The sequence below is a fragment of the Crassostrea angulata genome, chromosome 7 (assembly GCF_025612915.1).
Source record: "Crassostrea angulata isolate pt1a10 chromosome 7, ASM2561291v2, whole genome shotgun sequence".
In the NCBI taxonomy this organism is placed as follows: Eukaryota; Metazoa; Mollusca; class Bivalvia; order Ostreida; family Ostreidae; genus Magallana; species Magallana angulata.
The window spans coordinates 6,225,375-6,446,644 of record NC_069117.1 but is presented as its reverse complement, the minus strand read 5'-3'; the positions used below and the strand labels follow the sequence as shown (position 1 = coordinate 6,446,644).

General features: G+C 32.8%; 7 protein-coding genes, 1 long non-coding RNA gene and 2 pseudogenes across 15 annotated transcripts; 9 read left to right on the top strand and 1 right to left on the bottom strand.

Moving 5' to 3' along the window:
• Positions 1–16,270: 16,270 nt before the first annotated feature.
• On the top strand, positions 16,271–29,846 carry LOC128156489 (CD63 antigen-like; annotated as a pseudogene).
• Positions 29,847–31,567: 1,721 nt separating this feature from the next.
• LOC128191695 (uncharacterized) lies at positions 31,568–36,141 on the top strand. The gene is made up of 2 exons (XR_008244453.1): positions 31,568–31,958; positions 35,847–36,141. It is a non-coding gene; the product is annotated as an uncharacterized LOC128191695 (long non-coding RNA).
• An 11,115-nt stretch (positions 36,142–47,256) lies between these two features.
• On the top strand, positions 47,257–86,411 carry LOC128157050 (tetraspanin-9-like). Of its 3 annotated transcripts, none has more exons than XM_052819405.1 (8): positions 47,257–47,365; positions 62,219–62,298; positions 63,553–63,651; positions 83,738–83,800; positions 83,962–84,075; positions 84,234–84,434; positions 84,575–84,658; positions 85,923–86,411. In XM_052819405.1, exons 2-8 carry the CDS (start codon positions 62,236–62,238, stop codon positions 85,974–85,976), a joined length of 678 nt encoding a protein of 225 aa, XP_052675365.1. In that variant the 5' UTR covers positions 47,257–47,365; positions 62,219–62,235; the 3' UTR covers positions 85,977–86,411. The 3 variants fall into 3 exon arrangements, with proteins under 3 accessions (XP_052675365.1, XP_052675363.1, XP_052675364.1); XM_052819403.1 differs by having other exon boundaries at positions 47,259–47,365; positions 63,553–63,786; positions 85,923–86,408; XM_052819404.1 differs by lacking the exon at positions 47,257–47,365 and adding an exon at positions 58,953–58,997 and having other exon boundaries at positions 63,553–63,786; positions 85,923–86,409.
• A 6,131-nt stretch (positions 86,412–92,542) lies between these two features.
• Positions 92,543–97,261, top strand: LOC128155700 (tetraspanin-9-like). Of its 3 annotated transcripts, none has more exons than XM_052817538.1 (8): positions 92,543–92,672; positions 93,196–93,278; positions 93,542–93,775; positions 95,886–95,960; positions 96,133–96,246; positions 96,354–96,554; positions 96,684–96,767; positions 97,083–97,261. In XM_052817538.1, the coding sequence occupies exons 2-8, from the start codon at positions 93,213–93,215 to the stop codon at positions 97,164–97,166; spliced, it is 858 nt and encodes a 285-aa protein (XP_052673498.1). In that variant the 5' UTR covers positions 92,543–92,672; positions 93,196–93,212; the 3' UTR covers positions 97,167–97,261. The 3 variants fall into 3 exon arrangements, with proteins under 3 accessions (XP_052673498.1, XP_052673500.1, XP_052673501.1); XM_052817540.1 differs by having other exon boundaries at positions 92,584–92,657; XM_052817541.1 differs by having other exon boundaries at positions 92,625–92,672; positions 93,182–93,278.
• A 22,845-nt stretch (positions 97,262–120,106) lies between these two features.
• On the top strand, positions 120,107–122,937 carry LOC128193061 (CD63 antigen-like; annotated as a pseudogene).
• A 12,181-nt stretch (positions 122,938–135,118) lies between these two features.
• Positions 135,119–144,690, top strand: LOC128193060 (tetraspanin-9-like). 2 transcript variants are annotated; one of them, XM_052866265.1, is made up of 9 exons: positions 135,119–135,342; positions 136,189–136,236; positions 139,949–140,054; positions 140,592–140,837; positions 142,895–142,969; positions 143,145–143,252; positions 143,355–143,555; positions 143,746–143,829; positions 144,415–144,690. In XM_052866265.1, the coding sequence occupies exons 3-9, from the start codon at positions 139,965–139,967 to the stop codon at positions 144,478–144,480; spliced, it is 870 nt and encodes a 289-aa protein (XP_052722225.1). In that variant the 5' UTR covers positions 135,119–135,342; positions 136,189–136,236; positions 139,949–139,964; the 3' UTR covers positions 144,481–144,690. The 2 variants fall into 2 exon arrangements, with proteins under 2 accessions (XP_052722225.1, XP_052722224.1); XM_052866264.1 differs by lacking the exon at positions 136,189–136,236.
• Positions 144,691–156,289: 11,599 nt separating this feature from the next.
• Positions 156,290–167,838, top strand: LOC128193059 (tetraspanin-1-like). 2 transcript variants are annotated; one of them, XM_052866263.1, is made up of 8 exons: positions 156,290–156,354; positions 156,578–156,657; positions 156,926–157,144; positions 160,196–160,274; positions 160,437–160,546; positions 160,645–160,845; positions 165,264–165,347; positions 165,982–167,838. In XM_052866263.1, the coding sequence occupies exons 2-8, from the start codon at positions 156,595–156,597 to the stop codon at positions 166,093–166,095; spliced, it is 870 nt and encodes a 289-aa protein (XP_052722223.1). In that variant the 5' UTR covers positions 156,290–156,354; positions 156,578–156,594; the 3' UTR covers positions 166,096–167,838. The 2 variants fall into 2 exon arrangements, with proteins under 2 accessions (XP_052722223.1, XP_052722222.1); XM_052866262.1 differs by having other exon boundaries at positions 156,316–156,383.
• A 2,111-nt stretch (positions 167,839–169,949) lies between these two features.
• Positions 169,950–197,675, top strand: LOC128192891 (collagen alpha-1(I) chain-like). The gene is made up of 59 exons (XM_052865921.1): positions 169,950–170,362; positions 174,483–174,626; positions 176,623–176,851; positions 178,680–178,848; positions 179,144–179,611; positions 180,070–180,117; positions 180,204–180,266; positions 180,447–180,521; positions 180,788–180,853; positions 180,941–180,997; positions 181,165–181,218; positions 181,410–181,463; positions 181,561–181,614; positions 181,933–181,986; positions 182,157–182,210; positions 182,398–182,442; positions 182,529–182,582; positions 182,681–182,725; positions 182,820–182,873; positions 182,966–183,064; positions 183,325–183,369; positions 183,513–183,566; positions 183,680–183,724; positions 183,927–184,034; positions 184,889–184,942; positions 185,911–185,964; positions 186,087–186,140; positions 186,227–186,271; positions 186,438–186,590; positions 186,725–186,778; positions 186,924–186,977; positions 187,315–187,368; positions 187,480–187,533; positions 187,650–187,739; positions 187,843–187,896; positions 188,019–188,072; positions 189,663–189,716; positions 189,814–189,867; positions 190,019–190,072; positions 192,210–192,263; positions 192,416–192,469; positions 192,674–192,727; positions 192,840–192,947; positions 193,068–193,229; positions 193,357–193,464; positions 193,564–193,617; positions 193,708–193,761; positions 193,845–193,898; positions 193,988–194,095; positions 194,250–194,303; positions 194,389–194,442; positions 194,529–194,690; positions 194,813–194,866; positions 194,978–195,013; positions 195,180–195,215; positions 195,310–195,649; positions 195,862–195,971; positions 196,091–196,360; positions 197,143–197,675. The coding sequence occupies exons 1-59, from the start codon at positions 170,200–170,202 to the stop codon at positions 197,287–197,289; spliced, it is 5,310 nt and encodes a 1,769-aa protein (XP_052721881.1). The 5' UTR covers positions 169,950–170,199; the 3' UTR covers positions 197,290–197,675.
• A 1,095-nt stretch (positions 197,676–198,770) lies between these two features.
• On the bottom strand, positions 198,771–200,440 carry LOC128192892 (uncharacterized). Of its 2 annotated transcripts, none has more exons than XM_052865922.1 (5): positions 200,299–200,440; positions 199,725–199,921; positions 199,339–199,617; positions 199,033–199,180; positions 198,771–198,880 (listed from the first exon to the last, which is right to left on the bottom strand). In XM_052865922.1, exons 2-4 carry the CDS (start codon positions 199,912–199,914, stop codon positions 199,080–199,082), a joined length of 570 nt encoding a protein of 189 aa, XP_052721882.1. In that variant the 5' UTR covers positions 199,915–199,921; positions 200,299–200,440; the 3' UTR covers positions 198,771–198,880; positions 199,033–199,079. The 2 variants fall into 2 exon arrangements, with proteins under 2 accessions (XP_052721882.1, XP_052721883.1); XM_052865923.1 differs by having other exon boundaries at positions 199,061–199,180.
• Positions 200,441–202,500: 2,060 nt separating this feature from the next.
• On the top strand, positions 202,501–203,992 carry LOC128192009 (uncharacterized). The gene is made up of 4 exons (XM_052864397.1): positions 202,501–202,659; positions 203,038–203,464; positions 203,577–203,667; positions 203,898–203,992. Exons 2-3 carry the CDS (start codon positions 203,038–203,040, stop codon positions 203,636–203,638), a joined length of 489 nt encoding a protein of 162 aa, XP_052720357.1. The 5' UTR covers positions 202,501–202,659; the 3' UTR covers positions 203,639–203,667; positions 203,898–203,992.
• Positions 203,993–221,270: the final 17,278 nt, after the last annotated feature.

The following is a 221,270-nucleotide window of genomic DNA, read 5'->3' as shown; positions in this document are numbered from 1 at the left end:
TCTAAATGTATTATAATGCATCAAATACAATGTAGGTCATGACCTTATGGGACTGTTCTGACCCCACGAAACAGGAAAATACAAAATATCTTCTAATGTCATTATGGTGCATCAAATGGTGTAAAGTACATTAATGACCTCCAGGTGTTGTCTTTAACACCCCCCCCCCCCGCCTTTATGAAATAGGAAATGATATGATACACTGTATATTTTGTTAACTTCTGAGATCTGAGATCCTCATCCCTAAACCATATAATTTATTTTTGCTCTTTGTGTCATTGCGCGTAAAATTGTATATAGATTATGTCCTTTGGAAACACACTGACATTTTAGAACTAGAAATAATAATGTATTTTATCTTATTCATATGTTATACAGTAGTGTTTGATCCATGTGGGTAATTCCTAGCCTAATGATGTCACTGCTTTGTTTAGGAGACTTTACAAATGCCCCAAATAGGCGAATACATGCACATGGAAGTGATGCATATACATTTTGTTTATAAATCTTAAAAATTGAATTAAGCAATTTTCAAAATGTTAATGTGAATCACAAGAGAAAAAGCAACCAAGAAGTGATTTAAAATTTGCTACTGTTCACATGTAAGAATGTATTAAGAAGACTGAATCTTTATAACCAGGTTAGATTGGGGGGGGGGTGAATGTGGAGTATAAACATTTATAATTTGAATTATTTATTGTTATTAATTTTAACTTGTCAATGAATACTACTTATTGATCCCAAGGTAGAAATATGACCTCTGATCATATCTCAATAGATCATTTGTCAATTATGCAAGGTATAATATAATTTTTTTAAGAATAACATTTTTTACCAGTTTATAAAAGTTTTTAGACACCCAAATTATATTTTGATTTTAATAGATCATTCGACAAGGGGGGGGGGGGGGGAGAACAGTTTATATTTGAGTTTGTTTGGGAGTGGGGGTTCCAAGTCATATATTTGACAATTTTGTAATGTAATTTAAAATAAGACTAAGCCATATTACAGTCATGAACATGAATAGTATAGAACAAAACACAAACTAATACATGTACATGTATATATACATAGGAAGTATTACAAAACAGATGATTGATCTATATCTGGGTTCTTAAATTGAATCATATATCATGTACATATTATATAATTGTTTCTTTGTTCAAGGCATTTAAGATGGTATATGTAGGTCATGATACCAAGTGCTCTTCCTGAAATTATTAAATATCATAAAAACCATTGAGATCCCCACCTTAATCCAAAGATATTATTCCTCCTTAGGTCATGCAGGCGCATCAGATCATTATGGCATGTAAGTCATGACCCTAAGGGGTCATCCTGACCCCCTTAGAATCAGAAATTGTCAATTATCTTTAAATTATTGATGTTTGATGATCCTATCTCTATATTTAATCTTTATTATTAAGTCTCCCGAATGAAATTTGGAGACTTATTGTTTTTGTACGGTTCTTAATACATGTATCATTATTCTTCATCTTCTTTTTCTTCTTTCCTGCTCTGAACTTGTTTCTCAGAGATGGCTGAACAGAATTGTACAAAACTCTAGGATATGATAGGCCTGCATATCTAGTTGTGCACTCGGTTTTGATTTTTCTCCTTTTGGGTTAGACAACCACTTTTTTTTCGGGGGGGGGGGGGGAGGGGGTGTCAAAAGGGTGTGGGGTCTAACATTGAACCTTGTAGGAAGAATCGTAGACTCTATTGTAAATGGTAACTTGAAAACGGACAAAGATAATAATATAGGGTTTTCATAATCATATATTGGCTGTTACTGGCAATATATAGGGTTTATTAGATCTGACCCCTGGGGTCATCCCCACCCCCAAGGAATTTGAAATTACCATATTTCTCAGAAACTGTTATAATCATGACCCCTAAACCATATATACTCATATTTCGATGTCAAGGGGCATCAAATGTTAACATGTCAAATGGAACAGCAAGTCCCTTAATATCTTCAAAACAGTTGAGATCCCCACCCTTAAACCATATATATTCTTGTTCCTTGTGTCAAAGGGCATCAAACGATATGTAGGTCATGGGCCCCGGGGGTGGTCATGACCCCCCTTGAACAGGAAGTGCACGAATATCTCGAAAACGGTTGAGATCCCCACCCCTTAACATATATATTCTTGATCCTTAAAGGGCATCAATAGGTATGTACCGGTAGGTAATGGGCCTCAGGGTAAAATTTAATTTTTCAAAACCGTAATGCACATCTATGGAACAGTTCCTATCATATCCCAAGATATGATGTGTCTATTCATTAAATCATAAAAGGAGTTCTAGGATCTATGTTTTTTTTGAAGTGATAAACGTCAATTTTCTGCTACTTTTTGACTCCCTGAATGAAATTTAAATTTTTAAAACCTTACTGCACATCTATAGAACAGTCCCTATCATATCCCAAGATATGATTGTCTATCCATTAAATCATAATAGGAGCTCTTGGATCAATGTTTTTTTTTTTAGTGATAAACGTCAATTTTCTGCTACTATTTGACTCCCTGGATGAAATTTAAATTTTTAAAACCTTATTGCACATCTATAGGACAGCCCCAATTATATCCCAAGAGATGACGTAGCTACTCCAAAAGTTGTAAGAGGAGTTCTGGGAACCATACTTTTTTTGCAAAAAAACATCATTTTTTGTTGCCCATTGATCCCCTTAATAAAAAAAAAATTCTGGAACCTAATCACGCCTCAATATGACACCCCCAATCATATTCCAGAAGATCATTTGGCTACTGCCAAAACAAAATGACGTTTTTGAAACCAGTTTTTTTTTGGTAAAAAAAATGTCATTTTTCAGCCATTAAATGACCCAAAGGACAAAATTGAAAATTCCGAAACCTTATTGCGCATCTATAGGATACCCTGATACATATTCCAAAAGATGATTTGACTACTGTTGAAAATGTAGGAGGAGTTCGAGGAAGATGGTTTTTTGTGAAAAAACGTCATTTTTTACCAATTATTTGACCCCCAGGACTAACAGAGAATTTTTGAAACCTTTTTACAAAACAACATGATACCCCAAATCAAACTCCAAGAGTTCAGTTTGCTGGTTTATAAGATGTAAGAGCAGTTTGAGAAAGTAAAACGAGACAGACGGACGGACGGACGGACGGACAGACGGACGACCGGACGGAACAGGGTAACAACAATATACCCGAACTTTCTTTAGAAAGTGCGGGAATAAAAATACTCAAAACACATGAAGACGTTTGTATCTGTGCTGATGGTGCATGAATAAGCAAAGTGTATTCTGTAAACAGATGACTATAAGGTGACCTTTATAGGTACTATGAAATGAACATGTAAGCTGTATATGCAAACTGCGCAATTATTAATATGTCAATCACTATGTTGGAAAGTCCTTGGGAAATTATATTTTGGAAATTAATTGCGCAGCAGCATGATCTCACACGTCCAGGTGTGGGACAGTAATGCTATATTTGTCATATTTACAGACTCTATGGAGTTCTGATATTGCAAGCTTGTCACAAAGTACATGTTTTCTGTTAACCTTTTAACCTATACTCATGTTTTGTACTGATGCGGGAGATTGTAAGCCCGTATACCCCGACGCTGTGATGGACAGTTTGACAGTTTTGATACTGTATTTAGAATTAAAATATTGTTTAAGAATTTGATCACTAAAGCTACACTCATGACCAGCGCAGGTGGTCATGAGTAACCGAAACTGTCTGTCCCAGCCGAAAGGGTATATATATGCATGTCAAATTGTTAGTAAATCAGAAACTGAATTAGATGAGAACGGAATTAGACCAGCTTTGATACCACTATACGATCCAATAAACTTGTGAAGCTTTTTACCGGACTTTTGACGTTGTCAATAAAAAGTACAGACGGTAAGACTTTCTGCGGAAGAAGTCTTACAATTCATAGAAAATTGTATGTTGCAGATTTCCAATGCAAACAAAAGGGGGCATATACATGTACACTGAATGTAAATATACGTTATTGAATAAATATGTTACTGTATAAAAGTTTAAGGAAATTGTTTACTCGGGGTTGGAATTCTCAAAGTCGGATTGTAATAAAGTTAAATGTAATTAGTAGTTCTAAACAATAAAAGTATTTTAAAAATGGATTATATTTGACCTTTACATTTGATACTTAACAATACTATGGAATTAGGCTTAAACAAATTTGGGTTTTTAGCAAAACAGAGGAAATTTAGACTTCATTTTAAAGATTTTTTACTGAAATATTTTTGGTAGGACTATAATATTATTAAGTAAAATGTATTTTGTTAGTCAACATACCTATGTGCTCTCATATATTTTGATCGCTTTATAAAGTGGAGGAAAGAAGGGGGCAGAACAAAAATATAGGTAATTATAAGTATTGTGGTTTCATTAATATTCAAGGGCATCAATTTTCGTGGATAAAGTGAAAACCACAGTTTCAATGATACGTAAATTCGTGGCCAATGACCCTATCAATACAATGTTAATAAAAATTACTCTTCAATGAACATTTAATTTCGTGGATCAACTAAACAACGAAATTACGAAAATTTGTATTCAACGAATATTGATGAAACCACAGTAAACAGTGTACCCCTACCAAATGTTTAGTTTTAAATCTTGCGTAGAATTTTCTTATTCTGGGTAAAAACAGTATTCCATAAATGTCAAAGATTACGTGTATGCAAAAATAAGTGTAAAATTCGAATACTTTACGATATTTATTTTTTGTTATTCTACCAAATGGCCATATGCCACAATATCTTTTGAACGCCCATTGTTTCTCAGGTGAGCAATGTGGTCCCATGGGCCTCTTTTTTTTTTCTTAATTAAGAAAATCTATGTCATAGTGTAAAATTTTTAAGATTTTTTTCTTAAATTAAAAAAAAAAAAACACTCAATGGCCAATAACTTAAAAAGATTGAAACACTTTTTTGAAAGTGGAAAAATAACACTACAATAAAAGGTCTTTAAAACACTAAAGCAATATAAACCCTTTAAATCCTAGGTTAAAAGGGTGTATATTAACTAGACAGGTTTTGGCCTCTATGGTCATGGGTTGTATATTCTAATTGACTCCTTAGTTTTGCTCTAATCCCGATTACCCGACTAAAAAGTTTGAACAAGCATATATATGATTTTTAAAATATAATTATTTATTTCTATGTGTTTGTCCTCTATAAAAGAATTAAATCTACTTCACCTAGATATTTTCATAATTTAATATCGTAAAAGAGCTTTTGTAGGGTTTTGTAGGTATTTCTAAACATTCGTAAACTGTACTTTTAATAGTGTAAGACATAAACCCATAGAAATATTGAAGAAAGGCAGATAATTACAGCGACTTGTCTTTTTTTTACTATAACCTTATACAATGTCATTACAGACTGCCGCTGTTATCATTGCCATTGTGATTTGCCTTTGTTTTGGTGACAATGAAACGGAAGGATATAGAGGTATTTCTTGTGCATCAAATTAACGGTACTGTATTTTATATTTTATGTATATACAGATTCCATATTAGACTTTCCGCAGTGCTAAAACCTAAAACCAGATGATTCATCAATTTTAGACATACAGTCAAACTTCGTTATCTCGAACTAGATGGGGACGGACAAAAACTTTGTGATATCAGAGTATTCGAGATATCCAGGGTAAAATATTCAAAGCTTAAGTGTTTGGGACTTAAAAATCACTTCGACATATCCATTGTATTCGAGATATTAGTGTTCGAGATACCGAAGTTCAACTGTACATAAACAAGGGGTTAAAATGCCAAGCCCGATAAAACCAAACGTTCTCAATTTGATTTTATTACGATAAAAAAATTGACGAGAGCTTGCAATATTTCATATTTTTAACTATACGTAGAACCAATGTTTAGTTTAATCTTATTATGTCATACTTTTTCCTTTTTTTATTATGGTTGTCACATGAATACCACTATAATTTTGTGAAGAGTTGACCTGAAAAAAATAAAAGATAACTATAAAATTATCATTTTAATTAGACAGATAATGATTAGAAATATGACTTATTTTTGAAGAATTAAATCTCTTTATAGATAAAGAGCCATTACAGCTCATTTTCCGCGAATTTCATGAAATAACAAGTTTCACATAACTTAAATGAATTTTCTTGCAAAGTTCGAATTGTGGACTGTGTAAAAATTACACTTGGGGATATCTAAAAATTCTCAATTTATCCCTAAAACAAATAATTTGAAACAGACCTTACAGTATACGTAGATATTGCAAGACCACAAATTTCGAAAATTTGTCTTTAACAAGATTAAGAGAGATGGACAGAAAAATATAAATGCTAAGTATATATTTTCTAAGAAATAAAGATAATAAATCTACTTCTGTCATCAATACATCATTGTTTTATATTTTAACATTTAGATCTGCCAAGGATATCAATTTCATGTCTTTGTAAGATGCCTCATTAAAAAAAAAGGTTTAACGTCATACCAAATGTATAAATTTCATAGCATTTTGAGTAAAGACGCTTTATTTGTCATGTGCATGATCCTGTGCATTATTCTAACTACTTGTTCAATGTTATTGAATTACTTCCAATTCCACTGACAACTGCTGTCATTCAAAACCAAGTTATGTAAATGAAATTTTCAGAGTTCGAGTCGATATGATAAAAATTCTGAATTTGGGAAGATGTTTGAAACGCATTCGCAAGCTTATTATTGCAGTTTTAAAAAATTCAAATGTTTAGTACATGCACAGCTTCTATTCTTTTATATTCTTAAAAAAATGATCAAGATGAGAAAAATGATTGTGTATATATGCATTTGTACATGTAAGTTTAGCGTAAAATAAGCAGGTCTTTGGTAAAATGACTCTAGGACAGTTATTCTCAAGGACGATTCTACTTAGAATGAAATAATATATTATGAACATTTTTATGCTTAACTTTTATAGCAAAGTAGATACTCGGCTTTTATATTCTACTGTGGCCTAATTTTAGTGATTTAAAAAAAAATATTATAAATTGTATTATATACATGTACCTTTAAAAAAGATTTTTTTAACAATTTGTTTCATCGTTACAGATAAATGTTGTGGAATATTCTTTGAAGATATAACCATGCAAATTCAAGGAGATTTACCCTTGCAGCGTCAAAGAGATGTAACCGTCGAAAAGGGTGGTGTCAGGCTTGGGATTACAAATGTTGATGGCTAAACCAAAACATTTGAATGATGAGAAGACTGATGCTGAGGATGTTTGGGAAATTTATTTCATCTTTTAGATTTCCTCAGCTTTACAAAATATCATTTATAGTCATTGTAACCGAAGTTTATTCCTATGCACAGATCATTATCATTGATACAATGGTATATACCATTGTAGTGTGTTTATAGAGAACGGTTTCCAAAACAAATAGCTATTTCACTTATTTTTTTAAATTTGCTTTATATCCGGTATACTTTGCTTTTCCTATTTTTTTAATTTCTTTTATATGTCTTTTATATGTCTTCATAGTGTGTAAAAAATTAATAAAACAGAATAAAAAAACATTATTTAAATTTTTTAAACTAGGAAAAAAATATTTATATAACAAAAGAAAAGTATAATTTAGGGATATAAAAGTCGTTTCATAATGTAAGCGAACTCTCTGTTAAAGGAAACATGTATACCTTCCACTGGGCTGAAATGATACAATCCCTCGCGATACATGTTACAATACTTTTGCCAACATTCAATATTTTCAATACGATACATTTTGAAGAAGAAACAAATCAAACAATCAAAAAAATGATATAATTCGGGTAAATTACACTTCAATATGATTTTAACAAATTAAATGTAAATAGATAATTCAGTAAGCAGTATTTTGTGTCATTAAACAATGATAAATAAAATGAATGCAATAAAAAGATCACAACTAACTTACTGACTATGGAACAGTGTAAATGTGATGTGAAATTTTCAAATGAATGAAATATCAAAAAGGATATTTACAAATATGCAGTTATTTAAAACAAAGCTGTACTAACTGTTAGAAAAAAAATCAAGATTTCTGAATCTTTAGTTTGTGTATTATAATATTTCTAATTTGTACCTTGTTGCTACATGTATATCATTTAATATTGTTTTTAACAAGCTGTACTAGACTGTTATCACTATCCTTTGGAGCCATTTCTTGTTTTAGCATATCCATGCGTAGCTGGATAAAGGATTTGGTGGGATGTTGACTGTCACACATGAGTACACATATTTTTACTTAAGTTCGTAGACGTAGTTGTAAACTTAGACGCTGCGTGCGTTAACGTCTAATAAGGTATTAACAAAATGACGATGACGTACGATTACGCCATAATCATGTAATAATCTATATTTATCACTTCGTTAAACATTCGAAAAAAGAATACATTTCATTGTATCGAATGTAATTGGTTAGGATTTTTCAAATATTCATTCCAAAAATAAATGTTGTTATGTTGAAATGTTAACAAATATGATTAAATTAAAAATATTCAATCATTTAAAATCTTTATATCAAAAAAACAAAAATTACTACCGGTATATTTGGTTCGAATTTATGAAAAAAACGAGAGGAAAAAAAGCAGTCACGACGTAATTCTTTTCGACAAGTCAAAAATTATAAGAAATCGATGTATTTTTTAAAAATCATATGTTATTTGTCAAAATAAAACTTCAATTGCAAGAATGTTTGTAAAACATGAATATATATTCCCCAAGAAAAAATCCAAGTTTTCTTGGAAATTAATTATAATTTTTATGGGAGGAAATGAATATTAATATTTTCCTCACCATAATGCATATCACAGCATGATTTCTAAACAAAATCTTGTAATAACGCCATTGTCACATGACATTACTAGTACTGAGCAAGATAACTTTATGTTTTTGGTCGTTGCCTGATAGATTTATATATAGACTTATATATATACTGAATAATTCCAAATGAACTTCTACGTTTAAATGTTTTACCTTGCTATCGTTGCGGCGAACGCATCAAGAAGCAAGATTTACACATATGCCTACATTGCATCATTGTCAACTACGTGATAATTTTATATTGTTAACTAACATCAAAGATTTTTTTTTTTAAATTTCAACACTCTATTTGTTAAGGCACGCCATCTCTCGGGAACTATCTTTGTACCAATCGGATGTCAAATTGTCAACTTCCTGTTTAATGACGACTTTGCTTTTTTTTCATATACACATCAGTGCTGGGGTATCACAAGTGAGCATTGGCTTCCAGATATATAATGGTTTCTCTGATTAATAATTTTTTTATTGGTTTAGTTTTGCATTGTAAATACTTACGTTGCCTTCCCTGTTTGTAGATGTGTATTTTCCCATTTTCCAAATTAATGGTTTGACATTATGCAATACATAGATTTTGAACTGTTTCTTTTTTCTTTTTCTTTTTTGTCTATTCAGTTCAAATTAACAAGGCCGTTAATTTGATAGCTATTTTGTTTTTAAAAACTCATACCTACTTATAATTAAACCTTCTGTACATGCATGCAAAATTGACTGAAATTTGGATCGATACGACTGTGGGTAAAATATGGCTCTTGCTTGTTTGTGTGTGTGTGTGGGGGAGGGGGGGTTGTGTGTGTGTGTGTGTGTGTGTGTGTGTGTGTGTGTGTGTGTGTGTGTGTGTGTATAATGCATAATTTACATTATTTGCTTGCATGGTAATATTACAAATTGTAGCATTCTCGTTCTTCATCAGAAGATTTTAAACAAATTTTCCCTATATATTTCAATGTTAAACTTTGAACCCCTTCCTTGGGCCTCAGTACAGTATTGGTCCAGCGGTCCCGATTTTAACAGTTTAAAATCTACACCATTTGGCAATGCATAGACATCTCACAAATTATAGCATTGTAGTTCTTGAGAAGAAGATTTTTAAAATGTATCCTTCTATATTTTCATGTTAAACTTTGAACCACTCTTGGGGCCTCAGTATTGGTCCGGGGGTAACGATTTTAACAATTTATAATTTACATTTTTTGAGGACGCATGCATAGTAATCTTACAAACTGTAGCACTGTAACTCTTGAAAAAAACATGTTTCCTATACATATTTATGTTAAACTGTTAACCCCACTTGGGGCCTCAGTATTGGTCCGGAGATCACAATTGCTTTTTATTAATTTAGAATCTACATCATTCGAGGATGCTAGCAAAGTTATCTCACAAACTGTAGCATTGTAGTTCTTGAGATGAAGATTTTAAATATTTTCATTATACATTTTTGTGTTAATCTTTGAACACCTCTTGGGGCCTTAGTATTGGTCAAGAGATAATTTTAACAATTTGGAATCTCTATTATTTCGAAATGCAAAAATATTGAACCACTCTTGCACATTTATATATGTGTATATATATTGTGCACCTATTGATCTTAAATTGAATTTGTACTTAATCAAACATCACCTCTGACATATGAAAAAAATACTCAAACACATATATGGCGGAACTGTCATGGCTTTTTATTCATATCAACATTCACAGTTAACATGCCACTTGCATGTTCATACTCTATGCGCCGATCTTACCACTTGTAAGCTTTTGGCAGCATAGCATTCACAAATTATTCATTCAACAAACCATATCAGAGCTGGGGGACCCGGAGACAACAGTATTCATCAGCAAATGGTTATATGTTAAAATTGCGCGAACACTCTCATCAATGTAACTGTCCTCATCACCACAACCATGGATTTCTTTTCAAATTTTTCAAACGCCATGACGATATCTGTAATTGAAAAAAATACACAGCAGCAAAAAGTGTCTTAATAGCTATGCAAAACGTACACAACAAGGTATATAGATGTTCAAACCAACCATAATATCTAGGAGAGGGGTTGGAGAGAATTTTCGGGTTCACTCGGCCGAGGATTGAAATGAAAAGGCCAAGAGCGCATGCTCAGGAATAAATAAAGTATCAGTTATGATGTATAGAAAAAAAAATTCCGGAAAAATTGCATATTTTGTTAGATTTAAATTACCTAATTTATTCTCAATAACTGTATTTATCTGTAAGGCATAAATTTGATTATTTCGAAATGCATAAATATTGAACCACTCTTGCACAATTATATATGTGTATATATATTGTGCATTTATTGATCTTAAATTTAATTAGTACTTTATCCAACATCACCTCTGACATATGAAAAAAATACTCAAACACTAAATGGCGGAACTGTCATGGCTTTTTATTCATATCAACATTCACAGTTAACATGCCACGTGCATGTTCATACTCTATGCGCCGATCGTACCACTTGTAAGCTTTCGGCAGCATAGCATTCACAAATTATTCATTCAACAAACCATATCAGAGCTGGGGGACCTGGAGACAACAGTATCCCTCAGCAAGTGGTTATGTCAAAATTGCGCCAATTTGATTTCATACAGAAAGAAATCCAACCGCCATTACAGCGGTTTAATTTTGACCATTTTAAGCTTACATAGCATCATGCATTCACATATATCTACCTAGCAATGTGTATATACATGTACATATTAAAATCATTTTTCAACACATTCATAATAAAAGCCACAACAGTTCCAGACTAACTCTTGATCATATCTTTGGATAACATAAACTTTTACCCTCAATAAATTGTCTTAGAGCTGACTGCATTGTTGACAAAAATTCATGATTGCCCGAAGGCGACAAATATGAACCCCGTCATTCAGAAAGAGATTACTTTGATTGTGTTTAATGTCAACATATTTAATTGAAGCACCACCTATCTTCAAAATAAGAGTGGCCACAGAACTATTAATCCTAAGCCTAGATGTCTCTGCTACCATGTTTGAAATAGCATGTCGCCAATATAATCTAGGTAATTTATGTGACCAAACAATGCATGTTGAAGGCATATCCGTACTCAAATTGACCATAACTTTTTTTTATAAACTTTTGTTGTCTAGCTTATGGGTTATCATCTTTACCAATGTCATTTCCACCTGCATGGATGACCAGAAATCTTAGATGTGGATATTTTGATCGCAAGTAACAAATAATATCAGTAACACTGTCAAAACTTATACCCGATACTCCTTTCCACAACACTGATACACCAGGTAATGAAAGGTCTGTATTTGTGGCCAGTGTGGGGTCTGTTGCACGTGCTTGGTCTTTGGCCAGTGCGGGGCCACGTGCTTGTTCCGTGGCCGGCATGGATCGTGTTAATCGTGCAGGTCTCGCGTAAGGGGACTTTGTTTTGAGATCGGCGAGACGATCCCACTCTCAACATTCCAGTGCTCATTCTCTTGCAAATAAACAAGAAAACTGTCAAAACTTAACATACCAATATCTCGATTTGTTAATCTATAACTGAAAAATTAATCTGCGTGCACGTCCACAATTTTTTTTTTGAAAAATTAGCCAATAAAATGAAAATACATTGAAGAAACGTAATTGATGTGTCCTTTTTTCAATTTCGACGCTTAAATTAAATCGGATTGGTATTTTACCTCAATGATGGAATTTGATTTTTTCCGCTGCTTAGTTTACGTATTCACTCGGCCGAGGATTGAAATGAAAAAGGCCAAGAGCGCATGCTCAGGAATAAATAAAGTATCAGTCATGATGTATAGAAAAAAGATTTCCGGAAAAATTGCATATTTTGTTAGATTTAAATTACCTAATTTATTCTCAATAACTGTATTTATCTGTAAGGGGTAAATTTGATTATATCGTTACAGATAATCAATGTGACCCTTGCAGTTGCGATCGGTTGTCATAAAGATTAAATGGGAGGAGATGGATCACAAGGTATGTCTTGTCTATCTAAATATGCTTCATGGTGTCCAATTTTACATGTATTAACTTAATAGATACACGAGCTATAATTCACCAGCCAGATATATACTATTTGGTGGCAAATAAAAATAATTGTTCATTATTTACCTTGGAAATCGATTGAAATGTTTAATATTCATATCTATAACGATTGATTAAAAAATCTATCATATGACTTTCACATTACAAAATAAAAAGGAACAACTAATATAACTATGGCTTTCAACAACAGGTTATAATTGAAGAATTATGAAACGGTGATTAATGTAAAATGACATTTCTTAAGGTATATACGTAAAACGTATAGGATAACATTTAAATGACTTTACAAATTCAAATTAGTTTTTAATATCTTAAAAAAGTGAAAATGGGATATTGTGAGAAAGATTATTAGACTTATTTAAGCAAAGTATGTCGTTGGTTTTTATTTTGATATAAATTCAATAACTTTAAAAAAAAATTAGTATTTGTGTCATTTGCCATATCTTAAGTGCTTTTTATATATATTTGCTTTATGTGTCACATGTATGTTGTTATAGAGAATAACAAAACTGTGGTCTATTATTTCTATTGATCTTATTAGAGATATATCCTAAAACAATGTGCCGTCCCGTCATGAAGTCCAACTGTATTTTTTGTTTTGATCACCACATCTAGAACCACAACTAAGAGACTGATGCTGTGGACTTCTTGGAAATTTATCAAATATTCTATATTTCTTTTATTGTACAAAAAAGGATAACATGTATGTGCATTGATTAGTATAGGAAATTTGAAAACAAAATTGCAAATTTAGTAAAATTTTTTTTTTAACAAAATGGAAGTTAAAAATAACTGTTCGTTAAGAGGGCTCGATGGTCGTGGCCATTTTCTTTTATACTATATTAATCTTCTTCAGAAAAAGAACTCTATATGAAGATATAGGAAAGCATCCAAATTTTAAAGCTAAAATATTCGAATTCTTTCTATACTTAATGACAGTTTATCGCTAAACGTATAATATCTAAATTTTAAGAAAGATCTGATGGATAATCTATTGACCATCCAGCCTCCTTAACCGTAGAGTTACTCATATGCACTGTATCATAACCAATGTTGACGTTAGCCATTTTGTACATAAGCATGTTCATTTCACAATCAGTTCGATTTCTTTTAAAAAATTTTAACTAAGAAAACATTAAAAAAGTATATTCACATAGGGTATGACTACTAAGTTTGAGAAGTGTTTACTGATTACTATTTCCAAAACAAAAATAACTGTCTTGCTTTTTATAGTTTCTATTCCAGCCAATCCCTCTTAACGTAGCTCGCGGGTTTGCTGACGTCACAATAGGAATCGACGTAAAGAGTTGACCGTCATAGTAAACTCATAATTTTATTTTAAAATGACAAATGAGATATTTAGATGTATAAAAGAAAATATTTTAAAAAGCTTATATGCGGTTTATGACTGTTTATACAAAGATTTATAATATCAAGTGCTGAAAATTTAAAGATGTCACATACATTGTCACATTTTGTTTTATAAAGATAAAGAATGAGTGTGCGTTAGAACTCTTCCATTTAAAGTCATGTTTTAAAATAGAATGTATGCAATAACTTCGCTTTTTTTTTTTTACAATTATAACTTCCGTAATTTGTACTACCGATTAAATTCTTAAATTTCTTTTGGCTTGAGACAACTGTTTTATTCGATTACTTACTTATAATGTCAGTAGTTGCCTGGCATTTTATTTTTGCATTGATTGACTCAGAGTTTCATAAAAACAAAAATAGCAATTTTCTGTATCTTTACAGCCTTACATTAATTGCATTTGATAACATTCACAATAATGTCTAATAAGCATTTACATGTTCTAAAATGTGTTAAACAGCTAGTCTTGTCAATAAATGCATTTCAATTTTGGTGTTCTAAGAAGTAAGGAAATGATGACGTCAGGCTAACGTCGTAATGAAAGTATAAGGTTTTGAGAAATCTTTTAAATCTTTAAAGTTTTTTTGCCAAAAATTGGCCGAGAACACATACTGATATTTTTTTGTGAATTGATTCATAATTATCTCCTCTGTTTTTGTGTTGAGTATGATTAATTTCGTCTGAATCGTTTAAAAGTTTGGAGCATAGTTTTGTAATGCGTTTCTCGGTTAAAATGTGCATTGTACTATATATTTCATTGAAATTGCGTTGCTTGATCTTATTAATGACACTGTATTTGAAACACGATAACATTATTACCGCGCAGACGAATCTCAAATAAAATTTAGAAATAAAACTATAAAACCTAAGGATCACGTGGACAATTTTTCAAGGTAGGTTTTCTCACAAGCAGGTAAACCCGTGATACCAGCCCACAAAGTTTAAAGGGGAAGGGAAATCAAAAACATACTTTATTTTTAATTAATAAAGTGGTTTAATTTACCACATGTGGTCATGCTTTTTGAAAACAAACTACATAATTAAGCTTTTATGCACGTTAGAAAGGTAGTATTTATTGGAGGCTGATATGATGTAGGAGTCTTTAATTTTGTATTTCAAAAACAGATTTTTTCAAGGCAAACTATCTGTTCCGGTTTAGTTTACATATACCATGTATACAGTCCTATGAATAAAACGCTGGTTTATGCCTCTCTGTTTCTCAATTATCCGACTGCACAAAATTGGTAATGTTTTTAGGTTCACACGTCAATCTAAAGAATAAATATATGTAACTATGCATAAATATATGTACATGAATAAGTGATAGCTGTTGATCTACTATTGAAGATGGCCTCGAGGAAATTTTTACTCTAAGTCAAGTTTTTTGCTTACTGAATATGTATCTTATAATTGTAATCGGAATGTTTGAAATACATTCTCTATAGTCGGAATTACCATGTCGAAATAACGAGATTTTCTACGATACTTTGTTGACAATTTCCTCAACTACGCAGAGATTCTTCAGACACCAAACTTTACTTTTAGGTTTCAACGAAAATTGTAAAGTAGAAGGTGTAAAGAACGGTCTCAAATCGATATTGTTTTAAACTTCCAGTGCGTAACATTTAGAGCGAACTTCATGATTTGCTACTACTGATGCTATGTTGAGAAAACAAACCAGAAAATATATATATATATATATATATATATATATATATATATATATATATATATATATATATATATATGCGCGGATCCAGAAAATTTTTCCAGGGGGGGTCCGAAGGATAATTGTGTTTGCCAGGGGGGGTCCGAGGCATATTTTCGCGATAATTTTACTATGTAAATTTAATAAATTTTCATTTTCCAGGGGGGGTCGGGACCCCCCCGACCCCCCCTCTAGATCCGCGCATGATATATATATATATATATATATATATATATATATATATATATATATATATATATATATATATATATATTACACACACATAACTCATTCGTGATACGGTTACGAAATTAAAATATCGTTACTTATAGGCGTATCTTAACCTTAAGGTGTAAGATGTTTAACTGCATTCATGATATCTCGAGTATCTCTATTTTTCCTTTGATTCATTATTTGTTCATACGATGCTTGAGATCTTTGACTCGAGGATTTAAACAACTTAACAAAGACATCTTAATCAAATGCAAAGCTGATTTAGATTATATAGGAAGCTTGCGACGAAAGGTAATATACAAATAGTTTTATATCTTTGAATGAAAAGTGGTTTTTTTGTATATTGTATATGATATTCCTTTCATAACTAATATGACTAATATTCTCAAAATTATATGCGTAAAATTGTTTCAATGGGAATATTACATTATATATTGTTTTTGTTAGCAATACATTTTAAACTAATTTAAAATAAATCAAAATTGTCTAATATCATTTCATTACACATTGAATACCTTAAATTTAATAAATCATTCACAATTTTTAATTAAATAACTATGTATATTTGGTGAAAATATGTATTTAAAAACCTTATTTGAACATGTTGTAGCGAAAGAGGTGGATTTTTTTTTTGCAATAAAATGTCTCCAAAAAAGGAATTCGAATCAATTTCATATTACAAAGGACTGAAACATTGTTTAGAACATAAAAAACCCCGAATACAATGACACTGGGTACAAAAGTTGCTAAGACGTTGATTTTTTGTCGCCTAAAAATAGTTACTAGATTTAAAGTTCGTGTTACTGAATAACGCTGCATTTGTTAATTTGTCACGCAAAAGAATTGATTACTTGATAAAAAAAAAATTGACACCAATTTAAAGTAAACTGGTGTTAAACAACTACATATCCCGAGAAGTAAAGTTGGTATATTGTGATATTAGGTGATGTATATTTGTTTGTTAAAGTGTGTTTTTTTTTGCAGGTTTTCTTCATTGTGTTAATTTTGTCATTTGAAATAATATGATACATGTAGTTAAGATACAGATACCAGTGTTAAAATAAATTGTAACATTGGTTGTAATAACAGTTGTAAATATTGTTTCATCATTTAAAAAAATGAAATTTATCTAAATGATTAAATGCCATTTTTTCATAATGAAAATAACCAAATTGTTTTAAGTATTTGTATGTTTACAACAATTTCAAATTAAAATTTGTCATAGGGTCTTTTACATTGAATTCAGCTGATTTGCTTAATTTGGTTAATTTTTTAAACAGATCAATCTCTTATCTACAATATAAATTGAACTCAAAATAGTATTCGTATCATTCAATTATAAAATTATTTTTAACTGTTTATAGCGATGACTTACATGTTCATTTTATATCGAAAAAAAGTCTGTAAAAGATTTTATTAAAAAAAAAGATTTGATTGTTTGAAAGGGTCATCGACACAGTGTTACAATAACTCAGTATTTAAGAAACCGCTAGGGCACAACATGGCGATTTAAATCCATTATGAAACTGTTTATAACAACGAATTTGTGTGTTCTCTTTACATAGGTTCGATCTACTGACTTGCAGGTCCCGAGTTAGAAATCTTTTCGGACTTTTGCTTTATATTTTTTAAAAGTTGATATTCAAATATTCAAATTTTTGGAATATGTGTTTCATCCGTTCTTGACATTTAATTTCACACACTGGTAGAACATGTATGTGACTTTTTATTTAATTCAACCAAAAGTAGATAAACATGAGTATTTTTCTTATCATTTTTAATAGGGAAATAAAGAGCGCAGCAGCTTTGAAATAGCAAAATTTTCTGTCAGTTTTAAGTCTTGGAGGGATAAACTTTTCATGAACATATTTTGTTTGTTTAAGCCTGTGTCCATGTTTCCTAAAAATATAAATCGTTTTATGCAACAATTACAGGGCAGTTGAATCAAAATGAAAAGTATAAAGAAAACTTTACGTGTACATACAGGAAACATAAACGTACATTCAACATGTTATGTTCATTTAAGGGAGCTATATTAGTCCCTTATCTAAATGATATAATTCTATGAACGTATACTAGAATTTCAAACCTTTTTTTAGTATATCAGGTGGTTGTCACAACTGAACTGAACTGTTCTTTCAATAACTACCCACACTTGCTTCATCAACAACGTCAATAACACATAAAAATAAACATATAATTATCTACATTTGTAGAAAAAATAATCCTGATTTCCCACGGGCCTCTATATGTCCTCCACCTAACATTACCACGCTCCACTTCATTACATTCGGTTCCACCGATACAAGTTTATTTTAAAGTAAAAATAAAAAGTGGTCACCTAGAATTAAAACACAGTTTTCTAATAAATCATTACAAACATCATGCCATTTAATGCACACCCACTAATAGCTACTGCTTTAAAACAAGTAGGCTAATGACATTACAGTTCGAATAATAATACTTGTTTGTTTTCTGATTTTTTGAATTCTGTTATTGAACAAGTTCTCGACAAATTACTAAATAAATTACGATACAATCATATCATTCATCAAACCAATCAAAATACCGTTAAGTTAAGCTTTCTGAGTTGTGACAATAAAACACACAAAATGCAGGCAGTCAGGTCTTGCAGCACAACGCCAGCGCTAAAGAAAACCACACAGGCACATGTTCTTGAGATCATTTAGCAGGGGAGACATAGGAGACAGATAAAATCCAAATTCACACAGCAAGGGTACATACTTACTGCTCAGCGTCCAAACATTTTCTAAAGAAATCCAGCCAACAACCCGTATCTACACATGTAGCCACCTAAACTATAGTCTGTCCCAAAATAGTCATGCAGCACATTTGGACGATTTTTAATAAAAAATATAAATATCTGTGGGGAAAGTGCGATTGAAATCGATGAAAGGGAAAATTTCGAAGATATTTTCTTTAACTTTATCATTTTTCACTCGACTAAAATCACAGGAACGAAAGCAGATTTCTTACGGAGATTTATAATAGTAAGTTTTATACTTATTCAATTTGGAAGTCACTCGGAATACCTCGCAATATTTTTCCACGTTTTCATCCGGGCTTGCTGCAATACGAAAATTCCCATAGACATCGCATTTTCAGCCGTGTATTGAAACCTTATAAGCTACACAGGAAAAATGTCCACATGTGTGCAACATGTGTTCAACATATATTTTACATATATATTTTACATGTGTAAAACACATAAAAAGAGCACACATATATAAAGTGTTTAATTTCACACATGTTTAACATGTGTTTAATATGTGTTTAACATGTGTGAAATTATACAGAGCATATTTTATATGTGTAAAACACATATTCTATATGTGTAATATATGTGTTGCATTTTATATATGAAATTTATATATCATTTTTTGTTAGCAATTTTCAATAATAAAGGTACATCTTTACTTAAGCTTTCATTTAAAATATATTATGTACAGTGTGCTTCATATGCAAACTATTCCTTGATATCAAAGTATAGATCATCAGTATACTATTGCATATGCATACCAGGTATATAAAAAGATAATAACAAAAACTTCATTAATTGGTTCTCAGGAGTTTATTCTTCATTGTCATTTTACAATTCATTTCTCTCTTCCTTGTTCCTGTAAATAAAAAGAAAAAATACACATACATAATTATGTATTGATTCTATTTCATATTTAACACCATTAGTTATTATTATCCATGTCTCTGTTTTACAGTATACATGTACACTTGTTACACTATCCAATGATATTATAATATATAGATTCAATACTAAAATTCATACAGAAATATATAAGATAAGTATTAATTTTGTAAAAGAGTGAAATCACAACAAATCTTTTAACTTAGCTCTTGGTAACCCTTGATTCTTCTTTTTCCCGCAGAAGCTCCCAGATGTTTGGTCTATTGTCTCTTTAGTGATGCATAGAACTCTGGTGACAGCAAAAAATCTTAAGTTAGTATATAATCATGGTATATTTCATAGATTGAAGATATAAATTAAATTGTCATTAGAGAATCAAATTTTCATTTTAATTTAAATACATGTATTTCTCTATCAGAACTTACATGTAGTTATTACTATATACAATCATGTATATAATATGATTTTAATTCTCACCTTTAAACTCTGGCCAGAACTTCTAACATTCGGTAAACTTTTTCATTGTTAAGAATGCCCTCTGAAAGAAATAAAGAAAAAATTAGCAAAATTCTTTGATAAAGTATCATTCAATAAATAGTTACATGTATATATATTTATGCACATGTACATGATGCACTTTATTTGTACATAATTATGTCCACTGTATACACATTTTAGAGAAGTCATTGTTGTTCATCCTAGGATTACCATTATTACAACTATAAAGAACTGAAATATCCAGATTTTCAGAATTATAATGCTGTTTTGCAAGTACATGTACATGTTATACAATAATTGTTACAAGTGCTGTTGATTGTTAAAAACTAACAGCAATTTTAAGAAGTCTGGAATAAGAAATAATAAAACAAACAATTTTCATGCAGCCATCAGTGGATACCAAGCAGCTTAAACAAAATTCTGATACTACACATATTTTTGCAACAGAACTGGCAAACTAATCTAAAAAAAATTAGTCATCTCTATGTCGATCTAACTTCAACTTCCTTCTTTTCAATGCATTGACCTTAGCAATTCATGTAATACCAACTTAATACAATCATCAGAGGTTTTTAAATCAGCATAAAATAAATATTTAATTTTGAGGAGGAAAACAGACATATTATGATAATATTTGTTTCAAATAAACCTGAAATATTTGTAAAAGTTAGATTTTCAACACTTAAAATTTACGGTACAATATACAGAAATTCTTAATATTAACAATACAGTCAGAACTCTACATATTTAGATTTAATTACCATGATTTTTTACTTTTATACGAGCTGCAGTGCAGAACTATCTATGAACTCAAGAAGAATGTCTGGATCTTGAAAAATTCATTACCCTATGTCTTCGGACTTCCTGACAGACCAAATATTTTTAGCCTTTGTACTATAGCCATTTTCTACAAAAAAAAAGAAATTCCACACAATAGTTGTATATATACAATAAGTTGCATATATCATAGAACATTGCAGGTATATTATTGCATGTTTAATAATAAAAAAAAACCCACTTAAAACATGACATTAAGAATTAATATGAACATTTCATTGGTTTTCTTTTACAAAATTTAAATCATGAATACTTTCAAAAGAAAGTCAAGCAACAGTTTTGAAGATAAAAAGCTGAATTTTACTTATAATACCTACAACTGCATAAACAGTTTAGAGAGACATATCCCTGCTATTCACTGGGTTAGTTTATGTGACCTGTCTGAAAATAAAGTGTGTTAATTAGCATACAATAAGAACTCACTTAATATATATTAAGTAACCGACTGAATATTTTAGCAACTTGTTGCATAATAAGTATTAAGTAACATTTTAAACAATCAATTTAATTTTCAGTTTTGATATAACAACGACAAGAACAACAAAATTATATAAAACTTTCGACTTGCTGCTTTAAGTTTTATGGAATACAGACTCGTTACTTTGCAACGAGCTTTACTCTAGTTTATTCTACTTTCACTTTTCAAGATTGATATGTGTCTGATCTAAATAAATATAAATTTGATAAACATATATTTAATGTTCGCTTAATTTTCAAGCGCTGTTCTGTCTATAAATGTGCTTTTTGCCAGCTACAACTGCTTAATTGAAGCTTTGTTACCGACAGACCTACCGTTTACCTATAGCAGATGTAGTATATACCTGTATGTGTATATATACATTTAATCACCGTATTTGCCTTTACATTTCATCTAAAAACATTCATCAAGTTCACCTAAGTTGATTGGATCAGCATCGATCGTTTCCAATACATGTTTCTTGTTTTAAACCCGAATTTTCCTGGGAAACACAAGCTCTGAGCTACTTTTCGCGTTATAAGATGACTATAGGTTGCTACCAGCAATATTTATATAATATTACAATACAAATAAATGAATAAAAATGATTGACAAACCTTACCTTTAGCCTAGTCTCAAATCGAATATCTGCAGCTGCAAATGATTCAACATCTTCTGCTTCCGTGACGTAAAAAATGACGTATGATTGCAAACGACAAAATTAAAGCCAATCGAGATTTAAATCCGGACATTTTCTGTAAGTTAGTCGGCAAAAGTTTGATAAATAAATTTTATTTTACCAGTTTTTACTAATAAATGCATAAATAATGGTGAAAGTCATGAAAATGAATAATAAATTAAACATTTTTTTTTTCGTGTATAGGCTATATGTTCTCTGGAACATGTATTGAACATATATTATTTTATATATGTGTTGAACATATGTAAAATGTATATGTTACACACGTGTGTAATATACGTGTTCAACATATAAATTTTAAAACATGTGTTGTACACATGCATTATCTGTGCAAAACATGTGTAAAATTATACACATATTTTACACATGTGGACATTTTTCCTGTGTAACGGGGCAATTACAATTGAAAAATTTGAAAATTGTTTATACATATGAATGAACATCATGTGAACTCTGAGGTATTTATAACTATTGAGTAATTAATCAAAATGTGAATCGAGGATATCTTGGGTCAGAGTATCATCAAACAAGTTTTACTGGTTAAAGTAACTAAATAAAGTGACATCCGGTAACACCCCTAAAGAACATCTACACAAACCTACCAAAAAAGTCTGATAACAACCTACTAAGCAAGTCTAATAACAACCTAACAAACAAGTCTAATAACAACCTACCAGACAAGTCTAATAACAACCTACCAGACAAGTCTAATAACAACCTACCAGACAAGTCTTATAACAACCTACCAGACAAGTCATATAACAACCTTCCAGACAAGTCTAATAACAACCTACCAGACAAGTCTAATAACAACCTACCAGACAAGTCTAATAACAACCTACCAGACAAGTCTAATAACAACCTACCAGACAAGTCTAATAACAACCTACCAAACATGTCCGAAAACAACCTACCAGGCAAGTCTAAAACAACATAAAAAACAAGTCTGATAACAATCTACCAAACAAGTCTGATAACAACATACCTCACAAGTCTAATAACAACATACCAAACAAGTCTAATAACAACCTAACAAGTAAGTCTGATAACAACCTACCAAACAACCCTAACCCTACCAAACAAGTCTAAAAACAACCTACCAGACAAGTCATATAACAACCTTCCAGACAAGTCTGATAACAAACAAGTCTAATAAGAACATACCAGACAAGTCCAATTACAACCTACAAAACAAGTCTAATAAGAACATACCAGACAAGTCTAATAACAACCTACCAGACAAGTCTAATACGACCTACCAAACAAGTCTAATAACAACCTACCAAACAAGACTTACAACAACATACCTGACAAAGTTTAATAAAAACCTACCAAACAAGTCCAATAAAAACCTACCAAACAAGTCTAATTACAACCTACCAAACAAGTCAATAACAACCTACCAGACAAGTCTAATAACAACCTACCAAACATGTCCGAAAACAACCTACCAGGCAAGTCTAAAACAACATAAAAAACAAGTCTGATAACAATCTACCAAACAAGTCTGATAACAACATACCTCACAAGTCTAATAACAACGTACCAAACAAGTCTAATAACAACCTAACAAGTAAGTCTGATAACAACCTACCAAACAACCCTAACCCTACCAAACAAGTCTAAAAACAACCTACCAGACAAGTCATATAACAACCTTCCAGACAAGTCTGATAACAACCCATCAAACAAGTCTAATAAAAACCTTCCAAACAAGTCCAATAACAACCTACAAAACAAGTCTAATACAGTCAGTTCAAGCATATCTTTTACAACATACGCAATATCATAGCATAGCATTGAAATCTCATAGCATAACATTGAAATCTCATAGCATAGCATTGGAATCTCATACCATAGCATACAATCTCATAGAATCGCATTCGTCATATCATACCATAGCATACCATAGCATAGCATACAACATTATTTTAACTCGGTTTTAAATGATTTTATTTGAAAAAATAAATGTTTACATGATAGATTTGTGGTAAACTTTGGCTTTTTATTATTTTAATTCGAAATGTGTGGAACTCTTCTGTGTATGGAGACGTTTTTGTTCAAATCTCATAGCATACCATAGCATAGCATAGCATACCATATCATTAAGCCCTTCATTTCAATTTCTCATAGCATAGCATACATATCTCATAGCATAGCATACAAATCTCATAGCATATCATTAAAATCGCATACCATAGCATAGCATTAAATTGTAAAAGATATGCATGAAATGACTGTAATAACCCACCAAACAAGTCTCAAAACAACCTAACAAATAAGTCTAATAACAACTTACCAGACAAGTCTAATTACAACCTACCAGACAAATCTAATAACAACCTACAAAACAAGTCTAATAACAACCTACCAGACAAGTCTAATAACAACCTAACAAATAAGTCTAATAACAACATACCACACAAGTATGATAACAGCTTACCAAATAGGTAAAAAAAAAAACTACCAAACAAGTCTAATAACAACCTACCAAACAAGACTTACAACAACATACCTGACAAAGTTTAATAAAAACCTACCAAACAAGTCCAATAAAAACCTACCAAACAAGTCTAATTACAACCTACCAAACAAGTTTAATAACAACCTACCAGACAAGTCTAATAACAACCTTCCAAACATGTCCGAAAACAACCTACCAGACAAGTCTAATAACAACCTACCAGACAAGTCTTATAACAACTTACCAAAAAAGTCTAATAACAGCCTACCAAACAAGACTTACAACAACATACCAGACAAGTCTAATTAAAACCTACCAAACAAGTCTGAAAAACCCTACCAAACAAGTCTAATAACAACCTACCAAACAAGTCTAATAACAACCTACCTGACTAGTCCAATAAAAACATACCAAACAAGTCTGATAACAACCTACCTAACAAGTCTAATAACAACCTACCAGACAAGTCTAATAACAACCAACAAAACAAGTCTAATAACAACCTACCAGACAAGTCTAATTACAACCTACCAGACAAATCTTATAACAACCTACCAAACAGTCTAATAACAACCTACCAAACAAGTTTAATCATAACCTACCAAACAAGTCTGATAGGTATAGAAATTTAAGAAAAGCAACTTGAACGTAAATGTAACAACGCAGATACCTATGAAGCGTAAATAAACGAACGATCACTCCGGCAAATGAAAGGGGCATTGTCACGATTTCGGTCAAAAAATATTTTTCCGTTTTTAATATTTACAATGTTTTAGTAAGGCATTTGTAACAGGCAACCAAAGTTTTAATGCCAGTCGTCGTATTATAAGCGAGATACAGACCTCAAAATTCTTCGTCATGTGAACAAAGCTTTGTTTACAATTTTAATATTGAAGTGAAAATTCCAGTTATAGACCCAAAAACGAATGAGATAAACGCTAGGAACTATTTATTTATATCTATGCTTAAAACGAATTATAACAGATATAAATTAGCTTTAAAAAGAACTTCTACAAGTATATTAAACCAAAGTAAACATAAACGGGACACGAACATTGTTTACATGACAAAGAATTGCGAGATCTGTATCTTGATAATAACTCCTCAACTGCCACTTAAAATTTGGTTGATCATTAGAAATGGTTTTATAAAGCATTATAAACACTAAAAATTGAAAAATGAAATTAGACCCAAATCGTGACTATGCCCCTTTAAATAAACGGCAAATCGTATGGTTGCATGTAATATAATACGAATATATAGCAACAAAATATAATAAAAATCATCGGGACAATGTCTATTGTGACAGTGGGGTTGATGTGCGAATTTTTTCACAAGGTAGTGATGACCCTTTAAGTAAAATTTACTCTTAAATTAATTGAATTGTTACAGTTTGTTAATAGAATTTTGTAAATTCTAAACATTTTTCAAACATTAAACAAACAGGTACTCAGAAACTTGTTTGAAGTAAATGTGTAAACAGTAACTGATATTTAAAAATGTATTTAGTATATCTTATATATATGTCAAGTTGAGTAGTCATACAATAAATTATTAAATAATTTTAGAGAGTGTTAAACATCGACCATGTCGCTCAATTGTGGTGGAAAACTCGGGATGGCCTTTTTAATTGGCATCAACGTTATTTTCTTTGTAAGTACTCAAAACTTAAGTACTCAAAAATATTTTTTTGCATAAAAAATACTAGTATTTTTTGTTTTGTTTTCATAGGGTTATAAACAAACAATCTTTTAAATGAACTTAATGTGCTTAATTTTTTTCTAAACAGCAAAAATATATTATTCATAGGAAACACAGAACAAAACAAAAGGCATATCCAATTAATTAAACATTTTAAATACTTTTTTCATTTTCATGCAATCGTTAACAGTTAATGGGACTAGGGCTTGCCATAGCTGGGGGGTTTGGCTTTGTCAAACCTGTCAAACATTAACACAGACCACATCAAGCCTCTTCTTGATTCAATCAAAGTCGGCTCCTTCCAAGCAGGCAGCATGGTCAACAGTCTGTCCATTCTGATAATTGTAATCGGAGTCTTCATACTGGTGGTGTCGGGACTGGGTCTCTTTGGAGCATGTTGTCAGAATAAATGCATGCTGGTTACGGTGAGTATTACTTGTTCGTTAATTACAATAAAATGATGGAATCAACCGAAAGGTTATAAATAAAGGTTCTCTAATGATAGTTTTTTTCTTTAGTGCGTTTTTTTTTATTTTTTTTTCTTTTACTTTACAACACTTTTTGCATTTTGGAACACTTATAAAATATTTATAAGACCGAAAAATATCTTCCTATGTATATTCAATTGGTTTATCTGTATGATTTAAATAAATTATAATTATCATTATTACCACCATTTATGTCAGACTGAGTATTACGTGCTCTTTCAGTATGCAATCTTAATTCTAATACTGCTTGTTATGAAGATTGCGGTTATAGCTATGTGGTTTACAATGAAAAACAAGGTAAGTAAAAAGTATTTTATAGAATTTAGATCGAATATATTACAATTTGACTGAAACTTTTAAATGAATGATAAAGGATCTATTGCGAATAACAAAAGAAATAACCGAAGGGGCGATATTGGTTTTTGTCTTGACAAAAGGCATATCGATTTTTGTTAGATTTCTTGATTTTAGGCCATACACAGTTAACTCTTAAATTCTAGTTCTCTTAATGTATAGTGATTGAAAAAAGAGTTTCACAGTTATTGTCTGAGCAGTATACATTATGAACGCTTTTTTACTTTACTATCTTATATTTACATTTTCCACTACTTATCGTTTTTGTATTATACGTGTTGTATGTTATATGCACGTTGTCTTAGTATTTCCAACAGACATAACTGGAAAGCGATAGTTGCAGATGAAGAGGGATTGTAACGTGAGGTTTGAACACGTTCATCATTCACCGTACGTTCAACTAAACTTCTTCCATTATTTACAGCTATATCCGTTGTTTCAGGGTACATACCTGATACCGGGATGTCAAGGTTGACGGCAAAACCCTAGCTAACCCCATTTTTCTATCCTTTTTACCTATCTCCTGCACTTTTGACATAAAAAGTCGGCGTTGCATACGGTCTTTCCGAAGAATGTACTACATCTATATTGCAATGCTTCTCCCACAATGGTACCAAATCCCAGAGTTGTTTTTGAATGGCAAACGCAGCTTTTTTTTTCCTACATGGTACTTGTCTCCAGTAACACTGAGTAAATGAGTTTTGTCCTTTTAACACAGAGCATGTTTACACTGAGGAATAGTTCTGGTTGATTGCTTTTACATGCAGTTAAGTATATATAGTAGCTCTTATATTAAATTAATCTTTTTTTTTAAATTTATCATTTATAAGGTGGAGAAAGAAATAAAAGACAAATTGCTAGTAGCTTTAAAAGACAATTTCAAAGACGATACCATTACCAACGCTAATACAATTTCAAATGCTTGGAACTACATGTTCATGACAGTAAGTACAAGCATTTAAACTTAATAGTATGAATTACAAGGTCATATAGGTTAATGACCAAAATATTGTTCTGTTTGTCTCTTTTCCTTGTTGTGTTAATTTCAAATACAATAAAGTACAAACATCAATCTCTATCAATCACTTGTTAGTACATGTTAATAACAATAAGCGGAATTTATTTTTTGTATAAGTAACTCTAAATAATATTTTAACGTCCTATAATACAAGAATAAAATGGTATTTTCTACCTGAAAGCTTGACTGTTGTGGAGTTAATCCTGTGTTATCAGCGACAAATGATTTCGATCAAACATCATGGTGTTTGACTTCGGGAACTTGTAAGACGGGTACTTCAGAGATTCCAAAGACCTGCTGCGTCAATGTTGACGAAAGCTCATATACGTCTGCTCCAGCCGGCTGTCATACAAACGTTAACAGTGGAACTTACAACACCAAGGTTGTACTTTACGGTTTTAAGTGGATTTGTTTTGCTTCCGTGGTAAACTGAACAAAAAAACCATCTGAATATTTTTTGTAGAATTGTAGTTCATAAGATAAACAATTTGGACGTGCCTGATTTTTTAAAAATCTGTTACATAATATGTACTTACAGGGATGTTACGACGTATTAAAGAATAAGTTGTTGTCTCAGTCTCCTGCTATAATTGGTGTGGTGATCACTATTATTCTACTCGAGGTAAAGTGACTCATATAATTGTTAGACTTCTTTTACTTTGTTGTGTAAATAAGTTTTAAATTAGTAAAATAGTCGCTATTGTCTCTATTAAAAGATCAATTATAGAACCAAATATTACACAATCATCAATCATCTATAACATCTCTCGTTAAAACGGTGATAGATTCATGGTAAGCGATCCTTTGGAAGTTAAGGAAATTATCTTTTTATTTAAAACTTACTGATGAGCTTTCAAATAACACTATTGCAAACTTGCAAAGAAGTCGTTTGCGTTATATTAAATGCCAAATTCTTAGTCGTGTAATAAGCATATTTTTCCTGATTTTATTCCATGGGATGTTTCAGAGGTTTCAAACAGAAAATTGAAGACGTGTATAAAACCTGTTTGAAAATTTAAGTGCTAATCTTAACGATAGATTATAATTATAATACATGTGTAATACATATTTAAGTATATTAAATTCAACATATTTTTATTTTATTTATTGGTTTCGGGTTTATCTCATAATGTCTTTATTTCATATAATGGGATATTTGTTTAAAAAGGAAATGGCACTAGTATTTAATTAATAAAAATGTTTGCATCATGTCAACGCTAAGAGCTTGATTTGAGTATATATTTATTCTGATAATGCATTTCTTAGTAGCGCATTGCGGAATAATAGTCACATTCATTGTACAATGTCTATGTCGTTACAGATACTGGCTGTGATCTTTGCATTTTTGATATGTTGCCAAATCGGAGATGATACAGCACGAATTTCCGATGTCGCTAAGATGTATTAGAGATACATTTACTTGTTTCTACACACACAGGACTGTAGAAAAATATGAACAACCGAGATATTGCTGTGAAAACGTTTTTAAATAAAAAATTTGTAACAAATATAACTTATTGTTATATAAGTTAGTGGTAACGCACACTGTTAATTATTGTCTTTAACATAAAAAATGTGTCGAGTCCGAAAAATATACTGGCCTTAACGAAAATGACGTCAATAAGGTCAAAATTGCGATTCAAAATGGCGCACACACTTACTTTATAATATTTCCTAAAGTCTCTTTGATTGAAAAAAGGCACACAATCATAATTGGTCCGCATAATATTAAATTTTATTTAAAAAAAATTATGTTCTTTACGACAATAGATTTAATAAGGTCAAATTGGCGATTTAAAACTTTTGGCAGCTAAATTTTATTATTTTTCCTAACGTGTCGCAAATTGGGAAAATTTAAGTATCATGTTTACCAATATACATCTAACAAGTTAATGCAGAACACTCTGACACAATTCATAAAATCAGAGAGCCCGATAAATACGCCCAAACTAAGGATATCTACCATACGTTAAATGTAAAGCAAGTGCACTACGGGCAGGTAAATATGGGTATGTCCATTTTGCCCCACCCAACAAAGATGGGATAAATATTGAGTGATGGTTGATTACTACCAATATAAATGACTTACAATCTTTTTTTTTTTTTTTTTTTTTTTAATGAATTTATTAATTTCATACAAGAACAGTTAAATCATAATGACAAAGCATGAAAGTTTTCAAAAAATGTTAAATGGCCTAAATTGAAAAAACTTGTCTCAGAGAGAGAGAGAGAGAGAGAGAGAGAGAGAGAGAGAGAGAGAGAGAGAGAGAGAGAGAGAGAGAAAGAGAGAGAATTATGTAAATAAATGTTGCCATATTTCCCATCTGTTATTAAATTCATTCATTTTATTTTCCACACCTGCAGTGTATTTTATTGCCTTAATATATGATTCGATCTCATGTAGTACTCCAAGGACTGATAAGTTACTTTTAAAGCATCTGCTTCTGTATATGTATTGCTTAACAAGCATAAATATAACATTGCTCTGTCTAATTAGGGTCTTCCGTTTCCGGAACGGAAGACCCTTTTGTTTTTCTTCGGTTTCTTTTTATTATTATTATACTTTTTCTTTTTTTTCTGACTCCTTTTTTGCTTCATAACTCAAAAAGTTTTCAACCGATTACAATGAAACTTCCAGAGATTTTAGCAAGTTATCGTCCCTCAAAGATGTTAAAGTTTTAAAGACAACGTCACTTCCGTTTTGACGTTACGTCATTTTTAAAATTTTAAAAAAGTCATTTTGTCCGGGACTTTTCTCAAAAACGCTTTAAGATAGATGCTTGCAATTTTCAATTGTTATGATTTGGTCGATTTACCTCTGTAATGAGGCTATATAATAAAAATCCGTCACTTCCGGTCGAAACCGGAAGCAAATCAAATTTTTCAAAAAAATGAATTTTTTGCTCAAACAAAAAACGTATACGTATTTTGTAGAGCTTTTTAGGCTGAATCTAATGCTGAAAACCGTTTAAAATTCGGAGGGTGCATTACAGAGATATCGGGGTTTAAAAATTGATTTTTCCGGAAATTTTGATGCCGCGTTCTTGTTTTCAAAAATAGTGCAAAATTCACACTGAAAGTAATTTCTACTGTAACAATTCGTACTGATCATAAAACTTTATAAAAATCATAAAATTATATGCACATTGTATAGTTTGCAAAGCTAAATACAAAACTTAAATTCGTTTTAAAATCGGATACTGCATAGCAGAGATATCGGGGTTTAAATATTGATTTTTCCGGAAATGTTGATTCCTCGTTATTGGTTTAAAAAATAGTGCAAAATTCACACTTAAAGTAACTCCTGCTGAAAAGATTTCGTACAGGTCATTAAACCGAACTCCTTTTTTATATAGTTAATCAGAGTGTTTATTGAAACAATTTCGTTAATTCCGTCGATAATTACGTTGTTAGTTTTTATTAGTCTTATTAGTTTTAATCGAAATAATTATCGTACGATTCACCATGTCAACTCGCCATGTTTTGACTGCGAACAGCATCTGATAGCGGTGTGTCAGAAGAATGGCCTGCAAGACGGCGATAGTGGAAATTTCAGCTCAACTAACGTATGACAGATTATAAAGGTATGTTTCAATACAGGATATGTCGTATTGACTTTTTCTTTTCAAAGTGTTTGTGCACTTTTCAATCTAATCCGACATTCCTCTGACTCTAACCTCCGCTTTTGACGTGCGTAACAATATAAAAGCGGGCATTTGAGTCAGAGAAATCTCGGGATATTATCTGTCCAATGTATTTTCACGTGTATGTTTTGCACACTACTCTTTTGAATTTCTATTTATAATTATGTATATGTATGTCTTATTTTGTATTGAACAACACACCACACACTGTAAAACAGTGCAATTAAAAGGGGTTGGGGTCCAAAGGCACACAAGAGTAGAATGTTGTAATTAGAGTGCATGTTTGCATGATGATAACTTTACCCTAAATATTTGAATATAGCAGATCTTTACCATATCACATCCACTTAATCAATGCATTAAAGAACTCGGACAGGCTTGTGCTTAATTAAATAAATATATTTGACATGGTAAATATTCAGTCTAATTAAAATTAGAACTTTTGTCTGGCTCGCCGTTATATATGATTATCGCCTGCGAAAGAGCATGTAAAACAGAGTGCAAGATGAAAAGAACTTTAAGTTCAGATTTTAGGTTAATGTTCCCTGATATCTATAAAACATTCTTCTCAAGATTTGATTATTTCACAAAACCATTGTAAATTCTTTGAGATTAGTTTATCTTTTATATATATTGAATTTTATTGATTCATTTTAGGTAAACTTTACATGCAGAACACATCTACATTGTAAACAATTTTTACAGTAAGACAAATGTATGTAATAATTTTTACTACATGTGCCTCAGATCTCTCTCTCTCCCTCTCTCTCTCTCTCTCATGCTTTTAATCTTGGCAAAGCATCACAGAGCAACATCATTTTGTGCATATCTCTATAGTAAAAGAAATCAACAATGCTTTAAATTTCAAAATGAGCATGTATTATCGTGCAATCCCTCATTTTTTCATTGTGCAACTAAAATCCAAAGCTTTGTAAAATTGTTTATGGAATTTTATACATACTAAACATAATATTGTTTTTAAAACCTGTCATTAATAAGGAAAGAGAAAAAAATCCTCGCTAAATTTATTTGCAAAAAAAAACTTAATAGAATTCATTTAATAAAAAATGGTATAGCAGAAAATTATATGTTGAGGCTGTTCGGATGAAATACTGTAGGTGGTTTTAATTCCACCGTGTTAAAATTTCATGATTTTTACTAAAGTATCAATTGCTATGGTTTTAATTTCACGCTGCTTAAAAATTCAATTGATCAGAATAGAAGCATTTAAATTTCATAATATTTGGTTAAAGTGTTCAAACTTAAATGCTTCTTAGAAAAATCAAAAAATAGGGGGAGGGTATACATGTAAGGGTATTTCTAAGTGATGTGATGCTTTTGTCATGATAATATCATGTATATGTATGTAGTTTTGAATAAGGTTTCTTATTTAGGGAGGTTGAACAACAGTTGACCTCTAAAAGATTAGGTAACGATGCTTTATTTATGGAGAGCCTTATGAATCTGTGTTAAATAGAGGAAAGTGGAAATGCTGGGTTCACTTAAATGGCCATATTTTTCTTAATCCTTAATGGAATTGGCAAAATGAGGTATACTTTTTCTCAGAATAGCATAAGCTTTGTAAGTTTAAGACAAGATGACTTTTCAGAGAATGTTAGTGTAAGTTTCAAGACTACATGGTATTTCAGATTTCTCATTTAACTGTAATTTTGAGTGGATTTTGTACCAAAAGTTGTCTATTTTGGGAAAATGGATGATTTTGTTGGTTATATACCGGTATGTCATTACATGATTTATTAGCTATAATATACAAGGGAAGTACCGGTAAATCAATGTGTAGAATGACCACCACTAGAGTAAATTGGCTTAGAAAGTATAGGTATTTCCTATCATGATGACAATTAATAGGCTTAAGTTAATTACCGAGATAAGAATTAATACTGTAAAAGAGTTTTGATCAATTGAATTATTTAAATCATAAATTTGCAGCAATTTTGCTGTCTGATTTCATGAAATAACATTAAGCAACCTGACTTATATAACTTAATTTTTTTAAAACAGCATATTTTTCTTTCAAATAAAATTCACATGTAGACAAATGCAGTTATCAACTTGAATAAAAAAACTCAAGTTTCTGCTCCTTCCTATCCAAAAGTGATATTTTAGATATAATTACAGAATTCAAAAAGCCACCCCCTCTTTCCAATTGTCTCCATTGCCATTACATGTTGGATATGTAAATGTACATTTGACCTTGAAATAACATCTGCTATAATAATTACTCTCGAAATGATCAAGAAACAAAATATTTTTACCCTTTTATTGTATATATGCATCAAAAATGTAGGAAAACATGTAAAATTTGAACATTTATCATGGAATTCTCATCCTTCCCCAGGTACCCGGTTGTGTTTGAGTTTCATTTTAATTAAGAGCAGACATCACACTTGTAGGTCTCACTATTTTATGAAAGTTAAAAGGAGACTAGAAACCAGAATAAATAAGATATTCACTAAATATGACTATAAGCTTGCTGTTTCATGAAAACAAGAAATCACATGTATGGCGGCATGTCTTTTTGTGAAAAAAAATGTTACATTTCATCCATTTATCAAGAAAAGATCAATTTTCAATATCAGTGATGGTTGTTTTCAAATATGTGTGAGAAATGACTCAAGAGAATTGCCACAAGTTTCATAATATTAGGTTAAGGTGTTCAAACTAATGCTTCTTAGGAAAATCAAAAAATAGGGGGAGGGTATACATGTAAGGGTATTTCTAAGTGATGTGATGCTTTTGTCATGATAATATCATGTATATGTATGTAGTTTTGAATAAGGTTTCTTATTTAGGGAGGTTGAACAACAGTTGACCTCTAAAGATGCTTTATTTATGGAGAGCCCTATGAATCTGTGTTAAATAGAGGAAAGTGGAAATGCTGGGTTCACTTAAATGGCCATATTTTCCTTAATCCTTAATGGAATTGGCAAAATGAGGTATACTTTTTCTCAGAATAGCACAAGCTTTGTAAGTTTAAGACAAGATGACTTTTCAGAGAATGTTAGTGTAAGTTAAAGGTAGCAAGGGACAGTTTCGGATAAAGTTCCCGTCAATATTTTTGTAAAATTGAGAGTTGCTGTACTTGAAGGCTTATGAGTGTTGCTAAAATTCATGAAATGATTTTTAATGATTTAGAATTAGTTAGAGGGATGTCTATTGTTGAAATTGATATGCAATATGTAGGCCCCATATGTTAGGTACATGAGATTCAGAAGTAAAATGCGAAACCTGCGGCTATGAATGTTGTGTTGACTTTAGACATTGAAAATGAAAGTTACAGACGGTAGGGTAAATAACACGAAAAGTAGGTGGATGGGACATTATAAACTATACACCGGTAAGTTTCTGACATGTGATAGTGCAACATGCACATCGTACAGAAGGTCAACCCTTTGCAGGGAATTGGCTGGGGGAGGTCTTAAAAGCTGAAAAATTAGCAAAATATGATAGGGTCAAAATCTCATAAAAACCAGTATGTAGAAAATTTTACAGGTTTTGACTATTAATTTTCTTCAGAAATTGGTCATTGGCATTATAAAGAGTGAATTAAAGGTATTTGTGCTGAATGGGAACTGAGGAAATTCTAGTTATAGGGTTCCGAAGACACACGTCCCCACGCTACAATGAAATGTATCAAAAAAACTGTCCTGTGCCATCTAATGTCACGTATCGGGATATGTCATACTAATTACACTGCATGGTCAGTGTATTTTTTTTCAGAAATACTATGCATATGTTAATGTAAACACAGCTATTATTAGTACTGGTACATGTATTAACACAGCTTATTTATTTTTTTAATTTCAGATATTGGTGGCCACATGGTTTTTACCTGTTGATTCTTTTCAGCTCTTGAGGTTAACCTGTCACCTCTACCCACATGCATATTCCTTAATGTGTTCTACAGACTATTTACCAGTAATTCAAATTAAATCGGATAATTCATGAACAGTTACTGTAATGGAACTTTAAGAAAGCATCATGCCTTGTTGTGGTTTGTGTTTGATAAGAAATTATAACAAACAAAATTATGGCTGTTTAAAGTAATTTACAATTGTTAGCTGTGAAAATTTGTTTTTCAATAAAAGTATGCAATTATGTTTCCTTTATTTTGTTTTTAGCTCACCTGAGCCAAGGCTCAAGTGAGCTTTTCTGATCACAATTTGTCGTTGTCGTTGTTGTAAACTTTTCATATTTTCATCTTCTTCTCAAGAGCCACTGGGCAGATTTCAACCACATTTGGCACTAAGCACCACTAGGTGAAGGGGATTCAAGTTTGTTCAAATGAAGGGCCACGCCCTCTTTAAAGGAGAGATAATTGAGAATTATTGAAAATTTGTTGGTATTTTTCAAAAATCTTCTTCTCAAAAACTATTCGGCCTGAAAAGATTAAACTTGTGTGGAGGCATCCTCATGTGGTGTAAATTCAAGTTTGTTCAAATCATGGTCCCCGGGGGAAGGGAGGGGCCACAAGAGGGGGATCAAGTTTTACATAGGAATATATAGAGAAAATCTTTGAAAATCTTCTTCTCAAAAACTATTAGACCAGAAAAGCTCAAATTAAAGTGGAAGCATCCTCAGGTAGTGTAGATTCAAGTTTGTTCAAATCATAGTCCCAGGTGGTATGGTGGGGCCACAATGGGGGAATGGATTTTTACATAGAAATATATAGAGAAAATCTTTAAAAATCTTTTTCTCAGAAACTGATCAGCCAGAAAAGCTGAAACTTATGTGGAAGCATCCTCAGGTAGTGTAGATACAAAGTTGTGAAAATCATGACCCCAGGGATAGGTTTGGGCCACAATGGGTGGGGGGTTTAACATAGGAATATGTAGAGTAAATATTTTCAAATCTTCTTCTAAGAAACTAATCAGACAGATGATTCTTTATAATTGTTAATACTTTGGCCCCAGGACAGTTCTTTGGCCTCACAAGAAGGTTCAGAGTTTGATGTAGGTTTATATCCCATATATAAACTTTTGTTAAGGATCTTTTTGAGAACTGCAATACTCAACATGCGATATGACTATAAAATCAATATAAAATCATCCTTTTAGAAAAGGAACTAATGATTATAAACATAAGAATATTTAGGGGGGGGGGGGAATGGATTTTATTTATACAGGATCTACATGTATTATTGTACATTGTCCAGATAGTTTGCATTGTGACTCCATTAAGCTGATTTTATCATACTTATTGTTCCTCAGGTGAGCGATGTGACCCATTTGCCTCTTGTTTTAGTTTTTCATTGTTTTTCAATATTAAAAATTAAACATATGTAACCTACGGTATATTTCATGATGAGTACAAAACTAAAATCCGTTTTTAAATCGGACGATGCATAACAGATATCGGGGTTTAAAAATTGATTTTTCGGAAATTTTGATTCTGCGTTTTTGTTTCAAAAATAGCGTAAAGTTCAAACACGTACCAAAAATAATTCGATTTTTGTTAAGTACTTTGACACCTTCGGAATTATTTGTTTGTTAAGTCGTTCTTAGAATCGTAAAGGTTTTTGTTAATTCGTACATAGTATCATTCGTATTTTTTTTTATCTTTTACTTTAAGTTGCTCTTGTTATTGATTTAAACACTCTGCTTCTTGCAGGAACATCAAGCTTTACTCTTGACATTAACGGAAGACCCACTCGTTGCTTTGCAACGAGCTTTGCTCTAGTATTTTCTTTAGTTTTGTATTCTCCAAACATGAAAGTATCTTGATTCAGTTCAATATCTATATTCTTTATTTGACAAAAGTTTATGAAGTTATTAAGAAGCTGCTGTACAGTTGGGCAATTCCACATTTGGTGGCAAATTGTTTCCTCTTCACTATGACATAGATTACATAATTTTGAATCAACTTTCCCAATTTTAAACATAATACTATTTGTTGTTAAAATATTATGATTGATGCGATATTGTAGCCATTGTAACTTAGCACTATTGGTAGTAAAAAATGGGATAGAATATATCTTTTTCCTTTGTAAGTCAGTAATTTCAAAGATTTTCCCCCACTTTTCCTGTGCACCTGGCGTGACTTCTGATCTATTTAATACATCATACATAGCTTTTGATCCTTTTCTTGTTGTGACAAAAATCTGGATATTTATCGGAATAAAAGGTTTGTCTAAACATACATCTCTGAATATATTACACTTTCTCATATCAGATATTATAGCCTGCTTGATTCCTAAAAAAGTTACGTAGTTTGTTTTTATATTAAACTTCAATTTTAGTGTATCTAAAGATATAAAATTCCCCCGTTCATTCAGTAGGTCGTTGACATATATGATATTATTTTTATACCAAGATCTGTAAAAAACTGTTTCTTTCCCTATTTTAAATCTTTTATTATGCCACAAAGGCTGGCTAATATATTCTTTCCAATTACTAATTTGGTTTTTATCTTGAATGTCCTTGAACGCTATAAAAACATCTTTCCAAAAATCATTTTTAATATTCTCTTTTAGGCCAACTAAGTATTCAGTTCCTGTGCTTAATAAAAGTTCGATATCTACTATGTTTTGTAACAAGGTTTTCCACTTTTAGTTGTTATTAAAAAGAATTCTTCTTATCCATGTAGATTTTAATCCTTTGATATAATTTTCTAAGTCAAGCATTTTCAGCCCTCCATGAGAATATTTTTGTGTAACAATCTTTCTTTTTACTTTATCAACATCAGAGTTCCATAGAAATCTAAAAATAATGCTATTTAGTTCTTTCATTAGTATAGGTTGCGGGTTTGGTAAAGTTATAAATAAGTGGTTAAGTTGAGATATGATTAGAGATTTTATAAGAGTTATTCTTCCAATTGGTGTTAAGTTACGCTTTTTCCATTGTTCTATTATACCTTTTATTTTTACCAGTTTTTTGTCATAATTCAATTTTTTTATTCTTGTTAAGTCCACATCATAGTGAATGCCCAAAAGTTTAAAGTTTGTTGTCCATTCGAAATAAATTTCTGTACAGATTTTGTCTTCTGAATATTTTTTACTTCCTGTCCATACAATCTGGGTTTTTGCATTATTCATTTTAAGCCCTGACATGATATAAAACTTCTCCAACTCTTCCATTGTTGCATTTAATGACTTTTCTGATCCATCCAGAATTATAACTGTATCATCAGCATACTGTGATATTATATATTCATTATCGTTTATTTTTATACCTTTAATATCTTTGTTATGTTTTATATTTATTGACAATATTTCAGCACATAGCAAAAAAATGTATGGAGAAATAGGGTCTCCTTGTCTGCAGCCTCTTTCTAAATTAAAAAAATTAGATAAGATGCCTGCTTTAGTTACACATGACACAGACTTATTTTGAAAAGTTTTAACCCAATTTGAAATTGACGGGCCAAAATTGAAGTAGGATAGGACTTTATGAATGAATTTCCAAGACACTGAGTCAAAGGCTTTTTCAAAATCAATCATAGCTAGGACTCCAGGAATATTACATATTTCAGTGTAGTTCATTAAATCATATATTAATCTCATATTTTCGCCAATATATCTGCCTGAAATGAAACCCGATTGGTCTGAACTTATTATTTTGTTTAAAGTGTTTTTAATCCTTCTAGCTATACATTCTGATCCAATTTTATAAACTGTATTAAGTAGAGTTATAGGTCTCCAATTTGCAATGTTAAATTTACTTTAACCCTCTTTTGGTACACATGTTATTATCCCCTGTTTCTGTGTTGATGATAATTCTCCAATTTCATAACCCCAGTTTAAAGATCTTATAATGAAATATCCTAACTTGTTCCAAAACATTTTAAAAAATTCAGCTGTAAAGCCATCACTTCCAGGGCTTTTGTTATTTGACATGTTTTTTAATATTGTTAATGCTTCATCATATGTAATTTTTCCCTCTAATTTTTCACGTTCTGAGTCATTTAATTTCATAACATCTGTGAAAGTTATTCTATTCAAATCAAATTCCGCTGTATCTACATTTGTTTTTGCATTATATAAATTTTTATAGAAAGTTGCTACTTCTTTTAAAATGTCTTCCTGTTTATTAATTTCTACATGTACATTGTTGTCCTGTTTTATAAGCTTAGGTATAATTTTATTTACATAATGTCTGTTTTCCAAATTTAAAAAGTAACTGGTAGGTTTTTCGCCTTCGCTTAGCCATTTCGCTCGTGATCTAACTAAATTTCCCATTTGCTTATGTTTTCTTATGTTTTCTAGTTCTTGTTTCTTTTCATATATTATATCCATATTCATTTCATAGTCTTCCTCTACTGAGCCTATTTCTTCTATAAGTTTCTGTTCAGCAATTGATCTACTTTTTAAAGCGCTAAGCATGGCTGCAGCGCTTTTTTGTCGCAAGATTTCTAAACGTACTTCCACTTTCGTTTTCGCGTTTCCTATATACCGCCACCTACTGGCGGATGCTGGAGAAGTTGTATCATGGAGAAGTCGTACTCTGGAAATATCATAACTATGCAGTAGATAGAACTTAATTATCTTCAAGTTATCATGCATGCAGATGCATTTGTTCTACCAGTATTTAAAAATTAACCAAAAAAATGATCTCGATTTCCAGAAATTGCTAAAATTTTAAAATCAAGCATTTTTAAACATGCTTTAAGGCAGATTGTTATATTGTAAATTGGAAATTTTGACTTTATGTAATGGATAAATCATTCTATGCTTCAAAATAAAGATACACTTACATTTATTGCGAAATGTTTATCATGCTTATTATGATTTTTTAAAAAGTCATCAGCGTTTTGTTTTCACTGTAACACGACAGCATGCATTAATCATTAAAAAAATTATTCATTCTATAACTGAGACATATCCAAATTCTACATCATTTCAGAATTCTCAGTAAGTGCATTTTTCTCAATAACTAACAATATGATTCTTTACATGTATTTTCATATCAATCGATATATTTTCCCGACATAGCGCTTTTCAGTACTTTCAGTACTTTGATTTTTAAATAGCTTGCAAATGAAATAGTTTTACCCCTGATTTCGATTAGCAGCGTTTCCAAAAATAACTGGTCATTTATAAAAAACTGTATTTCAGGGTCTGGTAAATCTAAAATATTTTCCCTATTATATATAGGCAATGCATATTGTTTTTTAATTTCATCAATATGATTATTGATTGATTGTACATATTCAGGTATATTTAAAAGAGAGTTATTAAATTTCCATAGGCCTTTACCATGTTTGAATTCATTCAGTTTCAACAATATCATAATTGGTGAATGATCTGACCTATAGATAGTTAATATGTCACATTTTTTAACTTGTGTTATCAATGAAGTTGATATCAGGAAAAAGTCTAGCCTTGCTTGTTTTAATGGATTAGATTTTCTCCAAGTATATCTTTCTATGTTTGGGTGAAATTCTCTATAAATATCTGCTAAATCAAAATAACTAATTAGCTCTAATAGTTTTCCTCTTGCTTTCGGGTTATTTACATGCAAATAATTAAAATAATCTTTGGATGTATCTATAACCATATTATAATCACCTACAATAATTATTTCTTCATTATTTATTCTTGTTATTATGTCTGATAGTGTTTGATAAAAAGTGGGAGAATCTTCATTAGGTCCATATATGCATGCTTAAGTTAATCTCTTATTCTCAATTTTGATATCTAAAGCTAATAAATTCCCATTATCATCATTCACACACTCATATATATTATATTCAAAATTACTGCGGAAAAGTATTGCAATTCCTCTTGAATTAGATGCATAAGAGTTAAATACAACTTCAAAACCCCATTCGTTTCTGATATTGTTTTCAATTTCCTCTGTGAAATGAGTATCTATCGAACAAAGAATGTTACAGTTTTGTTTTCTGTAATACTCGAAAACGTCTTTTCTTTTTTTATCGTCATTCAGTCCTTGACAGTTTACAGAAAGTATCTTAAGGTATCACACCGGTAATCGGCCAATCAAAATGAACTTAGTCAATTGTAGTTCCATATATACTTCAGAATTATTTTTTTCCTTGACTGAATTTTTACATTTTCCTTTACTCAGTTTTAAAATTTTTTGTACCACTGAGTAGGATATTTCATGTATTTTGTTAGGTGATGATCTTTTTTCACAGGGACTACTTCTTTCATGGCACATGCAGCAGCTTCCTGGGGAGTGTGCAGTCTGTTTACATACAAATGGAAAACGCGTGGTTTTGAGGGTAGACCTGTTTGGAGCTAGATATTTTGAGAAAATGCAGTATCGCTTGCCCTTTTTATGGTGTTAGCTGATGAGATAGGTAACAAATAACATTTCCTCCGAATATTTTGTCATGAAAAATACAAACTGATTTTTAAGAATTTTTTCCCCTCTATAGTGTTATATAGTGAAAACAATTACCGGTGTGATACCTTGAAGGGCTGTGTGTCAAATTGAAAAAATGCATGCAGGTGCCAGTTTTTTAGTATTTTATGTCAAATCTTGTTAACATAAATCAGTTTCTGTAGTCTGAAGGTAGAAAAATGCCTTTAAAATTTTGTAATGAAAAAAATATGAAAAAGGATGATTTTTGGTGTGGAAAACATGTAATTTTTAATATATAATAATAAAAACCTTTAAAAATGGGTGATATGAAGTCACTGGAGCTTAGAATATTGGTTTATGTGTTCTAGATGCTGTAAAAGTGTGCAGATCAGTTGTCGCAGTCATATATGATGCCCTCAGACTTTGTCGTAAGAGCACGCAGCGACTAGTTTTTCATCGAATGACCAATTTTGAGTTTACGTGCAAGTCTCAGAATTAAGCGACAAGTGCGAAACATTGGGAAGAAGAACATGAACAGTCTATCGAAGGATTATTTTGACAAAAACTTTAATTTCTTTGATTTCTGCTCACCTTATGTGAGATTTTATTTCATTTCCTACATAGTCATGATTCAAGGAATTAAGGGATTTGGGCAAATATGTGCTATGTTTATGTTTATTTTACACTGAATTATCCATTTGTAATAGTTTAAGGCAAAAACATGCTTTAACACCATTTACAAGATCACACAGATGCATATTTTGTGTAGAAAAGAGGTTTCATGCATTTAGTTGAGGAGGTCATTATGAGTCAAGTATATATAATATCATCATGATTGAATCTAGGAGCTTTTCATGGTTTTCATCCTTAAAAACTGATGAATTTCAGCTTACCAGAAAGTGATTTTATGCATTATAGCCAAAAAATCAGTTTCTTCCCACATTTTAAGGGGATTTCCTAATTATTTACAAAATACAAATACTGATATTTATGTTTGAATGACCTAAGATATTGAAACATTAGTCATTGTTAAAATGTTTAGAAGGAGATATTACTATTTTTTATATGGTAACCTCAGCATACCTGTCCTATTCTAAGTAATGAAAATCAAAATTTGAATGAAATCATATCATGTAACATGTATGGGTACAATATAGATGCCCCACCCATATCCACAACTATGGGGGTTGGTATGATTCTTGTTTCAGTATTGTGATATGGCATGCACTTATGTGATTTCTCTTGTAAATATGCATCAGAAATGCATTGCTTTATTGAATTACTTCATGTATATGCTTATTGCTCTTGCTGTAAATTATCTAACATGTGTCAATCATCATTGATCAGTAATTCTCTTCAAATTCTATAGGGATGGCCTGATGAGGGGTATAATTAAGTGTGTCCAATTGAAATTTCATGGCTACTTTTGCTCTACAGACAGAATGTTACATAAATCACAGAATGAAGTTGCATCCCAGTTGTTTCTTTTACATTTCTTATCATCAAAGCAAGATTTATGGTTGTCAGAGCAGATCTGAGCTCCATTACATGCTGATATCATTTGGGCTGTCCTGTGTTACCATGCTGCTTTTAGATAAAAGTGAGTATGGCAGTGTGTAGACAAGTAAACAGGCTTTACCTGATATATAAATTTACCAGATACAGATTTCATTTTTGACCTGATAATTCACAATATAGTTATGAAATGTGTGAACAATAGGGGTAAATTTCTTCTTTGTTATGCAATAATTGCATAATGAAGTGACTCTAATGGAATATTTTTATTTTGATGTAAAGAAAAATGTATATGCTCTGATTTGGTACCAAGATAATTTTGTACCTTGTTGTTTTAAGGATAAAAATTGGCTTCAGGTCATGCATGGTGTGAGGCTCCAAATGTGTTTCATCTGTGCTATTTTCTTCAGTCTGAGTAAGGGAGATAAATCCTCAATAGCTAAAGAAATATTGGGAGCTTGGGGACAGGGTTTTAGGGATTTGGTGACAGTTGATTGGGAATTCTCAGGTGCAAATTTGAAAGGGATCTGACATCTTTAGAGTCTCTTCAAGGTATCACACCGGTAATCGGCCAATCAAAATGAACTTAGTCAATTGTAGTTCCATATATACTTCAGAATTATTTTTTTCCTTGACTGAATTTTTACATTTTCCTTTACTCAGTTTTAAAATTTTTTGTACCACTGAGTAGGATATTTCATGTATTTTGTTAGGTGATGATCTTTTTTCACAGGGACTACTTCTTTCATGGCACATGCAGCAGCTTCCTGGGGAGTGTGCAGTCTGTTTACATACAAATGGAAAACGCGTGGTTTTGAGGGTAGACCTGTTTGGAGCTAGATATTTTGAGAAAATGCAGTATCGCTTGCCCTTTTTATGGTGTTAGCTGATGAGATAGGTAACAAATAACATTTCCTCCGAATATTTTGTCATGAAAAATACAAACTGATTTTTAAGAATTTTTTCCCCTCTATAGTGTTATATAGTGAAAACAATTACCGGTGTGATACCTTAATGTCCGACATGAGCCGATAGACAGATTATTTTTAACTTACAATTAACATCGCAAACGTGGAAAATAATGAAGTAATTCAAACAAATAAAATTTTGGGTAAACAGTAATGTCAAAGAGAGTGAAAGAAGAGAAAGTATGAAGAAGATAGAATACCTTTGTGTAGACATGCTCACTATAACTATGACACAAGGTAAACGTCAACTTTTGCAATTTCAGTGTCCATAAACACAAACCGGATGTTTTATATGTGCAGTTAAAAAAAGAATGAAATAGTAGAACATAATAAATCCGGAAAAAAAATTAGGTGGAGTAACTGTACATTTGAAAGTTGGTATAATGTTCACACGTGTAAATAAATACATTGCACCTAACATTGTGCGAGAAAATTATGGAGTTTTTTTTTTAGATCCGATATAAATATTCGCAAGGATTCGCAATAGGTTTCGCAAGGAAACCTATTTTATAGGTTGTCCAGTAAGTAAGCAACATCGCACACTTTCATCTTTCGATCTACTAATTTCCCTGTAATTGACACTGGTTTGGAATTAACAACACCTTTTACGCTGTTTCTGTGGATTCTCACGAATTGGACATCGACTCCTAATGTGTCTTTAATTGTTTCGGGGATGATCTGCATTAAATTTTCGCCTTGTTTGTACGGAAAGTTGTGAATAAGAATGTTGTCTCTCATGGACCTTGCCCTCAAATCTGTTACCTCAGACTGCACATTTTCCATTTTTCTATCGAATTTGATCAGCATAGCCCTCATGAGATCGAGCTCCCTCCGCAATTGTGCGTTTTCTGCGCGGACAATATGAATTTCGTTGTAATTACTCTCTGCTTGTTCTCCAATATAATTGAAAGTTTTTGATATCCCCATATCTGGATCTTCTAAAGTTTTTTTAATGGCCTTAATTTCACTGTATATCGGCTCATATCTCGAAAGTTTTTTACTTAAATCTTTTACTGACTTTTGTAAGGATTGAAAATCCTTTAAAGGTACCGTTACCTGTTTGTTTTCGTCAGCTGGCTTCGGTGAGTTCTCCTCCACGGGCTTTTTGTTGAACATTTTTACAGGCCTTTGTTGTTTACCTGTTGACATTTTCACTTAAATCCTTTGGTTTTTTTTGCACTGAAAATTTTGCAGAATGCTCTACAAATGTATATTAACAGACGGGTATAAATACTATTTCACTAATCCCACCGTAATTCACACTTTTCACCGAAATTGCCGGAGCCGAAATTTTTACCTGGCCATTGTTAGCACGTCACGTGACCTTCCGACTTACAATCTTATTCCTGATTGAAAAGCATGCTACTGTGGATGCAAATGTGCCACCAATTTGCTGTGTATGGACCTTTGCAAGCTTAAAATCACAAACTCATCACTTAGAGAAAAAAATAACACGTGAATTAAAAAATGACAAAACAGAGAAATGCCGCACTTTTTTCAATGACAACGAGGCAGCAAGTTTCTCCTTTAAAAAAAGGTTTCAAGTTTAGTTTGTTATTTGCATTATTGGGATCGATAATATGATGGTCACACATATCTGTTAAGAAACTTTAGGAGAAAAAAAATCACAGAGCTTTGGCTATTTTGAATCAACAATTCAGCAAAATAATTACCATGTTTGTGCAAATTTATTTAAACAATTTATTTTCTAGGTTCGTCATGTTTTTCTGATTTTTAATAAACATGATCACTTTTGTGAAGGCCAGCACACTTTAATATATAATACTTATGTACCTTTAAAAGTTTTCTTCCAATTAATTAGACCAGACTATATACAGCGTAATAAATGTCAATACGAGACAGGGAAAAATCAGAAAAAATGCACAGAATCAAAAATTACCAAAACTAAAATCACCAATGACTTTATCTAATCAACATCAACAGAACTTTAACATCAACAATAATTAATCTCCCTCGTAAAACAGTATCAGGAATTGTAATAACCAAAAAGATTGGTCAGTGTTTAACGTTTAGAGTTTTTCCAATTAACTTTCTGAAGTTAAGTACTTTAAAATTATCGGTCTAGTTGTTAGAAGTAAATTACTACACTGTGGCAGAAGGGTAACCAAATTTAAACACTCCTATCAGTGGAAAGAGAATGAGTAAACGTATTTTAGTATTAGGAGTTGACGACCGGCCACTACAAGTAACCGAGGCTAGCCGTGTGTTTCCAACGATTGTAAATTTGCTTTCAAGCGATTTCAATTTTGAAATTTAATTATTTTGAAAATTATTCTGTCTCTCGAAATTTACGATCTTACCTTTACAATGTGCATGAATTGACAATAAAGGAATTTAATAGCACTTTGTTTATTCACAGTTTTTAAGACTTTTACTGATACCGAAACGTTATCTATTATGCAATCCTGCACTACCTTGGCACAAACATACGTTGTTATCAGTAATAAAGTTTCGAAAAATATCTATCGATAAAATTTGCATTCTGGTCGATTTTTGTTTCAATCAAACAAGGAGGTTCGAGATATGAGGGATTGACAAGTTAACAGAGTTTTACAAGGTAAGAACAACATTGTGGCTTAAATCATCGCGAATTCTCAAAATACTCTTACTAAAACATGATTATTACATTTTATGTAGAAATGATATCAATGTCCGAAAGTAATATTTCATCATATTTAATCTTGAAGATGATTTAAACATTATATATATAAATGATTGTTTGTGTACGCGTTTATCTTGCATGATACTGTGCCACCTTCTTTTGGTTGGGCGTTTTGTTTATTTACGTTGCTATGAATACATAGCGGACATTGTGTTGCCAAACAGCTGTTATCAGGAATTTTTTTAACAAACCTCCAGGTGATTTAGACTGTAGATATTTTATTAATGCGTTATAAATCTTAAAACTTAAGCAGGGTGAAGTCTGCGTTGATATCAGGTTAATTCTGAGAATTGATAGCTTAGCACAAAGTCAAATTTAAACATAATGAAGATTTTTTTGAAGGATGCAACAATCTAAATCTAGTCAGTAATGTACAAAATCTTAGAAGACACATTCGAGATTCAAGTTAGGTTTTTTTTTTGCACAGAAAATATAATTAGATTATCTTAAAAGAATGTGGTTCGCGACTAAGTGATTTTACTTGCCCTTCTGTATCCCCCTTGCGTTTATCCCAGGGTATATTTCACCCTCATCCAGATTTGTTTATGTGTAATTTGGGGCGTGGGTCCAGGGGATAATTTTCTTTTTCAAGAGGAGGAAAGATCTTGGCCTAGTTTCAGTAATTTTATTATTAAACTTAATAAAATGAAATGTTTGCCCCCCCCCCCCCCCGTCTCCCATCTCTAGATTTGCGCATGTGGGACATTATCAAAATCATGTTTTCATCTAATTAAAACTCATCAGTTTGGTTTATCAATGAATGTACATAAAAGATTTACTAGTAGTTGTGGTTTGTTTGTACACAATATTTTTATGAACTAATAACGGAGACATCATTAGATCATATGTACGAGGGTTGATCGAAGAGTAATGTCAAAGATGCGATAAAATTGTGAAAAATCCGTGCAAAGTGACAACAACTTTGAGATATCTACCTTACTCAATTCAGATCTGAAATTTTTTATGCATTATGATAAATAGTTAGATAATATATTTTGTAGAGCGTGAAGCAAGGATAGTCGCTGCACGCTAGCGACGTTATTTCTAGATCTTTGGCGTTCTGGTAGAATTTCGCAAATTAGTATTCTACAAAACTTGGCCACGATGCTTCTATTTTACATATTTTTCATAAAGTAACTTCTTACTTTTTTGTAATGGATGGGGTAGTATATTGGATATTATTTAATGTGAGATCAGTTTGTCGAGCTTTCTTTAGAAGTCATGATTGTAGCTTAATGATATAGCCCGTATAACGGGCATTTTTTACGTGCTGCTAATTTTTACTAAGTTTTACGAGTTTTATAAATTCGTAAAAATTAAACACGTAAATTTTCACAGAAGTAAGAAAAACACCGCAAGTAAATTTTCTACATCGAACATATGGGTATATTTGAGCGTTTTTGGTTACATGGTGATAACATTCAGATCTTTCTATTCAGTCCTGATTTTTTGAATCATAATAACTAAGGACTCGTTAACAGAAAATCGATTTTCTGATTTGTATGCGTGTTAACTCTAACAAAGTCACGGTGACCCCCCCCCCCCCCCCCCCCCATCTTTTACAATGGCTGATTTTAATTTTTACGGACATGTCCAATTCGTAAAAAAATTACGCTTAAAAATTCAAATCTCCCTATTTTTAGACAAATTCGTAAAAAATCACAGCAGTAAAAATTACCCGTTATACGGTAGCTCATGACGTAAGAAACCAGATTTAACTTTCTTTCAGAGCGTATATCTTCTGTATATTTAATATTTATTAACTTGACATATGCTTTAATTAGATATTGGAACCACGTTAAGGGTACCCTGTTCATTCGCTCTCAATTTTAGGTTGATATGTCAATTCCAGTACATTTTCTATTAATTTCTATTTATCGAAGCAAAAAACGCCTCGTATCACTATTCGCATGGCCAGTCTTTTTATTTTATTGATCTAGAGATAAGGGGCATTGCCTAGATATCCGAAATGGACGGTAACGTTTCCTAATTTTTTTAAACAGAAAAAGTCCTTGATAAATATGTTGTTTGTGTCTTTTTCAAATTTTGAAGCATGTAATTTATACATAAATACAAACCTTAAGAAAGTGTAGTTTTTGAGAAGAAGATTTTAAAACATTTTCCATATATAATTTTATGTTAAATTTTGAACCTTTTTGGGGCCCCCGTATTGGTTACGATTTTAATTACGATTGAATCTTTACATATATATATATATATATATATATATATATATATATATATATATATATATATATATATATATATATATATATATATATATATATATATATAAGCAATCGTGTAAATATTGATATTCTTTGTGCAGTGGTTCCTGAGAAGAAGATTTTTTTAAGACACCTACCTTAGTTTCACTGTTTCATAATTATCTTCCCTTTTAAAATGGGGTTGGTCCTTTATTTTAAATTTGAAATCTGGCCCAGTGGTTCTAGAAAAGAAGTCGAAAATGTGAAAAGTTAAAAAGCCAGACAGACGGACGGACGGACAGACAGACAGACAGACAACAGAGAACAGGCGATCAGAAAAGCTCACTTGAACTTTCGGTTCAGGTGAGCTAAAGAAGTCAAAAGTAGACAGACAGACAAACAGCCGCGGAACAAAAATAATGAGAAAAGCTTACTTGAATCTACACTACCTGAATATGCTCTCATGCAAGTAACAGTTTTTATGTCAAATCAGGTTCTGAGAAACAAGATTTTAAACGATTTTCCTCTCTATAATTCTTTGTGAATAGTCAGACCTCCATCCTCCTATTATGGTCTCACCCTGACCCCAGGGACCATGATTTAAATAAATTTAAATCTATCCTATCTGAAAATGCTTCCACACAAGTTTCAGCTATTCTCGCTGATCGGTCTTTAAAAAAAAGGGAGTTTTAAAGATTTTCTGTCTATATTCCTATGTAAAAATGCGATCCCCCCCCCCCCCCAATTGTGATCCCCTCATACTCATGACGGGGAAAATTATTTAAACAAACTTAAATTTACCCTATCTGAAAATGCTTCCACACAGGTTTCAGCTTTTTTGGCCGATCGGATTCTGAAAGGAAGATTTTTCTCTAAATATTCCTATGTAAAACTACTTAATTTATTTTATTTTAGACTATTTTTTCCTATCAAAAGAAAACGTACCTCGCCAATTTGCCGAACTTGAACCTCGTTCACTCAATGACGCTTTGTGTCAAGTTTCGTTGTGGTTCTTGGGGAAAAATAAATAATAAAAAAATAGACGGACACCGGACCAAAAATGAGGAGAAAAGCTTTGAGTGAGCTCTCAGGTCGCTCGTGATCTAAAATGTTTGAAGGAAAACAAGGTCTTATTTTTAAAATTCTATTTGAAAAGAAAACATATTATTGGAATTAAAATGATAAAGTTAAGATTTTATTAATCAGTCTATACAGTTTGGAATATTATCTGTTGGTTCTATCTCACTTATTCTTTAAGATAATTTTAATGCCAAACAATGTAATAAAATGAATCCAAATCTCAAAATTTTCATTATGTAAATCGTATATATTTCATAGCAGCACAATAAGGTCAATGTTAAGGAGTTTGGGAATATAAATGTTTTAGTATTAATATAATTCACTTTTTAGCTCACCTGAGCTGAAAGCTCAAGTGAGCTATTCTGATCACATTTTGTCTGTCGTCCGTCCGTCTGTCTGTCTGTCCGTCTGTCCGTCTGTCTGTAAACTTTTCACATTTTCAACATCTTCTCAAGAACCACTGGGCCAAGTTCAACCAAACTTGGCACAAAGCATCCTTAGCCTAAGGGGATTCCAAGTTGTGAAAATTAGGGATCACGCCCTTTTACAAAGGGAGATAATTAGGAATTTATGAAAATTTTCGAGAAATTTTCAAAAATCTTCTTCTCATGAACCATAAGACCAGGAAAGCTGACACTTGTGAGGGAGCATCCTCAGGTAGTGTAGATACAAAATTGTGAAAATCATGACCCCCGAGGGTAAAGTGGGGCCACAATAGGGGGTCGAAGTTTAACATATGAATATAAAGAGTATATCTTTAAAAATCTTTAAAGAAACTATTCGGCCAGGAAAGCTGACACTTGTGTTGAAGCATCCTCAGGTAGTGTAGATTCAAAATAGTGAAAATCATGGCCCCCGGGGGTAGGGTGGGGCCACAATGGGGGGGGGGGTCGAAGTTAAACATATGGAAATATAGAGTAAATCTTTAAAAATCTTCTCCTCAGAAACTAATCAACCAGGAAAGCTGAAACTTGTGTGAAAGGATCCTCAGGTAGTGTAGATGCAAAATTATGAAAATCATTGTCCCCAGGGGTAGGGTGGGGCCACAATGGGGGGGGGGTCGAAGTTTTACATAGGAATATACATATATAGTAAATCTTTAAAAATCTTCTTATCAGAAACTAATCAGCCAGGAAAGCTGACACTTGTATGAAAGCATCATGAGGTAGTGTAGATACACAGTTGTGAAAATCATGACCCCCGGGTGTAGGGTGGGGCCACAATAGGGGATTGAAGTTTTACATAGGAATATATAGAGTAAATCTTTAAAAATCTTCTTTTCAGAGACTAATCAGCCAGGAAAGCTGACACTTGTTTTGCAGCATCCTCAGGTAGTGTAGATTCAAAGTTGTGAAAATCATGGCCCCGCGGGTAGGGTTGGGCCACAATGGGGGATCGAAGTTTTACATAGGAATATATAGAGTTAATCTTTAAAAATCTTCTCCTCAGCAACTAATTAACCAGAAAAGCTGACACTTGTGTGGAAGCATCCTCAGGTAGTGTAGATTCAAACTTGTGAAAATCATGGCCCCCGGGGGTAGGGTGGGGCCACAATGGGGGGGGGTCGAAGTTAAACATATGGAAATATAGAATAAATCTTTAAAAATCTTCTCCTCAGAAACTAATCAACCAAGAAAGCTGAAACTTGTGTGAAAGCATCCTCACGTAGTGTAGATGCAAAATTGTGAAAATCATTGTCTCCAGGGGTAGGGTGAGGCCACAATGGGGGGGGGGGTCGAAGTTTTACATAGGAATATATATATATAGTAAATCTTTGAAAATCTTCTTATCAGAAACTAATCAGCCAGGAAAGCTGACACTTGTTTTGCAGCATCCTCAGGTAGTGTAGATTCAAAGTTGTGAAAATCAGGGCCCCCGCGGGTAGGGTTGGGCCACAATGGGGGATCGAAGTTTTACATAGGAATATACAGAGTAAATCTTTAAAAATCTTCTCCTCAGCAACTAATTAACCAGAAAAGCTGACACTTGTGTGGAAGCATCCTCAGGTAGTGTAGATTCAAAATTGTGAAAATCATGCCCCCGGGGGTAGGGTGGGGCCACAATGGGGGGGGGGGGGTCAAAGTTAAACATATGGAAATATAGAATAAATCTTTAAAAATCTTCTCCTCAGAAACTAATCAACCAGGAAAGCTGAAAATTGTGTGAAAGCATCCTCAGGTAGTGTAAATGCAAAATTGTGAAAATCATTGTCTCCAGGGGTAGGGTGGGGCCACAATGGGGGGGGGGGTCGAAGTTTTACATAGGAATATATATATATAGTAAATCTTTAAAAATCTTCTTATCAGAAACTAATCAGCCAGGAAAGCTGAAACTTGTATGAAAGCATCATGAGGTAGTGTAGATACACAGTTGTGAAAATCATGACCCCCGGGTGTAGGGTGGGGCCACAATAGGGGATTGAAGTTTTACATAGGAATATATAGAGTAAATCTTTAAAAATCTTCTTTTCAGAAACTAATCAGCCAGGAAAGCTGACACTTGTTTTGCAGCATCCTCAGGTAGTGTAGATTCAAAGTTGTGAAAATCAGGGCCCCCGCGGGTAGGGTTGGGCCACAATGGGGGATCGAAGTTTTACATAGGAATATACAGAGTAAATCTTTAAAAATCTTCTCCTCAGCAACTAATTAACCAGAAAAGCTGACACTTGTGTGGAAGCATCCTCAGGTAGTGTAGATTCAAAATTGTGAAAATCATGCCCCCCGGGGGTAGGGTGGGGCCACAATGGGGGGGGGGGTCGAAGTTAAACATATGGAAATATAGAATAAATCTTTAAAAATCTTCTCCTCAGAAACTAATCAACCAGGAAAGCTGAAACTTGTGTGAAAGCATCCTCAGGTAGTGTAAATGCAAAATTGTGAAAATCATTGTCTCCAGGGGTAGGGTGGGGCCACAATGGGGGGGGGTCGAAGTTTTACATAGGAATATATATATATATAGTAAATCTTTAAAAATCTTCTTTTCAGAAACTAATCAGCCAGGAAAGCTGACACTTGTTTTGCAGCATCATGAGGTAGTGTAGATTCAAAGTTGTGAAAATCATGACCCCCGGGTGTAGGGTGGGGCCACAATAGGGGATTGAAGTTTTACATAGGAATATATAGAGTAAATCTTTAAAAATCTTCTCCTCAGCAACTAATTAACCAGAAAAGCTGACACTTGTGTGGAAGCATCCTCAGGTAGTGTAGATTCAAACTTGTGAAAATCATGGCCCCCGGGGGTAGGGTGGGGCCACAATGGGGGGGGGTCGAAGTTAAACATATGGAAATATAGAATAAATCTTTAAAAATCTTCTCCTCAGAAACTAATCAACCAGGAAAGCTGAAACTTGTGTGAAAGCATCCTCAGGTAGTGTAAATGCAAAATTGTGAAAATCATTGTCTCCAGGGGTAGGGTGGGGCCGCAATGGGGGGGGGTCGAAGTTTTACATAGGAATATATATATATAGTAAATCTTTAAAAATCTTCTTATCAGAAACTAATCAGCCAGGAAAGCTGAAACTTGTATGAAAGCATCATGAGGTAGTGTAGATACACAGTTGTGAAAATCATGACCCCCGGGTGTAGGGTGGGGCCACAATAGGGGATTGAAGTTTTACATAGGAATATATAGAGTAAATCTTTAAAAATCTTCTTTTCAGAAACTAATCAGCCAGGAAAGCTGACACTTGTTTTGCAGCATCCTCAGGTAGTGTAGATTCAAAGTTGTCAAAATCAGGGCCCCCGAGGGTAGGGTTGGGCCACAATGGGGGATCGAAGTTTTACATAGGAATATACAGAGTAAATCTTTAAAAATCTTCTCCTCAGCAACTAATTAACCAGAAAAGCTGACACTTGTGTGGAAGCATCCTCAGGTAGTGTAGATTCAAAATTGTGAAAATCATGCCCCCCGGGGGTAGGGTGGGGCCACAATGGGGGGGGGTCGAAGTTAAACATATGGAAATATAGAATAAATCTTTAAAAATCTACTCCTCAGAAACTAATCAACCAGGAAAGCTGAAACTTGTGTGAAAGCATCCTCAGGTAGTGTAAATGCAAAATTGTGAAAATCATTGTCTCCAGGGGTAGGGTGGGGCCACAATGGGGGGGGGTCGAAGTTTTACATAGGAATATATATATATATAGTAAATCTTTAAAAATCTTCTTTTCAGAAACTAATCAGCCAGGAAAGCTGACACTTGTTTTGCAGCATCATGAGGTAGTGTAGATTCAAAGTTGTGAAAATCAAGGCCTCCGCGGGTAGGGTTGGGCCACAATGGGGTGTCGAAGTTTTACATAGGAATAAATAGAGTAAATCTTTAAAAATCTTCTCCTCAGCAACTAATTAACCAGAAAAACTGACACTTGTGTGGAAGCATCCTCAGGTAGTGTAGATGCAAAATTGTGAAAATCATGGCCCCCGGGGGTAGGGTGGGGCCACAATGGGGGGGTCGAAGTTAAACATATGGAAATATAGAATAAGTCTTTAAAAATCTTCTCCTCAGAAACTAATCAACCAGGAAAGCTGAAACTTGTGTGAAAGCATCCTCAGGTAGTGTAGATGCAAAATTGTGAAAATCATTGTCTCCAGGGGTAGGGTGGGGCCACAATGGGGGGGGGGTCGAAGTTTTACATAGGAATATATATATATATATATATAGTAAATCTTTAAAAATCTTCTTATCAGAAACTAATCAGCCAGGAAAGCTGAAACTTGTATGAAAGCATCCTCAGGTAGTGTAGATTCAAAGTTGTGAAAATCATGGCCCCCGCGGGTAGGGTTGGGCCACAATGGGGGATCGAAGTTTTACATAGGAATATATAGAGTAAATCTTTAAAAATTTTCTTCTCAGAAACTAATCAGCCGGCAAAGCTGGAACTTGTGTGGAAGCATCCTCAGGTAGTGTAGTTTCAAAGTTGTGAAGATTATAACTGCCAGGTGTAGGGTTGGGCCACAATGGGGGATCGAAGTTTTACATAGGATTATATAGAGTAAATCTTTAAAAATCTTCTCCTCAGCAACTAATTAACCAGAAAAGCTGACACTTGTGTGGAAGCATCCTCAGGTAGTGTAGATTTGAAGTTGTGAAAATCATGACCCCTCAGGGTAGGGTGGGGCCACAATGGGGGGTCGAAGTTTTGCAAAGGATTATATAGAGTAAATCTTTAAAATTATTCTTCTCAGAAACTAATCGGCCAGGAAAGCTGACACTTGTGGGAAAGTATCCTCAAGTAGTGTAGATTCAAAGTTGAGAAAATCATGGCCCCCGGGGGTAGGGTGGGGCCACAATGGGGTGTCGAAGTTTAACATAGGAAGATATAGAGTAAATCTTTAAAAATCTTCTTTTCAGAAACTAATCAGCCAGGAAAGCTGACACTTGTTTTACAGCATCCTCAGGTAGTGTAGATTCAAAGTTGTGAAAATCATGGCCCCCGCGGGTAGGGTTGGGCCACAATGGGGTGTCGAAGTTTAACATAGGAATAAATAGAGTAAATCTTTAAAAATTTTCTTCTCAGAAACTAATCAGCCGGCAAAGCTGGAACTTGTGTGGAAGCATCCTCAGGTAGTGTAGATTCAAAGTTGTGAAGATTATAACTGCCAGGTGTAGGGTTGGGCCACAATGGGGGATCGAAGTTTTACATAGGAAGATATAGAGTAAATCTTTAAAAATCTTCTTCTCAGGAACTAATCAGCCGGCAAAGCTTGACCTTGTGTGGAAGCATCCTCAGGTAGTGTAGATTCAAAGTTGTGAAAATCATGACCCCCTGGGGTAGGATTGGCCACAATGGTAGGTCGAAATTTTACATAGGAATATACAAAGTAAATCTTTAAAAATCTTCTTCTCATGAACCATATTATCAAGAAAGCTGAAACCTGTTTGGAAGCATCCTCAGTTAGTGTAAATTCGAAGTTGTGAAAATCATGACCCCCGGGGGTAGGGTGGGGCCACAATGGGGGTCGAAGTTTTACATAGGAATATATAGAAAAAATCTTTAAAAGTCTTCTTCTCAAAAACTAATCAGCCAGGAAAGCTGACACTTGCGTGGAAGCATCCTCAGGTAGTGTAGATACGAGGTTTTGAAAATCATGACCCCAGGGGGTAGGGTTGGGCCACAATGAGTGGGTCGAAGTTTTACATATGAATATATAGAGTAAATCTTTAAAAATCTTCTTCTCAGAAACTAATCAGCCGGCAAAGCTGAAACTTGTGTGAAAGCATTATCAAGTAGTGTTGATTCAAAGTTGTGAAAATCATAACCCCCAGGGGTAGGGTGGGGCAACAATGGGGGATCAAAGATTTACATTGAAATATATAGAGTAAATCATTAAAAATCTTCTCCTCAGAAACTAATCAGCCAGGAAAGCTGACACTTGTGTGAAAGCATCCTCAGGTAGTGTAGATTTAAAGTTGTGAAAATCATGACCCCGGGGGTAGGAAGAGGCCACAATGGGTGATCGAAGTTTTACATAGGAATATATAGAGTTAATCTTTAAAAATCTTCTCCTCAGAAACTAATTGGACAGGAATGCTGACACTTGCGTGGAAGCATTGTCAGGTAGTGTAGATTCAAAGTTGTGAAAATCATGACCCCTCGGGGTAGGGTTGGGCCACAATGGGGGGTCGAAGTTTTATATAGCAATATATAGAGTAAATCTTTAAAAATCTTCTTCTCAGAAACTAATTGGACAGGAATGCTGACACTTGTGTGGAAGCATTATCAAGTAGTGTTGATTCAAAGTTGTGAAAATCATAACCCCCAGGGGTAGGGTGGGGCAACAATGGGGGATCAAAGATTTACATTGAAATATATAGAGTAAATCATTAAAAATCTTCTCCTCAGAAACTAATCAGCCAGGAAAGCTGACACTTGTGTGAAAGCATCCTCAGGTAGTGTAGATTCAAAGTTGTGAAAATCATGACCCCGGGGGTAGGAAGAGGCCACAATGGGTGATCGAAGTTTTACATAGGAATATATAGAGTTAATCTTTAAAAATCTTCTCCTCAGCAACTAATTAACCAGAAAAGCTGACACTTGTGTGGAAGCATCCTCAGGTAGTGTAGATTCAAACTTGTGAAAATCATGGCCCCCGGGGGTAGGGTGGGGCCACAATGGGGGGGTCGAAGTTAAACATATGGAAATATAGAATAAATCTTTAAAAATCTTCTCCTCAGAAACTAATCAACCAGGAAAGCTGAAACTTGTGTGAAAGCATCCTCAGGTAGTGTAGATGCAAAATTGTGAAAATCATTGTCCCCAGGGGTAGGGTGAGGCCACAATGGGGGGGGGGGTCGAAGTTTTACATAGGAATATATATATATATAGTAAATCTTTAAAAATCTTCTTATCAGAAACTAATCAGCCAGGAAAGCTGAAACTTGTATGAAAGCATCATGAGGTAGTGTAGATACACAGTTGTGAAAATCATGACCCCCGGGTGTAGGGTGGGGCCACAATAGGGGATTGAAGTTTTACATAGGAATATATAGAGTAAATCTTTAAAAATCTTCTTTTCAGAAACTAATCAGCCAGGAAAGCTGACACTTGTTTTGCAGCATCCTCAGGTAGTGTAGATTCAAAGTTGTGAAAATCATGGCCCCCGCGGGTAGGGTTGGGCCACAATGGGGGATCGAAGTTTTACATAGGAATATATAGAGTAAATCTTTAAAAATCTTTTCCTCAGCAACTAATTAACCAGAAAAGCTGACACTTGTGTGGAAGCATCCTCAGGTAGTGTAGATTCAAAATTGTGAAAATCATGCCCCCCGGGGGTAGGGTGGGGCCACAATGGGGGGGGGGGTCGAAGTTAAACATATGGAAATATAGAATAAATCTTTAAAAATCTTCTCCTCAGAAACTAATCAACCAGGAAAGCTGAAACTTGTGTGAAAGCATCCTCAGGTAGTGTAGATGCAAAATTGTAAAAATCATTGTCTCCAGGGGTAGGGTGGGGCCACAATGGGGGGGGGGGGTCGAAGTTTTACATAGGAATATATATATATAGTAAATCTTTAAAAATCTTCTTATCAGAAACTAATCAGCCAGGAAAGCTGAATATTGTATGAAAGCATCATGAGGTAGTGTAGATACACAGTTGTGAAAATCATGACCCCCGGGTGTAGGGTGGGGCCACAATAGGGGATTGAAGTTTTACATAGGAATATATAGAGTAAATCTTTAAAAATCTTCTTTTCAGAAACTAATCAGCCAGGAAAGCTGACACTTGTTTTGCAGCATCCTCAGGTAGTGTAGGTTCAAATTTGTGAAAATCAAGGCCTCCGCGGGTAGGGTTGGGCCACAATGGGGTGTCGAAGTTTTACATAGGAATAAATAGAGTAAATCTTTAAAAATCTTCTCCTCAGCAACTAATTAACCAGAAAAACTGACACTTGTGTGGAAGCATCCTCAGGTAGTGTAGATGCAAAATTGTGAAAATCATGGCCCCCGGGGGTAGGGTGGGGCCACAATGGGGGGGGTCGAAGTTAAACATATGGAAATATAGAATAAGTCTTTAAAAATCTTCTCCTCAGAAACTAATCAACCAGGAAAGCTGAAACTTGTGTGAAAGCATCCTCAGGTAGTGTAGATGCAAAATTGTGAAAATCATTGTCTCCAGGGGTAGGGTGGGGCCACAATGGGGGGGGGGGTCGAAGTTTTACATAGGAATATATATATATATAGTAAATCTTTAAAAATCTTCTTATCAGAAACTAATCAGCCAGGAAAGCTGAAACTTGTATGAAAGCATCCTCAGGTAGTGTAGATTCAAAGTTGTGAAAATCATGGCCCCCGCGGGTAGGGTTGGGCCACAATGGGGGATCGAAGTTTTACATAGGATTATATAGAGTAAATCTTTAAAAATCTTCTCCTCAGCAACTAATTAACCAGAAAAGCTGACACTTGTGTGGAAGCATCCTCAGGTAGTGTAGATTTGAAGTTGTGAAAATCATGACCCCTCAGGGTAGGGTGGGGCCACAATGGGGGGTCGAAGTTTTGCAAAGGATTATATAGAGTAAATCTTTAAAATTATTCTTCTCAGAAACTAATCGGCCAGGAAAGCTGACACTTGTGGGAAAGTATCCTCAAGTAGTGTAGATTCAAAGTTGAGAAAATCATGGCCCCCGGGGGTAGGGTGGGGCCACAATGGGGTGTCGAAGTTTAACATAGGAAGATATAGAGTAAATCTTTAAAAATCTTCTTTTCAGAAACTAATCAGCCAGGAAAGCTGACACTTGTTTTGCAGTATCCTCAGGTAGTGTAGATTCAAAGTTGTGAAAATCATGGCCCCCGCGGGTAGGGTTGGGCCACAATGGGGTGTCGAAGTTTAACATAGGAATAAATAGAGTAAATCTTTAAAAATTTTCTTCTCAGAAACTAATCAGCCGGCAAAGCTGGAACTTGTGTGGAAGCATCCTCAGGTAGTGTAGATTCAAAGTTGTGAAGATTATAACTGCCAGGTGTAGGGTTGGGCCACAATGGGGGATCGAAGTTTTACATAGGAAGATATAGAGTAAATCTTTAAAAATCTTCTTCTCAGGAACTAATCAGCCGGCAAAGCTTGACCTTGTGTGGAAGCATCCTCAGGTAGTGTAGATTCAAAGTTGTGAAAATCATGACCCCCTGGGGTAGGATGGGCCACAATGGTAGGTCGAAATTTTACATAGGAATATACAAAGTAAATCTTTAAAAATCTTCTTCTCATGAACCATATTATCAAGAAAGCTGAAACCTGTTTGGAAGCATCCTCAGTTAGTGTAAATTCGAAGTTGTGAAAATCATGACCCCCGGGGGTAGGGTGGGGCCACAATGGGGGTCGAAGTTTTACATAGGAATATATAGAAAAAATCTTTAAAAGTCTTCTTCTCAGAAACTAATCAGCCAGGAAAGCTGACACTTGCGTGGAAGCATCCTCAGGTAGTGTAGATACGAGGTTTTGAAAATCATGACCCCAGGGGGTAGGGTTGGGCCACAATGAGTGGGTCGAAGTTTTACATATGAATATATAGAGTAAATCTTTAAAAATCTTCTTCTCAGAAACTAATCAGCCGGCAAAGCTGAAACTTGTGTGAAAGTATTATCAAGTAGTGTTGATTCAAAGTTGTGAAAATCATAACCCCCAGGGGTAGGGTGGGGCAACAATGGGGGATCAAAGATTTACATTGAAATATATAGAGTAAATCATTAAAAATCTTCTCCTCAGAAACTAATCAGCCAGGAAAGCTGACACTTGTGTGAAAGCATCCTCAGGTAGTGTAGATTTAAAGTTGTGAAAATCATGACCCCGGGGGTAGGAAGAGGCCACAATGGGTGATCGAAGTTTTACATAGGAATATATAGAGTTAATCTTTAAAAATCTTCTCCTCAGAAACTAATTGGACAGGAATGCTGACAGTTGCGTGGAAGCATTGTCAGGTAGTGTAGATTCAAAGTTGTGAAAATCATGACCCCTCGGGGTAGGGTTGGGCCACAATGGGGGGTCGAAGTTTTATATAGCAATATATAGAGTAAATCTTTAAAAATCTTCTTCTCAGAAACTAATTGGACAGGAATGCTGACACTTGTGTGGAAGCATCCTCAAGTAGTGTAAATTCAAAGTTGTGAAAATCATGGCCCCTGGGGGTAGGGTGGGACCACAATGGGGGATCGAAGTTTTACATAGGAATATATAGAGTAAATCTTTAAAAATCTTCTTCTCAGAAACTAATCAACCTGCATAGCTGAAACTTGTGTGGAAGCATCCTCAGGTAGTGTAAATTCAAAGTTCTGAAAATAATAACCCCTGGGGGTAGGGTGGGGCCACAATGGGGGTCGAAGTTTTACATAGGAATATATAGAGTAAATTATTGAAAATCTTCTTCTCAGAAACTAATCAGCCAGGACAGCTGAAACTTGTGTGAAAGCTTCCTCAGGTAGTGTAGATACAAAGTATGAATTATGTATTATTGTACATTGTCCAGATAGTTTGTATTATGACTCCATTAAGCTGATTTTATCATACCTATTGTTTCTCAGGTGAGCGATGTGGCCCATGGGCCTCTTGTTTGTTTTACTGATTTAAAAAATTCATAGAGTCTGGAACACCGACAGAGGAATTCTAATATAAGCATTTTTAAAAACATGTTTTGTATCTACTTATCAATACTGTTATTCTTTAATGTATTTCCTATTTCACTTAAGCTATTTGTTTACTTTTTTACAAATAAGGAGAATCTGAATGAAATTTTGAGGGATGCTTAATAATTTTTCATTCTAAGATGACTTTTTCAAGAAGTAGGTCATTTCACTTGTTAAAATCAACACAATAATCAAGGTTCTGTTCATACAATAGATGAATTTTCTTTATCATCAGTAGATTTATTTTCATTCTGGGTGGACATCATCCTTTGAAAACGGTTATTATCATTTTCATGTTGATTTTGTGTCATAATTGTTTTTTGTAAAAATAAACTATGTGATTATTTTAGATTTTGATAGACTAACCATGGCTCACGGTCGTCCCAGCAAACATGAAATTGCCCTAATTATAATCAATATGATGCTCTTAGTAAGTACAGTGCATTTACAATGCTATAATGTTAAGGACGACGGACCCAATTCACTGTTACAGTGGTGATTTTTATGAAAATTTTATATGCGTTAGAGTTACAAAAGATATTAAAATCAATCAAAAAATAAAATAAAAATTGGATTTGGGTTCGTCGTCCTTAAAATCAATGAAAAAATTGGTATACCTTGTACAGAGGGTTCCACTTAATCTGATCGCGGTTAATGTGATAATTCGGTTAATCTGATATAAAATCAAAACACCGATCCATTTGCTATATAAGCCTTTGTAATTTCTACTGATAATCTGATTGAAAAAAATCTGACACCCCTTTTGTGTACACAGTAACTCTTTACAGGGCATTAGTTTCACTTCAACACACACGGGTGGCTCACTTCTTCGTAAGATGAAAGCTACCGACATCGATAGTTGTTCCGGATGACTGCACACAGGACTGACCTTACCTGTGTACACATTTTACTGTTTTTTCATTTACTAATTGCCTGTGTTAATTTCATGCTAGGCTTGCACCATTAAGCATTATTTAAACATGTAATTTCTGAATCAAAAGTGCTTGGGAACATGTGACATCGAGGAAATTCTGATTACTCTCAATTTTACATCGGGGTAGAAAACTTAATGAATAAAATTCAAATAATTTGTTATCATGCATAATTAATTATTTAAGAGCATTCTACTATACCAGAAAAAGAATTAAAATAAATTGTCCAGGTGAAAAGAGGGAATGTTTAGACAGTTAGCCCTTATCACTTCCTGTTAAAATGGCCGCCACTCTGAAACCATCGTAATGAACAGTGAAGAAGGGAAACATTTTCTTTTGAGCATTTAAAAACAAAATAACAACTTAAATGCTATTTCATTGCTAATGCAAGGTAAATTATTTCATTATAAACTATTGAGAAACAGATTATATCTGTTTGTTGATAAATTATGTATTGAAACAAGTTGTATTTTATTCTGAACCAAAATTAAATACCACAAACACGCTAAATTGGTTTATCTAATAATCGGTTAATCTGATAATTTTTGCCTGACAAACAGACTATCAGATTAAGCGGAACCCTCTGTATTAAAAAACGAGCAAATCTTTTTTTTATTGAACATTACTCAACTCTAATTTTTCATATTCATAATTTTCATATTTTTTCAGAAAAAACAAGGATTTGTATTATTTCATATCCAAACAACCACAAGTATTGACACTGAGTGATACTTACAATTTATCTTTGATAGGTAATAGGACTGGCTTTAATTATTGTCGGTGGCTTAGTTGTCAGAGACGTGTCAAGCATCAACAAAGACCACGTTAGGCTTGTCCTGGATTCCATTACAGTAGGTATCTCTAAATTAGGCGGCCTGGTCAGCACCCTGTCTATCCTAATGATCCTCATTGGAGTGCTTATCCTGGCGGTGACGGGGCTTGGACTTTTTGGAATCTTTTGTCGAAATAAGTACATGTTGATCACGGTTAGTACCATAATATTATCAAAAAGAAAATGTCATCAAAACATATATATTTATATATTTATTTTTATATATTAACACATGTTTGACATGTGGTCATAAATAAATATAAAGGTAACTTGTTCCAAGAATGTTTAGTACTTTTATTTAGCATATTGCTAAATATATATCAATATACACGTATATTAGTGCATTGTCAAAGTTTTTTCCACATAAAATCCAAAGTTGTTCAAAAAGTTGAATTTCTGTCCATGAATTTCTAAGTAAAGGACTACGTTTGACATGATCAGATATTTGTTCCCTGTTTTAATCAGTTTTTAAATAGTATCATATCAAATTCAAAATCTGCATAAAACATTATTAAGGGGATGTCCAATATAATGATATTGTTATAAGTCATCATTGTCCACAAGCTGTTTTCCTTTGACGTCACCAAATTGGCTAATTCCCGCAATTTTGCATGGAATTAAAATATTTTCGCCTTTTTTCCTCATATTTTGCTTCTAGAAATACAGAGCATATGTCTGCTCAGGCGCACTTTTAACTTATGTTTTTGTGATATAATTATACACATCGTAATGAAAGTGGTACTTGAGCATACTTTGCTCCAAGATGTTAATTTATCCTAAAAGAAGACAATCTTCATGACGTTTTTTCTAATAAGATGACGTCAATGGGATAATAACTATTTATATACTATATGATTTCAATATAATTTAAACTATCTTCAACCTTATTTTTTAAGGTTTTTATAGAACTTTAACTTTGGGGACGAGAAATGCATAATACCGCATATAATCGTTTGTATTCTAAGCCAAAATTCACCAGATAGGTTTTGACTATATGAAATAAACTATACGCAAATCTTTAATTCATTAATATGATGCATGTTTCTATTTAATCTTCTTTTAAATTGGCTAAGTTGAGACGAAATATTCCTTAAGGCGTCCAATTCCTCACGTTTTGATTTCAGTGTGCAGGTGATCATAATTTTTAAAAATGAATTTGTTTAACCATCACATATTTTTTTGCGGAAGGTTTGTAGACAAAAATGAAAGACACACGCAATTTTATGTATTTTCAATATACTTTTCCTTTCATTATACTTTATTCATTAGTCACATTTTTAACATTTGGTAGGTCATTCTACAGGTTCTGTGTGATATGTACAAAATTAAATCTTGAGAGAGTGATAGACGTTTAGCATAAAATCATGCAAATATAGATAGAATGTCTGAATATCTTAAAGCGAAATTTTTCGAGAATTTTACCCTTGAATCCCTATATTTAAAATATGACATCAATGACCTCCATTTTTATACCCGCACTTTCTAAAGAAAGTACGGGTATATTGTTGTTACCCTGTTCCGTCCGTCTGTCAGTCTGTCTGTCCGTCCGTCCGTCCGTCTGTCACGTTTTACTTTCTCAAACTGCTCTTACATCTTATAAACCAGCAAACTGAACTCTTGGAGTTTGATTTGGGGTATCATGTTGTTTTGTAAAAAGGTTTCAAAAATTCTCTGTTAGTCCTGGGGGTCTAATAATTGGTAAAAAATGACGTTTTATCACAAAAAAAACTTCTTCCTCGAACTCCTCCTACATTTTCAACAGTAGACAAATCATCTCTTTAAATATGTAAATATGTTTTAGGGTATCCTATAGATGCGCAATAAGGTTTCGGAATTTTCAATTTTGTCCTGGGGGTCATTTTATGGCTGAAAAATGACGGGTTTTTTTTGTTTTTTTTTTTTTTTTTTTTTTTTTTTTTTACAAAAAAACTGGTTTCTAAAACGTCATTTTGTTTTGCAGTAGCCAAATGATCTTCTAGAATATGATTGGGGGTGTCATATTGAAGTGTGGTCAGGTTCCAGAAATTATTTTTTTATTAAGGGGATCAGTGGGTACCAAAAAATGACGTTTTTTTTTAAAAAGTATTGTTCCCTGAACTACTCTTACAACGTTTGGAGTAGCTATGTCATCTCTTGGGATACAATTGGGGCTGTCCTATAGATGTGCAATAAGGTTTTAAAAATTTAAATTTCATCCAGGGAGTCAAATAGTAGCAGAAAATTGACGTTAATCACTAAAAAACCCATAGATCCCAGAACTCCTCTTATGATTTAATTGATAGACACATCATATCTTGGGATATGACAGGGACTGTTCTATAGATGTGAAGTAAGGTTTTAAAAATTTAAATTTCATCCAGGAAGTTAAAAAGTAGTAGAATATTGACGTTTATCACTCCAAAAACACATAGATCCTAGAACTCCTCTTATGATTTAATGGATAGACACATCATATCTTGGGATATGATAGGAACTGTTCCATAGATGTGCATTATGGTTTTGAAAAATAAAATTTAACCCTCAGGCCCATTACCTACATGCCTTTTGATGCCCTTTAAGGATCAAGAATATATATGGCTAAGGGGTGGGGATCTCAACCGATTTTGAGATATTCGTACACTTCCTGTTCGAGGGGAGTCACGACCACTCCCGGGGCCTATGAACTCCATACCGTTTGATGCCCCTTGACATAAGGAACAAGAATATATATGGGTTAAGGGTGGGGATCTCAACTGTTTTGAAGATATTAAGGGACTTGCTGTTCGGGTCTCTGGTCTTTTGACTGTTCAAGCATTAAATAATTGTTTTATTACCTAATTCCTTTTTTAGTTTTCCGGGTTAACAATTGGCATATTGCAGATGGTTTCCGTGCAATTATGCAATATACTAAGATTTTTTTTATCTTTTACATGCACCAAACTTGTTGCATGCATTACAACATTTCAATTTAATATTAGTTTACACAAAGAAGGAGGAGTCTTCAACCCATTAGATTTTAAATAGTCTTTTACCTTATATGAGGCTTTAAAACTGTTGAATATTTGATACTCCATTTTGATAACATTGAATTTGGTTTCACTAAGTACTAAAAAGCGTCTATGTAAAGGAATATACATTCCATGAGAAAGGATGTAACATTATAACATACATGTACACGTTGCCGGTCCAATAGATCACAGTCTATTGACCGGCGGTCCAATAGATCGCAGTCTATTGACCGGCGGTCCAATAGATCGCAGTCTATTGACCGGCGGTCTAATAGATCGCAGTCTATTGACCGGCAGTTCAAAATAGACGCAAATATTTAATTTGTAATAAAACAACAAAATCTTCCTGATTAGGTTATAAAATACTTTATTATTTTTAGTTCTAGAATGTCAGAGTGTCTCCAAGGGGGCATAATCTATATACAATTTTACGTGCAATGACACAAAGAGCAAGAATAAATTATATGGTTTAGGGAGGAGGATCTCAGGTCTCAGAAGTTAACAAAATCATACAGTGTCACATCATTTCCTATTTTATAAAGGCGGGGGGGGGGGGGGGGTTAAAGACAACACCTTGGGGTCATTAATGTACTTTACACCATTTGATGCATCATAATGACATTAGAAGACATTTTGTATTTTCCTGTTTCGTGCATGGGTCAGAACAGTCCCATAAGACCATGACCTACATTGTATTTGATGCATTATAATACATTAAGAATGAAATACTCATTCCTTCCTATTATAAGTCATATAAAAATGATAAGTGTCTACACTTACTTACATGTAATACACAAATTTAATAAGAAATTGTTTATACAGGGTCAATATGGGGTCAACTCAAAACTGCAAGTCTGACAAATGAAAAAAATAACTTTTGCAATTAAAATTACAGAAACTTTACAAATGCGATAAGATAGGAAACGCTGATAAGCTTATTTAAATATTAAAAGATGATGATACAGTATGCTGTCAAAGGGAGATCACATTTAGAAAGTGAAAGTAGAACTTATGTATGCTGGCATATCATTATATTGTACGTGCTCCTGTTACTACATGTATTATGCTTACCTATATTGGTCAACATTCCAATTAAAACACAATAATGAATTCCTTTAGCTGATCTTAACTAATCCTTTTCTGCATATGGAAAACACATACATGTATGTGTACTCATGAACCCATCTAATCGAAGAGCTGGGTAAAACTAGTACCCGCTAATGATATATACCTGCAGACCTGTGTTGTGTACGTAACTTCAGACAAAGATCAGTTATTTGTAACATGCATGTATTATTATGACCTATTCTTCAAATCCACTTGCACTATTTTATTAGGTAAATAACAGCTTTAAGGTGGTGCAGGACACCTGCATATTGTGATGTTTACTTCCTATTGAGATAAACAATAAAGTATATTAAATATTAATTTTATTAAATATTATTTACCCCCCCCCCCCCATCCCCCCCCCCCCCATAATGTTTCCTAACATTGAAGCGCAATGGGTTAGAGCGTGTACATGTCTGAAAGAGCATTGGGGTCCAAGGTGTATTTTTGGTAATTTTACTATTGATATAAATGAATTTTCAATGGGGGGGGGAGGGGGGTCTGGACCCATCACTCCCACCCCTTCTCTAAATATGTGCACACGATGATGTACATTAGGCACACAGAAGCAGATCCAAAACCGGCAACCGGCACTGAGAGGGGGCATAATTTAATTTTTAATTTTGTTTATAATAATTATATAGACCATTATACTTTCTATGACATGAAATGTTAAGATTATTGATTAATTGAAAATTCACTGCAAACAATTCAACCTCAACTTGCACATAAAGTGCTGCTCATGTGTATTATCATATGGGAAAGGATCTCATCCTTTAGTTATGCAATTTATTATTTTTAAATGTATTACAGGAACTTGCATGTGGCCTTCATTTTTAATTAAACTGGTACAAAACAGTGTTATTTAGGGGCAAACACTTGGTGCGGGTATTAATGTCTAATGGCAGCATCTAGTTTATTATGTCAAAATAATACTGAATACAGCCTACTCCGGATATATTGAAATTCAGGGGACCATGCAAATTATTTCAATATATCCGTATTTCAATATAAGCGAAATTGACTGACGTGATGCCGCCATTTTAGAAAGTTCAATCCCGATGTAAGCATAGAAAACCAAACCCGAACAAATTATTTGGTCATCATTTATCTATTACAAAAAACGGATTACATGGAACATTAGTCCTTGAACGTTTGATTAAAAGTTTTGTAAGTTTCATTTTGTTACTAGTTTAAACCTCATCATAATCTCGGATCGCATTCTTTTACGTTTTACAAAAAACGTTAGAGAAAAATCACCAGACTCAAACCCTTCAAATAATTATATTGCTGAACGTTGCTTGTATATCATCGTAAGTGTACACGCGATAATCCTTTCACCAATAGCCATAACTAGTTTGTATTTAGCGTCCGGAGATAAGATATTTCTTTTCCGTGGGGTTTCCACATTATGTATAGCCTCAATACATCCGTATTCGTAAAAAACAAAAAATTAAGCAGTGAATAAATTTTACTTTTTAATAGAAGTATAAATACACACATGAAGAGAACTTATCAATTCACACCTTTGTATGTCAACCGGTCAGTCTGGCATAATTACTGTCACCAACCGTGACGACAGCCGCCAGGGAGTACTTCAATATAACCGTTATAAAAACAACTAATTATCACCTTTGCAGACCGATCAGTGGCTTCAATATAAGCGATATTTCAAAATAACCAATTTCATTATATCCGTAAAATCAATTCAAAGAATATGAGAGGCAACAACTGGGGATTTATTTCTATTTCAAAATAAGCGGAATTTCAAATTAAGCGAGTTCAATATAAGTGGAGTAAGCTGTATATACCTAGGCAAACTGGATAAATCTTAAAAAGTTCTGAATATTCTAAAGTTTTCTTTTTATTCAAATTGAAACTATCTTAGAAATTGTCTATTTTAAGTGCAAAAGGGTCACTAAAAGTTTATGCAGCTTCGTACAGAATTTTTTTTTCTCGAAAAAACTGTATTCATTATGACCATTTTGCTAAATTCAAAACAATATTTTATGAAAAAAATTTGCTTATTGCTAAATTTGCTGATGAATACTGACTCCCCCCCCCCTCCATTATCTTTGTATTTTTAAAGTATGTTTTGTCTACAGATTTGAATGATATACTTTTTAAGAAATTCTTGATACAACAACACTGAACAGTGTGATACAATAACATTTTCCTTTCCTAAATGAAAACTTCTTTCCGTTTTTACAAATTTATTAAGCATGAAGATAGTTGCAAATCAGCAATACAACACATGATTAGACTGAAATCATTAGTAAGAATAACCTATTACATTGTTAAAAATAATTCACTTATAATCAATTTAAATACACACATTTACCTATACTCACATGTATACTTAATATAAGAGAAGGACCCCATACATACTATTATTTGTCGACATAAATTATTTTCGTCCACGATTGCGTCTACTTGCATGGTTATGCTCAGTTGCATATTCTAGCGATTTAAATCACATTAAAATCATTTATAACGAATCTTGCTGCACAGTTAATAACATCACAATCCATCGCATGTCTTTCCCTTTCGTTTTCAGTTCAGCCGCTTCAGAATTCAACTCTCTCTTTGTGTTAAATCCATTAGAATCAGTTTAATAGCTCCGCATCAGCTGAAGGCGCACCTTTTTTTTAAGGTCTTCCGTTTCCAACGGAAGACCTTATTGTTTTTGCTTTGTTTCTTTTTCCCTATTATTAGGGTCTTCCGTTTCCAACGGAAGACCCTCTTGTTATTCTTCGGTTTCTTTTTCATTAGGGTCTTCCGTTTTCAACGGAAGACCCTCTTGTTATTCTTCGGTTTCTTTTTAGGGTCTTCCGTTTCCAACGGAAGACCCTCTTGTTATTCTTCGGTTTCTTTTTATTATTATTTTTTTTCTTTTTCTTTTTTTTCTGACTCCTTTTCGGCTTCATAACTCAAAAAGTTTTCAACTTATTTAAAGGAAACTTTCAGGGATTATGTTCAATTATAATGCCTCAAAGATTTTAAAGTTTCCATATCAACGTCACTTCCGTTTTGACGTTACGTCATTTTTAAACTTTAAAAAAAGTCATTTTGTCCGCGACATTTCTCAAAAACGCTTTAAGATAGAGTCTTGAAATTTTCTGTGGTTATGAATTTGGCTATTTACATGTGCAATAAGGCTGGAAATAAAAATCTGTCTCTTCCGGTCGAAACCGGAAGTGAAACAAATTTTTCCAGAAAATGAATTTTCTGATCAAATCAAAAATGAATATGTGTTTTATAAAGCTTATCAAGCTGAATCTAACACTGAAATCCGTTTTAAAATCGGACAATGCATAAAAGAGATATCGGGGTTTAAAAATTGATTTTTCCGGAAATTTTGTTTCCGCGTCCTTGGTTTAAAAAATAGCGTAATGTTCAAAGTAAAGTTAACTCGTACCAAAAATAATTGTTAAGTCGAACTTGAACATATTCGGATTTTTTTTGTTAAGTCGTTCTTGAAATCAGAAAGGTTTTTGTTAAGTCGTACTTAAAATCATTCGGATTTTGTTAAGTCGTACCAGGATTAATTCGATTTTTTCATCTTTTTACTTTAGTTACTCTTGTTATTGGTTCAAGAGCTTTGCTTCTTACAGGAACTTCCAGCTTTACTTCCGACATTAACAGAAGACCCACTCGTTGCTTTGCAACGAGCTTTGCTCTAGTTATTATTATTATTATTCTTTTTCTTTTCTTCTGACTCCTTTTTTGCCTCATAACTCAAAAGAATTTTAACCGATTTTGATGAAATTTTCAGAGATTTTTGCAAGTTGGCGTCCCTCAAAAATGTAAAAGTTTTAAAGAGAACGTCACCTCCGTTTTGACGTGACGTCATTTTTAAAAATTTCAAAAAGTCATTTTGTCCCGGACTTTTCTCAAAACCGCTTTAAGATAGAGGCTTGAAATTTTAAATGGTTATGATTTGATCGATTTACCTTTGTAATAAGGCTGGAAATGAAAATCTATCACTTCCGGTCGAAACCGGAAGTAAAACAAATTTTTCGAAAAAATGAATTTTCTGATCAAATCAAAAATGAATATGTGTTTTATAGAGCTTATCAAGCTGAATCTAACACTGAAATCCGTTTTAAAATCGGACGATGCATTAAAGAGATATCGGGGTTTAAAAATTGATTTTTCCGGAAATTTTGTTTCCGTGTCCTTGGTTTAAAAAATAGCGTAATGTTTAAAGTAAAATTAACTCGTACCAAAAATAATTGTTAAGTCGTACTGTAACACATTCGGATTTTTTTTGTTAAGTCGTTCTTGAAATCGGAAAGGTGTTTGTTAAGTCGTACTCAGAATCATTCGTATTTTGTTAAGTCGTACCAGGAATAATTTGATTTTTTCATTTTTTTCTTTTAGTTACTCTTGTTATTGGTTTAAGAGCTCTGCTTCGTACAGGAACTTCCAGCTTTACTTCCGACATTAACGGAAGACCCACTCGTTGCTTTGCAACGAGCTTTGCTCTAGTTATTATTATTATTCTTTTTCTTTTCTTCTGACTCCTTTTTTGCCTCATAACTCAAAAGGTTTTTAACTGATTTTGATGAAATTTTCAGAGATTTTTGCAAGTTGGCGTCCCTCAATAATGTTAAAGTTTTAAAGAGAACGTCACTTCCGTTTTGACGTGACGTCATTTTTAAAAATTTCAAAAAGTCATTTTGTCCCGGACTTTTGTCAAAAACGCTTGAAGATAGAGGCTTGAAATTTTAAATGGTTATGATTTGGTCGATTTCCATCTGTAATAAGGCTGGAAATGAAAATATGTCACTTCCGGTCGAAACTGGAAGTAAAACAAATTTTTCGAAAAAATGAATTTTCTGATCCAATCAAAAATTTATATGTGTTTTATAGAGCTTTTTAGGCTGAATCTAACACTGAAAACTGTTTTAAAATCGGACGATGCATTACAGAGATATCGGGGTTTAAAAATTGATTTTTCCGGAAATTTTGATTCCGCGACCTTGGTTTAAAAAATAGCGTAATGTTTAAAGTAAAATTAACTCGTACCAATAATAATTGCTAAGTCGTACTTGAACACATTCGGATTTTTTTGTTAAGTCGTTCTTAAAATCGGAAAGGTTTTTGTTAAGTCGTACAAAAATCATTCGTATTTTGTTAAGTCGTACCAGGAATATTCGATTTTGTTCAACTTTTTATTTTAGTTACTCTTGTTATTGGTTTAAGAGCTCTGCTTCTAACAGGAACTTCCAGCTTTACTTCCGACATTAACGGAAGACCCACTCGTTGCTTTGCAGTTAGGGTCTTCCGTTTTCAACGGAAGACCCTCTTGTTATTCTTCGGTTTCTTTTTATTAGGGTCTTCCGTTTTCAACGGAAGACCCTCTTGTTATTCTTCGGTTTCTTTTTAGGGTCTTCCGTTTCCAACGGAAGACCCTCTTGTTATTCTACGGTTTCTTTTTCTTTATTAGGGTCTTCCGTCTTCAGCGGAAGATCCTTCTATTATTCTATTGTTTCTTTTTCAATTTTCGTATTATTATTATTATTCTTTTTTTCCTTACACATTTTGTGCAGGCGATTTCTCGAAAATGTCTGATTTGATTTCCTTCAAATTTTCACTGATGATGCCTCGCCATCTGAAGTTTGTACCCCCGTGATATTTTTTCAAAATTCACTTCCGGTCGGAAGTTATCGTCAATTTTTTAAAGTCAATTTTGTCTGTCAGGTTTCTCAAAAACGAGTAAAGATATAGGGCTGAAATTTTCAGAGATGATAGAACTACCGTTTTTCTGGTGCACCTCGGTCAAGAGAATGTCTGCTGTCACTTCCGGTCGTCACCGGAAGGAAATTTCAAAAATTGAATTTTTCGACTTTTTTATTTTTTTATATTTTTTTTGAAATTTTTACACCTTATAGTGACCCTCCTACTGATTCAGAATATGTAATTTGTTTTAAAATCGATCAAGGCATTCTCGAGAAATTAAGCGTCAAAGTCCTGAAGCGAAAGTCCGAGTAGCTCAGTCGATATAGTCGTGGACATGGCCCAAGCGACCCGGGTTCAAGCCTCGAGTGCCGCAAATTTTTTTTTACTATTTTTCGCTTAGATCTACGTTTTTATCTTTGAATTGATAATTTTTATCTTATCTATTCCAAAATTGGTCGGAAGACCCACTCGTTGCTCGCAACGAGATCGAATCTAGTTATTCTTTTTTTTTCTTTTTCTGACTTTTTTGGAGCGCTATTTCTCAAAAACTATCCCACCGATACGCACAAAATTTTCAGGATGGATAAAGCATGATCGGCGCTACATTTAATAAAATTTTAAAATGATGACGTCACTTCCGGTTTCAGATATTGACGATTTTGTAAAATTTTCAGGGTCATTTTGTCCACGCATCTCCTCCGAAACTAATCAAGATAGAAGCTTGAAATTTTCAGGGATTGTAGATGAATGTATGTAGATGTACCCCCATGCTTCCAATGATGAAAATTGCTAAAGGCCTCCAAGCTCGCCCGAACCTGAAAATTGGCACCAAATTTTTTCACGAAATTTTTGCACATTTTCTGTGATATCTTTTGATGTATAAATATTTTGTTATAAGATGTAATGCAAAAGTTGTTTCAAATTACACGGGCTTTTGTTTGGTATCAAGAAATAGGGACTGGCCCCTCAAATTAGGGGCCAAGAGGGCTGTAAAGTCTTCTTACAATAACTCTTTACTGAATAATAATTTGTTATTAATTATAGAAGCAAAAATGTTTATTGTTGGGCTGTTTATCTATACAGTACCATACCTAAGTCATATGTTACGTAATAAGGGGTTCCAAGGGGCCAGAATTTCAAAATTTCGATCATTAATATCTGAAAAAGGAGAAATATTTTGAAAAGCATTGTAGAACAAAAGTTGCTTAAAATAATGTTCTGTACAATATGCTACCTTAAATTTTTTTGTTCATGACCCCATTTATGAGATAAAGGGCCGGCCCCTAAAACACATTTGTAAAGATATCCTAAGAAGGGTTAACATTTCGTGAACACTTGTTGAACAAAATATGTTTATATTTGCAAGACCTTTCATTTGATATCAAGAAAAAGGGGCTGGCCCCTCCAATTAGGGGTCAAGAGGGGTCTTAAATCTTCTTACAAGAACTGTTTACTGAACAATAATTTGTTATTAATTATAGAAGCAAAAATGTTCATTGTACAATTGTTTATCTATACAGTATCATACCATAGTCATATATTACGTAATGAGGGGTTTCAAGGGGCCAGAAGTTCAAAACTTTGATAATTTTAAAATATCTGAAAAAGCAGAAATATTTTTTAAAAGCAATGTAGAACAAAATAATGTTCTGAACAATATGATACCATAAATGTTGTTATTAGTGGCCCCGGTAAAGAGTTAAAGGGTCGGCCCCTAAAATACAGTTGTTTAGATATCTCGATAACGGTTAACCATTCGTTAACATTTGTAGAACAAAATATGTTTAGCGAGACCTTTTATTTGATATTAAAAAAAAGGGCTGACCCCTCAAATTTGGAACCAGAAGGGCTATTAAGTCTTTTTATAATTAACTCTTTTCTGACCAACAATTTGATAAAAATCATAAAGCAGCAAAGGAGCTTTTATTAAGCTTAATTTAAAACTGAAATCCGTTTTAAAATCGGACGATGCATAACAGAGATATCGGGGTTTAAAAATTGATTTTTCCGGAAATTTTGATTCCGCGACCTTGGTTTAAAAAATAGCGTAATGTTTAAAGTAAAATTAACTCGTACCAATAATAATTGCTAAGTCGTACTTGAACACATTCGGATTTTTTTGTTAAGTCGTTCTTAAAATCGGAAAGGTTTTTGTTAAGTCGTACAAAAATCATTCGTATTTTGTTAAGTCGTACCAGGAATATTCGATTTTGTTCAACTTTTTATTTAAGTTACTCTTGTTATTGGTTAGAGAGCTCTGCTTCTAACAGGAACTTCCAGCTTTACTTCCGACATTAACGGAAGACCCACTCGTTGCTTTGCAACGAGCTTTGCTCTAGTTAGGGTCTTCCGTTTTCAACGGAAGACCCTCTTGTTATTCTTCGGTTTCTTTTTATTAGGGTCTTCCGTTTCCAACGGAAGACCCTCTTGTTATTCTACGGTTTCTTTTTCTTTATTAAGGTCTTCCGTTTCCAACGGAAGACCTTATTGTTTTCGTTCGGTTTCTTTTTCCCTATTATTATTATTATTATTTTTCTTTTTTTTTCTTACAAATTTTGTGCACGCGATTTCTCAGAAACGACTCAACCGATTTTCATGAAACTTCTAAATATAATAGATAGTGATCGGAACCTTATAGGTTTTTAATTATATTGATGACGTCACTTCCGTTTTCGAGATATTGACGTTTTAGCGATTTTTAGAGGGGTGGCTTGTTCCTCTAACTTCTCCTAAACTATAAAAGATATTGAGTTCAAAATTTCAGGGATAGTAGACAAAAGAGTGTAGATTTGCAATTTTATTTTCATTTTGATCTGGCTTGAAAGGCGCCGAAGCTCGCCTGGACCTGAAAATTGGTATTAAAAAAACGTCGTAATTTTTTGTGGTTTTCTTTAATTATATCTTTTCTGAAAAATATTTTGTTAAAACATGTAACGTAAAAATAGTTTCTATTTACCAGACCTTTCTTTTAAAATCAAGAAAAAGGGGCTGGCCCCTCAAATAAGGGGACCAAAGGGCTCTAAACTCTTTAATCTGTAGCCCTTTACTGAACGATATTTTGTGAAATGTTATAGAAGCAAATATGTTTATCCCACAGTTATGTATCCAAGCAATGTAATGATTTTTCCATGTGTTACGTAATTAAGGGTTTTTAGGGGCCCAAAGTCCAAAATTTTGATTACCCATATCTCAGAAAGGAAAAATATTTTGAAATGCAGTACAGAAGAAAAGTTGTTCAAAATGATGTTCTCAACGATATGCAACCTTCACAATTTCGTTAAACGGCCCCTATAAGGAGATAAGGGATCGGCCCCTTAAATCTTCTTTCTCATATATCTCCAGAACGGTAACAAATTTCTAAACAGTTGTTGAACAAAATGTGTTTAGAATTAAGTGACCTTTTATTTGATACCAAGAAAAAGGGGCTGGCCCCTTAAATTAGGGAACCAAAGGGCTCTAAAGTCTTTAATCTGTAGCCCTTTACTGAGAGATATTTTGTGAAAAGTTATAGAAGCAAATATGTTTATCTTACAGTTATGTATCCAAGTAATGTAATGATTTTATCATGTGTTATGTAATTAAGGGTTTTTAGGGGCCAAAAGTCCAAAATTTCGATCACCCATATCTCAGAAAGGAAAAATATTTTGTAATGCAGTACAGAAGAAAGGTTGTTAAAAAAGATGTTTTTAACAAAATGCAACCTTGAAAATTTCGTTAAACGGCCCCTATAAGGGGATAAGGGATCGGCCCCTAAAATCTTCATTCTCATATATCTCCAGAACGGTAACGAATTTCTAAACAATTGTTGAACAAAATTTGCTTAGAATTAAATGGCCTTTCATTTAATATCAAGAAAAAGGGGCTGGCCCCTCAAATAAGGGGATCAAAGGGCTCTAAAGTCTTTAATCTGTAGCCCTTTACTGAGAGATATTTTGTGAAAGGTTATAGAAGCAAATATGTTTATCTTACAGTTATGTATCCAAGTAATGTAATGATTTTATCATGTGTTATGTAATTAGGGGTTTTTAGGGGCCAAAAGTCCAAACTTTTAATCACCCATATCTCAGAAAGGAAAAATATTTTGTAATGCAGTACAGAAGAAAAGTTGTTCAAAAAGATGTTTTTAACAAAATGCAACCTTGAAAATTTCGTTAAATGGCCCCTATAAGGGGATAAGGGATCGGCCCCTAAAACCTTCTTTCTCATATATCTCTAGAACGGTAACGAATTTCTAAACACTTGTTGAACAAAATGTGTTCAGAATTAAATGGCCTTTCATTTGATATCAAGAAAAAGGGGCTGGCCTCTCAAATAAGGGAACCAAAGGGCTCTAAAGTCTTTAATCTGTAGCCCTTTACTGAGAGATATTTTGTGAAATGTTATAAAAGCAAATGTGTTTATCTCACAGTTATGTATCTAAGCAATGTAATGGTTTTATCATGTGTTTCGTAATTAAGGGTTTTTAGGGGCCAAAAGTCCAAAAAATTTAACTACCCATATCTCAGAAAGGAAAAATATTTTGAAATGCATTACGGATGATAAGTTGTACAAAATGATGTTTTTAACACTATGCAACCTTCAAAATTTCGTCAAACGGCCCCTATAAGGAGATAAGGGATCGGCCCCTAAAACCTTCTTTCTCATATATCTCCAGAACAGTAGCACATTTTTAAACACTTGTTTACAAAATGTGTTCAGAATTAAATGACCTTTCATTTGATATCAAGAAAAAGGGGCTGGCCCCTTAAATTAGGGGATCAAAGGGCTCTAAAATCTTTTATCTATAGCCCTTTAATGGGAGTCATTTTGTGAATGGTTATTAAAGCTAGATTAGGTATAATACGTTTATATATCCTAACAATATAATGATTTTCTCTTGTGTTACCCAATAAGGGTTTTTAGGGACCAGAGGTGAACATGATTAATCTTTTTCATCTTAATTGGTAGAAATGCAAGTATTTAAAGCAGCAATGTAAGAGAACTTATAAAAAGCGATACAATAAAGCATTAGTACTTCACTCCTTTTTCCATATCATGTTTTTTTTGAAAAAAATCAAAGTCGATGATGTCATATTTCCTTCTAAAAATCAGACGGAAGACCTCCTCGTTGCTCGCAACGAGATCGTGTCTAGTTATTCTTTTTTTTCTTTTTCTGACTTTTTTGGAGCGCTATTTCTCAAAAACTATCCCACCGATACGCACAAAATTTTCAGGATGGATAAAGCATGATCGGCGCTACATTTAATAAAATTTTAAAATGATGACGTCACTTCCGGTTTCAGATATTGACGATTTTGTAAAATTTTTAGGGTCATTTTGTCCACGCATCTCCTCCGAAACTAATCAAGATAGAAGCTTGAAATTTTCAGGGATTGTAGATGAATGTATGTAGATGTACCCCCATGCTTCCAATGATGAAAATTGCTAAAGGCCTCCAAGCTCGCCCGAACCTGAAAATTGGCACCAAATTTTTTCACGAAAATTTTGCACATTTTCTGTGATATCTTTTGATGTATAAATATTTTGTTATAAGATGTAATGCAAAAGTTGTTTCAAATTACACGGGCTTTTGTTTGGTATCAAGAAATAGGGACTGGCCCCTCAAATTAGGGGCCAAGAGGGCTGTAAAGTCTTCTTACAATAACTCTTTACTGAATAATAATTTGTTATTAATTATAGAAGCAAAAATGTTTATTGTTGGGCTGTTTATCTATACAGTACCATACCTAAGTCATATGTTACGTAATAAGGGGTTCCAAGGGGCCAGAATTTCAAAATTTCGATCATTAATATCTGAAAAAGGAGAAATATTTTGAAAAGCATTGTAGAACAAAAGTTGCTTAAAATAATGTTCTGTACAATATGCTACCTTAAATTTTTTTGTTCATGACCCCATTTATGAGATAAAGGGCCGGCCCCTAAAACACATTTGTAAAGATATCCTAAGAAGGGTTAACATTTCGTGAACACTTGTTGAACAAAATATGTTTATATTTGCAAGACCTTTCATTTGATATCAAGAAAAAGGGGCTGGCCCCTCCAATTAGGGGTCAAGAGGGGTCTTAAATCTTCTTACAAGAACTGTTTACTGAACAATAATTTGTTATTAATTATAGAAGCAAAAATGTTCATTGTACAATTGTTTATCTATACAGTATCATACCATAGTCATATATTACGTAATGAGGGGTTTCAAGGGGCCAGAAGTTCAAAACTTTGATAATTTTAAAATATCTGAAAAAGCAGAAATATTTTTTAAAAGCAATGTAGAACAAAATAATGTTCTGAACAATATGATACCATAAATGTTGTTATTAGTGGCCCCGGTAAAGAGTTAAAGGGTCGGCCCCTAAAATACAGTTGTTTAGATATCTCGATAACGGTTAACCATTCGTTAACATTTGTAGAACAAAATATGTTTAGCGAGACCTTTTATTTGATATTAAAAAAAAGGGCTGACCCCTCAAATTTGGAACCAGAAGGGCTATTAAGTCTTTTTATAATTAACTCTTTTCTGACCAACAATTTGATAAAAATCATAAAGCAGCAAAGGAGCTTTTATTAAGCTTAATTTAAAACTGAAATCCGTTTTAAAATCGGACGATGCATTACAAAAATATTGGGATTTAAAAATTGAGTTTTCCGGAAATTTTGTTTCCACGTTCTTGGTTAAGAAAATAGTGTTATTTTAAAAGTTAAATTAACTCATACCTAAAATAATTCGGAAATTGTTAATTCGTACTTGAAGACATTCGGGACTTTTTTTATTAAGTCGTTCCAGAAATTGTAAAGGTTTTTGTTAATTCGTTCTTGAAATCATTCAGACATTGTTAAGTCGTACTAAGAATTATTCGATTTTTTTTTTAATGTTTTTTTATTTTCTTTGTAGTTGGTTTTAGAACTCTGCTTCTTACAGGAGCTCCTATCTTTACTCTCGACACCACCGGAAGACCCACTCGTTGCTTTGCAACGAGCTTTGCTCTAGTTATTATTATACTTTTTATTTTTTTTTCTGACTCCTTCTCGGCTTTATAACTCAAAAAGTTTACAACTGATTTTGACGAAACTTTCAGAGATTATGTGCATTTATTATACCTCAAAGTTTGTGAAGTTTCTTTTAAAACGTCACTTCCGTTTTTACGTTACGTCATTTTTAAAATTTTTTAAAAGTCATTTTGTCCGCAGCGTTTCTCAAAAACGCTTTAAGATAGAGGATTGAAATTTTCAATGCTTATAATTTAATCGATTTACCTCTGTAATAAGGCTGGAAATGAAAATCTGTCACTTCCGGTCGAAACCGGAAATGAAACAAATTTTTCAAAAAAATGAATTTTCTGATCAAATCAAAAATGAATATGTGTTTTATAGAGCTTATCAAGCTGAATCTAACACTGAAAGCCATTTTAAAATCGGACGATGCATTACAGAGATATCGGGGTTTAAAAATTGATTTTTCCGGAAATTTTTATTCCGCGTCCTTGGTTTAAAAAATAGCGAAATGTTAAAAGTAGAATAAACTCGTACCAAAAATAATTGTTAAGTCGTACTTGAACAATTCGGATTTTTTTTGTTAAGTCGTTCTTGAAATCGGAAAGGTGTTTGCTAAGTCGTACTTAAAATCATTCGGATTTTGTTAAGTCGTACCAGGAATAATTCGATTTTTTCATCTTTTTATTTTAGTTACTCTTGTTAATGGTTTAAGAGCTTTGCTTCTTACAGAAACTTCCAGCTTTACTTCCGACATTAACGGAAGACCAACTCGTTGCTTTGCAACGAGCTTTGCTCTAGTTATTTTTCTTTTTTTTCTTACAAATTTTGTCCGCGCGAGTTCTCGGAAATGGCTCAGCCGATTTTCGTGAAACTTTCAGATCTGATAGATATTGATCTGAACCTTATTGGAAATTTTCTATATTGATGACGTCATTTCCGTTTCCGATATTTTACCGTAATAGCGATTTTTGGAGGCTTAGTTTGTCCATGGAACTACTCCTAAACTATAAAAGATATTGAATTCAAATTTTCAGGGATTGTAGACAAAAGATTGCAGATGTGTATGATGTCGATCAAATTTGTCTGTTTAAAAAGGCGTCGAAGCTCGCCTGGACCTGAAAATTGAGTTTAAAAAAAGTCGTAATTTTTCTAGGTTTTCTGTGTTTATCTCTTTTCTGAAAAATATTTCGTTAAAAGATGTAATGTAAAAAAGCTTTATATTTACAAGACCTTTTATTTGATATCAAGAAAAAGGGGCTGGCCCCTCAAATTAGGGTACGAAAGTGCTCTAAAGTCTTTAATATGTAGCCCTTTACTGAGAAATATTTTGTTAAATGTTATAGAAGCAAATATGTTTATCTCACAGTTATGTATCCAAGCAGTGTAAATATTTTGTTATATGTTACGTAATTAAGGGGTTTTAGGGGCCAAAAGTCCAAAATTTTGATCATCCATATCTCAGAAAGGAAAAATATTTTGTAATGCAGTACAGAAGAAAAGTTGTTCAAAATGATGTTCTTAACAATATGCAACCGTCAAAATTTCGTTAAACGGCCCTTAAAAGGAGATAAGGGACCGGCCCCTAAAACCTACTTTCTCATATATCTCTAGAACGGTAACGAATTTTTAAACACTTGTAGAACAAAATGTGTTCAGAATTAAATGACCTTTTATTTGATATCAAGAAAAAGGGGCTGGCCCCTCAAATTAGGGGACGAAAGTGCTCTACAGTCTTTAATATGTAGCCCTTTACTGAGAGATATTTTGTGAAATGTTATAGAAGCAAATATGTTTATCTCACAGTTATGTATCCAAGCAGTGTAAATATTTTGTTATATGTTACGTAATTAAGGGGTTTTAGGGGCCAAAAGTCCAAAATTTTGATCATCCATATCTCAGAAAGGAAATATATTTTGTAATGCAGTACCATATCAAGAAAAAGGGGCTGGCCCCTAAAATTAGGGGACCAAAGGGCTCTAAAGTCTTTAATTTGTAGCCCTTTACTGAGAGATGTTTTGTGAAAGGTTATTAAAGCTAGATTAGGTATAATACGTTTATATATCCTAACAATATAATGATTTTCTCTTGCGTTACCCAATTAGGGTTTTTAGGAACCAGAAGTAAACAAGTTTGGTCTTTTCTATCTTAATTGAAAGAAATGCAAGTATTTAAAAAAGCAAGAGAACTTATAAAAAGCGATACAATAAAGCATTAGTACTTCACTCCTTTCTCCATTACATGTTTTGTTGTCGAAAATCAAAGTCGATGATGTCTTATTTCATTCTAAAAATCGAACGGAAGACCTCCTCGTTGCTCGCAACGAGATCGTGTCTAGTTTATTATTGTAATTGCTGTTGTCTTTTTGTAATTATACGCGCCGCTTCATTAACATTATTTACAAGTTTGATCAATAACACTTTGCATTTTATGATCATGATTTGAAAATGTTTAATTAAATGATGAAAAAATGAATATGATAATTATTCTATTGATCGACGTATCAAAATTTAACCTTTGATACGTCGATCAGTAAAATAATTATCATATTCATTTCTTAAGACTTGCTCCTTTACTGGATATCACCTCCCGTTTTGTTGAATTTCGGTCAGATCCTTTTGATTGTTCCCGGTTGTCAATGTAAAAAACCGGCCACAAAGAACGGAGAAAATTATTTGAAATTAATTTCTTATAGAGTTTGCCGAATAATGACGAGAATGAAATCAACAATCAAATAAAAGTGAAAACATTCCGTCGTAAAAACAATGTAAAACCAATCTAAAAGTTCTGGCAAATTTCCGTCTGGTCAATTTGTCCATCTTAAGTGTTTTTTGTTTAAAACTCTTACTAAAATCTAAAATCAATCGCAACAGTAGCTGTTTACATGAAACATGTGCTGCAAAATTTATTGTTTTGTCACGGGTAACTGATTCAAATAGGTTTTATCTTATTTTATTCGTGCTATTGTTGATACACAGCATTTACAAAATTTTGAAATTTTCCTATTATTTTTTTCATAAGGTTGAACACTTGTAAACATAAACAAGGTTTGCTAGGTATGTAAGGCAGAATCAAATACGCAAATGAGCTTTAATATAATCTTCAACGTAATTCATTGTTTATGATACATGGAAAAATTATGTACATCAGTACTTAATTGACCCATGAGTATTTTTAAATCACAATTTCTAAGACATGTTTTAACAGGTTATTTAGCTTATTTGATTCAAACACAACACTTTTAGATCTCATTAACGATTTAAAGATTAATAATGAGCGCAAATTAATTCACACTCATTTTATGTTCAACTAATTTACTGATTTGTTTCTTTTTTTCAGTACGCAATTATAGTGTTGTTACTACTTATTCCTCAGATTACAGTCGTATCTCTATGGAACAAGGTATTAGGATCTTTTTTTAAGTTTGGATAAAAACAGAAATTTTGTTTTAAAAATGATTTAATTTGAAAATTACAGAAACAAACTTTTGAATTTATATCGTTCTTTCGATATAATTTTAATTTTTCAAAACGCAATATATAGTATACAGTTATCATTTATAGATAGAAACAGAATTACAAGACAAAATGATTGAAGCTTTGGAAAAGAGTTATAAGGACGATACAATACTCGACAGCAATCCTTTATCGAAGAGCTGGAATTTCATTTTTATGACGGTAAGGAAAAATTGTATTATCAGATGCTCATGATAAATCACCATGTCTTGGCGCCTGGTAGGCAGAATTTATGTTATTTAAATAATTAATTAAATCATTCGGTTGGAGTTTACACACACCACCTGTATGTTATTTGTGTTGATATATATTTTTCAAAGCAAAACTGTTGTGGAGTTACTGGAGTCCAATCAACGACAAATGATTTTGACAAAACATCTTGGTGCACCACTTCAGGATCCTGTCAGGCAACAAGTTCACAAATTCCAAAAGGATGTTGCATAAATATCACTGAAAGTACATACAACGCAGCTCCAAGTGATTGTCATGCAAGTGTAAACCCTGGAACATATCATTCAAAGGTTGTAAGAGAGAAAGATGAGAAAAAAGAGGAAAAACAAAAATGGCTGGTTTAAATTGATTTTTTTGTATCTAAAGAAATCATATATAATTTTAATGTGTTTTTGATTATTAAATGCGTCATGTCCTTTTTTATATTCAGGGATGTTATGGTGTAATTAAAGGGGGGATGCTGTCATTAACTCCAAGCATTACTGGTGTTATAGTCACAGCTACACTTCTTCAGGTAAGACCCTTCATTTCTCTTCATCGCATTGCTTGCAGGTTTACAAGTACATGTACCTGTTTTTTATTGTTTACAAGTTTTTAGAGCTTGATTTAATTGACACAATCTTATTTTTTTTTTGTACATAAAATATTTCAGTTTTAAAACAATTAGTAGGATACAAATAACCAAAAAGAAATGAGAAGAATGCATGAATATATTTGTTTAGGTTTTTCAATACATATATCATATAGTGTAATTATTAATAACTAATACGTTACTTTTGTGTCATCGTTTTGATAAGACAATTTACCAAAAAAGTATTAACACTGTTTCTTTTCCGTTTCAACATCACCACTTTAAGATCTAAATATAAAATAATTCTTGATTTGACTTCGATTGATATAATGCAAAGTAGCACGTAATCGATTTTTTCCTTCACAAAATATCTTAATATACTAACATAATGTACTTGGAATTGAAGTTACTGTACAGTACTTTTGATTCTACATTTTGCTTACAATTCGTAGAACAACATGGTATTCAAAGTTTATGATATAATGTCTTATTTCATACACACACACATTGACTTACACGTTTAAACGTTTAAAACTACTAATATATAATTATATCGTTGACTGTGCTACTGCGCTTTTGACGTAGGAATCCCTATCCCGATCTTAATATGGTTGGTCCAATTGATTGTTAAACAGGTTTTATTTCCAGTTTAAACTGAATGTGTAATTGCTAAACGAATTAAAATTTCACTAAAGCGAGCGTATCACCTTGAGACTATTTGTTTCTAACAACTCTTTCATATTCATTCAATGAAATAAAACACATGAAATTCTAGAATAACAAGTTAGTAAAATTAAACTGTTGAAAAATGAATTTGCAATCTGCAGTACAATTGTTCACTTTCTTATCTTTTGCTGCTTCTCAAATTTAGAATATCTTGTTTAAGTTCGTTCGTTAAAAATAAAATCAGTTTTTGACATCCAGTCATTGTAAACTGAAAATAGAGCTCTACAGTGGTAAAAAAAAACCGGCTGCTTATTTTCTTTTTTCGCCACCAAATCGTTCAGTAAAAATCTGTTATGCTTAAAGGTTTTATACCTTAACGCTTTCTGACAATGCTTTGTTTTGAATTTGTTTACTAAATAAAACTAATGATATTATGAGTTAACCAACCAAGATTTTTACTTTTATTTTAAACGTACTATAAGAATCATTACTGTTTAGTTTTCTATAGCATATCTAATAGTTTTGTCATATTTCACTACAGATTGTTGCTGGGACCTTTGCATTGTGGTATTCTTATCAATCTAAGAATGTATAAGAACCTTAGAGTCGTAACAAAGAATGCAGTCGATGTGTGTACTTACAGACAGAACAAGAATAAAAAGACTGAGTACTTAAGAGTAAAGCGGACTCAATGATGTCATTGCGTATTATTTATAATAAAATTCAATTCCTTTCGCTTGAAGGGTGTATACAGATATGTATATCTTCTTTTTAAAAGAGACTAATGGTTATTAATATAAGAAAATGTATCATTTATTTTAATAAATACTGTTTTTATCAAACCCCTTTAATTTTTTTCAAATTTTATTTAAGATGCTTTGAATTGTTTAAAATCCAGATAACACCATACGGCATATATGTTGTGCCTTTATGTTTTGATGTCTACTAACAAAATATTCAGACTGAAATAGCGCCAAAATACCTTTTTTTTAATCTTGCTTCAGCTTATACAAATGTCAGATAGCAGGCACATATTCTGTTAAAAATTGGAAGTTATCTACCTTGTTTTGCAAGTAAAAAAGATTCATAATGTAGGTTTTTTGATGTGTTACATTATGTGTTACATTATTACACCAGGAAAAAGACATGAAATCTCTAAAAATACACTGTAAGCTCTTATATCACAGAGGAAAATTACGACGTCATGAAACCCCTTATTTCATATGCAGACCATGCATCTGAACGTCTACAATGGGGAGGTACGATCGAAAGTGCGAGCTGAATAAGCAATGTTAGTTGTGTGAATAATTGTCAATTTGTTTGTGTTAAATATAGGAAAGATACTTGTCTCATGTATGAATCTGTATTTACGTATGTTACAGAATGGTTTAATACGGTGCTAGATGACTGAGATGACTGAAAACAGCGTATTAAGCACTAAATGTAATTAAGTTTAAAAATCCCTAAAATAGATCAGCACAATATCAAATGATTTTGTCTTGATCAAGATGATTTATAACATCCAGGTAAACGCGGGAAAACTTTAACTTTGTTCATGTAGATGGTCTTATTATTGCCTGAAATAATTAAAATACGTTTCTTGGTGAGACACCGTTCGGGAAAATAATCTGTAAATTGCATAGGTTTCACTACACCTTTATTTTCGTTAAAGAGGTGATTGTTATCCAACAACTTAAAATTACCTTAAAACTAAACCATCCTTTTATACAATGAAAAACAATATAAATGAACAATAGATTACAGATATTTTTTCGAGTAATCCTTTTTTATCAATGAACAAAAATGAGAATTCAAGTAATTTTTAGCATCAATTATTATTCTAAGCAAGAATTTGTTTAAGATTGTAAACTTGAGAAACCAAATTAATATCGCATGTCATCCCTTCAGTGTTTCTCTCGAATGACAGAATGGTTAAAATCCAGGTACACTCCCTGTTCAATCAAGGATATTTAAATTGTAAAATATACCCATTGACTGACTGTTTGGATGATGAAGTTTATTTTTCTCAATAATCGGAGAAATGATTAATTACTATACGAATCTGTTTATAACCACAAATATTCCAACCGACAAGATTTTCACTTATCTAGACAATATAGAGAATAGAGGTACCAATGTTGACCGAGAAAGACAAATTGATATTAGATGAATTCCCTACTTTCGAAGAATGCAAAAACGCCGTACTTGATATGAAAGAAGATAAGTCTCCTGGCTTAGATGGTATACCCTTTTAATTCTACCAATGTTATTGGAACATTATGAGAACAATTTTCTACGCCGTACTTAAAGAAGTTTTTAAACAAAAAGAAATGTCTGAATCTCAAAGGCTCTCTGTGATATCACTAATATACAAGAAAAACGAAAAACAATTGTTAATAAATTATAGACGAATTAGCTTAACAAATAGGATTATAAAATTATAGCTTATGTTTTAGCTAAAAGATTACAAAAAATATCAGCGAATACAATTAATAAAAATCAAACAGCTTATGTTAAAGGCAGATACATAGGTGAAAATGCTCGACCAATATTAGATATTTTTGTAAATTACGATTCGGAGAACAAAAACGGCATATTATTATTTATTGACTTTGAAAATGTTTTTGACTCTGTAGAATGGAACGTTCTTTTTGAAACACTGAAAAAAAAATTAATTTTGGCGATTAATTTCTTAAATGGGTAGAGATATTATATAAAAACCCTAAATTTAAAATGAAAAATAATGGATGGTTATCTAAAACATGTAGTATGACAAGGGGGATCAGACAGGGATGTCCAATAACTGTTTTATTTTACTTATTTGTAGCCGAAATTTTGTCCATAAAAATTAAAAAAGAACCAAATATATCGGGGATCAGCATAAATGATAAACAAATCATTAATATACGACATGCGGATGACTTAAAATTTGCTCTTAAAAACAAGAATTCTTTAGATTTGAGTTTGAAATTATAAACCAGTTTTGCAATCATGCCAGATCAAAAATCAACATAAACAAGACCGAATATATTCTTTTAGGCTTAAAGATATGTATGATGAAATCAATGGCGTTAAAGCAACAAATAAAGCTGTCAGGTGTTTAGGCATTTATAGAGGACATGATAAAGAAGAATGTTACAATAAAAATTGGATGAAAATATATCACGACATGGAAAATTTATTTGAATCATGGAAACGTAGAAAACTAACAGTGTTTGGTAAATCATGTATAATCAAAACATAACCAACTTCAAAACTAGTTTATATTGCATCTATATTGTGTATACCAGATAAAGAATATATCTGTAAGGTCCAAAGACTCTTTTAATTTCATGTGGGACAAATCTGAAAGAATAAAACGAAATTCTTTGATAGGCAATATAACAAATGGAGGTTTATCAATTATAGATATTGAAAGTAAGTTCAAGGCTCTAAAAGCAGCGTGGATACCGCGATTGTTATCTTCTAAGGGCACTCTTTTTGAAATTCTTGAGAGTTTTATGAAAAAATCTAATTGAAATCTTCATTACGTCTTACAGTTTTCTGAAACTAATTCAAAGCACTGGATAGAATAGGCAAACTTCCACTTTTCTACAAATTCCAAGTTCATTTAACGAATGTAAACAAAGGTGTAACTTTGATAACATATCACCTAATGATATTTTAAAACAACCCAATATCCAAAAAAAGGAGAAAAATTATTTTTTAAAAACTTGGTTAACAGTAATATACTTTACTTAAAGGACTTAATAGATGATAACGGGAATATAAAAACACTACAAGTGCTTTCCACTATTATTCAGAGAAAGTCTAACTGGCTTTGTGAATATAAAACTTTACTATCAGTTATAAAACCATTGTGTAAAAAATATGATATTACAAATGTTAAATATTTGAACATTAAAAATGAAATGAAATTTCATTTTGCAACAGGGGTGTCATGCCTAAATAATAAAAAATGCATATTATATATTATATATGATATATAATTATATACTATATATTATATACTATATATTACGTCAAATCTAGATTCATGTTTTCCTAACTTATTCCTGTATTGTTTATGAATTATTGTTATCTGTACAAAAACTAAATAATAAATTTAAAAAAAGTTTATTTTCTTATTGTCCCTTGAGACAGCAATTATTTCCTGGGGCAAAATTTTCCAGTACATGCAATATATGTACAAAAGATGTCAAATTTTCAAAACTGCACAATTCTAATAAAAATATAAAAATAAAATAATAAAAATGCATATAAGCCTTGTTTTGGAACACGTATACATGTATAATAATAAAGACAACTAAAAAACACACTGCTTAAATGCTAAATTTATTCATTGACAGTGACTATAAAACCAATACATTTGACAAAACATGGCTCTTTGTTTTAAATGTTTAACTACCGGTATTTGGTATAGCAGAAGCTTTTACTGTGACACTGTTTGATTTTCTGTTTGCTTTTGAAGTTTTGCTATTCATACAAATGCAGTATTAACATTGGCGATTTGCCTGCCTACAGCCTCTGGGACTCTGCTTCTAGCAGAGCATGGCTAACAATAGGCCCATTGGCTACATTTGCTGATCAGCAATTCTCAAATATTCCAAGATTTGACAATCCATATAACAATAATTCATGTAAAGAGAAGATGCAGTAAAGGAACAATGCATCAATCTTGTTATCCTTGGCCTCGATAAAAAATAAACACACCAAAGATAAGAAACTTAGAAAAGAATAATGATTAAAGATTTTGCTATAATAATAATGAAATCCAAAAGTAGGAATGCCCCATTAATGGTACAGGCCATGCCGGTGTTATATTTTTTAATAATTTAGAACATACATGTACACTATATATGACTGTACATTATTATAATGGCAGAATATTTACCTTACTTACTTACTTACTGACCGTGTCCTAATAGTCAGTAAAAAAGGTATTTTGATCTAACCGAAGAAAACTTTATTTGTTGAAGATGCACATTTTCTTGATGGTTAACAAATAAGAGTTATCGGACTTCGAATTTAATGCTGCAAACTCAGATCGAATGGGGACGGTGTAAAGGTAGTCCGGGATTTATGTCCCGGACATATGTCCCGCGATGTCCCAATTTTCTATTTCGCGTCTAACTTATTTTTCAGTTATTTTTTTTCAAAACCCTTAATCAGTAACAATTATTACTGCTACATATAAAACACTAATAAGTTTAAAATCGTTAATTTTCCTTCGCAAAAAGTTAAAATGTAGTCCCGAGAAATCGACTATGTTTGTCGATTTCCGGTTTTAGGTTTTCCTTTATATATACTGTGGTTTCATCAATATTCGTTGAATACCAATTTTCGTGGATTTCGTTGTTTAGTTGATCCACGAAATTAAATGTTCATTGAAGTGTAATTTTTATTAACATTTTGTATTGATAGGGTCATTGGCCACGAATTTACGTATCCTTGAAACTGTGATTTTCACTTAATTCACGAAAATTGATGCCCTTGAAAATTAATGAAACCACAGTACATTAAATAAACAAATTTCAAAATAATTTTTCTTGTCGTTGTCTCTTTATTATTTGTTTATAGTAGAAATCTTAATTATTTATCACTTTTTAACCTTAAAAGCAGTTATTTACGATCGAATGCCGCCGGTGAAAAGTTTCGTTGACTATATTCACCATCAACAGATTACACGGAAACTATTTCATAGTTGAATTGAATAGCAATACTGTTTTAATTTTACATAAAAAATATGTAAAGAGGTATGCTAAAAAATCATAATGGCATCATGTCTTTCCGTCCATTATTTCTACACCACAGCTTGATCGCAAATTCAAATAATTTTAAATACCAACTCATTCCTTCATGTAAAAAAGTAAGGAGAAACGAGAGTCCAAACAAAATACGAGATTTTTTTTAAAAAAGCTGAAGTTTTATTACAACCGTTCAATAGTTGAATCTAATTGGATTATTAATATTCAAACATTAATGTTGAATTATTTTGAAATTGCCCATAATTATACTTGTAGATCGGTAAAAAAAAATAACTGACACAGTCGTACAGGGGAGACTATACGTTGTCTTAATTAATATTCTTAACCAATTATAGTATACGAAAAACCTTTACAGAACTATATATGATATGAGTTATATTTAAGTGTTTCGGGTATAATAAAATGTTATGTAATATGTTAGAGGAGTTGATGTAAAAATATATATTTTACCTATTTATTTGATTAATTTACGCTCACTGGCAGTATATGATGCTGAAAGTGACGCTTTTTCTACAACTCAATCAAAATCAGTCAAAATTTACATTTTTCTCATCCTTTTATGAATTGGAAAACAGAGCTCATGCTTAAACAGAAAAATTGTTTGTCTAATCTCTGATTAATATATTTTGTTTGTTCAAGTATACGCTCTACGTTTTCTGAAAACAAGCTGCTTTATGCTAAAAACGCAAAAATGTTAGGAAAAGGTTGTCTTTACGATGTCATAATTCTAAATTGTGGGCAGTTGAATCGAAATGAATGTTATGTAAAAACATCATATATATATATCTGTACAAAGAAAACAAAGGATGATGTTCATTTTAGGATGCCATTTTAGGCCCATATCATAAAAAGTCCTTTATAGTAAACATCTACAGGTAAATTGGTCGAACAGGTATGTGGTTCGTCACATCACAACATGTAAACATAAACAAACACACGTGGACATTCTCACATGGACGGGACGCCGTACGATAAACAAACACATACACACACAAATAATTTAAACACTGAAACAAAAAAACTTTTTATTACTTTAACTGATTACATACTTTTGATTTTAAAAAAGGGATTAATAATATCTTCTGTGGTTTTATTGATATTCAAGGTCATCAATTTTCGTGGATAAAGTGAAAATCACAGTTTCAAGGATACTTAAATTCGTGGCCAATGACCCTTTCAATACAAAAGGTCAATAAAAATTGCACTTCAATGAACATTTAATTTCGTGGATCAACTAAACAACGAAATTCATGAAAATTGGCATTCAACGAATATTGATGAAACCACAGTATATCATGAAGTTTTCGCTTGATTTGTTTTTTAAAATAAATTATGATGATTTATTCATGAAATATTTATTAAACCAATTATTATTCACAATTGAAATATTGAAGAGAAACCTCTCAGGTGTGTCTTTTGCAGTGGAAATTTACACCGCTCGAGTATTTAAAACTTTGAATTGCATACATTCAGCTGACTTGGAAATTGTTGGAGGCCTACAGTAAAAGGTAACACTCGATGAGGTAGATATGATTTCTGACTTTTGATATCTTAAAAAAGATAAAAGTAATATTTAACATTTTATAGGATTATCATGACCTTTTTCTACTTTAATTTGATTTTTTTTCTTTTTTCTTGTTGTAAATTTTGAAATGATATTTACAGTATGTAACTGTTCTTTGTCTATGTGTATACCTTCTTCAGATTTTAGGAATAAAGTTTCTGTCTCAGAATTACCTGATTGATAGCATACATGTACAAGTCGAAAATCCTGTATAAGTCATCGGAATGACAGATGTATGATGATTGAAATTAAAAAGACATAAACCATAATGGTTCTGATTGCAAAATCGGAATTAAATATATATAAAAATATATAAATTAAATATAATATATTAGGTAGCAAAAAAAATACATGTTTTCAGATGCTTAGGTAACGTATGGTAATGTATCTTGAAGATTGCCTATTTAGGATTTCGAGTTTTGATGTTATATTCATTATCACGTACCTGAAATCTTGCAATGAAAACAGATCTCACATTTTAGACATGAATTGAGTGAACATGGCTCGTGGGTTTTGCGGAAAAGTCGGAACTGTGTTTCTGGTCATCATCAACATAATTTTTTTTGTGAGTACGAAAACTAAAGCTGAATGAAAACAAAAACAAATGAATAAAACAAAACAGCAACGAATTATTCTTGCCATTGTAGAAACGCATGTCAATCAAAATCAATTTGAACTATGTTAAACATAACTTCTTTATATAAACAATATTCGACCTGGAATCTTTTCTTTTTAGAAATTAGGTTAACAAAATTTTTTTACAAAGCTTTAATGTTTACTTATTGTTCTCTGAACCATCAAAAAAGCTGAACATATGATTTTTGGCAGCTCATGGGATTAGGGCTGGTCATAGCTGGGGCCCTAGCTTTAACAGACGTGTCCAACATCAACACTGATCACATCAAGCCTCTTTTGGATTCCATTCCAGTGGGCTCCTTCGAAGCAGGCAGCCTTGTCAAAAATCTAACCACTCTGATTATAGTTATTGGAGCGTTCATACTACTGATTGCAGGGCTTGGTCTGTTTGGAGCTTGTTGCCAAAATAAGTTCATGCTGGTTACGGTTAGTTGAGAATGTATTGTAACTTGAAAATGTCTTTTAATGATCTTTTGTGAAATTCAAAATAATATTTCCTGCGCATCGATACAGACGATGTTTATCTTTCTTTAAAGTCTTCAATTTTTGGCATAAAAGGGATTGTTTTTGATTTCGTTACTTAATTTACAATTATCACAAAAACTAATTCTATTTTATACTTTTCTTGAAAAAGTGACAGAATGGAAATGTCAGTTGGTAACCTTTAGGCAATTATTGGTTCAGCATATTAGTTTACTTTCATTCTGTATCTTTCTCTCCCCTTCTTTTGGATCTGTCAAAAACTTAAAATTGGTATCCCTTCTCAGCAATATAAATATACTGTATAACTAGACTCTTGTTGCTATAGCAACAAAAAGGTCTTCCGTTCCTCATGTATTAATCAGTAAAAAAAATCCAGTTATTTTGTAAACAGAAAATGGATATAATATATACTGTACAGGAGTTCCCAAAAAATAAACAAACAAAAAAGACAAAATGTCAATTTTTGAGAACTTTCTGTGACGACCGGAAGTTAAGCAGGTTCATACAGATCATACAGTAAACATATTTTCATACATTGCCTTGTCTTTCCTCAAAGTTTGGATGTTCAAGTTTTTTTTAGTTATAATATCTCGTTCAGAAATGGTTTTTGTCTCGGGACCGGAAACGAACAAACGGAAGTGATTTAAGAATTTAAAAGTAGATATTTTAGTACATTTACCTACGATACGTTACTGTTTATTACATTGAGTAAAATTTTAAGAAAATCTAATGTTAAAAAAAAAAATTTATTGCTTGAACGCTTCGAGTGAGAACCGGAAGTGACGTACGACCAAATAAACCCCGTTAAACACACGTTCAATCAAATGTCCATTATCCATATTAGTTTTGTGTCTTGATCTCTCACAGTTTCTGAGATCTTGTGGGTTCTTTGTTTTTAGAAAAAAGGCTACCTGGGATATTTGAGATGTCTCACCGGAAGCAGATTTTTTTAACCACCTGTGGATGACTTTTGTATTTTTATACCTAAAATGTTACTTCCATGCTAAATAACTAACATATTTTTTAAATCAAAATTCGGTGTACTTTCTGTGACGACCGGAAGTTACGCTGGATTAAAAAAAAATTGTGTAAACACATGTACATCCATAAAACCTTATTTCGACGATGTCTCACAAACGATAACGACTTGAACAAACAAACTTTGTGGGATGATAGACCTATTTCGTCTCGGGACAGGAAACGGACAAACGGAAGTGCTCAATGAAAGTTTGATTTATCATTTCTTGTTTACTTGGCTATCTTACATTACTATTTATCAAAGTAACTAAAACTATCGAATAAAAACAGTTAAATCGATAAACTCATGTATAGATTTATACTTATATATTTATTTTATGGAGAAAAAAAATAAATGCGTAAAAATAATTATTTTTGAAGTGCTTCCGGTGACAACCGGAAGTTACGACGAACAAAAAAATTGTTTAAACACATCTACATACATAGGTCTTTTATCCACCAAAGTTTAGATGTTCAAGTGTTTGCCGATTCTGAGATTTCGAAGGAACAAGGTTTTTTATTGCGGGACAGGAAACGGACGACCAGAAATGAATTTTCAAAAAATGAAAAAAACACCTCGATATATTATCAGTCTTTATCAGTCCTGAAAATTTCAAAAAAATCTATCAAGCCATCTCTGAGAAATCTTGTGGACAAAAAAAATGAAAAAAATAAATAACAAGAAACACTACAATCACTATAAGATCTTCCGTTGGAAACGGAAGACCTTAAAAAGAAACATTATAATCACTATAAGGTCTTCCGTTGGAAACAGAAGACCTTAATAAAAAAAAAACCTTACAATTACTATAATCCTTAATTAGAATATTATTTAAAATATTTTTTTTTACTACAAACACTTATATTATTCATACTGAAAACGTTGTGATTTATTTCGCTTCTGATTTTTTTTCCAGTCCAAAGCTGTCAAAACTTCCAATGAGCGACTCACCAAAGATGACCAAACATGCAAGCATTATAGAACCAAATATCTGTACTTGTACATACATTTACAATGGGTTTTTTTTTGTTTCAGTATGCAGTCTTAGTGTTGATTTTACTTGTAATGAAGATTGCAGTCATAATTTTGTGGTTTACAATGAAAAACACTGTGCGTATTCAAATTATAATAATACTAGTACATCCAAATTCAGAAAATGAAACAAATTAGTAAAAATATTCTCTATTGCATACAGTTGTTTATCTATATCCGATAGAATCAAATGAAAAAATTACATGCAAAATTTTAATACGAAGAGTTTCAAAATATTTCTTTTTCCTAGGTTGAGAATGAAGTAAAAGACAAGCTGATCGTCTCTTTGAAAGATAATTATAAAGAAGATACACTTACCAACAGAAATTCCATATCAAATGCTTGGAATTACATGTTTATGACGGTAGGCACATGCAACATCTACATGAAGTTGATTAAATGAACTGGCGAATGAAATTTAGTCATCCTTTCTTCTTCTTTTTTTTTTTACATTTACTCTATTTTCTTCAGCTTGACTGTTGTGGAGTCAATCCTGTAGTTTCTACAAAAAATGATTTCGATAGTACGTATTGGTGTACTGATGATGGAAGCTGTCATGCTGCTGTTTCAAACATCCCAAAGACCTGCTGCCTCAATGTTGACGAAAACACATACACCACAGCTCCGACTGCCTGTCATTCAAGCGTTCATACTGGAACATACAATACCAAGGTTGTAATTTATATGTTTATTGCATAAGAATAACGGACAGACGTATATAGTCAATCCTCGTTCAATTTTATTTGCGTATTGTGATTTATCAAATGTTTTTATGTTTTATTCACCATTCTTTTAATTAAGGGTTGCTACGATGCACTTAAGGAGAAACTACTGTCACAGTCCCCGAGCATTATCGGTGTAATGGTTACAGTTATAGTTATTGAGGTACAACGTTTAAGATATAATCTACGCGCGAATTGATATATTTATGCAAGTTATATAACATTAGTCATACTAACCTGATATCTGATATAATAGGATTACACAAAAGTTAGTTTCTGTTTCATAGACGAAAGTAAATTCATCCCCAAAATAAACATTGTTCCAATAATTACAATGGCAATGATGACAATGACAATAATGCAATAAAACAATTATTTCTGGTGCTTGACATTAAAGGCGTATTGCAAATTAATTTCAGATAACTCTGTGTATGTCAAGCAATTAACAGTAAAATAATCTTGGTAAATGTCGTTACAGGTACTCGCTGTGATATTTGCATTTTGGGTATGTTGTCAAGTTGGAGACAAATCAGCGAATATCTCTGATGTGGCCAAAACATAATGACAGTGCTGTGTATTTTGATACACGGAGAAACAGCAAAGACCTTGAAATTGAAGTTCATATTGTTTATTTTTTTATAAATTCTTTGCAAAATTTGCTTGTGTTGTCATTTAAATATTCAATTACACCAAGGGTGGTAAAAGAGTAATGAATGGTTGGTAAAAACTACACACATTTACATATTTAAAAAAATTCAATGTGATTTATGTCCTTGATCATGTCTGAACAACTTTTATCTTGGGTGGAAAGATTTTATATATTTTCTTTTATATTTTTAGCCGGGCTCTGCTGAAAGCAGAGTCCTGGCTATAGGCAGGCAAATCGCCAATGTTACTATAAATAGCACAACTTCAAAAGTAAACAAAAAACCAAACAGCGTCAAGGTAAAGCTTCTGCTATACCAAATAGTTATACAAAGAGCCACGTTTTGTCAAAGGTGTTGTCATTTTGTTTCTTTTTTTTTAAATTTCGAATGAATTGTCTATCTTTTTTAGTTTTCTTATTAATAACGTGTTTTTAAAACATTACTATGCATTTTGGACACATACAATGCGCATGAATTTCCATGAACTACTCTGCTGCGCGATGAAGAAATGGGGATTGATTATATAATGCTTGTTGCAAAATTCAAGGCAGCAACTGTTGAACTTTTTAATTTCTACTAGACAGACATATTTTTTGTTTATAGCCGCTTACAAAATTTGGTCGCTCTCTGATACTTTGCCGACATTAAAAGCATGAGAGAGAGAGAGAGAGGAGAGAGAGAGAGAGAGAGAGAGAAAGAGAGATATTCAGTCTTTACTACACAATATGCATAAAGACACACCAAAAGAACCCGGCTTTCAGTACTTCAGTACTTTGATTTTATCTGTGTTATTTAGTGAGGAAATCACAAATACACTCAACAGAACTTCTAAGTGTTCACCCTAATGAATAGAATTATGAATCAACATGCTTCCGTTGAAAAAAAAAATATATACAGTTTTGGAGAGGAGGAGTTTTAAATGTTCAGCTCTCGAATACACAAGTACCTGAATAGAGTGGCATACGAGTGCATAGTTATAAAACATTGATCAAATATAAGCAATCCGTTTACTTAAGAACTATAATTTTGAGACCAATCTGATAATATCTGTATGCAATATTGTATAGCAAGTAAACGATTTTTAATTCATATTTACATTTAAGAAAGTGTTAAATATGCCGAAACTGCAAGGCAGTGAAAGTATAAACTGATTCAGCAAATTAAGCATTCTGTCTGTAAAACAGCGCCTTTTCAATCAAGAAGTTATAGTTTTCTTAACAAAATCTCATTATACTTTTTAAATTCTGAAGAAAAATGTTTGAAAAAGAAAGATATCTTGATTGCCAGTTTTGGAGTTTTCACTCTAAAATCATTATTTAACAAGATACAGAAAGAAAAGCTATATTTTTCATTAATTGATGTGTTTATCAAATTTATTCTCATATCTTTTGTCAATTCAATTCAGTATATTGGATTAATATACATAGAAAAATAACCGATTTTTATTTTGGCAATTCTCAACTATAAATAATAGTCAGAGCTGCAGATTATTTTTGTTATAAATTTTAAGAACATAATCAATATGATTTAATTACATTGTAACTTTTTGTATATTATGAAATATTGTAGTTTAGAGTTGATTAAATGATTTCTGCAGTAGTGAATTGCTATGTAAATAGTGCTTAATGTTTGTTGTTAATTGTTTTCAATGCTGCCCAACTTCTTTAATCACAGTAGGGTTTAGTCTTGGAGGGGGGGGGGAGTTTGCGAGGAGCATCTCTATTAAGTGTCCATTTGTATCTGTCATTGCGGGTTGGTCTGGTATAAAACGGGGTAAATTATTTCAAAAGGTGTAGCCGGTGAACTAGAATTTCGGTACTTTTACACCGAACTTCACCGAAATATTTACCAAGGTGCAAGTTCTGGTGTTTGGTAAAATTCAAATATTGATCGTATATTAAATCATTTAATTAGATTTATCTTGGTCATTAAATTGGATTTTCAATTGGTAAGTTTTGGGTAAATAAATCATAACTAGGATTTCAAAGAAGTTGGGATTAAATGTGTTCAATTTCATTCTTTTATTTTTACATGCTTTTAATTATATAGAAATAAATGTTAGAATAGAATTGGTTCATATTTTATAAATAAGAGTAAAGGTTTATCAATATACACTGGAATTTATTTCTTGGGATTTACAACATTCAAAGGAAATTGAGCTACTATGGGTGATTTAGTGTGGATAAAATACTTTATTTATCATATTCACAATAAAAACCACGTACCCTGTTAAATTGTGTTGACGAGTTCGCCTCGCGTCACATTTTTAAATACACGTAAGACATAAAAAACGTGTTATTTTTAAAAGTGTGTTTACCTGGTGAAAAGAAATGGAATTCAATAGAGTCATTATAAAACCTGTCACGTTAGTTTGAATGACGTTGGGTTAAAGTAATAAATACGTCTATGTTAAAATAAGTGAAGCGGCAAATTAAAGATGCATGTACACCTACTGCATGGATGGCATACTATATACAAAACTTAAATTATTAAGCCTAATACTGGTTGTGTTATTCGTTTGAATAGAGCCTATCCGATCTGTTTTGCGCTCTGTCAACATGCCATAAAATATAAAAAAAATAATAAGATATTTGAAAAGAATAAAATGTTGTTTTCACAATGAATCTCTGCAAGAATTGTTTTGGCAACGATTACCAATGTGGTAGTTTTTCGATACTAATGTAGTGGAAAAATCAAACAACCCTGACATACAAATGGCCTCGACTGCACTTCTTTTAAAACATTATGATGAGTATACCGTGCAATCTAATGATTTTTCCCGACAATTCACGAATAGCTAATTTAAGAGCTAGGTATGATAAAATGCTTGTTGTGATATTTTGGAAAACGAACCTTTTTTTTAAATATAATTTAGGCAGGATGATGCTTACCTTAGTTCCTTAACTACAGTAAACGTATTTCATAATCTTTCATTGAAGTAAGGTTATATTTTTTGTTCCTAAAAGTTTGGATTCCTGATCAATTGCTATTCATTTCAAAATTTATATAAGTCATTTTGATATATAAGAAAATAGTAAAGTCGTGTTTTAAGTGAAAAACCATAAAAAAAATTCCCGTAATATACACAATCGTAGCTGCTAGCATGTCCTATAGAAATGCTATTTACGTTCCATTAAATTAGTGTTAACGTTATCTGTAACATTCCCTTATTCTGCTGTATTTATCAATTAATATCAATAATTCAGTTGGCGTACACCATCTTCATGATATATTAAATACTGTAATAATAAAATAAAAGAAGAAAGTACGATTTTAATAAAGGTTTTAAATTCATCTCACATTTAACGTAACAATGCACATACTATTAAGATCAATGCTATTATTAAATGTTTTCGATCATTCAATTGAAAATTGACTGTGTAACAACTTTCATTGAATAATAGTGTCGATATACTTGTTCTTATTTGAATTATGGATTTGAATGCAAAACTTAGATTGAGACACAATTTTAGTTACATCCTGTCCAGGTAAACCTATAAATGTATCATTGATTTATATTATAAAAGATTTAATTTGAATATACATTTTAAATCCAAATAATCTCTGTCGTAGCAAGTAACATTCAGTTGTACAGTTCTATCAATATGGAACCAGTATTTTAAATCAGCAGGCAAGCAGGCAATATATATATATATATATTTATATATATATATATATATATATATATATATATATATATATATATATATATATATATATATATATATATATATATACACACGATCCTTTTATATCATCACTGATCCGCTTCGTGGTTTGTTTAAAAAAAAACGATAATTAGAATTTTAATTGCATGTTAATTTTATTTCACTTTAAATGATTGCCGAAAAAACATTTCTTGTACATAAAATGTTCATACATAGCGAAATAACAAGTCAATTTCTCATTTTAATTGCATTAGCCCATACATGTATCTCTTTGAACATGCAAGGAATTTAACTTTTTTGCGACGTATATTGTTCAGTTAATCAGGAATTCATTCTGATCTTTCAAAGTCTGTGTGTGAAATCAAAATGCAGTTATAAAAATTGCACCGATGCCCATCAAAGTTGCAATTAAATTTTTATAAAACTCTCCATAACAAGAGTTTTCTTATAAGATTTAGTGATTGAGTTTCATGCAAACTTTTAAATGTATTTGTTGTTGAACTAAGTATCACTAAATTTGCGCTAATGCTCGTTTATGAACATAAAATGTTGTTTTTTTTGCAAAGTATTGATTGAGATTTGGTTTGATCTTTCAGCGTTGCACCTGTTGTACACTATAAACCTAACCATCTCTACTGCAATATATATGTTTATTTTACAAAGATGAAGGACTTACTTATATAGACTTCGTCATGAAAACATTATTTGCATATTGTGATTTATCATATGGGACAATTTATCACTCAATTTTAAAGTGATGTTAGATATAAACTATTGTCACAGTCCCCGAGCATCAATGATGGTGTGGTCACCGTTATAGTTCTGGAGGTACATTTTTTTAAATATAATCTATGCGCTATTATTTTTGGCAAGTCATACTATTATTATTGGGCTGATATTAAGGGACCAATCACATTTTACTTTCTGTTTAATACACAAAAGTAAAATCATCACTAAAATAAACTAGATGCTGTCATTAGACAGTAATACCCGCACCATGTGTTTGCCCCTAAATAACACTTTTTTGTACCAGTTTAATTAAAAATGAAGGCTACATGCAAGCTCCGGTAATACAATTAAAATTTATAATCTATAATTTTCATAACTGAAGGATGAGATCCTTTCCCATATGATAATACACATCGTGACATGAGCAGCACTTTATGTGCAATTTGGTTTGCAGTAAATTTTCAGTTAATCAATAATGTTAACATTTTCTGTCATAGAAAGTATAATGGTCTATATAATTATTACAAACAAAATTAAAAATTAAATTATGCCCCCTCCCCGTGGCGGTTGCCGGTTTTAGATATGCTTTTGTGTGCCTACATGAACATCATCGTGTGCACAGATTTAGAGAAGGGGTGGGAGTAAGGGGTCCAGACCCCCCCTCCCCATGAAAATTCATTTATATCAATTGTAAAATTACCAAAAATACACCTTGGACCCCAATGCTCTTACAGACATGTAAACGCTCTAACCCATTGCGCTTCAATGTTAGGTAACATTATTTGGGGGTAAATATTTAATCAATATTTAATATACTTTATTGTTTATCTTAATAGGAAATATACATGTACATCACAATATGCAGGTGTCCTGCGCCACCTTAAAGCTGTTATTTACCTATTAAATAGTGCAAGTGGATTTGAAGAATATGTCATAAAAATACATGCATGTTACAAATGACTGATCTTTGTCTGAAGTTACGTACACAACACAGGTCTGCATGTCTCATAAGCGGGTACTAGTTTTACCCAACTCTTCGATTAGATGGGTTCATGTGTATACATACATGGATGTTGCTAAAACGCAGAACAGAAAACGGAACGGAAAGCAGAACAAAATATCCTCGATTCACTTTATGCTGTATATTTTTATATACCTCAGGGTTCAAGCGACTCTCTTTTAGAAGCATTAAACATTCTCATTATTCTTTCTTTAGAACGTCCTCCCTAGCTTATCAGCTGGTATAAATACACGGCTAAAAATAAAGAAGTCTACGGGGTTTTGCATTTCAACAGACCCGAATGATAGTGTTGAAAAATTGTGCAAAGTCTTCTGAGTGACTTCCAAATGGAGAAAAGATGTCAACATTTTCCATTATAAATCATCCAAATGTGCTGCATGAATATTTTGGGATGGACAGACTATAGTCCCAATATATAATTGGAAAATCAAACCAGGCAACGTCTAGAGCTCTCTATTCGGATCATATGTATATAGCTGCTGGAATAAACAACTGCTTAGTAATGCGTAATGCAAACGTAAACAAAATTGCATTGCTAAAAATACTAGTTTCACAAATTACTAGTTTCACAAATAACCGGGCATTTTAATGTTTACTGTATTTTAATTTTTAATGTCGTCAGTCCTACGGTTTTTTTCTTCCATCTCAATGATACTGTATTGTCTGTATGATAAAAGATCGTCTAGAACACCGAAAATTCAATTTTGATGTAAGTATATACATGTACATCATATTTGAAATATAAAAATACTCAAAACACGCATAAAGCGTTTTCACTAACTGCGTACGTTACGCTGATATGCCAGCAATACCATATAAGAAAAATAAGTAAAAAGTTACAGCTAATTTGCTCATTTAATCATGTTAATGTTTCACAATTCGTATACATTTGATTTTTCCATTTCGTACTCAACAAAAGCCGAATGACTACAATGCTATAATTGATAGACATTCATATGAATATTAATAAGATAGCAACATGTTGATAATCATTCATTAGATTTAAATAAAAGATATAAAGTAAATCGTTTCTGGTCAGTCTATACCCTTTTTAAGCGATAAACGTGATGATATTTTCCATTCCGTTCCGCTTTCCGTTCCGTTTTCCGTTCCGCGTTTTAGCAACACTTATACATACATGTCTGTGTTTTCCGTATGCAGAAAAGGATTATTTAAGATCAGCTAAAGGAATTCATTATTGTGTTTTAATTGGATTATCATTATGATGTTGACCAATTTAGGTAAGCATAATAAATGTATAGCAGTAGCACAATATAATGAGATGCCAGCATACATATATAAGTTCTACTTTCACTTTCTAAATGTGATCTCCCTTTGACAGCATACTGTATCATCATCTTTTAATATTTAAATATGCTTATCATCGTTACCTATCCTATCGCATTTGTAAAGTGTCTGTCATTTTAGTTGCAAAGGTTATTTTTTTTTCATTTTTCAGACTTACACTATTGAGTAGACCCCATATTGACCCTGTATAAACAATTTCTTATTAAATTTGTGTATTACATGTAAGTAAGTGTAGACACTTATCATTTTTATATGAGTAAATTATAATAGGAAGGAAGGAGTATTTCTTTCTTAATGTATTATAATGCATCAAATACAATGTAAGTCATGACCTTATGATACTGTTCTGACCTCACGAAACAGGAAAATACAAAATATCTTCTAATGTCATTATGATGCATCAAATGGTGTAAAGTACATTAATGACCCCCATGTGTTGTCTTTAACCCCCCCCCCCCGCCTTTATAAAATAGGAAATGATATGATACACTGTATATTTTGTTAACTTCTGAGATCTGAGATCCTAATCCCTAAACCATATAATTTATTTTTGCTCTTTAATTGTGTCATTGTGCGTAAAATTGTATATAGATTATGCCCCCTTGGAGACACCCTGACATTTTAGAACTAGAAATAATAATGTATTTTATCTTATTCATATGTTATACAGTAGTGTTTGATCCATGTGGGTAATTCCTAGCCTAATGATGTCACTGCTTTGTTTAGGAGACTTTACAATTGCCCCAAACAGGCGAATACACACATGGCAGTGATGCATATAACATTTTGTTTATAAATCTTAAAAATTGAATTAAGCAATTTCCAAAATGTTAATGTGAATCACGAGAGAAAAAGCAATCAAGAAATGATTTGAAATTTGCTACTCATCTGTACACATGTAAGAATGTACTAGGAAGACTGAATCTTTATAACCAGGTTAGATGGGGGGGGGGGGTGAATGTGGAGTATAAACATTTATAATTTGAATCATTTATTGTTATTAATTTTAACTTGTCAATGAATACTACTTATTGATCCCAAGGTAGAAATATGACCTCTGATCATATCTCAATTGATCATTTGTCAATTATGCAAGGTGTAATGTAATTTTTTCATCAAGAATAACATTTTTTACCAATTTATAAAAGTTTTTAGACACCCAAATTATATTTTGATTTTAATAGATCATTCGACAAGGGAGGGGGGGGGGGGATGGAGAACTGTTTATATTTGAGTTTATTTGGGAGGGGGGGTTCCAAGTCATATATTTGACAATTTTTTAATGTAATTTAAATTAAGACTAAGCCATACTACAGCCATGAACATGAATAGTATAGAACAAAACACAAACTAATACATGTAGTATACATGTATATATACATAGGAAGTATTACAAAACATATGATTGTTCTATATCTGGGTTCTTAAATTGAATCATACATCATGTACATATTATATAATTGTTTCTTTGTTCAAGGCATTTAAGATGGTATGTAGGTCATGATCCCAAGTGCTCTTCCTGAAATTATCAAATATCGTAAAAACCATTGAGATCCCCACCTTAATCCAAAGATATTATTCCTCCTTAGGTCATGCAGGCGCATCAGATCATTATGGCATGTAAGTCATGACCCTAAGGGGTCATCCTGACCCCCTTAGAATCAGAAATTGTCAATTATTTTTAAATTATTGATGTTTGATGATCCAATCTCTATTTAATCTTTATTATTAAGTCTCCCGAATGAAATTTGAAGACTTATTGTTTTTGTACGGTTCTTAATACATGTATTATTATTCTTCGTCTTCTTCTTTTTTTTTTCTTTCCCACTCTGAACTTGTTTCCCAGAGATGGCTGAACAGAATAGTACAAAACTCTAGGATATGATAGGCCTGCATATCTAGTTGTGCACCCTGGTTTGATTTTTCTCATTTTGGGTTAGACAACCACTTTTTTTTGGGGGGGGGGGGGGTCAAAGGGTGTAGGGTCTAACATTGAATTTGAAATTACCATATATCTCAGAAACTGTTATAATCATAACCCCTAAACCATATATATTCATGTTTCGGATGTCAAGGAGCATCAAATGTTATGTAGGTCATGGGCCCTGTGGGTGGTCCTGACCCCCTCAAACAGCAAGTCCCTTAATCTATATAACAGTCCCTATCATATCCCAAGATATGATGTGTCTATCCATTAAATCATAAGAGGAACTCTTGGATCTATGTTTTTTTTTGAAGCGATAAACGTCAATTTTCTGCTACTATTCGACTCCCTGGATGAAATTTAAATTTTTAAAACCTTATTGCACATCTTAAGGACAGCCCCAATTATATCCCAAGAGATGACGTAGCTACTCCAAAAGTTGTAAAAGGAGTTCTGGGAACCATACTTTTTTTGCAAAAAAAACGTCATTTTTTGGTTGCCCACTGATCACCTTAATAAAAAAAAAATTCTGGAACCTGATCACACCTCAATATGACACCCCTAATCATATTCTAGAAGATCATTTGGCCACTGCCAAAAAAAATGACGTTTTTGAAACCACTTTTTTGGAAAAAAAAAAACACGTCATTTTTCAGCCATTAAATGACCCCCAGGACAAAATTGAAAATTCCGAAACCTTATTGCGCATCTATAGGATACCCTGAAATATATTCCAAAAGATGATTTGTCTACCGTTGAAAATGTAAGAGGAGTTTGAGGAAGAAGGTTTTTTGTGAAAAAACGTCATTTTTTACCAATTATTTGACCCCCAGGACTATCAGAGAATTTTTGATACCTTTTTACAAAACAACATGATACCCAAAATCATACTCCAAGAGTTCAGTTTGCTGGTTTATAAGATGTAAGAGCAGTTTGAGAAAGTAAAACTTGACAGACGGACGGACGGACGGACAGGCGGAACAGAGTAACAACAATATACCCGAACTTTCTTTAGAAAGTGCGGGTATAAAAACAAATTACCAATAATATCATGAAAAACAATAATGATGCAAATCTAATGTTAAACAATCATCTTTGGTATCTGACTTTTAAGCTGCATTAGGAATAAAATTTCAGATAATTGAAAGTATAACCTGAATTTTAAGTACAGTTACCATGGTTAATGTCGTTACAGACACTAGTTGTAATACCTTTTTTGGTATGTTGGCAAGCTGGAGGAAATTCAGCCAGGAAATCTTATGTGGTAAACAATGAAAGGCAACAAAACAATGAAGGTTGTGTATTTTAAAATACGGAGCAACAACAAAATAATGCTGATATTTTATTGGGAATTGCCATTTCTTGGACAGAGTGATTCGTGGCAAACAAGATAAACTGATTCAGCGTGTTCATTTGAAACTTATACCAATAAAACACATATGTAAACAATAACAAGACTCAATCTTTGTTTACAAATAAAGAATTTTAAACTCTGCATATTGATAGTAAAAAGTAATATTTGATTTTTAAATTTGACGATTTCTCATATTAATCTAATATAAAAAATGTAATAAAAATTAAATTTAAAAGTTTGAGCTCAACGTGCCTTGGTCTCTTGAAATCAAATAACCGATTATAATTCTTATTCACAGAAAAGAAGAACGTTGATAAAGCAGAAGAAAGCAATATTTTGCACAGATGAACCCTTTTACATACCTCTTCATACGTGTTTAATTTTTTAAATGATTGTATTTCATAAACAATAATTACTTAATCAAGTATTTTATGAAACGAAATATCACTGTCTTAACTTAATTCATCATTATGTAATTTTTATGAATTTTTTGACAGTTTTGAAAATTCAATGTTTTTTATATTATATCATAATCTGATATAATGTTGTGAAATCTTTTACTTACGAAGCAAGTAACTAAAACATTTCACGAAACATCATTTTATAAAAATGGACGATTTTTCGACAACCCGACAATTCTAAGCTAATAATAATACATTTTCACGACATATTAAGGGTCATAAATATAAAATATATGGTAACTTTTTTGATATATAAGTTAAGCTATACTTAGTTAGGGAAAGTTGTGAGAAAATTGTGAGAGAGGGCTAGGTTTGCTGAACCTATTCTTCAGTTAAAACCATAACGCCATGGCGTCAACTGATCAAAAAGATGACGTCACAATGCAAATGAAACGCTGCGCGAAAGAGTGTGTACTCTGACTGTACAATGCCTCGTTAAGTGTATTGACAATTCAGTTTGATAATTTGATAATCTGAGTAATACAAATTGGAAACTAATGTTTTTATTTGCAAAGATAATGTTTAGATAAAGATTTTATTGTTGATATGAATCTGATATGAGTATTGCTATATAATGAATAATGGGCAAAACTACATGTTATTTGTAATTACACGTAAGGCATAACAAAATTGTGATTAAATAAAGGGTGATAATCTATAGTAAAGTAATTGAAATTTAACCGAGTTGCTATAAAACGTGTGTCAAACCAATTTTATTGAAGTTAAAGTAATAAATACAAAATTTTAATGGTAAAATTGTTTATGTTAAAATAGATGAAGCATCAAATTAAAGTTGCATGTGACCGACCATGGATGCATGCATGTCGAACTATTCAAAAACCTTAATTATTTATGTAACAACTGTTGAATTATTCGTTTAAATAGAGCATATCCGCTATCTTTTGCTCTGGCACTCGGTCAACATTTTATAATTATACACAAATTATTGGAAAAGATTAAAATGTTTCCCTATGTATATTTGAGATAATTATGTGCATATTATTTACCAAAATTTAGACAATTTACGTTGTTAAATAGTGAATTTTGAAATTTAGGGAATTTAAAATCTAAGATAAAAATCAAATAGGATAATAATAGTCTTAAAAAGTGGTATTTCGTTATCTTGGCAACGATCAACAATGTGACAGATTTTCACTTCTAATGTAGTGGTAAAAATCAAACGACCCTTACAAACGAATTGCCTCGATTGCAATTCTTTTTAAACACTATTAGATTTAACCATGCAATATAATGATTTTTTTCCCCGATCCTCAACGATGAGCTATTCAAAGAGTTGTTGTTTGTTGCTTGTCAAAGCTTGTTGTTATATTTAAATAACTAATTTTCTTTGAAATATAGGCAAGATATTGATTACCTTAGCTCCTAAACTACAGTACAAGGATTTCGTAATCTTTCATTAAAACAAAGTAATATTTTGATCTCAAAAGTTTAGCTTCCTTGTAATTGATATTCATTTCAAAATGTTATATGTGAAAATGATAAACTATTTCTGTAATATAAACAATCGTAGCAGCTAGCATATTATACAGAAATAATATATTTGGTCTGCCAAATTGGTTTCAGCATAATCATGATAATAATTATATCAAAGATATTCCACAAACCTGCTATATTTATCAATCAGTATTCAGTGAACATTCGAATTCGCTTCATCATATATTACTATTATTATAAAGAAATAATGATTATAAATGCATTTCAACCTTAATACCACACTGTGCACACTCTTGAGATCAATGCTATTATTAAAACCTTTCGATCATTCAATTGAAACTTTTACTGCGTTACAACTTGCGTTGAACATCACTGTCGATATACTTGTTAATATTTTTATAAAGTCAATTTAAGTTTATCTTCGCAACAAATACTTTTTTTGCATCAGAAATACATTCTGATTTTATAAAGTCTGTGTGAGAATTTAAAATTCAAATTTTTAAAACTGCACCCATGCCTATCCAAGTTGTCCAAAAAATCACAAAACTCTCTACTTATTAAATTTAATGATTGAGTTTCATACAAACTTTAAAAGGTATTTTTGTTGAACTGAGTTCCAATAGATGTGCGTTTATGATGCAAAGAACGTAAAATGTTTTTCTGCAAAGTAATGATTGAAATATGCTTTGATTTTTCAGCGTTTATTTTATCATAAAAATATAAAATGCACCTGGTGAACACTTTAAACTATCTGATATTTATAATCAAAGAATTATGAATAAATAGAGATATATAATCAAAGTGTTCACATATTCTGAAAATAAGATTTTGATTGAATATATAATATGGAATAATTGCATTTTTGACAAACTATAAAATAATCTTGTTACAATGTAAATCTATCTACAAGAATTCTTGTTACCACAATGGAGGACTTTATCAACTTCTGCCAATAATTCAACTGAATATTAAATGAAATGTCTGGAAAGTTAACTGAATGTCAAAGATATAATATTTAGTTACTTCTAAGTTTCTTTTCAACCGCCTTTAAATGAACTTCTGAGATTTTTCCTGTGCAAGGAGGTTTTTTAGATAGAGCCTTTCCCATAGGAAAACTAAACTGTTAAGTGAGAACACATTGTAAATGAATGATTGTATAAAAGGACGACAACTATTTAAGAGAGATAAGTGAGATACGTGGTATTCCTCTTGTCGATTATTTGAGATGTGATTTTTTTGTTTGTAGTCTATTTTAGCATTTCTGACTATTTTAATAACCTCATTTCATGGCTCCAAGTTTGTGTTAAAGCAGTTTTTTACAACTCCAATTACAAGATATTGCATAAAAAATCAAAAAAAAATCACAGTTGTCTCATTTCAAATAAATTCCAATCCGAAGTGTAGCAAACGCTATACGAATAACTATCTCTCCTAAAATTTGTCACATTTATTCTGCAAGTGGCCTTCATATTCCTTATATCTACAAATGTTACAGTTAAAAGGAATTCTGTTGAGACTTTTTTATAAATCAGCATGAAGGAGTTAAGTATATAGACTCTCCTCAAACATATTTTAGTTGAATGTTGTGATTTGTTATATGCGTTAATGTTTAATTCATTATCCGATTTTCAAGGGATGTGACGATGCACTGAAAGGGAAACTACTCTCACAGTCTTAAAAAAGTGTTGGTTCTGTAGTAACAGTTAGAGTTCTTGAGGTACAAAGTTAAACATCATGTATTAAAAATTTTACATTCACGCAAATCATACCAATTAATTTGAGCTGATATCATGGGATCAGTCATATTTTTGTTTTTGTTATTTAGACGAATATAAAACCATTCCAAAAATAAAACAGAGATACAACTTATAACTTGAAAACGGATGGTAATACAGATACACTGTAAAACAACCATTTTAGTGTTTGATCTAAAAGCAGTTTTTATAAATATTTTTGAGATAATTCATAGTTCTTAATAACATTTCAAGTTCAGTCACCATGGTAAAAGTTGTTACAGGTATTTCCATCCGAAATTTTTTTTAGACCGGGAACTACTGTCCTACAGCTAGCTTGAGCAGTGTATCAAGTTTGCGTGGATATGCGTTGATATAAACTTAATTCCGAGAATTGCTAGCTCAACACAATCAAATATAAAACCTGATGATGATTTTTTTTTTTTGTGATTCAACAATCTAAATCAAGTCAGTCAGGTTTGTGCAAAAAGCTCACAAGGCACGTTCAAGATTCACAATGCCGTATCGAAATACAATATCCGTGTTTTAATGCAGTATCTAAATAACTTTTCAAATCGTGGGTCTCAAAAACCTGCATCTTAGCGATTTCAAACTTTTCAAAATTAGGATCATGCTCTTACCTACAAACAAATGTTCTTTGATTCCTAGCTAAATAATCCTTTGTATCATTTTTTCCCCACAAAACATATGTAACACTTGTTGATATAAATCACAACGCTGCTGTAAGGTTCTCATATATTTAATCTTATGAATCCTGTAATTTTAATAAAACACATTTACACATATTATCCCAGTCACACAAATAATATTTAAACAAGTATCTGACATACAAATACCAAAAAAATACAAGTAAAGGGACATAATTTTTATAATCTTTTCCTCAGAATTTAATACATTAAACTTAGAATATTTCACTTTTTAAAAACATTTCACGTATTTCAATTCCCGTAAATTTACAGGAATCACCTTTATAAGAGATACAAATAAATTAAATTCCCAATTCATAGTTCAGACAATTAAATTAATAGAAAATATTACTTTTCAATAAGATTGTCAAAATATTCTCATTACATAAAAAAAATACTTGTTTAATAGATATATATACCTGGATTTTGCCTCCTAAATCCTTAGGGGACCAGAATGGGACAGGAACACACACACACTTAGCGATTTAATGGTGATGAATACCCCCTCTTCTATGCACAAAACACACACATACACTTATCTTGCACACAATATAATTTTTAAGTATAACACATGTATTTTACATGTATTAATATAAAGCATTAATTTACTTAGGCCAGCTTTTTTTTTTAGGTTTACAAACCTGCCAATCGGTTTTTTTAGCTTTTAGAAAAAGAAAAAAAAATCATTTTTTTCACCCGACAGCAACTTTTTGACGGGATTGAGATTTTTTTTTTGGTCCAGGATCGAGATTTGGTATTATAAGGCAACAACTTCCTATCTAAGATGGCGCGAGAAAATGTTCACATTGAACTGGTGTTTGTGTTAATTTTGGCGTGGTTTAGTCTGAAATTTGCTCGCGGGGGTGGAAAATGCCTAAATAAACAGCTTCAAAAGATCATGCTTTCTTGTCAGACCGATATGTAATTAATGCACGCCGCTGTGTTTTAAGTGGAAAGGAACCGTCCCACTCAAGATAAAATTCTAATACCATTTGTTTAAAAAAAGTTAACATATTCTAAAGCAACATTGTCTAATGATAATGTCCATGCTTAACACCTCTGATTATACTTTATATATAGCATTCCTTATATCAACTATTTTATATGAAATTCTGTGCTATTAGTTTTAGCGAAGATTACCCTTAACAAATTGGAAAAGTATTTGTTACTAGCTAAAACGTTTATATGATAAAACTGTAACTAAAGATTTTAAAATGATAAATGACCCGCCCCCTTTAAAATGGCAAATGAACATTGCTACATTTAATATAAAAGCTATATGTCTATTAAATTATGTGTTTTACTGTTTGTCTATTTCACTGATATGTTTCACAGATCAAATACTTTTCAAACGCTACACTTTATGCTCCCCTTGATGCAGTTACACACCACTATCATGAAGTTGCCATTCATTATTTTGTAAGAATAAAGATGATGTAAAAAAAAAAAAAGAAACAACAACAACAATTTATCCTCCTATAGAACATTACAGTTTTGTGGTTCGAAAATTAAAAAATTGTTGGTCAAAAGTGAATTTCATTTTTTGTTATTTCCTCCTCCTACAGAACTTTATAAGTTTGTTGTTCGGAAAACTAAAAATAATAAACTAATAAATAACTGAATTATAATTTAAAGCCTCTCAATACTTTAACAATAAATTAACACAATTTAAGATTATTTTTACTAAGTTTAATAGTTATTTTAAAAGTTAATGAAACACCTATTTAGTCTTTTAGGTTTAAAAGAGATGTACTTAAATAACTAATCTACTTATGAACAGCCAACTTCCCCAAATACTACTTATCAATAAATAAATCCTCCATCCTTCTTCATAGAGCATGAGAAACTTCCCTCCAACAGAATCACTTGACCAGAATTATTGCCCAAATAGGTTTTGATCCAAAAATAGAATTTCAAGACTAGCCAAACACTACTCAAATACATGTATCAATTCAGTGCCAGTCTCAAAAGTTAAAAATACCATATTATACTGAAAATCAAAAGTAATGAAACAAACATATTTATTAACAAATTAATTGATTAAAACACATATATAACACATATACTATGTAAAAAATATATACTATATTATTATATGTAATAAGATTAATTAAAATGAACACTGTTTCGTGACAAAGTGATTTTACTTGCCTTCATAAAGTATAGTTTAATTTTTTTGTAATTCATTCTATTTTTGCATAATTATGTAAAAATAAAGTGAAATTAGGACTCTGCATTGTAAAATTATATAATATTGATTTTTTTCTACATCAGCATGAATGTGTCTCTACAACATACACTGGGTTTTTTTTTTGCAATCATTTTTTTTCTTCTGATAGGGAGATATTTTGATATGAATTACCCCTCTTTACTGGCATTATTTTCACCATTTCATTTTTCTGAAATTATTAATTCATCTGGTGAAACTTATTTGTAAATTTTATTCTGCTTTGTTAGAAACAGAAATAAATTAAAAATGTAATTAGAGCATTATACATTTTACATACCTGTAGCAATATCATTATTTTACTTAAATATTGATGAAATCAGCACTTCAAAACTTTAAATATAACGCAGCGATTCGAATTGCACAGTTCCGAGATCGAAAACGAAGGAATTTGAATGCCGCCGGTGAAAAGTTTAGACGACTTTATTCACCATTGACAGATAGCTATGAATCTTTTTCAAGGTAAGATTGAATAGCACGTTTATTCTTTTTAATTTAACATAGAATTTTAAAATATTCATTATGACAGCATGCCTTTTCGTCATTATTTCTACAACACAGCTTGATAGGAGATTCAAAAAAGAAAGCTGTTGAGTTGTATCACATCCACTCAATACATAAACTTCTTCATCTTCTTCTTCTTCTTACCTCGGTGTGTTTTTTTAAATAAGGTTTATCCAAACAATTTCAACTTTAAGTAATTGGTCATTGAAAGTTATGGTTCCATATGACCCTGTGTCTAAAACTCTCAGAACTGACAGAGTTATTGTCTTTTGTGTAGGAATTCTTGCTATCGCTTCTCCTCTGAAACCACAAGAGATAGAGATTTGGCACTTTTACCCGTGTATTCAGTACACTTAGAGGGTTAGTCAATCTATTAATCCCCCAGTTTTTCATTGAAATTTCCATAAAATCATATCCTTACTATATATCAAAGACTTTCGACCACTTGGGATGAGACGTCTATCTTGTCCGAACAAAATAACATAAAGGTAATTTGAAAATATGTTGTTTAATGAGTTTTTATATCTCTTTTTTTTAGGGTTCCACAGGAAAACTTTTTCATGGATGTAATAGGACATCTTAAGACATTTTGAAGTATAGCCCCTTAGTTCTTATCTTGAAATAGTTACTGGGTTATTAGCCAAATTGTACGAAATTGTTGTTATCGCTACTCTTCTGATACTAAAAGAGAAAGAAACTTTACCAACGTCTTTAGTACATTTAGAGGGTTCTTCAATCTATTCGTACCGAAAGGATCTGAGTCCCCCCCCCCTCTTTCTAGTAGTTAATGCCCCTGAAAGTATTGAAATTTCGATAAAATCACTACCAAACTTTTCTTTAATTATCTTTCATGGAGACTTCGGACCACTTGGGATGGGAGCGTCTGCCTTGTTTGATCAAAAATGACATGAAGGTCAAGGGTCAAGGCCTTTTTATAATCTGTTAATAAATAATTTTATTCTTTTGAAATACAGTATTCTTTAAAGTTTTCAATAGCTTGCTAGATTGCCCAATAAGGTATACAATTTGGTCGGCAAGGTATCCCATCAAAATCCTGTATTTACTCAAATCTCTATTGTTTTTACAGTCAACCCCTTCATATGAATTACGACATCTAGCCTCCAGAGTACTTTCTTCTATTGTTAGGTTTTCTATTTATAGGCCAGTGTTAAAATTATTCACCTACCGAGCATATCAGTTTTGTTTAGAGTAAGTGGGGAAAACAAACCAGAAAAGTTATTCTGAAAGGCATTTCCATAACCAACAAGGCCTTCTTGAAGCAATTTGACTTGGTTCTTCAATCGATAAGATTGTATATATTATATGATATTTAAGTCTTTCAAAATGTATAATCTATTATAGATTTTGCTTACAATGCATTGTTTAAAATTTAAATTCAATTTAATCGACTTAAGAGCCAACGAACGAGAAGGCAAATTAAGACTTGTTTTTATTTTCTTTGTACAAAATTCCTTTAGAGACGAACAGCAGTCATACTGCAAGTAGACTGAAAGCCAATGAAATATCTATTTAATTTGTAAAACATCTGTGTATAACCCATCCCGATTTTAACGTCGGCTTGCGCATGAAGTTTGGTAGTATTAAGGTGAAAGATTGTCAAAATAAAATTCACAACTTTTCAAAAATGGCACATTGCGTTTGGGAACTTTAATACCGATTCCACCATCAACCTCTTCTATTGATTAATGAGCTCGTACACCAACTGGATCTTCAACGGCGCTGTGCATTCAGTTACGTAACTCATTCCACATCTGAACCCGAGCAAGAATATTTTGATCATTAAAACTATTTGTTTATTTCTAAATAGAATTTTGTTTATACACCGAGGACTTAAAAAGATTAAATGCGTGTTTTTATAATACATATTAACTGAAATGCATGAAAACTTTCTGCACTATTTTCTTACGCGTAGACTTAATTCATGTGTTCTACGCGTGCCTTCCGGTTTGAGACTTCGGCTGACAGTAAACCAATAGACGGGGTAACGTGACCCCGTCTAAAAACCAACTTGAAAAAAATTTCCGATCGGGTTTGATATTTTTGTACTACTCAGAAATTAAATGTATAAACTTTCAGAAAGTTACAAATTTTTCCGTGAAATAAATCTTATTATTCCATTAAAGTTAGTAATTAGGTATAACCTATACGTATATACATCGCCACGTGTTACGGGGTTCAGCCTTCTATACTATTCTGGCACGTAGCATCGTTTTTGAAAGTGGGGGGGGGGGGGGGGGCAGACTCATCCAATCTTGATAAGCAAAAAAAAAAAAAAAAAGGGAAAATTAGAGTTTTCAAAAATCTTCATAATCCTAATCCGGGGGGGGGGGGGGGGGCTGGCGTAGTATATAACTTCAATTTCACTCCTTATTTCCTTATTTTCATATCAATTTTTTACATACTCCCAAAAAAGTGGGGGGGCCAACTCCATGATACTTCAATTTTTTAAATGTAAATTTTAAAAAATTTGTTGCTGCGAGAAAAAGTGGGGGGGGGGGGGGGGGGCAGGCCCCCCTGATGCTACGTGCCTGCTATTACGCATGCGCATTTACCGTCAAGAAACACATGCAAGGCTTGCAAAGATCCTCCTGATCATGTTTGTTGGCAGAAATATGTCTGTTATAATTCACCGCAGTAACCATTGTTCAAAGTTTTTTTTTTTTTAAACTACAGTTATAATTTTGTACAATATTGTAAGCATGTATTTTACGTGCTTATCATAGGAGTTGACTACAACCTTAATTCTTTTTTGTAAGTGATGCCCCTTGAGGGGTTATTTGACATATTGATGTCTGTTCATTTTAAAATGAACCAAAATTGGTAAACCATAAATAGATTATCGAGAAAGTGATGATGTGCTCCGTTTAGAGAGTCCTTTTTACCTCGTATACCATGATGATCGTAGTCGGGCGAAGATCTGGTAGTTTTAAGCACGTGTCAAATATTGTCAATCAAAATGCACGTGGTACAGATAAACGATATAAGATTATTCGGTTTTTACGACTCTTAAATTTCCGGAGGCTCATAATTAAATTAATTAGGTGCATTAAAGGGATTTTTATCTATTTCAACAGTTAAAATCAACGTTATTTCTTATTTCTTAACGATACAATGGTTAGATCTGAAATTACTACACATGTGTTTTTAGCTCTACTGTCTCTTTAACAGATGTATTCAACTTTTTTTAAAGCATTGACCTGTAAACAAAGTCAAAAATGCAGTCTCACATGTACGTTTGATATGTTTAGTTTATCTATTTTGTTCAAAATAAGCAACCATTACTTCAGTATTCATTTATAAGATAACGTGATGTTTTGTAACAATGTAACATTCGAACTTACAAACAAGTTTTTAGAAATGTCCATGGCAAATTAAACTGCAAAATACGATAAAGTATAAATTATTAATTCATTAAAATAACATGTCCTAAACAATATCATGGTAGTTAAGAAATATATAACTAAATTTATAATATCAACATACTACAATATTCAGCTGATATACGCTAGATTGGCCGACGACGTTGAAAATGAATTCTGCCTAATTTTACTTAGTTTGAACGGTTAATCAATCTAATAGAAAATCTTTATTTGATAACTATATGCGCGCAATAAAACTTCAGATGGATAATATTAAAGAAAATACTGCACTAAACAATAAAGACAAAAATCAAAAAAGAATAAATACATATGAAATAAATACAGATAATCTGCTGTTCAACCACAAAGTTTCTTGTTAGGCTTCAAACGTTTACATATTAATATTCTTGTCATTTTAATATCATTAATAACATTCTTTACAAATGGTGTTTTAGACGCGGCCATTACGTAACAACCAATATGCAAATGCACTGATAACACAGAACATTTAAAGGCCACAGATTAATTAAATTAGGGTTAAGTTTTTAAGTTCATTACATATTCTTTATACAAGCAAGCAAAATAATATCTCAGATGAACAATGAAACTTATATAAGATCTTCTCATAACAAAAACAATTTAGTTATTCTGCTGTCCTTTGTATTTAAACAAAATAGATTGAATAGTGTTTGATTTCAGAACACCTTAGGTAGCAAGGGAGAGTTTCTGATGCGAAACCTGTGGCTATGACTGTTGTGTTGACTTTACAAAGTGAAATTGCAAGTTACAGACGGGAGGTAAAATAACACAAAAAGTAGGTGGATGGGACATTGTAAACTATACACCGGTACGTTTCTGACATATGATTGTGTAACACGCACACGGAACAGAAAGTAACACTTTGCGGTGAATAAGCTGGGGGGGGGGGTGGTCTAAAAAGCTGAAAAATCATAAAAAAAATTGCAAAATATAAAGGGTCAAAATCTCATAATTAACCAGCATGTAAAAAATTTCACAGGTTTTGACTAGTAATTGTCTTCAGAAATTGGTGATTGGCCTTGTAAAGAGTGAATTAAACGCATTTGTGCAGAATTGGAACTGAGGAAATTCTAGTGAAACACATCCCCTGGCTACAATGAATTGTAAAAAAAAAGTCCCATGCCACCTTCGATTAAATATGGAGTAAAAAAAGAACAAAATAAAAAATATTAACATAACATTACATATAGATAACACTTAGATAAACAAGATTCGTAGGTAGGTTTAAACACTCTAAAGTATGATACCACGTTCAAGTATAAATTATTATGCTTCTGAGGTTTGTTTTGTACTTTGAATGTAAACTAGTTTATACATCAACATCTTAGATATAAGACCAAGACGTGGCATTTGAACAAGTCATCCATTCACCGTTTTTGTATAATACACTTGTCCTTTCTTAATATCATCAGCATGTATTTTGCACAGGTAAATATATTTATTATATTAGATTTACTATAACCTTTTAATGACAAGGGAGACAAATCTGTCACAATGTGTGAAAGAAACTTTTAGCGGGAAGATATTTTGAAGCAATTATTACATAATATGATATTTTGAAACAACTTTTGATTTATATATTAAACACATTTTATAACACAACAAGTAGAGAGTTATAAAACTATTAATACCAGGAATACTTTCAAAATCCAAAATTGGAAATGGGGATTCTGTATGAATATTTTAAGAGTATTGTTTCTACGATATTTCAAAAAATGGAACTTACAATCCCTTGTTAGGATATAAAATACGAACATTTACCATTCAGATATCCAAAAATGTCACCTATTAATTTCAACTTTAGGTATAAGACCCTTTAAGATTAGTTTGGAAATGAGCAAACGTTTTGGGTTTTTGGGGTTTTTTTAATATTTTTCCATCATCACTCAATTCTTCCTTTGCAGAGTTATTAGAATAAAGAATTGCTAATGAAATATTCTTTAAACAAAATTTACTGATTGTTATGCTTTATCCACAAACTCAAAGTCGCAATTTGATAAATTATCTTTTCGCAACTACTAAATGAGAGGTTTAATAAAAATACCTAAACCATTGGCATTCGGATTGTATGATATGAGTTAAAGATTATATAAAAAATCAAATAGTCTAATTCATAGATAGCACTGTTTAATGCATCTGAAATATGATAAAAATTAAAAAAAAAATTCAATGCTTTAGAATTGCACTTCTAATGGTCAAATACAATTTGAGTGTCATTCGTGGAGTTATAAGCAAGATACAGGGCTCACAATTCTTTGTCATGGAAAAAAAGACCCGTGCCCTTTTTTGTTTACATAGGTTACATATACCAGTAAAAATCGATTTTAGACTTGGATTCACTTATCATGTCTCTTGGGTTTTGTGGAAAAGGGATCCTGACTATCATCAACATAATTTTTTTCGTACGTATAAAACCTGAAGGCTGAAAGCAAAAAAAAAAGATGAATAAAACAAAAACATAAATTAATCAGCGAAGAATAGTTGCTTGATATTGAATGGATGCGTTCCAAATCAAATCAAATCAAATTATATTAAACATGCATGATGCCTTTTTATAACTATTTATTATACTATAAAATAATATTTCAAAAGTTTTCTTCTCCAAAAGAAGATTTGCAATATAATTTATAAAGAATTTTTCGCTTTCTCAACTATCCAAAAAGCTTAACATATAGTCTTTGGCAGCTCATGGGATTAGGGTTGGTCATAGCTGGGGCCCTAGCTTTAACAGACGTGTCCAACATCAACGCTGATCACATTAAGCCTCTCTTGGATTCAATTCCAGTGGGCTCCTTCGAAGCAGGCAGCCTTGTCAACAGTCTGTCCACTCTGATTATAGTTAATGGAGCGTTCAAACTACTGATTGCGGGACTTGGTCTGTTTGGAGTTTGTTGCCAAAATAAATGCATGCTGGTTACGGTTAGTTTAAAAATGTATTTTTACTTGAAAATGTCTTTGAATAATCTTTTGTGAAATCCAAATTCCTAATTCATGCGCAGCGTTACAGAGAATGATTTCTTTTTCTTTTTTTTAAATCTTCAATTCTTTTTTACAGTAAATGTTAGAGATTCAATTCATGTGCCATTTTTCTATCTGTATTTGATCTAAAAATAATTTCTCTTTTATAAATTTATAATTATCACAAATAACCTCTTTTTATTATATAATTTATTTGAAAAAGTGATTGAATGGCAGCAAAATGTCATTTGGTCATTTCTAACCAATTATTTGCTTGAATATTTATCTACTTTTATTGTGTGTCCTACTCTTAAAACTCAAAATTCGTATCCTTTTCAACAGCATAAATATATTGAATTATAAGAAAATTATTTCAAAGCATTTAGTTGTGTACTACAAACACATTTTTCATTAAGGCTGAAAACGTTGTTGTTTTTTTACTTCTGAATATTTTGTTTCCGTCAAAAGCAAAAAAATAAAATAACTTTGAAATACTTTTTAAAACTAGTGACTCACTAAAGATAAACTAATATAACACTCAGACATTATAGAACCAAATGCCTGTATATGTGGGGGTTTTTTTTCGTTTCAGTATGCAGTCTTAGTGTTGATGTTACTTGTAATGAAGATTGCAATCATAACCTTTAGGTATACAATAAAAAACAATGTGCGTATTAAATAAAGTATATTAGTAAATCACAATTCAGAAACTGTATCAATGGAGTAAACTTATTCTCCATTAAAAACATTTAATTTATTTCTATCTGATAGAAACAATTAAGAAAGTTACAAGCAACATTTTACAACGAACAAAGAAAAAACTGTAAGTCGTTTTAATTCTACGGTGTTAAAATTTCACGATTTCTAATCAAATGCCTATGCCGATGATTTTAATTTCAGTCTGCTAGAAAATCATTTGATCAGAATATAAGCATTAAAACGTTTTTCGAAACTAATCGTAGTATTCACGATGGTTTAAATTTTGCGGGAAAATAATGAATCGCGAACATAGTGAAATTTAAACCATCGTGATTATTTGCCAATCTACAGTATTTCTTTTTCATAGGTTGAGAATGAAGTAAAAGACAAGATGATTGTCTCTTTAAATATTATTTTAAAGACGATACAACTACTAACAGCGATTCCATATCAAATGCTTGGAATTACATGTTTATGACGGTAGGTATCATCTACATGGAGTTGTTTAAATGAACAAGTGAATGAAATTTAGCCATATCATTTTTAAGACTTTTCTCTATCTGTTTCATCTTGACTGTTGTGGAGTCAATCCTGGAGTATCAACTACGAATGATTTCGATGTTACGTCTTGGTGTACGACTTCGGGAAGCTGTCAAGCATCTAGTTCACAGATCCCAAAGACCTGCTGCCTCAATGTTGACGAAAACACATACACCACAGCTCCAACTTTCTGTCATTCAATCGTTACTACTGGAACATACAATAACAAGGTTGTAAATTATATGTTTATTGCATAAGAATGACGGACATACGTATAAAGACATTTCTCGTTTAATTTTATTTGCGTATTGTAATTTATTAAATGTTTTTATGTTTTATTCGCCATTTTCTTTTTTAAGGGATGCTACGATGCACTTAAGAAGAAACTACTGTCACAGTCCCCGAGTATTATCGGTGTCATGGTCATAGTTACAGTAATAGAAGTACAACGTTTTAAATATTATCTATGCGGCAATTTATATATTTATGCAAGTAATATTACATAAGTCATACTGACTTGATTTCGAGGGATTGCACACAATTTAGTTTTGTTTTTATCGGCAAAAGTCAGCTCATCCCGAGAATAAAATTGGTTCCATCAATTACAGCAAAACTGACAATACTCCCGAAAAATTAATTATTTCTGGTGTCCAGACTTTATAACTGTATTGCAAATAGATTTCAGATAATTTTCAGTATATAACCATAGTAAATGTCGTTACAGGTACTCGCTGTGTGATATTTCATTTCTGGTATGTTGTCAAGCTGGGGACAATTCAGCGAGGATCTCTGATGTGGCCAAAACATAAGGACAGTAGTGTGTATTTTTAGACATGAGGCAATAGCAACAGAATTGAAATAAATTTAAACGGGTTTTTTTTGTAATTAGATACCGCTTGTATTTCATATTCACTCCTCGAGAAACAAAAACATTGACAAAAAGAAAAACAAGATCTGGAAAACAACAGAAGAAAGCTTATATTTTCCAAAGACGAAGCTGTATTTCTTACCAATCAGAAAGTCTTTCACTTTTATTTTGTTTTTTTAAATGTTTGAATTTGATAAATTAATTTGTGTAACCGAGCAGTCAAGCAAAACGAAGATGGTGTACTGTGTATCTGATGACTTTTTATTTTGAATATATATAGAGGCATTGACCTACAAAATAATACATAATATGAGAAAACTGACAAAATGAAAGAAAATACATTAGCTATAAGTTACCACAAATACATTATACGTTTCATAAAAAATCAATTACAGTGCGTACTGTAAAGAAAGCTAAACTTTGAACTTTACAGACACAATCCAAGTATTATAACTTTAATTACAAAAATACACTTTAGTATTGACAATGCAATTAAAATAAAACCAGAGACTAAACATTTACACTGATAAGTAAAACATAAGTTAATATGAAATTTACATACCATAAGATGCAACAGATATCAACCGGATGGTATTTTCTTGAAACTGTATACTGCTCTAACTTAATTAGAATTATTGGTAACTTATTTATACACCTAGCTTCAAAATAATTGGTTAATATTATGAACCAATGAAATTACAGATAGGAAGAACTCAATTTACTTGCGCAGTTAAACTTTGGCTGATATAATTTTAAGATTCTATTGAACAAAACGAAAAATAGAAAATACAAAACGAATAAATACACATAGACATATTACTCTACTATCACATTTGAAAAAGATATTTTGTTTGTTCCAAATACTTCATAAAACGGAGTGTCATTGCCATAAGTTAATTTATTATTAGGTAATTTCTATAAATTCTTTAACGGTTTTGTCCAAAATGTGCCCGTATTGTCATTTTATCATTTCATAACACCAAGGGTGGTAAAGGGATTGTACCTGGTTGGTGGAAATAACAAACCATTAACATCTTTGAAAATTTAATGTGATGTACATCATAAATCGTGTCTGAACAATTTGTTTTGGAGGGGGGAAGGGGTAGAAAGATAATATATATCATCTCTTTTTATCTTTTTTCATATGCATTATTTTGTGTGGGAATCACAAATATGTTAAATAAGAGAAATCTTATGGAAAATTGTTTGATCATTTAAAAGACATGGAAACAATATCATATCTGATTTTATTTCATGGCATTGCATTCCTGTTACAACTCGCATAAACCAAGAAAACCTAATAAATCAGATGTAATCTATAATTGAAGTTAGTGAATTGTGTAAAAACAAAAGCAGGAATGTCTTGCTAGGTTGCTCCATATAATGTAGTTCTATTCATAACTACATCATCGTCTTTTTTAACAAAAGATAAAAGTCTTAACAAATTGAACTGAACGGCAAGGCGAATACCGTTTAAATTTGTGTAAAACAATTCAAACGTGGTTTTCATCTAATATGTTGTAAGAATGCGATAAATTTTGTGCAGTCTTTAAAATAAGAAAGTGACTAAGACGTTTTACAAGATAACAAGATATTCCTTCAATAACGAACAAATTCTGGACAATCCAGCAATTCTAAAAATGACATTTGATGATAATAAACAGTGTTAAAAATCAAAAGTCCAATAGACAAATACAGGAGCAAGGCAATCACGAACCCCTTAACGATGCCGGGTCTAATTTGTTCTGCCCTAGATTTTTTGATGAAACTTTTTGCATGAATTTCTACTGATATAATTATTATTTTAAGATTAAAAAATAAGACATTTACCACACCGTTCGTTTAGGGGGTCATCTCAAAGTTTGTTAATCTTTAACATAGGACCCTATGGGATTTTGCTTGAAATGTATCTATTTTGCATATTTTTTACATTTTTTCAAAACTTCTGCCCTAGGGATTTCTTTTTCTGTTCTACATATTAAAGTTATTACTAAAAGGCATCAAATGGTCAAATAAAAAAACCCTTTTACCTCCTGGTTTGTTCTAGGGGTCTTATCAAAGTTGATTTTTGTATGCCCAATTTCCCAGATTCGTCAGATAATGGCTATTTTTTATATGACAAAGGCGGAAAAGGTGATCTATACAGTATTATTAAAACATTCAGACATATTTAAGTAATAAAAAAATATATAACATCACATATTAAGGGTCATTAATATAAAATACATGGTTACTGTCTTGAAATATATGAATTAAGCTATATTAAGGCGGGTTAAAAAACGTGACAGAGGGCTAGGTTGCTGAGCCCTCTTCACGTTTTCGACCCGAGCCCAAATATAGCTTATACTTCGAGACATTTAAGTTTATTCCACAATATAACATTATTTTTACGCATCAAACGAGATATTTTCAACAATTTTCGCTGAATATCTGCAGTTGAAACTATCACGCCATGGCGTCAACCAAGCAAAAAGATGACGTCACAATACAAATGAAACGCTGCGCGAAAGCGTGCGTACTCGTTCTGTACTCGGCCTCGTTAAACAAAATTAGAAGTAGGATTAGGTGCCATGGGGAGTGACAATCCTCTGCTGAGTGGTCACATCCTAGATGATTAGCTGATAAATTATGGTCAAACAATAAGGATATAGATAGGTACATTCAACCCAAAGATAATTAACGGTTTGTTATTGTCATTTTTTTTCATCAAAGCTTGTCTCATCTTGATCATGAAAATGATCATACGTAGAACATGTCTTTGCGCATCGAATTATCTAAGAGACAAAAAATCTATATGCAGGTGAGGGGGGCTAGACTGATCCTCAGAAATATTGAGAGAAAAAAACCTAATTCCCAAAATCATGAAAATCCTAATCCGTGGGGGGGGGGGGGGGGGGGGGGGGGGAGTATACCTATAGTTCCATTAAAAAAAAATCTTACCTAACAAATTTTTTTTTCAAAAATAACGACATTCCTAATCCGTGGTGGGGGGGGGGGGGGGGGTAGTATGCCTTTGACTCCAACTTTGACTCAATCTTTCAAACGTACATTACGGAACAATAATGTTTCCTGCGAAAAAAAAGTGGGGGGGCTGAGCCGCCCTCTATTCTGCTATGTGCCTAATGGTTACGTCTAACTTGGCAAAACGAAAAAATGGGGGACTTAGCCCCCCCCCCTCCCCCACTCCCCCAACCCCGGTTGCGACGCCTCTGAGTAAGGAATGTTGAACACATAAAAATTGAAGTCATCATCTTATACAATTGAAGTAAAAAAATCTATTTAAATTGCATGCCTAGTGACATAAAAGAGACGCTATATAAAGAAATTCACAACACTTAAAATCTTTGCATGTTATGTTAATGACACACAATTTTTAAAAAAATACATTTTTGTTTTTTCTTCTTTTTTAATTTCATATTGAAGTGTACATTATAAAATAACATACATCCGCTTAGAAATATTATTGTTTAGGCGAAGAAGAGCTTTGAATTTTCAGCTCTCGAATACGCAAGTACCTGAATAGAGTGGCAGACGAGTGCATAGTTACGAAACATTGATTAAATATTAGCAATCCGTTTACTTATTTATTATAATTTTGAGATCGATGTAACAATATCTGTATGGAGTGTTGTTTAGCATGTAAACAATGTTTAATATGCCGAAACTACGTACAAGGCAGTGGAAGTAAAAATATAATATAATTTATCTAAATAAACATTTTGCGATTGAATCGCTAAGTCATAGTCTTCTTAAATATCTAATTATATCAATATATATTTTTAAGTTCTTGAGGATAATGTTTTTAAAAGGAAGCATTCTTGATTGCTGAAGATAGGTACAATTGAATTAAAGATAGGTACAATTGAATTGAACCTATCTTCAATTACTAAAATATTGGCAATAATGAATACTCCCTGTATAGTACGTCATTTTCGTTACGTCACAACTGGCGCGAAATAAAATCGGGATCGGGATGATAAAATAGGCAATATGATTTTGTCAACTTTTCGCCTTAAGACAAACAAAAACTCATAATAATTGTTACCGCTTTAATAAATAGAGTGATTATCAACTGAATTATACATATTTTGATAAAATTATAGAAAAAAATAAAGCCAGTTTTTTATTTAGGTAGATAGTGACCCTAACTACGTCACTACCCTAATTCCATCACTTTTGGGGTATTAGGGTATACATGTTTTTGGCTTACTTATTGATATACATGTATATTTTAATAAGTAAATGATGCCTTTTGCAAATATATTGCCCACACACATATATATATATATATTTATTTCTTCTTTTATCTTCGTTGTTGGTGCTTTCCTCGTTTCCCTCCATGTTGAAATGTCTTCAAGGGAGCGTTCATTATTTTCAACAATACACAAAACGAATTGAACCTAGGTATAATTGAATTGTACCTATCTTCAAATCCTTTGTAGATATGTCTGAATTGAACCTATCTTCAAATCAATTGTACCTATCTTTAAATGAATTTTACCTATCTTCAAATGAATTAGAGATAGGTATTATTCAATTGAACCTATCTTTAATTGAATTGAACCTATCTGTAATTGAATTGAAGATAGGTATAATTCCTTTGTACCTAGGTATAATTATTTCCACCTATCTTCAATTCAATTGTACCTATCTTCAAATAATTGTACCTATCTTTAATTCAATTGTACCTATCTTTAATTCAATTGTACCTATCTTCAAATGATTTGAAGATAGGTACAATTAATTGAAGATAGGTACAATTATTTGAAGATAGGTACAAATATTTGAATATATGTTAATTTGGCGTTCCATACTCTTTAGCATGTCTGACTCTTGTAATATACTCATTTCATAGCTCCAAAGTTCCGTTAAAGCAGTTATTTACAACCAGAATTACACGATATAACATCAAAACTTTGTTTTATCTAAAATAAATTCCAATCCAAAGTATACCAACAACTGTAGGAATAACCATATCTCCTACAATTTGTCACATTTATTCAGCATGTGGCGTTCATATTCCTTATACATGTATTTACAAATTTTTCTCAGTTTAAAGGTTTTCTGTCGAGACTTGTTTTATTTTTAAAGCTGTGGGAAATTAGTTTATAGACTTTTCTCATAAATATTTAATTTGAATGTTGTGATTTGCTATATGCGTTAATGTTTTACTCTTTATTCGATTTTCAAGTAATGTGACGATGCACTGAAAGGGAAACTACTCTCTCAATCTTTAAAAAGATACAGATTTTGTGGTCAAAGTTATAGTTCTTGTCAAACAGTTAAATATCATTTATTGACTAATTTTACATTTACGCAAGTCATTCCAATTAATTTGAGCTGATATCATGGGATCAGTCATATTTATGTTTTTGTTATATATACAAATGTAAAACCATTCCAAAAAAAAGAGATACGCTGTAAAAAAAATTGTGAAAACAATTCAAATAAATTTCTAATAATATAAACTGAGTAACAATCTGATAAACTGTTTTGCAGTTTCTTACATAGGTAAATAACTAAAGCATTTTACGATACAATCTCTTATTAATGGATATATTTTTGACAACTCGATAAGTTAATACAATTGAATTATTTACATATCATGCCTTATGACCACAATTGGCACCACTGAAACAACTATGTAATACTTGTATATGCACGTGCTATATTAATGATTTACAAACTCTTTAACACTGAATTTGTTCTTTTCTTCTTTTTGAATTATTTCGAAGTGTATATGGTGAACTAACGGACATGCATTTAAAGAAAAATGTACAGCTTTTACGAGGAGGAATTTTTAATCTTTAGCTCTCGAGTTCACCAGTCATTGAATAGAATGGCAGACAAGTGTCCTGTTACAAGATATTGATCGAATTGGCAATCCGATTACTAATTTATTTTTAATTTTGACACCAATGACATAATATCTGTATGCAGTATCGTTTAGCATGTACAGGATTTTTCCAATTAATATGCATGAAATAAAAAATTTGATATGCCGAAACTGCAATTCAGAGTAAATGAAAATATGAACTAATCCAGATAAATAAACAATCTATGTGAAAACGGCTCAGATTTAATGGGTAAGTTACTACATTAAGAAGCTCTGGGGAAAAAAGGAAACATCGCCCTGTTTTGATTCAACTCTAAAATGAATATTTAGTAGGATACAGGATCCACAAAGATAACGTTGTATTTCCTCACATACTAATGTTTTCTCATAGCAAATATATTTGGTTAATTTGGCTAATACATGAAAGATTACTGCAAATAGAAAATAACAGTTTTTGTTTTGTTTTGGTCGTGACTGTTTTTTAATAAGATTTTTCTAACATAATATGATTCTTGCTTGATAATGAATAATTTGTAAAGGTGTTTGCTCTTTGCAATTACTCACTGGGCAAAACTGAAGAAATGAGATCGTAAAAACCGTGTTTTTCTTAATGAACGAAAAAGAAATTCACTAGAGGCATTAAAAACTTTTGTTGAATTAGTATTACTTATTTTGAGTTAAAGTAATATTTTTTGTATTGTCAAATTCTATGCCTAAATAAGAAAAAAAGACAATAATGAGGCATCAGACATGCTATAGATGCACGCATGGCGAACGGAACAAAACCTTATGGCATTTACCTTAAACCGAATCTAGCCACTCTTGTTTGCTCATACACTTCCGATAAGATAATGATTTTGGAAAAGACTCAGACGCTAAAATGAACCTTTGAGAAAATTATGAGGATATGGTTTACTTTAGATTAAACAATTTCCGTTTTCAGCAGTGATTTTTATCAAACTTTTAAAACCCCCATCGTACCAAGGAAGTAACAAAAGATATTTTGTTACCTTGTCAACGATTAAAACAGTTCAACCTCTTTATTTCTGAGGTAGTGGTAAACAGCAAGCAACCCTTACAAACAATTAGCCTTGACAGCACTTCTTTCAAACACTTAAGAATCGACTGCACCGTGCAATGTAATGATCTTCTTGACCCTTATCGACAAGCGATTCAAAGAGCTGGGTCTGTTTAAATGCCTGTTGGGATATTTCGAAAACCCATTTTTTACTTGTTTGCAAGATGATGTTTACTTTAGATCCTAAACTACAACTAGCGTATTACACAATCTTCCAACGAAGTATTATTTTTAAAATTCAAAGATTTAATACAAACCGGTATAAAATCTAAGTACTGAGAGTACTGAAAGACGGGGTCTTGAAAGTGTGAATTTGTAATTGTCCTGGATTTCCTCGAATATGCTTCCAAAATTTATGAGTTTGAATTATTTGTTACAATCAATGTTAATTCGGCTTTTTTGCAATTGTCTGATACTTTGTTTAAATTTTACTTTATCCCGGCCTTCATAATTGTAGAAAATTGACACAACGGTATATTATATAAAATAAGACCCCAAGGAAAAATTTTAAAAATTACTACCTACTGGGAAAATCAAACAACTATATCAAAGTAGATAATTTTAATCATTAGATTCATTCAATTTTGTGATCCAAGGGAAAATCCACAAGTCGGACGGTATCTGTAATAAAAGTTTTATGAAAACCCCGAAAACTCTAAAACTGCTGAATAAACAAACAAAGTGAACATTTGTATACCGATAACAAACACAGGCACCTGACGTTAGAAATATTTTTTTTACAATAAGATTCCAAGAACTTTAACAATAAAAAGATTTGTCACGGTCGCCATTTTGATTTTTAAGACCGACTTATCTGACACGATTTTCTTCATTTGCGATTCATGCAAAATTAATAGGTAAAAATAAATCCGTTCGCCACTTATACTCCTTTTTTGTGTAAACTCGTGCATCACCTACACGAATTACGATACAACCGTTCCTTTCATTAAAAATCATACTCCGAAAATCAGAGACATAAATAACAGAGATTGTCAACTCCGCCATTTGCGTGTAAATGTTACGGGACCGACCTTACTTTGAGAACTACAAGTGCAACAGCAATCTTGTATAAGTCATTAAATTTAAACCTGAAAGTAAACATGAACATGAACCTGTAAATATTTTAAGCATGTTTTATTTATGAAATATTTACAAAAACTCTTTATCTAGTTTTTAAATTACTTTTTTAAAACTTATTGACTTTTCACAAAGTAATGGTAATGCATTACTTTACTCATGTAATGGTAATGTAATGCATTATTTTCCAATGTAATTCACCCCAAGCCTGATTCCAACTAAGCCGGAAAACATGAACATTAACATTTAAGTTGTTTCTTCAATCGATAAGACTGTATATATTATATGATGTATAAGTCTTCCAAAATGTATAATCTATTATACATTTTGCTTACAATGCATTGTTTAAAATTTAAAATCAGTTTAATCAACTAAAAAGCTAACGAACAAAAAGGCAAATTTAGACCTGTTTTTATTTTCTTTGTACGAAATTCCTTTAGAGACGAACAGCAGTCGTACTGCTATACTCTGTCCCAAGTTTTTGCTTCCACCACTTTTTGCTTGATATTTCAATAATAGTAAATACCTTTGTGCTCAAACTACGTTCATCCACTAATATAAAAAATGTCCAGATTATCTGTTTTGAAACGCCCCCTCTACCGCTTCAGGTTTCAATACACATCCCGAAATTGAAAGTCTACGGAGATTTTGCATTGCAACAGCCATTAATAAGCCCGGATGATAACGTTAAAAAATTGCGCGATGTATTCCGAGTGTATTCCGAATGGAGAAAAGATGTAAACATTCCCCATTATAAATCTCCGTAAGGAATCTGTTTTCGTTCCTGTGAATTTTTCTGAGTGGAAAGGGATAATTGTTCAATGAAAATATCTTGGATATATTCCCTTTTAACGATTTCAACTGTATCTCTTTCACAGGTATGTGTAATTTTATTAAAAATCATCAAAAAGCGATGGAAGCAAAAACTCGGGACAGAGTATAGTAGATTGGAAGCCAATGAAACACCTATTTAATTTGTAAAGCATCTGTGTATAACCCGTCCCGATTTTAACTTCGGCTTGCGCATGAAGTTTGGTCGTATTAAGGTGAAAGATTGTCAAAATAAAATTCAAAAATTCACAACTTTTAAAAAATGGCACATTGCGTTAGGGAACTTTAATTTTGAGTCCACCATCAACCTCTTCTATTGATTAATGAGCTCGTACATCAACTGAATCGTCAACGGCGCTGTGCATTCAGTTACGTAACTCATTCCACATTTGAACCTGAGCAAGAATATTTTGATCAATAAAACTATTTGTTTATTTTCTAAATAGAATTTTGTTTATACACAGAGGACATAAAAAGATTTAATGCGTGTTTATATAATACATATTAACTGAAATGCATGAAAACTTTCTGCACTATTTTCTCACGCGTAGACTCAATTCATGTGTTCTACGCGAGCCTTCCGGTTTGAGACTTCGGCTGACAGTAAACCAATAAACGGGGTCACGTGACCCCGTCTTAAAAGGTGACTTTCTGTAATTTAAGATAAACTGTACCTGTAACATAAATGCTGTCTATAATTTCAAAAAATATCATATATTTGTAGTGCCAAATTGGTATTAGCGCAATCTTTAATACTGTGGAATCATCATTGTTCGTGGGAGACCAATGTACACAAAAATTGGCTACCCTCAAACATTGACCCCCACGAATAATAATTCTACAGCATCAACGTTATTCAGTAAACCTGCTATAATTATCATTAAACATTCAGTATTCATTAAGCGTATATGAGTTTCATCATCTGTAACTGTTATTATGCGAGAAGTAATAAGAAAGTATGATAATAATAATGGTTATTTTTACTGAACAAAGACATCACATCGCGAACACAGTTGAGATCAATTAAATACAAATTAAATGCGATTGAAACTTTCACTGTGCAATGATGAAACCTCTAATGATACATTATTCACTAATAATAAAAAGTTGCATTAGTGGTCATAGTGAAAACCATTTTTTATATAGCTTTTTGTCTCAAACGTATGGTGTATACTATCCGTGTGATTAACCTCGCTTCAACGGCTTCAGTGACCTATTTTCGAAGATTTTCTAGTATTTTCCACATAACTTTTTCTACTACCAAATATTGATTGAAATGGATTTTGTCGAAGATTTAAATCAATTTTTGAAGGAAAACACATAACTGTGTAATTTAAAACCTGCAAATCACGTTAGCTACGACACGATGAAAACAGGACGCTTTGGTTGTGTTTTGATACAAGAACTTACCGAAATAATGTCTCCCAAGACTTTAACTTCACCATCACTGTCCAGCAAGCATCCTTATTCAATATTTTTGACTTAGAATCATTAGGCTGGTGTTTGTTTTATAAAACATCAACAACTGTTCGAGTCAATTCAAACAGACGAGCATTTGCAACTTTGTGTTTGACTGTATGTCAATAAACTTGATTATTCAAGTCCTCTGATCAGTATTTCCATTTATTTAAGTGATTAAGCTCTAAGAAAATTATTTAAAGATAAAATTATTTCAAGGTCTTTTTTAGTGAAACGTTACATTAAAACAGATTTATCTTTGAAATGGTGTTCTTGTAGTTATATTGCGCAGGGTCACAATAACCATTAATAATTTAAGATCAGATTTTCTGTTATTTTTAAAGCTATTTAAAGCTGCTCGGTCCGATGATTTTATAGCAAATTTTGTGAACCCTTTTAAACGATGGTTACTAGTATACTAAGAATGTGTACAATAAAACACAATTTCAGTAGTTTTTACGTCAATAAAGCCATATTTAAAACATATAATGCAGGAAATGCGTTTTAAAACAAAAGAAACATAAGGGTACCGTTTTATTTTGCCTTATATCAAAATTTGCCCCTAACGTCGAGGCGGCTCTGACTGTATTTCGATTTTAACGTCGATATAAATAATGGTCAAACTGTTTTGGCGTAAACATATCATGCGGGTTGAATTAACCTAATCATTCGGGGTACGGGCTTTGTTTTGTTTGGTTTTGTTTTTGCCCATAAAGAAATTATTTTATTTACTTTGAATATTTCTAACTTTGAAAGGAGGCCGATTCTGCTGGTGTAAATAGGCAAAGTCTATTACTTTCTAAGATAATTGGTTTGTATGAAAAATTATTCGATACTGTATTAGCGAAAAAAAATCGGAACATGAAGCTTTAATGTATAGTAATGCTCTGCATAGTATGCTCAATGGTACATTATTACGATGCAAATAAAATAAGACCTCTTAAAGCTGCGTATCGTATGATCAGTATTGTAGGAATATTCAGCTACAATTCACGAACAACAATTTTTTTAAACGTATGATTGATTAATTCAATGATGGCCAACTTAAAATGCATTTAAACCTAAACAACTAAAGTTACAATCTCCTCATATCACAGCCACTTAATAGCCATTTAAATGCGTTAAAAAAGAGATTCCAAACACTTTACCACATGTAAACCATTATTTAGGTATGGTCCAATGTCAAACTCGTTTGTATATAATTTAGAATTTCAAGATAAACCTTAGTACTTTTGAGACATTATTTTTACAATAGCCGGCGCAAACCTTTGACAAGCTAATTACATTTATAATTGCATGCAATAGTTATGTGGATGAATGTGCATTTGAATTCTGTTTTAGCAAATTTAATTATATACATTTGTTTATTTACTGATAGTCATACTGACGGCAAGCAGGTCAAAATTCTAAAAATATTTTTTTATTTTATTAGAGTTAAACTTTTCAGCACAACAAATGAACAATTTGAAATTTAGATTTAAAAAGGATTTTCATTTGTTTCCAGAAAAACAAAAATGTTTCTTAAATTGCATATGATTAAATTAAACAGAACCTTTGAACATTGCTTTATAATATCAGAATTTGTTTTTAAAAAGTAGAATGATTGATGTAAAAAGAAATGCAGAAATATATAAATATTTTAAGTCACACTTTAATTACAGTATTTATACTCTCCACTTATCAATTATCATCAACATATCTTTATGAATAACAGAAGTTTGTATATTGTTATCTTAACAATTCTTTTAGACAGCTTCAAACTTCGTTATGTATGCCTTGATAATTGATATGAATAGAAAGTGGTCATATGACGAACTGAAAGCACAACACATGTTATTGGAATTAAAGCGACAGAGAACTTTTTCGAACAATTCGTGAACATTGATATGAAATTGGCATGTTTAAGGTAGTTATTTCGTAACATGACCCCGCTATGTTTTAGAAAATATGATTTAAAGGGACAACAACTTTTTTACGAAAAACCCAATTTGATAAAAATATCTATTAGTTTCTTGAATCCATGAAGTCATCCATTATGTAAACAACGATTTAAGTTGTGATGTATGCATTACATTGCTTGATTTACAAAGCTAAAATTGTCAATTTTGACAATAGAATCATTCAAACCGAGGCCTTCACGACTTGTAAATATCATTTGGTGATTACGAAATTCTTGACTGATTGGAATACGTGTTACGACGTTCCAAGGATCAGGATATAAGATTTGACTCAAAAGGTATTGTATAATATATGTACGAATAAAATGAAACTGTATGTTACTACATGTATATATTATTCCAGGTTTTCATTTTTAATTAATAACGTTCATATTCAATTTATCAATTATTTAGTTTTTGATAAAAGCATGGTATTTTATATGCATATAATTAAAACATTTTATATTTTTATTATTAAGTATTTCAAACACAAAACCAAAATAGTCATTAAAAAAATTTTTCAAGTTGCAATATTTGATATTATTTTTACTTTAAAGATAGAACTGAATCATTAGTCAGCCCTGGGCAACGTTATAAACAGTTCTATTCTAAGATGTTGCTATAGACACCAACTATGGTTATGTAAGCAAATTGCAGATACAAACCAAAGACTTTGTTTGCGCTTTTGTAAATTTAAATGCCCCATATCAGACATGTGAACATGTTTTGCACTCATAGCATAGCATATCTTTAATCTAGCAGGAAGTCAAGATTAAAATAGTGAAATAGATATAATTTGAATTCAGCCTTCTGTGAACAGAATTTCTGATTTAAAAAAAAAATGAAAGCTGGATTATTGAAATATTTCATGAATGGTGAATTATAAATATCATTCAAAAGTCTGAAATGATTTTGATTATAAAATTATAATTCACTTTTAGCTTAAACATATAGTTATAATAATACCTCTAACTAGACGAACAACAAACAACGCATTCCGTTTGAATGCAACTTTAAAAATAGTATCTGAATAGTCCTTTTTTGCTCACCTGAACCAGAGGTTCAAGTCAGCTTTTCTAATCGCCTGTTATCCGTCGTCCGTCCGTCTGTCTGAAAACTTATCACATTTTTCATTTCTTCTTTAGAACCATTGGGCAAAATTTAACCAAACTTGGTCCAAAGCATCCTTAGAGGTAGGGAATTTTAAATTGTTAAAAAAAAGGGCAAATCCATTTATTAAAAGGGAGATAATGCGAAATAGTGAAAATAGTGTATGTCTTAAGAACTACTGCACCAGAAATGTTAAAATTTACACCAAAGCTTGTTTTAAGCAATGAATGCTTATTTTTGGAAGTCGTCGGTCCTATGACACACCAAGCGGTGCAAACAAATTGAATACCGCGCGTTAGAAATATATCGGGAAAATGTGTTTAAAATTTTTCACAAGAACTACAATTCTCCAATTTGTGATATTACTATGCAAGCATCCTCAAAAAATGTAGATTATAAATTGTTAAAATTGTGACCCCTGGGCCAATACTGGCCAATACATGAGGGGTTCAAACATAGAAATATTTAGGAAAAATGTTTTTAAATCGTTTTAAGAACCACAATGCTCCAATTTGTGATGTTACCATGCAATCATCCTCAAATAATGTAGTTTGTAAATTGTGAGGGGTTATGAGGGGTTCAAATTATAACATGATATAGGGAAAAAGTTTTCAAATATTTATCTCAAGAACTACAATGCTCCAATTTGTGATATTACTATGCTATTATCTAGTTGTAATGAGTGTATTAAAAAATCCAAAATCGAAAGTTACTAACCACAAGAAAGGTAAGTCTGTTAAACTATACAACTATTAAAAAACATGGCGTCTTAAAAGATAGCAGTACCAAAGACCAGCAATGTCTGTCTAATGATTACAAATTAAACACATTTTTTTTTTTTAATTAAATTTTTATTGTCATTTTCATAATTATTACAAGGAATCAAAGAGACAAAGCAAATATTTATTGGCACTCACACACCCTTTCATACACATGCACACATAAATATCAGAAACACATTCTAATTGTTTACAGGAGAATTAAATTTCAAAAATATTTTTCCAGTTTGACCATTGTTTCTCAAATTTTAACATTTCACATGATTTAATTGATATGTATCTTTCAACCTTATATTTGAAATAGATATGTTGTAATAGTCCCTTTAAGTGAGGGATCTTTTTTTGTTTCAAACAGTTAAAAATATACTGTTTGGTATACAAAATTATAAAGTTTACAACTTTGTTACCCTGATTTAGAGGTATTTCACCAAACATTACATTATTAACATTAAATCCAATTCTATTTGAAGTTTTACAATAGATATGCATGCTGAGTTTATTCCATAATGGCAGTATTTCTAAACATTTAATAAATACATGTTAAATTGTTTCTACATCTTCTTTGCAAAAAGAACAACAATCATCAGTGCTTACATTGATTTTTTTAAGATAGTATTTTGTAGGCAACATTCTGAAAAGAATTCTGTACTGAAGCCATTGTACTGAGGTATCAGCACTTGTTTTAAAACATACTTTAAAGAACTCTTTAACAGAAACATTAATTTCTAGTTGCATGGATAGTTCAGTGTTCCATTTCTGAATGGAACTTGGTATATCTTTACTATTAATAAGATTGTACAAGATTTTCGAACATTTTTCAAACAGTAAAACATACTCAAAGTAAAATGGAATGTATGGATAGTAATATTTTCTAACATCAGATCTTTTTATAGACTGAGATCTAAGGAAACTAGATATTGCATTAATAACACTGTTGTATAGCATTGTACATACATTAGACAGTCTATAATTTTGTGCAAAATCATGCTGTTTCAAAAACTGACCATCTTAATTTAGAAAGTCACCTATAGTTTTAATACCATGTTCATACCAATTATAAACAATGATAGGTTTATTACCAACACATATATTTGTATTGAACCAGATTGGCATAGCACATACATTTGTTGTAGATAATGAATAGTCAATTGTTCTTAAAACTTTTAACCATGAATGTAAAACATCTTTCCAAAAATTATTACTATGATTTATTATGTTTTGTAAATATTTGTCACCAAAGTCTAACAAATGCTTTACCACTTTGTTGCCATGAATGTCTAAAAATATATCCGTCCATGGTTTGTTATCTTTTGTTAACCTCTTTATCCATGAACATTTTAATGAAACTAAAAAATTGTTAATATCCAACATTTTAATACCACCTTTTAAGTAGTCTTGAGTAATGGGTTGTCTCTTGACTTTATCTATTTTTGAATTCCATATAAATTCATAAAAAAGATTGGTAAGGGAAGAAATAATTTCTTTATCTGGACTTGGTAAGGAAATAAAAAGGTGATTGAGTTTTGGAAGAAGTAATGTTTTAACTACAGTAACTCGACCAAAAGGAGTAAGAATTCTCCTTTTCCACTGTTGTATTAAAGCTTTGATTTTAGGTATTTGAACACTATAGTTTAGACTAACATTTTTTTCTAACTCAACAGAGAATTCTATTCCCAGCAGATTGAATTTTGTACAACCCCACTCCAGTTTCCATCTTGTATGATGGTATACTTGTTTAGAAAAAAAATTTGAACCTATCCACACAATTTTTGTTTTTGAACTATTTATCTGCAATCCTGAAAAAGTTGAAAAAAGATCTATGGTATCCAGAGCAGCAAACAGGGATTCTGAAGAACCATCAAGCACCAAGGTTGTGTCGTCAGCATATTGGGATATTTTATGTTCTTTTCCATTAAACACATTTTTTAATCATGAACCCCGGACCGATACTGGGACCCGATAAAGGGTTCAAATTTATACATAGAAATATATTGGGAAAATTTTTAAAAATCTTTTTCTCAAGAACAATAATGCTCCAATTGGTAATAAAACTATGCAAGCATACTCAAATAATGAAGATCATAAATTTTTAAAATCGTAACCCCCGGACTAATACTGGGGCCCCATCAGGGGTTCAAAGTTTAACAGATGTTTAAAAATCTTCTTAAGAAGAACTACAATGCTACAGTTTGGGAAATTACAATGCAAGCGTCCTAAGAATAAGTAGATTCTAAATTGTTAAAATTATGACCCCTTGGCTAATACTGGGGTCCCAAGAAGTGTTAAAAGTTTAACATAAAAGTATATTGGTAAAATGTTTGAAAAACTAATATAAAATGATACAAGAAACTTTTGTTCAGGTGAGTGATGTGGGCCATTGGACTCTTGTTTATCTTATCATAACAAATCTTAAAATTCCATTTAACCCTCTGTAAGGATTTCAATAAACATACAATTATACTTGTAGTCAAGTATAAAATCTAGACGTTTATGGTTTTTACTTTTATATTCATTAATTGGTGGATATAATGAGTTCTAGAAATAAATGTGACAATAGAAAATATAGGTTTTTTTCCTGCTGTTGCAACAATTAACATGATTAGTATAGATCCCCATCCGGACTTTTTTTTTGATTCGCACGACGACGGAAAAAAACAGATAGCAATAGGTCACATGAGTTTACTCAGGTGACCAAAAACATATATAAGAGCATAATTTTTGCGATTAGTTTTGATGAGGCTTAGAATAAATAATTCAAACATTGCTCTTAGCTTATTTTGTTAACTTTGCTTTAACCTCCTTGTGTAAAACTTGCATCTGATGGAGAGTTATAATATTGATGTAGTTTATTTGACGATGCCTTTACTTTTTTCTATTCTCTAAAACAATAAAATCGTGTGAAATTTTTTTTATACTTTTACAAAAATAAACTATTTTCAAAATAATTAAGCCCCCCCCCCCCAAAAAAAAAAAAGAAAAAAAGAAAAAAAGCACAATTATGTTAGTACATTTCTAGGTTCTGTTACGCAAGTATGGCGTCCTGCTGTTCCAAAATCAAAGAGCTATGGAGTCGTCCTGGAAAACTTAAGACAGTGTTTCTGGCAATCAATATACTGCTCATAGTAAGTACAATATGACATATATGAAAAAGTTGCTATGTATTATATTATCTTTTAAGACATAATAAAGTTGTTGTATAAATAAAAAAAATACTGTTGTAAGTTCCCTAGGATATATGAACTTACTTAGCCACGCGATTGATCATGTAATGCTCAAAAGGCTTCTCAGATAATCTGATCACGTACCAATCAATTCCATCCCTTAAACCTTTTGCTCTTACATTAACATTTGAAAAAAGAAAATCGTAAGTAATCCCAAAATTATATTTGCATGTTAATAATAATGCAAAACCCAAATCATAATATTACCAATATGGCATCATAAATATTATTACTTCACATTAGAAACTCAAATGTATATTATCTATACGAAAAGCATATTTTCTACTTTAAATAATTTTGCAACATATTAAGCTTGTAAACAATCTTACAAAAAGAAAACATATTTTCATTTTTAATAAAAACAATATTTACAGTGCACAGGTCTTTACTCTTCTTTTTATTTATTCAACTATTTGCTACTTTAGTTATTTTTTACAGGTAAGTGGATTGGCGTGTATTGTACTGGGGGCTTTGGCACACTCAGAAGCGTCAGATATCGACACAGACCGTATAGAACCCCTAATGGATACAATTACAATGAAAGCCATCCAACCACTCGGCGTGGTCAAAAATCTGTCAATTATTCTTATTTTACTCGGAGTGTTCATAGTTTTAATTACTATATTGGCTATTGTGGTGATTTTATATGGAGCTGTTCATTCAACAAAGTTTGTACAAGTTCGGGTCAGTATTTATCAATGATCTGAAAGATGATATGCAAATTTAATATCTTAAAACAGTTTTTAAGTCATTCAGGTAACCTATTGCAATTTGTCTTCGTCTGTCGTCGTGCGTCGTCTCCCAACGTGCGACATGGGTCATGGCCTATCAATTTTATACTTTTAACAATTTTAAAAACTACAAGGCTAATTGTTTACAATTTTTGGTTTGAAGCATCTCTAGGATGAGAGGAATCTAAATTGTAAAATGTATGACCTAACCACTCCTGGGGCATCATGGGCGGGGCCAAGTATGCAATAAAACGTCAAACTATCAAAACATTCTTTCCTACTCTCACTTATGTGTAAAAAAAACTAAATACATGATGTATATAAAGCTTACTACTTAAAATGTGTCTATCGTGGTTTACGGCCAGGAGTTCAGGCTCAAGGGCTGGGCAAATACAGCCATAAGTTAAAATGTACTAAATCTTAGAAAATCTGCCTCTCTACTCTGAAAAGAAAGGTCAATATTGCCATATTGTGAAAATATATAACAATGCATGATATTTTTTTCTGTACTTTCATAGTCGTAGGAGCTGCATTGCTATTTTGTCAATAATATTCTTTTTTAAGGTGGCAGGGGACAGTTTTTTTTATACAATTCATTGTAGCCAAGGGATGTATGTCTTCGGAACTCTGTCACTAGAATTTCCTCAGTTCCCATTCAGCACAAATACCTTTAATTCACTCTTTATAAGGCCAATCACCAATTTCTGAAGAAAATTACTAGTCAAAACCTGTAAAATTCTCTACATACTGGTTTTTATGAGATTTTGACCCTTTCATATTTTGCTAATTTTTCATGATTTTTCAGCTTTTTAGACCTCCCCCAGCTAATTCCCTGCAGAGGGTTGACCTTCCATACCGCGTGCATGTTACACTATCACATGTCAGAAACTTACCGGTGTATTGTTTACAATGTCCCATCCACCTACTTTTCGTGTTATTTTACCTCCCGTCTGTAACTTGCAATTTCACTGTGTAAAGTCAGCACAACAGTCATAGCCGCAGGTTTCGCATTTTACTTCTGATTCTCATGTACCTAACATAAGGGGCCTACATATTGCATATCAATTTCAACAAGAGACACCCCTCTAACTAATGATTATCATTAAAAATCATTTCATGAATTTTAGCAACACTCATAAGCCTTCAAGTACAGCAATTCTCAATTTTACAAAAATATTGACGGGTACCTTATTCGAAACTGTCCCTTGCTACCTAAACTGTGAAGTTTTTTTTTACCAATTGAGCTGGCGTTGAGGCTTTTTATTTGGAGGAGGTGTGACAAAGAGGCTTACTTGAGTCCGTCGGATAACCTATTGTCGTTGGTCGTTTGTTGTCTGTTAACAATATTCCATTTTTGAGTTCATCTTAAAAACTTAAATTATATTATAAAAGATTGCCAATTAAAGGCATGCAGGTCTCTTTTTACCTAAATGACTATTTTAAGAAACCATTGTAATATTTCTTGGAACATAGAAACTGTAAATTGTTTAATTACATTGTCACGGAATCATATAATGTATAGTGTTCAGTCAGTTTAGTTCTCTCTTTATTTTCGAAATCTTAATCAAACACAACTGAAATCAACTCTTCGATACTATTCTTTTTCCCAAATAGGAACACAATTACACAAAGCAGACAATAGATCTATGCTCAAACTTGATATATTGGCATTAAAATCATACAAAAATTACCAATGTCATCATTTTTTTATGAAGCATCAAAACCAGATGATCAATATTTTAAGATGTTTTAATGATATGATTATCGAGCAATATTGCAAATTAGTATATATGTTCTGTTTTTCCAAAGTCACTAAATGTGCAGAAATAGTTTATCAATATCTTATATTGCACACTTATGTAAATTGAATCCCTTTATTCTGTATGTTAGTAAAATAGCATTAAATGATTCATAACTAATATGTTTGTTTTTCATTGTAATATTTATATGACACTTTTGAACAATACATGTTCCTTGTGTTAACTTGTACAATGTTTTCTCACTTTGCAGTATTCATCGTTAATGTTGATGTGTTTTCTGTGGTCAGCATTAGCCATAGTACTGTTGACCAACACAAACAACACGGTAACTAAGGACTAGATATCTATTAGAATGCTTCAAACATGTTTGAATAAATTATCTTTGAAAATATGTTGAACAATTTAGATTAAATTGATAGTTCATAAAACACAAGAAACCCATAAACTATGACCTAAAAGATAATTATTGTTAAACATCATTTTTTGTTATAAATTTGTAGGTAAATGAAATGAAAGACAAAATGGTCCTTGCTTTAAATCATTTTAAAGCAGATGAAACATCGAACAGCAATTCTATATCGAATGCTTGGAATTTATTGTTTATGATAGTAAGTAGAGTTAAGTTGTATCATATTAAATCAATTGTACATATTATTAGAAGAGTGGGATTTCTATTTATATAAATAATCTTTTCAAATTGGCTTTTAAAGCTTGATTGTTGTGGAGTAAATGCTGTCGTATCAACAACAAATGATTTTGATGCTACAACTTGGTGTACTACTTTGGGATCATGTCAGGCCACTAGTTCACAGATTCCAAAGACTTGCTGTCTCAATGTTGACGAAAACACGTACACTTCGGCTCCGACTGGGTGTCATGCAAGCGTTAACAGTGGAACATACAATGCACAGGTTTATACAATGACAGTTGAAGAATTATTTTTGAAAAGAGAGATAAACGAAAAACTATTTACAAATGATTTAGTTTAAGTGATAAGACAGTAAAGAGGACTAACTGCAATACCTCTGCGTAGACTTTTAGATGAATATTTCAAATTATGTTTCTTATTTTGTTGTATTTGGCAAGTTTATTATATTTCAGGGTTGTCATGATGCATTAAAGGAAAAGTTGCTGAAATACTCATCGTACATTCTCGTTGCTGTTATTATAACTATTATTCTAGAGGTATTATTGTTTTCTTATTATATTAATCTAAACAGCCAGTTGATGAAATTAGTTTTCTGTGATGCATTACTCGGAAATGTTCTTTTGTTAGCGGAGTTGCTGTTACATTGAAACTGTATAGTTATATTTTTTTCAACATGGACATTTTTTGGCCCCCTTTTTCTTTCACTGAGAATTATTCCTTTTTTTATTAATTGATAAAACCCGTCGTAAGATATTAAGAGAGAAAAAATCAGTTAACTAAGGTCCAATTGAAAATTTAAAAAAGGCAATGAACAGAAAGTGAATATTTATTAGTTATATTTCTGTTTCCCTTGTTAAACAATATATAGTTTTATATTCCCAAAAGATCGCTCTCGAAACGTTTTAATTTTATTGTGTTATTAGAGAAAATAGATATCCGCTACAACATATTAATCTACCTCCAAAAATTATTATTTACATTTTGGGTGAGATTGTCGAGGAAATGAAATTTACAATAGAGAGTTTGTTGAAATAGTAACAGTAATTTTAATCTCGAGACGCAACTATCTTTACTGGGCCATTCCCACTCGAAATTATAAGGTGTTTTTTTTTTCATTTTAGGCACTTGCTGTGGTGATAGGTTTCATTTTGCCTTTTCAGCATGATCAAGTGAGCCCAAACGAATGATGTTGTTTTATACATTGACAATAATTACTCGCTGTACATTATTTATGTTCATCACATTCAAGAAGGCAATGAATGGAGAATGTCCACCTTGAGTACAGACGAGAATCTACTAATGTGTTTTTAGGGGTGAGGGGTGTTTGTTTGATTTTTGCAGGGTTTTTTTCCGGGTGGGTTTTTTTTGGTTTTGTTTTTTGTTTTTTTTTTTTTTTTGGGGGGGGGGGGGGGGTTCTTACAAATGACAGAATGTGGCGTAGAGTACTTGTAATTTCAATTTCACTGTTTATTTGCTGCCTTTCACTTCAATTTTTTAAATGCTCCCAATGGGGGGGGGGGGCAACTTCAGACGGAGCAACTTCATACTGACGGATATGTTAATTAGTGAATACCACGTTTATATTTTTACCGGCGCACCCGTTAACGTTTCCATAAACCTAACGGACCGATTGTTGTACAGATGCTTTGTGAATAAGATCCAAGTACTGCATTTAATCCTTTAGCCAGAAGATGTAAACCATGTAATCATTTGAGTTTATCTTTAATTGCACTCATTTCATAAGATGTACTGATCTCCGATTTTCTTATATGAAACAAATCACACTGTTTTTAACCATGTGAAATCCTCATATTGTCTGTATCATGTTGTTTTTGTTATTTTAAAATATAATCTGAATTCCAAAACAGATTTCAGACTCTTCCAAAATTTCATTAATTAAATTTAGATGCATCCATGCAAATTTTGAGTTTTATCTTGTTGGTGTTATTTCTTAACGTTATCATTCAACGTTTTTAGCTTACCTGAATTGAAAGCTCAAGTGAGCTATTTTGATCACATTTTGTCCGTCGTCCGTCCGTCTGTCTGTAAACTTTTTACATTTTGAACTTCTTCTCTAAAACCCCTCAGCCAATTTTAACCAAATTTGGCACAAAGCATTCTTATGGGAAGGCGAATATTAATTGCAGAAATGGAAGACCGATCTTTATTCAATGCGAAGAAAACCTCGAAAATGTAGAAAAAGGGGGGGGTGTATTTCAGGTCTTCCGTTTCCAACGGAGGACCTTATTGTTTTCGTACTGTTTATTATTATTTTTTTCCCAAATTTTGAGCACGCAATTTCTCGAAAAGTACTCAACCGATCTCGGATGATGGGAGATTATCTGAATTTTATGTGTTTTTGTTATTTTTGTCGTCGTCACTTCCGTTCAGGATTAGCGGTCGATTTTGTAATTTTTTACGACCAATTTTGTGCAGAGCTGATCTCAGAACTTATTAGAAATATGACTTTGAAATTTTCAGGATAGGCAGAGCATGATTTGAAGTTGTGCACCATTTAGTTGTTTTGCACCAATTGCGCTATTCCTGGGAGCTCGCTTGGGCACGAAAATGGGGTACATATTTCGAATTAAAATTTTCAAATGTTTGGATCAGTATCTTTTTATCAGTTGATATTTTGTTAAGACATATAGAACAAAAATAGTAGAGAATCAAAAGTTCTATCAAATAAAATCAAGAAAGAGGGGCTGGCCTCTTCAATTAGGGACCAAGAGACTCGTAAAGTCTATAACGAATAACTTGAAAACGATAAATATTTTGTTATGCACTTTAAAACCAAAGTTGTTGATCACTACATTATCAGTTTGAAAAAGTCATCGTCAGGCCAATGTTTGACGTAATTAGGGATTTTTATTCATTATCTTAAAATTTTGGGGAAGGGGGGTTAATTTTGAAATTGTATCGATATTTCATGGAATCATTTAAAATTTAAAAAATCTGACGGAAGACCTACTCGTTTATCGTAACGAGGTCGTATCTAGTTTTGAAAATCTTCTTCTGAAGAACTACTGAGTCAAATTCAACGTAATTTAGCATAAAAAAATCCTCATGGAAAGGAAAATATAAATTGCAAAAATCATGGGCTAATTCTGTTTCAAATCTGAGTTATTAGGAAAACAATGAAAGAGGAAACGCGTGTTTCAATTAGATTATAACTTCGGGTTCGGTATTCCATACTTCTAAAACGGGACGGTGTAAAAGTAGGTTCTTTGTTTAAAGCAGCCATGTTGGACGTATGATAAATAGTTTGATTTGACAAATGTTGTGCAACAGTTCGCGTGCAGATGGAACCTTTAAAACATGCAAAATACAATGGTGCCGATTTTGGGGAGTAAATTGAGGTTAAATATTTCAATGCGTTGACAGTTTTCACATTAAATTTGACGGTGGTGTTATGTTAGCTTGTTTTGATATTCATTTATATTATTTATGCTTTGTAACCTGGGGAACCATCGCCTGTAGTTTGTAATTTTTACGTATCAAATCAAACATAGACTTCGGTAAACCAGTTGACAGCTTATATGCGCAAAATAAGCAAAATCTGATGTATTAACAGAATAGTAAAATACAATTCATTCTATTGGTAATTCGGTATGATCTTTTGCGTAATGGCTGATAAATGCAATGTGTTTTGTTGAGATGCTCAGCATTTTCTCGAGTTTATTCGGTTTAAATAGGGTTTAATATCGCTGACGGAAATATGTATTAGGTATATATATGATTCATTTTGAAAAATAGATTTTGCTCTTTGTTTTAGTGCATGTTTCTCCTGTTTAATTGTTTACAATTTCTATTTACTAACCATATTTGAGTGTTAAGCTTCAAATTGTAAGGAAGATACAGAGCTTTGTACACAGATATGAGGCAATTTGTTTTGTTTACATTTTAAATGCTGAATAGGAAATACCAAGTTAAAAATCTAGAAAAATTGTGAGCTCTGTATCTTGCTTATAATTCTACGATTAACGCTGAAATTTTGGTTGATCATTAGAAATGTCTTGTTAAACATTAAATACTTGTACAAAAATTTTAAAAGATGATGGGCTGTAACTACTTTCTGGGGTCCCCTCTCTATACGATGAATCATATTAATATTGATGGTTTTTCAGACACGAGTACATAAAATCAACCTGGTTAAAACAGTTTCCATAGTTCTGACACATTTTTACTGGAATAAAGGCATTATCGCTATTCCTAAGAAAGTATTACACTGGTCACGATTTTGGTCGAATTTTATTTTTCTGTTTTTATTATTTGCAATGCTTTAGGAATGCATTTCTAATGATCAAATTAAATTTGGGTGCCAGTCGTAGAGTTTTAAGCAAGATATAGGGCTCACAATTCTTCGTCATGTAAACAAGGCTCGTGCCCTGTTTTTATTTACATAGGTTCAATATAACAGTAAAAAAGTTTTTAAAGCTTTATCTTATTTGTTTATCTTATTATTCATTTAAAGCATAAATAAACAGTTCTTAACGATTAACACATTTATTTTAGATCTAAAACTGGAATTTTCACTTCAATATTCGAAATGTAAACAAACGCTTTGTTTACATAGCGAAGAATTGTAGCCTCTGTAACTCGCTTATAAGTCATCAAATGACACTCAAATTTTGGTTGCCTATTAAGAATGCCTTACTAAAGCATTGTAAACATTAAAATCGAAAAAATAGTTTTTTAACCAAAATCGTGACCATGTCCCTTTAAAACCATCCTGGTTTAAGCCCTTTATTGTTTTTGAATAAAGATGAAACAAATGGGTGGGTCTTAGTAAAATACAGTGATATGTCTGTCAATACATTGACTATAATAACTATTTTACATGTCACGTGACAACATTTTTCATTCGAGTGTATTCATCAATCAAGTGAGTAAGTTTTAAAAGTCACACGAGTTTCCACCAGGTAAACAACATTCGTTTATAATGGGGAAGACCAATTAAATTTTTTAATGTTTTTAATTTGAGGAATTGAGATCGTTGAAGCACAATTTTATTCTTCACATCTATAATTTTTTTAAAAATAAAATCTTCTTCCCATATAGTTCATTCCACCAACTGGTGTAATATCGAACAATAAATATTATAAAAATAAAATAACGATATTGTACTTATAATGTTCTTAAATGCTCTCAAATATTTTGAACTCTTTATAAGTGTGGGGGGGGGGGGGGGCAGAACGAAAATAAAGGGAATTGGAAGTAAAAAGTGTTCCCCTACCAAAAGCATATCTTGCAATGGATTTTTTTGGGGTAAAAATGGCATTTCATAAAGGTACAAAGATTAAGTGTATGCAAAAATAAGTGTAAAATTGACAGTCTGAGCGATGTAGCCCCATGGGCCTCTTGTTCAATTAGTTGTTGATGATGTTAGCGTATTTTTCATAGAGTAAAACAGGTAAAAAATATTGGTATACATTGATTAGGAATTCTTTTAACAAAAGACCCATAATTAGAAGATACTTTCAAATATTTACAAATTGCTTTTGCTATTTTTGTGACTGAGTAAATAATAAAAATTAATGCAAAAGGTTCTGCGTTGGGGTTTTTAATATGTACAAAATTGTAATATGTAAAAAATAGTGCCTGTTTGGGAGGAAAACGGTTGAAACTGACACCCCTCAAAAAACCATTGTCAACCTCCACTTCGCGTCTAATGACAATGGTTTTCTCGGGCTGTTACCCTCCCAAACAGGCACTATTTATATAATGTCACGTACATGTAATGCAAGTGTTATGGCTGGGAGGGGGTATATAATTATCTTATTATTTTATTCAGCTCAGGAATTCCCATGAAAAAAATAAAATAAATATAAAATAATTATTTTATGCTATATCTCATTTTTTTTTTTTTTAGATGTGACCCCTACTTGTTTTACTTTTAAATAAGACATTAAATGATTGTCTATTTGTATGCGAAGTTTTAAAAAAATAACATAACTATATTTTTTTTTAATTTGCATTTTAATTTGATTACTCCAACCTTTTGTAACATCTGTTGTTTTGTTCATTATGTACTGGCCTTTGAAGCCACCAGTAAAGCAAGAATTTTTAAACTTTTACTTAGATTTTACTTTTATAGTCACTTCATATGTTCAACTTCATATTGAAACAAGTTTTGTATATATAGTAAAAATTCTAAATTGTTTAAACTGTTACATGTATCTAGTCCTAGCGAGACATAGCCAAATTTTAGCTAAAATTCAAGATAATGTCCCTTTAAAGGCAGAATAAATTATGATAAAAAGGTTTTTTTAGAATGAAATATAAATGTTATTTGATCTTAAAAATTTGTATTAGAAAAAAGACGAGCAAAACAATTATTCCCAATTTTCATAAAATTCGCCCAATTATATAAATGGTGATCTGGCTATATAGATATTAGATAGATGCATATCACCGTTTATTCGGGACCATTTATATGTATAAAAATTCGGTTGTTTATTATTTAATAACTTTTTAAAACAACATATTTATTTCAATGATATATTAGTGTATAAATAAAAGAAAAATAATTATAATTTGGAAACAAAATGCAGAAATTAAAAAAATTTTTGGAGTATTCACTACCACTGTTCAATGTTACAAATCATATTATTACTAACATTGACTTATGTTGACTAACACAAAGACAGCAATTTATGCCAAAATTTACTTCTTTATTTTAAATGGACGAACTTATAGTAAAAATAGTATTTTTGTAAACAAAAAAATGCATTAACAGTAAATTCATCTACTAGAATGCAATAAAATATTTTAAACAAAAAAACATGTTTACATCAAAAACTTGTAAACATGCAAATATTTATATACACATTGCTCTGAAACTAACTCAACGCAAGTAGACACAACTTTAAACAATTTTTATGTAAACCACCACTAATAATTGGTTTATATACAATGCATTGTATACAGAATTATCAATAATGACCTCATTCGAGTAGAGATCCACCATTAAGAACTACTACAAAACTTAACTAAACAGCCTGATGCTTTAAGGGATATCTCATTTCGTGTCAACTAAGACTTCGAAATTCGTTAATTATGAACTGTTGGTATTACTCTTCAAAAGCAGTTCTATACAAGTACCTTAACGCACACTTATAACGAATCTATCAGGTAGTATTTATCTAAGCATACTTATTTAAATGTTGTCTATTTAAAAAAGGTGAATCAAGAAAAAAACATATTAAAGTTGAAAAGAAACAAAACATCATATTTAATCGAAGCAAAATCATATTTTATTACATAAACCAAATATTACCAATTGTATTTGGGTAGCTCAGTCTTGAATATGATAACACTCGATTTAAATTACATGATTGTAAGAGAATGTACGCATTTCTTTGAGATGTGATAAAAATTGGTTATGTACACGTTTTCCTGATCTACTTTGATGTTTGTCATCTGAAATTTATTTGAACGATCTGTCTTAGGTTGAATCAGGATATGTTGAAATAAGCCACCGTTATTGATGATTGTAATGATTGAAGAACCTTCACAACCTGTCAATATTTGGTCGATTGCATAATACTTCACTTCCTAGTTAATCTCGAAATAGCAGTGTTTAACTGACCTGGTTTGCAGCAAAAGGTACAGTGCAATTAAGCTTATATTGATATCGTTTTCCTTTCTATGAATTTGTAAGATTACTATTTATTATAATCCAAGCTGACTTATTATAATAAACATTATTTTTTAATAACAATAAATTAATGAAGTTAATAGGACTTTTTTCGGTAATTTATTATATGCTGAATATTACCTCTAATCTTAAATATGTGTATAAATAGGGCGATAATTTAAACTTGATATGGAAGTATTTTTCATAAAACTTCTAAAACATTCTCATTGTCCTTTACAACTTAAAACGGCTAGTTTATATGTACACCACGGACATGCTGATTAAAAAATACTCAAAAAAGTGGTTTTGGCATTATAAGGTTTACAAGGTTGCTATAGAAACAGACTAATGTATTATCAAAAGCAGACAAAAACGTTTTCCTAACGGAGAAAGGACTCTTTATGCAGTTGAAATTCAATTGAATTTAAATGCCGCCTGAAAAATCTATTAAGCAGCAGGTTTTGAATATTACGTAACATATTTTTGAAGCAGGAAGTAAAATGAGTCAGTAATTTAATTTTTTTTTTCTCTTTACAAATAATTTCTAATTGTAGCTTATTATCTATGCAAGTAAGGATTCATTTCCATAAAAAGAAGACAATAAAATAAAGTTAAGAATTTCTTTAATCTTGCATGGCATGCATTTTTGCGGTCATCACAATAACACAAATCAATAAATCAACAGAAAACATATTACAGGTAGTAGAAAGCGGGAATATTAATACAGTCTCTTTAAATGTTGATTTGAACAGTTTACAATACTTTCTCAACAGCTTTTCTGAAACTAATCAGAGTTTATATTTTTGTTGATATCAATTTTGGAGCACATACTTTCAAAACAAAAATGTTCCCTTTATAGCTATTAAAAAAATTGTCATGTATGTTGAAATACACAGAAAATTATAATTGATATATGCTTAATTATGTTTTTTTGTTTTGTTTATATTTATTCAAAATTACAGCACAGTGATTCCTTCAGGACTATAACAAATAAAGGAATTATAATGAAACTAAAAAATGTAGAACATTGATCATGTTGATAACGTTTTGTACAACTAAATCATAGATCAGTTAACAAGAAAATAGTTCAGGTATGAGTTAACTTAAGATAACAACTCAAAACTAGACATGATCTATTTTCGTTGGTAAGTAGTGATATTAATAAGTTTGTTTAAAAATTATTACTGTCTGGTATATTGTGATTAGAATGCAGGAAGTTTAACGATAACTGTGGAATCATTTGAGTCTGATCGATACATTATCAAAATATGTCAAACCTTAACAAATATATGATCATGTAAGCTCATTGATAATTTCTGACACAAAATGAAGATAACTAGGAAGTACTTAGGATTTAATTTTTATTTAAACATCAATTTTTTGCACAAGTAAACAAATCAAATCATCATCCATCATAAGATTTCTTGATTTCACAGCTCAAGTTAAAGTTAAGACCCATGACCAAATAAAAAAAAACCTTGCAATGTTTATCCAAAATAACGATTCAATTTATGAATCCTTTTTAATCCTAATATTTAAGATGCATCAAATAACTTGGTCCTGTTATAAACATAGGTCAAAGCGATACATTTGACAATAAATAGTAGTGAAAAAGCATAAAATAAGCTAATGTGGGTTAAATCTGGGTATATTAAGAAGATAACCAACACCAACAAACAAAACATGATGATCCTAGGCCTAATGATATCGAGGTTATAGATTTGGGTATAAACAATAACATGCCAAAGAGAATGGTACTATAAACTTCATATATTAGATTCATTGTATCGTCCAAAGATGTACAAACTTATAAGGTTTGTTGATACTGAAAGATGAAGTGCTCAAACAGTAAACATCACCTTTTGTTTATATTTTTCAAATTTGACTTTGAACCCCTTATGGCTATTAAGTATTTGTGAGGGAGTCAATATTAGAACAATTATTATTAAATCAATGAGAAGATGCTCGGATACTAATATCAGACATTATATGATCATAATTCTTTTTTAAAAAAATGGAAATAATTTTCTGCATGAATATATACGTTGAACTTTGAACCACTAAAGGAAACATAGTGTTGGTCCGGGATCACGGTCACGAATTGAATTGTACGATATGTACTCTATGAGGATGGTTGGAAAGTTATAATACCAATTGTAGTATTGTGATTCTTGAAAATAAAATTGTAAGCATTTCCCACATATATTTGCTATTTAGAACTTTGATTCCCTCCTGAGCCCCAGTATCGCCCCCTGAAGTCAATGTTTGAACTGTTTAGAGTCTATACTCTATAGTAATGATTGCATTACTTAAAGCATGTTTTTAAGTGTAGCATATCTTAAGAAGATTTGTAAACATTTTAGCATATATATTTGTTTGTTGAATTGTGAACCTCTTCTGGCCCCAACGTCATCAACTTTCTTCGACTCATTACTCATCCTCAATTCTGAGTTTTGACCTTAAATTAAAGTACTTTTTATATAAGAATTTGAGTTGAGGACTGAGTTTAGTAATTTATGTATGTTTGATGTTGCATAATTATATTACAAATTTTATTGCATGCATGTTGTCCTTAAGGAAGGGATTAAAAAAAATCCCCATAATATTTGGTATGTTAAACTTTACATCCCTAATGGTGCCCCAGTTTTGACCAATGAGTCGTGGTGTGAAGAATTTAGATATAAACCATATGATGATGCTTAAATAGTAATGTCACAAATTCTTTGAAAATCATAATATTGTTATTGAAATTATTTAAACCCCATCACTTAAATTGTTTTCATTAAAATTGAAACCCTCGCTGGGTCCTAGTTGTGGTTCGGGTTTACAGTCTAAAGAATTTAGAATTTACACTACATGAAGACGCCTTTATACTTATATCGATAATTGAAGCATTTTAGTTTTTAAAAAACATTATCTTGAGTTTTTAAAGTTGGACTTTGAATCCCTTATAGGGCCTACATGTAACTAGAAGTTCTGGAATTACGGAATAACAATTAAGATGTAGAATATTCACTATACTGTGAAGCTTATGTGTAAATACGAGTATTGGCGTTTCTGATGCAGTGGATCTTGAGAAGAAAATGTTTAAGCTTCATAAACCCTCTGCTACAAAATAGGGATATTTTTTCAATCTTCTAATGCGCATTTTATATAATTATATACAGAAGAGATTACACACTGGTCAGAAAATACCACATTTTATCATATACATCAGACACCAGATAATATGTTTTACGGTGGGACCGTTTGGGCGAGCACAGCATGTGATCAAATAATGAATTATGATAAATCAATAAAAATAAAAGTAGCAACGTAATGTAAATGAATTTGAATGCAAAATACAATAATATATACCAATTTTTTCAGAAAATATTCATTATTCATAATTTATAAGATTTTTTATTTATTTATACGTAAAATTTACCTCAGATACAATTTTGCTGAATAATAAGGATCTTAACAATGTTCATAGCAGTTAATTCCCTCTTTTCTTGCAGCATACTATTTTTTTAAACTTACAAATAAAAAATTGACTTATCATAGAGTTCCCCCCCCCTTGCTTATCTTTTTTTTTTTTATATCCGTATAAAAAAAAATTCGCTGATCATATAAGGATATGGACCCCCCCCCCCCCCCCCCCCCCCGGAAGGGAGCATGTAATAAATGGAAGTGAAAATAAAGATATTATTGAGCAGCTAAAAAGCTAAAAGCATAATACGCATATCCTGGATTAGAATTTTCCTGGTTTTCAGAAGGTTTTTTTTCTTTTTGCTCGTGAAGATTTTTTGATAGAGGCTGTCACGCCCCTATTTTTTTACAACTGTTTCCCTTTCTGAAGAAATGTCCCCATTCGTTAGCTCTGCAAGATTTTGTGAAGAAGAGTAATTTCCCCTTATTGTGACGTCAAAGTTCACGTCGGTCATATATACTGTTTTATTGACTTAAATTTTCTTGAAATTGCACATTTTGTCTGTTTTTCAAAAGTCTTACTTTGATTCTCGCGAAAATTTAAAGTGAGAACGACATTTTGGGAACTGCATTGTGGGTCGAAATTAACTGACGCCGAAAAAAAATCTGACAGATCAATGTGTAAGAAATCCATTGTGACGTCACTCGAAATGACGATAACTCCATTAGTCTGTGTCAGCAGTACATTTACAATGCATTTACATAGTCCTTAATTATTTTTATCTTGTTCTCGTGAGAGAGTGAAATGAGAAACCATATTTACAGGGAACTGCTTGTCCGATAAAAACAGGGCATTACTGGTCTGAGTAACTGACGCCAAAAACATCCGTTGAATCAATGTGCAACTATTTTCTATTCAGACAAGCCTTGCCGGTAGAGCTCGCTTCGCTCGCTCTAATGAAACTAGAATCTCTTCCAAGACAACTTATTTTCTCAGGAAAAATACTGTAAACTTAGACATTTCTTCTAAATGTTGTTCTGAATGAAAAAAAGACCTGGTGAATAAACTTTATGGGCTATATTTTAAAAAATGGCAGTAAAATTGTTTGAAACAAAGGTTATGTATCAAAAATCAATTTCCTGTCACAATTGAACTACGAATGTTGCAAGAACTTTCAATAGTATATATGTGTTTCCCAATTTTTCTGAATTTAACGAAATGGAAGTTTTGTGGGCTAATGCAACTCTCAGGGGCATTATTATGTATTGTGTATGTATATATTTAAAATGCTAAGAAAAAAACTTTCTACGGAAGATTTTTTACGTCCCGGAAATAATTCTCTGAAAAACTCCAAATTGTCACAAAATCGACAAATTAATGCATTTTCAGAAGTTATCAAAACCATTGTATTAGAGTGCTTTTTACCCACTGTTTAATTTTTTCTTCAGCGATTCTACGGGATTGTCATAATGTAAAAAAAAAAAAAAAAGGTTTTCAGACAGACGGACAAAAGAAAATATGTTTCTCTAAAAGATCACTTAAATCTTAGTTAAGTTTTGCGTAAAAAATTGAAGAAAAAAGTTCAGTCAAATCAATTCATTTGAATCATTACAGTTAAAAAAGAAACTGAAAAAGGGATCATGTTATTCATACTTATTTTATTGTTCTCAATCATTGGTTTGTTTCAAATGGAAAATGTTTTGACTATTAGTTTAAAAAAAACTCTTGTAAGATTTTAAAATACAATAAAAATGTCAATCTATGAATACATTTCGATAACTTCATATAAAATTCTCAACAACAAAATTCAAACTTTATTGGTTGAAAAAATTAATAGAAGTTAAGAATATGAAATCAAAGACCTGAAATAGAAAAGATGACATTGTTGATATTGATTTGTACGAATAAATCAGGAATGAGTTGATAAACGAATCTAATTCAGGTACGAATTAATTTTATTTCCTACTTTATGTGACATACCCTAGCTACATGTACAAACATTATATTTCGGTATGTAATGATGTAAATAGTTTTACGAAGTAAGTCTTTGCACTGTATTGTTCTAAAATATGGGGTGATAAAACTTTTTATGTTAAGAACTCATATTTCTTTTTTGTATACAATGAATTGATGAATAAATGGATGATTAAAGGGCGGTTATAAGTAATATATTTTTCTATTAAAACAATATGAAATATAAATACTTTGCTTTCAAAATTACTTTTATTTGTAGATTCTGATTTCGTAACCATGGCTCTCGATTGTGATTTGATACTTATGATAGTGTTTTTTACCATCAACATAATATTTTGTGTAAGTACAGAACAACAGCAATGAAATGTTTGAAAACGAATATATGCAAATAATTTACATAGGATATAGTCACACAATCTACCAATCAATTTACAGACTCAGAATTTGACATAAAATAATTGACCATGTTGTCAAACCATAGTTGTAAATTTATTTCAAAGAAAAGAAGTCTGTGTTAGTGTAAAATCAATTATTTCATATTGATGTTTATGTATAGCCATATATTGCCTTTTCTCAATAAGTGAACCAAACATGTTCTATTTGACAGTTCATGGGATTGGGGTTAATCATTGTTGGGAGCCTAACTTTCAGAAACGTGTCTGATATTAACACAGACCATATCAAGTCTCTTCTGGAATGCATCCAAGCAGTCAGTGAGGTCACCACTCTGTCCATAATTCTTATAATTATCGGAGTGGTCATTTTCGTATTTGCTGGTTTGGGGTTCTTTGGAGCATATTCAAAACGAAAGTACATACTAGTTGAGGTAAGTAAAATTTCACAATTGAAAATTGTTTTATTTATGATGCTTTCTGTGGACAGGTTTTAACAACAAGAATGATAATCTGCTGTTTTATTCTATGATAGTCAATCAGAGGAAAGGACATTGTGATGTTGAATGTATTTTTAACTTGTCTTTGTTTTAGGTTCTTACTGATTATATATCTCGATTTAAAGAATGATCTATTGGTTTAAGGTTGACATTGCATGAGACAATATTTTGAAGGGGGAGATTTGAAGAGAATAAATTTTGATGTTATCATTACTTTCAAAAAGATTTTTCATGTACTTTTCAGCAGGAAAAAATCTGAATGGTTTTGATATTTTTATTTTGCACTTCGTAAAACTGTCAAACCATTGCATATCTTTCCTCCCACTTAAAATGAAGTTTTGTATAAATTCATATCATTATACCAAATGGCAGACTATTGACAGAAGGGTATAAAACCCCTTATGTTTTTACATGTTAATATGTACATGTATTTATTTAAAATGATCTTTAAGATGGTACAAAACATTGGGCAATACCAGAACCAAAAATGATCAAGTGCATAACAAATTTTTAAGAGGGATCGATTATCCTGTCCATTTGTATATAGACTGTATTGATCTCCTTTGATTTAAGATTAAGAAGGTAAAATAAATTTTTTGCTTAATAATAATTATATCTTAAAGTTTTAAGCAGATCTGATGACTAATTTGCTGACAGACCCGCCCCCTTAATTGACTTAAACTCATGTGCTCATGAGCAAAAAAGACGAGAACAGAAATATACGTTACGGTTAGTTATGTATTTTAAACACACGAATTATTTTCTTTAAGGTCAGACGACACGTTCCTCAATTTTATTAATAAAAAAATTCCAGGAAATTGTGAATGATTTCCTACTACTTTGACAAGCTTTCTTGCAAAAAAAAGATTCGGTTTTCTCTATAACTAACCAGGGATTTGTGCGAGATACTAGAGTATGTAAATTCCTACATAATCTTTTTTTAAAATTGGCAATTTATCTTCAATCGTAGATGAGCATAGAAAGGGGAATAATCAAATATAATATTTGAAACCGATTTCGGTTAAATAAGAATTATTTTCATTGGTGCTCTTTATTACGAGAAGATATAAAAAGATGCACTAGGAACGTGTCCTCTGACCTCTACATCCCATGGGAAAAATCATGGGCCGATTTTGTTTTCAATATCACAATTGTATAACAACACAGGAGCATTGCATCCGCTCTCCTTTATATGACAAACATATATATATCAAGGAAAAAATCGAAAGTAGGAGACGATTTGTAAACAATGTCAAAAAACAACTTACTTGACAAAAGTTAAGCAAATCCTCCCACACAATGTTGCAAATGTTGTCAAAGAACACGTCACACTGAAATACTACTAATAAACTCGGTAAAAATTGTTGTTATTCCATTAAAACCGCTGTCTGATGCAGACGTTCAATCTCATCGTCCAGGGAAAGATAACTCCATTCTGCTGAATATATGCTCGGGAAGGATATATAAGGGGTTGGAACCTTTTGTTCTGTAACCCATTGAATGATGTACTGGTAACTGACCTGTATCTTTGATTGTCACCACCTTCTTCTCAAAAAACGAAATTATATTCATAAGTGTTCACAAATCATCAAAATATCTAGTAATAAAAAATCAAATCCCAGAATTTGTGAATTTGTGAATTTGTAATTTTGATAATAAAAATATTGATGAACCTTCACAACGCACTTTGAATTTTTTTTCAAAATGGGTTGATTGGTCCCAAATTCATCTTACTTTGAGGGTTTTTTTTTCAAAGTTAATATATTTTTTACAAAGTGCGTTGCCACAGGCCAATCACAATACATATTTATTTTTTTTTAAACAAGCACCTTAGACGGGTGAAAGATGTTACTTTAGCACAGACATAGGTATCTGGCACTGTGATATATCTATTTTTGACAACATACTTGATACATAAGAAGCTAATTTTGATAAACAATAAGATGTGTTAACACTGTTTTAGAATGAAAACCATTTTGCTTAACAAATATGTCTTGTAAAACAGCTTTCATTTAAACTGAACAGAAGAAAAAAACAAGCAAAATGTTTGCTCAAAAATTCATGCAAAAAAATTATGAACATTGAACAAGTGAATATAGATTTTCTTTGTTAAAAAGATAGCTCATAGTAATATATCGCAAAGTTGCTCTATATTTTGCTTTATTCTGTTCAATAACAATACTTAATGACATTTGTAATTTCATTTTTTAATTTATTATAAAAACAAATATTTAGTGATCTTTAAAGTTTTAGCTGCAATAGTAACCGTTATATAACCTAGTTTAAACACACTGAAATGTATGGCATTATGCTTCTTCTTTCATTGTGTTCTCATTTAAATAATTCATTATTTTTTTTTTAAAGGAATCAAAAAGCAATAAAATATCTAAATGAAATTGGTGTAAATAATCTACAGCACTGTATATCAACAACAGTGAAAACATTACAGTTTACGTATGTAAAAAAGAAATAAAGACTCAAAAGTATTAGAATATTAAGGACAATGCCAGCTTTTCCACGCTGCTATTCATGTGAAAAGTCAATAACCTATAGATGATTAGCAGAATTTCATTCTGTTAGTAGTTTTGTTTTGCATCAAGCCTTTTTGTCTTTCCTAAAGGTGAAATAGAAATCTAAATAAAATTTTGGGCGCTTTAAGGACAAAGGAAAAGTTTGCACTTTAAGTGAGAAGATAAGCAACTGATTTACATGCAACTACGTACTGTTCTATTACTTCTATTATACCTGATAATTTTAATAATAACTTTGAATATTAATAACTTTAAAAATTTACACAATACCACCTATATTTGCTGTTCTCTTCTGACGTATTGAAGATCCATGATCATCCCAAGAACAACCATCCTCAAAACAAGAAGCGTGCGGAAGAAGTTCTCAATTGCATGTAAAAAACGAACAATTGTCAAGCATGAATAAATGAGTTTTTCTGTTGTATCTGTTCATCAATTTCTTTTTTTTTTTCAGTACGCAAACTTAGTTTTCATGCTTCTTGTAATGAAGATCATTGTCATATCTTTGTGGCTTACAATGAAAAGTGAGGTAGGTTCTTCAAATTGTTAAAAAAAAACGTGCAAAATAAAAAATATATATAATGTTTAAAGAAATTAACTTTCAGACATTTCAATAAGAAAATAAGACCCCTCTTTATGAACAAAACGAACTAACATACGATTTTTCTAATCATTATATTATCATTTGTAGGTAGAGACGGAAATACAAAGCAAAATGCTTGAGTCTTTGAAAAATAATTTTGTAGCGGATACTGTTTCATCCACCAATTCTTTTTCCAATGAATGGAACTACATGTTCATGAAGGTGAATGAAAACCTACCAATTTTAATCAGATATATAAATTATTGAATAGGTGACATTCAAATTTAAATATTGATTTTATTTACCTTTGCTCTATATAGCTGGACTGTTGTGGCGTGAATCCTGTCGTATCAACAACAAATGATTTTGATGCCACGTCTTGGTGTACTACATCGGGATCATGTCAGGCCACTAGTTCACAGATTCCAAAGACCTGCTGTCTCAATGTTGACGAAAACACGTATACTTCGGCTCCAAGTGGCTGTCATGCAAGCGTTAACAGTGGAACATACAATGCACAGGTTGACCAAAAAATATCCCAGAGTAGATAATCGTTTTGGCAAATAATTATTAAAGAGTTATCTTTGAAATTCAATGGTTTACACGTCATTTTTGTAGGATTCCTGAATCGGATAAACCAGGAATCTCGGTATGAAAAATGCTAATCGGCTTGCAAATACAATAACCGAGATTTTAATGAATAAATATTACCTGATTTGTTAATTAACGAACGCTTACCCAGCCAACATTGAGCCAAACACTTGATGTACTTTATAGATTCATGCGCATATGAAGCTCTATACAAATTGCATTTATCTATTGATTTTAATACTCATATTGTTGTTTTACGATTAATAGAAATACTCTAATTTGATCGAGAAAGAAATTGCATGCTTCTTAATAAACATATACCAGTGTTGGTATTTGTTTATGTTTAAAATGTTCAATTCAGCTTAACATCAACAATTGTATTTTATATTTAATATGCAAATAATGTGAATTTTGAAATCGCTTTATGCTTATAAATAAGTAGCTTAGCAGAATTTTTCTTAACTCTTTTTAGGTTAAAGTAAACACGGGTAAGGGAAAGGAAATAATCATTAATGCGTTTATACACCATAAAAGAAAAGAAACAGCATACTTACCATGAATTATGGTGTGTTCTCCAAACGGCTTATCGCCAGTTGGGCAATTAGACAATTATGGGCCCTTCTACGGAACACAAGTAGAGTTTCCACGTGTTCTCCTGAATAGTGCAGGTTTTATCATTTATTACTCCCATCATCTTTTTTTTACTGAAACAATTTAAAAGGAATATATGCAAGTTCTAAAACTAATGTTAGCCTCTCCTTGTTACATGCACTATATATCAAATTAACTCATTAACTTGATAACTGAACATAAAAAAGTAAGTGGGTGCTTATTTAAAAATTTTATAAAAGTTTGAATTAAAAACATAATTTTTATCCAAAGGGAATAAATGTATTTTTTTATTTTGAGAGAAGAATCATCGAATTTTTTTTTTTTTTTTTGGGGGGGGGGGGGGGTTCTCATGATAAATCCTTATCTATTTTAAGAGAATTAATAAATGTGTTATCGATATCTTATAAAGTAATTAGATAGCAAACTATTATGCATATTGAGATCATATCACCTGCTTGTAACCTTAAATATAATTAACCATCATAACTTTGATTATTTTATGAATATGATAAAATAACATCACTTTGAATTAGATTCTGAAATTAAACGACAGTTCGTGTATAAAACAGTTCTAGTTGTACTAATAGCAAACAAAACATTTGAGATTTAAACTGGTCAGTTGAAAGGAAAGCAAGATTACACATATTTACAGATGACAAAAACATTTTTGATAAATCTACTCAAGTTACAAAACAAATTTATTTCAATTTACATTTGAATTTATGATTAATTACGTCATATGATAAAAAATAAAAACTGCATTATTGTTGCGCATAATAAAATTACAACTACATTTATAGAAACATGCATTTATTTCTAATGAATTCATGCTTTTTTACTTTTGGAACACAGATGAACACAGGTAAATTCTACTTGTATCCCATTGAAGGACATCATCATTGCCTTTAATAATTGGGTGTTGGTTTTAGCAAGTAGTTGTTCGGAGAATAAACCTAAATTATGATACGTAAAATTTTGAACCTCCACGTTCCTTAGAAACATCCAGTTTATTAAAACATAATCGTTACTCTCTGTAATTAATAGATAATTGCACAAACAAAACGTATAGCAAATGTCGCTTCTCGTTTATTTTATCACATGAAACCTTCAATGTTTTTTTTATAAATCATATATAAAAATTAAACATCTTTGAAACTATTTCCTAAACCCTTGCTGATTGATTTTTGTTATTCGACCTGTTTTTTTAAAGACCCCAAAACCTCTAACAGTAGTCCTTGTAATGATGTCAAATATGGAAAATATGGAAAATGTACTTCGGTGGGCTCCTGTTAATATACATGTATAAATAAAAAAAAAAGTTAATGGCCTTTTCAATTTTAAAATGGTTGGTGTGTACCTGACACATTTTATTTTTCATAATTCATTATCATGTTTTTTACGTGGTATACATTCCGGTTAACGTGTTTGACGTGTACTGTGGAAAAAGTTAATAGACATGTAAAGAAGGCACAAATCGACAAATCAAAAATCAACATAAGCATTTTACAAAGCATGTACAGATCTGACAAGTCGAAGAGTCATCTGAAATGTGATGGTAAAACTAAAGTACCATGGTCCCTAGTAATTAATTTAAGTGACAATACTTACATTGACAAAAATGTCGGCCAACAACAATGGATTGCTTTCGCGTAAGGAAAAATTGAGTTTTTAGCTCAACTGAGCTGAAAGCTCTAGTGAACTTTTCTGATCAAAATCTGTCCGTTGTCTGTCGTCTTTGGTGTTGGGGTTGGCGTTGGCGGCGTTGTCGTTGTTGTAAACTTTTCACATTTTCATCTTCTTTTCCAGAACCACTGGGCAGATTTCAACTTAAGTTGGCACAAAGCATCACTGGGTGAAGGGGATTCAAGTTTGTTTAAATGGAGGGCCACACCCTCTTTAAAGGGGAGATAAATAAGAAACATGAAAATTTGTATATATTTTTCAAAAATCTTCTCAAAAACTATTAGGCCAGAAAAGCTGTAGCTTGTATGGAAGCATCCTTAGGTAGTTAAGTTTCAATTTTGTTCAAATCATGGTCCCCGGGGGTAGGGTAAGGCCACAATGGGGAGATGGATTTTTACATAAGAATGTATAGGGAAAATATTTTAAAATCTTCTACTCAAAAACCTTGTAAGGAGGCATCATCCTCAGGAAGTGTAGATTAAAGTTTGCTTAAATCATGGTCCCCGGGGGTAGGGTTTGGCCAGAATGAGGGGGGTCAAGTTTTACATGGGAATTTATAAAGAAAATCTTTAAAAATCTTCTATTTGGCCAGAAAAGCTGTAACTTGTGTGTAAGCATCCTCAGACAGTTAAAATTTAAATTGTTCAAATTATTGTCCCCAGGGGTAGGGCGGGGCCACAATGGGAGGATGAATTTTTACATAGGAATATATAAAGAAAATCTTTAAAAATATTTTCTCAAAAACAATTAGGCCAGAAAAGCTCAAATTAGAGTGGAAGCATTCTCAGATAGTGTAGATTCAAGTTTTTTTTAAAATCCTGGTCCATGGGGTAGGGCTGGGCCACAATGGGTGATGAATTTTTACATAGGAATACAGTGTATATAGAGAAAAATCTTCAAGAATTATCTGGGAAAGTTTTCAGTTTAGAAAACAATAACTTGTGTTTAAGCATGGAATGGGCAGATTCGAATTTGATCAAACCATGATTCCCTAGAGAAAAGTGGGGTCATAAAGTGGAGGGGGTGGGGTTATAAAGGAATAAAGAAAAATCTTCTTATAGGTACAACAACAAAAGGAGCTTGATATTTACCATAAAAATATGTGGATAAAAATCGACAAATTTTTACAACAAAAATTGAGCAAGATTTACTTTATTTAGTTGTCAAGATATTTTGATTTGATACCGTAATGCTAATTTGATCAGAAATTATGCAATTGTTACTCAGGTGAGCAATATGGCCCCTGTGCCTCTTGTTATTAAAAGTGTTCATCATGTTTGTATTTATATTTGTTCTCTTTTCTCAGAACTGAACAATATAATCAACTGCTGTTATTTGTGGATTCAAAATTGTCAAACTTATCCTATTAAAAAATTTATGCATAAATTCTCTAGTTAAATATATACAGTCATTTCATGCACATCTTTTACAATTTTATGCTATGCTACATTATGCGATTTTAATATTATGATATGCTATGAAATTTCAATGCTATGCTATGAGATTTGTATACTATGCTTTGAAAAATTGAAATGAAGAGCATATTGATTGGGCATGCTGTGCTATGCTATGGTATGCTATGAGATTTGATAAAAAACGCCCCCAAACACAGAAGAGTTCCACAAATTTCGAAGTAAAATGATAGGAAGCTAAAGTTTACCACAAATTTGCAATGTGAACATATATTTTTTCAAGTAAAAACATTTTAAACTGAGTTAAAATAATTGTGTATGCTATGGTGTGTTATGCTATAGTATGATATGAGGAATGAGATTCTATGAGATTGTATGCTATGGTATGAGATTCCAATGCTATGGTATGAGATTCCAATGTTATGCTATGAGATTCCAATGCTATGCTATGGTATGGTGTATGTTGTAAAAGATATACTTGAACTGACTGTATTTAATTAGAGATTGACCGTTCAAAAAACTTAAATAAACCGTTAACAAAATTTTGACTGATTGTCACTAAATTTTATATATCATGTTTGGGTTTTTTTTTAAATGTATATTGATTTAATTGAGTTCATCTATCTCTTCTTATCTTTCAGGGATGTTACGATGTATTAAAGGAAGCATTGCTATCATATTCATCCAGCATTCTTGGTCTATTATTTACAACTATATTCATTGAGGTAAAAAGATTCACTTAACATTCAAAGCACGTATTTTATATGCTTTCACGAGTAAGGCACAAGACAAAACTGGTCTACAACAACTTTTATAATTCTATATTTTGATAAAGTATTATTTTATCATTTTATAAAATGATATTTATTGATATTTTAAAAAATAAAACATGAAATATCTTAGTGACATTACTAGGTAGGGTTTATTAGATATTTATCTAATACCATGTATTTATGAACAGTTATACAGTAATTTCCTTGCAATCAAAACAGGTTTATCTTTTTTTAATATAAAAAAAAAATACAAAAATTTTCTTGAAAAAAAATAAAAACATTAATTCGTCTTTGAACAACGAAATCATGTATTAGAAATGATACTTTTAAAATAACAATACATGAAATAAAACTTCGGTATATAGCATTCCACCTTAGGTACGCTTCCATATGATATGAATGGCATGTACGGCTGAATCTGAAGATTGTTTCTTTGTTTTGGAGATTTTCTTTCTTACTTTTCAAACTTATTTATCAGCAATATATAATTGTTTTTCAACATATTGCATCTGTTTACAATAAATCTTGGTTATATAATTATGTACTCCTCATAATAACCGTGCAGTTTATGTTATTATCATTTCAGATATTCGCTGTGATCTGTGCGTTTCTGATTCGTAGCAAAGATAGACAACTCTGGCGCACCCATTGTCCTATCCTCTGTAAGTGCTTACCGTTGGATGCACCGGCAACTAAGTAAACTGATATACAGAGACAATGATGATGTTTATTCTGGTTTTCATTCTTTACGGGGAAAGTTCACTGTACCTTAATGGTTTGTACCATAATTAATGTACAGGGTATGCGCAGAAATCGACGAAAGTCTGTTATGCGTACAGTTGAATAATTTCTCATCTATTTTTTCAGTATCTTTAACAGCGATTTCTAGTCGTTTCGGGCTTTCCCTCGTTCGGTCCTTGATATATTCGGACCATAGTAGGTACAAGAAGAGTCAAATAACAATGTATTTTCTCTTGATGGACTTAATATGTTATCTGATATTAATCTTAATAATGACATTAACCAACCAATAACTCGTGAAGAAATATTTAAGGGTATCAATATGTTGAAAAATAACAAAGCGTGTGGTGATGATAGAATTTTTAATGAATATATCAAAAGTACCCAAGATTGTATGTTGAATTTATATACTGTATTGTTTAACAAAATATTTGGTTCTGGTGTTATACCCACACAGTGGGTTAGTGGTAACATTATACCTGTTTATAAGAATAAAGGGGATAGTACAGAACCCCAAAATTATAAACCAATTACACTTTTGAGTTGTCTTGGAAATTATTCACTGCTATCATTAATGAAAGGTTAAACAAATATGCTGATAATGTTCAACTCATTTTAGAGAACCAAGCAGGTTTTCGTAGAGGTCATAGTACTATAGATTGTATGGAACAAGGTATTATCAAACAATATTGATGGAAAATGTTTTAAAAGTATCACTAATATGGTTAATGGATTAAGTTCTGAATTTTTCGAATGTACAGTTGGAGTAAGACAAGGGGAAAATTTATCATCTTTTTTATTTTCACTATATTTAAATCTATATACATGTACAAACAATGTCAGAGGTTTGTCACGCTTGTCTGGGAACATTTAGTAAGATCTTAATCTTTATTTACATGTTTTTGTCTTATTGTATGCAGATGATACAAACTTATTGTGTACATTTGTATATACTGATTTTGAACCTCATATACCAGTGAACTGGTCTTGAGTGAATAAAGAAGTGAATTGAATTGAATTTGACATATTCTGCAGTGAACATTTTGCCTTATTATAATCTCATCATAAAATTTGTACCTTTTGGTAAATGGTTGATTAATTATCTTAATTGACGGAAACTTTGATGTCTAAGATGGGGGACACACACCATTTCCAAAAACAACAACACAGACATAACAGTAACAAACACATTTATTAAAACAACAGTAATTAATATGTCAGGCCAAAACGACTATGTATCTACGGCCGAATCTCGCTGGGGCCGAATCTCGCTAGGGCCGAACATATATAGGGCCGAGTGGAGAAAAGGCCGAAACGACTTCTTACCTTAACAGCTTACCTTTTTAATTTGTTATATCAAAGAACTTCACGACACAAGTTTTGTCCTCGATCCATTATTACTCATTGCGAGTATCACATTGTTAATCTTTGATAATCGAATTAAATTTATCCTAATTCTATTATGCCTTTGCTTTTAGATTTCACTCTTGGTTTGATGTGGTACATGTTTGTATCTCTTGTTGTATAAAAGAATTCTTTCAAAGCGTGTTAAAATACATCACTTACGATTGATTTTGTGTCAATTATATAGACATCTTCAAGTAAAGTACTTAAGAAATATCAGTTAAAATTTCGTTGATAATGATTGTAGATCAAAATGTATTTATTTATTTTATGATATTAGAATAAATGTTTTGGTTTTTCCTTTGTTTTTTTATATATCTAATTTGAGGAGAGGAGTTTGTCAATGTTCAATCAATATGCTTTAAAACTATATAATATTTAATTAATCAAATAGCATAGACACTTTTTAATAGATACTTTTCTTCTAACATATAAAGAACGACAACTCATTTAACGTTTAACATGGAGAAACATATTAATTTGTAATTAACAAACATATAAAAAATATAGTATAAAAACTGAAAAAGTCTTATAAATCGTGTAGCTCTTTAAAAAAGGATAATAAGCTGTTGAAGACAAGTATTGTGATATTCTTTTTTTTTAATGATAACGAGCATGAAGAACATGTAAACTTTTAGTTTCTTCTAAGACATCACGTTTTACCTATACAAATAGAAAAACATGGTCCGAAGACCTGAACAATTTTTATTATATGCAACCAACCATGGAAAAAAAACCTATCAGAATTAATTAAGGTCACGTCAAAATGACGTTGAAATTCGCAATGTCAAAACATTATCCTTAATCCTTTTTAAAAGCAATTTCATGAAGATATTTATATAAAATCAAGAATGTATGGACATTGTAACTTTTAATTCAAAATTTACTTTAATTTATAGTTGATAACCTGTGTTTTTAATACGTCCAATGTCATTAGAAATAACCAAATTTCACGTCCATTTCACAGAAATGAACGTAAATCACTTACACACTGTAAACTTTATTAAGGTGCAAAGTTTCTTTATCAAAAAGCTGTAGGGAAAGCGTTTGAGAATTCATACTTGATTTTACGTCTTTAGTGTGGTGGGACGAAAAAGAGGTGTATCTGTTTTAGATGTACGAGACTTATTGTTAATGAACCCTGAAGAAGAAGAAGATAGAACAAGGAATCCGAATCAAGAAATCTTATCTGTAAAATTGACTGAAACAGCTTTTTAAGTTCTGTTGCAAAGCAAAGTAGCTATAAATTCAGCCGTCAGGGTTTGTACAGAAAAACTCATGTAACTTAATATTTGATCAAACGATAATGTTTATGAATTACATTGGGAAAATATGTTGCTTAAATATTTGTTATGAAAATCTTATTTAATATAAAACTTATTTCTTTTAAAATGCTGATTTGTGGAAAACTTACGTTGCAACGAAGTTACAACATCAAATCTATACTCGTGTGTGAGCGAGATTTTTTTAAATTTAGCGCAGCTTTTTTTGATTCTCCAACTGTCTGTAATATTACGGTGTCTGCGAGATAAACAGCAGAAAGCGGGTCAGAATCCGACGATACGGCGAGATACGACACACTGTTTTAATGCTCCACTTATCACAAGGCCTGGCCAAACTCGATGTTCGTTTTCTGGCGCCTGCTGATTCTTGTGTTTTATAATTGAGATGTGGTATTCATTTTTTAGTTGTTTTAGTTGAAACATTTTTACGTTAAATTATATGATGCTATTTAAAAATCCCAACTAAACAACAAAAGAGGATACGTTATGTTTTGTTTTGTAAGATATTAAAAGTAGATATTACGGTGGTATGGGACACCACCAAATTGTGGCGATTTTCCTATCGAAATAAAAAAAATCAACTTTAATTTTTAAATGTTTTCTTTCCCAAAACGGTTACCTAACAGCGCGGTGGGTTAAAGCGTAAACTACGAATCTGCAAGTCAAGAGCTTTCCTCGTGCTGGGGCTTTTATATTCTTTTATTTTTCAAAAATATGACTTTTGGTCAAATATTGCAAAATTTGAAAATTCTAAACTGCTGAAAGTATTTTGAATGTAATGTTCTTTACCCACATTAATATCGACAGGTGTCTCATATACCATCTTAAAGCATCCAATGAATTCAAAGTTTTATAACGGAAGAATATAAAGGACTATTTTAATTAAAACTATGACTAGGACATACACAAAAATCATTTATAATTCACTTTATCCTAGTGTACTATTATGGGAAAATTGCAAATGGAAGTCATCTGGATTCATACTTCATCTTTTTTGTATGCCTTATCTTAACAAGCATCAGTAAATATAAACATTTTGTTTAACTCTTTTCCACTTTTTTCTTCATCCCTTAATTCTAAAACTACACGTGTAATGTAAGTCTACGTCACATTAAAAAACTTGAAGTTGAATTTGCCGTCGGCGGCTCAGATTACCTACACTGAAGCACTACTGTAGCTCGCTCCGGTGGAAGTCAGGAGCCTGGAAGTCAGTAGTCACTGCTCAAATCACACAGTCAAGCGGCGTGACAGAACGGACCAAAGTACAGACAAGCCACGTTTACACAGGGCTGCGTTCCCTGGGACTAAAGCAAATTCAACAGAATGGTGTAGAAACTTCTTTGAAACAACCGCCATTTTAAGACTTACTGACTTGGATGTTTAATTCCATTGCAATGAGGAAACCTTTACACTCAGTTCGCTCAGACATGTGGACAAATGTTCGAATCGGGTATTCAATATTAAGGACCAATATGTTTTTTATTTTTTCCATTTTACTAATTCCAGGATGTTTAAGTGCCAACGTAGCATTAACAAATGGTAAGTTTTCCCATGATTCTTGGCGTCGCCACGTCACAATGAATGTCAACGACAAGCACTGGGTTTTTTCACACTTTTCAAACTTCTGCTATAAAATGGAATGTGTCTGCGTTTATGTTTATTGTATTGTTTCAAAACATGTATTTTGTAGTTGGCATATTTTAAAACTGATCACGTTGTTCAAGCTTTCAATTTAAAAAAAAAACAAAAGTGTATAATAATATATTTACTTTTAGGGCCGTGTAATTTTATGGAAATCAAAGCTTGTGACAAATGATCTAATTAGTAAATTTATTCAAACAAATAAACACTTCGTTTATTAAAGAAGGAAAAAGCAAGCAGCTATGTTTTTACCGTGTCAGCATTTCTGTGTTCGTGCTGGCAGCCAAAGGAAATTGAATACGTAGGCATGTGCAGTAAAAGTAATAAAAAAAACCTTATCTTCGACAACACTTTATCCAAATCTTCAGATTAAAAGATATTTCTTTATTAAATTGCACTGGATCTTAAAACGAAATGTTTTGTTCATTATGTAAACTGCTTTGAAGGTGTATGATTTTTTTATATTCCTAGAAATGTTTTTAATTTAAAACAGGATGTGATGCAAATTATTTAGAAATCTGTGGGTTCTCTAATAATCATGCGCGGTCATAAATTTTCGTGGATTATTTTAAATTCACAGTTTCGATGATATGTAATTTTTGAAATATTTAACATCGAAATCCATAAAATTGGTGTTTGATGAATGATTATTAATGATGAAAATGTTGTACATTTATATATACTTACACACGAGCAAGATGCCGCCAATTAAATCTGCACTTAATCTTTGATTGTGTCACAATTCTTACAAAGTGTTATAGGTGCTCTATATATAAACACATTTGAACAAGTGTGCTAGGTCCATTATATTTGTTCTTTATCGAATTAATACGTTGTGCAATTTTTTATTACGATCTTATTACATTGGATACATAGCCAGCTCTCTACCTTTTGAGAAAGAACAAACTCGGCTCCATTCCAATCTTAATTACTACATAATGATTATCGAATACTTGGTTGTACCCTATTTCTTGAGCCTATTTTCTACCAAGAGAGGGCTGAGCAAAGCAGGGTGGTTGGTTAAGTAATCGTGTCCTGATAATACATTTGTCATTCCAACCCGTATGGAACGTCTTAAAACATTTTATATCCAGGCTAGTAATTTTCTTTGTTGTATTTTTTTTCAAGTAAACTTGAAAAATAATTAGAAACACACTCTAAGTACACAACATCCCAACAATAGTTCAAACCCCATCAAACAGTTCATGATTGGTGCAATATTAAACAACATTTGTGATACTGACCTTCATAAAATTACCTTCACTAGGGGTCATCATACACCTTAAGAATTTTGTCACCGTTTGCATTAAGAACTACATGTAGATTGATGTTTATTGATTTTAAATGTTGATAACAAGGATATAAAAATCTAAAGAATATTATTTATACAGGGGGAAAAACTTTATGGCAAATGATTTCAAAAAATTTCCTCTAAAAATTCTCAACCTACTCCCTTTTCAGCATCTTCCCAAGTCAAGGGTTTCTGATCCGCTCCGCTCTACATAAACCCTTGACCGAATAGGCAAAGTTTGACGGGGTTAGAAACCTCGCATGCTGGTTGGTGTCATACAAGTTTACATGATCCAATAAGAAACGTTGTTTCAATAATGATGTTAACTGTGAGTTGATCAATGTTGAACCGTTGTCAAATAAATTTGAGACGGAATAGTAAGTATTTAACATACTGTTATCGGTTTTTAGACCGAATGAATCCACATTTTCTACGAATTTGATTTTGTTCATGGGAGCAGCCATCTTGCTATACTGTTTCTGTTTATAAAGCATTCTCTCATTGGTCCGAACAAGAAGTCACAAAAGTTTTAAAATAAGTACTCTCACTAGATGGCGTAATTGTTAACCCGCATATGTATTGTCTTTTTGGTCAAAGGTTTATGTAGAGCAGAGCGGATCAGCAACCCTTGACTTGGAAAGATGCCTTTTCAGCAACTTTTTAAAAAAGAATGTCGATCCCGAGCTTCCCAACTTAATAATATCAGACAGCAGGCCGATCCCGACCAAATTAGGATAACCTTTTTCTCGTTTAATATAGTCATCGATTTTATATGCATAAAATAGATGGTATTATTTTCAGCAAAAGCAAAGCGCCTTTGATATTACACCGTAAACAATAAAAATCAAATTTGGTTTTCCTAGCCATATATTCTGGAACATTCTGCAGAGTGTTCTGTATGTTTTGTCTATTTGTTTATGATAAATGACGATATTAGTATAAAATGTCCGAAGATTGTTTGGATTTATGATTAAGTTTTTCCACAGAATGTGTTAAGAAAACCAGTTTGAGAATAGCGCAAGGAAATGTGGCTCTACGGCATATCACCTAAGATTTTCTCGGAGGGATATATCATTAAACAAATTTTGCATTGTATTGGTAGATTTTGCTAAAGTCTTGTTATGGACTTTCAAAGACCCTGTCCATCTTCTAAATAACAATAACAACCTCTTAAAAGGATGGCAACTGTTTGCAATCCAAGCCTCAGCACGTATATAACCCAGTTGTAACTCTCTAATCAGGAGCTAGTAGTCTTGCATAGATAAAATCTTCCAATTCTACAATGATTCTGTGATTTAAACATGTGGCAAGATACCGGATTGGAATACGATTTTTCTCTCGGTAGTTCTTCTACATGAATCACGTGACTTAACATCTGAGTGCGTCTGCAGTAGGCTGACTTAAATATAGGTCATGCTAATCAGAAAAGTTATGTATCCATACAACTTTCCAAGTTTGATTTTTATGTATCCATAAAGATACAGCATTTGAAATTCAATGTATTATAAAATGTTTCTAGCTGCAACTTGTATGAAAAATCATTGTTTGTAGCATTTCTCACCGTCAGTCGGCAAAAATTAACTGGGATTTCTACAGATTAGTATCGTTATCATTTGATTTTAGTTGTCTGATACTTTTCTGTTTTTTTTTGATATTTTTATCAATACCTATTTAAGACCACCGAAGTGCAGTAACATAAAAATAGATATAGATACATGTATTAACTACTAGCTCATCAGTCACAATTATTTAAAACATTTTAGACTATGTACTACTAGTAAGAAAAATATACCAGCACTCAACATACGAAGGCTATTCATTAAATAGTGAGACTTTTGCTATAATCGAAAAAAATGTACTTTTAATCTTTATTTTATTTACATTCTCTCATAATATAATACATGTACTTAACTTCATACCACTTACTGAAATGTTTTATCAAGCTTTGGAATGCGACTCTGTAGTCCAGAGGAGGTATGTACCACTCTGACACTGAAAACCCGCGGAACGGAAGTGAAAACAGAGTCAGTTTAGCAGTTTGTTCATTTACGGAAATAGAAAAAATTCAGATTATGATTTTTCTGATGAATATTGTTGTTCACCATTCAATATATGGGGGTGAATGGGGGGGGGGTGAGTCTACCTCGCATAAACCTTCCTGTCACCTAAGTATTCTTTTTAAAGTCTTAAAAAAACTATTCGATTAAATGTTTATTCTTATCACAATCTGATTTACAGTTATCATTCCATATCTGTCGATAGGGATTTTCGTTCCTGCAATTGATTTTTCATCGATCAATGTTTTAGGCCTTTCAGATTGTTTAATGATTTTAACTGAGTCTCTGCTTAATTTGAACATGCTTTAACCCTCAGTGAACGGTTTTAATGAATACAAGAGAGTTCATTAAAACGACAGAAGTTCTTTAAAATGGTTTTTTTTTTCAGTAATATGCATTAGATAACGATATCTAGTATACGACCTGATGTTCAACATTTGTTTTCGGGGCTTTCTCTCAGTCTCCAAGGGTGGTTCCGGGAAAAGTGGTTTTTCTGGATATCGCTTTGTTAAAATTTTGTTATTTCGTGTCAATTCAATGGTATGGATGACAATCAACATTCCGACTAATGATCAGTTTAATCTGGAGTAGTATTATAACAACGTACATAAAGTGTTACTATTTGATAAATAGCCCTCATATATAATCATCATATGTGTGTCTATTCCAGGTCAGATAGATCTGTTGGACGCAGTGAGGATAGAAGCTGTTTCCAAGAGGACGAACGGCGTATGTGCCGGCAGAGACGACAATCGGGCATTCCAAATCACGGGAGGGGAGGAGTTTACTGCCGACTTCCAGACTGTCTTCCCAGGTAACACAGCCCATGTCCCAGGGATCAAGTAACTCCTTCTCCCGGGGATTAGTAAAAACCCTACCCACAGGGATCGGTTAATTTATTTCCCTGGGAATCAGGTAACACCATCCTACAGGAATCAGTAAAACTCTACCTCAGGGATCTGTTAATCTATTTTGCTAAGGATCAGAAAACACCTATACCCAGGGATCAGTTAACTCTTCCATCTGGGATTGGTAAAACCTTACTAAAGGGATCGTATAACACCTACTACCACGGATAAGTAAAATCCTACAACATACAACGGGTATTATATTCCCTATGGATCGAATAGCACCTACTTCCAGGGATCAGTTAACCCTTTCCCCCAGTAAATCATCAGAAAAACACTAACCACAGGAAGCAGTTAACCCTTTTCCCAAGGAATCAGTAAAACTATTCCCCTAGGGATTGGATAACCCTACCTCTAGGGATTTGTAAACCCATCCCCCAGGGATCAGGAAACCCCTATCCTAAAGACAGATAACACACATCCCTAGAAATCAGTTAACCTCTTTCCCAAAGATAAGTAAAAAACATACTATAACGGTTAGTTGAACTATTCCCCTTGGGATCGGATAACACTAACCCCCAGTGATTTGTAAAACCGTACCAGAGGTTTTTAGATAATCTATTTCCCTAAGGATTGGATAACACCTACCCCCAGGTAAACCCTTATTTCCAAGGATCAGGAAACTCCTACGCAGGGATCAGATAACCCCTACCCCAAGGGATCAGTTTATCTATTCACTTAAGGATCAGATAACATCTACCCCAATGGAACAGTAAAACCTACCTCCAGGGATTAGATAAAACCTACACCCGGTATCAGTAAACATCTACCCCTGGAATCAATAAACCCTTACCCCCGAGATTAGTAAACCCCTACCCCAGGGTTCAGATTTTACGTTCCATCAGAAATCAGTTAATCTAATTCCCTAAGTAACAGATTACACTTACCCCCAGGCTGGGATTAGTAAACCCCTATCCCCAAGGATTTTAAACCCCTACCTCCAAGGATCAGTAAACCCCTACCCATGGGTTTAGATTACAACTTCCACTAGAGTTTAGTTAATCTATTTCCATAGGTAACAGATTACACCTACCCCCAGGGATTAGTAAACCCCTACCCCCAAGGATTTTTAAGGCCCTGCCTCCAGGAATCAGTAAAACGAGATTAGTCGGTCAGCTATGATGTGAAGCAATATATATATATATATATATATATATATATATATATATATATATATATATATATATATATATATATATATATATATATATATATATATATATATATTCCAGCCAAACTAGTAATCAAGCAACTATCATAGACTTATTATAGATAGTAAAGATTCCATTGTATCGACACATTTGATTTGAAAATATAACGATTCACAAGTATGAATAGATACACAATAGTTGAAGGTCCCCCGTGCAACCTGATATATTTGTTTCCCACTGTTTAGAGCATATGTATACGTCTTTACTCTGTCCCAAGATATCCTGGATTTACATTTTGCTTAATTGCATGATATTTATAAATACCCCAGGGTTCAAACGATGTTCATTCAAAAGTAGGAAAAATTTCCAAGATTTCTCAGTCAAACCGCCCCTGTTAGCTTATCGGGTTTCAATACAATGCTAAAAATTGTGAAGTCTACGGGGATTTAGTATTGCAGCAAGCCCGGATGATAACATTGTAAAATTACGCAATGTATTCCGAGTGTATTCCGAATGGAGGAAAGATGTAAACATTCCCCATTTTAAAACTCCGTAAGGAGACTTTTTTTCGTTCCTGTGAATTTTTCCGAATGAAAAATGATAATGTGTCAATGAAATTATCTTGGAAATTATCCCTTTCAACTATTTCAAATGCACTTCTTCCACATGTATGTGTATTTTTATTAAAAAATCGTCCAAATGTGCTGCATAAATATCTTGGGACAGACTATATATGCTTTTTTTCTTGTAGAATCAATTCCGGAGGAATTTTCCATTGTGGCTTCCTTTAGATTAAACAACATGGATCTTACAAACGATAAGTTATCTATACCTCTATTGACGATTTACAACAAACAAGCTCGGGAGGTCTTGGGGTTGTACGTAGGACCAAACTCCAAGTTCCTTCTCAGTGACAATGAAGCGCGCACCCCAGTAGAGAAGGCCACGTCATTGGAATCCTTTGCAATAAATGACACCAAGTAAGAAAATCAAAAGAAGTGCCTTATATTGAGAACACCAGCAAAAAAAAATATAACATCATTTTAAAAATGATGTGGGATACGCCGCCCCCCTCAGCCCCCATTACAAAATAAATTTCGGAATTTTTGTTTCATATGGCATGTACGTTACCTTAGATAGATAATTATACATGTACTATAATAAAATCTCTTTCTAGCCCAAGAAAAAACCCAATCACATGGTAGATATAAATCATTATCTATGGTACTGTTTACATTTATCTCCATGACAATGACAGGACTATTAGCTCCGCCCCACCTTTGAAAGTCTTTCAAATACACTATCGCATTAAACAAGGTGTTATTGAACACAGATCGTTATTAATGTGGATAGAACTACATTTTCATCAAAAACTTGCATTGGTTTAGAGTTTTCAAATTTACAACACTTAACCAAAAATATATTTTGAATATTTTTCGGAAAGGTAAGAATTATGAAAGCTCCATCGGGATTCGAACTCATGACTTACAGATTCGTAGTTAACAAGCCCCCATTACGCAACGTTGTAAAGTTATAGTTTTGAGAAGAAAAACATTCAAAAAATTATATTTGATTTTATCGGTTATTAGTAAGTTTATTTAAGAAATGAACTCAATGTTTACCCAAGTTATACGAGTATTACCTGGGTTGGGCCAATTTACGCTTATAATCCGCGAAGCGGATTATAAAAAAGTGTAAATTGCTCCAACCCAGGTTATACGAGTATAACTCAGGTAGATATTGAGTTCATTCCTTATAATTTAATTTTCTGTAATTTGCTGTACAAATTGAGTCCGATTAACTTTTAAAAATAATATTAATCTGTTCAAAATTCAAACGTTACGTCAAGCGGATTAGTAATTTTTCTATCCAATCAAATGCCGCGTTACAACCAGAATTAAATTATTAGAAAGTACTTGCAATATGGAGGTCTTCCATATAACCTTAAGGTACATTTTTCTCCTTCAGCTGGTCAATGTAATTTTTCAAAATCTATCTATATGTCAAAGGAGAAAAACTTACCTTGTCATGCTCATAAGTAACTTCTAAAAAAAATAAAAGTGTAGTGGGTCTTCACCATCATAACCTGATGTTGTTAACCTTTCATGTTGTTACTTGTCTTTGCCATACGTATAAGAACTGCATTATATTATAATACACACACACACACACACACTGAATCAGTATAATCATGATCATGATTATAACAAGTGAACTACTCTTGTCCGATCTACTTAAATCCTTCATATACAATTCCTCTGTTGTAGCAAGGTCTACCCAGTCTCTTCGTTTTATTCATTGCAAATACAGGGTTACAATTTCAAACCAGGACGCAATTCACTGTTACAGGGTGTACAATATCATTGATAATGCGTAATGCATTGCAATAAAAACGATCAAAGCTACCAACACTAATCAGGAGGTGTCATATTTATTTAGTCTGTGTTTTTAAGTCATGAAAAACATGGTAGATTTTCTATGATAGGGATACAATTCTTGCATTCGTTATAAATATACCATTTGTTACACAAATAATATACAAACAGTGAAATGTTTTAATTGTAGGTTCAAAACCCTATTGACGAAAACAGTATAAATTTTGAACCTTCTGACGTTTTTTTAGGCAAAACCTCATTTCATTGCACATTGTTTGCACTGATGAAAATTAACCGAAACAAGTAAAATTATCATTTTAATTAATTTTTCTAAATATTCAATCAGAATACCCGTACAAACAATTGTTTATTATAAAATTATTTTCTAAATCGGTGAATTTTAAATAAATGTGTTTAATAATATCTTTCTCAGGTGGCACAGAATTGGTATAAGCGTGAGCTATGGGAGACTTACGTCATACATCAACTGCGAACTCGGGGATAAAGAATCGTTCAAACGTAGCACAGAACCCGTCAAAAATTTCGACACGGAGGGAATGATTTTGATTGGTCAGGATTTCAACGACTCGCCTAAATTTCAAGTAATAAGTCTGATAGATCAAAACATTATTTGATTTCTCCCAAATATTGCTTTCCTTAAAGATGAATCTAAAATGACAACAGAGTTGTATTTTATTTTGTTTGTCTGTTTGTTTTGTTTTTGGGTTTTGTTTTGTTTTTTTTTTTTTTTTGTGGGGTTTTTTTTTTTGGGGGGGGGGGGTGTTTTGTTTTGTTTTTGTTTTGTTTTTTTTTGGGGGGGAGGGGGGTTGTGATCTTTTTTTTCGATTTACAACAGTAAAATTAATGGAGTACTTAATTATTTTTTTTATTCTTCAGGGAGATATCCAAGACCTTATTTTCATTCCTTTCGCTGAGGGGGGCCAGGACGCGTGTTCATACTATACTCCAAACTGTGACCATGCATTTTACACCGCTGCCTACCATAACTCGCTGTCTAACGAGACCTCGGGTAGTTCCCAGGGGGGTCAGGCTACCGGCGGAATGGCAGTGGGTGGTGGGGAGGTCGTGATGATGGAAAAGTCGGATATGGGCATTGGTGCCGGAGGGATGGTGATGGTGGATAAATCTAGTATGGGTGTCGGAGGAATGGGTGTTGATGCCGGGGGAATGGTAATGGTGGATAAATCAGGCATGGGCGCGACTGGGGCCGGTGGAGTGGTAATGGTGGATAAATCAGGCATGGGTACCCTCGATCACTCTGGTGGATTCCTTGTGGATGCTGAAACAGGCGAGACTGTGGGGAAAATGGGAGGCTCGGTTGTAATGGGAAAAGAAGGGGTACCGGTAAGTATATGACATAGTGTATATATTGTCCATAGCATAATGTTCCTGACAGTTGTATTTTATAAGAAAAGTGTAGAAATATTCTTGGTTGTCATAAATAATTATTGTTGGTAGAAAATAAAACACATTCTTTCATAACATATTTCTTTGAATGTCATTCAATAGCAACCAATAATATCGGGGGGGGGGGGGGGGGGAGGGGGGGGGGGGGGTTCAGTCCCATACATTTTGCATATAGAAGAAATAGTTCTTTATTACGCAAATCTCTGTCAATTTTGTCTCATTTAGCTCTTCCGTGATCATTTGCTGTATTTATTACAAATATGGTATCATCGTAATACTATTCGAATTACTAATTGGATGTTCTTGATCAAAAGTTTGATTTGTACTATACTTTCCTGTAGCTGTTTCATGCCTTTGATTCTTCAGTGTACAATGTCAGTTTCTTGTTTTTGTAGGTGATCAAGTACGACGCGTCAACTGGAGTTTCCTATGCTTACCGATACGTAAGACATCAGAATGTGGTCAATGTTCTCAAATGTTCAGATGTCGTATTGCTAAAAGATATCATAATTCAAGTAAATTTTTGTAGGGCCAAGTTGGACCCCCAGGACCTAGGGGACCTCCAGGACCCCCCGGGAGACAAGGTGATCCGGTCAGTAATCGTTTATTTTAGACAATTGATGCAATCATGAATTGAAATTGTACATTTCTAAAAATAAATAGAATATATGGATTTATATAAGTACTTTTCAATAATTATTTAAATCTTAGCTCAGATTCATTTAAACTGGTTTACATTCATTGGATCAAAAATAATTGTGTCTTTCGCCAGGGTTTTGACGGACGTGATGGAATTCCAGGGGCATCCGGTATGCCGGGACCTCCCGGAAATGTCTTTATCATAGATGTAAGTTTTGTGAAAACTAGGCGCTTTTTTTAATTCTGTTAATTATTAATTTGATAAATTAAAATAATACTTTTAATACATTTTAAACTTCTATTTGCATGATACAAAATCAACATTGTATTTAATAAAGATTACATGGCAATGAAATTGAATGCCCCTTTGAATAACTGTATCACTTATTGCAGTAATGATATTAATTAAATAATTTAAATTGAAATCTACCTTAACTTGAATGTTCTTCTTATTTTGAATTGTGTTAATTTCAGGCGAATTTTGCCTCAAAAACATCCCACCAAGCTCAAGCCTTCAGAGAAATCCTCGGACAGCACATGGTTTGTATCCTTGTAACCACGGACTGTGAGACTTAGACTAGTCATGACATTTTCGGAATTTACCCGATTTTTTTCTTTTGCTTTCAGCTTGCAATGCGTGGAGCCCCAGGACCCCAGGGCATGACCGGTATCCCCGGCCCAGCGGTACGTGACCCACAGTTCATACTTTTCTTATTTTTTAGCCATAAAATATTTTTTCTTTGTTCAAACACTACATGCACCTTAAACGATCGACTGATTTGTGTTATCTTCAACAAAGATCAGCACTGACTTTGTGATAATATATATAATGGTTGTGTTCTCTGTTGCAGGGGCCTCCGGGTATGGATGGACCAAAAGGAGACATTGGAAACCCGGGAGAGCAGGTACTCGACTTTTATGGGTGTTTCATCAAATTAAACTTAAGCTTAAATTCTAGAATTACGAAACTTTCATTGATCATCATATGAACTGTTATCAAAATGTTCGAATCAACAATATCGAAACAACTTTCTGTTGGCAATTTGCAATACTGAACAGTTTTACCTACCATGTACAGTTTGATCTCTCTATTTAGGGTATTCGCGGACCAATGGGATTCCAAGGATTGGCAGGACAGCCTGGAGACAGGGTTTGATTTTATTTTTTTTCAACGTTTTAGAAATTTTAATCTGATTATTCTTTGCTAATTTGTAAATTCAAACTCCCTTTTTATTTGGTTGGTTTAGGGAAAATCAGGCTTAGACGGAGAGAGAGGAGCATTGGGTCCTCCAGGTGAAAAGGTAAATTAGATATTTTACACGGCATAATGGGTTCATTTTAAAACTAACATGTCCATATTTGGGCATAATTGGCGAGTTTAGATAATGCCAGGTAAATGAAATGAATCAGATCATTCGTAAAAATTGTTTATAGGCGATAAAAATACAAATATTTAGGCAAAATACAAACTTTAAACTGAAATTCTGTCATAGATTATACAGTCTTCGGTGCTAAAGCGCTTGGGCCGTCCAGTATCTGACAGATCGAACAGTCATTGGCAATTATATCACAGACATGCATCTCATTTATTCTGTATGTTAATTTGTTTAATTTTTCAGGGGCCCCCTGGATATCCCGGCATGCCTGGCTTCCCAGGACCAAAAGGAGAACGAGTCAGTTTCTATGTTATCTAATGTTTATAAAAAGATAAAATTTCGAATGAATTTACTTTAAAGAAAGTACATATAATTTATCAATATTAGAATATAAATAAACCCTTTAACTCGTGAAAAAGGTTGGAGTAAGATGAATGCCGTATTAATTTTTATTGACTTTGTAACAGGGACACGTCGGGCCAACGGGTTCACCCGGCCCAGTTGGGCCAGTGGGCAATGTGGTATGTAGTGGTTCAATTCTAATTGTTCTCTAAACTCCTGACAAGTGGTTAAATATCTCATTAGTTCATAATAAATAGCATTGACAATTTGTATACTATGAAAATAGTGTTAACTAATATATTTGCTACGCCAAAGATGATTTCAATCTGGGTTGTGTTTAAATGCTTTCTTTTCTTGTTTGGTTAGGGAGACATCGGTGAGGCAGGGCCCGTGGGACCACCGGGAGAAGTTGTAAGAACTGTTCTATTTCATTTTTGAACTTAATTCTTAAATACATTGCCTCACTTGTAAATGAGCAAATTTTTGTTTTTCCATAGGGACCTCGAGGTTTTCTTGGCCCCCAAGGACGTCCCGGACCCATCGGAAACCCGGTCAGTCAATCTCTCCATATCAGTCAAATGTTTTGAATATCAAGCACCTGTTAAATGTAGTTGACCAAGCTCGTTCGTATCTTGCCTTGTCATTGCAGGGTCTCCCCGGGCTGGAGGGTGCGTCAGGACCCAAGGGAAACGATGTGAGTACTGTTTGCGATGATGTTGTGAGCACCAAATTTGGTATACTAGTTTTTGATTGTGAGTGCATTTTATGAACTTTCTGTTGTCTTTCAGGGATTGATTGGAGCCCCCGGCGCCCCCGGACAGCCAGGAGCCCCCGGGGCCTTAGTAAGCATATATGTCATTGTCGTGATATATTCCTGGATTTACCAATTCCATCGTTCTTTTGAGTAATCAAATAATTTTTTTCATTGTTTTAGGGGCCCCCTGGACCTCCTGGCCCCCTTGGTCCTCCCGGAATTCCCGGACCTATGGGAAAACCCGGTCTTCCTGGATTACCAGGTCCAGTTGGACCTCCAGTAAGTTGGACAGTTTTTTGACGGCAACGCAAAAAGCATTTTATACGAAAAAAATATATTTATATTTCAAGATTCTTTGGAGGGGGGGTGTTTATTCATCGTCCAAATTCATGGTCTACAGTCTGAATAACCCGTGAGCCACGATTCTAAGTCCATCAGAATGAATGGAAGATGAATATGTATTTAAGTCTTGGATTAGGACGATATTATAGTTTGAATTGTAAAAGTTCTTGATTTATTGATTGCTCTATCGTTTCCAGGGTATAGCAGGTACCCCCGGTGAGGCCGGAATAAAGGGAGACACAGTGAGTTCATTCCTGAAGTTTTCTGGATAAATACTGTTAAAACGTGCACCAAAGAAATTCTGTGCGTCTTTCCTGACTTTTCAGTTGAATATATAAGTAAGTTATTTAATCATATGCTTTATGATATGCTGTCTTCTGTGTAGGGTGTGATGGGACTGCAGGGCATCACGGGATACCCCGGACCGCGCGGCATCAAAGTGAGTCACTTTCACATTGTATTAAGTGGTACACCGGTGTAATTAATATTTCGTATTTTAATTTTGAATCCAGTTCTAAACATTACTACCTATCTTAACTTGTTTAATTTTAGGGAGACATCGGACCCTTTGGAAATCTTGGGGAGAAAGGCGAGAAGGTCAGTGGAAGATATACACATTTTGTATTACTGTCTGAATGAATAACTTCTTGGTTCCAGATAGATTTAAGTAAAGAGGCTTAAGCCTTATAAGAAGCAAACCAGAAAGTGAAAAAAATCATTGCATTTTTACAGAAGATTATATCTATATTAACACACGTACGAAAGGTTTCACTAGATAACGAGTTCATTTTTTCTGTAGGGAGATCTTGGAATTGTGGGAGGTAAAGGAGACTATGGTGCACCAGGAGAGAAAGGAATACAGGGAGAACCCGGTCCCCCCGGTCTGGAGGGAATAGAGGGCACAAAGGTGAGAGAGAGAGAGAGAGAGAGAGAGAGAGATCTGCATGGAGGGAACGTGACTTAAAGGGGCATGGTCACGGTTTTGGTCGAAAATTATTTTCCCGTTTTTTTTTAAATCAAAAATGGTTCAATAAGGCATTTTTTATTGGGCAACCAAAATTTGAGTGTCATTCATTGAGATATAAGCGAGTTACAGAGCTTACAATTCTTTGCTATGTAAACAAAGCTTTTGCTTACATTTTGAATGTTGACGTGAAATTTCTAGTTTTACACCTAAAATGAATGTGTTAAACGTTAGGAACTGTTTATTTATGCTTAAAATGAATAAATATATAGAAAAATTAGCTTTAGAAAATTTCTTACAGGTATATTGAACCTATGTAAACAGGGCACGATCTTTTTTTACATGACAAAGAATTGTGAGCTCTGTAGCTTGCTTACAACTCTACGACTGACTCTCAAATTTTGTTTGATTATTAGAAATGCATTCCTTAACCATTGTCAATAACAAAAACAGAAACAATAGAATTTGACCAAAATCGTGACCATGTATATATGAGCCATTCTATTATCTACAAGCGTCTCGATAAACTTTTAAGGCCCAACATAAAAGAGCAAAAGTAAAAAAGTTTTGCGTTACAGCAAAAATCATCGCCTTTAGCTATTGAAGCTTTAAAATTATACCCTCGATATATGATGAGGTATGTGCTTACGATAAAAAGGCATTGAACTTAAGAGGGACAAGCAAATTATGCCAAATAAGAACAATACTGAAATCGTAAAATATTTCATCAATTTTTCAATAAAAGTTTTCAGTTTGATATATACATGAAATGGTCAGTCAGGTCTTTTTGTTCACAGGGAGATCCCGGTCCCCGGGGAGAAACAGGGCACGCCGGTCCTCAAGGTGAAAAGGTCAGACTACGCTATTTTTTTATTATTCATAACATGTAGAATGTAGTAGTTTGGAAATTATATACCGTTTATCAAGTAATTCTGTATGGAAATTATTACGGGCCGCCGGAAGGCGGTCCGTTATTGCCTGACGTCATGACGTCAGGCATATCTAAGGTTTAAAAGTTGCAACTTCGAAACAGTGCAGACAATGGGACAAACAATATCATTAAATTTCACAAAAAAGATTAACCAATGCATGTTTAAGATGTCAGCATTTACATTCACAATTGATGAAAATGTTGTATGGCATGTAACAACAACAGCGAGCAAGAGTTTTCAAGTAAAAGGGACGTTCACCATGCAGTGCACGTGTGTAATCCTGATTTAAAAATAGATCACCATTCCACTATAAAAAATGTAAAATGTGGTAGAATATATCATGAAATGACAGCCATATCAATTATAATTTACGCAAAAATATGACAGAATTTTGAATTGACTGGAAAATTCAAACTAATCCATTTTTATTTTATCATGCGGTCCCTTGAAATCATATAAACTAATGCATTAAGTTTTCATCCAATACAATGCAACGACAACAAAAAACCTAAATGGTTTGAAATACATAATCTCCAACAGGAAAATGATAAGTTGAACTTTGTATTAGAGTAATATACCAATCAATGTGTTCCCCATTACTTCATACTATGGCAATGATCATGCAATTACCATACAATTAGAAATGCTTACACTAACAAACTCGATTCTTTATGATAAAATGTAAAACTTCAAAACAAGTTGCTGAAAGTATATTAAAATTTAACATAAATATTGGTACAACCAACTTTTTTTTCTTCTTTGTGGTGTGTTTTTATGCAAACAACCAATAATTCATACGACAATCATATTTTTTGCGGCCCATTTGACGCTTGCGTCAATATGATTTCTTGTGTATTTTTCTTCATGTATGAAACGTGATATTGCAGGGAATTATGGGACGTCAAGGAATGCCGGGATACCCAGGACCACAAGGACTCGTGGTTTGTAAATATATTACTTCTCGAAGAATAAATATGAAAAAAAAACAGTTAACATTTACTTTTGTTTGACTGGAAATAGTTTGCAAGTTGATTTTCAAGATAATGAATTCTGCTCTTTACAGGGGCCCGCCGGAAGGAACGGACGCCGCGGTAGGAGAGGCGCACGCGGGAAACCTGTAGGTAGATTACAGCAAGATGTAGGCCGAACCATACAAACACTACCTATAGGCCGTGTTCTCTAAACATTTTCTTATGATTTCAGGGTTTGCCTGGACCCCAAGGAGATAACGGAGAAAAAGGCCCTCCGGTAAAATAAACTCAGCCGATCTTCGCTGCAGTTCTGATAGCTTTCTATTTAAATAACGATACATAAACAGAGTTCTTTTTATATCAAACTATCATTGCGTGAAGATTTGATTTTTGTTCGATCTGTGTATGCAACTATAATGATATAATGAAATTAAAACCAAAAGGGTCCGACTGGAGAGAGAGGAAAGCCGGGACCAGTGGGACAAGTGGGACCCAAGGGAGAGACAGGAGTTCCAGGGCCTCCAGGATTCATGGGGGAGCAGGGTATACAGGGACCCCCGGGGCCAACAGGTCTCATGGGCCCACAAGGTCCACAGGTACGTTCTTTTCCATGTATTTAGAGGTGACTATCTTAATCGAAGAGATATCATGGGCATACAAACGACTATTTACAGAATGAATAAATATATAAAACAAAAATGTTCTTATTATCCAAATTCGTTTTTATTAGGGTCTTCCAGGTCAAGACGGCATGCCGGGAACATCAGGGGAGAGGGGACTTCCGGTAGGTGGAATCTTCCTATGCTTAAAAAAGATATATGCATAACATATTAATTTGAGAATGTTCATAAAATATTGATGGGTTCAGAATGATATACTGTATGTGTACTGAGCTGGTACTGATTAGTTACCTTAATGTCTTTAAATAGGGCGAGCCAGGTATACCCGGCTCACCTGGACAGATGGGAGTGATGGGACCACAGGTATGTCTCACCTGTATGTAAATATCATAAAGGCAAAACGACAGAATGTTATTAAAAACTCAATCAATATTACAATAATCAAATATTAATAAAACAATAATATTATGTTTATATTTAAATATGATGCAAACAGATGACTAGGCATGGGTTTTCGTTTTCAAAAGATCACTCTCTTTTTGAAAAAACTATATAAAGGGGTTCTAGGAGAATAATATTTGAGGGTCATTACATTAAACCTCTAAAATGACATCACAGAAACCTTTTATTAAGTTACTGTTGAATGTGTTTGGAATCTGTAGTAACAGGATCTCTACAATATTGGTTGCTCTGTATCTAGGGACCTCAAGGAGAGCCCGGAGCCCCGGGAGACAGAGGAACACCTGGAAACCAGGTAAGCGTCAACCTGAAAGAAAGATGCAGGTAATGATGTATCTTTTCCGATTTGTGTAGTTTCTTGATAAACTTACAAAACATGTGATTTCTGATATATTTTTTTCTGCAGGGGATGCCGGGAGATACCGGACTTCCGGGTGCCGCAGGCGAACGTGGACATCCGGTATGTACTTAGAATACTCTAGATCACGTTAACACGACTTTAAGACCTATAGCCGAACAATTCATTACGAATATGAATACTATAACAAAATTTTTCTTTATTCATTTTTCCTCAAGGGACCTCCGGGACCACCTGGAAACGAGGGAGTACAGGGACCACCCGGACCCCCCGGCGCTAAAGGCTTGAGAGGTTACCCGGGACCTCAGGTATGTACTCTACCAGTGTGTTATCTTGTAATATTTTTAATAAAACGGGAAAAGTATTTTCGTGGTTTCGTTGTACTTATCGATGTTTTTGTGCTTCACTAAGGGTAAAGATGGACCGGCTGGTGAGCACGGGTCTCCTGGACCGCTGGGACCAAGGGTAACGTAACTCAATAAAACAATAAAGAGTTGTCTCTCATTTACAATAAGCACTGTGATTGAAGTACGATTGCTGAAAACAACCTGCATTGTAGAGATTAACAATTATCCAATTTTATTCAGGGTGAAAAAGGTAACATTGGTGATACTGGACCAGCCGGAAGCCCGGGAGTACCGGTAGGTATTTATAGCTATGACGTAATATTTCAAGGGAAATTCATGAACTATATTAAGTATATTTCACTATAAAGACCATGCTACGACATCGTTATATAAATATATCATATACCTATTTTCTGGTTATGAGAACGATGGTAAGTTTATTGTCCCCTAAGACAGCAACTATTTCACGAGGCGAAGCTTGCTATCGCCCGAATAGTAATTAAATAGGTACTAGTATTTTATTATATGGGAAAAAAAGTTATTTGTCGGCGCTGAAGAATTTCTTAATGATAAGCAAATTAGAGTTATTGAACTTTGAATTTAATCTAGCGATCGGATTCAGAGGTGTTCCGAGTTTAAAAAGGCAGGGAGGTGAATAGTTTCGATGACTATTCACAATGGGCAGATAGCATGGAAAGTATTATTTGAAAATATTTACAGAGGTATAATAAAAGTAAATATAATATATATTTATACCCAACTCATTGAAGTTGCGAGGAGTATAATGTTTTGGACCCTTCCGTCCGTCAGTCAATCCGTCAGTAAAGTTTATGTTCTACATTATATGTATATCTATAACAATATATAAGTGTATATGTGGATATATATACGAAGTTGCGAAGGGTTTATGTTTTTGACCTCTCCTTTAGTCAGTAAGACGGTCAGTCCAACAATCCCTTTTTTAAGTGCAACTACTCTTAAACCAAGGCATGAAATTTAGTGAAACTTTGTAGGTATTTAGAACACAGTGTGTAGATGTGCTTAATATCAGGAAATTTTGATTTCATTATTTCTTCGTGAATTTTGGCCTTTTTGAACGTAGAATTTTGTCCCTGTATAAAATATTTTAATGAACAGTTTGTAAGTGCAACTTCTCTTTAACCGCTGCATGGAATTCGGTGAAACTTTATAGGCATTTCGGACACATCGTCTAACTTTACATATTACCAGAATATTCTGATTCCATTGATTTTCTCAAAATTGATTTCTCTCAAATTGATCCACGGAAATTTGTAAAACTTTACTTTGTAGGTATTAAGGATATTTTGAGTCCATTTTTTCCTGGGAATTTTGGCCTTTTTTTATCTTGGCATATATATTGGCATAATATTGAATATGGTTATGGACATAATGGACAGTTTTTGAAGCGCAAGTTCAGTCAAACCATTTCTCAGAATTTAATAATATTTTGCCTTTATATTGAATATAGTAATAAGCAGTTTGTAAGCGCAACTCGTCTTGAGTTGCTGCATGGAAGTAAATCTTTACATGCATTTTGAAAACAATGTGTAGATTTACATATACCAGGAAATTTTAATTTCATTATTTTTCTGGGAATATTGGCACCATTGAATTTAGAATTTTTTGTTGTTAAAGACTAAGGAACACGTTTTGAGCTTTGTTCTTACTAATTTTCAATTTAAAGTTATTTTTAACTATAGATTGAAATTAGTGAAGGACACTATTTTCAAAATATTTTGTGTATTTAATGCATACCCTGCCTTTCAATTTGGGTAGTATTATCAAGTAATGGGAGAGCGTAAGGTATTTGGGCTTACATACCTTTTCTTTCATTAATTATAGATTATATATTTATTGGTATAGGGGCCACCAGGACCTATTGGTTCCGAGGGACCTCCAGGAACAAAAGGTGATACGGTAAGTATGTTCTGTGAACAGTTTGTAAACCTCGCCGATTCTCGTGAATTTGCTTGATTTTTTAAGCTTCCAGTAGTAAGATTTTTTCTGCATTTAGGGACTTGAAGGTGCTCCAGGATTTCCGGGCCCAGAGGGATCGCCGGGACCAAGAGTAATTCTTATTTTGATTCATCTTTTAAATACAACACCAAATAAATTACAAATATTTTCAGTAATGATTTATAATGATGATTACTCTAAATACAGAATACTGGCTAATAAACCTGTAGATACTGAAGTATTGATGTTAAGTTTTGTTGTAGGGATACCCAGGACCTGCCGGTCCATTAGGTCCCCCTGGAGAACCAGGAGACAAAGTGAGTACATTTCATTATAGCAATCCCTATGTTAATCTTGTTTATACATGCTTTTAATTCATTTAGGTTTACAAGAGAATGTACAGCATCCTTTTTTGTCCCCTGCCGCAACCCGGAGCGGGGACATAGAAATGCCGGGCGTCCGTCCGTGCGTCCGTGTTTCCGTCCGTCACACTTTTTTGTAAGCGCTCTCATGCCTACAAATTTTGACGGATTTTCATTAAATTTATACCAAATGTTTATACTACTAATACTTTGGTCAAGTTCGAAAATCAGCATTGGTCGATACTTTTTGTTGGAGTTATGGAACTTTGACCACAATAATGACTCCGTTTTATCCAAAAATTGACCTTGTAAGCGCTCTCATGCCTACAAACTTTGACGGATTTTTATTAAATTTATACCAAACGTTTATACCACTAATACTTTGGTCAAGTTCGAAAATCAGCATTGGTCGATACTTTTTGTTGGAGTTATGGAACTTTGACCACAATAATGACTCCGTTTTATCCAAAAATTGACCTTGTAAGCCCTCTCATGCCTACAAATTTTGACGGATTTACATGAAATTTATACCAAATGTTTATACCACTAATACCTTGGTCAAGTTCCTAAATCAGCCTTGGTCGATACTAGTATACTGCTTGACCGGCGGGGGACCCAGGAATTCTATTCTTGTTTGTTTATAAGAATATTGTTTTTCCTCGAGACATTATTTTCTAGGAGATTAGTTTATTGTAAATAAAATGTTTGTGTCTTTAATAATTACTGAATGATATTGGCGTCTTCATCGTTCTACTGAATGATGTTGGCGTCTGTATTTTTCTACAAAAATGATGTTGCCTTCTTTAATGTTCTACTGGATGATGTTGGCATCTTTATTGTTCTACTGAATGATGTTGGCGTCTTTTTTTCTACTAAATGATGTTGGCGTTCTATTGTTCTACTGAATGATGTTGGCTTTATTATTGTTCTTCTGAATGATGTTGTCTTCTCTATTTTTCTACTAAATGATGTTTGCGTCTGTTTTGTTCTACTAAATGATGTTGGCGTCTGTTTTGTTCTACTAAAAAATATTGGTGTCTGTATTGTTTTACTGAATGATGTTGTTGTATTTATTGTTCTACGGAATGATGTTGGCGTCTTTGTTGTTTTACTGAATGATGTTGGCTTCTTTATTGTTTTACTGAATGATGTTGGCGTCTTTATTGTTCTACGGAATGATGTTGGCGTCTTTATTGTTCTACTGAATGATGTTGGCTTCTTTATTGTTTTACTGAATGATGTTGGCTTCTGTATTGTTCTACTGAATGATGTTGGCGTCTTTATTGTTTTACTGAATGATGTTGGCTTCTTTATTGTTCTACTGGATGATGTTGGCGTCTTTATTTTTCTACTGAATGATGTTGGCTTTCGTATTGTTCTACAGAATGGTATTGGCTTTTTGATTGTTGTTCTGAATGATGTTGGCGTCTGTATTGTTCTACTGAATGATATTGGCGTCTGTAATGTTCTCCTGAATGATATTGGCGTCTGTATGGTTTATCTGAATAATGTTGGCATCTTTTTTGTTCTACTGAATGATGTTGGCGTCTCTATTGTTTATCCGAATGACGTTGGCTTCTTGATTGTTCTACTGAATGATGTTGGCTTCTTGATTGTTTTACTCAGTGATATTGGCGTCTTTATTGTTCTACTAAATGATGTTGGCGTCTTTATTGTTCTACTGAATGATGTTGGCGTGTTTATTGTTTTACTGAATGATGTTGGCGTCTGTATTGTTCTACTGAATGATGTTGGCTTTATTGATTGTTATACTGAATGATGTTGGCTTTTTTATTGTTCTACGAATGGTGTTGGCGTCTTGATTGTTCAACTGAATGATGTTGGCGTCTCTATTGTTCTACTAAATGATGTTGGCGTCTTTATTGTTTTACTGAATGATGTTGGCGTCTGTATTGTTGTATGAATGATGATGGCCTTTTGATTGTTCTACGAATGGTGTTGGCGTCTTTATTGTTCTACTGAATAATGTTGGCGTCTTTATTGTTTTACTGAGTGATGTTGGCGTCTTTATTGTTCAACTGAATGATGTTGGTATCTTTAATTCTTACTGAATGATGTAAACGTTTTGTAGGGACCAGCGGGTGAGCCAGGATCCAGAGGCCCGAAAGGAGACCACGGAGAAATGGTAAATACTTAACATGGGTTTAGTCCTTCAGAATATCTTTTTTAATTGATTTTACGAAAAAATATGACAAGGGAAATTATTAATTAGTAAATTTAAACGTTAAACTAAGGCAGGGTCGCATGACGTTTCACGTGGACATTTTATCTTTGTAGGGACCACCTGGACCTCGAGGACCACAAGGTTTACAAGGAAGTGTGGGACCAATGGTATGTCAGCCATACTAGTATTCTTAAAGTCTAAAACCGTCCCAAAATGCTATATCAAGTATTAGTTGTTTGTGCTTTTAATCTTGAAATCACGTGTGAAGGAACACTTAGTAGAAACAGGCATACAAATCATTATATTATCATGCGCTAAACGTCAGTCAACCTTAATGTTGTGTTTACAATATGGTTATTATTTCTGCATAGGGAAACCCAGGAGAACCAGGCATACAGGGTATCCAGGGACCCCCGGGCCACAAGGTGAGTACAACACACCTGTATCTGTGTTTTAGAATAGGAAGAATCGTTGCAATTACCCACTTTTACTTAAGTAAGTTTGTAAGGTATCTATACGGATCCCAAATGATTACAGGGAGCCACGGGTCCACCAGGGGCGACAGGCATGACGGGATTACAAGGACTCCAGGGACTTCCAGGATCGCCCGGAGATAAAGGCGAGCAGGGAGACAGAGGAATGGACGTGAGTGTTTGACTTCTCTGATAATCAATTAAATAATACATATATAGCTGAACTGTTCCAAGGTTACACGTCAGAACGACCACAGGAAGTATACAAAGTAAAAAAAATGATACATTGTAGGGTCCCCCCGGCGCTCCAGGACCGCAGGGAGAGCCCGGACCGATGGGTCCAGAGGGTCAAACAGGAAAACCCGGGGCTCCCGGATTAGAGGGAAAGCAGGGTCTGAAAGGAGAGCAGGGAATTCCCGGACCGGCCGGATCAGCGGGAACGGACGGCCTTCCTGTAAGGGACGGATATCTATATTCTAAAAATCGAAAATTATAAATTATCAGCAAACATTTTATTTCAAAGATTTTGAATGAAGATCTGGAATTTGTAGAAAACGTAGTACATGATTCATTTCTAATAGGGACCAGTTGGCGAACCAGGACCCAAAGGAGAGAACGGAAGACCTGGTCCCCAGGGCCCTTCAGGAATCAGAGGAGAGCCAGGTGTGCCGGGACCAAAGGGACATCCGGTAAATATAAATCAATAAATTACATGTACTTTGATACATATATCGTGAAATTTTTGTTTTGTATGTATAGAATTTAAATTTGTTTTCTTAATAATCCAGGGGATGTCAGGTCCGCCAGGTGTTCCCGGACCCCAAGGTTCCCCAGGCTTGAAGGTAACGCACCCCAGTGATAAACCAGTATATTATCTGATGTTGTAAACTGATCCGTGCAGATAAGAGTAATGCATTGTCTTGTAATTGCAGGGCGAGGCCGGACGTGACGGACCGGACGGAGAACAGGGACCCATGGGACCAGTCGTATGATTTATTTTAATATTTATCAATTTGATTTTGAATTAACTTCTATATTTATCTAACATAGGAAATAATCATGATTTTAGGGTCAACCAGGACCCCCAGGCGAGCCTGGGCTTCCGGGACAAACCGGAAAACAAGTAAGTAACAGCGGTGTTGTTTATTTCTACATGACAGTAACCCCAATACAGCGTGGTGGACTTAATTGAATTATACATCTTACTATCAGGGCGAGATGGGACGTCCAGGTATCCAGGGTGAGCCTGGTTCAGCTGGCGAGAAAGGAGACCGAGGACTTCCGGGTCCACCCGGAAATCGTGGAATACAAGGACCACAGGTCTGTAATGAAAGAATTCTTGATTCTAATTACAATGAAACCAAGAAATGACATAAATGAATCGAATGTATTAGACACTTTTTATACCTTCAAAATTTTTATATTAATATACTAATTAATAATCATAATAATAATATATTATTAAATTATTCAGGGCAACCCAGGTGCTCCAGGCCCGGCGGGACCTCCCGGTGCAGCTGGTCCAGTGGTAAGTTCCCAGAGTTGCCAAATATAGAGTGATAAATAATATGCAGTCTTAAGATCTGGTCACTCTCTAAACATTCTATTGATAGGGTGAAGCAGGTGCTGTGGGACCCCCAGGAATACCCGGAGAACAGGGACTGATAGTAAGGAATGTTTATACTATTGTTTATAGATAATAGTAAGTAGTATAGATGTAATCACGAATATGTTAAATGGACATTTTTTACAGGGACAACCCGGACCCACTGGTCCTAAAGGTGAGACAGGGGAGAAGGGCATGAAAGGTCACATGGGACGAGTGGGACCTCCAGGAGCTATTGGTGATCCCGGACCGAAGGGAGAGCCGGGTGAGCCCGGACCCCCGGGACCAAAGGGCGATAGAGGACCAATTGTAAGTCATTTTATACAATAAACAGTATAAACACATAGCAACACTTCATATCAGAAACTTTCCATTGCTAAAAGACAGATCTTCCAATCCATGAGTTTTTGGGTTTTTTTTTTTTTGCTTAGGGACCAGAGGGACCTCCCGGATTCCCTGGACCGGAAGGAACGTCAGGCCTGCCAGTAAGTTGTAAGGTCCTTGTGACCTGTTGTTAACTTGTACATTTTACCAGCCTTAATTTTATATTGTGAAATTTCATGCTAATAAATTAAAACGTTTCATCCTTTTTTTAGGGACCTCCAGGACCCTCGGGACCTAAAGGAGAGCGGGTAATGTGTCTGATAGGATCTGTTTTTGTCACGTGTCTAATTCATCGTTTGCTGCTATGCTACCCTTTACAATGAAATAACCTGAAATTTTTAGATATCATTTTGTTTTCAGATCTATTATTGTATTTTAAATAATGATATTTTGATTGTCATATTTTTTACCTAGGGTGATACCGGACAGAAGGGAGAATCTGGACTTCCGGTAAGATAACGGTCTTATTATATTTTAAACATTTTACTTACAAAAGATACTATTTTTATCACTTCTTTTTGAAAATTTTGTCATTGAACATTAGGGACCCACTGGGCCGGCTGGACCTCCAGGAGCATCCCAAGCCTTCCCCGCTGACATTTTCTCCTCTGCGTTCGCGCCAAAAGTAGGAGGCCGAAGAAAGCGTGCGATCAACCAAGTCAATCAAAATTCCCTGGAGTTTGACCTCAACCAAATTGTTCAGGAAATGGAAAGCAAGAGCTACGAACTCCAAGATGGCGTCACTCTCCTTGTTGGAAAATTATTTGGACAGATCGAAAAACTAGATGAAGAGATTCAGATGATCAAATACCCGACCGGGAAAGAGGGCAACCCTGCTAGCTCCTGTAACGACATCAAACTTGGAAACCCAGGATCTACTGACGGTCAGTCATGGCTAACAGCAACAAATTTCATTGTACTATAACTAATAAACACATAAATTTTCTGTAACTTTTTATATCATTATGTTTCGAGTCTTTAACGTCTTTAATTGATTGATATAAAAGTCAACTTCACCTTAAACAAATTATATTAATGGTTACGTTAGCTTTTGTACAAAAGTCGATATATCGCTGATTATATATTCCTTAAACAGGATGGTACTGGGTCGATCCCACTCTGGGGGCCTCGGGTGACGCCATCAAGGTGTGGTGTAACATGTCGTCAGGAAGCACCTGCATTTACCCCACAGATGATACCAAAATGGTAACCAAGCACTTACTCTGATACACTCTACCAAATCTCAGTCTGTAGGTATGTTGATTGACATGCTCTTAGCAGCAAATGAGCGTTGATTGATTTAAAAGGGTTATTTTTTTTTGCAGTCTCCATTAAGTTACAGAAATGAAGAGAAGGGACAATCGTTCAGTGGTCTTAAATCGGGATTTATGATTGAGTACCCGGATGACATACAACTGAACCTTCTGAGACTGTTCAGTGGGCGAGCGACGCAAACATTCACGTATTACTGCAAGAATTCGCTCGCATGGTATGACGAAATGTACAAAGATAAAAACCGCGCCATTATCCTAGAGGGCGCGGACAAATCCCAACACAAAACGAAAGACTTGAAGAACGTCATAGACGGTTGTAAGGTAAGCTAAAACCATTAGAACTATGCTGAACAGATTGTCATAGACGACTGAAAGTAAGCTAAACTGATTACAACAATGCGGCGCATAATGTCATAGACGAACAGAAAGTAAGCTAAACACATTGTAACAAGACTGAAAGTAAGCTAAACCGATAACAACAATATTCGCAGAATGTCATTGACGAATAGAAGGTAAGCTAAACACATTACAACAATACTCCCAGAAGGTCATTGACAAACAAAAAGTACATGTAAATGTAAGCTTAACATATAAGGATGATACTGCACAGAATGTAATAGATGTACAGAAAGTAAGCTAAACAAACTAAAACAATAGTGCACAGAATGCCATAGCAAACAACTTTTCTTGGTAAGCTTTACACAGTGGAATAATATTGCACAAAATGCAATAGAGGGATAGGCAATGTTTACACATTAGTTCAGTTGTAGTATAAGGGTCAGAAAATGTAGCTATAGATGGTCGCTACTCACAGGACTTCCACTTGGGGTCATTACTACTAAGAAAAAGAAAATAATTATCAAAGTATAAATCATTGCTTTTAAGAAAAAAAAACCAAAGGTTCAGTAAAACACTTTTTTATAATTTACAGTTTTTCATTTTATAATACATATACATGTAACACATTCATAAACACATACCTACAGGTCATGATTATATAAATCTAGAAAACTATTCAGGTTGATACAATTTTGCATAAACTGAAATGAATAAAGCTCTTGAAGTTTAATATCAGTAAAACACTTTAGTTTGTTTTATTTCAGTCAAGAAAGGGAGATGGGAAAACTATATTTGAAATCTCGACAAAGAAGGTTGAGAGTTTGCCTATAATAGACTTTATTCCCACGGATTACGGCCAGACAGATCAGCAATTCGGATTCGAAGTCGGACCCGTATGCTTCTCCACATAAACTCAAGACTCTTTAGATTATATCAGATACTTCATTAGAGGGGACAATTTGTTATATTTTTGTGTATTTATTAAGAGGCGCTTCACACACACACATTGAATCAGAGTAGATGATTATTATACAAGGTATTCTCAACTATAATCACCGTAGGCTTTCGGACATATGATTATTCTAGATAATTGTGAGAAATAATTGTGGTAAACTCGGTTTATCATTTATAGCGAAACTGTGATTAACCGTTATATAAGGTTACGATTAATTGTAATCTACACCCCACGGTAACCATTTAGTAATGTAACGCTGATAATGTACCCCCATATTTCGCTCACTGTTTCTGATTAAGTCGCTCATTGTGTACGTCTGAATGAAAGTTGATTGCACACTCAGTTTGTTTTGTTTTATTTTGTGTCAGTTAACCATAAAATCGTACTATCATAATAAATAGAAAGGATTATGATCGACACAATTAGTGTTTACATTTATTTCAGTTTGAATTTAAAGTTTACAAAAAAGAGCAAAAAAACTAATTTCGCTCATCTATATCGTTTTTATATCAAGATCTGTTTACGTAGTTTGCCATTATTTTATGATGCCTTTGTTTTACACTAGCCCTTGTCACTACCAAGGCAGGGAACTAAATGAATAAAATCAATATGTCTTCTATAAACGGTTGTCAAGTTTCAGTACACGCACGAACATTTCTTTGCATTATCATGTGTAATTGTATAGTTTATCGTCAATGGTATCTGTCTAAGTATTACCTGTGAGAATGTAAGTAATATTTTATTTTTAGGTTAAGAATCGTGCTCTTGTGATAATTAATCTTGCTTGTTTTGGTTTTGTATAAAATTTTGGCAATAGCAACGTATCGGGCCTTTCCAAATCAAAGTATCTGACGTTTATCAAAAACGTTCAAAAAGCGGTTTGTTTTTTTTTTTTTTTTTTTTTTTTTTTTTTTTTGCCTGATACGTTCGAGAATGATGGGTATATGTTTCGGTAGAATACTGATCTACATCTTACCGGGAAAACCACAACTTTACGACAAAAACTTCATGCTTAAAATTCAATAGTGAAACTCTATAGCGCTGCAAAATGAAAAATTTTAACGCATGTATTCCCAACAACATGAAAACAAGTTTGCCAACTGTTTTCCAGTACTTTCAGTACTTTGATTTTTTCTTTTTACATTTTAATGACAACTGTCACAAATGATATGATACATGCAACGAATATTTGATTATTGGTAGTTAGTTTCAAAACGTGTTACGAAATTAGTCTGATGTTTTCGGTTCGAAATCTATATGTATTGTAAAAGTATTTCAAAGCCTTCGAAGGCAAGCAGAACGAGAAAAATGTGAACTGAACACTTTTTCGACATTTTTGTGAACGTGAATTCTCTCATAACAATTCATGAATGCTGGTATAGATAACTCACGTGTTAATAAAAACTGATCAGCCCTCAAAACTCGGCTCGTAACAAATAAAAGGACACTATGGTTTATTGCATCAGTAGTATGTATACAAATAGAAACAAATTTGGGCGGTGACAGAACTTCGATACCTCTCTTTTGCGATGCGCGAAGCAGAAAATCTGGAAATAAAGCAAACGAGATTGTATAAGCAACAGTTTATTGGAACAAAATCATCCTGCAGTATAATTTTAAACTTTACAGATATTATATTTATCATTCGCGGAAATGTATAATGATTAAACACTCTGCAATGAAAGTTGAACGGACTTGCCCCTTAAAAAGTATTTGTGGATTCTAACCCAGACTGAAATTCGACGATCAACCGAGGGCTCCGATGAGACCGAGGCCGGGGAATCCTGACCCCGCGGTAATGAGACCCCCCAGAAGGGGGTTACTGGCAGTGAGCGCTAGTCCGAAGGCTGAAAAAGTAGGGAAAACAGTGATAATTGAATATAGTAATAATGTGGTTAATTTTTCATGTTCGGTTTCTGTAAATTCTAAAAACTGTATACTATATCAGAAACATTAAAGTGGACATTGATGTTAAATAGTGTATTCAACATAGAATGAACAATACCTCCACCGAGAGTGCTTTGACCACCGGCACCACCGAAGAGTCCCATCTGGTTTTGGTTTTGGACCGAGTTTAACGCAAGCCCAAGACCACCATAGGGAAGTCCACCCCCAAAACCGCCTCCGAATCCGCCACCGAATCCGCCCCCGTATCCACCGAACCCGCCCCCGAATCCACCTCCGAATCCCCCTCCAAATCCGCCGAAAGCGTCTACAGGGACAGGGACGGGATAGTCCTGGGCCACGGGATAATAGATAACGGTGGAATAGCCGTTGCCTTTACCTGAGAAAGAAACAAAACAATCTTAATTCCATTTCAATTCTGTACAAATTATTTGTAAGCAAATACGTTAAATGAATCGCGGATACAGCAAAAACATTGACAAACACCTTTTCCGTATCCCTTTCCGCCGCTTCCACCATATCCGCTGTATCCGCCACCATATCCGCTGTATCCGCCACCGTATCCCCCGTATCCGCCGTATCCACCATATCCGCCTCCACCTCCGCTGCCGTATCCACCGGCCAGACTGGCGCCAACGCAGAGCGATACCAACAGAGTTGTCAAAACAGCCTTCATTTTGTTTCTGTGGAAAGACCAAGAATTTCTTATATATTTGCGATAATACGGAAGCTTATTTCAAATCTTTGTGGGAAAGGCACTCCCGTGTTAAAAATAACGCAAGATCCGAAATATCTTAATTAAAGAGGAACCTAATGTCTAAAAATTATATCTTTTAATTTTTTCTTTACACAAGGCATTTCAAATGTCAGAAAACTCTAATTTTTTATAAAGTATTGAAAATAAAAACGTTTTTCAATAGACAAACTAGAACAATTTTCAAATCACTTCAGATTTTGAAAATTTAAAGTTATCATATTTTTTCATGTCAAAAACCGATAATCCAAAGCATAATAATGGACGTCCAATTTATCCAGGGGGAGAAAAATGAAATAAACTCACTACTCTGGGGACTTCTGATGTTCCCGGCTACCTGTGTCCAGAGTGGAGCCCGAACCTCGAAACCCAGAATTTATTTTATACCAGCTGACCAATATTACAAGTGAAGGGGACCACAAAGGGTTGCCTGTAATCAGTGAGAATGCATTCAATTTGTATTATAAGATGACGATGCGGATTTTAAATAAAACATTAAGGACTTTCAAAATAGTAAGGAAGTATTTTTTTTAAATAAATAACAATATTTTTTATTACTTTTTAAAATACTCTAAAAATTTCCCCCTGGTCTCCTTTGTTGTCAGCCTTCGCAATTTGATTGGCTGCGGTAGCTTTTCCCTCCTGACCATGGGTACGCTGTTACCGCATACATGATGGATTGTCCGTGTAATCACGCTGTATCTCGCAAGCGCAAGAAGTCAGTATACCCATTTCACCTTACCAAGGTGAATGGATGTACCTCCCAGGTATATTTTGTTACATAGTTAAATCACGTGTAACACCTACATCAAATGCGACCGACAACGCTACTGACCCATCTGGTGTTGCATGTGCACACTGCTCTTTTTGTACATATCATCGATATTGTCTTTTGTTTTATCATTAAACAACCTATAAACTTGTTGAATATATACGTTCCTGAACGTTTATTTTTTAATTAGCATAAGACATTTTTGATAGCGTGTTAAGAGAATTTTCTGCGATGTCCCAATAGTATTGATGCTTAAAGAGTTACTATGGTTGTATTAAATTGCCAGTTACAACAGAAGCAAACAAATATTTACTTTTATCGTAAGAAATATGAATTGTTGAGACTTTGCCTCTATTTTGGTAAATCTTGAACTCTAGATGTGCATGCATTTTAAAAAAGTTGCATAAGGGTCAGATAGAATTTTTTTTTCGCCCCCCCCCCCTTTAGCCCCTAATGCCAATTTAAAGAAAAATTTTAAAAATTATCGGTAAAACAACATCTTGAACTCCGTATGATTTAAAGATGTATTGCAATATGCCTTGAATGCGGTGGTATCAATAATTTCCTATGAAATATATCATTGAAACCTATAGACGAAACATACTTTAAAAATTCAAAGAAAAAGGTAAGACTGTGCTAATCAACCTGAGTTAGGGCGCTTTTAATTTGACCTCCTTGCATTAAAAATGCACGTTTTGCTAAAACGATTTTACAGCAAAGTCATACTAACAATAGAAAAAAGTCGTAAGCGTTTAAAATCGGGGCGGAATGGTTTTGCTAAAGTTTTGTTTTTAATTATGTATTTAGGTACAATCATCATAAAGCAATTGTCTTTTACAAATTTAAGATTTTTCTTGTAAAATTTTGTTTGAAAAAAAATCAAAACAAAAATCATTTTTTTTTATCATAACAAATAAAAAACGACACTTCGCTATTTGAATTTTATAATGCACTTTATAAAAACACAATGTTTCAGACTTTACTTTGATAAGTTACAAGTTTGGTATATTCAATTTAGATTTAAAAAATTTTCCTACATAAATCTTCTGTTTTAGAATGCATGACTTTAGTGTAGTCATAAACTTTTTGCTTTTTAATTAAATGAAATGCAATGAAGAAAGAAATAGATAAGAGCCCAGAAGGCGAATCAAATACAGCAATTTTGTATAGGTCTACCATACACATTGTTATCAATTTTAACACAATTTTGTACAAATAATATCGATTTCTACCCTTAAACAGATTATTTTTCATGGTTTCTACAGAGGATATTGGGGAGCTGCAAATGTGAAGAAAATGTCGGAATTTATCAAAATAGTGTACAAAAAATTTTTTCGTCGTGATTTGTTGGTCCAGATGTGAACCAACACTTATGGGTTTTTTTTTTAAGACTGTGTCAATTTTCATGACTCCCTCTTCTCAATTAGCATCGAATATCCAGGCCGATAGTTGCACTAGATTTTGAAGTACTACACTGATATCATTGTATCATGAGCTGTACAAAGAATAAATATTGAATCAGGCATGTTAATCAGCATTATAAAATGATGTGATAGATAAGTACATGTTCTATTTTTTACGTTACGGAAATAAAACTTTTTTTACATTCATGAATACGAGAAAAGCTCCAATCGTGCCGATACGATTCCAGAGTCCGCTTCCGAGCGGAACTATGTCTTTGCGCAATTGCATCAGGATCCATCCATCATCTTGCGTTTACAAAGTCAGGTTCGATCACGATATCCGCTACACAAATCTATCACGGGAGTCGTGAATTTGGGCGCTTTACGGGGCATCTTCTGTCTTGTGTAAGGTTAGGTCAGGGCCTGGTATTTAAGCTCTTGGTGGAATTATCCGTACATCCATTTGGGGCGTCCGTGGATCAAAACAGCAAGGTATAGCACACAGGTTTTGTGTTCTGGATATATCAGTATTGGGATACTTTCTTTCTTTCTTTGTCCGTTCTGATGTGTAGTTTTGAACAGTTTTATCTCATTTTCATAGTCTATATAAAATATTGTCTTAAGAAATTTTTATTCTTCTCAAATTTAGCTTTTGGATAACTTTAGATACAAATTGAATTAACAATGTGTTAAAATGGAGTCAAAAATAAACATTTCAAATTTTCCGTTTTTCCCTTTTAATATTGTTCACTTAAATGATTGTGAGAAAATAAAGTTCTCTCTCTCTCTCTCTCTCTCTCTCTCTCTCTCTCTCTCTCTCTCTCTCTCTCTCTCTCTCTGACATGTACCCGTTGCCTCTCCCTCTAATAGATGCGGATCCTGGTAGCGATCGCCGTTGTGACATTCTTTTCCTGTGCAACTGCCGACAGCTACGGCGGTGGATATAGTGGTGGATATGGAGGCGGATATGGTGGATACTCGGGTGGATCCGGTGGATATGCTGGCATGTATCCCGCTATGAGTGGATACAGCGGATATGGTGGATACAGTGGTTACGGTAGCAGTAGTGGATATGGTACTAGCGGTGGATACGGAAAGGGCAAAGGTCAAGGTGGCGGAGCGCTGTACATTCCTTACAATTACCCTAACCCTGTTCCATACCCAATGCCAGTCGGCGGAGGAGGTGGAGCGGCCGCAGCCACCCTCCCCTCCCTGCCTAGCCCCCTCCCACTCACTCTAGGTCAGGGTATTGGTAGGCAGAGGCAACAAACTCAAAACGGATGGTTAGCTGCTTTGTGTAAGTAAAAAATCATTATTGGGGTTTGATGCGTGAAGTCAGTGCCACACTACGATATGTTCCTAACATAAATGATTGCTTCTTTTGTAATTGTATTTTTGAACTACTTCAGTGGGAGGTCTTCTTTTATACTGGCTTTGGAACAGCAACAACAACAACAACAACAGCGGATAAATTTGGAAAAAACTTTGTCCTTTTTCGCTGTGAGTATAAAATGTGTAGAAATAACAAAGCTGATGAATTTGGATAAAGTATCTATAAAAAAAAAAGTAAATATAAAAGTTGTCGATATGTTGAAACAGAATCACAGTCATAATATCAAATTGTAGCAACAAGTAATCTGTGAATTCAATTATCAATTATTTAAAATGACAGTTATGTTGGATTATGACAGTTGTATGACTTTTACAGAGCTGTTATTCCTTTTTTGTAGATTGTTCATCACGCAAGCTTGAATTGGTCGCCCAGTGTGTATGTTTCTTTATTGTATCGTTTTTGCATTTGCTATTAAAGGCACCTGTACCCAGACTCGGTCCGTGTTATAGATTTGTTGGATTAATTGCACTCATTGCTATTACAGACATTCAGTCATTTTGTTCAGGATTTAGTCTCGTTAAATTAAATTCAAGGCATTTGAACAATTCAAATGCATTCAAATTCTAGGGGGGGTTTTTTTAAACTAAAAACATACCAGAACCATCTATGAAGTATAGCGTACAATATACAATATATGAATTATTCAATTTAACAAATGCATGTAAAGTTAAACTAGATGCTGTCATTAGACAGTAATACCCGCACCATGTGTTTGCCCCTAAATAACACTGTTTTATACCAGTTTAATTAAAAATGAAGGCTACATGCAAACTCCGGTAATACATTTAAAAATTATAATTTTCATAACTGAAGGATGAGATCCCTGCCCATATGATAATACACATTGTGACATGAGCAGCACTTTATGTGCAATTTGGGGTAGAACTGTTTGCAGTGAATTTTCAGTTAATCAATAATCTTAACATTTTATGTCATAGGAAGTATAATGGTCTATATAATTATTACAAACAAAATTAAAAATTAAATTATGCCCCCTCCCCGTGGCGGTTGCCGGTTTTAGATTTGCTTCTGTGTGCCTACATGAACATCATCGTGTGCACAGATTTAGAGAAGGGGTGGGAGTGAGGGGTCCAGACCCCCCCCCCCCCCCCTCCCCATGAAAATTCGTAAATTACCAAAAATACACCTTGGACCCCAATGCTCTTACAGACATGTAAACGCTCTAACTCTAATGTTAGGTACCCAGCTCTTCGATTAGATGGGTTCACGTGTATACATACATGGGTGTTGCTAAAACGCGGAACGGAAGGAAAACGGAAAATCTTATCTAATGTTATTTACCTCATAGATTTGTTAAGTATGCTAAAACGATATACTTTATGTACCTTTTTAATTTTTTTTGAAAGATTAGCAATATTAGATTATTTATTCAAGAATATTTATTTCCTCAAAATTAACAGTACATGCATTGACCACTATATTTTGTCCCAAAATATCCTCGATTCACTTTTTGCTGTATATTTATATATACCTCAGGGTTCAAGCGATTCTCTTTTAGAAGCATTAAACATTCTCATTATTCTTTCTTTAAAACGTCCTCTTTAGCTTATCAGCTGGTATAAATACACGGCTAAAAATAAAGAAGTCTACGGGGTTTTGCATTTTAACAGACCCGGGTGATGGTGTTGAAAAATTGTGCAAGGTCTTCTGAGTGACTTCCAAATGGAGAAAAGATGTCAACATTTTCCATTATAAATCGTCCAAATGTGCTGCATGAATATTTTGGGATCGACAGACTATAGTCCCAATATATAATCGGAAAATCAAACCAGGCAACGTCTAGAGCTCTCTATTCGGATCATATGTATATAGCTGCTGGAATAAACAACTGCATGCTTTGTAATGCAAACGTAAACAAAATTGCATTGCTAAAAATACTAGTTTCACAAATTACTAGTTTCACAAATTGCCGGGTATTTTAATGTTTACTGTATTTTAATTTTTTAATGTCGTCAGTCCTACAGTTTTTTTCTTCCATCTCAATGATACTGTATCGTCTGTATGATAAAAGATCGTCTAGAACACCGAAAATTCAATTTTGATGTAAGTATATACATGTACATCATATTTGAAAATAATATAAAAATACTCAAAACACGCATAAAACGCTTTCACTAACTGCGTACGTTACGCTAATATGCCAGCAATACCATATAAGAGAAATAAGTAAAAAGTTATAGCTAATTTGCTCGTTTAATCATGTTAATGTTTCACAATTCGTATACATTTGATTTTTCCGTTTCGTACTCAACTAAAGCCGAATGAATACAATGCTATAATTGATAGACATTCATATGAATATTAATAAGATAGCAACATGTTGATAATCATTCATTAGATATAAATAAAAGATACAAAGTAAATCGTTTCTGGCCAGTCTATACCCTTTTTAAGGGATAAACGTGATGATATTTTCCATTCCGTTCCGTTTTCCGTTCCGCGTTTTAGCAACACCCATACATACATGTCTGTGTTTTCCGTATGCAGAAAAGGATTACGGTAGTTAAGATCAGATAAAGGAATTCATTATTGTGTTTTAATTGGATTATCATTATGATGTTGACCAATTTAGGTAAGCATAATACATGTAGTAGCAGTAGCACAATATAATAAGATGCCAGCATGGGATTCCTGCCAGCATACATACACATGTATATAAGTTCAACTTTCACTTTCTAAATGTAATCTCCCTTTGACAGCATACTGTATCATCATCTTTTAATATTTAAATAAGCTTATCATCGTTACCTATCCTATCGCATTTGTAAAGTTTCTGTCATTTTAGTTGCAAAAGTTATTTTTTTCATTTGTCAGACTGCATGCACTGTTGAGTTGACCCCATATTGACCCTGTATAAACAATTTCTTATTAAATTTGTGTATTTCATATGTAAGTAAGTGTAGACACTTATATTTTTTATATGAGTAATAATAGGAAGGAAGGAGTATTTCTTTCTTAATGTATTATAATGCATCAAATACAATGTAGGTCATGACCTTATGGGACTGTTCTGACCCCACGAAACAGGAAAATACAAAATATCTTCTAAAGTCATTATGATGCATCAACTGGTGTAAAGTACATTAATGACCCCCAGGTGTTGTCTTTAACCCCCCCCCCCCCCCCCCCCGCCTTTATGAAATAGGAAATGATATGATACACTGTATATTTTGTTAACTTCTGAGATCTGAGATCCTCATCCCTAAACCGTTTAATTTATTTTTGCTCTTTGTGTCATTGCGCGTAAAATTGTATTGTAAGATTATGCCCCCTTAGAGACACCCTGACATTTTAGAACTAGAAATAATAATGTATTTTATCGTATTCATATGTTATACAGTAGTGTTTGATCCATGTGGGTAATTCCTAGCCTAATGATGTCACTGCTTTGTTTAGGAGACTTTACAATTGCCCCAAATAGGTGAATACACATGGCAGTGATGCATATAACATTTTGTTTATAAATCTTAAAAATTGAATTAAGCAATTTCCAAAATGTTAATGTGAATCACGAGAGAAAAAGCAATCAAGAAATGATTTAAAATTTGCTACTGTACACATGTAAGAATGTATTAAGAAGACTGAATCTTTATAAGCAGGTTAGATTGGGGGGGGGAATGAATGTGGAGTATAAATATTTATAATTTGAATCATTTATTGTTATTAATTAATTTTAACTTGTCAATGAATACTACTTATTGATCCCAAGGTAGAAATATGACCTCTGATCGTATCTCAATAGATCATTTGTCAATTATGCATGGTGTAATGTAATTTTTTTTAAGAATAACATTTTTTACCAGTTTATAAAAGTTTTTAGACACCCAAATTATATTTTGATTTTAATAGATTATTCGACAAGGAAAGGGGGGGGGGGGGGAGAGAGAACAGTTTATATTTGAGTTTGTTTGGGAGTGGGGGTTCCAAGTCATATATTTGACAGTTTTTCGATGTAATTTAAAATAAGACTAAGCCATACTACAGTCATGAACATGAATAGTATAGAACAAAACACAAACTAATACATGTACATGTATATATACATAGGAAGTATTACAAAACAGATGATTGATCTATATCTGGGTTCTTAAATTGAAACATATATCATGTACATATTATATTATTGTTTCTTTGTTCAAGGCATTTAAGATGGTATGTAGGTCATGATCCCAAGTGCTCTTCCTGAAATTATCAAATATTATAAAAACCATTGAGATCCCCACCTTAATCCAAAGATATTATTCCTCCTTAGGTCATGCAGGCGCATCAGATCATTATGGCATGTAAGTCATGACCCTAAGGGGTCATCCTGACCCCCTTAGAATCAGAAATTGTCAATTATCTTTAAATTATTGATGTTTGATGATCCTATCTCTATTTAATCTTTATTAATTATTAAGTCTTCTGAATGAAGTTTGGAGACTTATTGTTTTTGTACGGTTCTTAATACATGTATATATTCTTCATCTTCTTTTTCTTCTTTCCCGCTCTGAACTTGTTTCTCAGAGATGGCTGAACATAATTATACAAAACTCTAGGATATGATAGGCCTGCAAATCTAGTTGTGCACCCTGGTTTGATTTTTCTCATTTTGGGTTAGACAACCACTTTTCGGTGGAGGGGGGGAGGGGGGTGTCAAAAGGGTGTGGGGTCTAACATTGAACCTTGTAGAAAGAATCATAGATTCTATTGTAAATGGTAACTTGAAAACGGACAAAGATAATAATATAGGGTTTTCATAATCATATATTGGCTGTTACTGGCAATATATAGGGTTTATTAGATCTGACCCCTGGGGTCATCCCCACCCCCCAGGAATTTGAAATTACCATATATCTCAGAAACTGATATAATCATGACCCCTAAAGCATATATATTCATGTTTCTGATGTCAAGGGGCATCAAATGTTATGTAGGTCATGGGCCCTGTGGGTGGTCCTGACGCCCTCAAACAGCAAGTCCCTTAATATCTTCAAAACAGTTGAGATCCCCACCCTTAAACCATATATATTCTTGTACCTTGTGTCAAGGGGCATCAAACGGTATGTAGGTCTTGGGCCCCGGGGGTTGTCATGACCCCCCTTGAACAGGAAGTGCACGAATATCTCGAAAACGGTTGAGATCCCCACCCCTTAACCATATATATTCTTGATCCTTAAAGGGCATCAAAAGGTATGCACCGGTAGGTGATGGGCCTCAGGGTTAAATTTAATTTTTCAAAACCGTAATGCATATCTATGGAACAGTTCCTTTCATATCCCAAGATATGATGTGTCTATCCATTAAATCATAAAAGGAGTTCTAGGATCTATGGTTTTTTTTTAAGTGATAAACGTCAATTTTCTGCTACATTTTGACTCCCTGGATGAAATTTAAATTTTGAAAACCTTACTGCACATCTATAGAACAGTCCCTATCATATCCCAAGATATGATTGTCTATCCATTAAATCATAAGAGAAGCTCTTGGATCAATGTTTGATTTTTTAGTGATAAACGTCAATTTTCTGCTACTATTTGACTCCCAGGATGAAATTTAAATTTTTAAAACCTTATTGCACATCTATAGGACAGCCCCAATTATATCCCAAGAGATGATGTAGCTACTCCAAAATTTGTAAGAGGAGTTCTGGGAACCAAATTTTTTTTGCCAAAAAACGTCATTTTTTGTTGCCAACTGATCCCCTTAATTAAAAAAAAATTCTGTAACCTGATCATGCCTCAATATGACACCCCCAATCATATTCTAGAAGATCATTTGGCTACTGCTTAAAAAAATGACGTTTTTTAAACCAGTTTTTTTGTAAAAAAAAAAAAAAACGTCATTTTTTAGCCATTAAATGACCCCCAGGACAAAATTGAAAATTCCCAAACCTTATTGCACATCTATAGGATACCCTAAAACATATTCCAAAAGATGATTTGTCTACTTTTGAAAATGTAGGAGGAGTTCGAGGAAGAAGGTTTTTTGTGAAAAAACGTCATTTTTTACCAATTTTTTGACCCCCAGGACTAACAGAGAATTTTTGAAACTTTTTTACAAAACAACATGATACCCCAAATCAAACTCCAAGAGTTCAGTTTGCTGGTTTATAAGATGTAAGAGCAGTTTGAGAAAGTAAAACGTGACAGACGGACGGACGGACGGACAGACGGACGGACGGACGGAACAGGGTAACAACAATATACCCGAACTTTCTTTAGAAAGTGCGGGTATAATAAGAAAAGCAAAACTAAAACAATAGTCCGGAAAATGCAAGTATTGTAATGTATTTTTTTATACCCGTACTTTCTAAAGAAAGTTCGGGTACATTGTTGTTACCCTGTTCCGTCCGTCCGTCCGTCCGTCTGTCACGTTTTACTTTCTCAAACTGCTCTTACATCTTATAAACCAGCAAACTCAACTCATGGCGTTTGATTTGGGGTATCATGTTGTTTTGTTAAAAGGTTTTAAAATTTCTCTGTTAGTCCTGGGGGTCAAATAATTGGTAAAAAATGACGTTTTTTCACAAAAAACCTTCTTCCTCGAACTCCTCCTACATTTTCAACAGTAGACAAATCATCTCTTGGAATATGTTTTAGGGTATCCTATAGATGCGCAATAATGTTTCGGAATTTTCAATTTTGTCCTGGGGGTCATTTAATTGCTGAAAAATGACGGGTTTTTTTTACAAAAAAAACTGGTTTCAAAAACGTCATTTTTTTGGCAGTAGCCAAATGATCTTCTAGAATATGATTGGGGGTGTCATATTAAAGTGTGATCAGGTTCCAGAATTTTTTTTTATTATGGGGATCAGTGGGCAACAAAAAATGACGTTTTTTTGCAAAAAACGTATGGTTCCCAGAACTCCTCTTACAAATTTTGGAGTAGCTACGTCATCTCTTAGGATATAATTTGGGCTGTCCTATAGATGTGCAATAAGGTTTTAAAAAGTTAAATTTCATCCAGGGAGTCAAATAGTAGCAGAAAATTGACGTTTATCACTAAAAAAAAAAACATAGATCCAAGAGCTCCTCTTATGATTTAATGGATAGACACATCATATCTTGTGATATGATAGGGACTGTTCTATAGATGTGCAGTAAGGTTTAAAAATTTAAATTTCATCCAGGGAGTCAAAAAGTAGCAGAAAATTGACGTTTATCACTTAAAAAAAAAACATAGATCCTAGAACTCCTTTTATGATTTAATGGATAGTCACATTATATCTTGGGATATGATAGGAACTGTACCATAGATGTGCATTACAGTTTTGAAAAATTAAACTCAACCCTGAGGCCCATTACCTACATACCTTTTGATGCCCTTTAAGGATCAAGAATATATATGGTTAAGGGGTGGGGATCTCAACCGTTTTCGAGATATTCGTGCACTTCCAGTTCGAAGGGGGTCATGACCACCCCCGGGGCCCATGACCTACATACCGTTTGATGCCCCTTGACACAAGAAACAAGAATATATATGGTTTAAGGGTTGGGATTTCAACTGTTTTGAAGATATTAAGGGACTTGCTGTTTGAGGGGGTCAGGACCACCCACAGGGCCCATGACATAACATTTGATGCCCCTTGACATCAGAAACATGAATATATATGCTTTAGGGGTCATGATTATTACAGTTTCTTAGATATATGGTAATTTCAAATTCCTGGGGGGTGGGGATGACCCCAGGGGTCAGATCTAATAAACCCTATATATTGCCAGTAACAGTCAATATATGATTATGAAAACCATATATTATTATCTTTGTCCGTTTTCAAGTTACCATTCACAATAGAGTCTACTATTCTTCATACAAGGTTCAATGTTAGACCCCCCCTTTTTAAACGATTCAAATTATAAATGTTTATACTCCACATTCACACCCCCCCCCCCCAAATCTAACCTGGTTCTGAAGATTCAGTCTTCTTAATACATTATTACATGTGTACAGTAGCAAATTTTAAATCATTTCTTGATTGTTTTTTCTCTCCTGATGCACATTAACATTTTGGAAATTGCTTAATTCAATTTTTAAGATTTATAAACAAAATGTTATATGCATGTGTATTCGCCTATTTGGGGCAATTGTAAAGTCTCCGAAACAAAGCCGTGTCATCATTAGGCTAGGAATTACCCACATGGCTCAAACACTACATATGAATAAGATAAAATACTTTATTATTTCTAATTCTAGAATGTCAGAGTGTCTCCAAGGGGGCATAATCTATATACAATTTTACGCGCAATGACACAACGAGCAAGAAAAAATTATATGGTTTAGGGATGAGGATCTCAGATCTCAGAAGTTAACAAAATATACAGTGTATCATCATTTCCTATTTCATAAAGGCGGGGGGGGGGGGGGATGTTAAAGACAACACCCGGGGGTCATTAATGTACTTTACACCATATGATGCATCATAATGACTTTAGAAGATATTTTGTATTTTCCTGTTTCGTGGGGTCAGAACAGTCCCATAAGGTCATGACCTACATTGTATTTGATTCATTATAATACATTAAGAAAGAAATTCTCCTTCCTTCCTATTATAACTCATATAAAAATGATAAATGTCTACACTTCCTTACATGTAATACACAAATTTAATACGAAATTATTTATACAGGGTCAATATGGGGTCAACTCAATAGTGCAAGTCTTACAAATGAAAAAAATAACTTTTGCAATTAAAATGACAGAAACTTTACAAATGCGATAGGATAGGTAACGATGATAAGTTTATTTAAATATTAAAAGATGATGATACAGTATGCTGTCAAAGGGAGATCACATTTAGAAAGTGTAAGTAGAACTTATGTATGCTGGCATCTCATTATATTGTGCTACTGCTACTACATGTACTATGCTTACCTATATTGGTCAACAACATAATGATAATCCAATTAAAACACAATAATGAATTCCTTTAGCTAATCTTAACTAATCCTTTTCTGCATATGGAAAACACATACATGTATGTATACACGTGAACCGGCCATCTAAGCGAAGAGCTGGGTAAAACTAGTACATGTACCCGCTAATGAGACCTGCAGACCTGTGTTGTGTACGTAACTTCAGACAAAGATCAGTTATTTATAACATGCATGTATTTTTAAGACCTATTCTTCAAATCCACTTGCACTATTTTAATAGGTAAATAACAGCTTTAAAGTGGTGCAGGACACCTGCATATTGTGATGTATACTTCCTACTGAGATAAATAATAAAGTATATTAAATATTAATTAAATATTTACCCCCCCCCCCCAAATAATGTTACCTAACATTGAAGCGCAGTGGGTTAGAGCGTTTACATGTCTGTAAGAGCATTGGGGTCCAAGGTGTATTTTTAGTAATTTTATTATTGATATAAATGAATTTTCATTGGGGGAGGGGGGTTGGGGGGTTGGACCCCTCACTCCCACTCCTTCTCTAAATCTGTGCACACGGTGATGTACATGTAGGCACACAGAAGCAAATCTAAAACCGGCAACCGCCACGGGGAGAGGGCATAATTTAATTTTTAATTTTGTTTGTAATAATTATATAGACCATTATACTTTCTATGACATGAAATGTTAAGATTATTGATTAACTGAAAATTCACTGCAAACAGTTCAACCCCAAAAACATATGGGAAGGGATCTCATCCTTCAGTTATGAAAATTATATAATTTTTAAATGTATTACCGGAGCTTGCATGTGGCCTTCATTTTTAATTAAACTGGTACAAAACAGTGTTATTTAGGGGCAAACACTTGGTGCAGGTATTACTGTCTAATGACAGCATCTTGTTTTATTTACTGCCACCCAGTAAATTTAAAATTTACAACATGACAGTATGTGAAATATCTATGTTGCACAGATGAGTTTTTCTAAATCAACAATCAGATTGATTTTTTTTAGCGATAGTTGGCATGTTTTCAAGAAATAATACAGAATTTAACACTCTACATTTCAAATTTTAAGTAAATTCATAAACTAGAGAGAACGTTTCACTTTTGAAAATAATTCTCTATAAACCTCATAAGTGTCACAAAATCACCAGAAGCATTTTTAAAGGACAGAATATCTCTTATCAGAGTATATATGTGTTACATTAAAAGTTTAGACTTTATCAAGTTAAACTTACCTATAACAGTCTAGATAAATTTTACTTGATAAAGTCTAAACTTTTAATGTAACATATGAACCTTATTTATAGGACATATGTACAAATATAATTGAAAAATAACCATTAAAGTAGAGTTTCAAGCTATGTTTATCTAAAAAAAAAGCTCGGTTTATTTAACAACAAGCATTCTGAGAGTATTGCATAAGCAATACACGTCCCCTACCGGTTTGTATTATTCTATGAAAGCTCCCAAGCACACAACTATTTCAGAGCTATTGTAAACGAGATGTCATGCTTCAATCAGAGATAAAAGAACAGAGGAAATTAAAACAATAAAGTTGATATAGAAATTAAATACAAAATAGGTAAAATAATACTCTTTATTTCATCTCCTGTAATTTCGCCAAGTCTATTCTGTATTCGCTGGTAAAAATTTGTGAAAACAATGCACTGTTATGCACAATATCATTTCTTACCGTCTTCTGTACCCCGAATCAAACCAAACAGTTAAACAGCCCAACCCGACAACGAACCCGATGGTAATAATAATACAAAAAAACCATGCCGATTAAATTTACAACACAATGCTTGACACTATTTTACAGAATTTATTTGTTTGTTAGAAATGATAAAAGAAATGGTACAGGAAAAGGAATGGTACAAGTAACGCACGATATTATTACTGACTACATACTGGACCAAAGTCAAGCTAGCCAGCACTAACTCCAGTGCACTAACAAAAATTTCATAAAAATTATCGGCTATTTTCAAGCGTTTTCCGATCCCGATGTAAAACAACTGAAATTAACAAATCGCCCTGCGCCCAAACTAGGACTTGTGCTCATTAGATGAGCCCGGATTTCTTGGGGGAGGGGTGTTCCCTCGAGGACTCCGGTGCTAAATCAGGCACTAGTTACACCGTTTCTTGGCGCCAGTGCGCTGAGTACACCTTAAGTGAACAAATTATTCCTCTTATGTAGGGATCTAAACAAGGCGCTCTGCGCCCAAACTAGGACTTGTGCTCATTAGGTGAGCCCGGATTCCTTGGGGGAGGGGTATTCCCTCGAGGATTCCGGTGCCAAATCAGGCACTAGTTACACCGTTTCTTGGCGCCAGTGCGCTGAGTACACCTTAAGTGAACAAATTATTTCTGTTATGAAGGGATCTAAACAAGGCGCTCTGCGCCCAAACTAGGACTTGTGCTCATTAGGTGAGCCCGGATTCCTTGGGGGAGGGGTATTCCCTCGAGGATTCCGGTGCCAAATCAGGCACTAGTTACACCGTTTCTTGGCGCCAGTGCGCTGAGTACACCTTAAGTGAACAAATTATTCCTCTTATGTAGGGATCTAAACAAGGCGCTCTGCGACCAAACTAGGACTTGTGCTCATTAGGTGAGCCCGGATTCATTGGGGGAGGGATATTCCCTCGAGGATTCCGGTGCCAAATCAGGCACTAGTTACACCGTTTCTTGGCGCCAGTGCGCTGAGTAGACCTTAAGTGAACAAATTATTCCTCTTATGTAGGGATCTAAACAAGGCGCTCTGGGCCCAAACTAGGACTTGTGCTCATTAGGTGAGCCCGGATTCCTTGGGGGAGGGGTGTTCCCTCGAGGACTCCGGTGCCAAATCAGGCACTAGTTACACCGTTTCTTGGCGCCAGTGCGCTGAGTACACCTTAAGTGAACAAATTATTCCTCTTATGTAGGGATCTAAACAAGGCGCTCTGCGCCCAAACTAGGACTTGTGCTCATTAGGTGAGCCCGGATTCATTGGGGGAGGGGTATTCCCTCGAGGATTCCGGTGCCAAATCAGGCACTAGTTACACCGTTTCTTGGCGCCAGTGCGCTGAGTACATCTTAAGTGAACAAATTATTTCTGTTATGTAGGGATCTAAACAAGGCGCTCTGGGCCCAAACTAGGACTTGTGCTCATTAGGTGAGCCCGGATTCCTTGGTGGAGGGGTGTTCCCTCGAGGATTCCGGTGCCAAATCAGGCACTAGTGACACCGATTCCTGGCGCCATTTCTGTTGTGTAGGGATCTAAGATCTAAACGAGGCGCCCTGCGCCTAAACAAGGACTTGTGCTCATTAGATTTTTATTATATCCAATAAAAATCCAAACATCCAAACATCTAACAGGATCATTGGTTACATCGATATCGCTATATATATATATATATATATATATATATATATATATATATATATATATATATATATAATTATATATATATATATATATATATATATATATATATATATATATATATATATATATATATATATATATATATATATATATAAACAATAGAAAAACTGCAACATTAAATTTTTTAATATCCTTAATAGCATTGAGAATATATAAGTATAAAATGTATTGTAGATTAGAAAAAATAGATGAAAACGAAGAAGGTCTTAAGACGCATATCAAATTATCTCTGTTAAATTACGCATCTGTTTTACGTTTGAAGTACAAATCTAGAGCAAGTTATATCACTGATTTTGCTCGTATGTTGTAAAATACTACTATATGTAAACTTATGTTATATAAAATTATACATTTATAGATAAAATATCTACTGAGAGGAAACCAGTCCTCCAGTAGCGCTGTCTATAGGGTATGTGAATGAACTGTAACGAAGAAGTGGTGATCCCTATAGACAGCATATATCTACATTTACTGTTAGAATTCTTCAAATTTATTTAGTAGTACTCGGTGATAAACCCTATTATTATTTTTATTATTATTATTACCACTATTTTCTTTTTTTTTTAAAGCAATATACATGTACCGTAAAATGTAACTTAAAAAAGAAAATGTCTATCATTTCATAAAGATGTATGCATACGACCTAATTTAGATATTTTATATTATTACCAGCACATGTTCTGTGGCTACTTTTGTCAATGCTAATACTATCATTATTATCGCATCTATTATATTTTGATTGATAAAAAAAAAAAAAAAAAAAAAAAAAAAAAAAAAAAAAAAAAAAAATATATATATATATATATATACACACAGGTAACTCTCGAAAGCTCGAAGTCCATGGGACCGAGGAAAAAGTTCGAGGTTTCAAGAGTTCGAGTTTTAAAGAGTTCGGAATTTTCCGGGTTGACCGATGGGTCATGTATATATATATATATATATATATATATATATATATATATATATATATATATATATATATATATATATATATATTCCGGAATCCTCTAGGGAACACCCCTCCCCCGAGGAATCCGGTCTCTCTCTCTCTCCCTCTCTCTCTCTCTCTATATATATATAATTTGTTGATATGTACTTTTGATCTAGCGTGTTGATAGAACTCTTCAGCAGTCTTTATTGCAACATTTAAGGACGTTGTCACCAGAAATGCCAGAAATGTCAATCACACAAAAGACCTAAAATGTTTATTTATTTTATTTGTGACCCATGTCATATACCATGGTTTGGAAATGTAGGGCTCAAAACAGAAATGATATTTTTCCTGAAATTTTTGCTTAAGAAGATGGGTGGATAAGGCGTGTAAAATGCCCATACACGATCGGACAAGCTACTGAAAAATTAAAATTAAAATATCAATAAATCTTATATTTAAAAAACCCTTTTAAAACAATATATATTTAACATATCATTTATTTGTAACCTATAAATATGTTCAATACTTGGAATATTTTAACTCAAACCGGCGTATACGTATCAAAACATGCAAGTAGTGTCATTTTTTAGAATTTTAAGGCATTTCCTTTATTGGAGTGGGTCTGTGTTCCATATTTTTCTCATAATCTAAATTAGGTCTAATGGAAAACAAACCGATTTCATTCAACAAAAATGTGGAGAGACGACCCACCATACATTGGTGTCCCAACAATGAACGTTTTGAAAAAATAATACAAGTCCGTAAATTCATGGCCAAAGTCACTCCTAGTATTAAATCAGCGTACCTTATTGTGTCTGAAATGGCTCAGCGGTTAGAGCACCTGACATAAACTAACCTTAGATATCTAGGTTTTTTATGTTCTGGGTTCGATATCGATGCCACCAAAATTTAATACAATATTTTTTTCTTATCGTTTGTTGAATATTTCAAAAACTAAATATAGTTAGAAATTGTACTTTTGAAAAATTGTATTATAATATATTTGAATGGATTCAATTGGGAAAAAATAAATTCAAAATGTATTTCACGACTGAACCGAATGGGCATTTGCGCTATCTTATCCCACCATCTTTATATTTGGCATGATAATTGATTATTTGAAGAAATCAAACAAATATCTATAGTTTGAACTATTATTATCCCCTCCCGCAACTTGTTACGAAGGGGATATATCATCGGTGCTGCGCGTGTGTGTGTACGTATGTGTTTGTGTGTGTCCATCCATCTTTTTTAGCAAAATTCAAAAAAAACCTTCGCATGCATGTTTATCAAACTTCTTACGCTTCATAAGCATGTTTAAAGGACAAACCATATTCTATTTTAAGGAATTCTGTTCTTTATTTTTTTAAATATCGTTAAAATTATAACACTTAGAAATTTTATGTACGACCTCCGGTTCGTGATAGTAAACATTTCAAATCAACTACTTGATATTTGTTGGACGTAAGCCTTGTAAAGGCAAGAAGCAAACGTTTTTGAGAAATGGGAAGTTGGAAGGATGTCCAAAGTGAAAAACTGAAGCAGGCAGGAGATCAAGTTCTTCCTAATTTAGTAAAAACAAGCAGCCGACTAAGCCGAATTTGGGCCTATATTTAACGAATTACTTAGAGAATAACAGGTCTATAATTCATCAGAGACTTTGATGAATATCGTCAACATGATAAACCGGAAAGAATCTGGGGGAATAAGCCGTTGCAAATGCCCACGACCTTCTCATACCTCTAATAAGAAATAATAAACGTACGAGTTAACTGGGCATTTAAACGGTGGACAGTATTGTCCAAATGAAAATGTCCAAAAAGGCGTAACTGTGCTTAAATTTTATAGTATTTACATATAGTTTAATAGGCAAATTTGAAATGAAAGTTTAGATACAAAAATGTTGATAACTTTCTAAAGATATTTCCTTTACTAATTTACCTCAGTCATCATATACAACCCCTAACGCAGGGGAGTCGACAAAGAGTATGGGGGAGTTGATTCCACCATTTGTAGTAGTCGATTTTTTCCGCTTCGGAAACAGGAGGAATTTAGGTAACACCTTTTGTAGGTATTTAAAACAAGTTTTTCCAAAAAAAAATGAGTGGCGTCGGAATCAAATTGAAAGGGGGGCTAGACTTGTACAATATATTGACAAGCAAAAAAAGGTCTTTGGAATGTATAAATTTGCAAAAAAAGTTACATGTAGCGCCCCCCCCCCCCCCCTCACCCCGGTTCCGACGCCTATGATATATACCACAAGGAAGACAGCGGTAGTCAAACCATCAACGTATAACAAGGGGACTTGTTATTCGTCACTGGTCATACTTTGTGTTGGTCATTGGTCCGAGTGGTGTATGTGTCTTCTGGTTCAACTACTATGGGCAGCGGAAAGGGCAAAAAATACATTTTTACAAAATCAACGATAAACTACATTCAGCAATCTAAAATAATATTATCAATGACCATAAGTGCAAAACCAACAGTCTTCTTTGCAAAATAAATGTACATAAAATCAACCAAAGATTTTTAAATACAAATCAAACACAAAAAGTAAAACCAACAGACATAAATGTAAAACGAACATACATCAACATGAAACAAGCGGACGCACAAATGAACGCCAGGTGGCGTTTTTTGGGAAGCAATATGCGTCATCGATTATTGGAATCCGGGATGGTTCGCACCTATTCTGTTTCGTCATGAGATGTGTCCCACCTCGATGTTTCGCACCTGCCTCGGAGCAAAACATATGACTGTATTATAATGTAATGTAATGGAGTGTTGATGTAAATAGAAATGTATATATAGTTAGCATATACCTATTTTGGGGGATCTTTTTTATTAAAATTACATAAATTACCGGTATCTGCTTGAACTTTACATTACCCAACTGCATCCACTCTTTAACTACGATTTTTACCAGTCTTATTCTTATAGCAAAAGTAGGGTTAAATATTATTTTCATTCCCATACATTTATTATGATTTATCTAAAATTATGAATAATATTTTAATGACCTGTTTATACTCGTACATTGGTTCCAAATTTCATATTCGGATGAAAACATATGCATAATCAATTATTATACAGTCTTATATAAAAAAAAAAAAAAGTCATTTAATTGTTACCCATAAACATGATGATATACAAAATTCTGAAGAAAAAAACATTTTTAAAATGCTACAAGACACATGTACATTGTGAATTAAAATTAAGTGCATGTATCAGAATACTTCAAGCTTATCGACATCCTTAAATTTTCTTCAAACTACTTGTACAGGCATTGCATAAGACTGTAGGGAAATAAATCAAACTTCGTTATAGAAAACATTGTAAGCATTAATTAATGCATATTTTGATGATAACAATTTAAACAATATGTTTATTTTATGACTTTCTGTTTCCGTCAGGCTAAGGCACATCTATATAGATAATTATAGCAAACCAATTTTTCACGCCTCTATTCACGTAAAATTGGACGAGTGCACTTATGGGCCCCGGTGAAAAGTGAAAAAATGAAGAATCAAATTAAGCATATATCTATTTCATAAGAATTAACAAGTTTTAGCGCTGAAATTATTGTTTATGAAAAGCACGAAGCTTTAAAACATAGTAGGGGTCAGCAGACATTCGTGATTTTGTATAGAAAATCGAGGACGGGCATTCATTTTAAAGCCTTTGTTTACTGTCAGCCTAACCGAGTACAAACTTGTAGAAAAGACAATATACACATTATACATTTAGTAAACTCCTGTGAAAGTAAGAAGTTTGTACTCGGTTAGGCTGGTACCTAAAAAATGAAAAACGTATGAAAATTTCAAGGTTTTTCCTATAGCAAGCGAAATCTATTACCTGCGTGACCCATGTTTGAACTCACGCATGGAATAAATTATTTCAAACAATCACGTGGTTTCTATCAAGGTAAACGTTTGTCAAATGTGCTCACTGTAAAACATTGACACGTTTTAGATCGCTTTCTTTCATCTTTGTATGGTCAGGAATGTTTGTTTGTCACTATGGTAATATGCAACTTCAAAGCTTCATTCGATTTTTTTTTTCAGACGTAAAATAATGCATAAAGTATAATTCAGCAAACGCGCCAATCGATCCACCAACAGAGCAATGTTGATTTAAATATAAACGGCACTGAAAAAGGGTCCACTCTCTATAGCTTAAGTGCACTTGTTCTTTGTCAGTCATTTATTGCATTTCGTATCACTTTAATTTTACTGGGTGGAAGTAATGCAAACTTTAAAACTTGACATTTTTGTAAATTTTGTATTTACTGCCATTCGGTAAATACCGTAAACAATTTATAGAATAAAAAAAAAGTCGGATAGTAATAAAATCTTTAACGAGTTTGACTTTTGCCATAAAAATAAGACTGGTAATAGGCGTAGTTTAAATAGTGGATACAGGGGAGGGAGTGGGTGGGAAATGTAAAGGTCAA

Coding starts and splice junctions, on each gene's coding strand:
- LOC128157050 (XM_052819404.1), top strand. CDS start 62,236: ATGGCTCACGGTCGTCCCAGCAAACATGAAATTGCCCTAATTATAATC. Junction 62,299..63,552: donor TAATCAATATGATGCTCTTA/GTAAGTACAGTG, acceptor TATCTTTGATAG/GTAATAGGACTGGCTTTAAT. Junction 84,659..85,922: donor TCACAGCTACACTTCTTCAG/GTAAGACCCTTC, acceptor ATTTCACTACAG/ATTGTTGCTGGGACCTTTGC.
- LOC128155700 (XM_052817538.1), top strand. CDS start 93,213: ATGGCTCGTGGGTTTTGCGGAAAAGTCGGAACTGTGTTTCTGGTCATC. Junction 93,279..93,541: donor TCATCAACATAATTTTTTTT/GTGAGTACGAAA, acceptor GATTTTTGGCAG/CTCATGGGATTAGGGCTGGT. Junction 93,776..95,885: donor ATAAGTTCATGCTGGTTACG/GTTAGTTGAGAA, acceptor TTTTTGTTTCAG/TATGCAGTCTTAGTGTTGAT.
- LOC128193060 (XM_052866264.1), top strand. CDS start 139,965: ATGGCGTCCTGCTGTTCCAAAATCAAAGAGCTATGGAGTCGTCCTGGA. Junction 140,838..142,894: donor CAAAGTTTGTACAAGTTCGG/GTCAGTATTTAT, acceptor CTCACTTTGCAG/TATTCATCGTTAATGTTGAT. Junction 142,970..143,144: donor TGACCAACACAAACAACACG/GTAACTAAGGAC, acceptor ATAAATTTGTAG/GTAAATGAAATGAAAGACAA.
- LOC128193059 (XM_052866263.1), top strand. CDS start 156,595: ATGGCTCTCGATTGTGATTTGATACTTATGATAGTGTTTTTTACCATC. Junction 160,275..160,436: donor TACAATGAAAAGTGAGGTAG/GTTCTTCAAATT, acceptor ATTTGTAGGTAG/AGACGGAAATACAAAGCAAA. Junction 165,348..165,981: donor TTACAACTATATTCATTGAG/GTAAAAAGATTC, acceptor TTATCATTTCAG/ATATTCGCTGTGATCTGTGC.
- LOC128192891 (XM_052865921.1), top strand. CDS start 170,200: ATGTTTAATTCCATTGCAATGAGGAAACCTTTACACTCAGTTCGCTCA. Junction 180,118..180,203: donor TTTCCTATGCTTACCGATAC/GTAAGACATCAG, acceptor AAATTTTTGTAG/GGCCAAGTTGGACCCCCAGG. Junction 187,740..187,842: donor GAGGTTACCCGGGACCTCAG/GTATGTACTCTA, acceptor TGCTTCACTAAG/GGTAAAGATGGACCGGCTGG.
- LOC128192892 (XM_052865922.1), bottom strand. CDS start 199,914: ATGAAGGCTGTTTTGACAACTCTGTTGGTATCGCTCTGCGTTGGCGCC. Junction 199,618..199,724: donor CGGAAAGGGATACGGAAAAG/GTGTTTGTCAAT, acceptor TTTCTTTCTCAG/GTAAAGGCAACGGCTATTCC. Junction 199,181..199,338: donor TCAAAGCACTCTCGGTGGAG/GTATTGTTCATT, acceptor CTACTTTTTCAG/CCTTCGGACTAGCGCTCACT.
- LOC128192009 (XM_052864397.1), top strand. CDS start 203,038: ATGCGGATCCTGGTAGCGATCGCCGTTGTGACATTCTTTTCCTGTGCA. Junction 203,465..203,576: donor CGGATGGTTAGCTGCTTTGT/GTAAGTAAAAAA, acceptor GAACTACTTCAG/TGGGAGGTCTTCTTTTATAC.